General features: G+C 28.4%; 4 protein-coding genes and 1 long non-coding RNA gene across 7 annotated transcripts; 4 read left to right on the top strand and 1 right to left on the bottom strand.

Moving 5' to 3' along the window:
* Nucleotides 1–8,292: 8,292 nt before the first annotated feature.
* Nucleotides 8,293–46,200, top strand: LOC136977000 (cyclin-dependent kinase 11B-like). 2 transcript variants are annotated; one of them, XM_067272408.1, is made up of 17 exons: nucleotides 8,293–8,362; nucleotides 18,868–18,995; nucleotides 19,864–20,000; nucleotides 24,257–24,530; nucleotides 25,631–25,743; nucleotides 27,206–27,349; nucleotides 27,450–27,605; nucleotides 29,151–29,222; nucleotides 32,294–32,503; nucleotides 32,574–32,695; nucleotides 34,550–34,655; nucleotides 37,040–37,161; nucleotides 37,227–37,334; nucleotides 38,912–39,028; nucleotides 45,304–45,452; nucleotides 45,523–45,712; nucleotides 45,790–46,200. In XM_067272408.1, exons 2-17 carry the CDS (start codon nucleotides 18,868–18,870, stop codon nucleotides 45,892–45,894), a joined length of 2,253 nt encoding a protein of 750 aa, XP_067128509.1. In that variant the 5' UTR covers nucleotides 8,293–8,362; the 3' UTR covers nucleotides 45,895–46,200. The 2 variants fall into 2 exon arrangements, with proteins under 2 accessions (XP_067128509.1, XP_067128508.1); XM_067272407.1 differs by having other exon boundaries at nucleotides 25,625–25,743.
* Nucleotides 46,201–51,671: 5,471 nt separating this feature from the next.
* Nucleotides 51,672–99,656, top strand: LOC136977002 (multiple epidermal growth factor-like domains protein 6). Its single transcript, XM_067272409.1, has 34 exons — nucleotides 51,672–51,952; nucleotides 63,803–63,940; nucleotides 64,633–64,742; nucleotides 77,403–77,504; nucleotides 79,308–79,430; nucleotides 81,121–81,243; nucleotides 81,401–81,523; nucleotides 82,310–82,432; nucleotides 84,110–84,229; nucleotides 84,314–84,451; nucleotides 84,530–84,652; nucleotides 85,931–86,059; nucleotides 86,142–86,297; nucleotides 86,517–86,659; nucleotides 87,064–87,193; nucleotides 87,264–87,466; nucleotides 87,546–87,732; nucleotides 87,806–87,931; nucleotides 88,012–88,137; nucleotides 88,212–88,337; nucleotides 88,526–88,654; nucleotides 88,723–88,983; nucleotides 89,062–89,190; nucleotides 89,290–89,418; nucleotides 91,414–91,542; nucleotides 91,617–91,745; nucleotides 91,818–91,946; nucleotides 92,014–92,139; nucleotides 92,387–92,512; nucleotides 92,853–92,981; nucleotides 93,057–93,185; nucleotides 96,787–96,912; nucleotides 96,988–97,121; nucleotides 97,189–99,656. Exons 1-33 carry the CDS (start codon nucleotides 51,879–51,881, stop codon nucleotides 97,083–97,085), a joined length of 4,392 nt encoding a protein of 1,463 aa, XP_067128510.1. The 5' UTR covers nucleotides 51,672–51,878; the 3' UTR covers nucleotides 97,086–97,121; nucleotides 97,189–99,656.
* A 2,615-nt stretch (nucleotides 99,657–102,271) lies between these two features.
* On the top strand, nucleotides 102,272–137,118 carry LOC136976999 (uncharacterized). Of its 2 annotated transcripts, none has more exons than XR_010881014.1 (4): nucleotides 102,272–102,570; nucleotides 131,250–131,327; nucleotides 132,758–132,955; nucleotides 136,963–137,118. It is a non-coding gene; the product is annotated as an uncharacterized lncRNA (long non-coding RNA). The 2 variants fall into 2 exon arrangements; XR_010881013.1 differs by lacking the exon at nucleotides 102,272–102,570 and adding an exon at nucleotides 129,893–130,078.
* On the bottom strand, nucleotides 112,613–234,598 carry LOC136976998 (serine-rich adhesin for platelets-like). Its single transcript, XM_067272406.1, has 10 exons — nucleotides 234,197–234,598; nucleotides 220,244–220,324; nucleotides 206,008–206,082; nucleotides 199,889–200,035; nucleotides 140,994–141,260; nucleotides 115,025–115,495; nucleotides 114,511–114,758; nucleotides 114,356–114,433; nucleotides 113,928–114,099; nucleotides 112,613–113,335 (listed from the first exon to the last, which is right to left on the bottom strand). Exons 1-10 carry the CDS (start codon nucleotides 234,497–234,499, stop codon nucleotides 113,126–113,128), a joined length of 2,052 nt encoding a protein of 683 aa, XP_067128507.1. The 5' UTR covers nucleotides 234,500–234,598; the 3' UTR covers nucleotides 112,613–113,125.
* Nucleotides 234,599–245,008: 10,410 nt separating this feature from the next.
* Nucleotides 245,009–286,705, top strand: LOC136976993 (phosphatidylinositol 4,5-bisphosphate 3-kinase catalytic subunit alpha isoform-like). The gene is made up of 19 exons (XM_067272400.1): nucleotides 245,009–245,163; nucleotides 262,200–262,444; nucleotides 263,572–263,784; nucleotides 263,856–264,065; nucleotides 264,470–264,717; nucleotides 273,150–273,377; nucleotides 273,456–273,644; nucleotides 273,718–273,987; nucleotides 274,062–274,250; nucleotides 274,324–274,488; nucleotides 274,560–274,663; nucleotides 274,755–274,923; nucleotides 274,997–275,103; nucleotides 275,906–276,027; nucleotides 276,102–276,180; nucleotides 276,247–276,417; nucleotides 276,483–276,600; nucleotides 286,024–286,175; nucleotides 286,253–286,705. Exons 2-19 carry the CDS (start codon nucleotides 262,312–262,314, stop codon nucleotides 286,512–286,514), a joined length of 3,129 nt encoding a protein of 1,042 aa, XP_067128501.1. The 5' UTR covers nucleotides 245,009–245,163; nucleotides 262,200–262,311; the 3' UTR covers nucleotides 286,515–286,705.
* The last annotated feature ends 1,653 nt before the right edge of the window (nucleotides 286,706–288,358 follow it).

The following is a 288,358-nucleotide window of genomic DNA, read 5'->3' as shown; positions in this document are numbered from 1 at the left end:
CCAAAATAGAACATTTGTATAAGAATAAAGGATAATGTGGGTATAGTCTTCGTACAGCTTTGATTCGTATTTCTTGTACATTATCTAATTTTAAATCATTTTAGCATCGTGTTATAACCAATTTTCTATAGTATCGAGTTTATAATAGTTACTAACAATATAATTTTGTAATAGCATACTAATTCATTACGGAACTGAAAATTGAACTGCAAATATGGACGAATTTCTATGTGTAGTGGATGCAAAGATTTGTCCCATGTTTTTTACATGTAGTATTGTTTTGACTTAATACTATCATATCTAAACAAATAGCGAATGCGACCAATCAAATTGAAATCGATATGACGTTGATTAATTTAAATTTTTGAAAAACAGATTAACGGTCGAGAAAATAACTGATTTTTCCCGCGTGAAAAAATTTAATATATATATATTTTTTAATATTTTAAAAAGTTCATTTTTGTGGCCTTCATTTAGAATTCTAATAGATTTGTTTAAAGGGTAAGAAAATTATCTTACACAGAAAATCATTTCTTAAAATCCCTACTGTCAATAACTTGCAAGTAAAATTAATGGATAATTGCCTCAGAACCAAAGTGAAAATATTAGTTACAATACCAACCTTTTACTCTAAGAGTTTATTTTTATTAGCACTTTTATATAAGATTATGCAAATTTCATTTTCATATTAAAACAATAGCACTATTAAATGATGAAACTGGATCTCACCTGAAAGTTTTGTATCATTTAAGGTACTGGTCTAGTTAGAAACTCAAACAGTTTTACTTCCAAGTTAATCATTTTACCAGCAAAATTATCAGCAAAAATAGAATTTCATTGGACAAAATTAATTGCAATTAAAAAATTATTTTTGAAATAATGCATGCATCATTCTTAAAGATAATGTTAACCGGCAGACGTTCAACTAATTAATTAAGTATTCCAATTAATTGCTTATCTGAGCAATAATTACTCGTACATACTCGTTCATAGTCTAGACTTCTCTTTTGAAAAGTTTAATAGACATTTATTGATTAGAAGTGAAGAGAAAGAGAAAGAAAGAAAAAATTCTTTTCCTATCACCACTTTGATTTTAATTTATAATGATGTAACATTTGTTGATTGAATTTCTCCAGTTTGCTTTTTTCTTTATTTACTTCACTTGTCTCTTTTATATTTACTGTAACACGTAATATTTACTTGAGGGAATTTAAAAGTCGCGTAAGTGAAGAAGAAATTACGTTTTACTCATTCCCTATAGTTTTCTATCTATTCGGATATAGTTAACTTAGTCTCCGTTAGATGACGCTACTTCACGGTGAATACGGCCAATCAGATTGAAATCGATTGTGACGTTGGTTAATTCAAATTTTTGAAAAACAGATTAACGGTCGAGAAACTAACGGATTTTTCCCCGTGAGGAAGAATTTTGATATCTTTTCAAAAAAATAAAAATATTTTTTAAAATTTGAAATAACTTTTTGTCCAGTGTTTTATTTAATTACTTAAAATAATTTTTAATTCACAATTAATTTTCGAATTTAATATTTGAACTTATTTGTTTAGTTTTTACTCTAAAGATTGCAGATAATTTTATTTTCTTTCAAATGTACAGGAAAAATAAATTAATAAACAGTAAAAATTTACTTTTTTATTACATTATTTGATTTCAAATTGATTTTGAATCAAAAATAGAATTTAAAAATAGATATGCAACTGGCTTTTGTTCTAAAATAACAATTATTCCTTATAAATAATTAGTTTTTAATAAATTTAAGATAAAAGTAATATATATATATTTTTTAATGCAGCTATTTTAATTTTTAAACTTAGATTTTAAGATATGTATTTATTTTTTTTTTTTTTCGTCAGAACATTTTATCAATAAACAAATAACACCCAAAGTATAAACTTTACTTTATAAACAATCAATATGCCCATTAAAAAGAAAAATCTAAAACACAAAACCCAGACAAAAAAAAATATACAATTAAACCTCTGAACAAAGGATTGGTGGCCGTTGTTTGGAGGTTACTTTAAATGCATTTTTGTTTTAAAAATGTTTTTGAAAAAATAGCCGCTGTTTAGAGGTAGCCATTATTTGAGATTCGACTGTATTTGACTTTGGGTTCATTCTCATTCCGGAGAGGGAAAACGTTTCTTTTTGATTAGGTTCTAGTTTCTTGAGTGACTGTGATTTGCATTTTAGGTATTATTTATTAACAGAGTTATTTAAATAGAAAGGAAGGCAATTTTCAAAATATATTTTAAAATATAAACAATGAGATTATTTATTCAAAACTAATTACACTGGTCTAAAATTTGTTTGAGTAAATAATTTTTATGTCAGAAGTATACTGTACTGTGAGAGTTGTCTTCCTATTTACGTAGAAGGACAATATCTTAAGAGGACAAACTAATTTCTTTAATTAAACACTAGTTTTAGTGATTTAAATTTGAACCCTTTCGTTTAATAATTGAATTTTTTTTAAAATTTTTCTTCGTTTTAATAAAAACAATAAATACAAAATTTGGTCGCCGGTTGAGGGATGAGAAAGTAAATGCTACAGTTATTTTCAGTATCGCCATCTGTTAACAAAATAAATAACTATTTTAATTTTAGCATTTAATAAAATTAAATTTTTTTAATGAATTGTATATGACATTGATAAATAACTGCTTTTTTAAATAAAAAATTTCCTTACACTTTTACGGAATTTTTTCTTTTAAATACAAATTAACTAAAATGCATTATTTTCTTTTTAAATCCATTTATGTTTTTTAGTTACTTTAACTAAATGGTCAAACAAATTTAATATTATCACGCAATTTATTTAGTTTATTTCTTTCCTCCTTAGATTCTCTTATCGTTCTTTAGATCTCGATTTACACGAGACATCACGTGAGTTCTCGCAATATTTCTAACTTCGGCCAACAAGTCACGTGACGGATGCTGGGTGCAGAAACGCCACGTCACGTGATTATTTCACCATAAAAATTTTTATAAATTATTAAATAAATAAATAAATATATATATATATATATATATATATATATACACACATATATATATCTTAAAAGAAATAATATATTAATTTAAAATTAATAATTGTTTTGTTGTTCATAATATATGTATACAAATGAAACTTTCGTGTTAGTGGTCTCCATTTGCTTGGAATCGTTTATGAGGATGTTCATTAGTTTTACTTTTTTTAAAATATAGTTAAATTTAGCCTTATTTCCTAAAAATTTAGATACATATATAATAAATTCTAAGTAAAATAATTTTAAATCATCTATAAGCTGGTTTAACAGCATTTTAAGCATAGGCCTAATTATGAACAGGGAGTTGGTGTATTTACTGTACTTTACAAATATCTCTGATAAATTTAATTTAAATATTGAAAAATATAAGTACTAGCAAGCAAACTTGAATCATCATATTCATTTTGAATTATCCGTATTAGTGTAATTATATTTACTTCTCATGCTAATTGTCGCTTCCTTCCGAATGTGTGAATCTTAGAATACCTCCCATAAAATTTAAATAACTAAATATATAATTAATCTCGATTAAAATTTATGTAAAATAAGTTTCAAATTAATTATTAAAACGTAAATAAAGACAGCACAAATAAAATATAGCGAATTCTTTTAAAGTCATTTTTGCTATTTTATAAAGTTTCTTTAATTAACTGGAAGGTTATAATTAATTAAATTATTTTTAAAAAAATAGTTTTTAACGACATCGTAAAAGTAGTTTTTACATATGACATCAACATTTAATTTACTGGAAAAGGCGTAGTCATATCACTTATAGTTTGATGGGGGTGTGGCTCGATTCCATTATTTATAATAGGAATAGAGTGGTTGTTCTTATCGATAAATGATGAAGAAAAATCAAATCGAATATTGGAAATTGTTGAAGATAATAAACAATTGCGATATTGCGCGAATTATGTCTAATTTATAATTGATAAACTTCGGAATGGTTTTCTTAAATGCTTCCGATTTCATGGACTGAATTTATTGCATTTCTTTATTTAATGCGCTAAAATAATAATTAAATATATTTAATTATCACTTTATCACTTCAAAGTTATAAATTCTGATATATTTTACTGTTGTAAACATAAGAATAGATGGCCAAATAGCCGAAGCAGTTAAGGCCATTCTAGGGGATCCGGGATCGGATCTGAGCGAGGAATCTCAGGAATTTTTCCTGGGCTGTCTGTTCCAGATGCGTTAGGACCCGTTTCTCACCATTCGGTTGTATTCTTTGTGAGCATAGCCTAACCCATGATGGGCATGAAGAAAGGGCCTCTTAGTGTTCATAAGACAAAAAAAGAGTTAAAACCGAAAATACATGTATTTGGGTCAACTTATTTATGAAAACTTCAGAACTGACTCGTATTTGAAGTCCGATCTTCCAGAATGATTCCTGTACTGCCTTGACCATTCGATTGTCTTATTGACATATAAAGGCACTATTATTTATGTATGACCAGTCATAAATTCTGCCTTTATGGATATGTTCAGTCACAATGGAGTCAATTTCTATGAGCGATTGGTGAAGACTGTCTCTTAAATTTAAAAAAAAGTAAAACAGTGAGAGATAGAGAAAAACTATAATGGAATCCAGATTCGAATCTGATCTGTATTCTTCTACATTTTTATGAATATAAGAAAATCGAATAGTGGTAGGTTAATACTTTTCTGACTTTTTTTTTAACGGCCGAATGGCAGAGCGGTCAAGGTGGTAGCCTACTGCTCTGGAGGACCCGGAATCGAATCCTGACGGGTCAAAGAATCCCCAGGAATTTTTCGGAGGTGGTCCGTTTGGATATGTCAGGCCCCGTCCCTTACCACCCAGTCGCCCCATTGTGGGCCTGGCCGAACTCATAATAGGCCTGCTATAAGAGGCCCTCTTAGTGCCCACAGGGCGGAGAGTATAAAAAAAACTCTTTCTTCTACATGGGCAATAAGAGGGTACTTTATATCAACTCACCTGTAGGTTCGGCAGGCCCACAAGGACAACCAGGTGATGATGGCTCAATATATCTTCTCGCAAAATTCCTAGTTTTTCAATCTTCTAGATTCGATTTTGGGACTCCCAGAACGTCAGGCTGATACTTTAATCCCCTCGGCCTTCTGGCCTATAGAATGATTCTTCGTTGTGTAATTTATAACTGATGGCATTTTGAAAGCTTAATGTTTCAAATAATTTTTTTAATTGTTATAGTGTTTCCATTCAACTTATCTCAAAAGAACTACTTAATTGCTATTTAGATTCGAGTGTGCGGGAATTGTCACAGGAGCATAACAATTGTTGTGCAGTTAATTATACTGCAAGGTAAATAAAAGGATTCGGTATCACAGGTAAGTTACAGTCCTAGTTGCTCTTATACTATATTGTCGGTTTGCGATCAAAATATCGTAACTCCTTTTGAAATTTTTCTGGAGAAACATTAAATTTCCTTCAGAAGTCCGTTATAACCCTATGTTAATTGCTTTTTACTGAACTAGGTCTAACTCGGGACCTACTACAGTTTTTAAGATTACAGGTTTCGTTACCCATTAATGTTGTAAATTCAAATTTGAGCAAATATTGGAGTTATGAGGAAACCAAACAATAGTAGTGTTTGTTATATATTTTGTCTACGAAGACTTAGCCTATTAATAGGACTTATTGCACTGGTTTTTTGGCTTTAGTAATTGAGGAAAACTTTATTTCAGGAGAAAACAATCTTTGTTGATCACCTTGTATTATACCTGTACACATTTTATACACTGTGTTTCGGACCGTCAGGTCACTCAGCAGGATTACAAAAAACATGGTGCTAAAATAAATTTATAAAAATTAAAATAATATATAACAAATTTTCCCGACAATCTAATATAACTTAATTTCCTTTTTATCAATTACTTCGATATGTAAGTAAATACTGTACACAGAATAATTCCTATAACTTGTTAGACTTAATGTCGCTTGTCAGAGAGATTAGTGAAAACTAGTTAGACTCGCGTAACTGGTTATATAACAAAGAAACAAAGATTACACTGTCTCAACTCACGGAAAGTCAGCGCTGGAAAAGGGGAGTGTGAAACAAGGTCACTATCCCCGAGTAGAGTACCTAGATATCAGAGTAGCGACACACGAGTCATTGACGCCATGTTCTGTCGACTGCCATCATGTGGTCTATGGGTTTACATTAAGAAATGACGAATTTTTTTAATTTTATGTAAGCATCTTATTCGTAAAAATGCTTTATTAAACTAAAAAAAATCGTCATTTTTTAATGTAAACCCATAGACCACGTGATGACAGTCGACAGAACATGGCGGCGATGACTCGTATGTCGCTACTCTGATATCTAGGTACTCTATCCCCTAGGGGTCAACAGCGCCACCATCCTTGTTTTGTAAACGTTCTTCCGTTACTTTATTACGTAACGGAAGAACGTTTACAAAACATTACGACACAATTCGTTGTACGTAACGATGTCGTATAACATTTGACAATAATTTCGATCGCTGATTCCAACACCCCCCTCAACGATTGATCATTAATACAATCCGATATCGCGAGTAAATTTCTTAACCTTATTCGCGTCTAGCGGCTTTGTTATCAAATCGGCCGTCATCCGTTCGCTGGGACAATAGATTACAGTAATTTGCCCCGAATTCTTTAAATCACGTACAAAATGGTATTTTGTGTCGATATGTTTCGTGCGCTGTTGTGCTTTTCCTAATTCTAAAAGTCGAATAAAACTTTGATTGTCCTCAAATATTTTGATAGGTGTTGTAATCGCTAGATTTATTTTTTCTAGAAGTCGTTTCATCCATACAGCTTCTTGAGTAGCTTCTGCCAAGACTACGTACTCCGCTTCGATGGACGAAAGTGCTACACACTGTTGCTTTTACTAAACCAACGGATAGGACTTCCTTTTAGCAAGAGCAAATATCCTGTGTTCGATTTGTGGTCTATTTTTTTGTAACTCTTTCCGCCCTGTTGGCACTAAGAGAGCCTCTTATAGCCCATTATGGATTCGGCCAGGCCCACAATGGGGCGGCCGGGTGGTGAGGGACGGGGACCAACATATCCGGACAGACCACTTCGATCGGGGCCGGATGGCCAACTGGTCAGGACCTTGGCCAAGCGGTCAAGGTGGCAGCCTACCGCCGGTGTAGCGGTAGGCTGCCACGACCGGGATCGAATCCTAACGGGTCGAAAAATCCCCAGGAATTTTTCGGGGGGTGGTCCGTTCGGATATGTCGGGCCCCGTCCCTCACCACCCGGTCGCCCCATTGTGGGCCTGGCCGAACCCATAATGGGCTTGCTGTAAGAGGCCCTCTTAGTGCCCACTGGGCGAAAAGAGTTAAAAAAAAAAAAAAAAAAAAAAAAAAGACCACTTCGATCTGTGGTCTATACGATCGCCTCCCCATTCGGCGTCTACATAACATTTAAGTTCTAATTCTTCATCAATATTTCTTAATTTAAGTTTCTTTTTTTTTAATCGAATTCAGATAACGAAAGATTCTTTTTACATCCACCCAATCACTTTCCGAAGGTTTTGTTACTTTTCGCGCTAATATCGATGTACTGTACTTATCTCAATATCCGGACGCGAGTTAGTCGCTAGATATAATAAAGATCCAATAGCACTTCTGTATACATTGTTGTTTTTGAACATATCAGGCATTTCATTTCTTCTTAAGTATCCTGTATCCATAGGAATATTAGACAGTTTTGAATCAGATAAGTTAAATTCCCGCAATTTATTTTCGATTTATCTTTCTTGGTGGAGTGAAAATATTCCGTTCTCGTCTCTTTCAAATTGTATTTCCAGATAATATTTTAAATCACCTAAATTCTTGATTTTAAACATATCTTTCATTTTGGTCTCAAATTCGGTTAACGTATGTTCGTCTGTAGCCATTGCTATTACGTCATCTACATGAATTGGTAAATACAAGCATCTTTTATGGCCTCTGGTATAAAGACAGGGATCGGCTACACTTCTTCTAAATCTTTTAGATAGCAATGTTTCATTGAATTTTTTATTCCATTCGTTCGCTCCTTGTTCCAAGCCATATATATTTTTCAATAATTTGCTATCCATGTCCGACGATTTTTAGTAATTTTAGAATTACTAAAATTTTTTTTTACTTTTCAAATCTATATCTAATATTAATTATAATAACTAAAAATAATACAGTAATATTTTTCTTCTCTTAACTATTGAAAATAATTTTTTTTTTAAATATAATTCTTACTGGGTACCGGCAGGTGGCTATTGAAGCTCTTTTCAAAATGGCGTAGAAGCGAAGATACTTTTCGGCATTTTGACAAAACGCAAAAGTGAGTAGAAAATATACATTAAAATTTTTAAATTTCTCGTATATTTATCGATAATCGATTATATAACACATCAAACACTTAAACAATATCAAATATAATCGATTTTATTTTAAAATTCACATCCAACGTTGCTGAGTTTAAAGTCTTATATTGACGTAGTGCAAAGTATTGTTTTACTTTGTCTATATATACATAAAACATTTATAGTTTATAGATAACATGACAAAAAACAAGAATTTGAAATGATATTTTGTGAATACAAGTTGATTTAAAAGGTGTTAGATAAACTTTAAGCTTTATGTTACCCTAGGTATCGAAATGGCAACCGGAAGATGGAATTTAACAATAATACACAAACACCTAATTACTTGCTGAGCTTGCTTATATCTTTATTTTCAAACGTTTTCAACCTAGTTGTTATAGGTCATCCTCAGGAAAAATTTATTCCATTTTCACATTCGAATATATAGCCTTCGAATGCTCGTGATATTACAACGTTTCGAAATTTTCAAAAATTTTAACGGTTTAAATAATAACAAATTAAACCAACTACAAACACATTAAAAACATTACTAATTAACAAACATAAAATAAATAAATAAATAAATAAATATTGTATCAAAAACCAACTTTAAATTACTGGAAATTAGACTTAACATGAAAATTATCACCTTTAATTGTCCAGCACAAATGTTTTAACAAAAATAAAAACGTTTTCGATCGTTTTCAACGGTCATCTTCAGTTACAACTCAAATTAAAAAAAGAACGATAAAATAGAATTAAATACGAAAATAATAAATGCGCATGCGCAACTATAAATATATCGCGCATGATGCCTAATATACAGAATAAATGAATAAAATTATGTAAACAAAAATACGTGGCCGCATCTCTTGTATGTTGTTATTGTTTATCTTTATAAAACGATTTCCATGTGGTCGATAAAGAATCCGTGTCTCTATGATTGATACATCCCGTTTTTTCTTGGGCTTTATATATTTCTAGCTTTTCTAGATGTTTGATTGTATGTCTATTGTTCGTCGGCTTGATGACGGAAGCTTGGTCCCACAATACCTCAATATCTTGTTGCTTGGCGTATGAAGCTAGAACCGTACTGTCCAGATTCTTATTAATCGAGTACTGGTGTTCTTTGATTCTTTGCTCTAAGTGCCGTAAAGTAGCTCTTACATAAACAATATCCGAATTAAATCATTGGTCTTTTATTGGTATGGAGTAAACCCTCGTTAAAGAGTTCCGATCTTCTCTCTTCTTGTCATTCCTTAACAATTTGTAAACTGTCGGATTACGTCGGTAAACGATACGTATACTATTGGCCTTAGCAATTTCATTTATCATTTTGTTCAAGAAGGGATAATAATTGATTACCATCTTCTGTTTACCGTTATCCGCGGGAGAGTGATTACTTCGATTCTGGAACGTTGTGATAAGTTTTTCTACTATATTTCTCTGGTAACCTTGTTGTGTTGCTATTTCGAGTATGTAATCCAATTCTTTATAGGTATCACATATGTTTGTGCAATGAGTATAGGCACGCTTGATCCAAGATCGGAACGCCGCATACTTAATATGCCTGGGATCCACCGATTGATTCGGGATGATGATAGTATTTAGACCCGGTTTCTGGTAAATGTTCGTCTTGATTTCCCCTTCCCCACAGGTGATATTAATATCGAGGAAATGAACATTATTATAGCTCTCCTGGTCCAGTTGTAAAGTTAAACCATAAGGGTTATCATTGATATCATTTAGGAATCGTTGAGTGTTGTGCTTATTATTCCATAGAATGAATATATCGTCTATGTATCTAGTGTATTGTGTTATCACCTGTGGGGAAGGGAAATCAAGACGAACATTTACCAGAAGATAAACAATAACAACGTACAAGAGATGCGGCCACGTATTTTTGTTTACATAATTTTATTCATTTATTCTGTATATTAGGCATCATGCGCGATATATTTATAGTTGCGCATGCGCATTTATTATTTTCGTATTTAATTCTATTTTATCGTTCTTTTTTTAATTTGAGTTGTAACTGAAGATGACCGTTGAAAACGATCGAAAACGTTTTTATTTTTGTTAAAACATTTGTGCTGGACAATTAAAGGTGATAATTTTCATATTGTATCAAAAGTAGATTAAACTAGTTAAAGCTGCCATGTCCTTTCTACGGGTTTTTAAATCCCATTTCTTTTTCTATTACGTATTTCTATGCTGTTGGAAGGTTATTTGCGTCTTTTGCATTTAAACATTTGTTTTCCACCTTACTCTTATATATTTCTACTTTCTCCATCCCTAATGCAATCGTCGGGGAATGGACTGCCCTTACTATTCTCGCTTCATCCCATTTTACGTTCGCTCCTTCCTCTTGTCCCATGATCGCCAAAATGGTGTTATTGTGCCCTTTTTTTACATCATATTTGTGTTCTTTTATACGTGTTGCCAAATTACGTCTAGTTACTCCAATATATTCTTTTGTTACTGCTAATTGCTCGTTCTCAAATGGAATCTTATAAACCCCCGCCTTATCCTGCATTCTCATTGCGTCCTTATCATTTCTAAGTAATCTGTATATGCTTGGTGCTCTTTTATAAATCATTTTTGTGCCTTTATATCTACATAACTCTTCTATCACCCCTTCCATTTTTCTGTCGTACGTGAACTTGCTGATCCGATCCTCTCTATTAAATCCTCTGTGTCTATGCTGTTTGTAACTCTTAAGTAACCCTTCTATTATGTTTGCTTTATAACCTAACCGCTTTGCCACTTTTTTAATTCTGTCAATCTCCTTAATTTGATCTCGTACATCTGTGCAATATACGTACGCCCTTTTAATAAGCGCTTTAAACGCTGCCATCTTACATTTGAACGGAAGTTTGTATACCTCCCCTTTTAAACTTTATATTTATGTCCAGAAAATGGCGTTGCGTACGGCTTTTTTGTTCCATTTTTAGCTTTAACCCATGCGGATTGTCATTCATAGCAATTAAAAAATCACCAATCTTTCGTTCATTCTTCTAAATTATTAATACGTCATCCACATATCTCTTGTACATTACAATGTACTCCTCAAACGATCTTAGGATATCTTTTTCTAGTTGACGTACTACCAACTCGCATAGGAGTCCCGACATGGGACTTCCCATCGGGACACCTTTCTTTTGCTTATAAAAGAACACAAATATGATGTAAAAAAAGGGCACAATAACACCATTTTGGCGATCATGGGACAAGAGGAAGGAGCGAACGTAAAATGGGATGAAGCGAGAATAGTAAGGGCAGTCCATTCCCTGACGATTGCATTAGGGATGGAGAAAGTAGAAATATATAAGAGTAAGGTGGAAAACAAATGTTTAAATGCAAAAGACGCAAATAACCTTCCAACAGCATGGAAATACGTAATAGAAAAAGAAATGGGATTTAAAAACCCGTAGAAAGGACATGACAGCTTTAACTAGTTTAATCTACTTTTGATACAATATTTATTTATTTATTTATTTATTTTATGTTTGTTAATTAGTAATGTTTTTAATGTGTTTGTAGTTGGTTTAATTTGTTATTATTTAAACCGTTAAAATTTTTGAAAATTTCGAAACGTAATATCACGAGCATTCGAAGGCTATATATTCGAATGTGAAAATGGAATAAATTTTTCCTGAGGATTACCTATAATAACTAGGTTGAAAACGTTTGAAAATAAAGATATAAGCAAGCTCAGCAAGTAATTAGGTGTTTGTGTATTATTGTTGGTAAATCTGCTGAGGAAGTAAGGATTGATGGAATTTAAATTAGGAAAAACGGTTAATGTTACCTTAGGTGCCAAGATGGCGGCTCGCCTCTGATTTCAGCAAGGAAACAGTGGGATGCACGTTCTAACCTAACCTAACCTAACCTATCCTAATAATTTGGTTGCTAATAATTATGGTAATTTGTTAGGATAGGTTAGGTTAGAACGAGTGTCCCACTGTTTCCTTGCTTAAATCAGAGGTGAACCGCCATCTTGGCATTTAAGGTAACATTAACCACCAAGAACAGCTTTTCAGAATACTCACATTTGAGAAGACGGAAAAAATCGTGCGAGGTACTACATCCTACCTGAAATTCTTCGGAGTTAATGTCGAAATTACCCATTTCAAAAATAATTAATATAAAGGATATCCAACCAAATAATTATTTAAAAAAAACTTTCAAAAATGTTAATTTTAAACTTAAATTACTTGAAAACGAAATATTACCTATCAACTTTACACCAAACCTACACTTTAAATGCAAAACTTCCTTTTACACACCCCTCATCGAATTATTTGCATTAATTTGCATATCGCACAGGTTTTGTATTTCAGCACCCCGTACATCAAGCGCCACTAGGTAATCTGAGACGAGATTACTGGAAGCACTGCCATTTCGATATCTAGGGTAACATTAACCAACTTTAAAGAGTAATATTGCAGATGTGAATGACACTGTTGGGACCTTAACAGAGCTGTAGAGTATGCTCATAGGAGCAAAAAAGTCAAAGGAACCAAACCTCTAAATGTAACCCTTTGCAAGATATAGCCTCTGTAATCATTCACATCTGCATTTGTATACTTTAAGAGCTGCTGCGAACTACAGCTTTGTGAGAGCAAAATGCTAGCAAACATGCGCTAGCACACCCTGTAAAATGTTTTAACATGTTGCTGTTCACACGTTATAAACACAGTACTCAAATTATTTATAACACAACAACAACACTATTTGTAATTTATTTTCAACACTAGTGAGTAACACTCTGGCACTCCACAAGCGAGTAACACTCAGGCACCCGACAATTAATTAATAAAGGCACAACACTGGTTCTTTGCCAGCCACACAGCCACACACTCTGGTCAGCACTGCTACACACTCCCGTCAGCACTCCCCGGCCACACCAAAAAGGAAAAAGCACAATTTTCCTTCCCTAGGCAGGAAGATCTCTCCCTGCATTCTCAAGTCTATAGTTACACAACACACCTGACACGTGTGACAGAGCTGTGGACTGTACATCAACACTACGTAACATAAACACACGTGTTACAATTTTGTTAAATTGAATATCGAACTTAACACACCCGATAACATCAAAGGCCCCATTCCTTTCTTCGTACCTGCTCAGTGATAGAAGCGTACGCTGATATCACTGTTCTAATAAAGGGATAACTGCACTGGTGCAAAGAAAGGAACAGGGCCTTTGACGTCATCGGGTGTGCTAGCGCACATTTGTTAGCATTTTGCTCTTGCAAAGCTGTAGTTTGCGGCGACTCTAAAGATAGATCAGATCGGCTTACAAAAACAAACCATTTTTACCTGGGGAAATATAGCTGCAAATATCACCTGTAATTTTTAGAAGTACAAGAAAACAAGTGTTCTAACAAACTTGTACACCTTACACATAGAATATGTGTAAGAATTGTTCAGAAAGGAATATGTGTAAGGTGTACAAGTTTGTTAGAACACTTGGATGATGCTTGTTTGTGGTCTTATGTTGTTAATATGGTAAAAATGGTTTGTTTTTGTATCACTCGCCTATGTTTAGAAGTAGGTGAAGGATACATTTATTTCAAAGGTAGGTGTTCATTTGAGATCTTCTGAATCATCACCTGTATATGTTTGTGTGTGTATATATATATATATATATGTTACAGTCAAAACCCGTTTTTAGTTAGAACGCGTTTTAACTAGTTGAAACTAGTTTATACTGGACGTCTTTGTTAAAACCCGTGTTGTCTAGCTAAAACTAGTTTTAACTCAAATTCATTTTTGACTAGCAGTAAATTCTAGTTTTAACTAGACAAAATGGGTTTTGTCTAGTTAATTTACTGCTGTACATGTTTTGATTTTAGATAAAACTAGTTTTATCTAAAATCTTTTCTACTTTTAACGTTAGTTAAAACTAATTTTAGCTACAGAAATATGTTTGGGGGAAATAAATAAAGTTATATGTAGTGATTTGGGGGAAGATGCCTAACATTTTGCTTATGAAGGAAATTATAGCAATAATTTGGATTTTGGAGGCCTCTAAGGAAAATATCATATTCTTCAGCATGTTTTTCAAATAAAACGTTGGAGTATATGAAAAATAATTGTATATTGTGTTTGCAATGACGACTTTTTTACTGTCTGGCATTTTAGGCATCTCACCCCAAGTATCCGGGTGAGATGCCAAATGCCATTAGGGTAAGATAACAAATATAATTGCATAAAATTAATTTTCGAATATCTTAACCAAATTTAATTTATTGCATATGTAGTACAAAGTACTTCATTGTAAGTATAACAGCACAGTATAAGTATTGTTAAGTTTCTGCCCATTCTAACGTGCTCTATAGCTAGCTGAAAACTTTTTCAGTCCAAAAACCTTTCTGAAAAGTCTTTATATAATTTCTATGCATATCCTGCAATAAAACGAGAAAACAAAAATTTATTAAAAATAGGCATATTGGAATTCAATTAACAAAAAATAGGCATGTTACCCGAAGAAAAATATGGCATCTTTTCCATTTGTCAGGGTAAGATGTCTAGTGGAGTCACGTGTTCTAGCATGTCTGATCAGAATCGGCAGTAGCTCACAATGGAAACTTTAGAACCTTAACTACATCACACATTAATTGTTTTTGGCAATTTTTAATAAATTCTATTTTAACTTTTAGTTTTAAAATGATTCTAGAAACATTTTACAACAAAAACTTCATTCTTATCTTGCTTTTATTCTTCTCAGATGTAGAAAATGAGGTAACGGTAGCCAACTAAGCTTTCTGCACTCAATATTGGCCCAATGATTCATCATACAAACACATGACAATATCTGATGTCATCGTTTGAAAATATCAAAAAGTAGGCATCTTCCCCCGCTAACCATCTTACCCCGAATCACTCTATATGTTGCAGTCAAAACCAGTTTTTAGTTAGGATGCGTTTTAACTAGTTGAAACTAGTTTATACTGGATGTCTTTGTTAAAACCCGTTTTGTCTAGTTAAAACTAGAATTTATTGCTAGTCAAAAATGAATTTGAGTTAAAACGGGTTTTAACAAAGACATCCAGTATAAACTAGTTTCAACTAGTTAAAACGCGTTCTAACTAAAAACGGGTTTTGACATATATACAAATATATATAGCCCGATTAACTAGCCATATTGTAGCCCGATATTTAGGCGATTGTTTGGTGATATATTATATAGATATTTATTTATATTTGTATTTTTAAGATTAATATAAACATCTTAATCCTCATTTTAAATTATGACATTAATTAAGGAATAATAACCAATTACTGTTTAATAATCAAATGATAAAGCTTTGTTATTATTATTATTATAGTCTTAATCGTGTATGTTATGTTATTTTTTTTTTTTAACAGTGCTACCAACGTTATTTATTGAATCTGCATTGTAAATACCATTCACTATAATTTTTGAGACCATTTTATATTTATTGTTAAACCAAAAGTATTATTACCAAAAGTATAAAGTTAATAATTTTAACCTTTGTATCTAAAGAGTTGAAATCAATAATAGTAAAATTAGTCAAATTTTAATTAAATTTGTTTAGTAGCTGTATATATGTTTAATAGGTGGTTGTCTCTTTAATCCGAAAACATTCGGTAGACTAACTTACAGCTAAACAGGCCTAAAACTTTTTTATTGGTTCTTCATCAAATGCATTTCGGACCAGTTTTATGAGTCCTGGTCCTTCATCAGTGCTACAGGAAACCAAAGGTTTTTTATTAACATGGGTGACGTGAGTGCGTACATAATAAGATTTACAAAAAATTCCTTAAAGAACATTTTTAACTAAATACATTTTTTATACCTTTTTAGTTCTTCGTATCCTCCTTATTAACTATACATTTCTCACTGGTATCTGTTTTCATATCCGTTTTTAATTCCTATTTTCCCGTGTACTTACAGTAGTACTATAATTATAAAGTTTTCTTATATAAAAAATTTTTTACAAAGATCTGTGTAACTAATATAGAGTTTTCTAAAAGTAAATACGTACTTACTATTTTTTCCGGATGTATTACAAACATTTTACATCAAATTTTAGTTCTATAAATATATCTTTAAGGCTGTTCGGAAAGCATTGCGCTTTTTACAATACTAGAACTGATCCGAAATGCATTTGATGAAGAACCAATAAAAAAGTTTTAGGCCTGTTTAGCTGTAAGTTAGTCTACCGAATGTTTTCGGATTAAAGAGACAACCACCTATTAAATAGTAAAATTAGTTATACAAATTAAAAATTGTATATAAAGATAAGATAATTAATGTACAGTAGAGAACCGAAAATCGGAATCAATTGGGGACTGGGGTTGTTCAGATTAGTGATTTGTCCCGATTACCGATTATGTACGAATAAATATATTAACCTGTCTGATGTTCAAATTTTTCTCCGTTGCTTGTCGCTTCGTGTTGAATTTTCATCGATTTTAAGCCTAACGAAAATTTTTATAATAATAATCGAGGCTATCGTATCGTTAAAAATTATTTCTGCATTTTGTACAAACAAAATAAATATATTGAAGAATATAAAAACATGAAAATTATACTTTAGAAGTAAATTTAGTATCAGAAATGTTCGATTCAGCACAACACAGTCCGACTGAAAATCGTTCCGATTACTGGCGATTCTGATTACCGGGGTTCCGATTAACGAGTCTCTACTGTATTACTAAATATTGTATGTTCTAATATACAAATAGGTTGGACTGATGAGAGGCTGCACTTGAAATGCATATTTGACAGAAAGATGAGTAATAAAATGCTCTGAAACAGTAACCATCAGCTTAGTCCTCATATGATTAGTTCCAAACAACAAACTCAGAATTAGTGACTAAAGCTACTTTATTATAGAAAACATTAATTCAGGGACATTAAGCTAATATTATAATTACTTTTTAAGTCTCTACATTTACAGAACACCGGGGATGTAAACCACACATACAGGAACCACTTACCAGTGTTGGAAACGAAATGCGCATGTCCGATCAACCGGCTGTATCGTGAAGTATTCAATTTTGGTTTTAAAATAATTATTCTATTTTTGGATCTGCGTTCGTCGTTTTTTTTTTTTTTTAATCATCTGAAGAACTTCCAAAGTTCGAAAACGTTAACGACGTTTTTTCGTTTTTTTGTTTCCAACACCGGTAAGTGGTTCCTGTACGTGTGGTTTACTTTTTAAGTCTTCAGATTTACATAAAATTACTGATATGAATGATTGATTACTTGTAAAGTGGATTTTATTTTAAAAATATTACCCCCCTCTACCTCTTCAACAAATAGAGATCTTTGGGTCTAATTTCAATGAAAATTATGATTAATAATACACACACAAAAAAAATATTTATCTCAAAGAATTCATTAAAAAAAAAATATAGCTTTTTATATTTTTACCACAGACCTAGACTTGGGGGTTGGGAAAATATCAATTTCTTAAAACTATTTTAATAATATATACACTCTGAAAAAGTTAGAACTCATTTGGCTTATTCTATCAAAAGTTGTAAAAAATTGGAAAATTTTTCAAAACCAATACATATATTCTTTAACAAACTAAAAATTTATAAGTGTAAAAAAATTTTTAATTTGAGATATGTCCCTAAAGTCTTAATATCTCCTGAACCAATAGTCTGATTTTCCTGAAAATTTCTAGAAACATTTTTCCCTAATACACACATCTCCCTCCAAATTTCAGAAATTTTCAACAAAAAACAAAGAAGTTATTAAGCTTTCCATTTGTTAAGTAACAGCTGGAAAAGTAATATCTATGACATACTATAATATTTTGAAGTTAATAGTCTAAGATTGTTGACGAGACTATGTCTCATCTTTAAAATTGCACTGCTGTCAACAGCTGCACACCTTAGAGGTATGAAGGAGTACATGACAGCAGTTTCAATTTGGCACAGAGTATTTGGTGCCCAAATCATGCACACATAAAATAAACCACACTTGTAGGTAATCAGGGGATCGAGAACCGGGTCAAAATAAAATACAAAATGCTGAGACTGTTTCTACAAACAGGCGCAAGTGTGAGATTTGCGCATGCGTTGCTTGTGTTCTTTGAGACATAGTCTCGTCCAAAGAATGGCTTTGCTGTTTTACTTGTTTATATTGAAAATATGTTATTTTAGATGGATTCATATTTAAATTCTGTAAGTTATTTTTTACCAAATAAATCTTGAATCGATATGGCATTCAAAAAATTAATAATCTAATCAATAATTCATAAATATCATTGTCAATGATCATCCTTAGTTAACTCTTTATAACTCTTAGGTTAAATTTAGTTTAAAAACATTTAAAACAAAGGAAAGTAGTTTTTGGTCTTGAAAACATTTGCTATTGTTTTATAAGGATATAATTTGATATTTTATGTTTATGTATAGATTAATTGAATATCTGATGTCAATTTGGTATCAATGTAATATATTTCTATTTTAAATTCTAACTTTTGTTACGCAGATGTCAGATCAGGATATTTTAGACTTAACTGTTAAGAGTGTGTCCGAATCAGAAGAAGATGGAGAAATTGAAAAGGATGAGCCTGAAAAATACAAAATAACAAATTCACCTATAGAAGATGAGGAAAGGTAATTTAATAAATTTTATGCGCATTGTTAAACATTTACATAGTACAGTAGAGTCTCGCAAACTTGACTTAATATGGATTGAGGAGGTGACAAGTTATTGAAAATGACAACTTTTACAACATAGATGATGATAGTCTAAATAGTGGAATTTTTGTAAGGTATTATATGTGCAAATTCATTTATGTATTAACTATGTACCAATAGTGAATATTTCTATTTGTTGTTAAATTTTAAAAAATATTGGTTATTCAGTAACTACTTTGACTTCATGTTGTGGTGTTTTGCAGTGGCACCTTGGAAAAATGGTTATATTCTTTGTTAACATGTGGAATTGATGCTATTATGAAGTGTTGTCAGTGAAGAACAATAACTTGTTTGATCATAGTGTTAAGTTATAGCATTAAAATTAGATTACATGGTTTTTTTTCTTATGAATGACATAACGAGTTTTACAGAATATCGAGTTATCAAGAGTCGAGTTTCCAGGAATCTACTGCAAAATAAAATTGTATATATACCAAATACTCTGTAAAAAAATAAAAGTTTTCAAAATGGAAACAAAGAATTGTCCTTATATAAAGTAATGCTATTTTTATACTTACAATTATCGTTTCACTCTATTGTATTGCTTTGTAACACTTGCACATACTGTTCCGCAAAATTATGTAACACATATCCTTGATCAATCCTCCTAATTGTACTTAGGAATAATACACGTACCAAATATTATATTATTTTATTAACCAATAGGCAGCATCAGTCCATTTTTTGAATAATTTTTTTGTTTTTTCTAGAAAATTTTGTAGATTTTTAAATTATTATATTAATTATGTAACATTTATATAACTTATATGAATATTATTTCTAGTGATAGTTCAAGAAATGATGAAATAGGAGATGATTCTCTGGATATAAAACCACCCCAGGCCACTTTTGCAACTCATAAAGACCGTGGCGAAAAAAGAGAAAGCCGGAAGAAAGACAGACATTCACGCAAACATGAATGTGAGTGTCCATTATCTTTACAAGTAACAGTTATATCTAATTGTACTTTTCCAATTATTAACAGGAAATTTATTTTTCTTTAAGTATTATGTTAATAATTTTGAATACATTCACTTAAATTGAATCACAGCTGAAAAATATAATTAAATTATTTAGAACTGTGTGATATTTTATTTTTTAATTTTTCAACAAAAATATAAGTTTTAAATTAAAGAGCACACAATAGTAACTAGAGCTAGGATATCTAGGCACTAAAAAACAAATAAGTAGTTATAAAAATCATATAAGTTGTAATTTTTATAACTGTTGATATGATTTTTATTGTTTAGATGTTCTAGCTCTAGTAATAATTGTTACACAAAACAAGAATACATTTAACATTAATAAATATATTCATTATATTCATGATTACATTCTTAAAAATAAATTTTTTACTTTGTATTTGATATAAAATAATTTTAAAAAAATGCCAAATGATTGCCATAATTAATCGGGCTATTAATAGCCTAATTAATTGTGGCGATCATTTGGCTTAGTATCAATACATTAGGTTTCAGGAAATTGATATTTACATTAAAAAAAAGAAGAATAAAAACAAAATAGAGACAATTAAATACAAAACTTTAGAAAAGTTGCAGAAATATATCTTGTTTTAAATAAATATTTCAATACATTATCAATTAATCATTTATTTGATTTGGCTTTTTGCTTTTACAAAAGGGTACAAAAAAAACTTTAAAAACAACATAAATACATATATTATGATAATTATCATCATTCAGGTACTATTATATTTAAGTTGAAATTTAGAAACTGTTGTAATGTATTTATTAAATAAAACAAGTGATTATACTGTTTAAATAATGTTACAGAACTTAAATTATGGTTGTATAAAGAATTAATATTAAAATCAATTAGCAAAAAATTATTTTTTAAATGTTCAGTATATTCACAAGATGCAAACAAATGATTTTTAATATTTAAAAATAAAGATTACAAAAGGAACAATTAGAACAAGGTGTAACATTAATTGTACAATCATTTAAAAAAACCATTATATTTGTTAAGCTGCAGTTGTATTGCCAAAGATTTAATCTCATAATTTAAATTTAACAATAAATAACTTTGAGGTATCCATGGAAAGGATAAAGAACTTTTCAACAAAATGTACTTCTGCTCTATATAAAGACTTGAGCCAAATATTTCTCTCTCAAAGACTGTCACCAAGGGAAACCAAGTTGTAACCAAAGAATTAGTACTTACTAACTTTAATTTGTTATAAACCAACCTCCTGAGATCAGACTCTGGTAGTTCTAGAATCTTGAACCAATAACAAAAAATAGCCATAGTTAAACTTACAGCCAATGGTGGTCTATTCAATTCAGATCCCAAAACAGGTCCAGATACTGAATGATTAAGATGAAAAATTGATCTAATGAATCTCAATTATGTCTTCTCCTGTTCATCAATAAGACATGGACCCCAAATAGGAAGCATAAAACCAAAACTCGATCGAATCAAGGAATCAAACAATCAAAAATAAGACTTAACAGAAGATTGTTCCATTCTAATTATTAGCTTTATTACATTAGCAAGTTTAAGTTTAAATTTCGTAATTACTTTGCCTAGATTAAAGAAAATAAAGTCCTGTGGAGTAAAATAAATACACACATATTTATAGGACAATACCACTTTCAAATCAGAATTGAATAAATAGAATTTATCAGCCTTTCCCAGCTTACCTCCTCTCCAAAAAATCATTATCTTAGATTTAATATGTAATCTATTAATTCTACAATAATCCTGTAAAAGGTTAAGTTTTTGCTGAAGACCAGTAGGAGTATAAGAAAGTACTGCAATATCATCAGCAAACAAACGACAATTCAGTGCAATCAACAGTGATAGGTGTAATGCCATTGACTGTGAAAGAAATCTGGAAGATCATTGACAAATAGATTAAAAAGAATGGGGCTAAGTTGTTTGCTTTGAGGGAGATCTTTAATAGCAAATTAACAATTCTAAAGTACAATGGTTAACTTCTATTTGATAAGCAGTACTAGAAAACAATTGTCTTAGAAGATTAATAAAAGAAGAAGACCCCTATCTGAGAAAAAAAACTCCAAGAAAATATATATTCCAAGAAAAAACTTTTAAATTAAAAGAATCTTCTGAGCAGGAAGCATCAGATAAATTTCCTAGTTTTCTTCCACTTGACAATCTGTCAGCTTCCCTGGTAATAAAAAAGATTTGATCTACGTCAACCTATTTTTCAATAAATAGAAAGCAAAGTTATCACCATCAATTATTAAACAGTCAGCCCTCATGAACACAGATTTATGTTTTTCCTTAACTTCTCTGTAAAAAGGGATCAGTCTTCCTCTGAATTCTTGATCTCTGATATAAATTGTCAAAAATCTTGATGCTGGAACACTTGTCCTTCATTTGAATGTTATGCAAATTCCTATAAATTAATTTTTTATCAGAAGCAAGGTCAAGCTCTACTACCACTAGATTATTTTTGGAAATTTTATTAAAACTTTTTACAGAAATATTATCACCATTAGGTCTTTTAATAGAAGACAGAATATTGGAAACTAAACTCAAAATTTCTGTTTAATTACTTTGCAATCTAGCAATAACAATATTATTTTGCTTACTTTCATTCAAAGAAGAATCCAATAAGTACAAAATTAAGAAATCTGAGAAGTTGAAAGCACAGATGAATTAGTTAGTTCTGCCTACATTACTTCTCTATGTTAGTGAGATGATAATCAAAGTCTTTATGCAAAATAGCTAGCCATTCAAATTTTGTAAATAAATCCTTGAGTTTTGTCAAGATGGCATCAAATTGCTCTTCTAAGAAGAAACCAAATTTTGAGATAGTAGTAGATGAACCCAATAATGGAAAAAAGATTCCATCTGTTGAGATTTTAGAGCTGGTTCACTAGGCATTCTTTGACGTTTTCTAATTGAGGATATGTACGACTTTAAAGGAGGAAGGACATAGACAGGACAGCAATAATAACAACACATGTATTAACAAATAAATATCAAAAAAATTAATAAAAGTGAAATAAGTATAAACATTAAAAAATTGAACAAATCATATTCAAACCATAAAAGTCATTATTAGAAAGTTTGTGAAAAAGTCACCAGCACTAGCAGACGTTACAAAGTGCCCCCCCATATTTTGATACATTATTTCATGCTCATGTATTTTAATGAAATTTCATGAGAGATCATTTTTTTTATCTAAAAATACTATTATTTTAAAGTTGAAGAAAAATATTCATATTATCATACTAAAGATAATAAATTACACAAGATGATGTTATAACTCCAACAATAAATATTACAATATTTCGTGTTAAATATAGTTAATTTATTTTAGAGTTAGTAAAAACGAAGGAACACTAGAATAAAATAAGTGTCATTTTACTTTTTACCTATCAAGACCGTGACAAAGTCTTTTTATTTTTTGTCTCTAGAGGGAATTTTTTTAATCGGTTTTGCATGTGGCAAATGAGAGACTAAGATAAAACCTTTTGGCAGAGTCAACCTTTATGTTCCTGAACTGTAAAAGTGGACAAAATGAAAAGATACTTTAGGAACTATCACCCTGGACTATTTATTAATATTAATAATTTGCTAGTATTTGACATGAAATATAAATGAACTATTGTAAAAGCCTTACTGTCCTTAATTCTAATTATTGTTATCTATATTATTGTTAATTGTCTACTTGGACTTTACTTATTAATAGGACTTTATACCGGTGTTTAAAGATTGGCACAGTAATGAAAGTTAGTTCAGGAAAAAACAAAATTTCTTTGTTATATCATCTGTAGTAATAATTTCTGTACACATAACATGAAACACGTATTATACGTGTTTCGTGTTATAATACAGGTGATATAATAAAGAAATTTTGTTTTTTCCTGAACTAACTTTCATTACTGTGCCAATCTTTGAACACCGGTATAAAGTCCTATTAATAAGTAAAGTCCAAGTAGACAATTAACAATAATAAATGAACTATATTTAACATAAATAATGTGAAGTTTCATTTCTAATTTAACAATTTATCATTATAAAAATATTACTATATATGTTTTAACAATAAATTTATGAGTTGTTAATTTGCATTAAAGAATTTATTGTCATATATAAAATATTTTTAGTCAGAAAAAGAATATACTTTGTAAGATATTTTACAGTTTTTCACTTCTGAAATGAATAATTAATTTGAATTATAGCACGGCGTAAAGAAAGGCGTAGAAGCAGAGAAAGAGGTATGAGAATGGAAGAACGTGGGATGCGTTCAGAGAGTCGAAGAAGTCGAGATCACGAATCGCGACGACACCGGCATCGTGAAGAATCTCGCAGAGAAAAAGAAGTTAAGGAAAATAAAGATGTTAAAGAAACAAGAGAAATTGTTAGAGAGATTAAAGATGTTCGTGATAGATTATCTCAGAGGACTAGAGAAAAAGTAGTAGTTGAAAGAGAAAAAGAAAGAGATGAGAGAGAACAGTAAATATTTAAAATCTGTTTTTTGTATTTTAAATTTATGCTATATATTAATAATAATATATTTACAGGTATCTCTCATATAACACTAAAGTTACATTCCAAAAAAGTGCCATGTTATGCAAATCCTTGCTATATGAAACAAAGGACTAATGCAAAATGTGGGGTTAAGTACCAGAAGTTACAAAAGTATACTATTTTTTTTTTTTTTTGTTACTAAGAGAAATTGTCAATTAAAGCAATCGATAATTTATTTCCAATCAATAATTAATTAACAATTGCAATTAAATGTGCTGAATTACACATTAATATTAATTTTAGTTAAACGAGGACATTTTTCTTTTTTACAAAGTATTGCCATCATCTCTGCTTTTTTGTTGATCTTGATCACAAGTATCGGCAACATTTTCATATTTTTTATTCTTATCAAAAAAATTTTTATAGACGACTAAATAAAAATATGTTATTAATTGAAAGTTTGTTATAGTGGGTTGCATTTGTTCAGTCTAGTACTGAGCAACTTTTTCAGAATTATATTTGTGTACTGAGATACCACTGTAAACTTTTTTTAAATGTAGGTAAGCAATTACTACAATTTAAAAAAAGTTTAATGGCACATATCTAAAACTGTTTAAATAAACTTTACTAATTACAAAGATTAATCTATAAAAAGAAAACACAGTGACAGTTTTAAGGGCTAAAGTCTGAAAGCAGTGACAATAATACCTGGTTGATAGGAAAGTTAGTGCAATTTTTTCTTCCTTATCTTATTGGTTTTCATTAAAGTAAACCTGATGAAAAAAGCACAAAATAATTTAAAAATTTCAATATTCCAAAATCTATGGGCAAATTTAAGATAACACATGTGCTTACTTGAATAAAAAAAATGTCGAATAAAGAAGTTTACACTTAAAAATTATGAAATTTTGTACAGAGGATTTCCAAAACTGTGTTAGAGCAAAACCAGAAGTTTGAAAATTGGGGATATCACCAATTTTCAAACTGTGTTGTATGGGGGATACCTGTATATATGTAAATGTTTGAAATATATATATTTTTTCAAACATATTTATATATTATTGTGTTTCACTCTACTGAAATAGGGAAAGACTCCAAAGAGAGTGGAGGAAAGAACGTCTCATGTATGTTGAACAACCAAGGCGCGCAAGAGAAGTGCGCAGAGTTGAACCAGAAAAGGGTTTTTTACGAAAAGAAGGTAAACTTAATATTGAAAATGCATTCAATTTTATCATCATGTTTATTTTTTATTTAGAGAAAATGGATTTTTTTTTAATTTCTATTTTTATGAGATACTAAATACTATGGTTATAGATTTTTCCTCTAAATAAAGTTATTAACACCGTAATTTTTGACTGTCTTAATAACTGTTTGGTATTTAGATATACAGTAGAGAACCGAAAATCTGAATCAATTGGGGACTGGGGTTGTTCAGATTAGTGATTTGTTCCGATTACCGATTATGTACGAATAAATATATTAACCTGTCTGATGTTCAAATTTTTCTCCATTGCGTGTCGTTTCGTGTTGAATTTTTCTTCGTTGCGTGTCGCTTTGTGTTGAATTTTCGTCGATTTTAAGCCTAACGAAAATTTTTATAATAATAATCGAGGCTATCGTATCATTAAAAATTATTTCTTTATTTTGTACAAACAAAATAAATATATTGAAGAATATAAAAACATGAAAATTATACTTTAGAAGTAAATCTAGTATCAAAAACGTTCGATTCAGCACGACACAGTCTGACTGAAAATTGTTCCGATTACCGGCGATTCCGATTACCGGAGTTCCGATTAACGAGTCTCTACTGTATATGCATTCGTTAGGGGTTATATATTAAAGTGTAATCCTGTAAGGCTTGTGAATGTTTCATTTCAAAAATGTGGCTTGATTGGTAAAACTACAGTTGCTGAATTGAAGGCTCTATGGAGAATAAGAGGTTAAAGTTCAAAAATACATTCAATCACTGAATCAATGTGTATAAAATAATTAGTGTAGTCATATAGTATGTTGTTAATAGTAGATGAAAAGTATAACATTGTTTCCAACATTTAATTACAAATAATTTTTAATTATCTAAAGAAAACATTAGTTTTTCTATAACATTAAAGAGACTTTAGACTTTTTACCAATCATAAGCATTTTTATTATTTTTTAAAATATATGTTGATAATTATAATAAATAATACAATATAATAACAGTTTTTATATATTATTAGCTCAGTTTTTAGTAGAAATGCATTTCATTTAAAAACCATACTTGACAAGAGATTCTTGTATTTAAATAGAGATTTTAATGTCTCATTTTAAAATTTAAAGTCCTACAGATAGATAAATTTTTTATTATTAATTAACACAGTTTAGTTTTAATTTTTAAGCATCTATAATGACTAAAATTTAAGGACTTAACACACTGCTTTTGGAAAATTATTAATGTAAACTTGTTTCCTATGTGAATAATTTTCCATAAACATTGTGATGGGTCCTTAAATTTTAGCCATTGTAGATATTTAGAAATTGAAACTAAATAACAAAGACTAAATTTTAGTTTTCTTGTTTTAAAGATTATTTTTTGTATGTTATAAATGTTCAGTTTGTAATGATAATTAATAATATGTAAATTTGAAATTATATTTCTACAATTTTTAATAATATAGATGTTCATTTTATCGATGAAAAAGAGTATGAAATTGATAAGAATAAGAAGAGAGAAAGAAGTAGGAGTCCTATTAAAAAGCCCATAGAAGAGAAATTTCAAACTGATATAGAAATGAAGTTGGACAAAAGCAAAATGGTTGTTGGTTAGCATTAGAGCTTTAGTTTTTTTCAAACCATTGATAAATACAAATTTTTGGAAGAATTATTAAATATTTAAATTTTTGATCTTTGATATGTTTAAAGAATTGTCTCCAGTGATTGAAGCTTTAAGAGATGATATTGATCTTGATATAAGTGATCCTGAAGCTGAAGAAAGTGAAGGTGAACAGAAAGATTCAGCTGAAGAAGTTGAAGATGAACCCATTGAAAGCAGCAGCAGCTCAAGCAGTGATTCAGAAGGTACAATTTAATAACGATTAATTTTAATTAGAAATTTTTATTATATAATTATGTTCTGTATATTAATTAAAATATTTTAAAATTTACTTATAAAATTTCTTATTTTAATTTGTTACTTACTTTTGTTTATTAATTTGTATTCTGTTTTATTATATTGAATATTAAATTTTATACAAGAGGGTTTCAGTGAATAAATTCCATTATTTTATTATGCTGAATGATTCATAAGTGAGTGGGAAAAATGTTATACATGCATTTTCTTGCTGTTTATTTTCTATCTGTTAATTTTTTTACTTAGATATTGAAAATATCCAATATCACACTTACATTATGTAAAAACACAGAATCTGCTGCTACAATAATTGTTAAGCTATATTTTTAAATGCTTATTAGGTATAAAAATCTGTCTACAAAGATATTTTTTAAATTATAGAATGAATAAATATCTGACATATGTGGTGAATAATATAACAGAAATTTAAGAATATGATAGGAGGAGTATTGATATTTTTTTACAGTTTAGATCATGTATTCTAGTTTATAAGCAGCATATAATTTGCAAAGCAGATCATTTTATCATGTCAATATGTAACTGGTTCAAACACTGTTATTCTCTAGGAATTATCACATCCACAGATTCCTAGAATACTAGCCTATCAACAACTTTATTTTACCAGATGCATTTTGGAAATTACAATATTTCCTTCTTCAGTGGGCTTTCTTTCAAACAAGCCAAATGAAATACAAACACTTTTTTGATACTACAATATTTTAATATTTCAATTGTCATCTCTTCTTGTGTTCTTTTCTTTAACCCTACACATTCCGCATGGTTTTTGCCAAACTTTTATTTTTCGGTTGCAGTAGGAGTGTTGGTGAATGAGGTGAGGAACAATGAATGAAAGTAATGATGGCAAGGACCATGTGGTATGTATAGTCAAAGAAGAGAACACAGGAAGAAATGATTTTATATGGAAATAGAAAAAAATAACAATTGGAATATTGAAATATTGTAGTATCAAAAAAGTGTTTGTGCTTCATTTGGCTCGTTTGAAAGAAAGCCCACTGAAGAGGGAAATATTCTAATTTCCAAAATGCATTGGTAAAATAAAGTTGTTGAAAGGCTAGTATTTTTGGAATCTGTGGATGTGATAATTTGTAGAGAATGAGTGTTTGAACCAGTTACATATTGATATTTGAAAAATGGAACAGAAGTGGTGTATTCTTAAAGACAGCAATACTATAATACATATTTGTATTTTATAAACATTCCAGAATATTATATTTATAGTTTTGCTTAATTTACAGGCATTTTAATTTGTTTAATGAATGATTTTATTCACATAAATTTTGTTTTCCCAAGTATGTTATTAAAGTAATCAATGGTGAATATATTACTCTGAATTTTGTAATATATTCATAAAGGAATAAGGAATTTGAAACCCTCTTATATATTATTGAAAAAGTTACTGATTTTATCACTGTTAATTTAATTTTTTTGCACAATTGATTGCACAAAATAAATAGAATGAAATGAATTTTCAGAAAGTACTCATTCTTCAGATAGTGAACAAGATGAAAAAATGTCAGATGGTGAAGTTGCTGATGCAAAATCAGGTACTTAAAAATTTTTATTATACTTGCTATACAATACAATAGAGTCCTACAAACTCAACTTAATGTGAACTGAGAAGATGTAGAGTTACAATGATTCACAAAAAGTATCATGAAAGTTTAACAGTAAAATGAGAGAAACAAGGTTGTGTTAAAATGCAGGTCAAGCTCAACCATATTTTCATTGATGGCAGTGTGTTCCAACCATAGTGGAATTCTGCTAAATTAACATACAGTGGCATAGCAATGATGCTAATCTAAATTAGTGGCATTTTCATAAAGGTATTATATGTGTAAATTCATATACATATTAACTATATACCAATAGGAATTATTTATATCTGTAGTTAAATTTTAGTTTTAAAAAATATTGGCTCTTTAGTGGCTACTTTCAAATTAGTGACATTCATATTATGCATGCCTTGGAAAAGGGGTTATATTCTTTATTAACATATGGAATTGCTGCTATTATCAAGTGCTACCAGTGAAAAATGATAACTTGTTTCATCCTAGTGTTAACTTAGAGGTAAAAATTAGATTAATTTTTTTTAAACGACAGGATGAGTTTTACAGAATGTTGAGTTACTCAGAGTTGAATTTTCAGGACTTTACTGTATTACAAAATTATATTGTTTTTTAAGAAATTATGTACATGAATAAGAGGTACAGTACTTTTTATTGTTGTATTTAAGATAATACTCAATTTTTTTTGTTTTCACTTCATTCAGCACAAATACTGATTTGTCATTATCTGTAAAAACATAAATTTATTTTTTATTTTTATCATCTGTTTCAGAAAATTTTTATTTTCTAGAAGAAATGTTTGTTTTTCTTTCTGCTTTTCGTGTCAACACAGAAAATTTCAGTTATGTATTTTCAAATCCTGGAATAGTAAAATTCTGACAAAGGGATGCTCCTAGTTACAAAATGTTTTGCTTACTTTGCTATTGATAAATTTTGCTTATCAACTAAATGACTGCTTATAGAAATAACTATCTACAGTTGATTGTTACAAGCAATAATATTATTAAATAGTTTTGTGACTAATTTTGTAAAAATGAGAATAAATGTAGTAAGTTACATATGCAACTGAGACTGATATTACATAATCTTTGTATCTATAATATCTTCATACTGTTATTATTTCTTAGTTTAATTTATTGATCAATTAGCAGATTTTTACTTTTGATTTGAAATAAACAAGACACAGAAATTTTATTTTCATTTAATTAGTAAGTTAAGTCATTGTAAATTACATTACTATAATATGAAATTAATCTATAATCAAATGTGCTTTTTAGCATGTGTAAAGCAGTGATTTTTTACTGATTTTTCATGTGCAGTTATGCTGCATGTAATTGCCGCTCTCAAAAAACCCTGTGATGTCTCTTCTCTGTATTGAATTTCAACATTGAATGTTGTTTAGTTTATGAGATAGTGTTTTGTTCACAGAACAATTTCTTTGACTCTTATTATATAGGGAGCCTCCCAAACATTATGATAGCATGGCTAATGTGAAATGAGTTCAGCTGCAAATAAATGGGAGGGTTGTGATGTTTCTCTGAAGAATGAGAAAATGATTTTTCAGACACAAAATAAAGCTGCAGAAGATTGTGAAGGTCATAATGCCATAGACTATCATATAGAGACAAGCATTCAAGGTTGTGGCAATTTGAAGACCACATCATGCGTAGCTGACAAACATTCATAACATCAGAGAGGAAAATTGCCATATTATGCAATCTTGTGGGGGGATAAAATTGTATGCAATCACTTGCTTAAGACAGTGATTTTCCACAGTGGCTTTTTGAGGTCCTCTGATAATCAGAAAAAAAAATTTTGACTGAAATTTTTACACAGTCAGATGGGTAGCATATAGCACGAGGATATAATGGAAGCATAGTCAATTTGGTGGAAAATGGCTGCAAAAAAATTAGTAGGTATGGAAAATTGCCATGGCTGTGTGTGATTTCAGGTTAAAGTGTTTTTATTGGCTATATAAATAACTTATTTTTTTCTCAGTATTATCATCTTTTAATGTCACATGGACTTCGAATATGTAAACTGGGAGTGTTATATTGAATGCTACAAAATAGTGAGAGGGAAGGTTTGCTAACTTTATTCATTGGTAAACACTAATAGATGTGATGTCAGTCACTGTTGCGGACATCACTTCTATTATTGTTAACCAATGAGAATCTCTTATTTATGTGTCGTTTGAATGACTACAAGCGTAATTTAATCAGTAATATAATCTTATGTGCATAACTTGCCTTAACACTAATTGCTAAGTTGTGCATTCCAGCAATTGGAATTCACAATTTAGCAATTACTATATACTGTAATGGAGAACACTGAAAGCTGTATATCAGAAGTTATCACCAACACTGCAGATCATGTGGAAAGAAGTTTCCATAAATTGATAGAGAATTTATCACAGCAAACAGATGCATTATGAAGGTTGTGTCAACTTATACTCCACAATTTGTTATTGAAATTCTGATATGTTAATGATATATAAGAACTAAGAACACTGTGACAAAGATGGATATGGCTCTTGAATGTGATTGACTTTGTAGATTGTTTGTTAATGAATAATAACTGATTAGACTTGTGGACTTGTTTTATTCGTTGTTTTTCAGAGAATATTGGTCTAATGTTTGTTATCTGAGGTTATTGAGAGAGAAATTCAAACTATGCAGAAAGCTATCTGAGGTTATACATCAAATACCAATTTTTAAATTATGGAATGATTTCTGCACACACAAATTTTCCAAAAACCAATGTTGTGTATTCTGAGTTTTGACATATCACGACCAGGCTTCATCAGTTAGAAAACTGATTTGTTAAAATTGCATATAGAGGAATTTTAAATCATTACGATAAATAAATAAAATTGACAGACACAAAAATAAATTGGAAAAATTGAAATTATAACAATGTTTAATACATGCCATTATTACAATGATAAATTTATAGTTGTTTTAATAAATAGTTAAGAAATAAGGTTAACTACATAGTAAAATCTATTATTTGATTATGAATAAACTATATATTTTTTTTCTATAATACAGAGGAGGAAGAACCAGGCCCTGAAAGAAGTGAAGAAGAAAAAGATATATTACCAATGTCACCACCAAAGCCAAAAGAAGAGGAGAAAGATCAACTGCCACCTTATTTACCAGCTATTCAAGGGTGTCGAAGTGTAGAGGAATTTCATTGTCTTAATAGAATTGAAGAAGGAACTTATGGTGTCGTATACAGAGCTCGTGATAAAAGATTAAGTGAGTTCTTTTCTTATTTCAGAATTTATAATATTTGTGACCTAAAGTACATTATGTAAATATTGTGCAGATGAAATTGTTGCTTTAAAACGTTTAAAAATGGAAAAAGAAAAGGAAGGTTTTCCGATTACTTCACTAAGAGAAATAAATACTCTTCTGAAAGCTCAGCATCCTAATATTGTGACAGTTAGAGTAAGTGTCTTATTTTGCTAATTTTTTATGGGGGAGAAACATTTGATTTGAATAACATATAGTTTTGAGAATATACAAGGTGATTATAATTAAAATTTTCGTATTTAGAGGTCTCTGTAGCTGTAACTAATAAGTGAAATGGCAAAAAATATGATGTTATACTATTCAAGGAATGGGAGAGAAAGATTTTGCTAGAAAATGCTAGTTAAATCTGCCAGTAGGGAAAAATATGATGCTATAAAACAGGAAATAATGGAAAAATAAATAAGACAAATCTAAAATAAAAGTTTAAATTTCTATTTCTGTCCTTTGCAAAAATTGAGAAAGAAAAATAAACTGTTATGAGAAATAATTTCACAAATTCAAATTCATTTATTCAGGATTACTACACACTTGGAAAGTCAGGAAAAATCGGGGATTTTCATTAGTGTTTAGAAAAAGTCAGGAAATTTGTCGAAAATTGCCAAAAAGTCAGGAAGTTTGCCTCCTTGACTGCCTTGTTGATTTTTTTTGTTGACAATATACTTGACTAAGTATAACCATCTGCAGACAGCAAGAAGTAATGTGATGCAATAGAATTTATGAAAAGGGGTGTGGAATATTTTCAGGAACCAAATTTCCCCAAAAATTCACAAACTACAAAAAATGATAAATAATTTTAATTTCAATGTTATTTATCATTTTTTATTTTAATAATTTTGATTGAGTAACAAAACAATTTTTGATTTTTTTCCCAGTTTATTAATATTTTATAAAGTTCAATAAATTTATTAAGAGATAAAGTTAATAAATATATACATTTGTACATGATTACAGGATTTGTTAATGAATAATAACTAATTAAAAAGTTGGAGAAGCAATAACATGTGCATAGTAAGTCAAATGCTGTTTTATTTTATTAATCAGTCTTACAGTAAGGGATATGAGGGTCAGGGAATTTGTACAAAGTTGGTTAGGTAAAGTCAAGGAATTTTAAACAAAAATTTGAGTAGGAACTCTGTTTATTATTTATTCACAATGTTTAATGATATCACTGACATTGAAGTTGAGCTTTGATGTGATTGTCATTATTTTAGGCCAGAGATTGCATTTGATGCAATGTACTGAATTGTAGAATGCAACAGCTTCTGCATATGTTGCACTCTGCAAAGTTCTGCATGTTGTTCTATATATATTACATTATGATGTCATTTAAAACTGTCAAGTTATGGACATTTTCTTGATAGACATTGGTTTTGAGGTGACTCTACAGCCAATTTTTTTTTTTTTTTCCAATTTTTGCAAAGAACAAAAACATTAGAATTTTTCATTTTCACCTTATCTTAGTTATTTATTTATTTTTTTATCTTACTTCATGTGTTTTTTCTTGTGCAATGCTATATTTTGTCCTGATGGAAAATTATAGGACTAAAATTTTTTTGCAAAATCTTTCCATTCTTTGAATAGTACCTGTACAAATATTACTGCCATTCTTCTTATTAGTTACAGCTACAGAGAGCTCTGAATAGAGAAACTTTAATTATAACCAGTCTGTTCATTCAAAATTAGGTTTTAAAGTATTAACATTCACATATTTTTACAAGAGATTGTTAAAAGAGTTTGTTAAAATACTGTATAATTATTTATTTAATAACTTGTATAAAAAGATGATCATAATTCAGTTTTTTTTAAATGCATTACATATATACAAGTTCTATTCTAAATTTTCATTTAATTTTATGTATAAAAATTATATATTTAAAATATATTTAGGATAGTAAAACTTTTTAGAGCAATTCTGGCAGCTATATTGTATTAATAAAAAATTTCTTTTTGTAAGTATTATTAAAAAAATATTTAATTTTTTTTTAACAGGAAATTGTAGTTGGTAGTAATATGGATAAAATATATATTGTTATGGATTACGTTGAACATGATTTGAAGAGTCTTATGGAAACAATGAAGCAGCCCTTTCTTGTTGGTAAGGAATTTAACAATACTTTAATAAATTGGAAATTAATAGCTTCTCATCCCAACTAGAAGGAATGAAAATTAGAAATTAAATTCTTAATATATATATTAATAATAAATAAATAAATAAAAAAAATATATATATATATATGTTTTTTATTTATTTATTTACAATACAATACTTTGTGTGTATTATGTATACAATGGTAAACCTCATACTTTGAATGTTCCAGAGTTTGAACTTGAAATTCAATCTGAAATTTGAACTGTGCATGCAGTAAAAAAATGTACACACTGTAAATGCCATCTGTTGTGTACTCAAGTCATCTCTCACGTATATATAACACCTACTATTAACTATGGCATCCAAGAAGCAAAAATGTGGAAGCAATAAAGCCTAATAGCTCTTGTATAGCTTTTGGAAGTATTGCTGTAAGCTACCTTTTGAATCATTCATAATGTTTCCTACAATGTTACTTTTTCCTCATTTGATGACTCAAAACAATCTCTGACTATTTATAACAAATGGACTTGCTCAAACTTCACATTTTACATCCAGATATGTGGTAAATTTATCTGACGTAAATAGCCTGAGATTATTTTGACATTTTATGTCATCAAATGAGGTAAAGTCAGCATTACAAGAGATATTATGGATGGTTGCAAAAGGTGGCTGTATGAGTGCTAGAAAAAAGTGTATTATTGCCCAAAGGTATTAGTTTGAAGGTGGTTGTGCATCAATGTTTTAAACCATTCATGACAAGGAAGTCTACATGCCAAGTCCCCGAACTTTTTGGAAACTATTACATACATTATTTATAATAAATTTATATTATATTTACTTATATTTCATAATAAACTAATTGTTCATAATAGAATCTAACAAATTTGAATAAATATAGGCAAAAGAATAAATGTATATAAGTCATAACATAATTAGAGAATGAAATTGGAAATGTAAAAATAATAGTCAATATGGTAAAGAAGATCCAGCAAGTTGAATTCTTATATTGTTATCACACCTAAAAATTTATAATGGCATTTGAAATCCTTTATTTAACATTCATAACAAGTTTCAACTCTTACAAAACTTTTAGTCCATCCTGAGATGAACAAATACAGTAGAGAGAGTCGTTTATCCGAATCAGTTGGGAACTGGGGTTGTTTGGATAACCGATTATGTACAAAAAAATATATTAACCTGTCCGATGTTGAAAGTTTTCTCCGTTGCGTGTCGCTTCGTGTTGAATTTTTCTCCGTTGCGTGTTGCTTCGTGTTGAATTTTTGTTGATTTTAAGCCTAACGAAAATTTTTATTATAATAATCAAGACTGTTGTATTGTTAAAAATTATTTCTTTATTTTGTACAAACAAAATAAATATATTGAAAAATATAAAAACATAAAAATTACACTTTAGAAGTAAATCTAGTATCAAAAAAGTTCGATTCAGCATGACACAGTCTGACTGGAAAGCGTTCGGTTAACCAGTGTTCGGATAAACGACACTCTACTATATACATCAAATATTTTAATTGATAAAAATTTCATGTATTGCAATGTGCATTTATGGTGAAGTTCATTGGTTAAAATGTTTAATGTGTGTGTCTGAGGAAGATCTATGTTATGTAAGTTAAATAAAGGATTTCTGATAACATTGTGTATCTTTAAGCATGATAAGAATCCTCTTTTCAGGATTTTCTTTATTTCTTTATCATATTACCAATTAGAAATTTATTATTCAAATATCTGAAGTAAAAGTAATAGTTTTTGAAATTTTTACTGCATCTAAATTGAAAATTATATAAAAAAAATTCCATTTCTTTATTTTGAAAAATTTTCTGTAATTATTTGTTATACTGATAAATAACTATAAGCATCTGTTTATAATTATCATATAATAATAATAATTTTGATTTAGAAAATGAGAGAAAAAAATTCCATATTTTTTATATTACTGTTTATTTTCCTATTACTATACAATGCTAATATTTGCAGTTATAATAGTTCAGGAATAAATAGATAATGATATATTGTTTGTCAAATCTGTGAATAGTTTGTTTTTGAAATAATTTGTAACCTCTCTGTCATTGCTTATGATGATGATGATTTCTAAATTTTTATGGATATTTACTCTTGTAAAAAAAAAAAATAGAACTGGAACAGAATTAAACATTTTCTTTTTCAAAATTCTTATTTTAATGTGTGTACTTAAAGGCATAATCCTGTTTATAAAAGTGAATGTAACAGAAGATAATAGTAAAAGTTTAGTTAAAATTTTATATCTTATTTTAAAGCTATCAAAAATTTTTTATTAATAAAATAAAGTTATAATAATTAGTAAATTCAAAATATATAATTTAGAAAATCTAAGTATTTAAATGTATCTTCTACAGGTGAAGTGAAGACACTAATGGTACAATTATTAAGAGCAGTTGCACATCTTCATGACAATTGGATACTTCATAGAGATTTAAAAACATCCAATCTACTTCTTAGTCATAAAGGGATTTTAAAAGTAAGCTTAGTTACATGAATTTAAAAAGAAATACATTTTATTTATTTATGTTAACCTTATTTTAGGTTGGTGATTTTGGATTAGCTCGAGAATATGGTTCACCATTGAAACCTTATACACCTGTTGTTGTGACATTATGGTACAGAGCACCAGAATTATTGTTAGGGGCAAAAGTAAGTTTTGTTTTATTCAAATGATTAAAAAAATATATTATCGGTGAATTTATTCAGTTTAAGCAGTAATTGTATTATTTAAACTGAAGTAAATAATGTACTGTTTAATATTGAAAGCTATTGTAATAAAAATCCATCAATGAGTTGTGTAACTTTCCCAATAAAACATTTAAAATTGTCTGTGGTACCATCCATTATAAGATTTTATTAAAAAACTTATTATATTTTTAATTATTATAAAATGGCAAAAAGCTTAGTTTTATAAAAATTTGTAAATGCTAATAAGAATAAAATCTACATTAAGTCCAATCCTACTTCAGACATATGACACCCTCTATCTACTCATCCCATGGACCTTTAACCACCAAAATTTAATAGCACTGATCCTCTGATACACAAACCTCACTGTAAAATTTTGGAAATTTTCAACAAAAGACACAGGAGTTATTAAGCTTCAAAGTGGCTGAGCAAAATCATACTCTTCATATGCACATTAACATCCATACATACAAAAAAAACCCAAATCATTTTGCATTTCCAGACATTTTGAGGTCGAGAGTCCAAAAACAAAAATCTTGGGGTTCATTTTTTAATCAATTGCCATACTTTCCCTCTGTTATATACAAAAGCCAGGAAAAAATTAATTATAAATAATGATAATTTGTTGTAAATAATTAGTAATTATTTTATATAGGGTAATGGCACCACTACTCAACCATTTAAAGCTGTCTTGGACTTTGATATTTCTTATTACAATGTGTAGTAACATGAAAAGCAAAATTTATATATCAACATAAAGTTTGTTTTATACTTGTTTTAGGAGGAAAAAACATTTTTCATTAGACCTTTGTTTACATTATCCAAAAAATAATAATTTAATCACAGGGTGTTCACCCAGTTGTTGACCAGTGGGTTGCATAATCATTTTTGCAGTTGATAACTGAGTTTTCCTTCCTCAAGAGCCTCACAAATGTGGCAACTGTGAAAGGATAAGCAAGCTCAATAATAGGCATTTGTAGAAAATACACACCTGAAACATGGAACCCTCATTATCCTTTAATGACCTGACAATGCCTCACTATGTGGTCAACTACCAAAAGGGGTGTTGCATAATAATTTTTCCCATTACTGTGAGTGATGCAACTTGTTATTACATGTCATTGAAAATGGGGTCATCTTATGATGCTTCCTGTCCTTGTCCATGGACTAATTATGCACAGATTTTGCCTTACATGATTGGCAATAGGAGTCCTTACCCTATATGTTGGTTTTGTTTTGGGTTTTACATAAAGATTTAAATTTATCAAATTTTCTAAAATTAAAACAAAAATTATTGTGTGATTAAATTTAGCTTTCAAAACATTCCACATATTGCATATTAGAACGTAGTAGTATTAGATTAATTAAATTAAATGTAAATTACATTTAGATAAATTTACATTTTTAGTTTAATGAACTAAGAATTTGATATAAGTACTGTTAAGTAATTATTTCAAAATGTTTGTAACGAAACTGAATAATTAGAAGATAGAACATTAAAAAATGTTTTCATAAAGTATTTTTTCGTTTTTCTTTAGGAATATTCTACTCCAATTGATATGTGGTCTGTAGGATGTATTTTTGGAGAACTACTTTCAATGAAGCCCCTCTTTCCAGGAAAATCTGAAATTGATCAGTTAAATAGGATATTCAAGGTTTGTTTTAAAGTTTTGAATAAGGCTAGTTCACACTTCAGGAAAGTAGAAAAGAGAATTGCATGTGTTGCTTTTCTTTCTTTCTTTTCTTCTTTCCCTGCAAGCGTTTGTGTTTCAAAACTATGAAAGAGAAACATGTGTATTTGCATTAATTGGGTTTTAAATATGGCTACTTTTAGCTACATTCTAAAATGCATATGAGAGAAAATCTTATTTATAAAATTTTTTTAGGAAAATTAGAATACACGATCTTAATGAATTTAAGAAGAGATTAGGAGTAATAAAAGAAATTTTGAAAGGTGGTTCTGAAATACAGTTTGGATGTTTGATGTAACTTCAATATAACTTCCAATATTTCTTTAAATTAAGAATCTGTATTTAGATAATTTATTATCCAAAATAAACAGATGATGATTAAAAAATATCATTAAATATTTTTGTTTTATTGTTTTCTATGTTTAACAGCTTAAAGAATTGTAAGACATAAAAGCACAGAAAAATGAACTGTCTTCCACTTTTCTTTCTTACTAAGAGAACAGAACTATGTCATAAATAATATGCCATATTAAGCTACTTTAGTGTCATTTTTCTTTTCTTTTTCTGTTTGCCTAAAGTATGAAAGAGCCTTAACATAAAGATTTATGGATATTGTTTAAATATGAAAAAATAAATGTCTAATTTGTTATAATGTATTTTGGTTATAAAAAATTTATATTTATTTTCTGAAAGTTATTTATAATAATATAAAATTAATTAAAACTTTTATATTTCTTTTAAAATCTGTAACTCTGAAATATTAAATAGGGGTTTTAAAATTTTGCATAAGTTATATCATGCGATTTTTTTTTATATGTAACAAATAATTCTTGAACATCAATTACTGTATAAGAAGTTATATAAACAGTGAAACTTCTCTATAATACTTGCAGATGTAATAAAATTGTTTATTATAAAGAGGCTTTAAAAAACTATTCTGCACTGTTTTTTATGTGAACATATAATACACATTATAGCAAATGATGACTTAAAAGTAATACTAAGTTTGTTTTTTATAATTGATTGTAGCAATCTACTTCTAATTTTGCATAATTAAATCTTGTACTTTGTACTGTCTTCATCTTTTGTAAAACTAAAATGCATTCTCATAGTCTTGGGCTTGTATATATGATTCTCTTAGTGGCTCTTTGGCACGTATTATTTCAACTATAGCCATTGTTGTCACCATCATCATTTTCTCTTTTTTGAATCTCGGAAAATAACTAAAGGATTGTTTATTTTGTATCTTAGCTTATGCACTCGGGATATCAGAATCTATGTCAACTTGATGATGATGCAATGATGGTAAATCCTGCATTTATGAGACACTGCATTACCTCCATAGTACTAACAATAGCTACCAAGAAATTATAAGTGTTTTCATTTCTGGAGGGAAATTTGGCTTTGAGAAAATAACTTAGGTCCTGCCATCAACAATTCTATCTCCAAGAACTTTAAATCTTCAAAATGAATTGGAAAATATAGAGTTGCTTTGTCAACATTTCAAGTGATGCTCCACCATCTATATTTGTGGTTGTGTGCTTCAATATTATTTGTCTATACTTGTCATTGAAATTTTGAATTAAGCCTTGATCCAAAGGTTGAGAGTGTGAAGTGAGATTTGGCTGTAGAAATATAATCTCAACATTTTTGCATGCAGAATTGTCAAGAAACAAAGACATTTACCATTTGTTTTGGTGTAAAATTTTCCTTTTCAGTTATTCCAGCCAGTTGGCATAATTTTTGTCATCATCCAGTTCTTTGTTTGATTTCTGTTCAGTTTCTGTTTCATCTTGGTTTGACTGTCTTTCTATTACCAGTGATTTCTCATGTTTTCCATTCATGCTTAACAGACCTGTTAGTTATATTTTTCCTGTTTTGCTACTGATACATGATTCATGCTTGGAGCACAGTTTTATCTGGGAAAGCACAAAAGACCAGTCCTGTCTTGTCATCATTTACAGTATTTTCTGGAGAATAACCAGTAATAATGGAATGAAGCCTAGACTCTTGCTGAGCTGCTGTATTATGATCAATTCTAAACAACTTCCACAAACAATTTTGAATTTGATATGTTACTTCAGAAATTTTCAAGCTATTCACTTGAGGCAAGTCTACATTACCTAATTTAGATATAAACTGTAAAACTTTCGCTTGGTCGGTGGTTTTCAAACTTTCTGTACCCTCTTTTTCAGAAAAAAATTGCACCCACCTCAACTTTCGTAACAATCTAATTTCATAAATACTGTCCTTACAATTTATTTAATGGCCTATAAAACAATATATCTCGTTAAATAAAGTGTATTGTTTGTCGGAGCTTGACTCTTGTCGAGACATTTCGGCAAGAGTGGATGGATTTTAGCATTCCTACTCAAGTTGTTCGGATGAGGATTTTTAATTAGGCATAACCATTTTGCTGATTCATTTTTTTAAACATTGGTTTGGCTTTTTTTATGTTTGTTTGTATTAAAAATTGATAATTTGGTAAAAGCTGCATGCCCCATAGATTGGAAAACACCGGCTTAGGTGATGGGCCTTGACAATCTGTCATTGACTCGAGAACCATTCTATGACTGCTTTGTCAACAAGGATGCTATTTCCTTTTTGTAACTGTCAGATTTGCAGCAAATGACAATTGCTGAATAACTCTTTTTATTTTACGACAATTTTTGCATCTTGTGTTTTTTCAATCTAGAACACATGCAAATTTTCTCATTCTGCATTTCTCTTGTTTATGATGTTAATAATTTTCACTTTCTCTTTTGATGTCAATGATTTTACTTGGAAGCATACCAACACAGAAAAAAAACACATGGTCTTCATCACAGACTAATAATAGACAAGAGTTGTGTAAACATGGTTATGTAAACTTTTTATTTTGAGTTACATCAATTTTTCTGCAACTGTAGAAACTTCAAATGAGGAAGTTGACTCAATAAGAATCTATAGTATCTGTTTAAGAGAGGTCTTGATGTTCATTATGGAAGGGTGTCTATTACTGTATTTTACAGACTATAAGACGCACTTTTTTCTTTGAAAAATTGCTTAAAAATTAAGGTGCGTCTTATAGTCCGTAAAATACGGTAAGAGATATTTTATAGAATATATATATTTTCTCTACAACTGAATGATGATAAATTTGGCTGGTTGTTGTTTACCTTTTGCTTGAAAAGCGTGAATACATCCTTGTTGTATTATTCTTTACAATGCTCTTATTAAACAAAAACTAGTGTACCAACAAACAAATCCAATAATAAGAAAGAAAAATGACTGATTCTTATATATACAAATGCATTAATAAATCTTTATAATAATCTGTAAATTTCATAATATACTTAAATATGTAGTTCACATTATTCTCAAGAGGTAATACCAGTTCCAATTGGCTGTTGGAAATGATTAAAATGCTAAAATTTTCTCTAAATGTAGCCAATTATTGCTATGAAACTCTGTAAGAAATAGCAGAACAATGAAATATTCATTGCATTCTCAAAGTATAATATCAATATATTGATGTTGAAGATGTTTTATATTATTGAAATTGAATCTTTTATCATCTGGAATTCATCATAAATAAATTTTAATACATTTTTACAGTCATTGCATCGTATACATTACTTTATTAAATTTTTAATTTCATTTAATGATGAAATTCTGAAGTTAAGGAGTTTAGTATATTGAAATTAAAAATACCAAATGTCTGTTGCTCAATGAAAAGTAATAATAATACTATAATATTTTATATAATGTGGATTTTTAATGTTTATTATTATTATTATTTTTAACTTTAATCTGTAGGCATTAAGAGGGCCTGTTTTTGTGCCTGTCATGCGTTTGGTCAGGCTCACGGCTGTGAGGTGAGGGATATGATTAGATATATCTATGCCAAAATCATCTATGAGATTTTTAAGGATCTGACTTGGACTCAAATCTGGACTCGTCAAAAGCCATCTGGTGATGGAAGGATAAAGATGCCACTTAATATCCATTGTCGAAAGGCGGGTGGCATCTTTATCATTCTTCACCTCATGTCGTCATCAATGGGTGTCTGTCTCCCTTGGATTTAATCTCATTTATTTTATTAGATTATTATAATTTTTAATATTCTTATAGAATTAGAAATAACTTTTAATTCTTTTCTCAAATTTTTCTATAAAATATTAATATACGACTCTGTATTCTTAAGTTTTTGACAAGTTACACATAATGAACTACTTCCTTTTATGCAAGCTTAAAATCAAAATTTTAAATTGATTAATTGAATTCCATATGAAATTTAAAACTGTTATTTAAAATATGATACGTAAAAAGAAAAAATTAATACATTCATATGCTATTTCCTCTGATAGAATCTGACATGTAATTTTATTTTTTTATGCTAGTTAGTTCTCCGTAGATCACATCGCATAACTCGCATCACAAAATTCCTTTTGTAACTTTAACGGGCTACAGTTTCCATTATCCAGTTTAATTCTAGTTGATCTTTGACAATAAATAGCAAGACGATAGTTTTTACTTCTTATATAAACTCTTTACTGTGAATTCTATTAAAAACTTTGAATAGTTTAGAAAGAAAAAAGTAATAGTTTAGAATTTTGTTTACTATCGACATTTAATGAATGACTGTAACAAACGGGAAAGGATGCGAGCATTTTCCACGGCATAATCATGCGTATTCATTACTCGAATACCGTAACAGAATAGTCTCTATAAATACAAATCCTGTGATAAAAACATCGATGCAGATCGAGTTAACCAAAGCAAATAATAATTCTGCTGTATTGATTTTCCGATTCGAATATATGTTAGTGTGTTAGAAAAATCTTTATATTTTGCTTCCGTCATCTGTCTACATTTAAATCTTTCTAATTTTTTCCTTAATTTAATTTAAAATATTGCTTTAAGTGAAAAATACATGCGGTAATTTAATCTCGGCAAAATTTATTCATCCACATTGTAAGAACTAGTTTGTTAGTAGAGTTAATATAGCAGAAATTTAATTTAGTAATAAAATATTTTAAAAATTTGAAGCAGTAGGAAAAAATTGTAAGAATGAAGTTAAAAGTAAAAAAAACTTCAAAAATTGTTGATTATTGTTCAAATTTTTTAAAGAATAATCGACTATTTTCTTTTTATTTTTATAATATTTTTAAGTTTTAATGTGATAACTAGTAGAACGGCAACGGTGAGTACAATACTCGGCTTTTTTATACCCGACAATGCTTAAAAGTCAGTCGAGTTTCTGTAAGTGAGAAGTGGTTATTAAAGTCCTTTTGTGTTATTTTAAGACACATTCTAGAAACCTTTTGGAGTATTTTTCAACTTTTCTAACAAGAAAGTGACATTAACTGTTCAAAGTAGAGAGCCGAAGAGTCGAATTTATGATATTTTAATTTATTTAAATTTTGTGAAAAGTATTTTTTAAAAAATCTTTGTCTGGTTAATGGTGTCGAAAACCAGTCAATTATTTATGAAAGATCCAATCTTAATGTCTACAAACAATTAACTGGTTTTCGTTAATCAACTTTTTTCAGTCGAAAGCCATAAGACGTCAGAATAAATAATATTACTATTGTTTCTTATGCATTATAATAACTGTTATTCTGCTCTGCAAACAGATTATAAATTAAAATTTCATCAGGATTATCAAGGCCGGATTCATTTTCATTAGAAAAAGCGGCTTTTGTTCCATACCTTGACCCAAATTTAATGTAACTTTTAGTTCATTCTGCATTAATTTCTGATCATTTTTGTTTGGTGTTTCGTACTCTGCATAAATAATGACGATGTGCACGGCTTATAATTTATTTTTCTACGTGTCCCAAATTTGCTTTTATATTATGACATTATATGTAAATAAACGTAAGAGATTGATAGAAATATTGAGTAGTAATGACAAATTGAGTTTTTATATATATATATATATATATATATATATATATATAATAAAGAAAAACTTGCTTTAATTAAATTATTTTAGTTATAATTTCATAAAATGTTCAATATTTTATTATTAAATTTGTATATTAATCACACTGTTTAAGTTATTTAATTCGTATCCTCCAGTTTCTGATGTAATATTTATGATGCAAAATAGATAAGTTTGAACTAGCATCAATTAGATTTTGGTGTATATTAATTCATATAATTAGCTGTGGAATTTAATTATTTTCAAGAAATTGGTTGCATTCAATCAGAAAACTTATACTAATTTAACTAATTCTTACTTTAATTTGCAGGATTTAGGTACGCCGAGCGAAAAAATTTGGCCCGGTTATTCGGAATTACCGATGGTGAGAAAAGTCACCTTTACGGAATATCCTTATAATAATTTGCAAAGTCGTTTCGGCCACAATTTCACAAAACTCGGATTTGATTTGATGAATAGGTAAGTCTTCCAAAAAGAATAATATAAATTTCTTAATCTCACATACTCCAAATTAGAAAAATAATTTCAGGTTCCTAACTTACAATCCCGCTCGCCGAGTGACGGCAGAAGAGGCTCTATCACATGAATACTTCAAAGAGACCCCGCAACTGGTTCCGCCTTCCATGTTTCCAACCTGGCCTGCAAAAAGCGAGCAGGTTCACAGAAAGGCCCAAAGCCCCAAACCTCCTTCCGGCGGAAAACAGTACGCAAGGCAGCTGGTACGTGACAACTTCAAAGATTTTCTTACTTCTTGCTTCTCCCAATACATGTCTGAATAACTCAATTACTTTTGCAGCAAGAAGATGACGAAGGTTTAATAGCAAATGCTAGCGGTTTTCACATGAATCTTACGCACCAAGGCACGTCTGCCAAGGGTGCCGGGTTTAGTTTAAAGTTTTGAGCTTCGACCAACGTTTGCCATCTTGATTTTTAAAAGTTATTAGGACAGTGAAATATTTTGTTTTTTCCCCTACACAACAGATATTCCATTATTAATAGACGAAGATGTGAATAATTTATACAGTACTTGTTAGCATAAATAAATGTGAATAAAACAGTTTTATAAAAAATTTTATGATGCTTTTTTGTTGATGTCGAAACAGTGTGGCATTCCAAATGCACAAAATTGTAAAATCAACAATTAAAGTCGTTAAATTCTATATTTTATGAATATTAAAATTACATGGTTTGTGTTTTGTACACAAAATTTCACTTCTCATTCATTTTGTTTTATAAATGTATATCACAATTAGAACAACAAACTTGAAAACCATATTTAAGTGGAAAAATAGTTATGTAGCAAGTTATTCTCCCATTAGCTGGATGGCAGAAACAATGACGACATCGACCTGTCACTTTCAGATTTGAATTTTGAATCCAGGAGTGGCACGACGATGACCTCTTTATTTCTTCAGCCGTATCATAGAGTTAGGTTCAAGTCGTAGTTTTCACCTGTGATTTGACCCGGATATGCTATACAACGGCTCTTCTCACCCAACTACCTCTATTGTGAGTCCATTCCTGGCCAAGCCCGTGATGAGCATAAAAAAAGACCTTCTCACAAGGCAGAAAAGTTAAAAATGTTTTTTCCATTGCCTTGGTGGTCAAGTTTTAATTCAGTTTAGGTCTTGCAAGCTTAATGTGTCATTTCTCATTTTTTGCATTATGGACTTACCATAATGCAAAAATGAAAGCTGGCCATATATGTATATTGCTTCTAAAGATATTAGGTCGATGGCCTCAAAAATGCATAAAGCAGCAACAGACCTTATGCAAATAATTGACTATTCATGCGATATTCACATTATTACAAAATTTAACAGGTAAAGTTAATTTGAAATCATCGTGCTCATGGCAAATCATTTACCTTCCATCTGAATTATATCTTCTATGGTTCGAACTATACAAGTATGATTCATTAAGAAGTCTGTATTATGTTTTTCATCCCCCATCCTTTCCATCTTTCTCTAGTCCTTGATCCTATTCCTAACACTGCATCCCACAGCATCCTTTACCTCTTTCCATCTTTTCTCTTGATCTGCCTCTACATATTAATTTTTACATCTTAGAACATTTTCATCAATTTATTATCAATCATGTAGACAATACGAGCTGTTTGTCTAACTCTTACAAGAATCTTATCTTCAAACATTTGCAATTTCTTGAGAGTTGTCCTGGTTTTGGCTACATACATTGACTATAGATAGCAGCTACTTTAACTCTTACACTCTCAGAGATCAGTTTTGATGTCAGCAGTGTTTAGAGAGAGAGAGAAAAGAGTTTTATTACCTTGTTTATTAAAAAATTTTTAATAAATATAGGTTCGTAAGACTCTGTCTCCACTTCACTTCAAAGAACATTTGTAAATTTCCTGTGCGTGCATTAGAAGTTATCTGTGTCTCCGTTCTCGGCGTCATCTTCTACATTGACAGAAATCGTTAAGTTCTTGATAACTGTTTTTAGGTCTTCAACCATCGTAAGGTGGAGTTGAGAAACCATCTCTTCTACAATGCCCCCCAGCAAATTGTCACATGTTAAGAGTCTGGAGTTTGAGGAGAGTACATCACTTACCTGTCTAACTTTCATCTTTTATTAACATATATCTAATGACTCGGTAAAAGATTTTAAAAACTTTAAATGATATCATTTATTTGGTTAATTAGTTAAATAAATCAGGAAAAATTTTAAAGCCAAACTATTAAATAGATGGCATAAAATAGTTTCAAACTTCATCAATCATATCCTTGATTTTATCATTCTTCTTCATCTATATGATGGAAAATTATCATTTCAGTCAGTTTCATGGTAATGAATAATAAATTAATTCATATTAAAGATTAAAAGTATATATAAGAAGGTTTTACATTGTATAAGATTTGAACTGCAGGAAAAAAATGTGAGAACTTTTAAATGTGTGTTCAGTAAAGTGTGTTAAATTTGATTAAAGTATTAATTAAATAAATTATTATTTCCTTAATAAATAAATAAGATTAAGAAATTAATTATTTATTTTCAAATATTTCTTGAAATCTTTAAAAAATTTCAAGAGAAAGCAGCAAAATTCTTACAAGATATTGCTGACAATGGGTTGAATATGCGATTATCTGAATAATGATTGTTTGGATAAGAAGAAACATCATATCTGCAGATATATTTTATTATTAAGTTTAATTATCCTTATTGAAAAGATTGAAAAGAAAACGAGCCAAATCTATTTTGCATATTAATTAAGGTTATTTTTTAAATAATGTATGCGTATTCAACCGCTAGTTTGCGACTCCTTTGATAATCTCATAATTCTTTTAATATTACAAGATATTTAAATTTAATTATTTTATTGATTATTTCTTATAGTAAATTTGCTTATTTATTATTTTATGGGTTAAATTATCAATTGTGTTAACATAGAATCCAATTTTTTTTTTAATATGGTGTAAATTGATGCTGAAGATTCACGGATGGAGATGATGTAATATATTCAAGAATATTTGGATATTGATTTTCAAGCAGTTCAAACACAAATGGTCAACATATTTCACATGATAAATGATGGTTATTGATAGATCCTGAATCAATTTAGAAGAATAAATAAATTTGAAATGATTTCTATAAGATATTTTATGGATTATCCCTTAACATATGGAATTTTGAATAGGAAAAACTCAAAAATTCGATTTTATATATTATTATAGCAAAATCTTTGTACATAAGCTAAACAAACTGCATCTTAGGGCCCGGAATTATGACCCTATTGCTAAGGGCCTCGCATAATTTGGTGGAGGGGAAGGAAGGGCCTTTAATTTGTTCTATCTTAGAGCCACAAGTCCTAAGGTTAAGGTGTATATTTTGTTTGAGGATAAACCTTATCATTATCTCGCAAAAAACGTGAAGGAATGTAATTGAAATTATATGGAAAATGAACTTTCCACTTTAAACGGTAAGAGAATTAATTAAAGAAACCTTAAACATCATTAAACGTGACCATAATAGGATATTCTTCCTTCCATCTAGTAAGTATTTACTCATTTCAATTGTTTCTCGGATATCCTTGATATCCTAATTTAACCAACTTGGAAACATTACAGATAATTATTCCAAGAATTAGTATTTTCAGCCACTTTTAATTGCATTTCACCACTTTCAAGTTGTTAAATTTAGCCACAAAATTTCTTACTGTATACGAAAGATGGCACCACGATAATATCAACAAGAATACAAATAAAAAATTATATATATATATATATATATATATATATATATGGCATTTATAATCCAGATATCAATCAAACAAGATTAAAGCGGTTTAAAAAAATGATATTCTCTTGTAAAGAATCCAATCAACAAGCATCTGGACTCACCCCCTTAATATTACAGTAACATTATCCTGTGCTACCGACTTATCAAATTTGAAAAAAATCCTGTAATGAGGTTCAGTAGTTGCCACGATATATATCTTAATTCTTTTTAAGCTAATTAATTATGTAAAGAAATCTGTTGTATGTGTGTGTACATAAATACTACTAGAGTATTTTTATAGCCTTTAACAGCTTAAGTTAAAGACATAAGAGCAGTTTAACACGTCGAAAAAAAAAGTGGTGTAAATGTCTCCAGTTAGGTTATTTATTTATTTATTACAATATTAGTTTTATTACTGTAATAGTTTATACGTTTCGTGTGCATTAAGGCTCCTATCTTACTCTATAAAAATCCTTGAGTTATGTGCTACTATAGTTAAAAAAACCAACGAAAACTAAAGTGCATTCACTACTAATGTAACAATTATTATTACTGTAGTAGACGTTGATGTAATTCTTTTTTTTTTATTATTATTAGCAATTCTATAGAAATAATTAAAGCATAAATATCATTAAGAAGGAGTTTTATTACTATAATAGTACAGGACCTGTTTTAAACGGAAGGAAGGAAGCACCAGGTTAGGTTGATTTAGAGTCTACAGAGCCACATCTGTATTCTCAATTGAACTAATTGTGGTGTCTTTGACATTGTCAACTTGTCTAGAGATATCACTAGGTTACAAATTAGTCTCCCCGTTTTTTCCCCCTTTAAAAAAAAATCTTTAGAAGGGGGATCAGGATGAATTCGGTCGGGCTTAGATCCAGTTTCTGATATTCGCCATCCCCGAAAAAGGAGAGGGCTAAGGAATTAAAAAAAATTAAAAAAAATCAGAAGCGAGTCCTTGCAAAGTTTGTCACGTCAGCTTGTCAGTCAGTCGATTTATTTAAAAAGTTAGAATTTAATAAAACTAGGCCAAATGAAAGAGGACCTAAAATGTTTTATGAGGGATTAAATTTGATTTTAAGTGGGCCAAGAGCACGTTGATTAGTATTTTTTTTTTTTAACTTTTTATTTTTTCGTCTTTGCTGTTGAACATTGATTGATTACGGTTTGAATTACCGAAAGACTTCAACTTTGGGACCTCTTATTAATCATATTCGAAGGAATAGTAACTTGTAACTCTGTTAATAATTACAATCGTATCGAGTTATCCCCTCTAAATTACTATATTTATCGAGCAAACAAACCTCCTAATTTTTTAAGAAGGGCCACATTACATATATGACATCATTCTGTTAAAAAATAATCATCCACAGTGACATCAATCTGATAGAAGTTGCAATTTTATATGATATCATCTTCCAAATTAGTTACATCATCAACTTTAACCCCTTCAACAAACAATTCAGCCATCATAATTTGAGAAAATTTATTTTTCTTTCTCTAAATGCCATTACAAAACATTCAAAAATCTGATGTCATCTTTCAAAATTGACGTTTATAATTCTTATTTAAAATTATGTGACGTAATAATTAGCATTTAAATCATTTTTGAAATAATAATCAAAGTTTTAATGATCGACGTGACGTAATAATTAAAATTCGATTCTTTTTTTTGACGTAATAATCAAATATCAACGTTCGACGAATGTGATGTAATAATCAAAATTCAATCAGTTTCGACGTCATATGATATATTGTTATAGCTATTATTACGTCAAAATCTGATACGTGACGTAACAATAAAAAAGCATAAATTACGAGTAAAAGTTAAAATTCTTATAATTTGACGTAACCGATGGAAATTCCAACTATTTTTATAACACTGTAGGGCTTTTATTTCGATTAAATTCCAAAATTATCGCCTATTTAGTTTTAAAATTGCCAGGAACGATGCCGTCACTTAACGGTAATTAAAGCATATAAACAAACACAGAACAGGTGATTGTCCGCTGACACAGGCCAAAGTGTAACCTGACCTCTTCCAACGACTACATAAACTAACTTTTCCTTCCCCTTGAACTCCATGACGTCATAATAATTCCGTCAAGTGGACGATGAAAAAAAAAGTTCAGTACTCAAACAAAACACATAAACGAACCTTGTATTGAGTTATTTTTAAAAATTCCGTCTCCCTCGTCCTCTTGAGGCATTAAAGAATATGTCAAAAAATTCCTAAACACGTGATTTTTATGACAAGAAACGTAATACACCTCCCTACAGTGGTGTGTGATTTAAACATACACCAGCGTAAGTAACTTTGTTTTTTTTTTTTTTTTTTCAAATTCGTAAAACATCTCTACGCATCACTTCTTTTTTAACCTTTTACATACTCAACCGCCTACAATTATAAAGAGGTGAAAGTAAAAAATAAAAAAATACACATGTATTTGGTGAAAAAAGGAGCCAAGTCTTTACATGTCCGTCCTTGGTCCCTGCTTACACTCGCATGGTCTTGTACACCCTTCCTTGGCGGTGTTTGTTTTAAAGCTAGCAAGCTACAGAACGGTTGGTGGCTTAGAGGAGTAGAAGACATGAACAGGTCCTGAGAAAAGTCTGCTTCACACTCCTCTCTGATCGCTTGACGAAATGGCTCTGTGCCTGATCATTTGGCTCTTCTCCTTTATCGTTTTTGTCTTCTCTGACCCCTTGACACCAGACATGTAAGTGCTTTGTTTTACTATTAATTTATTCTATTTTTTTAAATTTTTTTTAAATTTTAAGAAAGTGACGAATTAATTATTTTATTGTAAAAATACAATACATTCACTTAACACCAGTGTAGAAAAATTTCGCGGTAAACTTTACACTTGGACCTGTCTTATTTCACTTTATTAAGAGTCACTTAGCTGCTTTTAAAAAAAAATAAATAAATAAAAATAAACTGTAAAATGTTTAAGTGTTGGTAAATTTAAGTATATTTAGTATTATAAACACAGATAGAGTTTATAAGAGGAAACGTGATTAGTAAATTATTATTAAAAATTAATTTATAATTAATTATGTTTTAAAAGTTTATCTTATTTAGTCCATTAAAAAATTAATTAAACTTTAAAAAATATATATATATTACAATTATATTTTTATGCAATTTTTTTTTTTTAAATCACGCGCAAAATTTATGCAAATTAGTTTCATAAAAATCCTTCTTTTTTTATTTTTAAATTTGGAATTGTTAAATTATTGAAATTTACGTATTAATAAAAATGTAAACGATTTATTTATCTTTTATAACAATTAACTCATTCGTCACGTGAACGACTCGTTAATTGTGTAATTGAGTAATTTAAAACTCATTGATTACGTTTTGTAATGCGATTAATTAAAGTTGTTATCGATTAATTAGCATTAAGATTAATCGTAATTAAATGTAAAAGATTCATTAATATAACAAACGATCGCTGAAACCGATTAAAGTTCTATTACAGACAGACAAACCGGACGCCCCCTGTTGATCAGATACAATACTAATTATAGAAAAAATGTACAATAATGTAACTTTTTTTTTCGTTTCGAAGTTAGATAAAACAGTACACAAAAAAAATATATTTTTGTGGAAGTTTCGCGTGTATAAATACACCTGGGTCTGTATTTTATTTATATTTAACGTACAAATTTTTAAATTTATGATATAAAAATGATTTTTTTTAATGATTATTAAACTACACCAGTCTTCATAAAACAATGAGATCCCATTTTAGTAATGATTCCAAACTGAGTTCTTATTCTAGGAACTATGCCAGTTTATAGTGTGATTGACCTTGTTCATATTCTATTTTAATCAATTGGACATTAAAATAAATAAATTTTTAAAATTTTATTGCCATAAAAATCTATTTATTTACTTAAAATAATTTACATTTAAGCTTTTAAAAATCGAATTAAAATTAAAACAAATTAAATTTAATAATAAACAGTGTGGGGGTGATGTTAAACTCCATACAAATCTACGCGTTAATTAATTAAAGTCTTCTATTATTTTTTTTTAATGAAAATTAAAATGGTTTATTTTGTTTTATTGTTTATAAATTTAGTAAATTATATAAAGAATTCCTTAACAGATGTTATAGTAATATTATGATTCATGTACAGGAAGTGGCCTGTCACGTGTTTTGGCCCTACAGAAACCCAATAATGTTAAAATTTTATCTTTATGACACGTCATTCCTTCACAGTAAAGGTGTTTTTCTCGAAATTTTTTTGGGTGTGACATCAAATATCTTTATTCTATAAGAGAAATGTCATTATATCAATCCACCCTTTGTATAAAACATGGGCACACTTTAACATTGTTTCATTTAATATTGATGCATTTATAAGTTATAAAAATCATTAAAATAAAAAAATGGATAGATTCTTTATAAAAATAATTTATTTATTTAATTTTTTTTCCTTGAATTTTTATATTAAATATATATATATATATAAATTTTACGACTCTTAATCGCCATTTTATATCAACGTAAGAACATAAAATGTAAAAATGTCCCGCAGGAACTCGATATAATTCATCAAGGACTTATATTTTTTAATGAAATTTATAGTTTAAATAACGTATTATTTAATATAGATGTTTATTGTTATTTTATAGCTTAAATTCAGTATAAAATTTCAATGATTTATATAATTTTTCCTACATAAGAATCATAAAATTTTGTTTTTATGGTGAGATTTTTAGTAATTTAATTTAAAAATTTCGTGCAAAATAGCCTTCAAACAACGGCCGTTTAAAAAAAAAAAAAAAAAAATGTTTCTGCTGCCATTGGCCGTTTGAAGAGTGTAAAGCTTTTCAACTTTCTCTTTCTCTCCTCCTCTGGATTCTTCTTTAAAAAGTGAAGGTATTTCAGAATATTTTTGTGTACTTTCCTCTTGTTTATAGAAAAAAAAAACTCCCTAATTTTACCATCTAGAGAAATTCTCTCATTTAATGGAGATTTATTGGCTGGAAACAAGAAATTTTATATATTTCCCCCAACAAACGAAAGAAACTCTCTGTATTTTCTTCTGACATGATGTGTTGAAATTGAAATTTGAAATTGAAACTGTAATAGTAATTGAAAATTAAAAAAAAAAAAAAAATTCAATTTCCCCTAATAAACGGAGGATACAACTTTCTTTCCAGAGGATTTTTCCATCCTCTGAGAGATCAAGAAATCCTCTAGAAACGTTTTCACTTGGATTTTTTCTTATTGAATTTAATCCTTATTATTAAATCGCTTTATTTAAATAAATATATTTACTAATTTCTTTTACTTTTTAGGAAATTTTTACGTCAGAGTTTAACTTTGTTTCCAATGGAAACAAATGACTTAAACATGCAATTAATAATCTAAATATTTCTACAATGATCTTCATTAAAAATTTACATAATAACTATTTAAATAAATAGTATTTTTTATTTAAAAAAATATACGTTTAGAACTAATAACTTCTAATTAATAATAAGGCATTTCTAAAAATCTATTTTTATAGTTTTTTTTTATTGTTGTAGAGTTCATTGAACGTTTATTATAATGATTATAATGGATCCTTGCACTGTAATTATATGGTATTACGCTGTTTTGTTCTTTTAATAGTTGAAAAATCTTTTTTCTATTTATTTTTTTCATATATTTAACAAGTCTAAAACATAAATTATAATTAAAATTTAATTTGTAAAGTATAAAAATGATAATAATTAAATTTACATCAATCATTTACAAAAATATATCATTTAATTTTCAAGTAGAGAGTTATAGACGTTTAAAATGCTTTAAAAATAATAAATTATATTAATTTATTTTAATTTTATAAGTAAATGAATAATTATTTTTAAAAAAATTGATGCCACTGGTATGTGATTAATTCTCTATAGAAACGGATTTTAAAATGCATTTTTGTCAATTATTTCTTCTAGAAAATGACAATTCGTTGGTATAAAGTCAAACTGACATTTTTAAAAAAGCAAATTTTTATAAATTATGTTCACTTGAAGAAATTCCAAGCATTTAAAATCAATTCATCTCTTATCAGGTATCCAAGATAATGTAGAAAAAAAAAGGGGGAAAAAGTTTTAAGTGACATTCGTTGAAAGGTCAAAGGTTAAAGTGCAATAACAACTACCGACAAAAGAATTACATAACATATATGCTCCTTTTTTCCATTTAACATGATTTTTTTAAACTAGTTACATAGAGTTAAACGAATTACATTCTCTAGCTTCAAATTCCTTACAGAATTTCCTAACATTATTTTTTATAAAGTCTGTGGAAAAATAGTTAAGTGATATATAAATAATATAAATTATAATATATATATATATTTAAAATTTTTATTTAAACAACTACAGTATATTTGAATTGGAATTTTGATATACTGCATATGTATTTTTATAAATGCATTATAAAAAATACATTTATAAAATCTCCTCCCCAAAAAAACGCAAATCTGTAGATACTAAAATTTATCTTGATATAAAGGTTTTCTACATTTATTTTATTTTATTTTAAATATTTCTTAAAATATTATTATAAATTAATTTTAATGGAGTTACAGTACATACATCAAATTTAAACTTAAATTTAATAATTTATATATAAGGTGATTAATTTAAATAATTTTTAATCATATTTAACGTGTTTTTACTACAAAAATATTCCCTAAATGCGAACGCGTGTTAAAGATTTATCATGTTATATCCATGTTGATACACGCAGCATCGTCAGAGAGATAAAGATGAAGAGGAGAAGGGAAGAGAAAGTAATTAATTTTTGAGCAATTTTAGACTTTAAAAGATTACTAAATTAAATTTATGAATGAAATTGTTCGAAAAAAAAAGATTTTTCAAAGTCTAGTAACATTTAAAGAGGACAAAAAAATAATTTAAAAGTTAAATGCCAGGTAGAAAGAATCTCAAATATTTTTTTTAATAGAAAATGTCAAAGGTTTTTATTCTATTTTTATTTAAAAAAAAAAAAAATACCTGACTATCTCGTAGTTAACCTTGAAATAACTTAAATTAAGTTGAATGTATGAAGTTAAACAGGTCTATAAACTCATTAAAAATTGTGAATGAGCCAACTTTCATTCTTAAGTACAGGTTACTATTTAGTGAGTAATCTACAAATGAATTTTTGCTAGTTTATTAGTACAAAATGGAGAAATCAAGCTTAAATTATCACGTTGATAGAATAAAAACAAACAAATAAATAAAAAAATGTAGCCTGGCTGTCTGTCTGTTCGTTCAGAAGCTTCTGTATCTGTGTAATCTTTTGTGACATGAAAGACAACAGTGATAATCATTTTCTTTATGTGAGAAAAAGTTTTGACAGGTCAAGCATTTGTTTACAGATATATGATAGGTATCTACTTTTTTCCCTTGTCTTTGATCTAATCTTTGAGAAAAAATGCTGGTAACTGATTCTATAATATATATATATATATACATGTTTTGAACTTATCAACTTGAATAAAAGTCACTTTTTTTACAGTTTTTATTAACTTATAATGTATTTTATAAAGAAATTGTGAGAATTTTTCGTGTTTAAACTGTGTAAGTGTTGAAAATTGCACCTAATATTTATTATTTTTCTTTACTAAAAGTAAATAAACTTCAAAAATGACAAATTTTTGAATAAAATTACAAATTAAATTATATTTATTCACATCATTTTATTACTTTCAGTTAAGGAATAATTGTTTTTTTTTAATTTTTGTAATTTATTAAATTTAAAAAAATATATTAAAATAAGTGAAAATTACATTTATCAAAGTTACAAATTTTTATCAAAAATTACAAAATTACAAAATTACAAAAAATTAAATAAAAATTATTAATATAAAGTAAAAATTACAAACTTTTGCAATTTTTACTTATTTTATTAATATTTTTTATTTGATTTTTTTTATTAAATCTTCTGTTTTATTAAATTTCTTTAATTGGTATATAATAAAAGGAATTTTGTAATTTTTACTTATTTTAATAATTACCAATAATAAATTACAAAAATTACACATTTTTTTGTCATTTTTACAGTGACAGGAGCTCTTCTTCATCAATTCAGATATGAAGAAGAGATTATCCAGAGAGTTTAAAAGGCGTCCAACTTCTAAAAATTCTTTATAAAATCCCCATTTTAAAGGACGTATAAGCCAATTACACTACAATTAAAGCAGCAGTAATTCATTTTCAATTACTAGAATATTATTATCATTAAGTTAAGTTGATTTAAAGTAGATTAACCGAAACTTCGATAGAAGAAAAGTATAATAATAATAAAACTGTAAACAACAATTATTCATTATCTCAGCAAGAACATTTCTCATTAAAGTCATAGAGGAAAAGGTTGCAATTATTTATAACTGTGTCCTATTAATCTTCACGCGAGAAAAATCGTGATTTTGGTAGCAGAGAAAATCCTTTATTTTCTATCCAAAATGATTAAGGAGAACGTTAAAATCCCATCAGGAAACGTGATAAAACTTTTACCTTATGTTACACTCTCTTAGAAACGTGATTTTGGGGTATAGAGGCGGTTCCTTTAAAACTTCTTTTGTGACCAGAGTGATTTTATGGGTGTGTCTTATTAAGCCATTTATAAAATATGAAGTCTGCTTTGATAATTATATCCTTTTTTTTCTAGCATCGATAGGTTCCCTTTATTATTATTCTTAGGTGTGAATCGTCCATTTCTCACCTGATTAGAGGGGTCGTAGGTCGAAGGTCACACATCTGTGTAACACCTTAAATAAAGAAAGTTGCTACATCACATAAATAATTAAAATTCACGTTTTATTCTTCGTTAAAAGTGTTTAAAACGTTAGAAATATTTAATGTTTTTCCTTGTTTTCGAGTGATGTAAACACTTTTATTAATTTTAAAAGAAAGTAAAAATAGTAACACGTCCTCTGATTGAAGGTCATATTGAGGTCAAGTATCAATTGAAAACAAAGGAAAAAAATTGAATTTAAAAAAAAATGGAACGTTATCTTGAAGGTTGAAATTAATTGAAATTATTTTCTTTCATAAATATTCTAGTGAAGGATAGGAAAACATTCTTCAGATAAAGTGATGAAAATTATATTTAAATGGATATTTACACTGAAAATATACAATATAAAATGTTATTTTCCTAAATTTTATTGTAAATATATTACAAAATTCTATTTATTCTTGAATTTCTAACATTTTAAAGATACTTTTCGAGCTCCTAATCAACGTAACTTCTTACGACACTTTTCACATTTAGAAATTATATAATGTAAACTTTAATAGTAAATTACCTCCTATTATTTTTACTTTCATTAAGAAGACAGTTGAATTACCTTCTATTTTTAAGCCACAGTTGACTGAGTACAAAACATTTATCACTTTTACCCGCAGATGTTAGTTTTTTTATCATTTCACTCGTGCTACGCAGTGAAGCCGAACTTTATATTAAATAATTTATTATTTCAGAGAATTTAAATTTGTATTCTCCATAATTTTAAGATAAAATGATACTTTAATAATTTATAAAGGTTTCTCAAGTATTAAATAATGTTTTTTAAAAGTTATTTTAGTAGATTAGTCGGTTAAAAAAGCAAGCTGTTCTACTAAAATTTCAGTGAAATGAATGTTAAAAATGCAGTCGATGATATTCAAACGTTTAAAAATTTATTTCCGTAGTAAAGATGAAGGACAATGTTAAATAAAAAACATAAGGAGAGATAGTTATCTATAACATAAGTAACAGTTGCCAAAATTTTATTTAGGTCAGTATGAGTTATCTTTAGATTTCACTCACTTCATTTAAATTGTAGAGCATTACAAGAATGTAAATTAGGCATTACACCTAAATTTCTAAACGACAAATTCAAAATTCTTTAATAAAAAACTATATATATATATACACAGAGCCGTAAAAAATTGGGAATGGAGAGAAATTCAATGTTATTTAACTGTTACGTAAACAAGAGAAAATCTATATCAGTTCGTAAATCGAATCTTGTGAAGAAACTACATTAAAAACAATTGTTAGAAAGGATATAAAAATAAAGTAGAGACTTCGATCTCACCTTCTTTACGGTTCCCACCTGAATTTACGTTCTTATATACCTTTAGCGATTGTAAAAAAAAAAAATCATTGATAAAGATCCTTCCAGACGTGGAGTCAATTATTTATGATGTCAGACAATACTAGAAGCAGGAAGGTTTCTTCTACCGATACACTCATTGCAGTCATTCATATGTAGTAACATAATATCCTTCTTTAGATCCACATACAACCTAACTTGTTCGCATTAAATAACAGGATAGAAGGAAGGAAGGAAAGAAGGATGAAGGAAAAAAAAAGGCAGATTGTGGAAGCTACCGTTTGTGAAGGGAAGCTTTCTTTAGATGAAGGACACTTTCAATAAGAATACTTTATTGTGCTCGATATTTTGTTAAAAAGAATATCAATTACACTAGGAATTTTGCTGTGTAGTTTTTATTTAGTACAGAAGTTTATTTGTTATTATTATTTTTATTTTATATAGAGTTTATTGTTTAGATTCGTTAACAGTAATTTTTTTAATAAATTATTTTTTCCCTCGAGTTATTTGACGTGTATTAAGTAACAGCATGACTATTTTTGGTCATAATGTTCTTCTTATGACTTTGATTTATAATTTTTAGAATTTTTTTTTCGTTTTCTGGTGTCATTCTTCTTAATTTTTTCTTTTAAAAATGTAGAGTGAGACTTGTTAATAATTTAATTTTTAATTAATTTACAAATTCTTTTCCTTTAATTGTTCGTTTTATTACATTAAATTATTTAATGTTAATAATAAAGTAGAAAAATAAAAGTAAAACGAGTAATTAAAGAAAAAATCAAATAAAAATAAAATGAAATTTAAAAAATAAAAATTCGATTGAAAGTGAAATTTATAATAGAAAATGAAAGTGAAATGAAGAAATCGAAAGAAAGCAAAAGTAAAATTTATAATAAAAGTGAAAGTGAAAGGAAAGTTAAAAATATACAGGAGAGAAAAATTGAAAAATAAAACAAACAAAAAAATATTAAAATAAAATTTTAAAATGAAACAGAACTAAAAATGAAAGTAAATTATAATATAAATAAACATTTTAGATGAGAAAATAAATTTAAAAGTGCTGGACCTCCATTATACACTTCTTGCGGCATTATTTATTGAATTAGTTCCAATTTAAATAGACCCTTTTTTTTATATATATGAGGCATGTAAATGACTTTCTAATCTAGATATTTATTGGTAAGTTTGTATTTTAAATGGTTAAATCGAACAATGAGCAACTTCCACCTCTATACATCATCCATTACAGTTTGTATATAGTAGATATCACGTGTGTTGACTTGTCGGGTCTTTACGGCGGCTGGCACCGTTTCTTGACCTTCTACATTCGACCAATGACCTTTATTTTGATCCTGGCAACCGAACACAAAACCTCTTTTCTGTATAATCTCGTCTCTTACTTTTTTTTAATTCTAGTCTACAGCCTGATGTAATTGAAAGAAACGAACACGTTAGCACTTTATTTTTGTACGCCGTGTGACGTCGATGTTACTTTAATAATTTAAAAAATAATATATATATTTTGATAACTTACATAATTAATCTTAAATCTAGGAAGGTTACGTTTGGGTACAGTGGCGTAACATCTAAATTTAAATAAAGAAACGTAAGAAATTGTCGCACGTAAGGTTTGCATTTGGAGAAAAGGAAAAGTCAACGTTCCTTGACCTTTTAGGTAAAAACCTTTTCGTAAGTGACGTCAGAAGACTGATGGCTTGGCAAAGGTACCACTTAGTCCACCTAAAAAGCAATATGATCCCAAGGACAAGCGTGTTTAGAATTGTATGAATGTCGCGGCCAAATTGGATTAATCTTATGAATTTTGGTCAAGGTGCAACGGAGATTAAATGCTCACGTGTGCTGATGTATGTAAACACGTTTAATTTATATGGATCAGATAACGATAAGAGACTTAATTATGCGGAAATAAACACGATAATTTAAAGTGTACATCAGAAAACACGCAATTTAATTGTTTACACAGGTATAAAAGTTATAACTTTATATACTAAAGGTTTATATATCGATCTGTAAAGTAACTGAACGTTAAATATATGTGGAGAAAAAAGTTAGAAAAGTAACATCTTCCTTACATGTGTCATTCCCGTTTGACATTGGGAGCAAAATATATATAATTAACTCTCATTTTGATGTAATTGGAATTTCATAGATAGCTATCGGAGACGTAATTAGTCCTTTTGATTATTGATCGACCACATCAGTGAGCTTCTATACACCATTAATGAGTACATGGGAAAAATGATAATGATCCAGGAGAAAAGAAGACAGCAAACTATTTACACGTACCATTAAACTGCCATAAATCGTTCAACACTATTTTCAACTGTGCCAATTAAGAGGAACGAAAATGTAAAATACTAGCTACATACCTGTCGACGAGGAAGAAAACTTTTAAAAGTATCTTTGTAATTCTAACCATTATCCAACTGTTTGAACAAAATAAACAATTATTGGATATATTCCCGAACTAAATCGTACCTTTTTAAGATTATTTAATGTATTAGAACATGTTATTAATGTCTAGAATACTCCAGATCTGGTTATAGAGCCCAAGGCTCTTCTAGAGAGCTCATTACTTAATTTCTCTAATGAGGCACTTTAAAGATGTTTTATGATACGTGATGCACCACTTACGAAAGATAAGCTAAAGACTCGCCATATAATAAGGAAAATATTGATAGATATAAGGTAGAAAATAACCAGATAAACCTTTATTTCGAAGAATTAAGGTGTATATATCTGCATATTAGTAAAGAAGTAAAGAAATTAATAAGAAAAAAAAAATAGATTAGCCTTCGGCTGCATGGCAACAATTTTAAGACGATGCAATCATAAAAGTAATGATGTTAAAGGAATGTAGGAGCGACTAAAGTATACATAAATATATTTTATAATAGAACAAAGTAGAAAGGAGCACCATCCCTATTCAAAACAAGTGAATTAGTTCTGGTTGTATCTCCTTTTTTAAACTTTACTACAGATTTATACACCACATTTCTCCCTGAAGATACATTTTGATGGATGAAGGAAAGCATTCATAATTCGGCGTATATTTTAAGAAATTTATCTTTACTTTTAATCTGAGAACTTAAAGAAATTTCTACTCCATCTCCATCCCTCTCTTCATTTTTCCAAATAAAAAAAAAAGCATATTTTCTGCTTTCAACACTCGTTTTTTTAAATAGCATATTAATCTGTTCGGAGTTTTTTTTCAACGCCATGATAATTAGTTGTTACTTTTAAAAAAATTAATTTTAAATATTTATATATTTATATATCATTTCCTAGAGGAAATTTTGAATTACTTGAATGATTAATTGGTAAATTTTGTATAAATATAAAATTAAAAAAATAATAATATTTTTGTTATAAATAATGATTAAGAAACACGAACATTTGTAATTTATAAAAGGAAAAAGGATGATTTATAACGTAGTATCAGCGTAAATAATTTTAAAAATATATAAATTATTATTATAAATTGTTTAAATTTACTTATTTGGAATGAATATTTAAACAATATTTCATTATAATTTAATTAAAATTTTGAGTTTATTTATTTTACTTATTAATTATTTATTTTAATTTATTTTTAAATCTTTTAATTATGAATTATTAATTAATTTATTTAAAAAAATTAATTTAAAAAATGTTATTGCATTTTTAATTCATTTTATTGTTTTTTTTAATTAATTTCGTTATTCTAAAAAATTAATTGTATTTTCTCTTAAATTTTATTTTATTTTTGTAATTTTTTTGTTATTTTTTAAATGAAAATAATTAGTAAATTCTTAAAATAAAATGAAAAATTTAATAAAAAAATATCAAACGCAACAATAAAATTTATTTTTAAAAACGTAATGAAGTAAAATAAAATACAATTACATTTTTACTGATGTAATTATGTTTATCATACGTAACAATTACATTGATTAATCAGGAAATATACAACATAAATGTAATTTACATTAATAAAAATGCAGTTGTATTTTATTTTAATTTATTTCTTCAAAAAAAATCAGTTTCATTTTTTTGTAATTGATTTTTTTTTTCAAAAATTAATTGACATTTTTCTCTTCAAATAATTTTACTTCTAAAATTTACAAATTATTTACTGTTATTTATATTTACTGCAAAAATAAAATAAAATAAAGCAATAAGCGGAAATCACTTAACTGTTTATACATTTTAACATAATTTCTTAATTTTTTCCTTGATAATTTTACTTTTCGTTAATTTCTTTATTTATTTATTTATGAATCATTCTTAAACTTATATAATTTTGAATTTGTTTTTTTTCCCTGGGGATTCAAGGTTGAATCCACGAAAAAGCGAATGATGTAATGATCAAAAATCTTTAGATTTAATGCCAGATAATTTAGTAATAGATACTCAAATGATGTCATTGTGTTCTAATGATATCTTATCACATGTTTCAGGCCACATGTGTGCGCTCATCAGGAAACGGAACTCGTAAAAGTCCGAAAACCATGCACCAAAGCTTTCACCCAGATGGTGAGAGTTTGGAAACACAATTGCGCTCATTATAATAATTGGTGTGTAGGTTATGAACCAAGGTGAGTTTGTAGCAATAATTCCCCCCTCTTAATTTTCACCTGGTTGTTGAATATATTATGTAAATAAAGTAATAAAAATAAGGATTTTCGACGTTAATTTTTCAGTTTAGCATTGAAATTCTGGAATAAAATCAAGAAAGATTTTGCACAGAGATGTTTAAAGTGATGTAAAAAATATATCAAATTTTGGGCATGAAATTTAATAAAATTAATACCGATTTCATGGCATTGTTATAGGAAATCATATGGTATATAGTTTATAGAATTATACGATTGTTTTATTATATAAATCTTTAAATTTTATAAATATTTATGCAATTATTGTGATGTTTTCATTAGAAATTTTTGGATGATAATTGAGTGATTTTAACGGAAAATAGGATGATAAATTGGTTAATGTAGGATAAATAAGATGATAAATACTTTAAATTTAATTTAAAAAATTATATTTAAATTCTTGTGAGGTTTTTTTAAGTAGAAATCTGTATGATGAATGGATTATTTTGACAGAAATTAGGATGATAAATGGGTTAATGCCTGTAAACATTAAATTTACTGCTTAAAAGTTATAAAAATCTTAACGTTCTACAGTAATTTTATACCAGTAAAAATATTTTACAGTTGATTTGTGGCTTTCTATTTTAAATAACTAGCATAATTTTAGAATATTTGCAATATAATTTTCCCTACAGGACCGTATATTACTCATCTTTCACTGATGCTTTCGAACGTAAACTGCATACAGTTTATGACTGTTGTAAAGGTTGGAAGCGTCTAAATGGTGAATCCGGATGCAACCATCGTAAGTAAAGATCTAAATAAATCTTTCTTAATCTTTAAAAGTAATAAATCTTCAATAAACAATAAACAAACACATGATTGATTGCATGATAAGTCACATTTCTTACCAATTTCCAATGCTTCTTTTACTTCTTTTGAGGCCAAGACTTTGATGTATCGAGTGTTGAAGGGTTAAATTCATTAATAACAGTTGCAGTAACTGTATATTGTTGTTTATACCAAGAAAAATTGCAGATAAAATATTTTTATGCGTTAAAAAATAATAAAATCTTAGTTTTATGCTTATATACTGCATGTAAGGAGAATTTTTAACCAATTTAAATTGATCTTTTTAAAGTAATTCATCTTTTTAATGTAGTATTAACTGGTTTTAAATGTAATTTACGATGTACTTAATGTTGTAATTACATATAATTTATATTATTCAATGGAATAATTATTTCACGTTTTTTTTTTAAAAAAAAATATCGGTGTGTAATGTAGTGAAATAGTCATAAATTCGAGCATTTGATGCATATAAAAATCATTATAAATGTGTGTAATGTTATAAAAATAAATCTACGTAAACGAGTCTATGCTAGGAATGACTACGCAAGATAAAACATAAAGGTCTTATAGATCTATGCGATTATATATAGAGCAATAAGCTTGCTGTATGCAAAAGAAGTAGCTGTATGCAACTATACGCTAGTTACATGAAAACTTATTACTGTATTTGTATAATTGCATATATTTATGAGTAATGTAAGCCACTGTATACAACTGCATACAGCAATAAACTTCAGCTGTATGCAACTGAGACGTACTGCTGTTAACTTAGTTGAATGTATTTGCATACATTAGACTTAAATCTGAGGCCGTATGCAATTATATACAATGATAAATTAAATAATTTTCATCTCGATGTACGGCATTTTAAATGCCATTCTCCTCGTTGTACGTACAAAAGTAAAGTTATACATCAAACCTCTGAACAACGGTCACTAATGGAAACATTAAAAAAATGGCTGTCGTTCGGAGGTTATTCTGTATGCATTTCAAAAGAAACGTCTGTGAAAAAATGGCCGTCGTTTAGAGGTGACCATTATTAAAGGTTCGCAAATATATGCAAATATATAAAGGTTCTCTATATGCAAATATTTTATACACATCAGCATAAAATTGCAGGGTAAACAGTAAATTACAATCTATAACTAGATACGCCACTATAAATTACACTTATAAACATATGCAACAATAAACCGAGATTTAACAGCGATTATAATTAAACAATTAAGATAAATGTAACTATATTTACGACTTTAACATTCCGTAACTTGATACCATCAAATTAAACTTGTTTAATTATACATATAACATAAATATTTACATAAAAATAAACATATACGTCCATTATATACCCTGTATTTTAACATTTCACTACACAAAGTTATATGTAACTATACAGCTGTATAAAAATATGCGTAGTAAAGTTTCGTAACTGTAAACAGAGCCAGATTTACACTTGTTACGACCTGAAGCTATAATATATGAGGCCTTTCTCTCCATTAAATAGAATAAATTTAAAAGCCCGAGGCCTTAAACCTTCTATGAGGCCCTAAGCAGGAGTATTAACTAAGCACTTATTCACACAATTTAAGCTGTATAAACATAAAATAAGGTGTAACTTATTAAAAATGACTAGCACACAAGTACTAGATTTAACTACATTACATATATTTATGCAAAAATTATTAAAATTAGACAATTTTCTCGTGTAATTATACAAGAAGAACGGGTCGTGTCCTATCTTAACAACGTCGAAAACGAATATTTTACATAGGAGTTTACATATAGGAGACGTGGTGCGATCCAATACATTTTAAAACTTGCAGCAGTAACTCACTCAATCAGAAACGATCAGAACCGCCTTCTTTACGTGGCTATGACCTCATAACAAAACATTTTTCTTCAACTGCTCCTCTTTTTCTTTCTTTAGTCACAAGTCCGCCGTCTCTTAGGCGCCTTGAAGTAGAATGCAATAACATGACGATTATGTATCTGTATGTTATTTGAAACAACACGATCCGTCTTCCTCTTCCATCTCCTTCTATCAATTGTGCTACAAAAATAATTTTCATACAGATTTAAATGCTTTAAACTACGAGGAAAGGAAGAAAATGTTGAACTCGATGATTTTTTGGGTGTAGAAAAGAACCTGTTCGTAGTAAATTCCTACTTTCTTACTGCTTTAACCTGCAAGAAAAGCAAGAAAACGTTGAAATCTTGGTGATTTTTTGGGTGCAAGAAGGACTTGTTCGTACTAAATAATCATTTTTTTTACTTATATATCTATCTAGTGATACCATTAAAGTAACAAAACTTGACAAGTTGTCTAACAATAAGTAGGAAGAAGTTCAGAGTTTAATAATTGTCAAGTACTTATTACGAGCCTGAAGCATGTTGTTAATGAAACTACACTCTTAGAATTTATAGTCACCTTTCTAGAAATGAATTCAAGAGTCAGTTAATAGATATATATGTATATATATTTTTTTTCTTTTTTTTATTTCTTCTGCAAAGTTATAAATTGTTCTATATATAGTAAGGGTCATAAGTGCACTTGTTGAGTAAATTATGTGATTGTTTTCTAACAGTAGATCCCTTGTCGGCTGGTATCTGATAAGGCTATTAAATTCTTCCGCAGTCTTTAAGAATGTTAAGTATGTTAAATCTATTGTTTATGTATTGTAATCAGGAAATAGTCCAAAAATTCCTTAAATAAATAATATAAATTGTGTTAAAATATAGGAAAAGAGTGAAAGTTTGTAATTTTTATTTCTATTGTACTCTTGTTTTTCTTTGTATTTTTCCTTTTTCTCTCTATTTCTTCTCCTTATTTTCCTTATTTTTCTTGCTGATAAAATGGAAAAAGTGTGTGTATTTTTTAATTTGATAAAATTAAGTGATATAATTCAACGAATTTTACACAAAAAAATGCAATAACTTTCTTACAAAAAATGCTTAAAAACGCAAAAAATAAATAATATCTAATGTATTTTTATTTGATATTTTTAAAATACAATATGCTTTATTATATATAAATAATTTTAAATAAATAAATTAAGTTTTTTTATATTTTAAAGTGAAAAATTCGTGGCTTATAAAGGTTATATGGTTGATGTTTTTGTTTACATAAAATTAAAACTGGGCATTTAAGCAAGGTTATTAATAGTAATCGATTGTTAAGGATTTAAGGAAAATCCTTAAAGAAATCTTCTAATCGTCAAAGGATATCCTTGTGGATTTAATGACAGTTCACAAATACACAAGACTACATATAAATCCTTAAATTAATTATCCTTAACTATCCTGTAAATTATTCTTAAATATATCCTTTTGGATATTATTAAAACAGAATAAATAAATTTTATTTAATTTTTTGCCTCTTTGAGGACCAGGAAATTGTTTCTTTGACGTTAAAATAACAATTTATCAATCTATCTTCAAGGCTAAATTATTGCTTAACGAGTTTAACATTGGAACATTGCTTCAGATTTGATTATGTTACTGAAAAATTGATTTTATTTCATAAAATATTTAATCTAAATCTTATAAAATATCATTAATTTTAATTTAAAATGATTTTTTTTATTTAGAAAAATGCATAAAATTAATAATCAAATCGATATTTTATTGCAAGATTCTCACTAAAGCTTGTAAAATTTTGTATTTTTTAAATGAATTTTTAATGTGATTTTATTGAAAATATGAATTTTTGTCACTAGAAAATACAAAATACCAAAATTATTTTAATGAAAATGCAGTGTTTTCAAGTGATACGAAATACAAAAATTATTTTAATAAAAATGCAGTGTTTTCTAGTGATACAAAATACAAAAATTATTTTAATAAAAATGCAGTGTTTTCTAGTGATACAAAATACAAAAATTATTTTTAATAAAAATGCAGTGTTTTCTAGTGATACAAAATACAAAAATTATTTTTAATAAAAATGCAGTGTTTTCTAGTGATACAAAATACAAAAATATTCTTGTGTTTTTAATAAAAGCAGTGGAAAAAATACAACGTGGAAAAAAATTCTCTCATTCTTACAATAACTTTCACGCTTCTTGATAAACGAGTGGCAATAAATATCTTGTCATTTAAGCTAGTCTTTTACTATCCTTTATTGAAACAGAACTCATGCTGATATCTCCATTCTTCTATCCCATAACTCGATATTATCCACTCTTTAGCCCACAAATACTAATTTATTACAAATGAATGTCGTTCTAGAGATACATAGCTCGGTTAAGCGGGAACATTTTGTGAATAGTTCCTACTTATATCACTCTTACAACTTTTATTTACTAAAAAGAAAAAAAGAAATTGCTAACAAAGAAGCTTAACTCTAATAAGTTATTTACGGTTCTTAAATTATTAGAATTTTTATAATAATTAATTAATCGTCAATTTGTCTTAAGGGTTTAGGGATAATTCTATTGAAATTTAAGGAAAATTATGCTAAAATGTAAGGAAAAACCCCTTGTGAGATATTATCCTGCATCCTGTAATCACTGAGATATGATGCACCGTTTAGAGAGGGTGTGAGATCACCATCTTTCCTTTAACCTATGCCTTGTTCTTAACCTTAAGTGTGATATCTTCTCATTAAAAATCCTATTATTATTTTTTTTCGTTTAATCTTCTTCCTGTTTCAAATGATCAACAAAAATTCTTGTTTTCTATCTAAAAATTCCAGATTTTTTGCATATATTTTAAACTTTTTGATGGATTTTTAATGAATTTCGATCCATTTAAAATGAATAATTCAACGTTAACCTTATATTTAAAATAGATTTAAAAATTAATAAGAATATATATATATATTTTTTAAATAAAATTTCTTATAGTATAAATTTTAATAGGAATAAACAGTAATTTTCTATCTGAAAAATCGAAATTTATTTATTCGTGTATCTTGATAGAAGGGTAGTTTAAATAAATTTCTATTTTCTAAAAATTCAAAAATGCAAATTCTTTAATATATTCAATTCCCTTAGGTTTATACTCGACTTAATTTTCTTCAATCTACTTTTCTAGATCTCTTAAAATCTTTCTTTAAATTATTTCTTTTGATCTCCACTTGATATAGATTAAAGTGTTCTGGAGCCATTGACAATAATTATTTCTCAATAACTTCAAGAGAAGTAGAGATCTAGAAATTTATTATTATCATTATATCACCACCACGATCCCCACTATTATCCTCATTACCCTCACCCTTACCCCCATCATCATCACCACCACCACCCCACGTACCCTCCAACATCATCATAACACTAACACCACTCCCGCCTTTATCATCACCACCTTCATCATCATTATCATCATCATTATCATCATCCTTTCTCCTATCTCCAGATATTTTTAAAATCCTTTTTTGGTACATAATTAAACGTTACCTATTAATGTCTCGTGTATAAAATATTCAATTATCTACCAAGAAACGATCTAAAAATAACTACAGAGATGATGATGATGATAGTAACAATAAATTTCTAAATCGCTCGGTCGTAATTAATATTATTGAAAAATATCTGTAACTAGGAAGAAATAATCATGGCAAAAAGTTTGTAGATCAATCACTCTTAATGTTATTGAGAGATAATGATTTTTATCTCTCATCTTTATTCATTTATGAAGAAAAGATTTTAAAAAATAATAAGAAGAAGAATCATTTTTCATTATTAAGAAAAATCGATCTAAAAATTTATCATCATCATCATCAACATTTTTCTTATCTTCTCATATTTTAGATCTTTTCTCGATAGATAATTAAAATGTTCTAGATGTGAATCATTAACAATCATTATTTTTCAATAATATTAGAGATTGACCTAAAAGCTTATCATCATTATAATCATCATTCTTTCTCCTATCTCCATATATTTTATATCTTTTCTTACTAGATGATTAAAAGGATAAGCTATTAAAAATCGTTATATCTTAACAACACTAAGAGAGATTGATGTAAAGATGCTTTATCATCATCATCATCATCATCATCATCATCATCATCACCACCATCATTTCTTCTATCACTAGATATTATTATTTTTTATTTATTTAACATTATTTTGAATATATCTTTCAACACTCCATCACTACAGAGGAGAAGATAAACATTACTTTTCCTCTAATTAGACATTAATATATCATTTTCGCCCCCTTACCTTTGTTTATTTATTATTTTATCCTATATTTGATAAGCATTATAATTAAATTTACCAAAATTCTATTTATTTCGAAGCGATTTAAATAAACTGATATTTAAAAAAAGGTCCTCAGACGTTGACCTTGAACTAGATCAAAATTTCAAATTCAAGGTCATATTTTTCTGATTTTTTTCTCCTTAAAGAAATAATTCAATTTCAACGTAAAAATTGTGTTTTTTTTTAAAAAAAAAATTTAGATTTTTGTTAAAAAATCAATTTTTCATTTTAAAAAATTAGAATTTCCGATATTCGAATGGAAATTCTAGAAATTATTTATTAAATTTATAACTGAAAATTAATTTTTTGCTCAATTAAATACTTGCAAACAGTAAAAGAATTTATAAATCAATGAATAAATACATTATTTATTCATGAAATATGTAATTTATTAATGAATTAAAAGCAATTTTAGAAGATTTTTAACGTTATTTATGAGTATTTTATCCTTCATCAATAATCAAATAAGGACATTTTCCGCATCATTCATCCCAATTTTCCTATCCACACGCTAATGTAATTCAAAACTCGTTTAAATATATATATATATATATATATTCAGAAAATATATATATATTTTCTAATTATTTTAATTTATTTAATGGATACAACAGCAGCTGGTTTCATTTGGATAAGTAACTCTAACCTTCAGATATTTCAAAAAAGAGATATAACATTTGTAAATTAAGTTAAAAAAAAATATATTATCAGTAAGTTAATCAAATCTTTAACTTAAAATTATGTACCAATTAGCTAAGGTTTCTTCATTAAACATTTATCTCAATACCCTTTTTAAGATGTTTATGATGAATATAAAGTGATTATATCAGAGTTTGACGCTAGTGATATATCAGAAATTAATGTTATTACTTAATTAAACTATGAGCTGTTAATTGTATCAATTATTTTTTCTATTCTAGAATGTTCTAGATGAAGAAAAATCTATAATTTAGCTCTATAAATCTATTTTTAAGAACCATTAAAAATTGATGTTAAAAAAAAAAAAATGTAACTTCATTCGTCTGCAAATTACATAAAAGCTTTTTAGAAGACTCCACTGTGACTAATTTTAGTTATTATATTAAGTTTAGTAATGTTTTAGATCGATATTGGAGAGTAAAACCTCATCAATTATCAAAAACTCGAGTTCTGAATGGGTTTTATGAAGTGGAAAGCAATCAAAAAAATTAATTATAAGGAGAGATAAATTAGTTAAATGTCATTATTTTTTCGAAAATATAAGCCAAATTTTATTAGAATTATATATTATATAATTAGACGTTTATATTTGTGATTTAGTAAGGGATTTTTTTCGATAGAAAGAGGAGTAAAGTACCTAATACTTTCGTAAAAAAGTAGTGAAGTGTAAAAGGAAGATTAAGTTAAAAGTTAGAGAAAATTAATGGGAGTTAAATAAATTCGATAATACATGAATAAATTCTCTAGATTTAGTGGAAAAAATAATAATAAATTCTCTAGAATTAGATAAAGATTTAGAACATTGATAAAGATGATTGCTACAACTGATAGGCTTGTAGTTGGATAAAATTTGACCAAAGTTTATGTATCTCATTGCTGTATCTAATGCATAAAATATTGTCGTCGTTAACTTACCATTTCTGGTAGATGACGTAGTTTAACGACTTTTTTTTTTTTTTTTTTTTGGAGCAAGTTGAAATAAAATAAGTCTTGCTAGAATTTTACGCAGGGGGGGGGAAATATCTAAAACGTAAAAATAAATTAGGTCGTAATCACGATCTGTTATTGATTTTTATTGTGACGTATCAGTTTCTGACGTCATTTATCGGAAAATGACGTCAGAAACTGATACGTCACAATGATCAAATGATGTGTAAAAACACTTATCGGTTAATAAGTACGTAAAATAACGATATTTTTGCTTTATAAAATGGTTAAAACGCAAGTTATGATTGGTTTAACCGTTTTATACGTAAATAACACGGCATGGTCATATTTTTTACATCAAAAATGATAAGTTATCGCGATTTTATGAACCATAAAATCGCGAATTGATAGGTGACGATTCGAAAAAAATCAATTCTGAATAAAATTTAAGATTAAATATCATTAAAAAGCTGTAAAGTTAGTTAAAAATGCAATAAATTAAGAACAACATCATCCAGTTTTCTGTAGAAAGCTGTTAAACGGATTAGACATTCGCGTGTAAGATAATGTAATATATATAAAGTAAATAATGCAAAATACCTCACTTTGTTAGAAAATTTCTAATTTTAATCTCGTCTCTGTCTAGTTTAAGTGATAAATCATATAATCTTGGCATTTTCAAGTGTTTACTTTATCCCGTTTGCCTGGAAGATGTTTAGGAAACGATTCAACACTTTAACTTTTGTAAATTAGTCACAAACAATTGAAAAACACTTTTAAAATGCTATTAAACAGGTTGTTAAAAGGAAATTATTTCCTAAATATAAAAATCAAATTAATAAATAAAGCCAAGAGAGAAATTACAAAGAATGCCTTTGATTGGAATTTATTTTATGATTTTCAGTGTAATTGCTTGGATTTTTAATGTATTTTTTCCCGCAGTAAATTGTTGTATTTTTAAGTCTCCACTCAAAAATTATGTTTATATTCTTTACCACTTTTAAGTTAATTACATTCAGGTTAATGATCTGCAATTAAAATATTTTCCAGAAACGTTATTATTCTTGATGGTTTCTAGTTAGCATCTAGTTATGTCTGTTAAAAATTAAATAAAAAAAAATAATAATACAAGCAATGGTCTGTATTGGGTGATAGGAAAAAAAAACAATTTTAAACTATTATTAATACTATAAAATCAGAGGAAGAGGGTTTTACAGTACTTAGGGTCCTGGAGAGTATGAAAAATTTGGGACAAATCGGGGCAAGTATTTAGAAATGTATAAAGAACAGATATACATAAGGACATTCTATTATATTTGTTAATTATTTTTAATTTGTATATAGTATCTTGTGATAAACATTAAATTTATTGAGTTTTGCTTTATGTAATTAAAGAAAATTTAATTAAAAATGATAAAAATTCGAATTTTTTTTTCAATTTTTAAACAAAATTTCATTTTATAAAATTGTATTTTATATAAATTAAATTTACAAAAAAGTAATTTAAAAATAAAAAAATACAGTTTTAAAAAGTCAAATTGTATTTTTTTTCAATAAACTAAATTTATATAAAAATTCAATTGTATTTTTATAAATTATTCTTTGTAAAATTGATTTTTTTAATTGTAAAATTTGTATTTTTGTAAATTGAAAACAATTATTATAAAAATTATCCAACTCCTTATAAAATACAACATATAAAATTTAATTAAAATTATATTTATTTTACGATCTTCCATTTTAAATTACATTTTTTTTAAAAAATCAAAAATTTTGCTAAGAAACAAGCCTTGCTTGAGATATTTTCATAAAATTCTTCTACGTTTAATTAATATTTTAAAAAATATTTTAAACGAAAAATTCGTTCGTAAATAACTTAAGAGTTTATATAAAAGTTTTATAAGTTTTTAAATAATTTTTAAGACATTAAAATTCTTTAAAGTATCTTGAAAATCTCAGGAGATATTCTGAATGGTTTCGAAGATAATTTGAATTTTTTTTTTTATGTAGACGTTAAATAAACTGTGTTATCGTGTGTATGAAACTATGAAGTTCATTTATAGTCTACTCAATAAGTAGAAAACTAGAAGATTTTTACTAGATAACAACTTATTAACTTTTTATTCAAACTCTATCGAGAGACCCCATTGTTTGCATGCGTAGGCGGAACATGGGGCCTCATCTCATTTTGTCCAGGTAATCGGGTAATTTTTATTTAATCGTTGGGGTACCAAAAGGGAAAACTTTCGTGACGTGATAATAAGATAAGTTTCCAAATTTGAAAGCTCTCAATTTGGATCTTCAGGAGGAGTAAATTGAAGAACATGAATGATTATCTTCTTCAATTCATTCTTTCTCCCTCTTCTTCTTTACTCCGGGAGTTTTTGGAAATAATAACTTACATTTTGACTTTTAGACGACAGAATGGATCAAAGGTCGAAGTGAACGACAGTAGATTTTTAATGTTTCACTCAAGATATACCCCCAAATGTCACATCATAAATGATGGACAAGCACTCGAGAAAAATAAACATCTTCTAGATGTTTGTTTGACCCTAGTTCTAAAGTTGTAAATGGCCGAGTCTCTAGATTATTTTGTTATTTTCTTTTTATTTATAAGACGAAGAAAAGAAAAATTTATCAGATTATTTATTATCGAGATAAAAATAAACTCGGAAATATTTCAAAATTCTTCTACGTCATCGTGGTGATGCGGAAAGAAAAATGTCCACTCCGCTTCTAAAAATCTTTAAATATATTCTAAAAAATTCTTTTCGTATTAAAATAATATATTTTTTTTCGTAAAAATATTAGTTTTTTTTAGTAGAAAATAACTTTAAAAATATGCGAGACAACTATGATAAATAATATAAATAATAAGAATTCATTTATTAATTCTTCAAATGTGCTAAGAACTTTGATAACTAACAGTTATCAAAATATTTCTGCTTATCATTATGATAATGAAATGCATAAGTTATGAGGATATCAATACGTTAAAAGGAAATGGAAGTGACAAGATGTCATCACCCATCATCAAATCATCCTTAAAAGCCCGAGGCAATTGGTAATGTTTATTTTTTTTCAATCATTCAATTATTTTTATATATTTTCTTTATTTTTATTTTATAAACACTACGCTTATTTTTCAAATATAATATAAAGTAACTTTGAGGTCTCCTTTAACAATTAAAAGAAAAAAAAAACGATTAAAGAAGTGTCCTTCTAGTGTCACACCCTAAAGCTCATCTAGGATCATATAACTAGGAATATATTTATCATAATTGGGCTTCAATTTTGAGACCTATAAATTCATCCGTCTGTCCTTCCTTAATTACGGTTTATTTCCCCCGTAAACAAGGCGAGAAACGAAGGCTTTATACAATTATGCATCGAATTTTGTCCCCATTCCACCACCTGGACCACTTGACAAGCCAACATTACACGTTTTTATTTTTAGCATTCTAAATTTAGCACGAAATAAATCTTTGTTTGTGTTTATATTATAAACAATTTTCTTTTTTAACAAATATATCCATATCATATTTTATTCATAAGAATCAAAAGATTTATTGCTTTTAAAATACGTTTTTATCAAATGTACTGTTACATAATACGAAACGAAATGCAATTATATTAAATATATATATTTTTATTATGTATTTTTATGTTTATATCAGACAATACAACCTTTTCGCTCGAAATTTTATTTTAAAAATTGTCAATTTCAAAGATTTTATATGAATGACTCATTCATAATTTTTTTTACTATTTGTAATTACGTCAATTTTTATAATTATTTAACGCTATTTTATTTAATTGTTTACGAACATAACTTTAATTTACTATTTAAAAATGATGTTAAAATGTATATTTTAGCTGATATTATTTTAATAATTATTTTGTTATAAATTATTGTAATTATTTCACTGTTTAAAATGACGTTAAAGTTTCTATTTTAGATAATATTTATGAACGAATTTTACTATGTCAAAATTTTACATTTTGACAGATTTTTCAAGTGTCAAATTTCCTACAAATTCTTATAATTAATTTATGATTTAAAACCGTGTTAAAACCTGGATTTCTTTTAATTTTCCAACGAATCGATGCTGATTTTAAGCTCGAAATAATCGCATTTCCTTCGATTTTTTGCATGACATCACTCATTATTCTTCGATATAAATGCCAAGCAAGTGCCATATGTTTGTAATTGCGATATCAGTTTAAACATGATACTAAAGAAACAATTTACTAATTGCGTAGGAAGTAACGCTTATATATACATTATTAAATTAATTTTTTAACGAATTTTGAAACTCCCAAAGGAAAAAGATGGACTAAAAATAAATAAATAAATTTAAACTATTCAAGGACTTCCCTAAACATGTTTTATTTGGCAAAAGTTATTTACATTATTTAAAGAGATCGGCATGCTATTTGTCAATGAAAGTTCGGTTCCGGGAATCCGTGACGTTAGTATCGACGTCACACTAGTTTAAACCAATTGCAACTAACTTTAGAACTGTATAAATATCTAACAGTTAACAATATATAACTATAAATTCAAATTTAAAACATAGTTTTAAACTAATTACATTTATTTATACAAAATAAATTTATATAATACTCATCGCATGGATGCTATTTCTAATCACATCTGGACTTTAAAATAGTTGTAAAATTGTAAAATATTTTATTTAAAGTGAAAAAGAAAAAAAAAATGTCTGAATTTCCCATCGTTTCGGTGATTTTATTATTATTATTTACTCTGATAGCTCAATGTAATGGTGGAATTTGTTTTAACGGAGGAAGATGCGTAGGAAGATCGAATGTTTGTGTTTGTCCTTCTGGCTATCATGGTCCAAGATGTCAATATGGTAAGTGAACTTTCTAATATGTCTTATAAATTTAACTTGAGTATACTGTCAGTGATTTATAAAAGAATTCAAAACTACGAAGTATAAGTAAAGAAATTTATACTTTAATTATATATAATACGATAACAATCCTTAATTTTTTAAAATTTCCTTAGCAGAAGTTCTCTTATATCAATATCTTTCTGTATTCTAAGCTAGTTATAGACATGTTATACAGCTCTATGATTAAATAAATAGTGTAATTCCACTGTTTGTTTAAATCTATAGACGAAGAATACTTGTTAATATAATATTTTATAGGGGTATTAAGATTGCGAATGTCCAAAATTATCGTCAGATATTGTTTGAAGAGGTTTCATTTATATAAAGTACGAGCAATACACGAAGGAATTATAATATATAATTTTTTTTATTTATTTATATAGTAAATAATTTAAATAGTTATATCGTTCGATTTATATCGTTTATTTCTAATAATTAAAGTGGAATGAAGTGGAAACGGATGTTTTGATTTTTGTAAACAGAAAAATAATATTACGAAAATGCTATTCTTCATGCCAAGTTCAAAGCTTCTAGTTTATTTAGAGAAGAATTTGGACGTTAGATGATAGAAATGATTGAAGTACAAATCTTATGTGATGTTGCCAAAACAAACACGATACTAAAATTCTCGATACCGAACGGAACTTGATGTTTCTTTTCCCCCCCTTTAACAAATTATCAGATGAAAGGAATAATTAAATTTCTTCATGAATAAAATATATAAACACTAAAGTTTATCTTTCAGGGGGAGGATAGACTTGGATTTTCCTCTTTCGTTTTTACTCCAGATCATAAATTTTACGTACTTAAAAAAGGAAATTTTTAAATTCTAAATAGTCATGACTTTTATATATTTTAAGTTTGAGATTTTAATGTTATTAACTACTAAATTTATTGTTCGGATGTCGATGATCAAACAGTACTTACTTAAAAATTCCTATGAATATCTTAGAAAATTTTATTATATTTATAATTAATTGGAGGCTCGAACATGTGTAGGCTATAAGCAGACTAAAATCAGGCCTGAAATGGGGTCGACTAGCATAGAGAACGTGCCTCGATTCGCAATGCCTATAATACAGTATTATATTTAGAATTAGATAAGATTCAAGATGCATTCTTAAGTTAATTAGAGATCAATTTTGATGTAAGCATAACGTTTTAAATTATTTTTCTACGTGAATTTACTTTGCAAGATCAAATAAATCCACATAGAAAATTACTTTCTAAACTCAAAAATATTAAAGAAATGATAAAAGTTTTTGTGTTGTAAACGAGTTTAACATCCCAAAAAGCCAGGAGAGGATGCAATACAATCTGTATTACATCATAATTTTAATTAAGCGAGCTCCCATTTCACATTAAATTCTTGTTGATGAGTTATTTACTTCTTCAATAGTAAAAAAAAACTAACAATATATCAAATTCGTACTAATCATTATTTACAATTTTACACTTTAAAATGTAATTTACAGAAAATTAATAAATTATTTTAAGCTTCTGATGATAACGATAACAAAATATAATTCAATAACCCGCGGGAGATAATATAAATTAATATTATTTAAAGTAAATTCGTTTGAAGAATTGAAAGAAATACTTTGCTACATCAATCATGACGATAGGAGTCCTGTAAACAATAGAACAAAAATGAAATTATTAAATGTTGAAGGACGAATAACTAAAGATGATCTTTTAAACATTAATTTAAGTAATATTTTATGTTTAATTCTATTTTAAATTAATTTAATTTGTGTTTAGATGTAAACGAATGTTTACAAAATAACGGTGGATGCCATCACGAGTGTCGAAACATAATTGGTAGCTATTATTGCGTTTGTGGACCAGGATATCAGTTATCAGCTGATGGACGAACTTGCGTTGGTAAGGATATTAATTTAGAAATATATATATATATATATATATATATTTAAAGTAAAATAAATGTCCTAAAATTCTAGTAAATATTTTAAATAAACGTTCTTAAAATATTTCTTTTTTTTTAAGTTACAAAACAGCATCAAAGTGCAGCGATAATTATAGTTATAATTACTCAATTTTCTCGGTTAAACACGTGTTCACTTATGTAAATTTAATTCATTCATGGTCTTTATTTACGTTTAAACATATTTTTATCCTGTTAGATGCTTATTTAGCTAGAAATACTTTTGGAAAGCAGCGAGTAAAGCGTATCCAAAGTTCTATCTGTCTCACATTCTTGAAAGTCGTGCCTAAATCGTTTATTTTTTAAAATATTACGCTTAAATTTAGCTAAATTTATTATCTACAAGTACGAATATATCGTTCCTTTATAATATTAAATTACAGAAATTTTGAAAACCTTAAGAAAAGTGCTCCAAGAAGCAATTGATGTCCTTATCTCACCTTTAGATCTTAGTAATGGCATTTTAATGGTTGTCTGTCTAACTCCCTTCCCTTTTTTTTCATATGTCGAAAAATATGATAAGATATGTCCCTCTCCAGATTATTTTATATATATATTTATTTATTTATTAACTCATAAAAACCAGGTAACAGACGTGACACGTTACCAGAAAAATTCGACCTTTGTACACTATTTACAATATTTCTTTAAGAAAACAAATAAATATTTGATGAGAATTTTTATAAAAAGAAATCTATTTTTTTCGATTAGTGGTGGTCCTCTCTAATCACATTTATATAGCATTAAATTAAGATATTAACCGAGCTATCATCATTTTAATGACCGATTTTACATCACCTGTCATCATGAGATTTACTTGAGATAAATATACTCGACTTTATATATATATACGTATGTATATATAGGTTGGTGCAAAGAAGGATTGGGTGTGGTTTTTTGGACAGTTTGGCCAAAAGCCAGTTTTAGTCAATGATGTTCTCTTAATATCTACTTTTTGATGATATATTTTTATAATAGTGTAGAATGTGTTACTTTGAAGAAAAGTATATCACTCTTTATGATTCATATCTTCTAGAAAAAATAAAAAATAAAAGAAAAATATATATATTATTTTTCTTTACTCAACTTTTGTTGTAAAGTATATTTTTCTATAGTGATGAACTGCGATAAAATGGAGCTAAATAAATAATAATAATAATAAAGAAATTCTACACTGGTTTATCTTTTTAATATTAAATAAATAAATATATATATATATATATATATTATAAAATATTACATTTAAACACATTAATTTTTATTAAATTAAAAATATTAAATTAATTTCTTAACGAGTTTTCATGCTAATAATTAATATAAATTATGTGACTCAAATTAGAAGAAAAATATATATTAAAAAAGTTCAAATTTTAAGGAAAAATCAATAAAAAATTTAAATATATTATGTTAAATTATAGTATAAATAGTTTAAGATATATTTATAACGTATAGCATGTTATCAGCATGGAAGCTTTCCTGTATAGCTCATGATATAGAAATTGCTACATCAGCTAGTGTATAGGTATAGCAGAGAAAAGGAAGAGGAAAAAGTTATAAAATTAATTAATTTTATTTATAAACATCGATTATATATTTAATTAATTAAAAAGTTATACATATTTTGATAAGATATCAACGAATGTTTAACGTATAACGGCGGCTGTCAGCACAGATGTCGTAATCATGATGGAGGATACACATGTGAATGTAAACGAGGACAAAAATTGCATTTTGATGGGAAGACATGCATTGGTAAAGCGACCTTTTTCTCCTCATAACCTTTATAAAAAGTTACCTTTTTTTTAAATGGCACATTTATTTTTTTAAATATTTACATTTTTGTATTATTAGATAAGATATTTTCGGATTTATTCATAATTTTCTGAAGCCAATCTTCATATTATTTTAGACGTTAGTCGCTGTCAGGTCAACAATGGAGATTGCGAACATATATGTGAAGAGAATCAAGGTCGAGTCCGTTGTAGATGCAAAGAAGGTTATAAATTAAAAAGTGATAGAAAATCGTGTGAAGGTATGAGACTAATTTACTTTATTAATTAAAAAAATTCAAGCTGTCCTTCGTATAAAAACAGAAAAGAATTCCTTATTTAATGTAAAAATATTAAATTTTTTATAGCTTTAAAAATATCAAGTATAAGTTAAATTATCTTTCCAGCAAGAGCCATTAGTTAGACAGTGAATGTCATTTCTTTACATAAGCAGCTTATAAATGTACTTATTATAAACGTTGATTATAATTTACGACTTTAAAAGCTGTGATATTAATATTTTACTCGCTTATAATTATTCTAGAAGTAAAATTTTCTAAAAATAAACCGTTTAAATATTTAATATCTAACGTTTAGGAAAATATATAAATCTTAAAAATAGATTTAAAATATAATAAAATAATAATTAATAAAAATCCTCCTACGAGATGTAGAAATTTAGATTTGAATTCATAAATTACAATTTAAAAATTTTAATTAATATTTATCTTAATTATAACATTAGGTAAAGGGTAATTAATGGTAAATAATTTAAAGATTAATTAATTTATTTTAATAATTAAATAATTAAAGTGAAAATATTATCCAATGAGAGAGAAAATTTAAGTGGAACTCATAAGGATGTTTCACTTTACTCAGCGAATGATATCGTTCTGTTTTAAATCAATAAAACACTGTTACATCGTAGTACTCACTAGAAATCTGGTGTAGCATGGGTATACTCCTGTCTTCACCCGTTTTAGAAGAATCTGTATATAATGCAGTCCCTACAAGTCCTATACACGATAACGTATTATATTCTCCTTCAGAAATTAATGAATGTGCCCACGATAATGGAGGATGCTCTCATAAATGCGAATCAGTTGGTGGTAAAGCCGTGTGCCGTTGTTTCGAAGGTTACGAAGTTGGTCCCGATAAGAAAACTTGCGAAGGTAAATTTTAAAATAACAAATCACTTGTTGATAGTTCGGCTTCCCCGCTTAGTTCCGTTGTCGCGAGGTGAAGCCGTCTTTACGTGATCTCTCTACGCATTTCGAGCTTCTTTTAAGCTTAACTATAATATTTTAAGCAATTTAATTAATTAAAACTCGTTAAAATATAAAATTTTTATTTATTTTAAACACCAGCTTAGTATTTTTTTTTTAAATAATAATTATAAATTAACAATTATATTTCCGATTTAATGATCGACTCGAATCGTTATAATTGATTAAAAATATTATAATTTAAATGACAGATATTGAATTATTTTCTAGTAATAGCAAGTTTATCTTAAATATTTTATAATAAATTAATATTCATAAGTTGTTTTAATGCCTTTACATAATTAAATAATAATTAAATTTTAGATTTAATTACACAAATATAGAAACTTAATTATAATTATTACGTTAATAATTTTATTAAATCAGTTTTCGTTCATTTAAAATCATTTTTTTTTCCTATGGAGAAGATACATTTAAGAAAGTTTAGAAAATTAAATTTAAAAATATATTTAGTTAATTATGTATAAAAATTAATTTAATTGCTTAAAAATCAATTTTAAATGTATCAATTTAATTATAATTGAGGAAAAAAAGTATATTTAAACATTTGATTAATTGAATTTTTACTCAATTCATTTCAAGATTTAACTTTAAAGAAGAATGTTACTTAATTATCAACAGGATGAGAGTTTTACCAATTTGAAAAATTAATTATGATTTAAAATATGATTAAAATGATCATTTTTCTTTCTTGTTTATCTCAAAAACCCTGTTGAAGTATTACTTTATATCTGGCATCTATCCAATTTGACTTTCTTTAATCTGGAAGCCGTTGGATCTTTTATCTGATTAATTTTTCTCTATATTTATCAGTTTAAGCTTATTAGTATATATATAAAAAAAATAATGTATATATATAAATCCAATTCTTAAAATTGTTTTTATAAAAATAAAATAAAAGAAAAATAGGATAAAAGTTTGTTCTTTTCAAGATTTATCATCTCGATTCACTTAAATGTAATTTGTACAAAGTTATCGTTTAGGATAATTAAACAAAGATAAGAGGTTTTCTTAATTAGAAAAGTGGAAAAAATAGATAAATCTGTACAGAGTAAATGGCATTAAATTTATTCTCTTTCTCTTTAACTTTATTTTCCTAAATCAAATTTCAAACTGTGGATCGTTCTTCAAGTTTCTTTGTACTAAATTGATTTTTATCTAATACTTTCTAACTTGGAAAATTGTATTTTTAGACACTTATAGACAATTCTTAAATGACTTTTGGTGAATTGTATGCCCTCAAATTGCTTTAAACGTTAAAATTTTAGTGAGATTCTAGCTTTATCGTTGTCTGGGATGTGATTATCTTATCTTTCTTTTCCTGTTTCTTATTTTTATTTTTTTGTATTCTAAAACATATTCTGAATCTTTTGAAAATTCTCTCAGCCTCATTTACTGTTCTAACCTCCTTTTTTGCTAGACAAAACATCCAAATTCTGGTTTATAAATAGCACAGAATCCAGATTATCTCCCGTAATTAAAGATGTTTCTAACAAAGAATGTATTAAAAAATTCGTTGTTATCGCATATTTCTTACTTTAATTATGTATATTTTTATTGTAGATATCGACGAATGTTCTAACTTTAGTCCGTGTGGCCATATATGCCACAATACACCCGGATCATACGCGTGTATGTGTCATCCACCTTATCATTTGGGTAACGATGGACACTCGTGCTTTCGTGAGTATTTAAACTGTCCAAAAAAGATCTTTAATCTGATGAGGGAGATGAGATGAGAGAGATTTTTATCATTACGATAATTAGGAATAGATATGGAAGTAATTAACTCGTGTGCTGATAAGAATGGAGGCTGTGATCAGATTTGTAGACACGGTCCAGGAGGTCCGGTTTGTTCCTGCCGTCACGGTTACCAATTGGACACAGATGGAAAACATTGCAAAGGTTTTTAATACTGTTCTTAATGTTCTAGAACGGATTTTTACAGCTTTAAACACCTTCTAACTCATTAAATATTTATAGATTTAGACGAGTGTGAAGAGGACGTTGCTTGTTGTACACAAAGCTGTACCAATACTCCAGGTGGTTATTCCTGCGCGTGCAGATTTGGTTATAAATTAAACAGGAATGGATGCAGTTGCGATGGTAAGTTTTATTTTGTCTCAAGGTTTTCACATTATTATTTTCGACTTTAATTAAAATCGAGCTTTGGCAAATATCCAGCATTCAATTATCATTCTTTCATTAAATTTCTGTAGTTTAACGTGACTTTAATGTAAAGTATTGACAGAATGTATTCCTTTGTATTGACGATTATCTTCCGCATTCTTTTCGTATTCATATACAAAGATGTTTCTTTTCATAAAACGAACAATAAATCTTTGTTTTTTCTCTCTTTAATTAGTTCTCTGCGTGTTTATAGACGGTGTAGGTTATGAAGGTTTATCAATTTAACAAGGTTTATTGCTGTTTGTAATTATATAAACAGCACATAAACTTAACGTAATTTTGCTTTTTTCTTATTACTTTCTACCTTTCTGTCTGTTATTTTTGTAATTTTATAATTAAACTTGATATTTTTTTATTGACTTTTTCTTTATTAAAATTCCGAATTCTGTTACTTACTAGAATATACTTTACATTCTTGTTAATTGTATTTTTAATATTTCTGCTATTTTATTAAATAAATTTACACTATAACTCCATTACTTTCTTTTATATTTTTTTCCATTTTCTATCCACTATTTTAACTGAGTTATGCCTATTAAATTCCTCCTATTTTCTTTCAATTTTCCACTAAATACTACCAATTTCCTTATATATATTAAATTCTTACAATTTTATTCTAGTTTTTGCGTGATATTCAGTAATTTAGTACATTTTTCTTTTACAATTCCACTAAACTTCTGTATTGTATTTGTAGTTATAAGATGGTAGAAACCACGCAGAAAAGAAGATTAAACTATATTACAAGAAGTAAATAAAGTAGAAAATGCTAATTCTAGCATTAGTAAAGCATTGTTATAGACATTTATGTGAGATTTGAATATAAACAGTGTTTACAGTAAACTTTTACAGGGCATAAAACATCGTAATAGAGGTCAAATGGAACAAAGGGGATCGTCAGAGGAAAGAAAAGAAGCCCTTATTTTAAACTTAAAAAAACAACATGAACCCAACCGAGTTATATTTAATGTTCTTTTTTATGTTCTTAGATTATTTCTTTTTCGTGTTTTACACAAAAAGTCCACACGAAACAAACAGATGAAAGGTTATTTATATAGAGGGCAATGAAGTTAACCAGTCTCCACTCTCTTAGCTTCACTGTTTTATAACCTATTAACTAAATTTTTTTATATTTATCTTTATAAAAAAAACACAGCTAAAATATGCTTTAAAATGTATTTTTTTTTAAATTTAAAGATATCGACGAATGTCAAAGAAACAACGGCGGATGCGAGCAAATCTGTGAAAACGTACCGGGATCCTTTAAATGTAACTGTGTAGAAAATTATAGGCTGTTAGATGATAGAAGAAGTTGTGAACAGATAGGTAAATTTTAAAAAGAAAATTCTTTTATAATTAAAAAATAATAAATTAATCTTTATATTTAAATATTTTAAACTTTTAACAGGATCCCTTAACGAAATTGGTCCAGTACGTGGTGATTTACCAAGCCCACCATTCATTCCACGTATTAGATTCCAGACTACTCCACCTACAGTTGTACCGTTATTGGACCAAGAATTCAGTCAATATTTGGCACTAGAAGGACCCGAGATTCGTCACAGTAAGTATTCACTGCAGAGATTAGTTGCAGAATGCGTCTTGTGATACGATACTTAAGGTTTTTCATAATACAACATCCCTATTTATTTTTAATTAACTACAATGTATAGAAACAGCCCTGGAACACTTTATTATTATTTGAGTAAATAATCCTTCTAAGTTTATAAAATATTTTTATTTTTTTTTAGAAATATTTATTTATGTTTTACCGTTTTTTAAGCTTGTATAAGAGGTACATTTGGTCCTGATTGTTCCTTAACCTGTAATGATTGTCAGAATGGTTCAAAGTGCAATTATCGAGCAACAGAATGCAAGTGTTTGCCAGGTTTTCATGGAGTTATCTGTAACGAAACATGTCCTGAGGTAAGATATTACTATTTTTTATTATATATATATCATATTTATGGATAGAACTTGTTTAATTTTCTAGTTAATTTACTAATTTAATACCTTATAAAGTCTAATAACGTATCACTTTACGTGTGGATAACCTGTAGATGTAATGTTACTGTTACGTGAAAATTGATAACTAACTGTATAAAATCATTTTAAACACAGCTTTATATTGTTTAAATTCGATATAACAATACTTTCGTGTTAGGAGTAGGAGTTTAATGCTTAAGTTCAATGTGATTTTTAACTATTTTAAGTTTGACAGAAGTTTTCTATGGTATATTTAGCTCAGGATGTTCATTTCCTGCAAGTATTCTCGTCAATAATGTATTTTTCAATCACTTAATGACTTTCTTTCATTATTTCTTTATAAGGGAACATATGGAGAAGGATGTAATTACGTCTGTACTTGTCAGAATGGAGGTACTTGTGACTCAGTTACTGGAGAATGCTACTGTCCACCGGGCATACAAGGAAAGAATTGTGAAAATGGCTGTCCTCCTGGTATGATTTTTTTTTACAATAAAACTCGATGTTTACACTATAAACTTTGAAAATTTTCACAAATTTTCAGGTAAATATGGAGAAAATTGCGATAAACCCTGTCCTCATTTGTGCTCCAGTGGACGTTGTCATAAAGTATTCGGATATTGCGAGTGCAATCCTGGATTATTCGGACCTCATTGCAACATTCAATGTCCAGAAAATACATTTGGACCAAACTGTCGAGGGCAATGTAAATGCATTAAGAATAACAGTAAAAAATGTAACCCCAAAGTAAGAAAAATTGCAGATTTTTTTTTATACAATGTTTTTAAATATAGAATTATTAATTTTTAATAATAAATGGATACAGAATGGAAAATGCGAGTGTAAACCAGGATATTTGGGCACGAAATGTGAAAGGCCGTGTCCTAGAAATCAATGGGGACACGGGTGTCGTAGGATATGTAATTGTCCTTACAACACGACTTGCGATTCTAGTACGGGAGCCTGTTTAAGAAATTGTCCTCCCGGAATGACGGGTTCCGATTGCGATTTAGGTACGTATTTTTACGTTATTTTATCTAAATATCAAATGAAATTTATAATGAAACTCGTTTAAATATATTATAGCGTGTCCTGAAGGTACTTACGGATCAAATTGTCTATTAAATTGCGCTTGTGGTCCGAGAGGATGCGATCCAACAACTGGAACTTGTTTATGTCAACCTGGCAAAATGGGTGCAAATTGCAAAGAAAGTAAGGGTTTTTTTTAAAAGTTTTCGTGTGTATTTTGTACTTAATTTAAAAATTACAATATACAATTTTTGGTCCATAAGCTTGCCCTCCTGGTAGATTTGGTGCTAGTTGCTTAAAAACATGTCTATGCCAGAATGGAGTTTGCGATCCCGTTAATGGCAAATGCAGATGTCCACCGGGTTTTCATGGAAAGTTATGCGAAAAGGGTGAGTAAATGGAGAAAAATCACCACTTAGATGTATTTTTTTTCACAAAAAATTAAAGATTTTCCTACACGTAGATTGCCCTCCTGGATTTTATGGCGATTGCCTCTCTCCATGTCAATGCGACAATGGCGCAGAGTGTAATTCTGTAACAGGAAGATGCAAATGCACATCCGGATGGACAGGTTATCATTGCAATCAAGGTAAGTTACATCAATCAATCAAGATATAATTGTTACCGAACATGGCACCAGATGGCAGCAGGTTGTAGTAGGGTGCTGTGATACAAGATGATTGCCATCACTGATGCAAAGGACTGACAGGCAACACACGTGTATAAATGGTTTATTATAGGAATTATCCTTAAAATATAAAGTATTTTTTACTGTAGCATGTAGTCCTAGTCGATGGGGTCCTTATTGCCAGTTTAAGTGCCAATGTAGTAACGGTGGAGACTGCGATTCCGTTACAGGGCAATGTATCTGTCCACCTGGATGGCAAGGAAGCGATTGTGAAGAAGGTAAGAACATTTGAATAATTGTACACAATTACCAATGTCTAACATGGGATATTTACATATTTTTGTAGAATGCTCATCCGGTAAATATGGTGAGAAGTGCGAAAGAGAGTGTCAATGCGAGAATGATGCCTCTTGCGACCATATAAGTGGTGCATGTATGTGTAAACCAGGTTGGATAGGTACTTTCTGCGAACGACCCTGTCCCATGGGCTACCATGGCATGGAATGTCGACTCCATTGCAACTGTAGCATATCTAATGGAAGATGTGACCCGGAAACCGGTGAATGCCTCTGCGATTTAGGAATAATAGATCCTAATTGCAAATCGGGTAAATTCACTTAATTTTCTCCCAAATTTCTTACAAAAAAAATCCCCTTAAATTTAACTGTGAAATATTGATTTTTAGCTTGTCCTTCCGGTTATTTTGGAGCAAAATGCCAAGAGAAATGTCTGTGTCAAAATGGTGCCAAGTGCGATCCTGTAACTGGTACCTGCCATTGTTTACCTGGTTGGTTTGGTGAAAAATGTGAATTGTGTGAGTAATATTATTGAAAATATATTAAAATTGAAAATTTTCTCATGTTTTAAACAGTTTTCATCAATAGAAAACTCAAAAACAAACTTGATTTTATAGCTTGTCCCGTTGGATTTTATGGTGAAAACTGTGATAATTTATGTTCCTGCCTGAATGATGCAGAGTGTGATAGTACAAACGGAAGTTGTTATTGTAAACCTGGATTTAAAGGAGATAATTGTGAAGATGGTAATGTATAATTTTCATTATTTTATATTAATAATATCCCAAATGTTCAAACTTACAAATCCATTTAAGAGAAATAAAAAGAAATGTAAAAGAAAATCAAATATTTTTTTTTACAATTTTATTGTTTTTTTTTTTTTTTTACCAATAATGTGGAATTTCAAAGACGTTCATTAAGTTTTATCAGTATTTAATGCCAATTTTTAAAAATATATTTATTTAAATTTATGAATAATGCCGATTAATTAAGAGTGACTGCAGTAAAACAGCATTTGAAAATACAGTAAAACTTGTGTAAACCGGAATCGTACCGTACCGAATTTTTTCCGTCTTGAACAGGTTTTAGCATTTTAAAAAATTCTTTAAACTATCCCGCATAAATGTCATTCAGTTACGTTCAATTTTATAGTAAACTCCTAGGTTTAATAGGAATTAATTCAACTAAAGATGAAAGTATTCGAATACAAGAATTGAGAACTATTCAATCCAAAGAAAACGACCCTCGTTGTGCCCGAGAACTTGTACATCAGGAATCCACAATAGTAGATCCAGAAATAGAGGAAACATTACACCTTACAAAGATTTTTAGTACCTGGGAATTGCTTTACTCGTAGGAAAACCCCAGAAAAGGATGCAGTTGCACCCTGAGCGCCCCTTAAATCCGCTCCTAGGTATTCGAATGCTTCTCGGATTCGATCCTTATGAGCTGAAGGCAACGAATGAGCCAATTGGGGCACCAAAAACTAGTATATCCATCTGCCGATGGAAATTCTAATCGCATTACAATAATACAGAGACCAACCTATTCTGTGGTCCGACTTCTCAAAGAATTTTAATACACTAATCATCAATTAACTTGTTCTCGAATACTCGGTATAATCAAAGGAAATGTGTGGAAATTTCCACACCTCCCAAGTGTTATGTAAATAGGTTAAAAAGTATCGCAAATGGCACTTTCACTTAATGCAAATTATAATTGATGCAAGAAAAATCGGCTAATTTAATTGACTAAGTGTAGCCCACCTGTAATAGCCTAGTGTGGTTAATCTAGTCATAATTTTCATTAGGAATGTTAAAATAATTTTACATTATCTCGATAAATCATTAGTAATGAATGTCAATACGAGGAGCGAAACAAATCCGAATATTACACAAAAGAAATATTGAAATTTGTGACTACGTACGTACATTTATGAAACTTCCAAATGTAAATTCAATTCACGCTGCTTCTCTTAGAATGAAAACTTTTTTTAAAAACTCAAGCATTTTTGGGCTATAAGTGCGTATTGATACGTCAACAAGAGATGAGAGATTACTAATTTCACTCATAGAAAAGGCAATTTGAATGTAAATTTATGAAAAATTCAGCACCATAAAGATTTTAGCTAATCTCTCTTCAGATAAAACCACCGAACACTGGTTCGGGTTGGCACCTGATCAACGTGGTTTTCCGGATTTTCTTCACGTGTCCAGTTTTCCGTAGAAAGTCCTCCTGGGAGGTATCACTCTTGGCAGATTGTACATGTGTTGCGTTGCCTTATTCCACTAATCTAATCCAAGTATAAAATGGTTTATAGTTCTCATATTTAAAACACATGGAGCATTGTGATGTTGGATTCGATTGTTTTTCAGTAGAATGAAATTTATCTTGCATGTTAAATAAACAATTTAATGAACGCAGTTTAAATTATTTATAAAAAATAGATTTTGGGTTGAAATTTGAAGAAACTGTAGACCTAAAATTCCTACTGTCTGTCCTTCCTTAATCTCGAGAATGGAATTAGATGACCAGCACGACTCTATTGCTAGCAGGAAAGTATGATGTACAGGGGCAAGAAACTACTAATTTGCGGTGGAGAGCATACAATTTAAATTAAATAAGACACTTATGGAGCATTGTATTTATGAATGAGACTTCATTTCTATATAATCTAAATTATTCAAGTTTAAAAAATAACAATAATAAAAATAATACTTAACATTTTATTTATGAAATAGTTTGTGATCCTGGTTATTTTGGTAAAAACTGCAGTCAGATTTGTAATTGTGCCGATGGCGATTCTTGTCATCACGTAACTGGAGAATGTTATTGTCCTCCTGGTAAACACGGGGAGAGTTGTGAAAAAGGTATTTGTTATGTTTTATTTTTCTCAATTAGAAATAAATTATTCAGTTTATTAATATATAATTACTTTCCATAGTTTGTCCACATGATAAATATGGAGAAGGATGCAAGAAAAACTGTAATTGCCCATCAGATAGACTATGCAATCCAGTAAATGGAAAGTGTTACTGTAAACTTGGTTTCTGGGGTCAAAACTGTGATAAAAGTTTGTAAATTTGTTTTCAATCAAATTGAATGCTTTCTTTAAAGATTTAAACATTTATATTGTTGTTTTTAGCATGTAAACGTGGTTTGTATGGCCCTAATTGTTTAAAGAAATGTACTTGTGAGAACAGTGCCGAATGCGATGCCGAAACAGGACAGTGTCATTGCTCTGCTGGATTTTTTGGACCCACTTGCGAGAAGAGTAAGTATCGTATAATTATTTTCATTTATAAAAATTGCTGATTAAGGATGATTATGTTGCTTTTTAGAATGTCCTCCTAATCAGTATGGCCGTAACTGTGACAAAGTATGTTTTTGTTCTGGTGGTTCCTGTGATTCACTTACTGGTCAGTGTAAGTGTCCTCCTGGATTCAGTGGAAAATATTGTCATAAAAGTAAGACATGTTTAATTACATTACTTATTAACATTTTAAGATTATAGTTTTTAATATACTGTATAGAAGTGAGTCTGATTAGAGAGACTGTATTGTTTATAGCCCAAACTGAACAGTTTTAAGAGTAAAAAATGGGTCTAAAAATAGCTAAGCTTAGATTTTTTTTTTTAAATTATTTATATATTGTCTTATAAATTGGTTATATTGCATTTTTACAATATATAATATAAATTTTATATTGATTTAGAATGTGAAGAAGGTTTATACGGTGAGAATTGCAATAATGTATGCAACTGTGTACGAGGACATTGTAATCCTACAAATGGAGAATGTATCTGCCCACCTGGGTATTCTGGATCAAACTGTGATGAAGGTAAAAAAAATATTTCATTATATATTAATCATCAATCTTATTCAGCTGGATGGCCAAGGCAATTAAGATGTCAGCTTACTGCTCTTTGGGGATCAAATCTGGGCAAACAGAAAGTTTTCATAGGTAGTTTGTTCTGGATATGTCTGGCTCCATCCCTCACCAGCTGTCTGCCCCATTGTGGGCCTGGTTTAACCTACATTAGCTAGGGGAAAAAAGACACTCTGTGTGCCCAAAGGAAAGAAAGAGCCAAAAATGAGGGGAAAAAAATCAATATTTTTAAATTTAGTTAAAATTACCAGTAATAATAATTGAAAATTAATTCAAATTTATTATTGTTTAGAATGTCCTACAGGTACATTTGGTCCAGATTGCCAATTTAAATGTGATTGTAATAATGTCAATAGCTGTGATAAAATAACTGGAAGCTGCAATTGTCTGGATGGATTTATAGGTAGCAAATGTGAAAAAGGTAAAACATTTTTAACAAATTGCTTACAGATTTAATTACTGTTTGTCATGATTGTTAAGTACAGTGATATTTTAGATTGTCCTGATGGATGGTTTGGACATTCCTGTGCTTCAAAATGTAACTGTTCGAATAATGGAACATGTGATAAACATACAGGGGAATGCATTTGTCCTTCAGGATTTGAAGGCTCAAAATGTCAATACGGTAAGTTATTTAGTAATTAAATAAAAGTAAAAATTGTTATTTTATATTTATATAAAATTTATCAGATTTGCTTTCTCAATTAAAAAATTATAATCAACATATATATCATGTATTATATGCGTAGAATGTATTAAATATGTAAAGTATAGCATATACAAAATCATTATTTCAAATGGTAGAAAGAAAAAATATATTTGATTCTTGATTGAAACATATGTTTATCATTTTCAATTTTTGTAAATTTAATAAAAAATTAAAATTGTTATATACAATGTTAATTTATATGTAAAACTTTGATATAAGGACATGAAAGCTTTTTTAAAAAGTGATTAATTCTTATTTCTGAGTCAAGTTACTTCTGAAGTCCTCTTACAATATCTTTTTGTATGAGACTCTATCTCTATCTGGTCTCTTTATTCTCTTTTTTCCATTATCTTATCCATTATGTTGATCTCCTACTCCTTCTGGACCTTGGGATGTACAGTATATATTGATCTAATGGCACCTCCCTGAGGCCTTTACATAGATAGTATTGTTTGTTTACAAATATATCATGACAGCAGATCTAGTTAGGTTCTCCAAATTTATATCAATAATTTTCTTCAAGCTCAAATTCTATAATTCTATTAAAAGTTAATTTTATATTTTAAAAGACTGTGCTACATTCTGTTACATTCTAATAAGAAATATCTTTTTAATATAATTCTTTATATCACATTTAGTTTCATTATTTGTAAATATACTTAAATAAAAAAAAAAATATTTTATAAAAATGACTGGAAGAATAAGTACAAACTTAGAATTTTCTTGTAAATTTTCTAACAAACAATACTTTAAAACTGTCCTCAAACTTTGTCCTTTTCACACACCAGGAAATAACAGTCTCACGGCAGAGTTGACTTTTCTTTTAGAGACTTCTCATCCACTTCCTCTGATGATGGCACAATCAATTATTTTTAATGACCTGTGCCATCACCAGAGGAAAGATTTTAATGTTTTACATATTAAGATAACAAGAAGTCTCTAAAGAAAGGTCAACTCTACCATGAGACTGTTATTTCCTGATGGTGTGTGAAAGGGACAAAGTTTGAGGACACTTTTATAGTATTGTCTATTTGAGAATTTTTTCTAAATACTTTAAAAAAATATCTCTACCATTTTATAAAAATTTTTATCAAAAAATATATTTGAAAATGATAGTTGCAGCTGATGATAATTGTTACTTAATGGCCATACATTTAAACTGCAATTTTACTATACTATTTTATCTATCTTAAGATTGCTGTTTTTGATTAAATCTGTTTTCTTTCATTTAATATTTTTCATTTGATATTGTAATTCTCAACTGAATAACAAGAAACAAAAAGAAAAAAATTACTAAAATTTTAACTCTATGATTCTTACCATTAGTTATGTTGAATGTTATTTTATTTGTAACTTTATAATAAATAATTTAGTTTTAATGTTAAAGATTTCTTATGAAATATCATAAGATAAATTTCCAATATTTGTTAAAATAACTCCTCAAATTTATCAGTTAATAAGAAAGGATAAATGTTATGTTCCTCTTATTGACTTTTGATAGGCATATGTTCAAAAGCATTTGAATTTCTTAAAAGAACCTTACTCCAAAAAAGTCCAGCAACATTTAAAACAGAGTGTAGCACCATCCATTATAAAAAGTTTTTAATAATAAAATATATTTTTAATTATTATAAAATGGTAAAAAGCATAATTTTGAGAGTATAGACGGGTTTTATAAAAAATTGTAAATGTTAATAATGAGTAAGATCATCATTAAATCCAATCCTACAGGAGATACACACGAACTCCTTTATCTCCCCACCTGCTCAACCTTTAATGAGCAAAATTTAATAGCGTCAATCCCCCTAATAAACAAACGTATGTGCAAAATTTCAGAAATTTTTGACAAAAAGCACAGGGGTTATTAAGCTTCAAACAGGGTGAACAAAATCTTGCTCCCTCCACACACAAACATCCAAACGTTCAGAAAAAACCCATGAATTTTTTTGCATATCTCGACATTTCAAGGTCTCCTGAGTCCAAAAATGTAAAAATTTGGGGGATGTTTTTTTGTCAAATTGCCATACTTTCCCTCTGATATATATAACGGCTTCAGGAAATTAAAAAACACTTTGAATTGGATTTGTGTTTAAAAAGAATTTCTTAAAAAATATGTTGTTTATAAAATTTTACAAATTGAGTTGGAGTTAATTACCAATACCAAATTATTATTAAAAAGTATTTTTATAAAAAATAAACATTTGTTGAGGGTAGCCAGACATATTTTATTTCAAAAGAGAATCGTTTATTTTAACCGAACTGTCCTTATCTTTCATTGAAACAACAAAGAATGCAATTTGTACTCTATTTACATTTTTTGATGCTTGTACAGAATGCTCTTTATTTCATAATTACAGTTACAGATTTTTACATAAGGGTATACATATCTATTCTTGCATCAATCAATATACTTCCCCACAAAAAGCTATGGTTAATCATTAAGTAATTTAAATTCTAAATTACTTAATCTGCAGATATTCATAATCAATACGAAAACTAATATTTAAATAAATATAATGTTTAGTTATGAGCTAAACAATCATTCAAATTTACTTTGCTGGGATGAGATGGATAGAATGAAAGCTGAAGAATGGTAGCATCAATCATTTTTAAGTATCCTTTAATCCAGTTATAGAAGTTTGACAAAATCCTGGTTGTATTTGACATCAAATGATATTACCTGTTTTCATCTTTTATAGTGTTTTGTATAGTTTTATCAAATAACTAAACAACAATGATTAATGTTTAATATGATGAATAGTTCACATCATTAAATTCTATAGCTACATGCTAGCTGAGACTATCAAAAAAGTATTTTATATAGTTTTCAATGTTTGAACCTTTGACATCACTTGATATCACATTCAGAAGCTTTTCAAAATATCTTGAAAAGAATTTGACTTCTACTGTTTAATTTCAAATGATACCAAGTGCTTTGTTAGTCACAAACCATTACAGAAATGATATCACGTAAACGAAAACGTTACACAAATTATTTAGTAATTAATTAAGTATAATTGCGGAAAAGTAGGCCAATGTAATCCGGTGGTCGTTTGGCAATATCAAGTACTATTACATCTGAAATTATTTTTGGAAAGTTTCAAATGGCATGAAATGATATTTTAACTAGAGTATACAGATAATTATTTAAATCTTATTTATCAATTTTTTTAAATTATTCCATTTATGGAGATGCAAATTATTAAAATACAAAACATTTTAATGAATAATTCAATAACGACTGCATGATATCTATATTTTATTCTGTACAAACATTAAGAATATTTAATGTGTCAAAAAAGTTTTGTTACCCGTGAATTTCTTAAATCTAGCAGTTTTAGGATATCAAAATGCGAGATTTAAGAAATATTTTGCTTTTTATATCCAAAAAAGCAGATAAGCATACTTAAGTTTGGTTATTTATATGTTTTAAATAAAGATTTTAAGTACGGATGACTGTTCGATCAGCTACATTTGCAGATTTTAAAACAATTTCTTTTTTAATTTTAATGTTTAGGTTGTAAAATGGGATTTTTTGGAACTGGTTGTAGAAGAATGTGTGACTGTGAAGGTCTACCTTGTCATCCAGTTACTGGGAAATGTTTGTGTCCTCCCGGCTTCACTGGCCAACACTGTTTAACCTGTATGATTTTGTATTATTTTTTAAATATTTATAATAATATTATTTAGATGTTCTTATAAGATTTCTATATTATAGCATGTAAACCTGGTACATATGGTCCCAATTGTTCTCATCATTGTGAATGCCAGAATGGTGGGAGTTGTGATAAAGAAATGGGAAAGGTACTTGTATAAATGGTTGGATGGGTGCAAAATGTGAAGAAAAAGCAGGTAAATTAATTCATATCTTCAACAAAAGTTTTGTTTGTTTAATTAAAAAATGCCTTTATTTTGTTAGAAGTACATCTACATCCTGAAGAAACTAGTTAACAATTATGTTTTATGAACTATAAAGAAATGCCAACAGTGCCAAAAACAGAGATATGCACAAGAGGAGTGGATCAAAGGAAAGAATCTTTATTAAATATTTTTTAAAAAATATTTAATTTCTTCCAATCAATGCAAATAACTACATCAAAATAAATTGGTTTATTATAACCAATGCTGTTATATGAAAAGTATTTAAGGGCATAAAATATTTGTGCCATAAAATCTGCAATTGCTGTTAATGTGCCTTTGTTAGATAAATATTTAATTTGAAGATAAATTTACTAAAATATGCTAAAATATATATATATATTTTAACTTGTTGAGTAAAAAAAAAGGAATTAAAAATAAAATTATATAAATTTTTTACAGTACTTAAATTTTTATTTTTTTATAAATAAAAATAAATCTTAAAAAATATAAAACTGTTTTTAATATCAAAAATATTATATAGTATGAAGTTACTAGAAAAGTTATTTGTATTTTTTTAAAATGTTCATTTAGTTTACAAAATTTTGAAGTCTTAATAATTCTCTTCCTTATTGCTAAGTGAGAAACTGTATAAAACATTTTAATGCTGTTAAAGAGTAAGCTATGCTAACTTGGTGGTGGTTTTTAGGTTGTATGAGGTCCTAGAAAAGCATGGATTTGTAAAGCCCCTTTTATAAGTTTATTTAATGTACAGAGCATTTGCTCAGGATCCCACCATTTAGAGAAGCCTGCACTTGGATAAAACTTTACCCATAGTATCTTTATCCCACAGAATATAAATTTGTTTTGACCTAATACCTTGATATTGCACATGGTCTTGGAGTCTAACCAAAACTGGATATCGAGCATGAGGTCCCTAGAAGTGCGAGGACTTAAGCAACAGTCTAAGTTTCATATGCCTAAAATTGCCACTGCAGGAACTTTAGGAAAAAAAATTCTTCTAAATTTATTTAAACAATTAAACTCCTTAAAACAATAATAATAAAATCTTTTAATAATTTTATTATTTAAGTATTTTGTTATTATTGTTTAAACATTCCATAGTCTCTAGAAATGTAAATCAAAAATATAAAAATTTTGAAAGTATCACAGTCTCTTGTATTGGATCTTATATTGTTGTTGCTATTATTTAATAGTTTTTAATAAATTTATTCTAATTTTCATAAGGAATAGTATTGCTATATATGGCATTGTTCTTTAATAAAATCAAAACAACATTGTTCTTCAAAGAGAAAGATCAATCAATAAAATCCAATAACACATTCATTCATGTCTATGGAAAGAATTAAAGCTGTGATGTGGAAAATTAAAACACCACCTTAGCCAATTCTGCACCAGGTCAATAGTAGTTATTAAATTATATGTATTTTCAGACTTTATAATTATGCATAATTGCAAATAAAATTTTATAAACTATAACAAGCATTTTTTTAATAAGATTTTTATAAACTTTACAAGATATGCTTAACATAGAAACATCCAGAAGTTCCAACCTTATACAATATCTAGTTTACACTTATCATAAAACTTCCAGCATTGAGTATTCAATTGCGATTGTTTTCAGCTTTGTTTAGAGGCCTTCTTTAGGTGAAATAACGAAAGTTATTGTTCTACTGAGCCTCCACGTGTTCTAAAGTTATTCAAATAATGTGCCGGAAGTTAGTATGTAAGCTTAAACTAGATATGTTATGCTTAACTGCAAGATATGATATAAAGCTTAGAATAAAACTTATGCTTGACTTGCAAAATAAACTGTAATCTTGCAAAGTCTTGCAGTTGTACAGTACAAGACATGCTAAATTTGTAATAGAATATATGAATGTTATAATCTTGTTTCATATATATAAAATATATATATGCTGGATTAAATATGGCATATAGTATATACTAGTAATGCCATTATTTTATTGTGCTTTGCAGTAAAATATTACTACAACTTTTTAAAGTCAACTTGTCTGCCTTTCATAAATCAATTTTAAACATTATCAACACTACTTCATTTATTATTTAATGTATATAAAAATAAATTATTACCATTATTAAAAATCTGTTATTTGCTGTATATTTTCATTACATTCTACGAATATTTCTAACCGAATCATTTGATTTTAATGCAGTAGAATGTGATACTTCAATGAATTTTCAAATGCATCGCAGATAAGGCTTATACGGAATAATCAAATGAATATAAATCTTGTGAGAAATATTTAAAGGGGTTTGGCAACATTGTGAGTGAGATTTTGTAATGTTAGCTGGCAATGTGCAACAAGCACAGCTGACACGTGGCATCGCCAAATCTGACTTGCAGCATCACCAAACTCATTGCGCTTTTACTTTCATTTGATCACCCAGTTCTCGAAATTCTTAAGTAAATTCTTATTAATAGGATTTATACATAACTTTTCTGGTAATTAGAAATGAAAATAAACTTCCTTAAGTAAAATTTCAAGAATTGTCCAAAAAAAAAAGTCTTTAAAAAAATTTAATTTGGATTATTCTAATTTTAAAAATTAAAAATTTAGAAGAAACTGCAATTTATGATTTATACATTCAGTATACAGATGTATAGTTTTGAAGTAATTGTTAGAATAATTATTTAATTTTAATTCAGAATAGTGTGATAAATTGTTATCATTAGTGAATATTGTGTATATATGTAATTATTTTTTTGTGTATTAATTAGTAATTCCATATTTGCATTTTATGATTAAAAAATACAAAAAAAAAAAAAAACTTAGTAAATTTATGTTTATTTTTAATTGGTGAATGTCAATTTAATGTATTATGGGAAAATCATGATAATCATTTATGTTTATTATAGTGATCTCAAAGTCAAATTTACAGTTTACTTTTCTCTGTATAGCTGTTAATTACAGATATAAAGCAGAGTTATTAAATATATAAAAAGTTTTTTTACAGTTTGTTTATATTAGAAAACAACTTTTTTTTTTTTCATTATTTCTATAAAGAATTTAAGTTAAAAATAAAAATTTAATTTGTAATTCTGTTTTTTACAAATTTCAAATAAATAATTTTGGTTATATTTTATAAAAAATAAAATTAATACATGTATAAATTATTCAATTTTACTTTGTACAATCCTTAAATTACTTTATTTAATCAAATTTTTCAGGCTTAAAATGTATCAATAAAAGATTTTTTTTTTAAATAAAAGTTTATGATGATGAATTGTTGAGTTTGAAGATTTTCCATTTAAATAAAATAATTTAAGCAGTTAAAACTAAGCTTCTAGCCTTAAGAAATCTCTCTTTAAGGCTAGAGAAATGCCATTATTTAACAACGAATTTGATAAGGAAGCTAGTTAAGGATTATTTTAACTTTAAGAGACTTAAGATTGATCTTCCGAAGGAGTTTTTTTCCAAGAAACCATATGAATTTGGAAAAATAAATAGAAGAGTAACTTTGTTTGAATTATTGGAAATGTTCGATTGCATTTTATAGTAATTATTTTAGAAAAATGAAAATTAATGCTTAAATCCACTTAAAATGTACTATTTATTTTTTTAAGGAGAGAATTTTCTATTGTTTCTTTATTATACAATCAATGCAAAGTGCCTTTTTCTGCTTCTATGTCTGTCTGGATAAATTTTGAGATCCATGTTATAATATTTAAAAATAAAAATTCTTAATCATTTTTATAATAATAGAATTTTATTTTACTGTAAATTTGTGTATGTCTTTCAAAAATATTCAATAGTAGTTGTAAGCTTTATCTAAATTTTTAAAGCATGCATATATATATTTTTTTATATCATAAAGTGAATAAATTGTGGAGAGATTTATGTATGTATTTCTCATTACTGATCTTGTTTGGAATGTAAAAGAGAATATGAACATGAAGCAAAAAAAATTTGTGTTTATTATTATATAACTCAGGATTATAAAATAATGATTATTCATTGTAATAGTATATTGTATATTGTAAAAATTAATGATGTGCATAACACAAAAATGTAATAAATGAATAAATGTGTATAGACGATCAAGATAATACCGACTTAAAATAATATTTCACGAAGATAATGTGTACAGAATGGCTTCAAATTCCCTATACATGCTTATTACGTATGCACCTTTCATTTTCTGTACAAATTTTAATTTTTCTTTATAATCTTCTGGATTTCTTCTCCCATGTTGACTACTGGAAGTCATCAGAACAGTTTGCAGCAGTTGTTTTTAAGTTTTTCAACTGTTATAAAGCAGAATTGAGAAGTTTTCTTTCACAATGCCTCCAGGCAAATAGGAGCAATCGCCAATCCAAACATAAGTAATTGCTCTCTTTTCTATTGTATACTTGATAGCTATCATACTAAAGCTTTACCAAAAAAATAAAAGTAAAACAATAATAAAACCAGGACACAACTTAAGTACAAAGACTTGTGGCCATTCTGTATGTAATAATTTACATTTACATGATTTACACAATGAATTTTATATGATATTATGTAAATTATAACAGAGAATTGTTTCTATTTTGACACTGCTATATATAATTTTATAATTTGTAATACTCTAAAATCATCATCTAGTTGTGTTTTTGTTTATATTTATGTATTGTTTTGTATCTATGGTACTATATTTATTATGCTGGGTAAACATAATAGTTGCTTTTTATAAATAATAAAAATTTATACTTGCTTTCATTATTTTATAAAAATAATAATGTTTTTTAAATTAAGACCTTTAAAAATAACATTCAAAAAAGAGGATGATGAAGAAAATTATTTCTACACATAATAACTTTTAATATAATAATTTTTACACAGAATAACATTAAAAGAAAGTAATTCATCAAAAAATTATAAAAGTACACCCAAAGAAACCTCCAAAGAATTGCCACTGAAGAAAACATAAAAAAATGGACGTTGTTCGAAAGAGAGATTCGACTGTGTTTATTAAATATTTAATTAATTTAATATCAAGTATTAATTAAAGCTGAATATATTAATTCCTTTTATACAATTTATAGAATTTAATATGCAGAAGAATGGCATTTAAAAGTACTGGTGAGGTTTTGCTTTGACGAGTGAATCTTGCTGGCTTTTGAATTGATTTGGAGTTATTATTTAATTTAAGTATGTTTTGTTTGGTTTGTTGGTTATTTTACAAATACTTCTGATTATAAACGACACAGCAAAATACTGGACATTTTCCTTGACCCCCCGATGAAGACATCAACGTTAAAATATGCAAATAAGAGAAGTGGTCGCCCTCGGAATACTTGCTACGGAGAATGTGTTAATAGAGGAACTACAAGATAATATGACATCATTTCAAGATGCTTCAGCATTAAATACACAAAGATAAAAGTTTATTACTTCTTGATTTCGCGTCATAACAGGTTAGTAAGCAATACGATATCATCTTTGTATCTGATGTAAGAGAATTTTATCAATCTTAATACACAATTAAACGTTATAACAGATAATATTGAATTTCTAAAACAAACTAACAAAGATTTTCTGGGTTAAAGTGTAACTAGATGTAATATTTCTCATGGTATATTATGTCTAGTGAGATACGTTTAGTCTAAAAACGAGAAATGAATCGCTCTTAATTTACCTGAAGAAGTTGCAACAGAGAATTGTTTATAATACATCTTATGGAAAATTGTTATCCGTTTTTAGACTAAAGGTAATTTACAAGAAAAATATTCAAGATGATTTGCACAGGTTTAGGCTATATACAACATGGACAAATTTGTTTCATATGTTGTGATGGGCTTAGTGGAATTGTGGAGATTTTTCTCATCGATTGTTGGATATTGAGTAAACACCATTGAGTTCTGTCCCTGCTATACGTTCTTGAAACTATGGTAGATTTAAAGGTGGATTAATTAATATATTAAATCTTTAGGCAAACATACAATTTTTATTTGAAGATCATAATAGCATACTTCGTTTGTAAAATTAATAACTGCTGTCTGTAATGAACAAAGGTATAAGACCAGTATTAATTTTTCAGGTTTAAAATCAATGTTATCCCTCCAGAATTCAAATTTTAAAAATATACTCTGCCAGTTTTCTTATTTCACCGATTCCTTAACTGCTCACTAATAACGAACTTAGAAATGCCGATGAATCGAGGGTGTTTTATAGGCTTACAATATGATAAAATTCAAAGGAGAAACTTGTGCAGGAGGAAAATTATTTGAAGACCAAAATTGCTAATATTACTAATTAACAGCAGCAAATTTCGATCGCCGGAGCGAAGGAAAAATTTTATTATTGACAGTTGCTCGGCGTATCCCGACATCAAGTGTTGTATTATAGTGATGTTCCACAAGAATTTAAAAACTACAGTCTTTAGATCAAGGAGTTAGCTTAAAAAGCATCCAAATTCTTTCGAAAATGCTAACTTCTATATTTAGTGGCGAAGAAACGTTTATTGTAATCCTTCCAGATGCAATATGACGTAAAAAGTGTAAAAAAAAATAGAAAATTGTTTTTGACACTTCGCCTTTCTACGAGGCAATGGCAAACAAGCAACGAGTTGTTCAACTTTCCCGGCAACATTTAAAATTTTAATGGCTCCATCTGTTATCATATTTAAAAAAATTTAAAATATTTTTAACTATTATAAAATGGCAAAAAGCTTAATTTTGAGGGTAGGGATGAGTTTTATAAAAAAAAAAAAAAATTGTAAATGGTAATAACGAGTAAAATCGTCATTAAGTTCGACTCTACTCTACACGATCCCCATTATCTCCCCACCCCGTCGACCTTTAACTACCAAAATTTAACAGCATCAATCCCCCTAGTAAACAAACCCCCCTGTAAAATTTCAGAAAATTTCGAATAAAAGCACAGGAAATATTAAGGCTCAAACAGGGTGAACAAAATCGTTCCCCCCATATAAACATTCATTAACATCCATACATATAGAAATTACCTCCCGAATTTTTTTGCATTTCTCGATGTTTCAAGGTGTCCTAAGTCAAAAAGTGTAAAAATCTTGGGGGAGGGGGTCATTTTTTAACCGATCGCCATACTTTTTCTCAGTTATAGACCTATATAAAAGCAGAGAAAGGAAAGAGAGTACGATTCAGATGACGTCATAATGAAATTGATAAGGTTGAAGATGACGATACAGCTAACCAGTAACGTAACCAAGGGGGCTGGGCACCGTTTATCTTTGTAAATAAACAAAGAAAAAAATCAAATAAGGGGAGGGAAAAGTTTGATGGTTCTTATATTATAGTTTACACTTATCTTAATTGATCATGATAAACTCGTGAATACAGTAAAACCTGCTTAGAGTGATGCCACGATACCGAATTATTTATTCCGTTTTAGACAGGTTTTACTGTGTAATTAATAGATTTAATTCTTTCATAAATGTCATTTTTTTAATGTATATCATCGTGTAATTTCCAACATAAATAAATAAATAAAATTTTAAAAAATAAAACAAGAAGTGAGTGAAGCTAATTTATGTCATATAAAATGACTTAATTGTAGGCGATTTTTGACTTGAATTATTTACTTTGTCTTCTTTATTCGTATGAAAGGTTATATGTTTTGACTATAATAACCACATATAGTTAAAACAAGACTTAAGTATAACCATACAAATTAACGTGTTAAAATAATAATAATTAATTTTTAACATCTGAACTACGTATACATTAGTTTAAATTATATAATATATAATTTTATATCTTTAATAATTCATAAAAATGAGAAATTAGATCGAACAATTAATGAGTGGTTAGGAGAATGTATACAGTAGATAAGCTATACGTGTGTTGCAATTCAAAATGTTTACACCCCTTAGATTTATTTGTCTATTTTATTGCTTGTCGATGTCACATTCTACTTTTTCTTTCTTTTTTTTCCCCTTAATTCTAACCTTCTATGGCGAGAGAATATCAAGAGCATTAAACAACCTTCCCATCAAAGCAACCACTTTAAAGTAATACTTGATCCCAATTATTTTGAAAACTAATTTCCAGATTTAAAAAAGTAAACGAGATAGGATCGTGTTTTCCTCTAATGATAGCAATTATTAGTGGTTAAGAGCCATTATTTAGTCTATTAACACAACAGATTAAGCACATAATGAACTTAATTATGTTTTATTTAATGATAATACAGAGAATTTCCAGATGTAAATCGCTCCTAAGAGATAGATTTTTGAAATTTTACCTTATATAAATACTCTACTTTTGCATATAATTTAATGGAGTTGACAGTCGTAATGGTGTAAATAAGTATAAAAGAAGAGGAGAGAATTTAAAAAAAAAATAAATTAAAAATAATATTTTTAATTGCTTAAAATTTTAATAAATTTTATAAATTAAAAGCATTTAAATGTGTATACGCTTCGTGTGTATACAGCTATTTAAATATTAATTTTCATGCAAAAAAAAAAGTTCTTTTATCTTTCGGTCGAGTGACTCGAAAAATGTAAATTTAGTGATAAATATTTAATTAATTAATATGATATATAATTATTATCGATTATTATAAATTATAATTGAAGTATAAAAAGAAGAGAAAGAAGAATGTTCGTTTATTAGAATATTTTTCCTGTAAATATATAATGCAAATTTAATTAGTTGTTAGATTATTTTAATAAAGAGAAAAGTGAATTATTATTCTTCAGTAAACCAATTTCGATGTAATAATTTAGAAAAATCTTTAAGATTAATTAACTTTATCTTTTTTATAGCAATTAAAACATGACTCTTATCTATTTTATAATAATTTTTAAGTTATAAATTTAATTTTATTTAATATTTTCTCACTTTTATTTTTGTTTTGAGGTCTTATTATTCATATCTCATTTCCTATTACCTGGGAAATCCTCTATCATCTTCCTCTATCACATAGAGGAGGATGATAGTTCAGGCACTAGTCAGAAGCTCAAAAAATTTAATTTTTTTATATTTAAAAAATAAGAATAAGTAAATATAAATATATACATATATTTTTTATTATTTTATCGATTTTATTTGTAAATTTTTATGGTTTTCAGAGCTTAGTCCTTTCGCTTCAGTTCTCGGTTTACTCACTCAGTTTATGCTTATACGAGTCTTATGAATAAACTGTAAAATTTTTTACTACTTACAATAAATGATATATCTTGAAATTCCCGAAAGAATATTAAAGCTCGAATAGTGAATTTATAATTTTTATGAGGATTTTTACGGTTGTTAAAGTTTCCTTTATAGTAGCGTGCTAATGATGTGTCATTTATGAACAAGCGATTCTTTCGAACTTAACTACTTTGTGAATGAGATACAAACCGTTCCTGCTGAGTAAATATCCTTAAAATGAATCATTTGCTTTCCAAATCCTTTAAATTTTACTTTGATGAATAATTTTTAAACTTTTCTTCCTTATTAATCTTCTGCCAATGCTGATTAATCAATTTTTTTTTTTTTTTTAAAGTAAAATATTTGAAATGCTATACTTGTTTATTGGATAAAACAGATAATAAAAAGTTGTAAAATTAATTGATAATATTATTTAAAAAATTAATTTTACAATTAGCTTTAATTAATATGTGTATAGGATGTATTATAATACGTGATAGTAGAGAAAATAATTATTTTATTGAGTAATTCAGTTAATTGACTTTGTGTATAGATTACATAATAAAATATATAAAAAGAAAAAATTGAATTAAAAGCAATCAATGAATTAACTCATGAATATGTTATTTTTAGTGGTAGACTACTAACGATATGCCATTTCCTTCATCATTCTTGTTTCTGAGTTAAATTAGTCATTATATTAACTTGCTTGAATTTTTAGTAGAAGCTCATCACATGGGATTTTTGTTTCTTGTATGTTTATTCATTAAACTCTTCATTTTTATGCTCCTATAATTGAATTTACATAGTGTTCTATCAATTCTTCCGTAGCAAAATCTTTTCATTTACTCCTAAAATATACATTTATTACTACTATTAAAGCTCATTCACCCCCAAAATGTCCGCAACCGTGTAGGCTATAGACTTATTCTATCATTTAAACTATTTATTTACTATTTAATTTTGTTTCTTCGTTTTAAAAAAAAAATTGTCTTTTTAAGCATTAAAATAATCGGGATTATGTACATTAAGTTAACATTATATCCGAGGCAATATGATGTTAACATAGAGAATCGAAGGGTTTCAATTTTATTCTCAAATCGACTTTTATTGTAAGAATAAAAAAAAGGAGAGAAAAAATATAAAGTTTAAAGAGCGAATGTAAGAACCGATAAATTGCAATTGTCGAAAGAAGAATTGCTCCGGAGAACAAGTCATTTCCCCAAAGACAATCTGAAAACATCAGATAGGAGGAAATAAGTTGTTTTTCTCCGGAGTGAAACTTTTTATCAACTTGCTTATTATAGTATTGTAAATTCAGTAAGTTAGACTTATGTAAAATAATAAAAAAAAGGGTAAAATTCGAATCAATATGTAAGAGAGAGCGAGAGAGATTTAAAACTTGCTATTTTTCTTTTACATTTTCTCTTATTCAAACATCAATAGTAGGAAAGAAAACGTTGAAAATCGATACGTAATTAGGTAGGACGTTATATCGAGAAATTAATTTCCTATATAAAGAAAATTTTAACAACTCAATTAACTTAGAATTAACCATTTTAATTAAAAAAAAATGGCCGTTTCGGTAAATGATGAACAAAGTTTGTTACGTGTTTAACTTATTAAAAACAAAAGTAATTGAGGAAGTAATTTTTTTTATTCTTAATAAATTCTTTATAAATTAGGAATGTGTGGTTTTAAATTTATTATTATTATTATTTTTAATAGTTTTATATATATATATATATATACATACACGTCTTCGTAACAACACTATATATATTTTTCTCCCAATTCGCAATGCCAGGCAGCAATTTTAATTTAAAAAATCACGCAACTTCCGGTCCTGACCGGAAGTTCGTGTTAAACGGGGTCTTCTGTCTCTAAGATTTTCATATCTGGTCTCGATTTTCATCCATCTAACTATGTTCTCGAGATTAACGAAGGACGGACGGACGGACAGATATACGACAATGGGGAATTTATAGGTCTGCAATATGAAAACAGCAACTCGAAAATATTTACTTACAAACTTAGAAAGAATTTTTAAGAATTTCCTATGTAATAATATTAAAAATAAAATTCATTAATTTTTAGTTACTTTTATGTTTGATGAAGTATTGCTCATAAAATCGAATTAATGTATACATTTATTATAACGAATTGTTTAAAAAAGTTTTTTCTATGATTTTTATACAATATTCGAATCTTGGTAATATTTATTAAGAAAAAAAATAGTTATGAGGTGATTGTTTTTGTTTATTCATTAAAATAATGTATATAAAAAAAGAAGATAATTATAAACTTTCTGTAGACTTGTCTTTAAAAAATTGGTTGGAAAGTAAAATTTAATTGTCAACTTTTAAAAATTTTCAGTAATATGTTCTTGAAAATGTATTTTGCTCATTAATTTCATACAAAGAAATTGACAAATTTATTTTTTTCTATGAATGAAACTCTCTTAATAATCAATTTCGATATTTTAAAAAAGAAATTGACAATATTTCGTCAATTCATATTTTATTAAATTTACAAACAATTGAAATTGATTATTAGTAATTTCATTCATTGATAAAAATTAATTTGCCAATTTTTTAAAACTTAACAATACGAAATTAACAATTAAAATGAATGAAATGAAAAAGACATTCAGGGAAAAAAAATGTCCTTTTCATTTCATTCATTTTAATTGTTAATTTCGTATTGTTAGGTTTTAAGAAATTGACAAATTTGTTTTGTTTCATTTTTTTTTTTTTTCTGAATGAAACTATCAATTTCTTAAAGTTTCATTCATAAAATTTTAATATTTTCTAATTAAATTCTTTTTATTTTCTCCGTCTTTCTTTCTTTATATATTTTAATTCTGTAGAATTAGCGAGATAATTTAACAAATTTCATAACACTCCATTAAAAATAATATGCACATAAACACGTTTAAGAACAACAATTAATTCGTTTCCTTAAAACCAGATGGAGGCACGAAAAGTTTATTAAAAGTTATTAACGTGCTCAGAATGTTGTTCAAAAGGGAAGATTTTTATCACTAGCAAATATCATTCATAAAATTTACATAGAATATTAGTAATTATCTACGGTGTTAATGAATAGGTGTGTTAATATAAGCAAGCCGTGCATAATATCTTTAATTGGTTTAATTAACTGATTATTATATTTATACGCTACTTCGTATGCTCGAGACGATATGAAATTTCTCTTAATAACATTTTGCAGTAAACCAGACATCATTAATTGCACCTATTTACATATGTGAATGGTTTGATCAAAAAATTAATACTTGTAAGAAGAAAAAATTATGTAATAAAATTTCATTTTAAATAATTAAAAAGGTATTTAAAAAATACAGTACATTACTTTTCCGACTCTGTTATGCATAACACAGGGAAAGTGGCGATCGGTCAAAAAATGACCCCCCCAGATTACATTTTTTGGACTCTGGGGACCTTCAAACGTCCAGAAATGAAAAAAAAAAAAAAATTCAGAGATTTTTTTTCTGTGTGGGAGGGCAGGATTTTGTTTATCCACTTTGAAGCTTAATAACTCCTGTGCTTTTTGTTGAAAATTTTTGAAATTTTGCAGTGTATTAGGGAGATCGATACTATTCAATTTTGGTGGTTAAAAGTCGAGGGGGTGGGGAGGTAAAGGGTGTCGTGTGTCGTATCTCGAGTAGGGTAGGACTTATTGACGATTTTATTCGTTGTTAGCCTTTACAGTTTTTTATAAAACCCGTCTGTACCCTCAAAATTAAGCTCTTTGCCAATTTATAATAATTAAAAATATAAATTTTTAAAAAATATAACAGATGGCGCCACCAAATTTGAAAGTTGCCGGGAAAGTTAAGCAGCTTGTTGCTGTTTAAATAACTTAATCTGAAAAAGCACCTTTAAAAATTAAGTCTGTCGAATGCTTCCTTTAGAATAAATTTATATAAAAACTTTTGAATAAACTTAAAAATTAATACTTAATTAATAAAATAATCATAAATATTTAAAATTAATATTTAGGAGCTAATATTTTAAATGTCAATTATTTTTACTTTTGAATTTTATAAAATATAATTTAATTAATTTTTTCAAATATTTAAGAGTCTATTTCATGTTGTAATTACTGATCTAAAAAAAATATGAAGGTAATTTTTGTTTTTTTCCTCCTGCATTTTAACCGCTTTTAAAATTGTTTCATCGCTACTTTTAATTTTTGATTTTAAATTTCATTAAAAAAAAAATAATCGGATTTTGGATTGAATCCATTAAATTAAAAGCTGATCTTATTAGCTTAAAAGCATGTCTTTTTATTCAACAGATCGCCGAGAAAATTATATTAAAAAGAAAAAAAAAGGAAAGAAATAGTCGTAAAAATTTTATTTATTAAAATTTTTAAGAAAATCTGTAAAATTTTTTATACAATTTATTTAAAATTAAATTATAAATATTTACATTCTAATCAGATTTTGTTCTTGATTTATAATACTTTTGTATCGGAATTTAATAAAATTTATTTTTGAAATATTCGACATGAATTGAATTAAATTTAAGAAAATTTTAATTGTAATTTATTTTTACTAAAGTTCGTTTAATATTTGTAAATATTGATACCAGATGGCGCTGCATTATTTGCCAAACAACGTAAAGTCGAACCTCGTTACAGCGCACCCTTGTAAAGCGCCAATGAGTACTTACCAACGGTTATTTCCTATGCATATTAAATAGGCAATCCTTCAGTATCTGTGAATTACTAAATTACAGATGTGTGAACACCAAAATGTGTGATTTTAAACTGTATAAACCTCATCAAGTATTGTTGAGTACTTCGGTTTAGCGCCATACACTTAATTTAGCGCTAATCGAAGCACGATTCTGTAGGTCTTTGCTACGCGAGGAAAAAAAATTAATTTATAATAAAACACGAATATTTTACTATTATCAAAAAAATATTTAATAGAATTGTCAAACATACTTTTACAAAAAAAAAGTTTAAAACATGACACATTTTTTGTATATATATATATATAATATAAAATGATATATTACATCAGTTTTGTTATAGGAAGTTATGGACAAATTTCAAAGAGAATTTTTAAATAAAAATTTAACAGTTGAAAAATAATAAAAATATTTATAATAATAAAAAATATAAGATATATAACCAGAGAACAATGAGGAAATGGGGGAGGGGGGAAATAAAGGAATTTACAGGAAAACCTCATTCAAATATCCACATATTTTTTAATTATTTATTATTTTTGTTTTATGATAAATCTTAATTAATTGGCGTCAGAAAGACTAGATATGACTACAAAAATCACCTTTTGTAATTTACATATTCACTCCGCATTTACAGCAAACATCATATAAGTGCCATATAATAACATATTACATTTCACATACATTCCATCACTAATCATCAGATATTTTTATTTTTTAAAATAGACATACCTATTCGAAATAATTACTACTAAACGTTAAAAAGTTAAAAAAAAAGAATTATTATTATTATCTAAATTTGAGCGAAGTCGAAATATTTCAATAAATTATCATCGTTTTTTAATAGCTTATTTTTGATTTAATTTTATGTATTTTTTTGAAAATTTTTATTGATTTTTTTTTTATTCTTAAAAAAGACAATCGATTGTTTAAGTTTTGTGATTTGTTTTTAAATTTTTATTATGTAAATTTCATTGTTTATTATTGTAATAATTGTAAATTTCATTTTTGTTTTTATTTTTTTGAGATTTTTTTTTTTTACATTTTTTGTCGATTTCAATTGTTGAAAAAAAAGAAATTGACTTTTTTAAAAATGCAATTTTTTTTTTGTATTTTTTCTTCGAATTTTCGTGAAAAATGTACTGTTGTATAATGTATATATTTTTAAAATTTTCTTATCAGTTTTCTTATTTATCGCAATTATAAGCATTGAATTGACTTTTTATTTAAACGGACATAATGAATGAAAAATTTGCAATCATTATTATAATAATAGTCTCTTCGAAAAAAAAATTTTTTTTAGTTAAAATCATTGACTAGGAACTGTGAAATTTACTCGAGAGCCCTAGTACTTCTGTAAATAATAATAATAAAATTATTCTATTATCTTGTATTTTTTAAAAGAAAAAAATACATATAATAATACATTAATTTGGATTAATTTTTTTTAAATTATAAAGATTAAACGCTATTATTTCTCATAGGAGGCACACAAAAGTCTCTTCTTTATCACAGCAATCTTAGTTCCAATGTTACTTTACTTTTTTAAATATCATTCTTTTTGCTTATTAATTTTTTTTGGCTAAGTTCAAAATTTAAAAAACGAAAATTAAACTATTAAATCAAGAGATTTTTTCGCTTTTATTACAAATAAAGAATTTGAGCTTCAAGGATCATTTACAACGAGGACCCCCAAACTTCGTTAACAGTCCATTTAAGATGCATTTTTGCTCAATATTTTTAATCTTAAAAGCGACAGTGACGTTTAAAAATCGTTAGAGGACCTTCCTAATTTTTAAGAAAGCGTGACCAAATAGAATCACGTGACTAAATTCGAAGCATTGAAGGCTTATAATTTAGAGCAAAGGTGTTTAAAAAGGTTGGGGGTCCTGATCATACAATATAATGTAGACGTACGTAATTACATCTTTCTACAATCACCTGTACAACAGTATTAAAATATATTCTGGATTTGTATTTATTTTTATTTTTTTTTGTTTCTTCCAAAAACCAAGAAAGCACTTTTATATATATATATATATATATATATATTTATATTTATATATTTATATTTATGCCATTAAAATAGCTTCCTGTACAAAAACCTATAATTGTTATTACGGATAATGCAGGTATCATGCATCTAAATCCGCCATCATTTTACGAAAATCGGCAAGTAAATTGTAATCTGGATCTTCGTCGATGTCCACCATGTCCTGAGATGAGTCCAATTTACGGAATGTTGGATTATATCGAGATAAACAAAGAGGACATGGCAATAACTCTGGCATGACGGAATGGTGAGTAATGAGTGCAGTCAATGTGCTGAATTCTTTGGTGAAACCCTAAAAAAGAAATATATATATATTAATGAAGTATTTTTAATGAAAATCATTAATAAAAGTTCGACTTTGAATTTAGAAAAGTAAATTTTAAATGATATTGGTGCTAATTAGAATGTGTTTTCAGGTATTTATGATTAAGGTAGAAGGGAGTAAGCAGGTCTTGGATCGAGCCTAGAACATCGACGGGCTCCTAAATTTAGTATTTTACACAGGAAAACATGATATAAAACTATATAAATGATTAAAAATATATAATTGATATTTTTTAGCTTTAGGAGAGGTTGGGGACTTCCACATTTTTGATAGACCTCAGACCCTTTCTTAAATAATTTTATATTATTAATGATTTAAAATTTTATTTGTCCCCAAACAGGACTTAAATCATTAAATGCATCTTGAAATTTTAAAAGATTCCGTTTCTTAAATTATATAAATTGATAATTTTTCTTCTATGTTAAGAATTATTTATGTGAAAGAGTTATAAGAAAAGAAGGAAAACACTAAAAAATTTATCGTCCCTAATAATTAGTGGTGTAGCTGACAACTTATCTACTTCCCGGTGACAAAGATAAATTTTAGTGCAAACACAAACCTTGATCTTGTAACCTCGATTTGTTCTCATGATAAGATAATGGGCAATTCCGGATGGGTGGAAATCTCTAGGCACTCGCAGAGACAAAGCGTAGCATCCTGGTTTACTCGTGCTTTCTCTCACCATAAAAGATCCTACAGGCTCTTGAGCCAACACTTCCAACGCTATCTCCCTGAAAAAATGAACACGTTCAACAATCACCTACTTCAAAAAATTTATAATTAAAAATCACGTCAAAGTTTTTAGAAAAGGAGGAAGAAAAATATATATATATACATTTTTCTAGAGAACATCTTACTCAAGTTTGAAATATTTGATTTTACTTAATTATGGCTTATGTGAGCTTTCTGGATCATCGATTTATAAAAAAATTAATTTAATTTTGAATAAAGTAGCCCTTTTAAAATTATGCAAATGTGTCGACTAACCTCGGTATTCCTGCTTGGAACCAAGGTGCACCCTTAAGTTCTTTCTCTTCCGACATCTGAGCGTGAAGAGAATCGTATCTATACACAAAGGTAATGAAGAAAAGGGTTAAATATATATAAAATAATAATAATAAGTTGAAGTTATTGTAATATACCTTTCCGGTGGAGGTGGGGGTGGTGTACTGCTGTTACTACTGCTATGACTTATTCGTTTTCCTCTACATCCTACCGATTCTGATTTATCGTCCCCCGATACCACAGAATCGGAAAGAGAGGGTGCACTATGATCACAAGAAGACTGAGATGACCTCTTACTGCTGAAATCACTAGAGAGTTCCAACAGACTTTCTTCATCAGTGACTGGTGCCGTCGGTAACTGGCTCGTTCTACACAACTGGAAGCTCTGTATAAAAATAATTTAATCCTGTGTAAATTTATTTAAAAAAACAAGTCTTAATACAGCCATTTATAATGTACAATGCCTGTTATTTCGGCATTTATATACAATATAAATCTGTGTTTAAATTTTAGGCGAAATCTAAAGAGTTTCATTTATTTCATAGCTTGAAAAAGTAATTTTTATAGAGTAAAAGACCATAAAATGGGTTCCTGTATACGATTCTGTTGTTAAATTACATTTAAAGTTTAAAATTGGCACCAAAAACTCACATTTTTCTTAGGAGAGAGTGGATTAATCTCTTGACTGTTTTTTCCTTCCCAATTTGAAGCTTCGTTAACGTATCCCCCCGACAGAGGACGATTATGACTCATTACTTTTCCATCAGATTTTTCTCCAACGTCTACTGTTTTCAGCAGGGGTGGTTTTTCTTTCATCTGCTTCCACGTGTTCAGTTCTGTAGGAGAATTGTTATCTTCGCTGCTACTCGGAGACCACAGATCACCGCTTGTTGCGTCACCGTTCGTTACGGAAGTTGTAACTTGTAGAGCCAAAGAAAAGTTACTGTTCCTACCGAGGAATGTTGGAGATGATGATCCTGAAGAAGAGGGATGTGCAGAGTCGTGGAATGTTCCATTATTAGTAGTTACAATGTCCATGTCGGGGTTAGATGATGTGTTGAGTTCTAAAACGCTGCTGATTAATGGGTCATTATGGCGTGTTTTCCCTACTATCTTCTTTGCCTGAAATTGTAAAAATTGTTTCATTTCTACTGAATTGTTATAAGATTACGTAGAACACAGAAAAAAGTAGAAACAACAGAACAAAATTACGTAGAACGAAGTATGAACAGCATTCAACAATGACTTCTGTATATCCTCATCTTTTATTTATTATCTGACAAATATAGAATTATGCTATGTGAAAAGTTTTTCATTATTAAAAACTTCATTTCAAGAGCGTCATAAAGAAAATAAGTAATGAAACATTGCATAGATTCCCAGCGATCCCACTCCAACCCGAGACTTAAGGTTGATTAGTGTGAACATCAAACGTGAAGTAGAAATTAACCATAAAAATTCTGATTTACAGCCTTTACTCTTCTACAATTGGAAAAGGGAGCATAAAATGCATCCAACAACAAAATATTCGCGTTTTCAGCAATAAAATTGGCGACACACTACCTAAAAATCCACTTGATAGAATTAAAGCTCTCTCTCTCTCCTTCTCTCGGCTGCTCCTCTACAATTCAAAGACAAAAGGATGAAGAAGTTTTTTGCCAGTACAGACCCACTCAACAGATATTATTGGGATTGGTTGCTATGGTGACGAGAGTTGAACCAAACTAATGTGGATGGAACAAGACGTGGAGATTAGGGTGATGTCGGTATTGCTGTCTACACTCTAGGGATCCCCACAGGTGGATTCAGATCCACGAAGATTAAGCAACAATCTGTCAGGGATCGAATGACTTTTGCATTTATCACGTTACCGACCTGAAAGATTATAAGCGAACCAACGTATGTTATTAACACATATTATGATCATTGATCCTCTTTACTTCAGAAACTTTCTAAGCTTCTTCCATTCATCTAACTTAAACTTATAGAATCTAATAATTGTAAGCATCTTCTATAATATTTTCCAGTTTAAAGTAGTTATAATATTTTCCTTATTCTGCAATGTTCAATATAAATTAAGCCACCGTTTTTCTAAATTCAACGTAGTTTAATAACTAAATTTATAAAGTTTTTAAAATAAAAAGAAACCTGATAATATTGTTTAAGTTTATAAAAGATTTTTTGGGCTTTAAATGGTTATTTCTTTCTAATCTCATTGCTTATACTATAACGTTCCTCCTCCCAGAAGAATTTTCTCTCTCTCTCTCTCTTTTTTAACTTAGATGCTGGCTAAGATTAAAAGAATGAAACAAGAAAACCAGTTGGTATGAAATTCGATATCTTAGGTAGTGAAGTAGTTTGTCAGGTGAGCTTCTTCTGACGTGTGCTTCATTCTAAAGAAGCGTCAGTAAACTTTGTAACCTTATATCTAAAATTTCTTCCATACATTCCCTTATGTTACATAAAAAGGATTTTCAAAATAGCATTGACTTCGATAGATACTATTCCCTAGACTTATTTGCATAAATCTATTAATTGATATAGGACAGGGTAGTGAACAGTTTCTACCCCGTATAAAAATAAAGTAAATAAATTTTTTTTAATGAAATATATTATTGTAAATTCCATATCAATTAAATTTTAAAAAGTGTAAGTTTTATTTATATATAAAATAGGGATTTAAAAGAAAAATCAGCAATTTCGTGTTCTGATCTTGTTGTTATGTCAGATCTAAGTAGATACAGATGAGGGATTTTTTTTCCTTTCAAAACAGATCAAAGAGGAATCGATCCTGAAAATCCGATTTCGATCATAAATATGTTGATCAAAATGTTTTTTTTTTCCTTTCACCTCCGTAATATAGAAAGAGGAATATATATATATAAAAGCATATTGAATCTACGTATTTCACATGCATTTTATTACTTTACATTTCATTTTAATTCATTGTTCGTTCCCTCTTGCATATTTCATTTTCGTTATTTACTTTTTATCATTCATACATTCCTTTATTAATAAGTGAAAGTGAATTGTAAAAAGTATTTATTTCATTCACTTTCTTTTTACTACATTTCATTCATAATGAAATTGATATAATTTTCACGTTTAATTCATTAAAATTACGTTCGTAAAAAAAAAAGAATTATAATATTTTCTTAAACTTTCAGAAAACGATTTTAAAATAAAAACAATAATTTTAATTTAAGGAGAAAAATCTCTATTTTATTAAATAATCTCAATAGAGGATTAGAAATTTAAAATAGAAGGATAAAAAAATGGTATTTTAGAAACATTTTATACTCTTTCGATTGAAATTGGTGGACTTGAAACCCGCAACTTTACTTAGTTAAATGAAATGCATTGGAACAAAAGCCAACCAACATTGTCTTTTTTTTTATATTGATTTTTATTTTATTTTATTTTATTGCTGGTGTTTCATTGGATTTTTTTCCCCCTCTCTCTCTCTCTTCCTCCTCTTCTTCTTCTTACTCGTTTCTAAATATCATCGACGTTGATCATTTTTATAAACATTTCTGTCGAGAAATATAAAGATCGACTGTGAGACTTTCCGCACTATTGAATTTATAATATATTCATGTTATTCGCTTAAATTGAAAATTAGATTGTGTGTTTCGGATGACGAAATTGTAATATATTTCTTTTCTATTATTATCCAGCCGGATAAAACTCCCATTTTATAAAAGAGAGGAGGAAAGAAATCTGTCATTTTGCAATTTTTCTAGGGAGGAAAAATTGCAGGCAGAAATTTAAATGATACAATATAATAAAAAATATGGAGATTATTAAATAAGTTATATATAATTTTGCTAGTTTTAAATTTATAATTTTGTTAGTTTAAAATTATATAATTTATAATATAATTTTGCTAGTTTTAAATTTGATGAAAATAAAATAGCCTATGATTTAATTTTTATTAAGAAAGTTTTTAAATTTAAATATTCAATAGAATTTATCATAGTTTAAAAAAAAATCAATTTACTTATTCTGAAGCGAATTTAAAGCATTAATTAGAAAATTTCAATGGTATCGATTTAATTATAATAATTTTTTTTATCTTTCACTTAAAGTAAAAAAAAGGTTATAATCACAGTTATTTTTTATATTTTCACTCTTTCTATTGTAAATTTCTTTAGTTTTTATTTATAGCTTTTATTTTTTTTAAATTCCTTTTCCCCCTCGTTATACTTGTACAATTCTATTTTTATTTATTTATTTTTTAAATTTCCTTTCCATTTCATTGTCTTCACTTTCCTTTTGTATGTTTCATTCAGACATTTTTTTTCCCTTCTCCTCCAAAATATAATGTAAATTTCACTTTTTAAAACACTTCACTTTCTTTTTAACATTTCAATTTCATTTATTTACACATTTCTTTCATTCGAAACTGAAATGTTTAAATGAATGAAAATAAAGTAAAAAAAGTGAAATTGAAAATAAAAAATGAAATTGACACAAATTTAAAACAAAGACCACGTGTAAAATATCTTAAAATAATTATTTATTAAATTATTAGAAAGGAAGTAGACCTTAAAGGTATTTATTTATTTATTTTTTATTATAAATTTTTATTCTTATTTGCATGTTTACCACCTGCTAAACCACTTACATATTTTATAGCTGCTTGTAAACAAAATACAGGTTTGTGTTGTATTAATAATAATATATATATATATATAAAAAACCAAATGCGAATAATTTTCTTGAGTTCATGGAACTTCGAAGTAACTTGTAAGTAAACCAGAAGCTATAAATAATATATATATATATATATATATATATATATTTTTTTTTTTTTCTTCTTCTTCTTCCCCTGTTTTGAAGCAAATCATTTTCCTTCCAGGTAGCATCTGATTTGCAGTCTGATCACTGTGTAAACTAAAGATATTACACTGTCTGACCACCCACACCCTTTCTCTCGCAACCCACCGAGCGAAAGTAATTTATTTTAAACATTTTCATACATGGACCACTCCGCGAAACTCATTTCCCAATCGGCAGTAGAGTAAATAAACATACTAACTTGTACTTTTACAAATAATAATAATAAAAATAAAAAAAAAACCAGCCTGGAAACACTAAGTAAACATCCTGGTCAATTTTTAAATTTGTTCCAGATTGTAAAGTTTAGTCTAGAAAACTACGACCAAATGCTATTTCGATGATTGTCATCCTTTTCCATAATAGGAAACTATTAGCAACGGTTAATTAAAACTCTTCAGCATACCAAACATTCAACTATTTCGAAGGATAAGACCTCTTTAATTAAATATTTTCCCTTCACAAAATCAAAGAATTTGTTAACAATTATTATATAGTTCCAAATGACCGAATGCTTATTGCCATTTTGTTTTACATTTATTATTGCAAGAGAATTAACCTCCGTTTAGAGGGAATTCGAACTTTTTGAGAACTTTCTAAATAGTTTTAAGGTTAAACTTTAAACTTTTCGAAGGAGAAATTAATGAGTAGAGGATGAGTTTATAGATATAACAATCTACATTAAAGATTTCTCTACGTGATCAACATCTCGTCGCAAATCGGATTATTGCTTTCTCAAACGTCAATTTTTAAAGATAAAAAAAAATAATAATTCTACAGATAGGTTATCGATAAATAAATGAGTACGTTTTGTCATATCGGAGAAGTCGCTAACAAAACAAAAAAAAAAAAAAAAAAAAAAAAAGGTTCCCCCAATAATCGTTTGAGCATTGTTATATCAGGATTTCTATCGAAAGAGTTTATCGGATTTCACTTTTGAGGGCTAGAGATGTCTTCTGCAGCGACTGACACGAGCATCGATACGTCGCCATATGGCAGTATAACTCTGCACCCCGGGGGGAGAAGGACGTATACAAAACGTCAAGATTCATTCTATTGATCGATTACTCTATCTTCCATTGCAGAAGGGTCTTAATTATGGACATGGTCGGGTCTTTAGTCGTGTAACAGCACCAGCACCTGTTGCCTCCGGCTAGGATATTTCAATTACTGATAGAAAGGAATCAATTTATTTGATAGCAACATTATGGGCCTTGTATTTAAGCACCTTGTCTATCTTTAATAATGGAAAGTGGCAGATGCCCACAGCGTGTTTGCTTCCATTAATTTATGCTAGTAAGTGTCTATATGGTTCCGTAACTCTGTCGAGTTGTAGACGATAATTAAAGAATGTCTTAAAAGTTTATTCTCGTAGAGATTATATTAATTTATAGCCAAACGTATGAAGTTTCTGTTAACTTAGTTAAAATGGCTTTTATAAAGAAAAAATGGATTTTCCTTCCTCCAAAATCTAGCGAAATTCTCACGGATTTAAGAAAGTCGGGTGGGTGACTAACCCGAGAAAGTTAGGAATTTAAACATTTAACATTTGAAAGATAGAAATTCAACACAGAAGAATAGACATAGCCGACAAAAGCAGGACATTAAGCTCATTAAAATACAATTATCCGGAAGTTGGTCCGCGAATCGCTGGCTAAAAATTGGGAAGCTGCTAATGACCAAGCTGAAGCTTTAACGCAGTCAGGCGTTGGGGCCGAACAATTCTGGCCAAATTCCAACTAAAGTATTGGGAAATCTATATAGTGCAGCTGATGATAAATGAAGACTATTGAAATTTGCTAACTTTGCTCGTTTACTTGACGTTTGGTGGGAAGGACGTCTATCTTGATGATGCTACTGCTATATATAAAAATGTGTTGGCTTTATGATTCAAAACTTTACAACATTCTTCACTCTTCTAGAATAGGAGGAGAAGAACGTTTTAGATTTCTAGTAATTCTTCCATAATTTATGAATCTCTATAAAGAGCTAGAGAGAGAGAAGGGGGAGAAATTTAAGAATCTGTAATTTATCTTTAAGTACGCTCGGTTAAGATATTGAAACATTGTACTAATTTTGATTTAATTACAAAGCTTTCAACTTGATAAAAATAGAGCTTCGTCTATTTATAAGGCAATACACTTTACTCTTCGTACCCAAGCGATTTAAGTCAAATATACAAGGTCCGTGTTTGTTTACGAAGTGTACACGTTCCTCTTTAGCCAAACAAGCAACCATCAACCCACTTAGCCCTGGGGCTTGTTGGATTTATTGAGCGAAAGCACGATAAGTAGGCGCTGGAAGAGTAACAGTGCAGCAATCCATACGTCGTTATGGACTGTTTGGTTTAAGTGCTCGTTACGGAAGGCCGGATTTGGGGTTCGAAGACATGGCGTAATGAGCTCTGGGAATAAATAATTGGCTAATTTTGTATATTAAGATTTTGAGCGTGTTTAACTAGAGAAGGTCTTTCTTTTTTTCTATTTTTGTGGGGTAAGAGTAGACGAAATGGAGTATTTTTTTTTTGAGGCGTTGATGGATCGATCAATCATTCTTGGACTGCATTGACGTCAACAACTGTCGCTAGGACCATGTTCTCATCTGCATTGTGCGCTTCTTCTCACGTCTCTTTTATCTCATTGTGAATTGTCTGGAAGTCTGAATTGTAAAGAAAGAAATGAAGGTTTTGTAACCGGTAATAATACCTTATCAAATGCTATCCAAGCAGCAAAATTTCGCTCTGTTCTAAGAATTTTCCAACCTGTTAGATTTAAATTTAGCACTTTTTATATAGACAAACACTCCTTATCTAAGCAATTTCCTAAAATTTAACAAAAGAAAATGTGTTTATAATTAAATACTTATGTTATTAACATGTTTTCAATAAAACTCTAAATTTAGGAACAAATTTAATTAAGTTTTAAATTAAGGAACTCATTCGATTTTGATTTAAAATAAGAATTAATATTAAGAAAACTTAGTCACGGTATAGCAAGGCCTCCTGTTTTTTTTCTTCTAAACTAATACGTTTTAAGCTAATAAGTCTACGATTAATAAATCAATCTTGTCAACTGTTATGTGAAATTCTTCATTTTACAAGAGTCGAAATATTATCTGGGGTATGATTAAAAAGTAAATTGTAAGTCTATCTGTATAGACAGAAGCCCAAACTACGAAAAAATCCGCGAGTTAATTATGTCCTGGTGTTCGACAAATTTACAATTCCAGTCACAACTCACCATTTTTCTTGGTTTCCTGATTAGATATTCAAATCGATCGCGTAACCGAGTGTTTATCTGCAACATTTCAGGGGATTGAGGTTTTCTTCCTCCTTGGGGGAATATCGAGCCGAGGCACGTGACCGATGCCACATCCAAACACACCCCAACTCTCAAACAGTTCACATCCTTTTCCACCGGAAGTTTAAGGCCTCGGGCCACGTGATAAGGATCGAAGAGGGCCGGAAGAGGCCGTCACCTGACAGGTCGTTAATTGGAGAGAAACGGATGACAGCGGGGATTGTTCGTATAGACTAAACAAAAAGTTCTCCGACGATCAGGTGACTATCCTACTCGTTTCGTCACCTGACGAGTATTCTACTTAATTGATAAACCCACAAAACAATCGAAATGGCCATTCCCATAGCACTTTTTTCCTTCCTCCCCTTAAATTTCACTCACTAGCAGAAGAATAGATCGATGATACGTGTACATAACACGTTACTAAGTCCGAAAAAACATGAAATTTAAGAAGTTTACTACACAATCCGTACGTGATCCTATAGCATTTAAGGTCAATCTTTTTCTTCCCTTTTAATCTGAAGCTATCCTAATTAGTAGAGTGAAACAATTAACCATTCTTTAATCGAAGCTTTACGCACGATCGCGTGATGACAAAACTACAATCGTGTTAATCTTAGCCATGTAACTAAGGTTTTACTTCTCCTTAGTTTTAGCGAGATCGAACGACGAGAGAGAGAGAGAGAGAGAGAGTAGAAACTGAAGGGAAAAGCAGGTGAATACAGAAGATAAGGAGAAGGACAGCGCATTAGCGTCTGTCTAGTTTAAACTATCCATCAAGAGGTACGTCTGGCAGCTGTCACTGCGTGCAACACCTTCCTGGATAAGAGGCCGTAAACATGTATATAGACACAGTGATTAGAGGAAGCGGGAGCAAGCAGCAGCTTTTATCTTCTCCGGTTCTGCTGTCACAGTTTTTGTGGTCCGTCTCCTGTTTCCTTTATCGATTTCTCCTCTTAGGAATTTATACCTGGTCTAGCTGTCTTATTGTTCCTGATATCTTTGCTCACGTGTTTGTTTCTCGCGTAGTTCATTTTACTCTCCTCCCCCGTATAACGTAGGAGAAATTTGATCGAGGATTATCGTGTATAACATAACACTAACTCCCGTCTCTACTCTCCGGTTATGTTTATTTTAATCTATTATATATACATATATTTTTTAATGATAGAAGCAGTTCGCGTGACTATCAAAGTAAACAAGGGCAACAAGCGAAGAGGGGGGAGAGATCGCCGTTCTCGAGCACAAAGAGCCGACAGGGCAGGTGCTGGATGCTTCTACACCACCTGCAAACTTTTACATTAACCCGTCGGTCACGTGACCGTTTAAGCAAAAATTCCATCCAGGAATTTCGTGATGCCATTCTAATGCTTTAGCAGCAATAAACGTTCGAGTCACATTACTACTAATAATAATAATAGTAATAATATTATTACGTCAGTGATACGTTGTAAAACTTTGATGCGCTATTAATGTAATAAAATAAACATATTACACGACATATGAGTAATTACAAACGTAACTGGGCTATTTGAACAGAATACATTAACTTAATTTACTCCTATACTAACACGATTAGAGAGAGAGAGAAACGTTGAAGAACTTTACTGTAATAGTAGTAAATACATAGCAGAACTTGATTATAGTTTAAAAGTTTGTTAAAGTAAAACTAGTTTTAACACTATTGCAGTAACAAAAGTTGCTAACCTCTTCCAAAATTTATGTGGCCGAGTTGGAGTGAAGGAGGTTGTGAGAAGTGCTTTAATGAAGAGGATGGAGTGGAAGTGCACAAATGGAAACGTCTCTCGGAATTCCACTTACGTACCTTTTCGTAATTATACCATTCCACGTGCTCGAAAAGCGTTTGTGCAACCGTTCTGTCCTATCGATTTTTAAAATCCTTTTTATCTAAGGAAGGATTCATTATATTTTGTATCATTTCATTCTTATTCCAAATTGTTAAGATGGCGATTCTTACATAAAAACTGGGTTAAAGTGAATTTAAACGGGTGTTAACTCGCTGTTTAACTTTCTTGCTAGTTAACTAGAGGATAAACTTAACAGATTTTAATCTTTACACTACTTTACAGTCATTAGTTTCGTAACTGTTTGCGTAACATTCGGATCACACTCTGCTACATTATATATTGATTTTACTCAGTAAACCAATATAACTATACCGGAGTCAGTAATTAGACTGTTTTATAACCAGAAATCGATACAATAGCAGAAAATCAGTGGGTTTAATTACAACTAAATCCACTGATTTCGAAACCAATATGTCGCAACCACTGTATCACATGATCAAGAACGAAACTGTAGAATAGAATATTGATTCTTCAACCGTTATACACTCAAATTATGCATCTGCTGGGCTACTAATTTCGCAGCCATTGTTATTATGCAACCACTAAATGTCATTTCAAGAAACCTCATTAAACCTTCCAACCACAAAGTAATGGTCGTGTTATATATCAAGTTTTGAAGTTTCGTCCACTAGTTTTATCGATTTTCGTAAACAGTAGTAAAACCACTAATTTTGAACAGACCACTATATGATTATTTTGTAACCAACCTCTTGAAGTACTAAACGTTGAGAGGAGGGTGTAAAATTTAGTATCCTTCTCCCTCTTTACTGCACTTAAGATAATACAACGTGCTGGTTCCAAGCAATATGGAGGCAGTGTTTCATGTTTGAAATTTTCTACAACAGAAAAATATTGTCTTGCAAAAGCAATACGTTCAACAATTACGAGAAATTTTGTAAAATTTTGCTGTAAAAATAGTTTTAGTACACGTATAACGTAAAGGTGTATAAAATCAATATTCTATAGAGAGTAATACTATTTTTAAACGTGCGAAACGTATAAAATCACAGACTGAAATGTAAAAAAAAATTAACTAAATCAGTCGGAATATCGGTGTTCGATAAAACTGTATAAATAAATAATCGATTTTGTACAATTATATTCGATTTTCCGACGGTAAGAAAGTAAAAAAGTCAGTAAAATCGGGTGAAAAATCCACGAAAATGTAGCTGGGCTACCTGAACTCGAATACATTAACTTAATTTACTTCTATAGTAACACAATTAGAGAAAGATGTAGAAGAACAAAACTAATTATATAAATAATTCGTGGATTTTGTACAACTGTACATGCCAATTCATAAAATTAGTCCATGAATTAATTGCATGCGCTTGCTAGTCACTATTACGAGATTAAACTAAAATACTGACTTTGTTTTTGTTTAAAAAAGATACAGAACAATGGCATAAAATCAATAGTTAAGCCATTAAATTATTATTATTATTTCAAAATTTTTTTAAAAAATCGCCTGTTTTTTGCTTTATATAGTCCTAAAACAAGAATAAAATTACTCAAATATTAATGCAATAGTACAAATTTTTGAGTCTGAAGTCAGTAATCATTGATTTTAATACAATAGGCCTATATAACAGAAAATTAATACAATTTTTATATTAACATTTAGATTAATTTCTTAACACAAAAAATATAAGGCTAATGGTTTACTAAAAGTAATTCAGTAATTAATACAGTAATTTATTATTAATCATTGAAACTATTTAATAAATTAAGTGTCCATTAACAAAATCATAGAGTAAAAAACAGAAAATCAATTGTTATAAATTTACAGAATTAGCATTATATTTTTGTATCTAGATTTTACAGTTTTTGCATATAATTTTTGTTAATTTTTGCCAATTTCCCACTCGATTTTACCGATTCTTTGCCTAATTTTCCTAATTCTTGCCGATTCCTACGCAATTTTCGTATCTTTCTATCCACTTTTCACCCGATTTTTTTTTTTTTTTTTTTTTTTTTTTTTTGCCAATTGACGCGTAAATAAACGATTTTTCACAGCCGAATTTACCGAACGGAATAAAATTTTACACAAAATTACTCACGACTCACCATCAATATTTGAATATTACAACTAGTAAACCGTAGATAGATAATTATAGGGCAACTAAACTACCGATTAGGCACCCATTAGACCAAATAATTCCACAAACATTACACGAGAATCCCTGGAAACCACTAGAGAAGACCAGTGACTTCTTTAACCAATTATCCATAATACCCACAGCAATAACTTCGTTACAAATAAAGAGTCCCAGCCGGTCACGTGGTACAATACACAAGTAAACAGTGTTGCTAGAAAGGGGGTGTGCAACGTAAACAAGTGGCGAATGCTAACTTCTTAGCAAGGCACCAACTTAATTAGAGTAGTAGTAGTCACCATACATCTTTTGAACTCGTACAAAGGGACCATTGTTTAGAAACTAATTAAAATTTCGCAATCATAACCAAGGAAAAAAAAAAATATAATAATAATAAAGAAAAAGATAAAAGAGGCGCCCGATCTCGTGTCTAAAAATTGTACAAGTGTAACTGACCCTTAGACGTCTGCGCATGTAAAAATTTCAAAAAGCTCGAGCATGCTCCGTCGTTTACTTATATAGTTAAGTCTGCAACAACTTCGAGGGTGTTAATAATATAAACTCTTATATCTATAATTAAAGACGGGATTTTCTACAGTTTTCTTAGTAAAATTAAGTAATAATGTGTTAAAATTAATATTTTAAACATTTTTTTAACGATTTAATATAATATATATATAAAGTGAAAAAAATCCGTTTTATAAAAGTTTTATTAACCGGTAGTATTGCCATTTATCTTTCATTATTGCACTCTATTAAATTGATTTTTTCCCCGGCTTCAGTTTTTTAATGCGTTTATAAAATGTTAAAAAATTCAAATTTCAAATATAATGACGTCATTCGATTTGAGATTTTTAAATTATTAAAACGCAATTTAAAATGAACGCTATTGATTGGTTCAAATGATCGCATTATTGATGACGTATTAAATTTTTCTAGTATTATTGTCTTGTCGAATTAATTATTAATCATAGGTATTTTTTTTTTACTGTAGTAAAACGTTAATAAAATATTTCTGAAGTGTGTCTGTCCGTCACGCTCTATGTAACTGTACGTCGAGACGGAATTTTTGTTAAAAATTGGTAAAAAAAAATATATATTAAAAAAATAATAATTAAAAAATTAGAATAAATTGTTAATTTTGAATGAAATAATAATTTAAATAAAGCCATTAAAATCTTTAATTATTATTTTTTAAAATATAATTAAAATTTACTATTATTATTATTATTTAAATTTAAAATCGATAACGAAATAATAACTATAATTATGACGCTTAATGACGTAACAGAAATTCAAATCTTTTAACGAATAAGAATGAAGTTTGTTTAAAAATGTTTTCAATTTCTCTTACGTCATCAAATATGATAGGTAATGACGTAAAATTCACTTTTTTTTAACCAATAAAAAAATAATTCGAGACGTAACAGAAATGTGTTATTAATTAATTTATACATCAGAGTATCAACCGTTAATGTGACGTAACAATTAATAAATTAAACTAAACAATAAAATTGAATTTTTACTTTTCCGGCTCTGTTACCTATAACAGAGGGAAAGTATGGCAATCGGTCAAAAAATGACTCCCCCCTAATATTTTTACATTTTTGGACTTAGGACACCTTGAAACATCGAGAAATGCAAAAAAAAAAAAAAAAAAAAAAAAAAAAAATTCGGGAGCTTTTCCTGTATGTATGGCTGTTTGTGCGGGGAGGGCACGTTTTTGTGTACCGTCTTTGAAGCTTAATAACTCCTGCGTTTTTTGTCGAAAATTTCTGAAATTTTGCATGTAGGCTTGTGTATTAGGAGGATTGATGCTATTAAATTTTGGTGATTAAAGGTCGAGGGGTGGTGAAATACAGGAGGATCGTGTGTCGTACCTCGAGTAGGGTCGTACTTATTGACGATTTTACTCTTGTTAGCCTTTACAATTTTTTATTAAACCCATCCCTACCCTCAAAATTAAGTTTTTTTTTGCCATTTTATAACGAGTAAAAAATATCATAACAGATGGCACCACTAAAATTTTAAACGTTTCCGGGAAAGTTAAACAACTCTTTGCTGGATTTTCATAAAGACAAATTGAATTTTTTAACTAAAAAAAAGCAAACGAAGACGAGATAAAATCTCAGAGTTTTACTACAGAATTAGTAAATTTAAAAAGTAGATAAATCATTTTAGAATAAGACACGAGAATGCGCGTGCCTCAAAATTTACGTGATCCAAAAATTTTGGTATCTTTGACGATCTTTCCCATTTGGAGGGTACTTAACGCCCTCTTTTCTCCCCATCTCCCTCTCGTAGTGTCGTATGTTGGAGACACTTTTGTCAATTAGGACGTCGCTTTTAATTTTATGAAGTCCTCCTTTTGTTTGAAGGCGTCGAGTAGAATAATTAAAAATACCAGCATGATGTCTCTAAGGGGAAGAGACTATCTCAAGTTTGCAAATCTCTATGTTTTTTGACATTTCGTAAGATTCTCGTTAATTTTTCAGAAAAAAAAATACATTTTTAACAAGAATCCCGGAATAGATTTAATGATTTATTAATACGAATATGAGGAGAGACGAGCAGACAACCTTACAGACAATTAAAATTAATACATATATAATTTTTCTCGATTGTAATTAATGTTAGAGATATGTATATATATTTTGAATTTTTAAGGAAAAATTAAGAAGTCGTGGTGAATTGATTTAATAATTTATTAATGTAAATATAAACCATGACAATGACTATGACGGTTGTGAAGAGACAGGCAGACAACCTGACAGACGGTTAAAATTAACACAGAAAAAAAATTCAGTTTAGTAAGAAAAATAAGCATTTAAAAAAAAAAAAAAAAAAATAATGTCATTAAGGCTTGAATATTATTTTTATAAATCAAGTAGAGGCTTATTAATGCTTTTTTTTAAATTTAAAAGTAGTAATAATTCTTTAAATTTAAAACATTTTTATAAAATTATTCCTTTGAAAATGTCCACTTTTCACCTGTTCAAATTAACCTTAAAAATAAAAGTGTAAAGTTTTTAATTAAAAATAATGCTTTTAAATTTTTTTAAGAAGAATTTTCATTGAACGTCTTAATAGAGTTAATATATATTTTTTGAAGGTTGTTACAGGATAGTCGAGTGACAAACAATGTCATTAATTTACATTTTCTTACGGGTTATTTTTTTTAAATTAACAAAACAATTACTTCCCCCCTAAAATCTAAATTATATAGACGTGATGCAAAGACTTCGCAACTTAATTAGCCCACTAGAAGCAAGAATGGCGCTGGAAGAGAACTTTTTTTTTTTTTTTTTTTAAATTAATCGTATAATTTCGTCTCGAAAATTCCTATTGGTTAATATGTAAACAGTATTGAGATTTAAATATATACTCTTACCTTTTTTCATTTTTTTCCCATTCGTTAAGAATTTTTTTAAAGGGAGATCACGTGACTGCTTTAACGACGTTCGTGACATTTAAATTTTCGTGTCACATGCTTCGGTATCAGCCAATAGAATTCGATAATTTCGAATTGAGACGTGATTGCGTGACCTTTTCGGTAATCTTAAATTATTGATTTATGCAATAGAATGACCCATCACAAAGTTCGTAAGTTTTCAGAATCATACGATCACGTTTCAATTTAACTTTCAAAACGCTCTTATTGATTCGTAGTTAAGCGTGCCGCGTGATTATCGGTCACGTGACGCGCCTCGATTTAACGTTTTACCCCCCTCTCATTGCTGCCGTCACGTGATTATACAATTTGAAATTCGAAACGTAATGCGATCACATGACACTTTTTAAAAATAATTTTATTGGATAAGATTTTTAAAAAAATTTGAAAATATCCGTTAAAACCATCACGTGATTTTTACAATCAAAAATTTGAATCCTAATACCGTCACGTGGCAATTTTACTCGGTTTTATTGGACTAATCGAGTCACGCGATACGCCATATTTAAAAACGTTCTCTCTCATTGGTTTTCGTAATCACGTGATTCGAAAATTCGAAATTTAAACGTCCACGTGGCAATTTTAAACACAATTTTATTTAGAATTTTTAGATACGGGCTTCGTAAGGAAATAAACTAAATTAATTGTTTAAAAAAGTTTTTTTTCTCCTCTTTCATTTTAATTAGATCAATTAAAATATATACTTAATGAGTTTAGAAAATTAACAAACTAAAAAAGAAAAAAACAATATTAAATAAATAATTTTTATGTAAAAAGGAAGAAGAGAAGAAGATGAAAGATCAATAAAGTAAACACAACCTATACCCGAAAACCATTTTTGATTAATAATAGCTTTAAATAGCTTGCTACACGAATATTTTCCAGCATCTATCTATACTAATTGCTTATAAATGAAAACAAGTTACTGTCACAGACACAAAATTAATAGCGTGATGAAAGAGTTATTAATTTTTGTTAATAACTTTAAGGATAAACAATTTTCTTTCAATAATATTTTTAATTCTTCTCTACTATTAATTAAACTAGATATTGAAGAAAAAAAAAAAGATATTATATACATATATACATACATACACATCTTTAACATTACTTGACCTTTTAAAAAAATGAGAGAAAATGTTAAATAAATAAATATATATATATAAAACTTAATGTTAAAAAATTGTATATAAAATATTATTTTACTTAAGTAAAATCGAATGAGTGCTATTTAAGTGATTCTGTATCGAAAATTAATATATTAAAAGGAACCATTACCTTGTCATAACTAACCACACCCCTATTGTCTTGATATTATTTTAGATAATAAAGAAGATATTTATAGAAAGAAAAATTTCAGAAGAGAAGAAGAAAAAAGAAAGTTGTACGCAGTTGAGAAATGTAATTTTTATTTTATTGACTTTTAATCATTTTTTAAAATAGATAAGAAAATTAGATTTAAAATATCGTTTCGTGTACTTAATAGATTTCTTTTTTTATATGTAATCCTGATAGATTTTTTTTCTATGAATATTCTTTATAATTTTAATTAAATTGTTTTTATTTATCGAATTCGATTTTTTCAACCGGTGGCTCGCGGTCTATTAAAGTTTAAGGATCTTTTAACGGGCCTGTCAGAGATCGAGAGAGGATCTATAACTTAAATTTCAAGCCCCGGTATGTAAATACATAAATTATTATTCCATTGAATTTTTATCCAATTAAAACTGTTTTTTTTTTTTGAGGTTATAGCTAAATGGTCCTGCTGGCTTCCCTGTGTTAAGTTCCGTCTTCTATACAAGCGAGTAGTTTGTATCTATCTATGCTTAAATATTTATTGTCAATATTTGAAATTCTATACATTTTCGCTATCTTCATTAAAAGATTGATAAAAAAAAAATAGAGTTAATATACGTGTATTTTAATTTATTTTCTTTTATGCATAAGGTTCTTATATTTACTTTTCTTTTTAAGAACAAACGAAGAAAATCCATACAATTTTTCTCTTTTAGAAATCCATAAATCTGTATCCTTCTTTCTCCTTTTTCTTATATAAATATTCAATATTTTTGTTACTTCATATATAAATTAAAGATACTTTTTTTTTAATTTCTTTTCCATTTTTCATGCAAGCGTATCTGTAAACACGATAATATCTCACTTAGCTGGCTTTTTATGGTAAAGACAATCTACACTTATACTTTTTGATTACTGTAAATTCAATTAGTTGCTCCCTTCACGCATTCTTTCTTATCTTCTTTATTTTCTAATTAATTAATCCTAATAATAAAACAAAGATATCATCCCTGCAACTATTTCAAAATTAAAAATCTTGCAAATCTCCCAGGCAAAATACGATAACAAGACTGCGATTCTTCTTCTATTTTCTCGAATTTTCTCAAGGGAACCAATTATGTTAGCTTTCTACACTCTCTGGCTTCTCTTTCAACAATAGATTATAAACTTCTTCTTCGTTTTTTTATTATTATTATTTTTTTCCTTTAAAAAAATCTGAATACGCCGTTTTCTATACAAAACAGAAAGGGGGAGAAGGGAAAGAACAGAGAGGGGAAAAGGGGAAAAAAATCTAGTTTTTGAAAATTTTATTGAAAAATCTTTCTTTTACTATAATATATGTTAGAAAATTTTAATATAATTTATAACGTAATTCCCAATACGCCTAAAGGCTTAATTTATATAAGGTTGCATTCTTATTTTAATTAAAAAAAAAAAAAAAAAAAAAGGAATGGAATGACTTATATAAGATAAAAGTCTGCTCTGACTCGCACGTATAACTTATATATATAAAAAAAAAATTCTTTTTTTTATAGATTATTACTCTATCTTCGCATCTCATTTTACTCTATTCATCTAGAGCTACTAAATATCACTATAATTACCATGTCCGGCATGCCATCACCATTATAGTCAGATAACAATAGTTATGGATGACCTTGATTATGCTGCATTCCATTCCGATAAGGCACAAGTAAGGTCATATAAAGGTTAAAGAAGATACTGCTAGAATGGTAAATAATTTATTGCTTGTTTAAGTATTCTCGCTCTGTCGGTTTGTTACGATTATTTGTTATTATCTTTAGACACGTGATGCGATTGTGTTTGTATTTTGTTTCGTTTAATGTGTGGGCACTGAGGCAAGATGTTATTGTGACATTAACTTCGTGTAATATGAAGATCGGAGAAGTAATTTAAATGTTAAGATTTTAATTTGAGTAATGCAAAGCTGGGAAAGATAATTACCTTGTTTATACTTTATAATACAACATTTGACTATGAGAAATACAAATAAGGGACAACGTCAAAACATGAATTGTTACTCGTAATTAACATCAAATTTTCACGTTTTCCTAATTTAATTGTATAATTTACTCTTCGGAGAGATGAATCTGCAACATCTACGAGGTTTTATATTTATTATAATTATTAAATTAACTTATGCATATAAGGTTTATTACGTTTTTCTTTTTTCCTTTCCTCTCTCCCTATTTTGTATCACACAGTATACGAATTGTTATTCCACAAATTATTATAAAGTTAGTTAGTTTGTTAGCCAATTAATTTAATTTGTAATTATAGACGAATGTAGAAACGATATAATCGATAATAAATCATTTAACATTATCGACAATTTACTTTCCTTTAGAAAAAATTAACCGATCGTTGATTGATGTTCTAAGTAAAAATTAAAGTAATTTTAAATGTATGACATCACGTAACAAACTGCTAGTTAATCATTGTCTTTTTTTTCGCCCTCTTCTAAATAGAAACTAAAAATTTTTAAAGACGTAAACATGTAATCAATAATGTATAAGTCATGCTTTTTTTATCGTGACAGTTTTGCATTTTTATATAATGAAAATCGAACTTAATATTGATAAATGTTTCTAATATATTAATTAAATTTTTTCGTTTTTTTTAAATAATAATTTTTTAAATAAGAAATTAAAGTTATATTAACGAGAAAAACCTTTGACAAGCGCTCATATTTGATCAATAAATACCTAATGAGTTATTAATATGTATAACATAAAATCATATACAAGAAACCTTAGTTAAACCTTTATTTTAATATTTTAAAGTAAGATATTTTATCAGTTAAATATACACAAATGGTATAAAAAGTATTAATATTTTAATCAGTAGTTAATTAATTAATATCTATTAAATTTTAATTACGATTTTTACTACTGTATCTTTGTAAAAATAATTTTAATTAAACGTACTAAGAGTTCATTCATAAAAAAATTAATGAATTAAAAAAACGATAGTAGCACGCTCTAAACTCGAGTAAAAATAAATAAAATTGATTAATAAAACAAAAACAAAAAAAAAAATTTTACTACTGCACGCCTGAAGTGAATGATACAGACAAACCATAACATTTCTGCTAATCAGTTCCATTCACGCGCTGATAGTGAATGAAACATATTAATTAAAATGTTTATACGTAAAACACGAGATAAATCACGTGCCAATATTGAGAGAGAGACTTTGAAAAAATTAAAACTAAATGAAATTATTGATAAAATAAGTAGTTTTATATATACTTAGAAGCGCAATTAATTAAAAAAATAATAATAAAAACTTTTATTAATTTCGTTTCGTTATTAAAAAATATGCAAATATACGCCTTATTAACGAAAATGAATGAAAAGTTGAATTTTCTTTTTTGGTGCGTGTGTTAATCATCTTCAACATCAGCACGCGCGCAAACAGCACGCGTTGTTATAACAACCACATCCATCGTCTGAAGTTGGAGAAGCGGAAAATGAGTGAAGTTCCTGCAAAGGGTTGTTATAGCAACGAGGCAGTCTTATTAATTTCTCATGCTATGCGAGTATTGAATTTGCAATATGACACCTGCATAAGCAGATGAAGGACAGCGAAGATTCGAAAATGTTTTACAGTCCCTAATTGTTTTTTTTTCCTTTTTCCTCCCTTTCCTCTTATATATATATATATATATATATATATAATTTTTTTCCCTACATAATATAATTGAGAAATTTCCTCGTGAATACTCTATCAAATATAAATTAATAATGTTAAGCAACTTAAATACTGATTTTTAATATCTTTCATCGCATTAATTTCACTTAAGCTGACTAAACAGGTAAAAATTAAATTCGAAATTAATAATAATAATAATAATAATAATAATAATAAATCTATCATACCGTTTTATATCCCAATAATAATAATGGCTGTTGATTTTTATAGCATTGTTCTTCTGTATAAAGCCTCATTATTAATGCTTTTGTTATAATCATTAACTAGAAAATACGATTTAATTCCACGTTGGATCCATACCAAACCACAAAAACATAATACGCCAGATCGGGATTATTCCAGACGAGTGAGAGAAGCAAATTGCGATGCCAGACTTTAATGCCATCAATTGTTGCTGGAAGATATAACCGTCTGACGTCATCAAAGATGTCCTTCGATTGTGTCCTTTCCCACCTGTGTGACTCAAGGTTACACACCTGGACTCTCAGACGACAGGTTATAAAAGGGCAGGAAGTAAGATGAATAATCTAATTAAACGTTTTCGCCAGTAGAAAACGAAATTATCACTATTAAAATTAAGGTTTTTGACATTTTAAAAACGAAACCATCATCCGTGATTTATGTATCCACGTAGAAGGAGGGAGAGGGGGAAGTGTCATTACGTCAGGACCAAAGAGGTGGAGTGGATCGCACGAATTTAATATCATCAACAGCATATTGTATATGTTATACATTTTACATTAAAATTTTTGGGATGAATCACTGAATGACTCACCAACGAGCTAAAGACGTAAAGGGTCTATAAAGTGATATTTGGCAATGAAAATCCCACGTGCAGTAAAGCCATTCGTAGAGAGTAAAGAAATTTTATATTTTTTTATGGGATTTTTTACGGATTTAAACAGTTCACACAAATAAATTTTATTTTCCATCCCTCACATTTATTTTATTACTCGCTACTATTTTCTTTTTTCTACTGGTTGCAAGCTTATTATTCATAACTTTCACTTCTCATCATGTAAAAAAAAAGAAAAAAAATCTTAAAACTCAATTTAGAATTTTAAAATTGCTGCATATGAAAATATATAATGCCGATATGAAGTTATCATTGAGCTAAAAATAATCCTGTTTACTCCGAGAGTGAATTTATTTCGATGAACAGTAACTTCTTTTACGTAAATCTTCATCAGTATGATCTTGCATCAGAAGAGTCGAATAAAGGCAATATCTCCCACTCACTGAAAATCGAACCCAGGAGGAAAAAATGAAATAAAAAAAGATCAAGACTGTAAACAAAACTCTCAAAAGAACTTTCAAAATCTGACAGAGTATAAACAAACAAATAATAGGAATTTAATAATCTTATATTAATATGCAAAATATTATAAATTTTTTTACACGGTAATAAACTAAGTGGCAAAAAATCAGGCTTTTTTTTACAATTTTAAAAAAAAAACTAAGAGGAAATTCTGTAAAAAATCATAGATGAAAGCAATGATTTATATGTTAAAAAAAGTCAATAAAATTTTTAAAAAATATACTGAAATCAGTAGATAGAATCTGAGTATAATAAATTTTTTATATATTATTTTTTGAACTAGTTCTTATAATTTAAGATTCTGCGATTAAAAGAATCGCTTAAGAGACTTTTTTAAAGATAAAATTCACTTAAAAAGCGTTAAATTAAGAGGAATATAATAAAACAGAAACATTATCTTTAACAAACAGGATGAAAATTTAACACGCGTGATTAAGTTAGAAAATAAATTAACTTAGGTAATTTTCTGTTTTAGTATTATATTAATAATAAACAGTTTATCTTCACGTCGTGTTATTACAACTAGAAAAATTCTTTTTTTCTTTCTTTCTTTCTTTCCTGTATTTATTAATCCATAAATGTATACGAAAGGAGAACGTAAAGTTAATCAATATGATCAAAAATATATAATTTATTTAAACACATAATTTATTCCTTATATAAAACCTGTCATTAATGTTTTTCCAGATCTTCAATATTTAAGATGAATAAGAAGCATGTATTGACAAACAGTACGTCTGACTAATGCACAACTTGATTGATCGGCTAAATTTGTACAATTATTCTGTCTTTCTTATAAAATTAATGTCTGTATATATTCAGCCGGACGAAGGAAAAATAAAAAAGTAAAAAAAAATAAAATAAAAAATAATAAGTTTTTGTTCGGTTTGTTTTCTCTTCCTCCCTCCCTCCCTCCCTCCCTCCCATATTTTTTTTGTTTATTATCGAAATGGCATCCATTAATAATTCTTAGAGTCAACATCGATCCTGTACAGATTTGTGATTGGACCGGAAATTAACTTGGAAGGAATGGTTTTAAACAAACGTTGTTGACACATACCCACCTAGCAAACATAACGATCGAATCAGAAGGACTTAATTATGGCAACTGTAAATTTAAATCTTCATTCCTTTGACGAATGTTCTCTCTTTTTTTTTTTATCATTAGATTGAAAGAATCTTTTCCCTAAATCTAAAAAAATATCTTATATATATATATTTAAAATCGAACTTCTTATATTTGAAAACGTCCCATGTATCGTATGAAACTTCACCCCGTGAGGCGTGTTTGGAGAATGCTTTGTGGTATATCAGACAATGGATATTGGAGGGACATTTTTGCTGATTTTTTAGAAATTTTAAGAATGCTTGACCATTCAAAAAATAATCTTAGTGAGTAAAGTCTCGAATGTAAGCAACTTTCACGAAGTTTTTTTCTTTTTTTCTTCTTTTTTGAAGATATCTCGAGGACCCTTCGGGATAAACGCATGTGAGAAGTAAAAAGTTTCATATCCACAAAGATTTAAAGATAAGAAAATATTTTGATCAGTAAATTTTTGAATTTATTTTTAAAAATTCGTGTAGAAAAGTCAAATTTTAGTATTTTTCCTTAGAAAATTAATAAAAGCAAAATATTTTAATTTTCAAAAATTTAATAAATTAAATTCATTAACAAATAATTACATTATTATTATTAGCAATAGAATGCATTCAGTGTTCAAGTAATTTCATTTAAATTCAATAAATCTTTTACAATAAATTATTATAATACTTTGTTTCCTCAATTAATTCCCTTTAATACCAACTAAACCTATTTGATGAAAGTTATTTTAGAAATATTTATGTATTTAATCAACAGATGGCGCAATGAGTTACATTTTTCTTAAAATATATTAAATTCCAATAGATAATCTCGTAATCATTTACCAACTGTTTATTTTTAACGTTAAGATATGCTTTACATGTATAATATAATATTTAAAAAAATCATTAAAATGAAAAATTCAAAAGCAATTATAAAATCGTATATTTTTCATCATTAAAATCTATATTATTTCCGTTCTGCAACATTCCATTGAGATTTTAAAATTAGAATTTGATATTTATTTTTTTATTATTTCTATTTCATCCTTTTTACTTTCTTCTTTATTTCATTTTTTAAATTATTTCCAACATTGTTGTAATCATTTCCATTTCATTTATTATTTAATTTTTTCTTCTTCTGTTTTTAATTCATAAATTTCAAATATTCTTACATAAATTATTATTAAAAAAATTTTTCTTTCTGTTTTTAATTCACAAATTTTACGCATTATTACGTAAATTTGATTTTTTATTCATACGTTTTACGCATTGTTACGTAAATTTTAATTCGTCCATTTCACTCATTGTTACGTAAGCTTTCATTCACAATTTTTTAAAATTCATTTCACTCACCATATTTTTTTAATTCGTAAATTTTAAGCATTATTACGTAAGTTTGAGTTTTTAGTTCCTATTTGTCTATTTTTTATTCATACGTTTCATGCATTGTTACATAAATTTTAATTCGTCCATTTCACACATTGTTACGTCAGCTTTCATTCACAATTTTTATAAATCCATTTCACTTGCCGTATTTTTTTTTTTAATTCATAAATTTCTTCTTGTCTATTTCGCATTTTCTTTTCAAGAGAATTTGAAAACGATCAAAAATGTCATTTTCATCCGTACATAAATCAAAACTTTCTTTATAATATTTATATTTCTCTTCAAATCCGATTGCCCGTGAACTTGAAAACGTTTTTTTAATGAAAAACTTAAGGAAGATTTTACTCTCCCCTTCAATTTTTTATTATATATTAAATCCAAAATTCTCTCTTAAAGGTTTAAATGTATATATACTTTTTAATTCATAAACGATTCTGTTAATGAATAATTCAATATCAAACAGTTGTACACGTTAATAACAGATGGCGTGAGGTATAATATAGAAGAGAATAATGTATAAAAACCTGAAAAAATTCAAGCATGATACGTAATTTATAAGTGGAATCTCTTAAATATTACTTGAACCAATTCGAAATTCTTTAAGATATAAACAAAGATAACATTTTTTTAAAGTCTCTGAGGGAAACTAAAGTACTATTTTCTTCTTTTTTTTATATCTGATTATGATTCTGGACGACAGATTTGGTGGAGCGTATACTTCAATGAAGTGGGGCTTTGTAATAATTGAGTGGAATACTATTAAACGTTAAAAATAGATCTAACTGCAGACGTAATGTATGGCCATTCTGACGAAAGCTTCCAGGAAAATTACGAGGAGTTAGAATAAAGTAAAATATTGTCTATCAAGTCTAGAAATCTCTGTTTATTTATAAACCGCGCCGTTTATTCTCCAAACATTCGTTTGAAAACTTAATATTTAACATGACCAAAAATATTAGTAAAGGGGGGAAACTCTAGATTAATCTAGGATATGATGCCTCCTGTCACATCACGTCTCGTCTCATTGCTTTTGATATTAAAAATTCCTCACTGGAAGATGAGATTTAAAAACTATCCTTATAAGTCAGCATGCTGTCTTTATTATTTCCATTTTTTTATTATTATTTTCTGCTTCTTATCATGAAATTACTCATTTTACTTCTTGAAAATGTTCTAGAAAAATTTTTATTAAGCCAAATAATAAGTTTAAAACTTATCATTTGAGCCTGGAGGCCAGATAGGAGCTTATATTGTACGTCTGACTTATCCTTGGATATTCAAGAAGATCTAAACATGAAGGGTACCTTTTATAAGTCGAACCTGAGGGCTTTATGCATTGAAATGTAGAGTCTCTTTAGACGAGTGACGATTTTAAGATGTCTAAAAAGGCTTTAAATATCATAAGCAAAAGATATTTTAGGATAAGGGTCGATACTTTCAAAGGGTGTTGTATGATGAAACCGTGTGATTGAAACCGATATTAAATGAAAAACCCTCAATCCCTATTTACCATAATTATCTATTTATGACTTTTGGGGTACTCTAGAACATCTCCATAACGTTACTGGTAAGACGACGATGCTTAAAATTCTCTCGACAGACTTTAAAAAGTACCACTTCAATTAAGAACTGATAAAAGGAATTCGCTTTTTCTAATCAATCTGAGAAAATTTCATATTATAAAAGTACTTTTTTTTTAAAAGAAAAAATCTATTTTAGATTTATTCAAAGATGTTGCATCTTTTTTGTTACATAAAAAAAACAAATTTCAAAAGGGAGAAGAAAGTTAAAGTGGCAATCGAGACTACACATGTCGACAAGAATACATTGAAAATGGTTATTTAATACTCCCATTTTAAAAAATGGCATCACTTAAGGAAGGATATCCATTTTCCTTCTATACAAAAAAAAAATTCATTCTTAAAAAATATTCTTTAGAATTAATTTCGTGAAAGTAGCAACGGAATTTGTTTTGATATTCTCCCTCTCTCTGACTTTTCCAATGCTACTTTTACAGCAACAAGTGCTCGAGGTCACGCTTAAATGAACTTTCTCCACTCTAAACTACCGCAATTTTTAAGTATATAAGTATTAATTATTTAATATATATACATACATACATTACTACTATAGTAGCATCGCGCTAAAAACTCGGAGGAAGTTGCAGGATAGAGAGAGAGTAAGAAAAGTTTGTAGGAGGGTGGAGAAGCGCAAGAGGAAGATGATGAGTTTAAAAAGCCAGTACTTACCCATTGCCTAGATGATGATATTACATCATTCGCCGTTGCCTCCTTTCCCAGTAAGGGAGAACCCGTCATCAAGCTGTTACCAGCACCGCTGACGGCAGTAGCTTTGTTGTCTGTCGTTTCTGCAGTGTCAGATGTGTGCCACGGCTGGCGCTGCTGCTCCAACTGTCGACTGATCAAGTCGTGGAATGAAGAAGGTTGCTGGCGCTGTAGTTGTTGGGCGTAGGCCATACGAAAAGCACTACCCACCAATGTACTCAGTTCTTCAGCCTGTAACGATACACGTGTTGAGTTGCTCAACTACTTCCTGCTCTTTCTACTTAATTTAAATTAAGTCGAATCTTAATTACAACTCGAATTTTTCCTATATATATATATATATATACACACACACACACATACATATATATTTTTTCTTTTATAACTTGTTTAGATGATACAGGGGGGTAAAATATAGCTCGTGCCTGCTTTAATATAAACTGTTTTCTTCTTAGAAACGTGTTCAATTTCCGCTGATGTGTTTATTGTCTTAGTAAACTGTTTATTTTTAAGGTTGAGTAAGTTCGACTTTCAGAAGAGTCTGGGTTGATAGGGGTGTTTGTTGGATAACTTCTTCGAGAGCGTGCCCGAAAGCGGGTTTTTTCTAAGCTAGAAAATGTGGTTAAGAGAGTAACAAAACATGTAAAACGTAAATCTGGATAAAATTAGCTTGGGGAAAGTTACATTTAAGCGTATTCTATGGGAATTCCTTCAGTGAAAATTGAGTAAAATATGTAATTAACAGCGATCTAGATGGAAAATTTAGAGTAAAATTTATCGAAACAATTTATAATTAACTGAATTGTGTTTACTGTGGGGCATTCTTATTAAAATAAATAAATAAATAAAATTACTACTAAAGGAGATAAGAGCAATATAACTTGGCTCTCTATTTTTTCAAAAATATAACATTTTCTTTAAAAATTCTCTTCGTGAGTAAGTTTATTTTATCAAAAAACATCGCAAAAACACATTTATCTGCTCAACTTAAAAAAAACACAGAATAAAACAAAACTTTAAATTTAAATAATCAGTGTGAGAAGATACTTATCAGCTACATATGTTAATCAGTAGAGAAGATAAGTAAACAAGATGTGTCTTAATTATCTAAAGCTTATATATAGACTCAGAAACGTATTGTTATATATTATAAAATGCGATTAATAAATTAAAATATATACATATATATATATACGGATACAAGAATCTTAAAGCAGCTGAAAAATTTCTACTAGTTTCAGAAAAGAATGCGCTACTATAAATAATTAATAATGCACATACTCGACCCAAAAAATCGATATTTCTAATCAACCTCTAACCATTCATACAGCAGTAAAAACTCATAAAATTATACGTCTCACACTATATTGTTTATGAAAATTAATATAAAAACGTACGGATTTAGATGGGTTTCGTTTTGAAATGTGGACGGATAGACACGCAGACGAACATAAGAGAGTAAAGTTTAATGATCGTAAGAAACATCATTTAAGACAATCGCGTGATATTGTCTACTTAGTGGGCCTTGGAAGGAGGAAAAGACACTTTCTTTCCCTTTCGAACCATGTCATAGGCATTGATGTTTATCGTTGTGTTACCATAGCAATAACTATTTTTTCGTCACTTTCTAACCTCTTTTTTTACAATTTGGCATTATTTTCTAAGCAAGAACGGCGAATAAAAATACCTAAAAGTGGTTTAATTTAGCCTTTGATGCTTATTACTACAATAGTACCCCTGATAATATCTTGCTGTTTGCCACAATAGCGTAACACGTAATTGGAAATTGTGAGCTCAAATCCTCATTTCTAGACGATTTTTTCGGTAATTTGGACATTTTAAATCGGTTCTAATTTAATATCACAATAGCACATTTTCAGAAGTGAGAACATCCTCATCCCATATTCCCTTCGTGCCATCTACCGAATGAAAGTAGAAACAAATTACAATTTACGCTAATTCGAAGCGATTTTTCGCGAAATGGTCCAACTCTCTTGTTTAATTATCCTTTCTTCTATCGTACTCTAAAGGATAAACGGTGCAGACTTGTCACTTCATTCTCGTTTGCTGAGTCTGAATTGTACTAGTAGCTTTGTATGTAATTCGGTTGTGAAAACCAAATGGTAATTTATTCTTTTTACAATAAAAATTCATCAAATTAACACTAAAGAATCGTGCGAGTCCTCTATTATCAAAAATTATAAAGGTTAGTCCATGATCTTTCTTATAAGACGAATGAAAAATCAGGTTAAAAAAAAAATCTCTATTTTAAGGTTATAAAAGTAAAATTTGCTTTATAAGAGTTAAAGATTTGTAGAACCTTCAAAATTCTCGATTTTTCTATCCATTTTTTAACCTTAAAAATCATAAAAATAAGAATTTACAAGGCAAGGTAAAAAAAAAAGAAAGGTAATTTCTTAATCTTCATACACAATTTTGATAAAATCACGTTTTTTAAATATATTTTTTAATCAGCTAAATGCTAGATATTACACTTTTTCTTAATCTTTAACCATTTACAAAATCTATAAGATGGAATATCCTTTAGGAAAAAATATATATACTGTATATTTAAAAGATAAATTACAATTTTAAAATCCAAAAAAAAAAACCCTAAAATATAATGTAATTTTAAATTCAGTAAAAAAAAAGGTGGAAATTTCCTTTTATAAAATTGCCAAATTTCATCTCGTTTCTTTGATTTATCGATTGGGATGAAGGCAGTCACGTGAATGCTTAATTCTCAGTTAGGAAAGGTGGCACGGTATCGTCTTTTCCCGTTTATTGTAGATGCTGCTGTCTTATCTATCAAAGAATCTGTCGAAAGCATCATATGGCCCTTCTATTAGTATCTCAAGTTATGGGTTAAGTTCAATTTCAATTTTTTCCTGTCACTTTTTATATTTTTTTTAAACCCCTCTGACACACTTACACTGTATAAAACTTTTCTCTTATATCATACGACGCTTTATATATTTTTAAACTATTATTTTACAAAATTTTCTGTAGAAATTAGCAACAGAATCCATTTAATATATTGAAAATTCTGTTTTGTGATTAGTAAAATGCATCAAAAAAATTATTATATATTTTTTTTAATTTCAAAATCTCAAAGTTAACTTCTATGCTCTGGCTCATAGGAAGGAAAGAACAGAAGGGAAAAAAATCTTATAATGCAATTAAGATGAGAGCAACCGCACAAGTATGCAATTAGCTGATAATTCGATATAGCAGCTTTGTTTTACGCACGTTTGCAGAGGTCATTGCTCCCTTCTATCCCAAATCAAAACCTTAAATACGGATGTTGATATCTATTTTTCTAATTAGAAAAAAAAGGAAAGAATTTTTCGAATTTAAAACTGTGTTAGTAACTCCATTAAAACGTAGGAATTCCTTCCAGTATGAAATCTTTATAGCTTCCTCAGCTCAATAGATGCCAAAACAGTGTAGCAATGTGCAACCTTTCTAAATGAATGCCTCCTCACACAGAAACTTAATCGATTTAACTTAGGATGGTTTTGATCATTCGATTTCTATCCGACTAAATCTCTTAAAATACTGAAAATTCTCTTCGAAACTGGAGAATTCCTTTAGAAATTTAATGTGTGTGTATATATATATATATATATATAAAACTTTATTTAATGTCCATCATTATTACACTCAATAAAAGCTTAACTACTTCATGAAAAGTCCAATCAGAGATCAATCTTTCCCAAAAAAGTCGAAAAAAATTGGTCGTAAAATCCTCAAAAATACGCCAAAATAACGAGATTTAAAAAGGATAAACTTACTTTCTTTAGCTAAATTTTCTTCATTATTTAAAATGAATTCCTACGTAATCTTCAAAAATTTATATAAATAAAACAAGATTAAAAGCGACTAAATTAAAAAATAAAATTGTTAAATTTTACTCCTTTAATATAAAAATGATGGCACAAAATGCTTACAAATTATATTATTTTTAAATTTACATAAAAAAAACTCGCCTTATGATAAGTTTCATGCGTTAACAAGTTTGCATGTTAGCTTATTAAAGCTAATTCTGGAAGTGCTAATAGGTTATAATAGTTTATGACATGTTCTAATTGATGACGTAACGTACACAATGCTATTTCCATGACGTCCTTCCCGAAAATTCCCAAGAGTGCAATAAAATCATTGAAAGTTTTCCTTCACGCCTGTAAAGTTGTCTCTCCCTTCACGCAACGGAACTATGCAGTGAAGCACAGGGGAAAATATTTTGCACTAGGTTTATTATCATTACAACTATAAATTTGATTATATTATAGATTTTGCTTCATTATCAGATGGTTAACTATCAATTAAATGTTATCTAAATTTTCCTGAATATCAGTGATAATCAAAACTGGTCTCAGTGTGACGAATATTAAAAAATTCAGATTAAAAAACAGCTTTTATATCTAATTTTAAATGTTAAATATATGAAAAATTTGTCCTCTGCTATTTAAAGCTTGAAATCGTGAAATTTATGAGTTAATTTTTAAGAAATTTTATCTAAAATAATTCAGTAATTCCTCTATAAACGTGCTTTCGAGCGTAAATATATTCAAAACATTTTCTTAAAACAGAACTTTAATATCTTGTTTTAAAAGTTTTAGAAAGTGGAGCATTTTATCCTCTTCATCACATCGAAAGTACTTAACAAAAATTTGCATATCTTCTCCAAATTAGCTTAAAATTCTTTTAAAATTATCCTAGAAAAGAGAGAGAGAGGAGGAGAAAAAAGCGTTTAAATATAGCAAAAATTCGATTCTGGAATGACTCTTTTTAGTCTGGGAACAAGTCCTGAATGGTTATTCACTTAAAGTCTAAAACATCTTTATAATAGGCTGAGAATAACTAAATTTGATCATCACCTGTATCATTCAACATCACTGTAATTACTCCACGGTGATGCCTCGTAACATTTTTAGAATTTTAAAACCGTTAATCAGCAACAAGATAAAGGAGTAATAAAGAAAAGTGAAGGAAAAAAGAGAGGAGGCTGCATACAGAGTAAGAGGAATGTCAGCAGGAGACATTTGCCAATAAAAGTAACAGCACAAAAGCAATCACACCAAACCAGAAGGTGGGTGTTGTGGTAGAAGTTACAGAATCAATCGCAAACCTTCCCAAGACGCAATGCAACGATAGCAACTCTTATCAACTGCCTATGGAAAGTAGTCATCCATCACTAGATTGGACGGTGAGGTTAAATAGCTTCCACACACACACAAGACAATTTCTGCTACTGCACAAACAGTAAACTACTACACGATTCTTTGTTATTTCTGTTTTAAAAACAAGAAGCTTCCCCCAAAAAAGCAAACAAAAATTTTATCTTTTCGTAGGCGAATCTCTTGGGTGATTAAAAATGGATCAGGAAGATTATTATAGAAAGAAGAACAGGATAAAGAAATTAAATATAGATATGATGGAAATGTTTTATTTAATTTTGTAAATTAATGTCTACACTTAGACAATGATTTACTTTAATATATGAATATTTTTCCTCCTCTCCCTCCTCTTAATTATCGGATCTTTAAGATTGTTTTTAGAAAATTAAATGATAGGAAAGTTATATATCGTTTATACAAGAAAAAATTCTTTTTAATCTTGTTTTCGATAAGTTTAGATGAATTAGTATAATTTTAGCGAACAAATTACAAATCAAAAATTTCCAACGACAACTCTGGAAATATGGTAATTCAATTATTTTCAAACGAATAAATGAGTACATTTGCCAGATTCAAGAGTAATATTTTCAGATAATTTTAATCCCTTAGGCAACATTCAATGTATCTTTAATGAGTAAAAATTCGATATCAACAGTACAAATTTTTATTTTTATTTTTTTCTTTAATTTTCTCTTTCTAAATTTAAAATTTCGGGTCGATTCTTCTCTTGGAACCTTAACAGTTTTTTCCTCCGTTTCCCCTCGAAATTAAAAGAGAAAACGGGGTAAAAAACCGAAAATACAATATTCCATATAAGAAAAACCTGTTAAAATAAATGATGACCTTCATAATTTTCTGTTATGTAGAAGTATTGCCAACGTGGTGATTTCAAAAGTGTGTATAAACATGATGTGTGGGCAGTGTGAACGCTCCCACGTGCAAATAATCAGCACTTCGGTATGCAAATCATCGTCAACCCCTCAATTCACATTATTTAGTTTTCAGAATTAGTTTGTTTCCATTTGGCAAATGCGTTCCATTTTGACTTCTCAAACTGGAAGTGATCGAGGGGTTTAATATTACAAAGACTGTTTGTCAAGTGGGAGTGACATTTTTATGGTGTTCGTTTAGTATTCTCGCCTATTGGAAGATGAGTTTGACCACTTTGCAGCAAGAGAACACACGTTAGTAGCTAGGAAAATAGCTTAAATTTTACATTAAAAGTAACTCTCGATTAGTATCTTTATAATAAATGCTACTGTAATGATGTATTGTAGTGTTAATCATCATTAGAGAACGATGATGATGATAAGAGATATCGTGATTAATATAATGATGGTGACTCATAGAAGAGATTATCTATCTTTCTTTCTTTCTACCCTGTTGAGTATGTAATATATATGACTGTGTTCACGAAATATCCATCCTAATGGTCCTAACTGTGACGATAAACAGAGTACAACTAACTAAATGCGGCTCAATATGTATTCTAGTGATCATCATTACGTTATAATGATGAACTATCGCTTTAACTTAATTCATCTACAAACCTCTCTGTTAAAAAAGTTGTAGTTGTAATTTTTTTAAAAATTCAAAATTTAAATTATAAAAAAAGAATATTTTATACCAATAAAGAGGATTTTTAGTAGGATTCCGCACTGTTTATATCAAAAGGAGTGAATTGTATAGAGATGTAAATAAGCAATTTTTGATGAAAGGAGAGGATTTTTTTAATGCAATAATCTTCAAAAATTCGCTTAAAAATCTTTTTTTTAGAATATATAATTATTATTTTTGCATGAAGGTACAAGAATACAACGCTTGATAAACTCTTGAAAGCCCACAAGATATCTTGACACTTATCAATGTCTCGGTTGTAGACAACAGAGATTTGATCTTATCATAAAATATTCATCTTACAGAATATTCTAATGAGTTGTTTTCAACAAAAATGTTAAAAATCTGACAGAACAAGTTTGGAATTACACGGATAAGCAATTCGATGCTTGATTTCTGGAAGAGAAACGACGATAAATACAATTAAAAATCGAATTTTATTTAATCGAATTTACCTTTATATAATTGAAAATTTGATAGATAATGACTTAAATATTCTAGTAAAAATTATTTTGTTCTAATTTTTCTTAAATTCACGCTACTTCGTAAGACGAGAAACTTTCTTTTTTCTTTCCTTCTCTAATTACAATTTCCTAGATTTGCCAAGTTTAATACAGAGCACGAACTTCCGTGCTTTATTTAATGCTATTGATACACGCTATGGGACTGGATAAGATTCTCAACAGAAATAAAAATACAAATGACTATCCATAAACAACAGCACCTAAACTGCATAAAGAGCGATAAAAATAGTTCATCCTCCTCTTCTTTCGTACTTTAATATCATCTAAATATCTATATAAATCGACAAATCACTTAGATGATTATTTAAATGCAGTATTAAAAAAGAAACTGTCCAAAACGGAACCCGGATAAAACCGGTTTACACAGGTTTTACTGTGGACATTTTTATTATTAAATATTTTAAATTGTGAATGAATGGACTATCTGTAAGTTGTTTTTCTCAATTAAAGAGAAGGTGTTTAGAGCACTCTATAGAAAGAACTATTGGGCGAATCTCAATCGCATTTGGTATACCTACTGTTCTGAGTATGCTGTTTCGATTTTTGAGGAAAATTTTTTTTTCAAAATTCATAAGAAATCCCCTCAATGCGCATGTTACGTACGTTTTCTACCGAATTTCGGGTATAAATGGAGACGTTCTTCACATGTTCTTCACAATTCTTCGACAGATGAAGTCTTAGAGCTCACTTTGTCTGTTTATGCATTACTTGTAAACCTTTTTTATTAATGAAACAGCATTTTTTTGCTCGTTGAAGAGTTGTGAAGAACGTTTTGCGACTCCTTTTTATACCCGAAATTCATTAGAAAACATACTTAATGTGAGGGGAGATAATAACGCCAAATTTCTTCCTAGAGGCTAAATTTTGAAGAAAAGTTTTCTGAAAATCGAAACAGCACACTCAGGACAGTAGGTATACCAAATTTGGTTGAGATTTGCCCAATAGATCTTTCTACAGAGCGCTCTGAACACATACTCTATGTTCATCCTGCATCAGTTTCCACAATACTTTTTCTATGGTAGTAGAATGATAAACCACTTAAAATGCTTAAAATTATCAAAATCATAAATATATCTACTCCATAATACATAACATCCTTTAAATAATTCATATATATCATAATTTTTACTGTTAAATATCGTTACACCTAACTTTTCCTATTACGCTTGCTGAGTCAGCCTCAAAATTTGTATTTAACCATTTAAAATACATAAAATTATTAGAAGAATGGATCTATAAATATAAAACACTTCAGTATCTTCAAATAATTCATTATTTATAATTGTTTAATAGTTCTTATAATTATTTTCTCCATCATCATAAACATGCCACATTCTTAGCGTATGCATTTAATCATTTAAAGTACATAAAATTGTCCGGAAAATAAACTTCTATATCAAATTTTACACTATAATTCATCTTTATCATCATCATGTAATTCTATAAATCTTTGTAGCTATTTTATCTTATCATCCTAGACGTGCCACATCCTTAATCTTCAAGATACAACCTTCCTAATCTATGATACTTCTATGTAACCATACACCATACAAGTTCCAACCAAACATGGATGATAATTTTAAAACATTTTATTCCTAGTTAATTATACATTCAACAGAATAATTTGTAAATTTTTCCATTCAATATTTTTATAAATATTAATTTTTAAAAAAAAAAACATTCATTAAATTAATATCAAAACACATTGCATTTACTCAATGATGTTAATGATAAATACATCTACACAATAAGAAATCATTCATAATGAAGGCAACTTTACATAATTTTCAATTTACTTCATTAAATATTAGTAAACAAATAAATAAATCTTTATTTTTGATAAATATTTAGGCAATAATTCTCATGAATATTTAAGAAAAATATTTATATAAATTTACTAACTTTAATTAATGTAAATTTTGATAAATAAATGAAACTTTATCTACGCTTGACAAAATATTTAGTGATGAAAGATATCATGAATTTCAATATATTTTATCATTTAAGTTTACTTTTAATCTCTGCTTTTATATATTAAAAAAATTACTGATTAAATTCGTTATTAATCAATGTCTTTTTAGTAGTAAATCTTGTGTAAGACCTCCATCTTTAAGCCACTTAAATCCATCGTTTATCTTCGACTTCCAAGCAAAATTTGACTGTTTATTAAGTACTTTTACTTTACTTGAACTGAATAAAAATTGTTTCTTCCATTCTGTAAACCTATATTTCTTTCATGTCCATAAACCTGTCTGACTACTCAACTATAAACCTGTTTCTCAGCTCATGTACTGTTTCTATATGTAGTTATGCCTATACTTTTTCAACTCCTAACTAACTTCTACAGTTCATTTAGTTATCATAGCTTACATATTAACAGGTGTCACAATCACTTGATCAAATATTACGTATACAAGGTTGCCTAAACGACAATTTAACCATTGTCGAGGCTGAATTATCGTCGTCTCGAATACTTGATTGCTTACAAACTTTGTAATTTCAAGTACTGAACAACAAATGATCCATACTAATTGCTGAAAATTGTTAACCGCGTGTCAAAATCTTTGTGATTTTACAATTTTCAGTACAAATTTTTACAATTTCCTTGTATAAAATCCCAGATAACTGACTTTTGGAATAGCCTGATATATTATATTTCAGTACATTTGTCTCTCAAGATTTAAAGTCGTCTTTCTTTCTTTTTTCTTAAAAAAAAATTCATTTTATGATCACAATCTCTTTCATTAGAAGTTGAATTTTTTTTTCTTTTAATAGTCCAGCCAATTACTAAATAACGTGACATGATTTTGACAGTTAGAATCGTGTAACACCTACTGGGAAATCAGCTAATTTCCTACGATTCTTTTATTAAAAAAAAATAAATGAACTGATATATATATAAGAGTAGAAGACATATATATATATATATTAACATTTACTATTATTTCATTAACGAGTAATTAGCCCATTACACTAATAATTATATTGTTAAATGCTTCGTATTTAAAACACAGAAAATGTTTACTTTCATCCCAATTTTCCTCTTTAACTAAGCCTCTATTGTGTATTGTGTTTAATAATTAAATTTAATAAGAATAAAAAACAATTTCTTGAATATTTTTCAAGTTTAAAAATATAAAATTCCCTACTTTATACACAAATATATATATATAAAGCTGTTAAACTTTAAAATTTCCAATATCATAAGAAAATGTGTTTGAAGATTTTTATTATTTGGTAAATATCATAACAGGAAACCTTTTAAAAAATATATATATATATATATATATATAATATATAAGCTTCATATATATATATATGAATAAAGGAAAAAGAGCAAGATACTTAAATTTTCTCTGTTTTTTTTTCATAAAAATCTTTGGCAATATCTCAGAAAACCCAATTATTCGCTACATTGCTTTAATAACAGGAAGTGTGTGTGTGTGTGTCTGTACGCTTACAAATTCGGTAAACATCAAAACATGAGGGAAAAAATTTACTATATTTTATATATTCATAAGAGCCATGAAGGAAAAATAAAAATAATAATAAAAAAGTAACCAATCCATCAAAACTTTCTATTGATAAGACGATATTTTTAGTAAAATTTTTACTTTATTTTTTATTCCCTTCCATACATTTGCCTATAGGATTGTAGTCAAATGCTGACATGCGATAGGCTGATATTAAATTCGACTTTCTTCTTCTTCTTCCATATTTTTATTTTTATTTCCAGAAATTTTTTTAAACTAATATATATATATATTTTTTTATCCTTTCAAATTTAATGTTGTTGTAATTTAACTTTCCATTTCGTCGAACCCATTACACTGATGACAAGTTCTGTCGTAAGTTAGGGTTTCAGAAAAACATCTGACTCGAATTTACTCTTTCATTAGTTTTGTAAAATAGTTTATCTTTCTTTAGTACAATGTAGCTAAAGTTGTCACACAATTTGTAATTTTTTTATGATATTTTTGTATGCATTTATGTTTATTTTTTTATTAAAAAAAAACATGTAAAAATGCAAAAATGCAGTATACTGCAGTTTTTCATTTTTGCATATTTTTTTCAATAATAAACTGCAAAAAATTCAGTATACTGCATTTTTGGGGGGTTTTTTAAAACAAAAAATATAATAAAATTACAATGCAAATGCAGTAAACAGATTTAGTACGTTGTACAGAGGTTAAGTAGTCAAACCTATGTAGAAAGGATAGTGATGGAAGCACTAAATGTGGCCGTTATTCGGAGGTTATTATATGAATTTCGAAAAGGAACGTTCCTGAAAACGTGGCCGTTGTTGGGAGGTGGCATTTATTGAAGGTTCGACTGTGTATTCTATCATACCATCTACATAATTTTTATTAAAAAATCTTAAATTTTTTCATATAAATTTTATTTAAATCAAAATAACTATTTACTTTAAATTATTTTTTAAACATTAAAAAAAAGTAAATAAATATACATTTTAATAAACCAATTTAAATAAGAAAATTTCTATAAATAAATTATTCAAATAAAAAAATATATATACATATTTTAATTATAAAAATTTACTGAATTTAAAAATAAAAAACAAGTGAAAATTGTAATAAATTACAAAAATAAAAAAAAATTGAAGCTGATAAATTATAAAAGACAATTTCTTTTATAAATTGTAGAAAATTATAATAATTGACAATTTTATTATTTTAATAATAATAAAAAAATTTATTTATTTTCACAATTTTCTTGAGGCAAAATGAATTAATAAAATTGTTTTTTTTCAAATAATTTATTAAAAAATATGTTAAAAATAGAGATTTAATAGCAAAATTTTAATAATTATTACTATTATTCTAGTTTATTATATATTAACAATTTTACATTATTGTGTAATAAAGTAAACAATAATTTCGATTATTGTGCTGAATAATAATAATAATAAACATAGGAAACTGCATAATAATATTAATTAAGCATAGATATTTATTAAAATAGAACTCGTTTAAACTTAAATATGTTAATTAACGTATAATTTTAAAGAGGAATGGCGAATATTTTCAAATAATTGTAGTTATTCATCGGAATAAAACTAAATAATACAGCATACGCAAGTATAATTTACTCTCTTCAAGCAATATAATTGAGTGAATTAAATACTTTCATAGAATTTTAGATATAAAAAAACTATACGAAGCTATTAAATAAATAAAGTTATGATGAATTAACTGGTTTAAGTTCCTAATTACATTATTTAACACGTAATTTTAAGGGAATAATATATAATAAATACTTTCACATGTATGGAGTATATACATGTTAGCAGATAGCCTGGACAGAAGTAATGGAGACCAACATTAAAATGGAAACTATATTTAAAATTTCGGCTATTTTAGTCTATTTTAGTTTATCACGAAGTGTCAAGGGATAAAATCGCGGGAAGGAGTAGGGTTTCGTGCATGTTAGCCTTTATTTTAGGCAGGATCTACACTAGGATCGATCAAGGGTTTTGATATGTATTCTAAACCCTTTTACCGATCCTAGTGCTGATCCTGAAAAATATAAAGGCTACCATATACTTATAAACACTTTTACCGATCCTGGAGCAGACGGGTCAAACGGTTTAGAAGTGTATGGAGGACAGACATACAGACAGGATTCTGTTTTATATATACAGATATAACTAGTACAACTTGTAAATTCAGTAGAATAAAACAAAAAGTGTAAATACTGTTTTGATTTTTAGAAGATTGAAAATATTCCAACAAAAATATATATTTAACACGCTGATATTTTTATATATTGACCTCACGGTAACCGATTTTAAAACTAAAATGATATAAAAACTTTTGTTTCAACTTCTATATTTGATATAACTGTCAACTCAGACGTCAAACTCAATACATATTTTACTTATACCTATTCAATATTTTATATGTTTACAAAATAAAAGCTTAAAATTTAAAATAAGAATATACATACTTTTAATAAATAATGAAAAAAATATTTAACAAAATATAAACGCAATATAAAGAAAAGAAGAAATTTTATGCAGTTTGAATAATTAATTTCAAATATCTTATTATATTTTTAGGAATTTGTCATTTATTATTCCTTTAATAAATAATTTTAATGAATTTCTAATTTGGTTAATGTTATTTCTTTTTATTAGTTATAATTATAATTATTTTATAAAAATTAAAAACTTTTTCGTAATTCTATATAATAATTGCCATTTTATCCCATCTTGAAATATAAATATTTAAATATATTTTCACTCAAAGAGGATTTTTAGAAGTTAAATTTTTAGCTACATCATCACATCATTAATGCTATAGACTATACAAGATTTTTCAGAAGATAAAAAGATTTATTGTGAATTTTTCAGCCATTATACAAAGCTTATATATATAGACTATATATATATATATATATATATATATATAATCTGTTTGGATTTTAAAAAAATTCCGCCTTCGTTATGATAGAAAATATTGTATTTTTTTCTAAAAAATATTTATTTTTTGGATTTGTCTGTTTGTCTGTCCTTGTATCAGAAAAGGAAACGACAAAATCACAACGTGGATTTTATTATAACTACGTATAAAAAAAAAATGTGTTTACATACAAAGAAAATTAACTCTCGAAGGGAAACTTTGAATGTATTTTAATAGTTTTTATTGTTTAGATATTATAAATAAATAATAAAAATCACAAAATTTGATTAATTTTTAACAAAATAAAATATATACGTATATATATTTTAGCGAAGACAAACTAGTAATATATATATATATATAGTCTATTAACTTCTTTAATATATGAGAGAGACGTTTTTTTTTTCATTACAGATTAGAATTTAATTTAAATCTAAGATTTTTCTAATGTTTTAATTAAAAAACGAGATGAATAAACATGTAAAAACACTAATAAATACTCTAAATTAAGTGATGATAAAAAAGTAATAAATTACATTAAAAATTACAAAAATAAAATATTTTATCAGTTACAAAAAAAAGATCAATTTGAAACTTGTCTTTTTCTCTTTGTTTAAAATTCTGTTAATTACAACGAAAAAATTCAATAAAAAATGACAAAAATAGACAGCTAAAATTTGTCTTTTTTCATTTCTTCGTTTTTCATTTTTATTTATTTATTTTTCACCGTACAAAAATAAAAATAGTGAAATCAACTGATCAGAATTTGGAATGAAAAAATATATATATATATATTTATTTAAAAATCTTTTAAACTATAAATCTACTTTAATACTTGACTTAACATATAAGAAATCCCTATTTTAATTTATGATTATTATTATTATTATTATTATATTTTTTTGTACGAAAGAAATGTATAAAAATCGCTTTTGATAATTATAATAATGCGTGTCTGCTACTACTAATTTTGGATAAATTAACATCATGCACGCATTTTTATAATTATAAAAATTGCATGCAAACCTTTAAAAAATTCATCTAAATTAAGAAAGAAAGAAAAATAACGTTGTGAATATTTTATGTAGAATAAAAATTCGAAAATATTTCCATAAATGTTAAAAATCTCATCGTGTACAAATATTGTATTGTGATCAGTCGGTTCCATTAAAATTATCATTATAGGAAAATGATGAAAGGAGAGACGACGTTAGATCTATTCATAACTTCAGACACGTCTTTAGTGCTTTTAATTACAAGAGGTATTTCGCATATTTTCCCTTTGTTCGTCATTAAAAATAAGAAAAAAAGGTGTGCTTGTGTGTAGATTCTATATATATATTCATTTAGGATGAATCAAAAATAAAAATGAATGAAAAATTCTTTTATCACAATAAACAGATTGTCGGTTATAGATAAATCCTTATTTGGAATTCGAAAAACTCGTCTTAGAAGAAAAACGATTGGGTTGAACGATAGATGCTTTTAATTATATCCATCATGTCTTCCGTTGCTATGGTGACGTTAACAGGTGGCTGAGATAGTGGATGTTCAGGTAAACAACACCGAATGTCAAGGAGCGTAGATTGGCATATCCTGATGTGTGTATATACAAACAGTGTATAGTTCTCTGCCTCCAGGGATAACTGCAGAAGGAGATTAAGACTCATATGGTATTGAAACTCTTGTATTACTTATGTGTTCGAATTATGAAGGTGTATGTGATATTTTACTTATTAAAAGGTGATTTGTTAATGAAAGAAAATGAACTTTTTAAAAATAATTACATACAGTTTTCTTTTATTGTTAAAAAATTTGACAAGGAAAAACTTATAGTAGCAAAAAGTATTTTATATGACAATTTTTTTTTCTAATATTTTTAATATTTAAAGAATTAATATACGTTTTGAGGTGTATATTTAAAAGATTATATTATTAAATATACTTTTTTTTTAATCATTCTAAACACTCGTATATTTTTTAAATTAATAAAAAAGATACTGTTTCCATGGGCGTGTGCAGAAAATATTCCGGGAGGCAAAACTGGGAGACAAATAATTACATTAATAAATTTTTACTTAATTATTTAATTTTTTGAGGTTTTTTAAAGATAGACAAGAAATTTTAAGACAGATAAAGGGTCCACAATCGAGGGTGTAAGATTACTTATCTCAATCACTTTTACAATTATAATTTGGGAAATTGTTTTACTCGGAATGTCAAGTATTCCGTTTGTCCCCTCTAAGTACACCTACGACTCTAACTTACCTTTATAATTTTCTTAAAATAAATTTAATTTCTAATTTAAAAAAAAATTCAAAAAGATGGTTTATATACTTATAATCAATCGTAGTAAAAAGTTATATATTTTCTATATTAATCTTAAAATTCTTTAATTTTTTAACATACCTATAGGCTAATGTATATATTTATACATTTTAAAGATATAATTACAAAAGTTAAATTATTAAAACACGTTTTACTAGATAGAAACCCTTACAATTCTATACCACGAAAAGGAAAAAGATGTATATCCTATACCATTCTAATCGTATAAGCTATCCTATTATTATGAGAATAATGATTGCTTTATTTGTATCGAGAAAAACCTCTAGGGAATACTAAATGCCAAACCCTACTTGTTTCTTGATGAGATAAACTACTATATAAGTAAATACTGCTAATTAAGGTACTGTTGGTTTCAATATTTTTTTATTTCTTTTGTTATGTGAAAGAGTTCGAAAATGGCTAATTAAATGGCATTAAAACTTCAACTGGGAGAACGTCTTAAAAATAGATATAATGAGTATATAGTGTGTACTTTAATGATCTTGTTTGAAACATTTGTTTTTAAAGAAAATCGTTCTTAAAAGTAATTATAGTACATATATATATATATATATATATTTCTTTTTTTAATACTTATCATTATATTGTAACAAGATAAATTGTTCTGAATGAGGTATGGTTCTTTTGACGTCATGATATATGACAATAAATGATAGCAATTTTTACAATAATCCATTGTGCACTACAATATTTTTTTATTTCTGTAAATAAATACATTATTGTAACTAGTGTATAAAGCATTCTGAAGATGATATTTAGTATAGAAGTGAATTTAAAACTTTATATATACAGTAGGAAACCCATTAACCGGAATAATCGAAAGTCATAGATAATATAATTCGAATTTACAGTACAATATTTTCGTTTATTTTACAACACAAAGTTATAATTTGCGTGACTAGAAAATAAGAACACGCGTATTAAAATAATTATATATAACTTTGTATATACGAAAGAAAAAAACAAAGTGGAAAGGAACGAGTGTACGTATTCGTTTATGAAAATAATCCTGATAACAACTATATTTCCTTGTGTTATAAATTGTTTAACGTTCACTTGTATGTAATCAACAAATTTAGTTTTCTTTAATGACCTTGAACTCCAAGACGCCGGTTGATTGGATTCCCGGTTAATAGAATTTGTAATATATATATCTCCTACATACCACTTATATATGGTAACAAAACTTTCTATTGATTTTATTCAGATAAATTTAGGGCCGTCTAAGTCGGAAGTCATATGGCCCTGATGGCTCCTCTGATCAAATATACCTTATATATATATAGAATATATATTCACGTTATTGAAATATGCCGTGTCCCAAATCCATAAAAAAATACATTAAACAAAAAGAAAAAAAAAAGAATTACAATAATGCAGCAAGAATATTATAAAACTACTAAAAATAGCATTATTTTCTAGAAGAAAATTTCTATTTAATTTATTTGAAAACGTTTAAAATATTCAATTTGATGAATATTTTGATTATTAGAACACGTTAAACGACTACGTGGATGTTTTGTGTGCTTATTTTAATTCTTAAACCGTTAACAGACTCAATTAATTCTCAATTCTCCAGTTATTAACTCAAATTAAACTATTAAGTAATATTGTAAATGTAATAAATTTGAATTTAAAAGTGCTATTTTCGAATTATTTTATTAATATGAATTAAATCATAAAAATTACTGTAATTAAATAAGTAATAAAGGTTAAATATGTTTTTCTTTTTTCTTTATTAAAGTAAATAAAAACTTGTACCTTTCATATAATTGATATCTGTTTTTTTAACAATTAAAATGAAAAGTTAATTTCCAACAATTGAAAAAAATTCATTTTTGACTTTTTGTTAAAAAATCAATTTCAGAAATTGATTTTTTAACAAAAAGTCAAAAATTAAGTTTTTTCAATTGTTGGAAATTGAAACTATTCATCATCATTAACAATTAACAAAAAGTCAAAATTAAGAAATAAAAAAAATCAATTTCTAAAGTTAATTTTTTAAATGTCTAATACATAAAATTTTTATTAGAAATTTACGTGTAAAAAATTGAAAAGATAACTTTAATGTCAGAATTAGTTAGCAAAGGAGAGTATCAATTTCTAACTTTATTCTTCTTTTAAAAAATGAATCTGTTTACTTTAACAAATTAACTTTAGTACGAAATAATAAATGAACACGTTCAAAGATTAATGTTATTAAGTGGAATTTTTTTTCTATTTCTAATCTTTAAGAAACAATTAACACAACGTTTAAAAGCAAACTGATACTTTATATTACCATATATAAATTAAAAATGATATATATATATTGGATATTTTTGCCTTCTACACGATAATGAATCGAACTAAACACGCAAATTATCCTTAGTCTCGAGAATAAACAGATGGTGAAAAGTAAATACAAGGATATCGCATATCGCGTGCAGTTAAATAAACCTTATTTCTAGTTAAACTCAACAAATTAGTTTAAGAATATGTACCGCAAGATGATCTTAAACACGATCCTCGCATATTTGCACGATTTTGGACACACAAAAAACCCCCCAAACAAACTTTTAAAATTTATATTATGCTAAATGAAATACGTCATTAACTGAGATAATATCGAGTATAACGATAGGAGAATGCAAATATGATATTTTGGTTAAATTTAGAACAGATGATAGCTGCAAGAATAGCTCCAGAATGTTTATATATATATATATTTACGAAGTTTAAAAGGCTCTAAACATCAAATATATGGTGTAAAAAAATTCAATAAATGTAAAAAAATATCGCCTACAGTTTTGGTGATGTTTATTATAGGTAGGTAGGTGGACATTTGCAGACTATATTACAGCTTATCGACCCACGTCCGAACCATAAACGAAGAGATGAGATTTTGTATGACTATTGCCTGGAGGTACGATCTGTGGCCCCAAAAAAGAGGAGAAAAATTCGGTTTAGAAAAATATTTGATTATTGTTGAACATAGATATAGGAGTCTATCGTGGTTTAAGTTCTATAGGAGAATTTGGAACTGATGACCGAAATCCAACAAGTGTAACTGCAACATCTGCTTCCATTAAGATAAGAATCCTGCTATTTATGATATCTTTAATCCTTTAATTCCAGATATAATTTTCGATTTGTTAATTTTCAACAGGTCATTTCTACAATATACATTCTTATTATTATTATCATTATTAAATTTGGAAATTTACCACGAGAAGTAGGCCTATATATATAATGTTTTAAAAAATTTATGATAAAAATTGATTTTTAATTATTCTAAAACTATTTTACTATTTAATTTTAATTTATTCATTAATTTTCTTGGAAGTAATAAATTTATTCAATTTTTATTCGAGTAACAGGAGAAGAATCGTATTAAATTACGTGCATAAATCAATAATCCCTAGAATATTTGTATTTAATTATTGATAAAATGTTTACTTCGAATGAAAACAAGTTTATCAAAAAATACACTTGCCAATCAAAGGCGTTTTTTTTTTTGTCTTTTACAAGAGGGAAATATATGTACAGTACATATAATGCTATAATTCTAAAGCATAAAAATGAAGAAAAGGAGTAACTATAGTAACGCTATCTGAATGTAATTGGAAGATGTGAAAGCAAAGCTACAAGCCATTAGGAGTGCACAGCCTAAAGGGATGAGGCAGTTACGAGTCCTGATTGCTTACAATACAAAGGTTTTACCTGTTGTTTACTTAAGGACTCTTAATATCGATATGGTAAAGAAAGATTTTGATGGAAACACTCTAAACCTATCTAAAACCAATTTTGTATTACAACCTCTACAGATACAGATATGAAAGTTAAAGCAGTTTTAATGTTATAACTATATCGAATTCGTTGAATATATTTTATTATTCGAATAATTTATTAATTTTGTTATTTACTGTTGTAAATAAATAAAAAAAAACTGTTGTTTATAAACTGCGGTTGAATGGCAAACAGAATTATTTTCCAAAACTTTCATTTAAAAGTTAAGAAGTGATTAAAATACTAAAGAAGGAGTCTTAGAATGTTTAATATCAATATCTCTTCATGTTGATATTACATTTCTTTGCCTTCAGCGTTATACAATTTCAAGAAGACAACTTCAATGCATAAATTTTTCTTCCTTTCTATCGTTTCTGTCTTGCTAATCTAGAAATTTCATATGAAATACGTTCGGAGACTTTCTTAATTAAATAGTTCTAAACAGAATATTTTTTTTTGCTTGTAAAAAACACCTTTTTTATTGTGAATGCCATATACAATTTTTTTTTAAATTTTATTCCACAGTAGAATTGTCTTTTGTTACTTCGAAAACTTTTTATTTTTTAAGACGATCGTGTATCATGGGCTTTAAATTTAGTTATTTTTTAATTAGAATTTCGAAGTGTAACAAAAATAAATTCTTAAATATTAATTTATTTACATAAAAATACTTTTTATTTTTTCGATAAAAACGTACGCATATAAAGCATTTTTAATGTTAAAAGCTGCACTTCTCTTAATGTAATTTCCAATAATAAAGTTTAGGTAAAACTTTTATGTTAAAAATAAAAGAGAATTATCGATTTTTAATCTTCATTACTCAATCAGAATTTGGAATTTTAACAATTTCCCCCCTTTTTTCTATGGAAATAATTCATAAAACTTCAAATTTATTGAAGAGACGGAAGCAGATGTTCCATCACGTTTGGTATTAATAAGTGGTTGCACACTGTATAGGTGCTGGCCAACATTCCCTTGCGGTAGTGAACACACCTGGGAGGGAGTAAAGAGAATGCCACACATACCATGAACACCAAACTCCTGTACCGACACTACAGGATCTTGTGAAGAAGGGAAGGAGAGGAAAAAAAAAATAAAAATAATAAACTTAGATACGATTATATATGAATATATTATTACTCATCTATCTACTTATTCAATAAGTAGGGGAAGAGAAAGAGAGAAGCGATTGAAAATCTTTAAAGGAATTTCATGCAATAAAAATTTAAGAGATTTAAATCTTGTGTTTACTCTTTGAGTTGGCAATGTTTATATTGCATTAAATTTAGATTACAGATAAGACAAACTACAGATATTGGATGTTATACCTTAATCCTTTTATAATTGCCTGGCTTTCCCTACTTAGTTCTATAGGTCTACGTAGCAAACAACGTGTTCAGTTATTTATCCTGTTTAATGATTTTTTAAAATACTATTTGCGGTTTTTTTTCTTTATTATTTTTACTTCATAAATATTTACTCTAATTTATATTAATGCTGCACCAAACAATTTTTAATTAATAGTTTAACAATTTTTAATAATTAAATATTTATTAAAACCAATAATTAAGTGGAGTAACGTCAGAATTTTTTAACTTATATTCTTTTAGTTTTATAATTATTCTAATAAAAAAATTCTAATTAAAATGTCAAACTTTATCAAGAAAAAACTTTAAAAAAAATTGTCAGAATCGCTATTGCACTTCTTTTTTTTATGGAGAAAAAATAATTCAAAATTTCAATATTAATTTCGAAATCGAAATAAATTCGGTTTTTTAAAAAATAACAGAAACTTGATTAAAAACAAAATTTTAAAAAAATCGATTATTTATTAATATTTTCAATTTCGAAATGAAAAATAAATAGAAATTGACATTTTAATTTTTGATTTTTATCAAAAATTAAAATGTCAATTTCATTTAAAAAGTGAAACTGATAATTGCATTTTTTTAAAAATCAGAAATTGATTATTAATTTAAAAAAAATTAATTTCTGATATTTTAAAACTGAAATAAACTCAAACTTTATTATATTATTCCGACAGTTTTATTTTTAAAATTAATTCTATTATTATTTATTATTATTATTATTAAAAAATAAAACTGAAAATTAATTTTAGAAAAATTGAATTTTATCTAATTTTATTATTAATTATTGCTATATTAATAATAAAATTAATTTTCTAAATTTCTTTTTTGAAAAGTGAAACTGCTTTCTAAAAAATTCAGATATTAATTATTAAAATAACAACGACTATTTTTTTTATTACAAAAACTGGTTATTATAATAAATTTCTGGAGGTTTTTTTAAATTTTATTTAAGAAATCCAATTTTATTTTATTTTATTACCTTTAATTAATTATAATAAAATTATAAAAATTAATGAGGTATTTTATTCAATTTTTACGACAATTTTCAAGCGGTAAAAACCATAATGCCTTTAAAATAATAACCATGTGACGAGCGTATGTAATGGCGAAATTATCGATTATATCACATATACCATATTTATATGAAAATGAAGTAAGAAGTAAAGAACACACACACACACACACGCAATATTTACAGAAGGTAATATCTACAATGTCGTCAATAGATATTCAGCGGAAGGAGGAGGAGTTGAGCAAGTTCCCAAGACTGGCATTTGTTGACAAGACTTTAGGAGTAATGAAGGGAGAGAAAAAATAATAATAATGACGTCTATCTGAACAGAAAAACAGAGACTTAAGGTAGGCGTTTGCTGATAGAACATATAAAAGCTGATTGAGTAGAGAAGACCAGAAAAGTGTTGATATTATTTGAAGCATAAACGTAGCCATAACAGAGTCGATTTACGAGCAAAAATGCTCTCCCCCTTGTGATGATTTTTGGGTATGATAAAATTTATAATCTGTACGTCATCCGAAATTATTAACAATTCTCCTAAGCAATATAAATTTGACAAGTGTCTTGATTACGTAAGACGTTGGGATGAAGGATGCTGTTTTTGGAAATTACCTAAGCAATAAAGTCGAGGAGGAAATTGAAAATATATGTAAAAATATATTTAACTATTCTTTAGAATAATTCGTATTTAATTGGAATTAGAAATAAAAGCAAATACAGTATTACAAGTTAACCTTTTATTTGTGTGTTTACACGAAGAGCTCAGGCAGGAAGATTAGAGAAAGAGTGTCTCGCTGACTAACAACACGATTCAAGTCGTTAGGTTGTACACAAACACCTGCCCACCCCTCATTCAATTATCCATTTACTTTCTTAGCTTTGCTTGCTTAAATATAAATGTTTAATTAGAACGAATAGAGACACTTTAAACAAATGATAAAAATTACAAGAAATAACTACAGGTGCAGGATTCATCATAAAATGCTTTCTTGTCTGTTGAGCCTATTTTCTCTTGACAGTTATTAGAAAGAAGTGTCTGTCTAGCAAAGTGTTTGTAACTTTCGCACACCGTTTCCGTATATAAAATTATTTCAAAATTTTTCTTATTTTGCTTAAAAGGAAATATCTTTCTAGTAACTTCTATTTTGAAAATGGCAATTTACAGAATAATTTAAAAAGCAAACACGTAGGTTTTTTTCCACTTTATAAAAGATTTAAAAAAATTACTTTTTATATAAATTTCTCTTTTTATTTGAAATTTATTTTGACGTTTGTTTTAAAATTTTATAAACAATATAAATCTTATATACATGTATATTTTGCACGCTTAAATATCATTAAAACGTAACCTAAAGTGTATTTAACAAGGAGACAATTTTATAAAATATATAATACTTTAAGTTTATTTTCTTTTTTAAGTATAAATAAATTATAAGTTTGTAAAATATATATTTCTAACAAAACAGAAAGCTATTTTATATAATTTAACCTCATATAAAATATTTAATACATCTTTTTTTTGCACATAAATTATTATTTTTATTGCTAAACTTAATTAATTTAACAAGTAATATTTTACATTAAATAATAAACCATTTCTAATCTACTTTCTCGGTATGATAAAAATGTATTTTTTTGAAGTATATAAAATTAAAATTTAATCATGAATTTTTTTTCTAAAAAATTTCAATTAAAGTAATAAACTTTGGGAATATTTTTCTCTTTCGCCATTTTCTAAATTAGATTCACTTTGGTCATAATCAGAGAATCAAATTTTGGATTTGAAAACAAAAAAAATTTTTATCTATTCAGGACATCATCTCCAGAAACCACTTCGTATATCTATCACGTGATTACAAAGCAGAGAAGAGAAAGAGAGGACGAGGAGGAGGAGGAGGGAGAAAGAGACAATAGAAAGGCGAGTGAATAATGGGATAGATTAGTCTCATTCTGTCTAGCATCGTTCCCTTGAGATCTGTGAAGGGACCATCTCAGTAATTAAAACAAGGACCCAATGTCGGTAAGTAGAAGTGGTTTAGTCCCTCTTGCAAGAGAAATAAAACGATCTGATTTATAAGCACCCTCTTGCTACGAAGTAAATATATTCTCCAAGAATTCTTCTTTTATAAATTATTAAAATATTCAGAAATCATCTAGAAATATTCAGAAAGTTTACTTTCTCAAAAACTTAATTGAAATCATCCGAAAAATAAGACAAAAGAGATGCGATTTTAGGCCACAAAGTTTCCCAGATTAAATTTTTAGATTAAGTAACTTTATAACAATCGTTTGACTTTATAAAATTTAAAAATTTTAAGCAATATATTACGAATTGAATATTAAAAAAATCTAAACTAATTTCGATTATAAAATTGTAGATTAAATTTACAATTAATAGAAAAATTTTAAACAAATTACTTTTAAATTTCTGGAAACTCATTTTAAACTTAAAAATATATTTAAATTTCATTATAATTTTTAATATTTTATTAATTTTTACCCTATAACATTATTTTAATCACTTAAGTAAGTGTGCGTGAAGGTAAAAAGCAATCAAAATAATCAATCAGAACTCCCATTATCCACAAAACAATTAAGAATTCCCCAAAACCTTAATTTATATTCTAAAAATTATTTATCAAATCTATATTTATATACAATTAATTATCGCAGATAATATAAGAAACTGTAATTAAGTTATATAATTATCAAAGTAAATTGTGACATTTCGGATATGTTAAAAAATTTTTCTTGTAAATCTTTATTTTGAGTATATTATTTTTCTTTCTACTGATTTTTGCAATACTACTTTCTTTAAGTAAGTGTAAACACTTCATGAATTATTCGAATTATAAAAGTTTTGCAAAGGAATACCATTAAATATTCCTTTTGAACTCTAAATTTCATTTTAAGAAACTTACATTTAGCGTGTAGAAAATTCTAAAGATTAGTTGGAAAAAAGCCTTAAAAAACAAAGATAGTTAATGTAACATAATGAATAAGTGATCGAATGAAGTCTTATACTATTTTTCTGTAAAAAAATATATTAATGAATTTTTATTTTAATGTTTAATTAGGAAAATATGCAGTCAGATATGTTCCTTTATCGAAGATGTCTGTTTTGATGTAATACGATCAATAGATAAATCAAAGGCAAATAACTTTTTCTTTTTTTTTCCTTCTTCTTCCTCTCTCCCTTTACCTGAATAACATTACCTGTCGACATAAAAAATGCCGATAACTTAGCTATAAGGGGTATGTTCACACACTGCTATTCAATACAGCTATACCCTTAGGTTATCATACAGAAAGATGATTATGTAACATCAAAGTTCAATGACCTGGACTACTATAATTGTCGTGGGAATTTGCTTTATGTGATGGTGAATATAAAATTTACATTACAACAAAAATTTAGTTCAATTAAATTAGAATTTATACGAAACGTAATCTTAAATTAAGAATTCTGTAAAGTAGTTTTATATGTACTTTACCGAAATAATTATCTTTTAAAATGAAAGTTTAGTCGAAAATTTAAAATTTAATATATATAAATATATTAAATTATTATTATTTTTTGTAAACTTCATTAACTTTATAGCAATAACTACCCTATCTAACATAAATATATTTCAGTCTATAATATTCTAAAATCTTAAATGTCTTGGTTTTAAATATTTATAACATTTGAATTATGCAGATAGAAACTTAAACTTATGCAAATTTTCACTTTAACACCTTTAAATATGCGTAATATAGTAATATAGATTGTTATTATACGCTTTAAATTGAAATTTAAAATATGTTTAATAAACTTATCACGTTATTACATACTGCAATAAACACATTTTCATTAAAATATTACAATTTTAATCGTACAAAACGTTACATATCTATAATAAAAATTTATTTACGAATGAATCACAATATCATTTTAATAAAAAAAACTATTTCATTATTACGTCACGCATAGTATTTACTATTCACGCGCATTCATTCACTTGAAATCGATTACTATCAATTGATAAAATCAATTCATTGATAATCGTCATCAGTAGTAATTCTTACGTAGTAAATTAGTTTTTAATAAAAAAAAAACATTATATTCTAAATTGATTTAGAAATTTTTAAAATAAATTATCATTTGTATACATTTTTCTTTTACTTTTAAACAAAAGAAGAAAGATTTTTCTATCGATTTTTTACTAAAAAGGGAACATTTTATGTGTATAGACTTCAGTGAACCACGCAAACCTGAGGTGTAAACACGTTTAAAACATTATAGGGTCAGGTAGTTGGGCGTGTCTGGATTGTGTGCCTTTTAAAGGAAAAGAGGGGCGATCGCTACAAATCCACCTTTTAACTGAGATTTACTTAAGTTTAGTTTTTCCCCCTCTACGAAAAACTAACCTTGTATAAAAGAACCTAAAAGGAAAATCGATAAAGGATAATTTTACATAGAAATATAATAATAGTAATAATAATAATGATAATAATAAAGTTTTAAAACTATACGTAGCATATTTTTATTATAAAAATAATTATAATTAATTTATATTAATAAATTAAACATTTGAAAGAAAGAAAATAATAATTATTATTATTACTATAACTCATCTAAAACTGTTGAAGTTTGATTAAAAGTTTATATTTTTTGATTTAGATCCAAAGTAAATCTATACTATAAAAAAGAAGAAGAAAATATTTTCTGAAACTTGCTTTTTGTAAAGTCTTTAGATTTACTCCAAAGACATAAAATAGTTTTAAATCTGGAGTAAAAATGAAAAAATAAAAAAGGAAAATTGAATTTAGTCGAATTATTTTATAAACAATCTCTTTAGCAATCAAATTTCTATCTTTACTATATTTATTTCTATTATTGATAAATGATGACTATTATTTTAGATTTTTTAACATCAACGAAACATTAATTCTTATTGCAAAGTTTATTATTAAATATAAATTTACTTTTTCCTTTTAGAAACGTCATTATCTTTTATAATTCTCGTCAAATTTTTGTAGTTTTGTACATTAAAGCCGTACGTTTCCTCGATAATTATGATCCAAAGTGTCTTTAGAGCAGTATGGCTTTCCTCATTTCCCTCTACTATCTGCACTCATATAAGCATATTGGAAGACCCCTATCATTTTATAATCAGTTTTATGCACATCCCCAATTTCACAATTTATGCATACAAACGGCTCCATAAATGAAATTTGCTTAATACCCGTATCTGCACATTTACATGGCCAGGTAATGAGCAGCTGTCGTGCTGGTAAGCTGTCATCCAGGCTGTAGCATGTTCTGCCTTTCTGACGGAGATTTAAAGAAGGATATTTTTAGTCCTCTCTCTATAATTAATGTTTACATCTTATCTTCCGTCATTTTGTATGTTTAATACTGAAAATAGTGTGTTAAGGGGAAATTATCCTAGTTGAGTCTCCAAGTATAACGATGTAGAGAAGTTAATAATTTAATTACGTCATGAAATTTTGAAAAGAGATTTAATTGCGATTTTGCAATTATTTTATTTACCTCGATATTTTTCTTTATAATCAAGTAAATATTATTTTAATTATACATTAATCTATAATTTAATGTTAATACCCTTTACCAAATATAATTAAAGTTAATTATTAATGATTAAAATTTCGTTAAAGTAATTGTTATTTATCATATTTTAATATTTAAACCCGTTAAAAATTACATTAAAACCGTTACATTTATAAATATTAAATTTTAATTTTAAAATGCTGATTTTTTAATTCATTTTTTTTTACGTGTTTAATGTTTTATATAAAAGATGGCGAAATAAATATTTCTCTTTATTTATATATAAATTAATTAAAATATTGATAAATATGGTGCCATTTTACACACAAAAATATAAAGATAAAATTTATTTAAAGATATTAATTTATAATTAATTAATTAATTTTAATATATATATATATATATAGAGACGACAAAAATAAATATTAAATTATTAACAAACGGAATAATTATTATTTTAATTATTAAATAAGTACCATAAAAAGTATAAAGGTAGAGAAATTAATTTTGTCTATAATTAAAACATCAAAGAGATAAAATATAAAGTCCTAAAAATTAAAAAAAAATATAGTAAATAAAGTAAAACAAAACATAAGGAAAGAAAATAACAACAACATTTCACAATAAAATAAACTAAATATAAGGTAATGGTGTGTTGTTCATGAAAAAATTTACCATGTGACAGCAGGAAGACGAAAATCTCCGGACAGAACGTCCCAAGAGTGTCGTCACTTTGGTATTTGTCATTTAATGTACTTAACGTGGCAGTAACGACCATGCCAAACAGTGTGAAAAATATTGTGGTGGGAGTTTTGTCGGAAAGCCTTTAAAAGAAATTTCGTCGCTTAAAATATTGCAACCATAAAATTCTACAAAGCTGTCTCGTTTTAACAGTTTTATTTTTTATTTTTTCCTTCTTTCTCTTCTATCATTGTTTACGCTCTTTAGCCATAGATGGCGTGATGAGTGGCGATTGAGTAGTAAAAAAAAAATATAAAATAAATAACAATAATAACGTACAAATGTATAGTTAAAGGTGTAAACAAATTTGGAAGCAATTAAGGAAATTTATATGAAAAAACGACGTAACGAAAAAGTTTTAGGATTTTTTAGGAACATTTTAAGAAAATCACAAGCAAGAGGGATGGCAAATTTATATCTCTATTAATTTACACGATAGCTAGATATAGTATTAAGATTCGTGTCCAAATTTAAAGATATTAGAATTGAAGCGCGCGTAGATTGGCATTAAAAAAATCATTTTTACATGAAATAAATTAATAATAATAATGTACAAATGTACAGTTAAAGATGTAAAAGAATTTGGACTCAATTAAGGAGAATTATGTAAAAAAAACGCCATTACGAAAAAGGTTTTAGTTTTAGAGTCGTTTTAGCAAAATTTTAGGGTTTTTTAGGGAAATTTTAAGAAAATCGCACGCAGAAGAGGTGGCAAATTTATATCTCTATTAATTTACACGATAGCTAGCGATAGTATTAAGATTCGTGTCCAAATTTAAAGGGATTAGAATTGAAGCTCGCGTAGATTGGCGTTAAAAAATCACTTTTATATAAAATTTTAAAAAGAAATAAATTTCATTTTTCTGAACTCGTGCTATGAATTTAGAATTTTTTATATTTATTTATAAAAGTAATATAAAAATACGATTCTGCTGTATTTACAGTATGAAAAGATTTTAAAGGATTTTTACAAAGATTTAGAGAAAATTACTTGGAACTTTGGTGCCAAATTTATACACATATTAACCTTATCTCTAACTGTTGTGTAAATTATAATATATGTCCTAATTAAAGGCAGTTACGATGTAATCCCGCTTAGAATCGTGACAAAATATCCAATTTTAAATATATAAAAAGGTAAAAATGGACAATTTTTAGCTTTGGAAATTTCAGTTAAGATCTATTTTTAGTTGACAATATCTAACAATCGGAGAAGATGATCCTCTCTCTCCCTCTCACGCGCTGCCTCTCTTCATCCCTTCCTCCGCCCCCTTTCCTAGCTATTAACTAGATTCAATCGGGTGCAGCTGACAAAGGGCAGGCCCAACCCATAAATGGCAGAACCTAACTGGTCAATTGGGTTCTAAAGTCTGATTTAAAGTCATATTTGCGCTTCCAAAGCAGTTTGAACTTCCTTGTTGGCGATTCTGTCTACTTTAAACAGTTTTATTCTGTCAAGAACTCCATAATAAAGTGCTAACTGTATATTTGTGCGTGGTCTGTGTAATGTTAATACAGGAAATATATATATATATATATATATTTACAGATATTTCGATTATTTATCGTACGAAATATATTGTTATTATAGTAGTATCAAGAACAGTTCGATATAGGATCGGTTTTCAAGTTATATAACATGATACAAACCTCCTAAAAAAATAATAAAGATTATTTAATAATAAATGAAGTGATAATAGATATGAAGTTGATACTAAGATGCCTCTACAGCAATAAATTTTTTAAGATATCTGTTTACTTTTATATTAATAATATATTTTTAACTGCTCATTCTTAGAATTCGTTTGTTACTATAGCAGCAGCCAGTAACAGGATTTGTAAACGTTGACACTATGTAAATTTTCCCAGAAAACAATTGTGAAGTGATAACTGACGTGTAAAAATGGAAAAATTTTGTGTAGGAATGCTTCTACAGTAACAATGTTTTTAAGGTAAGGCAGTATAAGTCTTGGTTCAAAGAATCAACAAATATATTGTTTACTATAATAGAATCTTATAAAACATATCGTATGAATGCTTCTACATAATGTGAACTGACATGCCAAACTATAAACTATTAAAATACTTCTATAGTAACAAAAGAAAAATTCCAATAATATACCAATACTTATAAATGCTCCTGTAGTAACAGAAAATATAGCCAAGCTCGTAAATACTACTAAAAATAATCTTTTATAGTTTTTTGTTATTATAACAACATTATTTTAAAAATAATCCCTTCAATAAGACTACATTTTTAGTTAAATTTACTACTACAACAACAAAAATGGCAGCCAAAAAACAAAAATTATTGCTTTAAAAACATCAAACACGATTTACAATAGTAATATCAAGCTATAGAAGTGTATATTAATAAAGGATTAAACAATATTTAAATTATAAATGAAGAATTTTATCGTTTTAACTATTCATATTGTTTAATGTATCTATTACAGTAATATATAAATTTTGGAAAAACCTCAAAGGGAGCCATATAAATTTTTATGAAGCAGTACAATTCTGTAATAAAATTCACGCATACGTTAAACATTTAAACATTAATGCTACCGTAATTATAGTAGGAAAAAAGAGAAAAAACTACTAGCAAAACTTATTTTAATAAAGCCAATCTCGATTAAAAATACTACTAGAGTACTAATAACAATAATCTTTTCATAATTTCTTAATTAGGCTACGTTATTCTTCTTACTAACTCCATTTTTATTACCATAATAGTACGTCTTTGAAGCATGATAAGAATTAAGTTTTAAATTAACTGTTAAGGTAGTAATTATGTCTATACAAAAATATAGTTTAGAATGCTATTGTAGTAGTAATTTTTAGTAATTAAAGACGTCGTCATCTCTTTGTTTCTGTATCAGTTGAATGATGAAAAACTCTTTAATGTACTGTATCAATTTAATTGTTACTGTAGATGTATTCTCTTATATTTGCTCATGAATATAGAAGAGTAATTTCTGTGGATGTTTGTGTGTGGGGGCACGATTTTGTTTCACCTGTTTCAAGCTTAATAACTTCTGTGCTTTTTATCGAAAATTTCTGAAATTTTGCAGGAAGGTTTGTGTGCTAGGAGGATTGATACTATTAAATTTTGGTGATTAAAGGTTGAGGGGATGGAGAGATAATGGGGTCATGTGTATCTCCAGTACGGTCGGACTTAATGACGATTTTACTCGTTATTAGCATTTACAATTTTTTTTTTTTATAAAACCCATCCCTACCGTCGAAATCAAGCTTTTTGCCATTTTATAACAGTTAAAAATACAGAAAGTTTTAAAAATGAAATATCATAACAGATGGCGCCACCAAATGTTGCCGGGAAAGTTAAGCAACTCGTTGCTAGATTTTTATTTTTATACGTCATGGCGTAAATTATAGTAACATGTATATACTTTAATGTTCACAAATAGTGTAAGAACATCCCCGTAGAGCACGATTATTTGGTTAGGCCCAAGACACATGGAAATCTCTTTTAAGTGTAAAAAACTATCTGTTGTTTTATTTGTTTTATTCATATACTTTTATGGCTTTTAGAGAAGGAGTGAGGCATGACATTTGTAACTGTCCCTGCTGCCATTTCATCTTTCTCGTGTCTTGTGTGCAAGTATTTGAGGTAAGATAAAATACTTTCTACTATTTAATCCCATAGCAACGACAACAAAAGAAGAAATTCTTAAAACAAGGAAGATATTATATAATATAGTAGTCATATTTCTTCCACAATTCCCTAAAGGAAGAGAAGATACTCTATATAAGTCTATATATAAATTATTTATATAACTTATACACAATTTTGGACCATAACTTTTTCCCTTTTACACGAGTGAAAGTAAGGATTTAAAGTTAACAAAGTGGAGTCAATCAAAAAAAAAAAAAAAAAAAGACTGACGTAGTTCTTTCTATCAAATGTTTCTTACATCAATGGAAGAAGTTTACGATGTACAAATTAGTACACAGAAGACAGTTGCAATCACATACTTCGTAGAGACTCGAGTCACGTCACGTACTACACTTTTTCGTGATAGCATACGTGACATGAAATTGTCACCGTACAAAATTACTAAAGATACAAGTCATTTCAAATTTTAACTATTCTGATTCTTTCTCAGGAGTGAAAAATAAATAAATGAAAAACAAATAAAATTATACGTGTATATTCTTAGAAGAAAAGCGCTAGTGTAATTGCTTCGATATTCTTCTTTGTTTGACGTACACGAGGTCATTACCATAATAAAATTTCGAACGTAATTATAGAAAAATTATTATTATTTCTCTCACGAAAAAGTGCTTAAATCATTATTAACATGGTGTACACCAGTGATCGGATTATTAATTTGTATTCCTTAATACAAAAATATTCAAATTACACACTGTTGTTACTATAGTAACATATTGTATTACTAAATATTTAAATTTCAGGCGATTAATTATCGAATAAGTTGTTGACACACTACGTTATGACAGCTAACATATTTTAAATTCATTGTAATTATCTTATTAATGCATTACTCGACTACAGAAAATGGAAATTTTTGACATTTATCATGTCGAAAAATCAATTAATTAAAGAGTTTTTTCTGACAATTTTCTGATGCTGCTACAGTAATAAAATAAGGAATTTTTAACGCTTCTAGAATAATAAAACTTGTGTTATCAATAATAAAAGAAATTCCCACGATCCTATTACAATAACATAAATATAAAATCGCAAGTTTTGTCGCTGCTACAATAATAAAATCGCAAACTTTAGCACGACTCCATTAATAAAAGGACCTTCTTTATTATTTCAGCTCTAATAATAACAGAAGAACATCCTTCCATGCTACTACAATAATAAAAATATTATCATCTCCCAAGTTAAGATACAAGAGTTTGGTTGTTCCTCAAAATTCATAAATATATCAAACATTTCTATCAAAATTTCCCTTATTTTTAAGCACTCCCTAATCTTCTAGGTGAATAAAAATATTTCTGTAGTGTATAATTGCCATCTGTTATTAAGAGAGTCTTAGTTAAAACTTCCCTAAAGCTTAAACAGGCCTATCTATAAACCAAAAACAGCTGGAATTATAATTATAGATGCTTAGTATAGCGACTTAAGTGTTCTAAGCACCTAAAGGCACCCAACATTCGAAATATTTTCAACATACGACCCCTAAACTAATTGAGAAACGTATAGGTCGTACAGTACACGTATACGTATGTGTACTTTATACTGCATTTATTTTTACAAAGGCAAATTGAGATTTATCATAAGGCTACAACTTCTAACTTGCCCCTAAATTTACTTAACCTTAAGCGTGTGTGTGTGTGTGTGTGTGTGTGTGTGTGTGTGTGTGATGTTGAAAGTCATTGGGAACGGGAAAAATTCCAGCATTATCTAAGACCTGTTATTAGTGTAATGGAAAATGTTCTTTCTCTACCTGTGGCTATGAGAAATCGTATTTTGGTCATTCTTGCTGTTAATCTAACGAGGCGATTTGTACTTCCTCTTCTAATGCTTGCTATTTAAGCGACTGCCTTTCAGATTTGTACATCCGTATGTCTGTTAACTAATGTTATCTCGAGTTTTCAGGTGAGAATATCTAGAAGCAATGCTATTAAGGAGTTTACTTTTGTTACCGGATACTATCTTTCTATTGATTATTGCTATTGAGACAACGACAAAAAGAAAACAATTCGTGGTTGCACCGAAAAAATATAAAAAAAATAAAGCATTTCTTTGATGCTACTACAGTGATAAATGCGCGATTTTTTTTATGGAACGATAATTTCATCTACTATTACGCTTTTGTTAAAATTAGATAAAATTATAGTAGCAATAGCTTAAAATTTAATGTTATTACAATATACTACTATAGTAATAAAAGTACATTTTTTGACATTACTGCAATACTAAATAGTAAAATTCTGATGACAATGTAATATAAGAGTATCTTTTGATACTGTTATAACAATAAAAGACCATTTTTGATGCTGCTACAGTAATAAAAATATCATCTTTGATACTGCTACAACACTAAAAAATTATTTCTGATGCTGCTACAACAATAAAAAAGCATTTCTGATGCTGCTACAACAATAAAAAAGCATTTCTGATGCTGCTACAACAATAAAAAAGCATTTCCAATGCTGCTACAACAATAAAAAAGCATTTCCAATGCTGCTACAACAATAAAACAGTATCGTTGAAGCTATTTACAAAAACAAAAGTATACTTTTGACGTTACTAAAACAATAAGAAAGACATATTTCGATGCTACTTTAACAACAAAAAATTCAAATAGTACGTTCTAATATTTTATAAGAATGAAAAAAAAATTGTTATATTAAACTTATTCCGCTTTAAAATGAAAAATCTATTTACCTAAATAACAAAATTTGTATCAATCAACATCACACTACTGAAAAATAGATTAATTTAATTTAGAAAATGACAGCATCATCACTCTTTACATCATTAATATCGAAAATGAAATTTAAAATATCAAGTAAAGAAATTAAATTTTTTAAGTCGATTTTTTACAAGATAAACTCGAGAAAATTCAATTATGGAAATTAAAATTCATTTAAAAACACAATAAAGACGTTATATTATCGTCGTTTGATACTACTTTAATAATAAAAATGCAATTTTCCATGCTGCTGTAACAACAAAACTCAAAATTTTTGCATGGTAAAATTTTATATATATATATATATATATATAATCCTGATGTATATAAATTTAAAAGAATGAGTTTAAAACAAAATTAAAGGGGAAAAAATAAATTTTTAAAAAGTAAACTCAAGAAAATTCCATTAAAAAAAATCAAAATCATTTTTGATAATTGAATTTTCCGAAATTTATCGTTAAAAACAATTGATTTTTTCTAGTTTTAATATTAAAAATGCTAATTATTCCATAAAGTGAAATGTCTGTCTGTTTGTCATCTCTACAATTTTAAAATTTCTTGCACAAAATTTCTCATACTATTTAGGACCCTGACGAGAATACGGGCCATCACATAACCACGATATCCAACTGATTTCATCCCCCTATAAATTCAAACTTCTGTTAATCATCTGTATCAAATTTTAACCTATTATTACTACAGTAATATTACAACTTATATATATATATATATATGTATGTAGCATCATATGCAACAGCCAGACAGACAAACATACACGATATGTATGAATTCATGTTTACACATATAAAGTAAACATATCAAAAAACTTGACTAGTAGGGTAGATAAGTAAACAGAAATTATTGGAATTTTTAAGGAAAACCACATCTTGCCTCAGGCAAACTTTATATATACTCCATCATGCTACCAAGTTATGTATTATTATCTTATTAAAATTGAATTTTATATTAATTTCTAGAATATTTAATGGAAAAAAATTGCATTATAAATTCATTTCGATTTGTAAAAAAATTATATATTTTTTCAAATATTTTTCTTGCTTATTAATGAATAAAAGGCAACTAAAAAATGCAAAAAATCTTGTTGAAAAAAGGCATTTTATTAAATAGAATTTTTGACTTTTCTTCTTTGTTAATTAATAAAATGCAATTTTTAAAAAATGCAAAAATGTGTTGTTTAAGAAAGTGCATTATATTATATAAAAAATACAAAAATTCTATTTAATAAAATGCATTTTAGTCGTATTTTAATAATTAATAATCAGGAAAAATGCAAAATTTCTGTTTATTAAAATGCACTTTATTAAGTAATATTTGTTTGCATTTTATTAATTAACAAAATTTTTTTCATTTTTGCCTTTTCTGTTTGCTAATTAATAAAATTCAAACTCAAAAAAATGCACAAAAGTATTCTTAACAAACTGCATTTTAATAAACAGAATTTTTGCATTTTTTCAATTTTTCTTGCTTATTAATTAATACAATACATTTAAAACATGCAAAAAATATTGTTTAAAAATGAGTTTTCTAAAACAGAATTTTTAAAAATTTTTATTCACTATTAATTAATAAAAATACAATTAAAAAAACGCAAAAATTACTTTCTTCTTCCTATTTTTTCATGTACAAATTTAATTCATGTATAAATCTAATTCCCTTTTATCCCTAAAAAATCTTCGAATTGTTATCATCATCACCATCATCCTTGATTTTGAATGATGATAACCTTGATTTTAAATGAATGGTGAGTTAAGGAGTAGAATTTTTAACTCGCATTAACCATCGTGACAAAAGGACCATCCCTAAAAAAAAGTAGATAAGGATCGAAATTGGGCGGAGCACTTTTCAATATGAAAAATTTATCAAGTTGATTTGGAGAGGGAAAGAGACTTTTGTGTGTTGCGATGATGAAGAAGCATCCCTAGAGAAGTTGATACTAGAAAAAAAACTTATAAACAAACGTTTATTTTTTTAATTTTTTTCATGGATAAAGATTTATTTACACTAAAAATGCGAGAAAATGTTAGCAAAAAGAAAAAAAAAATGTATAGATTTTTATTAATTCATGCACTAGATCTCGAATGTATAGAGTGAAAGGAAAGTAAAAAATTGCTGCAACTACTCGTGATTTATCTCAATTTTATAGAAAAAACATTCTTTCTACTTACATTAGACTTTGAATCAATCTAAGAAAAAACTCATTTATAAATTTTAAGATAGATAAATTCTGTTGATTTTCCTGTTTACCTTCTTCCTCTATATAAATAATATATATACACACTTTAAAATAGTTATTAAAATTATTGCTATGGTAGTATTTATATCGAGGATCTTGAGTTGAGAAAGAATTTCTAAGTGTAAGAACGTTTCAGCACTGAAAAATGAGAAATTTTACAGTTTTCTTAGGCTATAATTTTTTTAATAAGCACGAATTTGTTACCGTAGAAGCATTTTCAGCAATAATAATCTAAAATGTATGTAGAAAAATAGCGAGTTTAGAGTATACAAACTTCAATTTTAATTGATTTACTGGCTTGCAACTTCTTTCAAGTGCTACTACTGTAACAATTAATACAAGTTATGGTTAAATAAAACTGTAAAAATTACCATTTTTAAGTGTTAAAATGAGTTTATCACTTGAAAATTGGTGTAGCATCTTCACGAGAACCTCAACTTCTATAGTAACAATTAATTTAAGGATAATGATACTCGATACTTTTGCATACAATTTTTTTACAGCTTAATTATAATTTAGCTTTAAAAAATGCTTCTACAGTAACAAATTGCTAAAGCTAAATTACAATTAAACTAAAATTATAGGGTGTACAAGCTTAGATTTGAATTGATTTACTGTGTGGCAACCTCTCTATAATGCTACTAGAGTAACAACAGGCAATTACTTGGGAGGTTATTTTATGAAAGAACTGTTTAATTGAGGAAATAGCATGTTTATTTAGCACGAAACATATACATAAATTATAGTTTTCGATTTGTAAATGGAGATAATGTACAGTACAGTACAAATGGTAATTTTGATGACTTCAACTTTATAGTCTGCTAATGATCTGTAATCAATATCTACATCTTAATCTTGTAAAATTATTCCATTGTGCAACATGCTACTATATTAATCAATGAATAGCCTGAGGGTAGGAATTCTTATAGAGTATTTGGTGAGATGATTTTATAAGGAATTCGCTCGTTTTAATCACTACAAATTACCTAAGTTATGTGCTACTACAGGAATACATTTAGTGGTTGTCAAGTTACTACATTGTTGCAACAACAATAAGTTAATTTATTACTTTACATGCTGTTATAAAAATAAATGGCTTATTTTAAAATGTATACTAGCTGAGAAATACGCTACTACTATTGTAATTTACGTGCTGCTGCACGGATAAATTACTACCAAGGCTGCGTTTTGTGTTACTACAGGAATAAGAGGGTTGCAGGCCATTAAAAATTACACCAATGACAATCCTGCTAACATAAATATTAGCATAATTAATTCGTTTAAATTATGCTACTACGGTTATAAGCATGGGCAAGGTACTGTACGTTAGTACTATAAACTACAATAGGTATACTGCTAGAGTAAGCTACTACTGAAGTAAATGATTAATGCTATAAGTTATGTACTACTATAAGAGTAAATTACTTAAAAATTACACCATTGATAAGCATACTGACTTATATATTAGCATAATTATGCTACTACAGTAATGAGTATAGGTAAATACTACTTTTATCTCGAGTTTCGTTAGTTTAAAAAAGCAAAATTGTTACAGCAATAGTAATCTCAACGAATGTAAGAAGCAAATATGGTTTGTATTAAGTACGTATATCTTATTATTGTGCAACTACAACAATGCAGGCAAACTAAGTAATTAAATTAAGCTACTATAATAATAAAGTTATAGTTTAGTTCATTAAATTATGCTATTATTGTAACTTAGATATAGCTCATAAATCAAATTATATAATCAATATAATCATTCTTCCATATTATATCTCTCTAATGTTAGATTTTTAAGTATATGTTACTATAATAGCATGATTTCATGCCTTTATAGTTCTTTATAGTCGTACCACCAGTAACGACCTGTAAACGAAGGACAGTTTTTGAAATGCGTAGAAAATAAACTTCTATACAATGGCCATTTTTTATGTCCCGTCAGTGGCCGTTTTTAAGAGGTTTCGATGCATTATATAAGCAAATTATATATTTATATTACTATAATAACATAAAATAAATTAGATATACACATATATAGTGGCTCGGATGATTTTTAGGTTGATATTGATACAACTGTACAGAATTTCTGTTTAATATATTTGTTGCTATAATAGTATATAAGCTTGTTGAATAATTTCACTACAAAGCAATAAAAATATATTATAAGAATGTATGCCCTTAAGTCATGCATTGATTAATATAGTAGCACTTTATCTATTGGAATAATTTACAAGATTACAACTTTACGTGGTACAAAATGCTACAATGCTACTATATTAATCAATCTCTAGCTTGAGGATACACATTCTTGTAATATATTAAGATACTACATCATCTATTCTTGTTAGTTATACACAAAATCCTCTGAGTATATACTATTACAGCAACAAACACGTATAACTAACAATCAGATTATTGCTGATTTGTGTTAATAAAATCTCTTGTAACTGAATTAACACTACGATACTACTATAATAACGTAACAATATATTCTAATATAGAAATTAACCAGGAAATAAATTCCAATAGAAAATAAATGGAAGAACGTTACATATAATTTCGGTTTAGGCATGTTACTGTAATAATATTAAGGAAGAAAGTGTGTTTTTATGTAAATAGAATTGTGTCCTTATTACTAAAAACACACACAAAAAGATATTTTTCCAACAATAATCTTAACAATACGACTATAGTAACATACTATTACACTACTATAGTATATAAAGTATAATATGTACTGTACTGTACATACTATAGTAGCATGTTACTATACGATAACTATATTGTTTAATGTATCTTACTGTTGTAATATAAATACTAGTATACCACTATACAATACTAATATATACAATATATATACTACTGAATACTAGTATACTATTGTACTAACAAATGCCACTAATAACTTCTTTAAATACTTCTATAGTAATGAAGTGTAAACAATAAAACGAGTGAGCTTAGCGTTGAAAAAAGCATTGTTTTAGTTAATTACTCTTTATTTAATAATGCGAGAGTAAATATTACACTACTACAGTAACACGTGCTACTATAGTAATAACGAAGGATGTAAACAAAAAATCTGTCAGATTAACAAGGAAAGAAAGCAAATAAAAGTCATCTTTTGCTTGTGTTTAACCAAAAAATACAAGTTTTTATTCGTATTCTTCTTATTTAACTATCGAATAAATCACTAAAATATAAATAAAAGTAAGTAAAAAGAATATTAAAAAAAGAATAATTTTATTTTTTACACTCCTAAAGTAAAAAGAGGAGAAAAAAATAAGAGAAAAAAGAAAGTAAAGTAGAAAGAACTCAAACATGATCAGTAAAGAAGTTTGTCGACTTCATCCAAATATCGAAGAAGCGAAAGTAAGTCAACAAACAAAAGTCAGATAAAGTTAAATATTTCAAATGAAAAGAAGAAAGCAACAAATGGATGGGCTCTTATTCAATTTTTAGGTGTGGTAAACGACTGACAAATTTAATAGATTCTAACTGTCTCGTGACACACTACTCTGAACTTCTCATGAAATTTTCACTAACTTGTCTAACCTTTTTTTTGAAATTTTCGTTTGGATTGTGGATGATTGAATGTTTTATGACTCAAAAGCCCACACAGTATAATACACCTATTAGGTGTCTTCTTGTAGCAAAGTTCTGTAATGAAAAGTATATAAATCCTCCCTATTTGTAATGTAAGGTATCTTTTTCCTTCCCTAATTAAAATTAGGAGGTTAAAATTACATTTTCTTACTAAAAAGTAATCTTAAATCGATGCCAAATATAATGCACCCATTGGGAATCTCCCAATAGCAAAGTTTAGTAATTAAAAGTATACGAATATGATGTAGTTAATGTTACTTAGATTAGGGGTTCGTTTTTTGTAGAAAAATGTAAATTTAACCTTAAAATAAGGTTTATAAATGTTGTATGAATATATTTAGATTGTCTAGTAATGTCTCTTAAGTAAGAAAAAGTAATTAAAATTATAATTACACCCAATTTTATAAATTAAAAGTGATTATCCATAATCAAATTTACGTTTGTCTTTCGATAAATTATGGAAAATTAAGAGAAATTTTTAAATAAAATTAAAGAAATGTGAAAATCTTTATTTTCTTACATTTTATAAGAAAAGCAATAAACAAGTAATAAATTTATACCTAAATTCACTCTTTTCCTTGCATTTAAACACAAAATAATCAGAAAAAGTAATCACAATTTGCCATTAATCTCATCTTCTTAACGTAAGAAAAATTTTAAGAAAAGAAGAAGAGGAGGAGGAAGGGGAGGAAAAGAAGATAAAAGAGACGAGAAGGTGGAGAAGATTTTAATAAATTTTATATTAATTTAGTAAGACAATTTCATCTTTTGCAAGGTTTTATTCGATTACCTTAACAAATTTGATTCTGTTGAAATCTTGCAGATGCTACTAATTAAATGGGAATGCTTAATCCCGATGCTGCAGGGCAGACATCAATGCAGCTGCATAATCACTCTGTATTACAACTGCAGGGATTCTTGTAGTACGCTGACCTTTAGCTGATTATCATTTACATTTGTACTGTACATCTTTCGGTGTCATGATTAAGATGCTGTAGAGTAGAGAGCACTTGTTACTCGAGTTTCGTCTCCAAACATCTCTTTGCTCAAAGATCAAACGCTTTTAAAATTTTATCTGAGAGTAGTTCTGATGTTGTATTGTCACCTTACGGCTGAAATGCTTTCAGAAAATTCAATTTTCTTAAGGAAAACTACACAGAGAAAACAAATTTTCTAACTTCCCACCATGTCTAAACTTCAATCGATGTTGATGCCTTTTAATACATAAAACCATCTTCATTAACCTATGCTAAACGTAATTACATGGATCTAGCTACTTAGCGAATGATTATAAGGATAAAATTGTATAAAAAATTATATTTAGGAAATTGCTTACATTGTAAATTGCTCTACATACTGTATATCGGTAAAATTAAGGGATATTTTGCTTCTATAGATGGGTTAATCTCTAGAGTTATTATTTAGAGGTTTTTGGAGGTTTAAAATATAATAAATTTGGGTTAAACAGGGGAAAATAGTCGCGTATATGACGTGAATCGTTCGGTAACAACAGCGAAGTTAGCTGTAAAAAATCAAGAGAATTGTACATAAACATAATAAAAAATTAATAAATTACTTACTTTTAAATGTGATAAACTTAAAACCGATTAATTTCTACGCTTAAAAAGGCAGTAATTTGATATTTAAACCGGAAAAACTTAACCATACGAACCGTTTCAAATAAGCTTGTAAATCGAAGTTTTTAAACTTTAACATAAAAAAAAAAAAAAAAAAAAAAAAATCAGGAAAATTATATTTCAGAATCTTTAATTTTTATAAAAATTCACCTGTTGCTTCAAATTTTCGTTTCTTAACGTCATAAAATTCAATTTAAAAATGTTAATTTGAACGTAATCAATCTAAATTTTCACGAAGTCATTCAATGCAATGTTACGTCTGTATGGCACGAAATCAATTTACTACTCTACACGATATGTTTCAGTTGTAGCAAACGTTACTCATGATGAAGGACCCGAGGCGAGATCTTGTAAATGGTCTATACTAACATCAGAAATCTCCACTTAGGTAACATGACCTATTAATATACTCGACAAACACAAACTAACTTCAGTCAAGCAATTGAAAATGTTATAAATTATATCATTTCTTACAAGAAAACGTATAAAAAAAACCACTAATTTATGGGTTTAATGGGGAAAAATACGTTTAATTATTACATAAATTCACTCTTTAGAAGTTAATTTAACATTTTAAAGTGTATATCTTTTGAGATTAAAGAAATTAAAGATTATAAACTTGATTTTTTTATATGAACCCATTTAAATTTTACAAAGTTTATGTTAAAAAAAATACCAATAATTAAACGTGTTTTTCGTCTTCTAACGTGTAAATTATTTTAAAAAATCCATTCTTCAGAAGCTACTTTAGCCTTTCAAAACCACTTTAAAGCCCAAAATTCTCATAAAATTAAGCATAAATTTAGGGACGAAGAAGGTTTTTACATAGATTTAAACCATTCAAATACATTTAAAATTGAAATTTTTCGAATTTAAAGTTAAAAAAATACCTTCTAGAACAAAAAATCGTGATAAACATTGAAGAAATGAAGATGTGGAGCAATTCAAGACAGATAAAGTACGATTATTATATACCAAAGTGACGATAAAATGTGTAAGAGGTAATATTGAAAAATATATTTCTTCCACTTATTAAACTTCGCTTCTGAAGTTTAGCAACTAATATTATATATATATATATATATATATATATAAAACAAACTTAGATGTGTAGTACGTCGATTTATTGAGAAAATAGGTAGAAAGATGATAGAGTTTTTAAAAAAGAATGCGGTATACAACGCCAAGAACCTGTAATCTCATCTATCCTAAACCGATATACTTCCTTTATCAAGCTATACTTCTTCTATTCTAGCAAAAAAAAAAAAAAAAAAAAAAAAGTCAAACCCTCTATATATGTGTGTACGTGTGTTTAGACCCCCGACTTAGTCTTTCATTATAACAGTAATGCCCATTTTCTGAACACACTCCCCTCATTGCACCCAATGGTAGCTGATTGATGGCCAACTTAACTCTCAATAAGTGAGTATTTCTACTAAACAATATACTTTAAATGGGATGTAATGTGGTTGATGGAGATTCTGTATATATGTAATAAATTGTTGTATAGGTAGAGGGGTAGACGTAGAATTTAAATTTTAAAAATCGCGTGAAATATGAGAACGATAGCCGCGTCATTAAATTCTTCATAAAAATCAAAATTGGTGTTTAAAATATGAAAAAACGTGTAGGAATTCGCTATTGCGTATGTTTTCGAGTGGCAAGTAATAATAAATTCCTTTGTAACTTCAATATCAGTACGTAGAACGAGCCAATTTTACGTTAATTTTATTGAAAATTCTAAATTTCTTCTTCTATATTATTGATAAATCTTATAAATTCTCTGTTAAATAGTCTTTTAAGTGTGAAACAATGTTTAATTTCGTTATAAATTCGATAATGGGGCGTAAAATGAGCCAAATTCAGCGCTGTAATTTACTTCCATTTTGTTAATTAGGTTAAAACTGCTATCTTTTTGATCGAATTATATATTAAAAAAGAGGAAAGAATCCTGTCAAAAATTCCTATCTAGGCGAGGTTAGAGTCCAGATGACAAGAATTGCTGTCACTTGTGACTAGAGAGAACACCCAGGCAGGTGACACTTGTGATATAATGGCGAACTAGCAAAATATTTTGTTCACGATAAGAAAAACTCGAATAGAATACTTAAATTCCTATTTTACATTTTAAAGACCTTCTTTAACGAGAATATCTATTTTAAATTTTATCGTAAAATTTTAAAACATTCTTCTTTCTGGAGTGAAATTATTGCCTAACTTTGAATACCGAAAGAAAGGAAAGAAAAAAAATTGCAATTAAAAAACAAATAATAAAATAAAATTGCATTTTTATATTTAAAAATGTCATTCATAAAAATTCATAGAGTGCTTTATTATAATGAGAATTGTTGAAAGAACAATGAAGACAACTACAAGAATTTTGATTTAGCGATGACCTGAACGAGATAAACTTTTTTGTCTTTTTTTTTAAATATGCAAAAATTCATTTCCTTTACTTCATTGTTAAGTAGAAATTTAACAATAAAATAAAGGAAATGAATTTTTTTAAATAAAAAGTGAAAGTGATGAGTTTCATTGTTGAGGGGAAAACAATGTCAATTTCTGATTTTAACCAGAAATCGATTTTTTTAAATTGTATTTTTTAAAAGTCAATTTCGCATTTAATGAGAAACTGACTTTTTAAAACGATTAAATTGATTAAAAAGTCAGTTTATTCTATTTTTGAGGAATTGACTTTTTTCAATTGTTTTTATTGTTAAACGTCGTCTTTTTTTTCGAAAATAAAAAAAAAAGAAAAAATGCAAAAAGTAAAGTAAAATTATTATTTTATTTTTAAAACTTTTCACTAAAATATTGACATTTGAAAAAAAAATCAATTTCTCAGTTTAAAAATTCATTTTTCCCCCCACTGAAAATGAAATTGTCTTTTTCGAAAAAAAATCGAAAATTTTATTACTAGAAATTGACTTTCTACAATAAAAAAAAATAAATAAATTGATTAGATTTTTGACAAATTAAATTTTTCTAACAATAAACTTATAATTTTTGTAATTTTATTTTTCTAATATAGCAACCTTTTCAAAAATAAAAATTCGTAAATAAACAAAAAAAGTTTAGAAATTTAAAATGACAAAATGATAGTAAAGAAGAATTTTACAGGAAATAAATAAAATAAATAAATAAGGCACCTGCCATCGAAAAAATAAAAAAAATAAATTCTAAGCATGAAAATCGCTATCAATTTCTGTTTTAACGCCACGAAAACCCAAATGAAAAGCCACTTTCCAGTTACAACACATGTATAAGATAAGATCATGTAATATGGTAAAATCCATAAAAGCAAAGATATCAGACTCAAATATTTCATCACGTACTTGTCAGAGAACGTGACACGGTACGTGACGATTCACGACATACAGACGTTTATCTCATTGCATACAGGCGAATGATTGACATTTTACGTGACTCGCTATATTATAAGCGAATTCGGGCAGATATTTCGAAGAAGGGTTGAGTGGGTGGAATGAAAACCACTAAAATAACGATAGATCGTGACGTCTACTCCATAAGGTGAAGCCTCATCAATTTGTTTGTCGCATCTAACGTCCCATAAATCATATTTTTACAACCATAAATTCGTTGTTTTAATGATAAAAATAATAAAGTAGACGTGGCTTTAAGTATACTGTAAATCTCTAAATATTCCAATTTAACTGTATATATAGAACCTGTATTGTGAGCTGTCGTGTTCTGTATAGTATAGGATAATAATGTATACTGTATTTATACACAATATGCATTATTACACTTTTTACAGCGTTAAATTTATTGTTACATCATATTTACATACGCTAGAGCTAAATGTATGGCAAATTATGTAATCATTTATAGTAAATTCAGTATACAGTTTATAGTATTACTGTATACTAAATATTCTAATTTACATGTATAGATAGAATCTGTGTTGAGAGCTGTCGTGTTCTGTGAATTATACAGTATAAAGTATAATAATGCATACTATATACTGTATAGTGTTACAGTATACTGTAAGTGATTACATAAATTGCTTTATATAGTTAGCTTTAGCGGTTATATGATGCATGTCATTTAAGTGCTTAAATTTTGCATATATTATTGTTGTAAATGATAAACAATAGGAGGTAAGGATTAATTTTCGATTTTTAATTTATTACAATAAAAATTTTATATTTTATATAATAAAGTAAACGTTGATTTCGACGTAACAAATTAAAAAATAATTTTTGGGGTTCATAAAGACTTTTATTATTGAAAAAACTTCAATTTCATTCGTATTTTGACATAATAACAGCAAATATGACGTAACGATGAATTTTAAACGACGTGAAATTTTGACGTAATAAAGCTATAAATGACAGGAATTTTCGACGTAACAAAGCTATAAAATGACGCGGAATTCTAACGTAAAAATACCATAAATGACGTGAAATTATGACGTAACAAAAGCACGAATTTTTGACGTAACAAAGATATAAATGACGCGGGATTCTAACGTAACAAAAGGATAAATAACTAAAATTTTCTATATCGTATCTTGAATAAAAAACGAATAATTTCAAAAAATAGAATTAATTAATTAAAATATAAATTAATATACGGTTAAGAATTTCTACTTGGTTTAGATAACAAAACTGTAAATCGCTGTAAACCAAAAGCATGCTTATTCGTCATTTTTAGAAGAGAAAATTAGAGCTTTAATCCCCTCGGGGAGATGATTTCGAATACTTGTAACACGGTTACATCTACGTTTACGAGACAATGGAGCATTCAACACCTTTCAAACTTCCCTTCTTGTTACAGAATTCCCAAACTTTTATGACCACTGACCTAACCAGAATATAATTTAGAACTATGAAAAAACAGGTTAGAAATATTATCTCTCTCTCCTTGTGATTTATTCATAAGATATTATTAAAAATAAATTATAAAGATTTTTACATTATTAAACTATTAAAATTTATTCTTAAAGAATGAATAAAGACCATAAATTTATAAAGAAACAAAAACTTTTAAACTAGAAAATATGTAAAAAAAAAAGAAACTATTAAAAATTTTGAATTTCATAAATTCAAACACATTTTACGTATTAAAACATTTAATTTTGTAAAGTACGTTCTGTATGTCTCGTGCTTATCAGAGCTCGTTTTCATATTTAATTACAATTAAATGAGAATACTTGAAAGAAAAATTACACATAATTTATTTAATTATTTTTAACTTAGAAAACATTTATCTTCATTCAATCGCTTTTGAATTTAATCATTTTATCGATTGTTAAAATTAATTAATCGATTTTCAATCCATTATCGTGTAAACTAACATTCAAGATAACTGGACAGATATTAACTGATTTAAAGAACTTTAATCAATTAATTAATAAATTTGAGAAACGAAGCGTAACCTTTTCATATAATTAAACTATAATTTTTTTCAGAATTCATTAAAAAAAGTCATGAAAAAAAAACAGGAGAATTTTATAAAATTTGTCACGAAAATAATCATTTTTAAATATATATACAGTATATATAAAAGAAAGAAGAAGGGGAAAAAATCACATATTTCCCTTAGCGAACGTCTGTTTGTCGCACCGTAAATACGAATATTTTCTCATACATGCGACAGAAAAATAATCTGATATAAAATTACGTACAGACAAAAATATTTACATTTAAAAGGTATAAAACAAGAGAAATTGAAGCCATGAAAAGTCATTAACGAAAGTTTTAAGTCCATTTGATTAACATTTTCTGCATAGGAAAATAAAAATGGAAACTAAACTTTTGTAAAAAAATATTAGGAAAGGAAAAGGAAATGAAGAAAACGGAATAAAATAGTATTATTATTGTACTAGTCAACGATCACGAAAGCGGAAAAGTTAACGATCCGTTCAATTTAAAGAATTATGGTTTAATAATCACTGTGTCGTTCGTGGCAAACATTTATCCAAAATCATTCATCAAAATAAAACCGAAACAGAATGAAAGCTTGTTCTACTTTTTAAGACAATAACTCATAAATCTAACTTATATTTTTTCTTATTGTCATTAATTTTTCTATATAAAAACCAAAAAGAAAAAAACCTGCTCTAAAACCATTATCGTGACACTGTAAACTAGTGTCTTTCACCTTTGTGTCGTGGTACATTGGTGTACTGTACCACGAAATTCTCAAACATATTCTAAGAAATTTCCAATTAAAAATGCTCATTTTAAGTATTTTTTGCATATTTTTTAGTGTAAAATCGAGTTTCGTTTAAGGATACAACAGCCTATCTGATGTGGCACATGGAGAACTACCGCTAGTAACCATACTAAGATGATGGATCACACGATTTTAATTGCTAATATACAATTTAAAAAAAATGCAGTGTTACGTAGTTACATCCCTTATTGTTACAAATTTGTGACGTTGAGGTTAGTTAATCCCACTGTTTCCTATTGTTAGTTAATCCTTCTCTTTTATTAAAATCGATCTCGTTACTGATCTATGATTAAGTTTTTATTATTATTTTTTGTTTTTTAAATAATGCTTTTATAAATCCAATAAATCCTATTTTGTGGTGATCTTAAAGCATTAAAATTTTAAAAAATATATATATAAAGAAAAAGAAGATAATCTTCAAGGACATTAAATGAGGTCGAGCGAAGTCCTAAACGAGGAAGGTGAACATTTTCCCACGAATGTGTGTGAGCTATTAATTAATTTAGTTTCGGAAAATGTTATTTTATTTTTTTAATAACAGGGGCAGATGTTTGCCTCGGGTTATAATGCATCTAAACTAACCTCAATTTTTGTTTTATTTATTTATTTTCCTAAGTTCTAAAATTCTGAATTTTACATGATCAAAATGGTAACAAATTCGAAAATTTCTCATTTTTTCGTTTGGAAAAATAGATTAAAAATATTTTGCATTTTTCCAAAAAAATTCAAAAATTGAGTTGTCATTTTTGTATTTTTAAAAAATTCAAAATTGACATTTTTTTATTTATGTATTTTTTGAAATTAAAAATTGACATCTTTAATTAATTTTAAATATTTATAAAAATTCAAATAATAAATTTGATTTAAAATATACAATTTTTTTTAGCTGCGTAATTTTAATTTTTAAATATATTTATTTTATAATTTTAATACTACTTTTACGGTTTTACATTTGGAAATTTAATTTTAAATTAATGTAAATTAAATTTATCTAATTTCATAAAATCAAAAAACATTTAAAAATTCATATTAAAATTCATTTAAGGTTTTAAAAATAATAATAATTTAACTTAAATCAAAATAAAAATTTTAGAATTCAATTCTCTCTCTTCGAATAAATATTTAAATTGTTCTCAAAAATAGTAAATAAATAAATACTATATTTTAGAATACTTAAATTAGTTTTATTTGAAAATAATTTGTAAGTTTATATTCTAAATCTAAAAAATGAAAGTTTTAATATTGAAATTTTTTAGAATATTTTAAGCTGATTAAAATTCAAAAGTAATTTATTTAAAAAAAATTCAACTTTTCATCATTATAAAAATAACATAAATTTAAATTTAAAATCAAGTTTACCAATAATAAAAACCCACTTTCGGCCAAAAATTACAATTTAAAAAATGCAATTTGAATTACCTTTTTCCTGTTTGATGATTGCAATTTTCTTTAATTTTTTTTTAAATTTTTAAACATAATTTCATTTTTTGTATTTTTTAAATTAAATTTAATTAAAACAAAATTTGTATTTTTTTAAAAAACTTTTTAATAAAAAATGCAAAAACAAAAAGAAAAATCTAAGATAAAGAAAGTATATCAAAGTTTAACTTTTAAGCATCTTTCAGCAGACAGATCGATCTCAACACGATCAAAATTGATATACAGGGGCTAGAAATTCTAAAATGGCAAAATTTAGAAGGTTTTCTTAAAAAAAAAATCCTTCTAGAATTTATCAAATTCACATAAATTATTTTTCAGACGTGCCAACGATCTAGAAAAATTTACTTCACTAAAAATATCACCAAAAAAAATAATAATAATAAAGAATGGGGGAGGTAAAGATACGGTCAGCGAAAACACACACAAACAAACATCGTAAGAAATTTTATGGATTTTGTACACGATAACTTTATCAGATCCATCCAACAACAAAGAAAATTCGCTAGGAAAAAAAATATATAAAAAAATAACAAGTAAAAAGTCTTCTCTTAGCAGGAAAAAAAATAAAAAAAAATATATATATATAGATATATTTGGGTTTAGCCAAAGTCTTTAATCACTCAGGACAGTTTGAGAAGCGAATTTATTTTGATGAAGTGAATCTACTTGACTAAATGGGTGTAAATTGTATCCAATGTTTCTGCTCATTTTTCTCTCTCATGATGTATTTTTGTTAGGAATTCTCGACACGTACTATGTGGCAAAAGAATAAATAAATAAAAATTAAAAAAAAATTCGTATTGTTTAATCGTTTGACAATCCGGGTCGTGAAGTAATCTGGGTATTTGTCATGGAGAATGGCATCCATCGACTTTTATATAATTACATATTTTGTCTCCTTGGCAGTAAGATTGAAATTTTGACTGGGTTACTTAATTAACTCTGTCTTAAATTAACTGCTGAGTGTCTAAATTAGTTAAAGTCGAGTGCTGATTGAGTTGAAGCATCTTAACACTTAAATTAGATGGACTTGGGCACGTTGAAAAGTTAAAATCTTCTACTTCTTGTTTGTCAGAAATGATTCTGAATTACTCTGGAGTAAATTACTTAATTATATTTTAGTGATTTTCACGATTTAAACCTTAAAAATCATCCATTTTTTTTTTAAGTTTTAGCTGATTAATTCTCGCACTGTCGTTACTTAAATTATATTTAAAGCTTTCCAGATGTAAATAAATTGCTAATTTTATTTTATTTTTATGAAAAGAAAATTAGTGCGCTTTAGTAATAAAAAACAAAATATAATTATAAAATTTATTGTTGTATCTAAAGTTTAAAAATTGCTAAATTATATAAAATTCGATTTTTTAAAATTACTTTTCAATGCTAAAAAATTGTTTTAAACTTAAAAAAATGTATTAAATTTTTGTTTTTAAAGCCTCAAAATATTATTTTATACGAATTTTAAGGCGCTGGAGTATATTTTTCACGTTATAAAATACTTTTTTCCCATTAAATTTCCGTTTTTTAAAGTTATTTTCAACTCACAAAACGTTTATAAAATCTATTTTCACCGAAGAATCTTTCTTAAACTTATTCTTAAGTTTAAAGATATGTTTTCTATAATTTAAAAAATGCATCTTTAACTTCACTTTTTTCGAATGAGAAATTTTAAAAATAGATGATAGAAAAAAAAAGAATTATAAAGCCATACATTTAATAAACTTTACACTTGTTTGTTACAGACTATAAAATATGTAGAATTCTACCAATTAAATAACCATTTTCTTAGTTAAAAACAAGTCGAAGTGGAGAAAAACATGCAGCTGATCCGCTTGGAGGCAAAAATGGAGACTGCAGAACAAACAACATCAGAAAAAAAAAGAAAAAAGGTCCTCCTCTTTGCGTAAAAGCAAAATCCGGCATTAGTTCCGCATAATCTAACCTGTATTTATGTTCAATCTACAGTTGAATATTTTATCTTCCTAGATACTAACTAGAATTTAAATAGTATAAAAAGCTACAGCTGTGTTACATCTGCATCTTTAAACTTCTGTTTGTTTAAGTTTTATGAATTAAAAAAACAAACAAAAAATGGTGGAGGCATCCCACACATACGCTCATTCACTCACCCCCCTCGAATGAATGGAGTAGGGTGAGCTTCAGAATTTCAAATCAAATGCTACCTTATTAACGACGATACACGCATGCGTTACGACGACAATTTGATGCAAAATTCCCGCCATTTTCTCATAAGCTAAATCGTAACCTTTACCTTTACGATTAAAAAAAAATACCCCACTTAAAAAGTAATCCCCTTACCGTTGGTCGTGTACTTCGAAATGGTGTTAGGAAACCTTTACAAACGTCCATGTCAACTTTGGTTCACATGAATAGTGAGTGGTACAACGTACATACAATAAACCTTCCTGTCTGGTCCAACAGGTAGCGTGCCTTGCATACTTCAACCTATCACGTGACCATACCGTAGGCGTATTTCGCCAACTTCGCTCTACATGGTGCTTACACTAACCACTTTATCCACGTTAAGGTTACCTTTAAGGTAACGGGACCTTAAATATTTTAAATCGTCTCAATTTTCACGTGTCAGAACGTAATTACTGAACAATTTACCTTCGATTTTCCTAAAATAAAACGAAAATTTCATTAATTAACCCGTTTACATAACTTAATGTTTACACACCATTTCTTTGTGATGTATCTACAAAAGAGGATTAACAATTCGTATGTATTTAACACTTATTTTAATACGTCCTCGTATATATATATATATATATATATATATATATATACTATAATAAAAATCTCGTCTTGTTTAAATAACCAAATTGGGACAGGATGTGGGACGGGAAACAGTCCATCAAGGCCACTTTTCTTCTGCACACCCCAAAAATTGTATGGTGCAGTCAAGTAGATGTTGTCCACCAACTTCAGAAGAGGGGAAAAAAAAATAGAAAATAAAATACTTTTATCTCCGGTTAGAATTGTTGAAAACGTTTTATAAAGTAGCGTGTATTCTACACTCTAAACGATTTTAATGCTTTCAGCTACGCATTTTATCGAACTTTTTAGGAGTTTAATCCATTATAAAACCATTAAAAAATATTAAATAAATTATTAATATATAAAACTTTAAGTTGTTATACCCGACCACGTAGTACAGTTGAAACAATGGACGAAAATTTATTATTAATCTTACATAAACTCAAAAAAAAAAAAAAACTATAAAGTTAGCTTACTTTAAAACTTTCATTATTAATTCATAACAAAGAAAAAACCTTATACGATATCAGAATTATATTTTTTAAGCATTTAAATAATATATAAATTTTGCTTTTACTCAGTTATACAAAGAAATATCTACTTTGTATTTTTCCACAATTGTCTAATAAATCGAACTTAAATTTTAATATAAATATTAAAAAATTCTTAAAATTTAATCATAGAAGAGAGATGCAAAAGATAATTTTGAAACGAATAATTAGACTTAAAAAAAAAGAAAATTCGAAGATGAAAGAAAAATCTTTGATAAAAATGGAATTAAAAAGTAGAAAAATTATTTACTCTTTTATATTTTCCCACAGGAACTATAGCCTACACACAAAAAACAATTATTATTTTTTTCTAGTTTTAAATTTAAATCATTCATTCAAACTACACAAAAATACCTCTTAAATCAACGCCAGACTTAATTATGATTTATGACATGTAATTTTTCTTTTCGACTAATTTTTTACTAAGATAATTTCTCACTTATCAAATATGAATTTTTCAATTATAAGCCGTGACTAATCATTACTAAGTGCAATATTTCATTTATCAAATTTGATTTTTCTTTCCTATTTAATTATTATTTCACTATAATATATATATATATATATATATATATATATTATATTTAAATAAATGATCAAATAGATCATTTATTTGATCTCTTCTTTTCAAATTTTAATTTAGAGCCGATTAATTTACAAATAATTTTTAAAGGTGTTTGTTACTTTGCAGCAATTTTTTAAAAATATGTTTGAAAATTTCATTTTGTAACTTTTTAAACGGAATAATTTTCTTCATATTTAAATTTATAATATAAAATTTTCAAAGTTTCATTCTAGAATAAAATTCTAGAAGAAATGTAAATTATATCACTTAAACAATGGGAAAGAAAGTGACACATTTTGAAATTGATATTAAAATTCTTGAACAGATGTGTAGAAAATATGTCATTTTCACATAAGGCACGTGTAAATATCATTTTTCTATAACTTATTCTAGAATTATCTAAAAACTGTCACTTACAACAATTGTAACGAAAGCGACATATTTTAAATCGATGTTAAAATTATTAAATAAAATATTACAAATATTTACACTTATGAAAATAACATGCTTTCTAGAAGTTTGTTTAACAATTTAACATAAATTTTGATTGTTATAAAAGACAATTTATATTTCTAATTAATTCTAGAATAAATTATAGAAGAATATGCTATTTACAGATATGACACTGTGTATGAAAATGACAATTTTTCTATAATTTATTCTAGAATTTTTTAAAAAAATAACCAATAGTTTTACAAGCATAAATGATGATGCTAATTTAATTTTTTTCTTTTGCAATTTTTTACAAAAGAATGCAATTTTAATCTGGATTCAATTTTAACATAACTTTGTATAATATATAGGCCCTATATTTATAATTTTTAATAAAAATACTTCTTTTACAAATAAAAAATTAAAATTTACTGTATATTAATATTACTCATTAAAATGATTGTTTTCTTAAGAATATTCTTCTTGGTTCTTTACACGTATAGTTATGAAAATTAGTTAGTTTAATTTTTTAAAGATATCTGTAACCTATAATACCTATAATATATTTAAATTTTTAAATAAAAATATTATGATTTTACTCAGTATCTGATAAGATTTTAATGTTTTAAACGAAATTCCCACTTGTTTTTTTTAATTTAAAGATAAAAATTCTACAAATTTAACTATATATCTTCTTTCAGTTCAATTAAATTCCAATCAGGACATCTCAAAAAATGTTATTAACGAAAAGAGAACAATTTAAAGTTTTGTTCAATATATCAGCATCTAACGACAGAAAAAAATAAAATAAAATAAAATAAAACTCACTGACAAAACGATTCTGTTCGAGCTTTTATCATTACAATTAAAAAATTACCATTAAATCTAATTAATTTGCAATAAAGACAATTAGCAAATTTCATTGAATTACAATAATCGATTGGAATTTTTTTTATTTTAAAAAAATGCTTAAAAAATAATAATAGGAGCAAAACAAAAAGATGCAATTGGAACAATTCACACGCTCTTTTTTTTCTTCGTCCTGCTCTCACCCAATCCTGTTAATCCTACAGAAAAAATCCAACAGAACAACTACTGACACACGTTACATCCGAGTAATTAACTTTTAATTAACTTTTTTCTTCTGCCTCCTGTCTTTCTCTACTACACACCCGCTAAGATAACAACTTTTAACAGCCTAATCCGACGTTCTGTAGCTGATTAAACCGATACCTTTAGGTTCTGTTATCTCCACATGTTCGTCATCTACCAAGAAACTTACTATACCAATTACATCCCTAAACTGACAGTTTAGAACTTGTCACTAGCAAGAAAGAACAATTGAGATAAAGAAGTGAAAGCTGAATGAAAGTCCAAAAGACGTGTATACGTTTAGAGTTATAATAAATGTGAAATAATTTGTAAATATAGTAAAGAAGTTAGACTTTTAAAGAATATTTTCATGGACAATACTTCATCCATGCTCCAAATAACCAAGATGAATGGAGCCTTTGTTAGTCTTTCTTACTATTGTAAATCTTAAAATTTTAGAATTAACATGTAAAAAGTTTAATAAGCTGAAGAATTGTAATTTTTTCAACAAAGATTTACAACATTTTATAAGAACTAACTTAAAATATCTTAGAATGTCTGTACGTTGTCGATACATGTTTCAAATTCGATCTCTTCTCTTGTTATAAAGGCTACCTTTTACTTTCCCGGGTGTTATATAACAGACGAAAACTATAGCAAATGGCAAAAAAATGACCCCCTCCCAAACATTTTTACATGTTTTTCTTATTCTAGGAACCTAGAAACACCGAGAAATGCAAAAAAAAAGTTGGGTTTTTTCTCCTCTGTATGTGTGGGTGCTAGAGAGTGTATGGGAGCACGATTTTTTCAACCATTTTAAAACTTAATAACTCCTGTGTCTTTTGTCGAAATTTTCTGAAATTTGCAGGGAGGTTTGTGTATTAGGGAGACATGTTACTAAAAATTTTCAATTAAATCGGACTATTTGTTTGAGAGATATAACTCCATCCCCTAATACCTCCAGAACCAATCTGAAGACTTATAAAGGAAATGGTAGCAATTATTAGGGATTAAAACGAATAAAGAATGTCAGAAAATTCCAGAAACAACGTTTCCAACTATTTTTTTTACAAGAAACAATCATTTCTGAGTTTGGATCAAAGATTTTCAGCACAAATTTTCAATAATACACTGAATTAGCTCTATGCAAACGAGTAAAAAAGTTTTAAAATATGGATAATAAATAAACAGTAAATTTAGAAAACAGCAATTTAGACAAAGTTTTTCAAAAAAAAGTGTATCATAAGTCGGCTGTACGAAGAGCAATTATCGTTTATTTGTAAAGATAAGCAAGAATAATTAACTAATCTAAATTTACCATTAAAAATGTCTTTGAAAGGCGACATTTGGGATTTAATGTTAATTGCAATGAAAAAGAAAGTCATTATGATATTTTATCAACAATTAGAAAAAAATTTACATAATGAAAACTCCCGAAATATTAAAAATTATGGAAATAAATCTTTTATTTTATGCTTTAAAAATGCTAAATAGTCTATAAATTCTTGTAATTATATTATTAAAAATTATAAACTTAATCATTAAAAAATTACCATTAACAAATACAAATTTTAAAACTTAAGGAATCATCATTAAAGAATATAAAGTTAAGCATTTTATATCTAATTATTTTATATTCTTTGAATAAATGTTTTAAATCAAAAAATATTTCAATATATTAATAAAAAATTTGAAGATTTTTGGAATTTATTAAAATAATAATTTTAATAATAATATAATTATAATTCTATATTTTTACATTAACAAAGAAGTTCAATAAAAGATTCGTTTTATTATGTTAATCATTTAATTATTTATTAGAAAATTCTCCCAATATTTCATAAGTTAAGCGTTACAGATTTTTTTTAGATTTCAGAATCATCAATTTTTACCATTTACACATAAAAAATACAGAAAATTCAGAGATATTTAACAAGGATTTTCAATTTCACGAGTAACTTAAATGAGAAAATGCACACTATTTAACAATAAATTATGAGAAATGGAAATATGCTAACTATCCAACAAATATCCTAGTCTCTGATAATAATAACAAGAGAATAATTAATTATCCCGAAAAAAGGAGGGAGGAGAAGGGAGCAAAAATCAGAATCACAACAAACCGAGCTAATCATGAAAAACGAGTTGTACATCTCAATTCTTTGATACAGTTACACGTGAGCATAAATTACAAAAATTGTAATGTCACATATAATTGAAACGTGACAAAGACCAAAGATGATAATAATTTCGATAATAAATAACATCTGTCTACTATCAAGATTGATTTGAAAGTCGATCGGTTTTCGTTTAAAGGTCCTCTTGTCGAGAAAATTGAAAATAACTGACTGTATCCCCCTGTGATAAATCAAATGATATTAATATTATCCGACCCAATTTCCCGCAAAGACCATAACTCACATACTCCTGTTTTTGAAAGATAAGACTGCAAACTATTCTCTCTACTACAGCATTAGCATTAGGGCACAACTCATTTTCGGTACCAACGTATAATGTGGTTGGCATGCCGATGTAGAAAAATTATTATTACATTTTATTCGCCATTTTCCTTCGAATCAAACAGCTGGATTCCATTACTTTATCTGTTTTCAGAAGAGAGGGAGTTGATAGGAAAGTTTAGTGTCTATAATTAACCCTTTTATCACCCATGATGACACATGACATCGTGAATAACTTTCCCCAGTTACGATATGATTACGGGGATGAAAAACGATGCCAAGAAGACATGTTGAGTGCATGATGCATCGTCTATATCATTCGTGACGTATCGAGTATCACTTTATAAATTTTTTAAGCGAATTGGTCCGTATTATGCATCAAGTGTTCGCCCGTAACGTGATAAATATTTGATACATAAATTTCCAATCGAAATTGGGACGAATTTGCGATTAATCATACCTCATTATAAATTAGTACTTGTCTAAGATGTATTAAATTATTCATAATAATGGTTATGTCAAGGCATGTTTGTGGTTTCTAAAAATAAGTTAATCGTTAAAATATTTTTTTTTGTCCTCGTGTGTTATTAATAGATCAACGTAAATTTTTGTTTAAAAATTACATTTTTATTTTTTTCTTTTATAAATTTTAATTTAAAACTGTCAATTTCACTAAAATTAAATTTTGTCGAAATAGATTAATATGTGATTTAATTATACAAAATGTAATAGATTAAAATTGTATTTTTATAAAAACTCAGCCATCAATTACTATGAAAATGAAAGAAAATTAAACTAAAGAAAGTTTTAACAGATTTCAAATCAAAAATTTTATTAAATAATGGATTATATTTATATAAAATATGTATAAATTATACATACCTCTTGCGGAGTATCAGTGAGAAATGAGTGACAGTATTGTAAACTGAAATGACCTTTGGGTTCTCGTGCCAAAACGGAAAACTGACAATGCTGCGGATCACACGTGGCATACGATATACGTCGGAGAGCATGAGCCATGTAGACACTCTATCAAAATGAATAACAGATAATTAATAACAATACAATACACCGCAAGAGTACATAAACAAAGACAACTAACAACTACAATATCCGTTAAGGTTAGATGCAGTCCTACATCCCCATATTGACTGACTCATCAACTCGTCGGAGTTATATTTTTACTCAATGTTCCCTAAGCAGTTGCTATGGTAACCGACGTGTAAGGTGACGAGGGTAGGTGTGGCACACGGTACTGGTACCAACCCCGGATGGACAAGGGTAACCCCTATTTGAAACCCCAACCAGTTATTATTGGGGCCACTAGGAGGAAAAAAATATCCTCCCACTTTAGTAAAGATAGTATTAAAGCACAATCTTTAAATAAGAAAAAAATTTCAATTGATAATGGTGAACCATTTTATTTTTAAGTTATAGAAAGTGTATAACTTCACGAATCTCTTCTTCGAGTGCATTAATTATCTTATCTGCTTTCGTTAAAATGCGCTGTTGTCATCACCTGAACACATGTCATTGAGTCATACACGATTACGTATCATACTCCATTGGTCACGTGATACGGGATCAACGTAGCGTGAGACACATTAAGTCACGCGTTTGTAATTTTGTTCACTAGTTCCCAATGGATGATAATATGATATTTTCGGGTCCTAAGTCTAATTGAGTCTATGGATTTACTGTAATAGAAACATTGGTTAGTCATTGTATTGAACAACGATTGACTACACTATAAATTCTACACGTGATAAGCTTAATAGAAATCTCAAACTTTATTACGAACTTAACTTAGAAAAGAAAAATGAACTTTAAGTAATTTTATTAAATTTCTTTTTAAATTTTCATCTGTTTTAATTTTACATTAACATCGTAAACTTTCGTGACACTTCTTTATTTTACATTAAAAAAAAAAATCAATACTTTTATTTAAGTTAAAACTATTTTAAACATTGATCTCTTTCCGTTTAAATAAGAAAATTTAATTAAATTTAATTTCAAATTTGCATATTTATTTATTTTTTTTAAAGTTTCAATTAGACAAAAAATAGAATAAACATTTATACAAATACAATGGAAAATTATATTTTGATAGGAAATTTTAAACCGCAATAAAATTAGAAAATTTACATTCGAAACAATTCCCCTATTTAAAATTGGTATATTTTCCCTTTAACTGTAATTGAAAATTAACATTCGTGTAATGAAATTTAAATTGTCTGCTTTAATTGTGTTCAACGAAATTGAAATTATGTTTACTTTATTTTAATTAGATTTAGATTTGTAATAAATTTATGTCATTTTCATTTGAAGAATTGAATTTTTCTTAATGGAAATTTCGTAGAAATTGACAGAAACAATAATCTACAATTGAAATTGATTAAAATTAATTCTAGAAATGAAACTGATTAAAATTTAATTATAGAAAAAATTGAAGTGGATTAAAATTTGTTTTAAAGATATTTAAAAACACAATTACATAAATTTCATTAAAATTGATCGGAAATTTAAAAAAAAAAAATTAAAGAAATAACATGTTAAAAATAGACTTTTTCTAGAAAATGCAAAAATAATTAAAAAATAAACAAAATAATATAAAATAAAAAAGTGTAATTTATGAAAACGACAAAAAATGCAATTTTCACTATAATTGAATTTTAAATGCAAAATTAACAAAAATTGGCAGAAAATAATTTAGAATTGCACTCGATTAAAGTTTCTTTTAAAACATTTAAATATTTATTTATTTATACAAATTTTTAAAAAAACTTAAATACTATATATATACATAAATTTCATAAAAATTGATCGCAAATATAAATAATAAAATGTTAAACTTTATCTAGAAAATAACAAAAAAATGCAACTTATGAAAATGACGAAAGTGCAATTTCTGTCATTTTCATTGTAATCTGATTTTTTTTAAATGAAAAATTTACAGGGATTAACCGAACAAAAAAAGTCCAAACTCACTTTATTTAACTGAATTTACTTCGATTCAAATTATTTTTTCTCTAAAATTTTAGAAGCTTAAAGTTAAATTTTACAATTCAAATAGATGAAAAATCCAATATTAACAGTAAAAATCAGTATATTTTTATGAAGAATTCGTTAAATTTACCGTAAAACTTAAAAAGTTGAGAAATAAAACATTAAAATTTATTTACAGCAATCGAACGCGATTTTTTGTGTAAATAATATAATTATTATAAAAAATGGTATAAATTATATATATTTCTAAAAAATACAACTTTTATAGAAATTGATAAAAAGTTGTAAATATTAATAGAATTGGACTTGATTAAATTAATTTTAAAACTGAAAGAAATTAAAATTTAATTCTAGATTAACAGATTAAAATTTTTATTTCAATAATTAAAAAAGGCATTAAAATTGATACAAATTTCATTAAAATTTATCCAAAGACGTAATAGAATTAAAGGAAATAAAGTTTTAAAATTTATTTACAGCAATTTAACATATTTTCGCGTTAAGAAAATGCAATTTATTTCATTTTCTATTATAATTAAACTTTTTAAAAATGCAAATTTGATAGAAATTGACAGAAAACTATGAACTACTACAACTGGAATTGATTAATTTAATTCGAGAACTGAAATTGATTAAATTAATTCCAGAATTGAAATAAATTAAAATTTAATTCTAGAAATGAAACCGATTAGAATTTCAATTTCAATAATTAAAAAATGCATTAAATTTTTACATTCATTTCATTCAAAATTTTATCGAGAAACTACAAAATTAAAGAAATTTAATGTGAAAATTTATAAATTTACAACAAATGAATAAATTTTTAGCTTTAGAAAAACGCAATTAATTTCATCCAAAATTCGAAAATTACAATATAAACAACACTCGAAGCAACTATTAATAAATTAAATATGTAATTTCTTAAAAAATTTTTTATATAATTAAGAAAAAATAAATAAAAATATAAAATTTCAAAATTTAAATTGCCCGAAACTATATTCCTGTTGAATCAACACAATAGTGATTGACATATTAAGTCATTACGACTAATTACTCTCTTATCTAATTTGCCTTGTGGTAATGTCTGCGGAAATTCAGTGCTTTACATTATATATCACAACAACACATCTGCTGATCAAGAGACAAAAGCTAATACGAAATATTTAAATTAAAAAAGTTTCGAAGAAAAAATGTAAGAAAATCCAGTAGATATGCCCCAATTTTCTGAATTTTCAAATAAAATTACAGTATATTTTTAAAAAATCAGTGAATTTTCTTATAATTTTCTTCAAGTAATTCAAAATTCAATTCATTCAATATGCACGAAAAAAATTATATTAAAATTCCTCTGAAGAAATTGCAGTAGATACTGATATTTATTAAGTTTTCTTATATATATATTTTTTTCAAAATTCAGAAATTTAATAGAATTTCTTCTAGCATATCTACTGAATTTTCGAAGAAAAACGTAAGAAAATTCAGTAGATATATGCACTTTTTTTTGTTAAATTGTGAAAGAAGTTAGTAGAGGATTAATTTTATTTTATTCGTTTTTTTATCAATGCCAAACACGTTTGGTTTTTATCCGCTTTAGGATGACATAAATTGCGTTTCTACTTCAGATATAGATTGAAGAGAATTCGGTTTATCATCAAAGATATTTGTTCCATTTTTACTGATAAGATTTCTGGTTTTGTTCTTCGTCAGATTTACTTTATAAATCCTAATAAAATGTTTCGTTTTTACGTATTTTAATTAATAATTACGTATTGATTTTAACGTTAATGGCTGCGAAACACTTAGAACTCGAAGCGAAATGTATGCTGCAACAATTATTTTAATGTGAAAAACTTTATTTTTTCATACCTTAACGACCTTTCTGGTTAAAAATTTGTTTATTAAATAACAGTTTTCTAACGTAAATTGGGTTATTATCCGGTCATAACCCTCCAAATAGTGTCTTGGCAATTGTATTGACAAAACGTTACGATTGTATTGACAAAATATCTTAAGGATTCTACGAAACAATTCTTAATTACAAAAGATTTATTGGAGTTTAGTTAGAAAAATTTAAAAATTGAATAACTGAAGAAAGATATGCTCCATCGATAAAATTTTACAACAAGATAAGAAGCTTAGAAAATTTAAAATCAATAGATTACGTATATAAAATTAAAAGAAGGCACACTATTAATTAAATAATTAATAACTTTATAAAGAATTGCATTGGTGTAAATATTTATTTTGACATTATGACATTTTCCAATAAGAAAAACAAACAAAAAGATTAGATAACCGAAGAAAAAAGAGTGTGTGAATGAAAGACTTCTTACATGAGATCGTTAGACCAACAGCCGTCAGTGTGAGAAATGAAACAACAGCAGAGAACAAATGAACCATCTGTCACTTGCCAAAAACTTCTTCAATACTCGACCCCCTTGGTGAAGTACAGAATAGCCTTTACTGTGAATCAAGGCAGTCGTGCAGTGAAGCTTACCCTCCCATTCGCGATTCTAGTCAGCAGACTCGAAAATCGAACCCACTTTTACACTTAACAACCGAACATGCACTCTTAATAATCCAAAAAAATAATAACTTTAACATGTTAAAATACTAAAATAACAAAAATAATTCGCTTTTTTTCCATAGAAACGTATTAATTTTTAAAGTCAAAAATACAATTTCTTCTTTTCCCCTTCTTTACTTCGATATTTCTTTGGTTAAAGTTTAAAAAATGGCATTAAAAAAGTCATAAATAAATTTATATACGTATATAATAAATGCAGTTCGATAATTCTGACGGCCAATTTGTTTATTTAAAATATATTGATGGCATTTCTTTTACCAATGCACTACTTATTCTTAAGATGCATTTCTCATACATCAAACAAAATCAAAAGCTAAAAAAATATGAAGAAAAATAAATAAATATAAAATACGTGAATATAAATATATTACTTTTTGTTCTTTTTATTTATTGTTTTGCATAAATAAATATTTAATAATTTTAATATATATTATATTTTAAAAAACCATGCAGTAAAACGTCATTACTCAACATAATAAATAATGAATTTTTCAAGATTTAAAACAAATATTTATATATGTATATACAGTATTATTTTTGCTAGATTACTTATCATAACGAGATCTTGTTTTCTCCTGATTTTATTTTTAAATTTTCTTTTTGTTTATTTTTTTAAAAAAAAGTAAATTTTCAGATTATTAACAGAACCTTCCCAAGGATAGTTTCTAAAACAAGTTTGTCTCGATTTCTACTGTTAAAAATTAAGAAAAAATTGATAAAATTTTATATATAATCTTATAAAAATAACACAAAATAATTTTAGAATATATAAAAATTATTAATTTATTTACTTTATAAGCCAGAAAGTAGATTTTAACTTAAATTTACATATTATTAGTAAAACATCCAAGTCTAATTTTCTCAATTTGCAGCAATAAAAACTAAGGAAAAATATTGATAAAAATTTAATAAAATAGAAAATTAAATTTATATAATATTAATTTCATTTTATAAAATTTACTTATTACCTAGAACAAAAAATAAATTTGAAAATTTACATAAGATGTTGAAAGTCTACTTTACCTCGAATTTATCGTTAAAAATAAAGAAAAAAATGAATAAAATTTATTAAATTTATAACCTGAATAAGCCCTGTGTATTATTATTATTAAGGATAATTGATTTATTTAAAGTTTATAAGCGATTTAAAGATAATTAATGTTTATTGTATTGTCATAGATGATGCTTAATCGAAGTTACTTATCTCACTTAGATTATTTTATGACAGATGTTTAAGCAAATTTAAAGCCACATAAATGCAGATAATGTCATATCAAAGCATTTCATTTCCGATAAGTACATCCTTGTTTTGTAAATCTCGTCCTTTTCCCAAAGAGTTAATTAATTGGACGGATGCAAATTGAGATTTACATCGTTCTGTCATTAAAATGGAATAAAATTTACTTACCATTCCATCCGGGCTGCATGTTTTAATTCCACTTAAAGAAATGACTAACAGAACAGGTTTCTTACGCTTCGTACCCTGTAAAAATATCCCATTATTTATTATTAAATTCTTTATAAAATTAATTAATTAATCTAATTTATATGTTTGGGGTTTATAATTTAATATTAATTAATTAAATCTAATTGTTTCTATATGCAAACGTAGATAAATACGAAGATACATTTGAGAATTTTCTAATTTTATAAAATTAAACTTTATAATTAAGTTTCATTTAAATATTAATTTTTAAAATTAATTTTTATAGATTTTTAAGCTTCGTTTAATTCGCAATTTCCTTTCAGATTTTAAAGGTTTAAAAATTAATGTTTTATTTAAAAATAATAAAAGTTAAATAAAATATAATTAAATTTTTGAATTTATTTTTTTTTATATAAAAAAAAACTAAAATTTAAATTTATTTTGAAAGAAATTTTTTCAAGAATTTTTATATTTTTTTCTTTAAAAACTGAATTTTTATACAATTTTATAATAGTTTTTAAAGATTTTAAAATAAAATATGCATAATTTTAAATTTATTATCAATAATTAAAGTTTATTTTTATTTGTAAAAAATACAATCATTAAAAAAAATATTATTTTAAAAATTAAACTGTATAAGAAAATAAATATTCTTAAAAATTCAATTATATTTAATTTTTTTTTCTTTTGAATTTTTAATAGAAATTATTTTTCATTTTATTTAGTTTTTTTATATTTTTACTTTTTATTTATGTTTATTATTATTAATTTAAATATTTAATTTTAAATTTAATTTATTTTCAAATGTATTTTAATCAATAAAGTTATAAATTTTTATTTTTTTGTAATAATTTTTTTCACACTCCGCAGTAATAAAATTTCTCTTTATCAACATATGAAAGAACGTAAAATAGATAAAATTTCACTAAAATAGCGCATAAAATTCAAAAATTATTCGTATAAAACACACAAAAAAAAAAATAAATAAAACTCGAAAATTTCAGTGAGAAAACACAAAATCTTTTAAAAAGTTTGTAAAAACACAGCACTCAAAAGATTCATAATACATACATACAATTCAAAAAATTCTTTTAAAAAACGAAATATTATTAGTAAAATACGCGAAAAAAAATTTAAAAATATTCGAAGAAACAAAATCCTCAAAATAATTTATAAAATTACTAAAAATATTCAAAAATTGTAAAGAGAAACAAAAAAAAAATAATAATAAATCACAAAAAACGCAAAATCTACAAAAAAATCACAAAAAATTCAAGAAAAATCCTTCACAAAACTGAAAAACTGTATTAAATAAGTATATTTATTTCATCCTAAAATCTTACAAAATGGCAATCATTACAGAAAATAGCACTCCAACTTTCCAAAAGTACTATTTAATTCTAGCAATAAATTTACTTTCCAAACTACTACATTTTCCTCCCTTAAAGATAATAGTTAAAATAACGATTTAAATCTAAAAAAAAAAATCTAAATTGAAGGATCCATTTTATTTATTTATAAGAAAATAAACATTATCCAGAACATTTTAAATGTAAAAAAAAAAAAAAGAGGAAGAATCTTATTGATAGAGTAAGGTAAAGATGGTTTCGTGTTAGATAGAGACTTATTTAAAATAGTTTTTAGAAGTGTTTTATAAATGGGGAGAAGCGTAAAGAATAATTTAAAGGAAGGAAACGGAAACGAAAGTTTTTCCTGTAAAGTAAAAATCAAAAGAATTTCTAACAACTCAACGGGATAATAAAAGGATTAAAGGAGCTTTCTATTCAGTCTATAGAACAGCATCTGTTGAAAGATAGAGAAATGATGGTAATAAAATCAACACCACCTGTAGAAAAGACCTGTAATAGCACCATTTACAGTTTTCCATTGAAGAACAAGGAAAATCCATTAATGTCAACGTCTTGGGAATTCATATTATACTCCAGATTCCAATTTTATCTTTCCTTAGTTTCTAATTAAACTATCTACCAAAAGTTGGCATTTTAGAAGTAAGAAAGAAAAATCAACATTTAGTTTTGTTAAGTATAAATGTAAAAAAATTTATGATTTTCCCACTTAGAATAAAACTATTTGTAAATGGAAATACCGTGTTAAAGTAAAAATCTTGTTTAGTTTTTTCCCTTCCTCTATTTGATTTTCTTCTGTAGTTTTCTCATACTTTTATCTTAAGTAAGAGCTGTTGTATGTAGGATTCGAACCCGTAATTAAACTCGATTATACTTCGTTAATCCTAATTTATGTTGTAAAATCGATGGCATACGAAAGAAAGAAGGCGAGGACATTGAAGATGAGACTTTTTTCTTATGTTTACAATCGATAAATTGTATGCAAAAGCGCCCATTAATGGGAGCTTAGAATCGATTCACGTTTGATTTACTTTCTATCACGCAATCAGTCTAACAGAATTTTGTCAATTCCAATGATACACAAAGGGGAAACTAACTTTGTCGTGGCCTTTTCCTATTGCGTTAAAGTCAATCCAATAATTTATTCCTGAGAGGTTGTAGGTTGCTAGGCCCTCGGGATGCAATTTTCTCTTGTGACTCCAATCATCGGTTTGATAAACCAGTAAAATAGGGTCTTTGTATCCCTTTTCTTTGTATCGATCCCGTTCGCGTAGGGGTTTTTCTATAATTATCGTTTGATATTTGGAATAAAATTGACACCGTCTCCGAATGATTTTCTTGAGTTTCGAGAGGAAGAATCATCGAATTTTCGCTTATAATTAAAATGTAACAAGAATTGAAGCCTTAGATAAATAAAGAATTGACTTTTACAAGATTAAAGTAGAAGTTGACAACAGTTTTATCGTTTTTCTTAGGTTTACAATCGATAAATGTACGTGAAAATGTGAACTATAGCACATCTAACTCGATAAGAAAAGCGATGAACTGTGTTCATTGATGGATTTTACGAAATTACATAACACGCATTTACTACTAAACAACACTGAATTTACAGAAAAGGTACCAAAATTATTAGAGAACACGATTATTTTTTTCTTTAGGAGACGTTGAAATTTTATTTTCCTTTAAGTGAAAGTAACTTTATAAATTATTAAATTCTCACAAACGAGGAGGGCATAACTTTAATAGTTACATTGCTAGAATAATCATTATATAACATCCAATATTATTCATTCCGGAACAATCGGAGGACAAATTTAATTTAATCAGAACAATTATTGTACTAACTTCCAACTTACCCAATTGCACACGAAACATGTTCGTTCTTAATCACTTTTAGAGTAATTTACTTTATTCATTCACTTCATTCATCAGAGCATTGTTTGTAGGACAAGTGAAATTTATTAAGCGTTAGCAAACGGACAATAAGAGATTTTAATAGAAGACAACATCTGTCATTTTGTCTGGGGGGTGATGCTCTTGTTTATCACCAAAATCATCAGAATGTTATTGGAAGCTGCGTGCTAAAGAGGATTTACTTTTTAACTATCGCATTATAGGACCAAAGAAAATTGATTTTAGTGGAAGGGGACAAAAACAAAAGAAATTTTACCGCCTCTTCTATGTTATTCTATTCGAAACAATACGTAAATATACTTAATTGTCATTAGGAATAATGAATATTTTCTTTTAAATTTGCTTATTTTCTCGCTATTTTGTATAAGAAAATTCGCGAATTTTTAATTTTTCTAAAGTTAAATTTAATAATAATTTAAAGCTGGTTTAATTATATATTTGAATAGTTGGAAGCGGGTCACGAAAAGCGGGTTTATAGACGAATTTTCGAAAAAACTTAAATAATCTTTACAAAAATTTGAATTTTGACCATTTAAAATGTTAAATTCGCTTAAAAACTTCGATTTTAAGCACTTTTTCCACCACAAAATTTAAGGTTGAATTGTAGCAATTATCAACGATGGCAACCGGATTTCTGAAGGTTTACCTCATTAAACTCGTACCAAATTATACATAAATCGAGAATAAAATTTCTTAGATTAGTTTTACATCTGTGAAAACTATCGACAAAGCAAACATGTTTTCTATCTAAACCTTTTTTTCAACCTTAAACGGGGCCTCATAATTAAGCTGCAACTGCCCCTTTTTGTAGTAAGTTAGATGAGAAAGTGGCACGAAAGAATTCGATATTTTCTATAAAACCAGAGAAGATTTTTCGCGAAGAAAGATTCCGGAGAGAGAAAACTTCTGGAAATGAATTTTTCTTGGTTCTTTGGCAGCTTAGAAGTGCCCAAAATCGAACTGAACTTAACAAAAGTATGGACAACTGAAAGCAAATGATAGGTTTAAGTTTGGGTGGGGAAACACGATCGCACGACAGAAGCTTTGGATTCGGTTTCAGGCTGACGTGATACGTGACAAAAGGTATCACGTATCGCATTAATGGGATTGATTCTGTGGGAATGCGCCTGTTGTCATTTATGTACCACACCTATCTGTAGATACTTACATATTTTTCTCTGAAATAAAACTTACCGCTCATGTCCTGCACATGTCTATAGTCCCCGACTTGCAGCAGATGTTCTGAACGCATGACGGGAAGGCCAATCATCGATCGACGATGATAAGAAACGGGCCCGTCACGTGATCGAAGCGCGTATGATCGTGACGTAGAATTTAACAGGCCATTTCCGGTTCCGTTGTAGACCTCGATCGAGCTTTCGTCCTACATCCGGTATAAGTTGAGTCATCTGATAGCATTCGCTTCATCTCGTTCCAGTTATTTGTTTGCAAGTATTTTACTGTTTTCCACGATTTCTAGGCTAATTTTACTATCGATTTTCTCCTATGCAACAGATAAAATATGCAAATTTTTTGTTATATCATCTATATTATACGACCTCTCCAGCATCCGTTTAGATGAAGAAAAAGTGGATTTATCAATAGAATAAAGGAGTAAAATCTCTACAATAATCTGCACAATAAATTAGCCCATAAAACGAATGAATATCCAACTCTTCCATCAAACTACGTCATCGAAGACCACCCTCGATACATCACACACCTGTAACACACGAAAACAAATACCTATCACTCGATAAAACTTCAGAAAAATAATTATGATTTCACACGAATTTTCTCAATTAAAAGCTTAGAAATAAGCAGATGAATATTTTACGTAATGATGACGTTGCATCGCCATTGACGTTACCACAAAAAAGAGTACTTTAACAAAATAATAGAGCTGACAAAAGAGATCAGTACTTGCACAGTAATTCGTCTTCCATTTGTTAATTACAGTGTCTATTGAGAGAAGGAAGAAGCAGCACACAACAAGCACTCCAATTGGGTGGAGCAACTCTAGAACAAGCTGATAAAATAGTGAATTGTGTGCATCCAATTCTGTAACTAATTCTCTACTCTACAATATCTACTCGATCCAAAAAAACAGCACAAATTTAAGGAAGTGAAGCGAATTTCTCTTATTATCCTTTACTTTAATGTTAATTTTATCTTTAACCATCTTCTTCTTTCATTCTTTCTTTCCTTTTTTGGTAATTTTATTGTCTTTTTTCAATAGTATTATGCCTTAAATTTCACTTCTGAATCAACTTCACTTTCCTTCCTGATTCCATTTTCACTTTCAAACAAAATTTAATCAGTGTCACTTATAATTTTATTCATTTTTCCAAGTTAAAAATATCCTTAAATTATGGCTTAAAAAAACTAATTTTTATTAAAATTAATATCCTCAAAAATTCATAATTTCCTATAGGAGAATAGAGAAGTTAAGAGAATATTTTTTTTTTATAAATTTTCTACTAGAAATATTCTCAAAAATATACTCGGAATATTTTATTCTTTCCTAAAAATAGTTGCTAAATAAATAAATAAATCATTTATTTACAAGTTTCAAATTCTTACAACTGAATATAAGAATTTTTATAGAGTGATGTAGAAAGTACTTTACTATTTTTGTAGAGGATATTTATTTTTTAAACCTATTCTACTGCTTCCACATATTTTTAAAGTTTATAAACTTTACTATAGTCCTATAAATCCTATCAGTTCAGTGGACGTCCTTGTAAAATTTCATTATTAAATTCCTTGAGAAATTTCCTTAGTAAATTCTTCGATAAATTAACAAATAATTTAATAATTAATAATTTATTAAAGGAATTCCTTAAGGAATGCAATGAAAAAGTATCATAAGGAATTTTTAAGTAAAAAATTCAGCAAGAAATTTAATGATTAATAAATTTAGCAATTAACAAATCTGCTAAAGAAATTTATCAATTTAATAATTAAAATAATTTATCAAGGAATGTTATAAAGAAATCAAGGAATTTAATTATTATTAATTATTAAATTATCATTTAAAACTTCTTGTCAAATTTATTTATTAAAATCCTTGATAAATTGTTAATTATTAATTATTAAATTCCTTGCTGTATTTCCTTATTAAATTCCTTCGTTATATTGCTAATTATTAAATTCCTTTTCATATTCCTTCGTTAAATTCCTTGATAAATTAATAATTGTTAAATTCCTTGTTAAATTTCTTTATTAATTTATATATATATATATATATATATTTAAAAATAAAAATAATAAAATTAAATATTCTCAAATTTCATCATCATTTCCTTTTTTTTAATAAATTTTATAAAATTTTTATTTGTATAAAAAAAGGAGTAATTAGATTAAAAAACTTTCCATCAAGGAAAAAATATATAATTTTTTTAAGAAATCAAGAAAATTAATTGATAGATTATACAGAAATTTCAAAGAAATTCGCTAAAAAATCACAAAAAAAATTATGATAAATGAAGATAACCGAAAAAGTTCCAGGATATTTTGATTCTGATATCCTTAAAAGATACCAAAATATACCTTAAAGATATCCTAAATCCATTCGGATATATTAAGGATATTTATTCAATTTTTCAGAGTATTAGAGTAATACAGTATACTGTATATCATAGGATGTTTTCAAGATATATTCAAGATATTTTGAATAACGTAACTATATCAGGGTGGGGATTAATGATATCTTCGTTAATGATATCTTCGGGATATATATTGGCAATTTTCAGGATAGTCCGAATAGATTTTTTTTTTAATACAGACATTTTAACATGTCGGGAATATATCCTGAATTAATAATTTCATATTCAGGATTATCTATCAGGATATCAAATCGAAATACTTCGTTAGATTTACGAATCATCTTATTTTAATCCTTAAAATATTTTTTTTAAATAAGAATCTAACAACGAGTTGCTTAACTTTCCGGTAAAAACATTTAAAATTGCGTGTAGCGCCATCTGTTATGATATTTTATTAAAAACTTTTTATGTTATTAAGTAATATAAATTGGCTAAAAGCTTAATTTTGAGGATAGGGATAGATTTTATTTAAAAAAAAAATGTGAATATTAATAACGAGTAAAATCAATTAAGTTTGACCCCCTCTATCTCCCAAACCCCTCGACTTTTAACCACCAAAATTTAATAGAATCAATCCCTTTAATATACAAACTTTCCTGTAAAATTTCAAAAATTTTTGGCAAAAGACACAGGAGTTATTAAGCTTCAAAGAGGTGAACAAAACTATGCCCCCCCATACACTAACAAGCATACGTACAGAAAACCCCCACACATTTTTTTTGCATTTCTTGATGTTTCAAGCTCCCCTGAATCGAAAAATGTAAAGATCTTGGGAGAAAAGGTAATTTTTTACTTTCCCTCTGTTATATATAAGAGCAGGAAAAGTAAAAATATATAGAAAATAAATAATTCCAATATAATAATTAAAATATATTAAAAGACCGAGAAAATATGAAAATTTCTATTGAATCCTGAATAAATTAGAAATTATCCTTTAAAAAAAAAATCAAACTGATGTACTGTTTAAATTAATATATAAAAAAATGTGAAATGAACACCATAATATAACTTTACACAAAGGGAGAAAAGAATAAAAACGAACATTTAGATAAATTCTTGTAAATTTTATCTTTGTAATAATACATTACAACTACATACTTTTATTTTTCTTCTGGTACTTTTCTGTTGTTTATTCGTTTATTGACTAATGATAAAGGAAGAAAAGATACAGCAATTAAATAAATTACTTTGATAAAAAAAAATTATTAAAATCGTAGGAAAAAATTCTAAAAAGAAACTTTAAATTTTTTGGAAGGAAATGATAAGCAAGATACATTAAAATTTCCTAAGATATCCTGAAGAAAATAGTAAAAAAAAAAAATGTCGCGACAGAACTTCGAATATATCCAGAATAAACTGAGTAAAATAAGAAAAATATCTGAAAATTTTGAATATAATTCAAGGAAAATAGCAATATATCACCATAGAAAAAAATATTTTGAAAATTTACGAATATATTCCGAATAAAATAGCAAAATATCTGAGAAGTAACTCCATACATTTCAAATGTAGTCGAAGAATAACAGTAAAATATCACGTAAATTATTATATTTCAATAATATTTCACCATTCAGGAACTATAAAAATAATATATTTTAGTTTATTCAGGATGAATTTATATCCTGAATAATAAAAAATACTTTGAATATACCTTAATTATAATTGAAAAATATTCTAGAAATAGGAAGATATTTTCAAAATTATTTATTGTGTATATCTTCAGAAGAATAAGAAATTTTAGAGCAAAAATATTTTAGAAATATCCTAAATAAATTTTTGAAAATCCTAAATACAGTATGTTTATAATTAGAGAGTAGGAATTCAGAGCTCTCTGTAGGAAGAACTATCGGGCAAATCTCAACCAAATTTGGTATACATGCTGTCCTGAGTATACAGTTTCGATTTTCGGAAAAAAAAATTTACTTCAAAATTCAGCCGCTAGGGAGAATTTGGCGCCACTGTCTCAATATGTACGTTTTCGAACGAATGTAGGGAGTTAAGCAAAGTTATTATGAGCATCATAGCTGTTCACCTGTCGAAATAATATGAGAAACGTTTTGTGACTCCGTTTATACTTGAAAAACCTACGTAATATGCACATTAATGAGATTCAGCGCCAAATTTCGCCTAGTGGCTAAATTTTGAAGTAAAAAATTTCCTCCCGAAAATCGAAACTGAATATTCAAGGCAGTATGTACACCAAATTTGATAGATATTTCTCCAATAGATCTTTCTACAGAGAGCTCTGGACCTCTACTTTCTAATTACAATCACCCTACAGTTCGAAAGTGTAATACATAATAAAATTTCAATCTACTGTACTTAAAACTTGCTAAATAAAGAGTAAAAATATATATACAGTAAAACCTGTCCAAAACGGGACAAATTTTTTTTAAAAAAAATAGCGATTCTGTGTGTTTAAAAACCCTGCTCAAAACGGAAAAAAACACAGTAAAACTGTCCGAAACAGAACCTAAGTAAAACGGAAACCTGCCCAAACTGAAAATAAAAAAATTCTTCAAAACGGAGCGACTTTCTACATTAAAAAGAAACCTGTCCAAAACGGAAAAAAATATTCGGTACAGCACGAGTCCGTTTTACACAGGTTTCACTGCAATTACTCTTCAATGTCAATTCCTGAAAAGGGGAAAATTCTTATAATCAATCTCTGTGGACAATTTCATCTATATCATAATTTCTGACTTATCATTATTATTTTTTTTAATGTATTCTCTCCATTGATCGATCTCATCTGAAATTGAAATCTGAGAAATAACTTCTGTATTTAGTTTTTTTTCCCTTCTTCGTTCATCCTCTTATCTTTTTGATTGATTCTGAAATATCAAATAGATTTTATCGGTTAGTTAGATCACTCAAGGGATCCTCTATTGAAAATTTTATATATATATATAAAGGAAAAATTGTCATTCACTTCGGTAATAGTCTATCAAACTGTTTAATGCATGAATGAACGTGAGATGTACCCAAAAATATTTTATTAATTCTAAAAAAAAGGCTGGCTTTTTTGTCATTTAAATCAAGTTTTTTTTGAAATAAAAGGATTAAAAAATAATAATAATAAATTCTCTCTCCCTCCCCTCTCTCTCTTTTTTCAAAAAAAAATAAAAAAAAATTGTTTTGAAAAATATTCTAATTTTACATGAAGGAAATCGAATTGTGTAAAAGTTTTCTAATTTTAAAAATTATAATTGTAAAATTTTCTGAAGTTTAAATACGTTTAGGTTGGAAAAATTGTATTAAAATATGTGAAACGTACACCATAAAGGATCAGTTCTCAACCGGTGGTACGCGAGTCTTTACACAAGAAGGCTTTGGGTAGGCGTGTGTACATACAGAAGGCTCGGGTGGTACGCAAATCTATACACAGAAGGCTGGGATGGTAGGCGAGACTATATACAGAAGGGTAAAGTGATAGGCGAGTCTATTACACAAAAGGCTCGGGTGATAGACGACTGGAAAAAGGTTGAGAACCGCAGCTATGAAGAATACTTAACACACGAAACCTTAATACTAGGCTCTCTACAAAAGGTAATTACAGAATGAAAGATACTTTGATAGGTTCTTTATAAAAGAGGCTTTCGTGAAAGGTACTTCAATATAAGATAATTAACAAAAAGAAAAAAAAAAAACAGGTACTTAACACAGGTATTATTGAAAGATTCTTTAGTAAATTATTCAATAAAAGATGCATAATAACTTCTTTATAAAAGGGGCTTTATTAATGAAAGGGATTTAACGAGTACCTATTATTAGAGTACTGCTTATTAATAAAACGTACTTTAACGATAGATACTTAATGCTACATAAGGTACTTCAATACTAGATAATTAACAGAAGATACTTTAATGAAAGGTACTTAACGGGTACACTAATTAAAGATTATTTGATAAAAGATACTTAATAGAAAGGTATTTTAAATAGGTTCTGTATAAAAGTACATAAGAAAGTATACTTTAATATAAAATAAAATAAAGGTTTTTAGAAAATTTAATAAATCAGCTAGGAAATAAAAATTGACTAAAAATTGAGAAAGTTCTTCTAAAAGATTGTAAAACATTGCTTTTATTTAAAATTTTAAAATTTTGTAAATTATGTAAGGGATGTTTTTATACAATACTTTAATAGTTAAATACTTTAAAATACATATTTTATAAAACAGTGACCAAAATTTCTTGTAAAAATATTTAAAAAATGATGGAGAATTCACTAAAATATCTGAAAAAAATCCTCGCGATATTATACAATATTTTTTTTATTACTTAATATCTTGAGGATTAGCCTAAAAGTCTATAAAATTATCAGAAAATTTCAGGCGTGTCATTAAAATATTCATAAATATATCTTGAAAATTCGCTAAAATACGATCAAACTTCCTATCGAAATGGATCCAACACCCTCCGATTGTATTATTTATTAATATTTTAATCTTTAGATATGTAAATAAACTTATTTTCTTTAAATGTTTTTGTTAAAATATTAAATTAGGGCCCGAGAAAAGGCCTGACCAAACGAACGTGGGGCCTGAAAAAAGGCATAAAAACAGTGAGCTAATTATAGTAAAAACGTAGAATCCCTCCTCTGTGAATAAAATCTATATATATATATATATATATATATACATATAACAATAAAACCTGTTCAAACCGGAAAGTATTCGGTACCGTGCTAGTCCGGTTTACACAGGTTTTATGGTATATTAAAATTAGAAGTGAAGGAATGGAAGATTAAATTTTAGGATCTCTCCTCGTCGGGGATCTTGCTAATTCTCGTTATCTGAGCTAGCAAGGCCTTTTTAATGTCTCTCCATCCCTCTCTATTCCTTCACACTTTATATTAATGTATATGGAGAGGGATAAGACCACTGGTCTCCTCTCGCTCATTTATATGTGGAGGGGGAAACGACCATTATATTCATTCTCTATATATATTTATAAGTGTATAAGCAACAGGTTTTGAAGAACAAAAGTAAATTAATTGCTAACCTAAAGGAAAAAATCTATACAGACAATTCCAATTATTTAAAAATTCACGACTATTTATATACTTCTCTCGCTCTTTTTTTCCCCCTGTTTTCTCATTAGAACAGTTTTACCTAATTCAACAATCGGAAAAAGTAATTGCATCGAAATCCAGTAATTCCTTTAATAAAAAAGAAAAAAAATTAACCTGGAAATACAATTAATGATTAAAATAATCTCGGTTTCTTTGCTTTAATTAAAGATTAAAATAAGATTTTCAATGTCTAAAGGTAATATTTATTCTTGATGTTGACTTATATGGATTTTTATAGTGAATTCATAACTAGAAATTATATTACACAGTACAAATCTTGCGGAAATTAACCGGAGAATATAATGAAAAATTACATGCCATATTAAAACTTGCAAGCATTGATGTATATATACACACAAAAATCTATTCATATACATACATAGGCGCGTACGTACACAGCGTATATAAATGATATAAATACATAAACATACATCTATAAATAGACAGTCAGACAGACACAAACATCCTTTATTTCGTTGACAGGGGATCCTCCTCCTCTTCTACTTAATGAAATTAAATAAATTTTGTGTTGTCTGTTACATTTATCTACAAAATTTCTCATTTCAAAATATGCCATTACTCAAATGAACTATTTAAAATAAAATTTCTATAAATTTTAAATAATAAACAGAAAAGAAAATTAAAATGTTACCTTTAAACTATCATTTATTTATGAAAACTATATAATTGTTGTCACTAATTGATTTGAAGTGCAAGAAATACAGGAAAAGAAACATTCCATGTGCCAGTTTTAATGTTCAGCAGGTGGTCCTTTAGGTGAAGGACCATAAATAACCAACCGGATGGACATTGAATGATCATGTTATGCATCATCTTTGATACAACTAGATAGGGCCTGTGCTGTATCTTCTTAAACACTGGACATATTTCATAGCCATACTAACATTTATATTACTCAAACACAAATTAAAATATGGGTATAAATCTTAATCCCAACAAACAATAATATATATATTTTATTATTTTTTACTATCTAAAAATTATGTAAATTAAAAATTGAATAAAAATTTTGTTTGTCTAACATTTATGACCAGATATAAATTTTCATTATAATTATATTTACCTATGTACCTTTCCCTGTCATGCTTGATTGATTGTTTATGTAGGATCCCTATTTTTTTTGCTCTAACTTATTTGCTTGATTGTTTATCTATCCTTTGATCTGTCTTGTTCTGTTTGCCTGAAAGATTCTGACCTATTTCCAATTTTACTTTTTTCTCTTCCTAACTTTTTAATTTGTAAAAAACTATTTCACTCATATTAATGGATGAAAATAATGACTATATTCTACCTTCCACCTCTTTGTCCATTCACCTATTTATTCAATCCTTTTTAAATTAATTAATTCTAAACCAGGAACCAAGCTTTCTAATCTTCTTTCCCCAGATACCATGACTTTTATTTCCATTGTATCACAGAAATTAATAAACATAATGGTCTTATGTTGAGAATAAAAATTATTATTATTATTTTTTTAATCTTAATTATGTCTACTATACCAGAGGGATAATGTAACACGCTAGAGGATCAATATTGAAATTATACTAGTTTTATTTTTATTTTTTACTTCATAAATTCAGTTTAAAAATTCAATTATATCATGTCCTAAGGCAGATAGTGCATGCAAACAAACATGATTAAAAATTTAATTGTTTTAAAAAACTTATTATACAATAAAATGCATTTTAATAATAGTTAATAATTTAATATAATAAAAGTAAAATTTTTTTAAATAAATAAATAATAAATATATATATATATATATATATTTAATAATGGAAAAAAAGGAGGAGGAGGAAGAGTAGATGGAAGGATGAGGAAAAATATTCAGCAAAATTTACTTTTTATTTTATCTAAAAAAATTAATAAATTTAATAATAAAAAATAAATTTTATTTTCCGGTAAAATAAAAATTTGAATAGAAACCATTTTAAAGTATTTGGTAGCATTTTTCATACACAGAATTTAAAAACACTTCATTATGACCCCCGTTGTGTTTGCTTCACCGCCTGTCATCAAAGTTATGTACGTCTGCTACCTTTCAAAAGAGAGAGTGTTTAATGTTCAAAAAATTTGTAAAAACTTTCTATAATGTACTTTTTATGGAATACAAAGCTATTTACACATGAAATTACTCAAGGTAGCAAATGATAGATAAACAACTTCAGGCTAAATGCAATTTTGTTTTTTACGGGGAGTTATAAAACCCCATGGGGTAATATGTATACTTACCCTCATCTTTTCCAGTTGAGCTCTCACAAATTCGGCTCGTGACGTGTGGTCACTTCCAGCTACCGAAAAACTTCCAACATACTAAATTAGGAAAAATAAAAAAAAAATACAATTAATTCTTTCCTGCTTCAAAATTAAAGTTGACTATTAAGCAAAGAAAGGGGATAAAAAAGGAAAGAAAAATATCGATCTACAAAGAAACAAACCACATTAGATACGTTTATAGCTTTCAAAATTGTTATTCAGAATGTATAACATAATTCTTTGCCTATTATTGTGATGAATAATTAAATTAAATGGCTATAAAATTAATATTTTGAATAATATTTAATTAATTTAATAGACGAGAAGTTAAATTAAAGTATTAAAAAGAAAAAGAAATGATAAATGTTAATATAAATTGTACGAAACGATTTTCTAAGAATATCTGGGTGGTCCCTAGAAATATTTAAAAGCCTTATACATTATCAGATAAAAATAGCTTTGAGGGTGCTTCGCGTATGAGCCCTGATCAAATTTCTCCTCCTCTCTTTAATCTGTCACTTTTACTAAAGATCAAGATGTTGATGTCTTTCTCGTATCTAAATATACATTTAAATAAATGTTATTTAATTTATTTTATTATTTATACTTTAAGGAACCTTTATAACAATATAGCTTATGTAAAGGAGAATTCCCTACCTCCCTATAAAAAAAATTAAATCTTATAAAAATTTAAATAATCGTATAAAAAAATAGATTCGGAATAACTTATAAAATTTTATTTTAAAATATTTAAATCTGATAAATTTATATTTTTAATGCAAAAATTTGAAATTAGATATACACTTCGATGCATAAAAAAAGGAAGGTAAATAAAAACAGAACAGAGGATTTCCGGCTAGAAAATTGTTTTGGAAAAGAAAAAAAGTTTGAGATTTTGAAATACATTTCGTATTTTTCCTTTGGAAAAAAAACTGAAATTTTTTTTTTGTTGTTTATTTTCGAAGCTGAAACGTTTTTTAATATATTTCAGTTAAATTTTATTCGATTTTCTGAAAAATTGATTATTTCTTTTTATTTTATTCTCATGCTTAAAATAATAATTCGAGAATCTGTTTCCTCTTTTGTAACTGACAACTAAATCTCTTACACTTTGTAATTGATGATTGCATTTTTTAGAAATTAACAATTAAATTTCTTACATTTTGTAACTGACAATTGCATTTTTTTTGTAGAAATTTACAATTAAATCTATTACATTTTGTAACTGACAACTGTATTTTTTTTTTAAAAACTGACAACTATTTTTTTTAATTGTTACACGAAACTGACGACTGTATTTTTTAATTGTTACAAAAAACAGTAACAAATCAATCAACTTCAACTTTTTTTATACACAATTAATTTATTTTTTAAGAAGGTAAACGAGTACTTTATAGAAAAACAATATTTTCAATTATCTTAAGTGTAGAAATAGTTTTTAAAAAATAAAATACACACAATATATCGCTGATAATGATTACTAATAGATGGCAGCACGTTTCAATCTAGTTAGTAGCATTTGATTGCATCGACATGACAAAATCCAGTCGACGAAAACACAAATCTAGTATGTGAAAGGGGGAAGAAACAGACGACGTCCTACTGTGTTGGCGTCAGCTTACAAAAATACAACATATCCAATCACCGACTACTTTAAAAAATGGAAAAAAAAACAAGATGAAGGGGAGAAATAGGAAAGAAATTCGAAACACTCATTTCATCCTTAAGCTCGTACTGTATTTTTAAGTCTTGGTTGTTTACAGTGAGAATTTTCGGTAGGTCCAGTATTTTGTCGCCTCCGGGGCGGAGAAGAATCTGAAGCAATCTGCACTCTGCGTCTTATTTCCCTTGGGAATACCACAAGAAAACATCTATCCCTATATAACTAAGGATCGGTTGTCATGACAACGTTAAAGGGATTTGCGGCTATCGTCGCATATACTCGACAGATTGGTAAAGTGTCACTAGAGATGGCGACGAAGAAAAGATAACGTTAAATAACAATTAGTAATTTGTCCTCAGAAGCGCGAGGAGAAATTGCACGCGAGGGGTTGATACTCTTGTTCCTTTTTCGTCTGTTCCCTTATATACACACATATATGTATTAGCCCCTTCCGAAACAGAAATTCTACGGGAGGGGGGTGTGGCGCCACATCCAGACATCACGTGACTGGAAACAAGCTCTGGATTTCATCATTTGACCTTTGACCCACGCTTAACCTCGAACGTTCGAAGGGCACCGAAAGGCCTATTGAATGCCACCCGTTGACAGTAAGGTATTTATGTACTTGATTAATTACTCTGGCAGGACTACTTCCGATACTTCACGTAGGGGTCAGAGGTCAGCTAGATTAATTACTTTTTTCTCTAAACAGAGCGTCAACACTTTTTACCATACTTAGGTATCACCTTTGGAATTGAATAAGTGAATTCGGTTTTGGTTTATTATTCCAAACACGTGACTGTATTTTACTACTTTTTTGCTTTCGATTGTCGTGTCGGGCATTACAGAGACCTGTTGCCTGTCAAGGTCAACGCAATGTCACAAAAACCGAACATACAACCCCAACTCATCTTTAAATCAAAGACAAATATTTTAAATAATAAAACATTTAAGGCTAAAAGAAAGAAACTATTCAAAAAACTTCAAAAAATGCACACTTGATCTGTTTTTTTACCACAGATGGCAGCACAAATTTAAAAATTTAAATTGTTAGACGTCACAATATTTGATTATCACGTCACACGACTTAATTTCTTTTACTTGGTATGACATCATTACTGTTTTTATTACTTAAATAAATTGTTTTAAAAAATTTCGTCATGTTATTTTTCTAATTAGGCTAATTATATAAATTTTTATCCAATTTTTATTTTAATAAATAAAGAGAATCAAAACTCTTCATAAATCAGCAGTTATGAACTTCAAACTGTAATCTAATTAAATTAATAATTATTATAATTTATTTTTTTGCTAAAATTTATTAATTATTTTAAATATAATTTTTTATAAATATAAAGAAAAACTTTTATAATTCAAAAAATAAAATTAAACTGGCAGCAAAAGGTATGTAGGAGAGAATATGTCGCCATCTGTTGTTAGAAATTAAAATTAATTTTTAAAAATATTAATAAAATCAAAAAATGATTATTATATAATATTTTAAAAAAATATGAAATAATTCTTTTCTAAAATATTATAATTTTAATCTTCATTACAGGATAATAATTAACCTTTTATACATAAAAATATGCCAAATAACGACGTACTGTACATTCCTGGATAAATCAAATGGCAAAGCATATTAACATAGATCAAACCTGTGAATAACAGCAACCGACGGAAACATTAAAAAAAACATGGCCGTTGTTTGAAGTGGTCGTCGTTTGGGGTTATTTTGTATGCATTCCCGAAAAAATGGTCATAGTGGGAGGTGGCCGTTATTGGAGGTTAAACTGTATATATAGAATTTAATAAACATCCTAGTTAAACCTGTCTAAAGCGGAACCTGAAACCTGCCTAAGAGAAAAAAGTTCTTCGAAACGGAGCGAATTTTTACGTTCAAAAGGAACCTGTTCAAAACGGAAACTTGCCAAGCTGGAAAAATATTCAGTACCGTGTAATTCCGGTTTACACAGGTTTTACTTTACATAAATTATGAGAAACAATAACATAATTAAAATTAACAATATAAGAAAATGGTAAAATTTGCATAAAAATAATTTTAAAAATTGTCTTAAAATGTACAGAAATGTACAGACATCAACACATTGCTCAAAGGTGTTGAAATATCCAAAATTTTTTAAAAATAGTTTTAAATGTGTAGAATTTATTTAAAGTGTGTTTTAATACCTATTTTAAAAAATGTGCTAAATGTGTAAAAAGAACATTTTAAAATACTTTTCCATAAATTTTTATCATGTTATAAATGTGCTATGTGTGCATTTAGAACATGTTTTAATGTTCTCTTTACGCATAGTTTAGTATGTTTAAGCGAATAGCACGTGTTTTAGTGTTCCTTTTACATATTAGAGCATTTTTTATGTGTTAAGTGTGTAAAAGAACACTAAAACACGTGCTAAATATATAGAAAAATCGCTTTTTAGGATGCTAAATGTATAAGAACAATATTAAAAATGCTCCAAAGAACATTAAAACATTTTCACTCCTTAAATTTGTTTCAAATTCGTGAAAAAAAAAGTTACTTTAAATGTATAAAAATCATTTAACAAATATTCCTTTACACATTAAAAGAACAAGGTGTAAATAGATACGTATATAAATCCATTAAACTCCCGATAAATTGAGAATTAAGAAAAATCAATAAAAATAAAATAAAATTAGCAATTCAAATGGACAGGAGACACATAAATAAATAAAGAAAATTCTTCTCTCGATCACTGCACGAGACTTAAGAGAGGAGGAGTGATTATTAACATTTTCTCACACTCTCAACGACGTCAAATGATATCATTTGTTACATAAAATTCGTTTTGTCGGCTTAAACTTGTGATTAAAAAGTATTATTTTTTTGTCATCTGCGGGGATTTCCCTTGCTCTAATGGCCACGTGACCCTACTTAGCAACTACTTGAATGTTTTTGGAACCTGTTGCGAGTTTTCTTCTTTCTTTTTTGGGAGTTTTAAGTAAGAAGAAAGATGATTTTAGTTCTAATTTTCAAATTAATTCACGAAATTTTCGGGATTTATTTCGCCGAAATCGAACAGAGCGCAGAGTTGATTTAAATTGATTTCGTTGCGAATTTATTGTGGGTGTTTTCGGTTTATATCTCGATTTATTTGTAAAGTATTGAAAATAATCTTATATAAAATAGAATTTTATACTCGTATATAATAACTTCATTGTAATTCACAGTAGTTTAAACGTTTTAAAATATTCTAATTAGAAAAATCGAAAATTAATTTAAATCGATTCGAAAGTGTTAGTGCCATCTCGTGAGAGATGAGTTAACTACTTAAGAACGATCACGTTTAACGAATTAAAACAATTAAAGGGTTTATTGTTAAAAATCTTATTTAAACAGGGAATTGTTAGGACAATTATTATTGAGTCGGGGGAAAAAATCCGAACTAATTCTATCTCAGGAGGGAGTCAGAGGATACAAATCAAGTCCCTGATCCCAGACAAACCAGTGGTATGATGCCTTTAGCATAGCCTGAAGGTTAACTTAAGATTTTTTTAAGAGGACCAAAGCCAATTTTACCACCGGACAAAGCCAAATTTCGGCATTTTCTTAAGACTGCTTCCATGATTTAAATGACACCAGAAGCCCCCAGAAAGTAGGGGGAAAACTATTTTGGACAGAATTCCAACATGGAGGAAAAATCCCTCAAAATACAAACTAATTATAACCTCTGTAAGTTATGATTTAAATTACACAGAGGAGAATCCATTTTTTTTTTTTTTCTTTTTTGGAGAAAACCTTCCAAAACGAACTAAGCCAACTATATAACCTATAATTTAAATGACACCAGAACCATCAAAATGTAAGGAAAAAACCCCATTTTTGGGGAGGGGAACTAATTCTGGAGGAAAAACCACCAAAAACCGAACCAAGCCCACTATAACCTACATAAAGTATAATTTAAATGATACCAGAACCCCCACAAAGAGGGAAAAAATCATATTTTTTGGGAATTCTGAATGAAAACCCCCACAAACGAACCAAGCCAACTATCGAAAAACTTACTTAGTCTGGACTCTGCAGTGGCAAGTTTCCAAAATTCGTGACGTCGTCGAAAGATTTAAAAAAAAAACGAAAGAAAAAAAAGGTCATTGATGGGTAACAATGTCGGATCTTATTATGGAAAAATGATGCCCCAACTTGGCATTTATTATTTTGTTGACATAGTTATAATAGTTTCATCGATTTATGTGCTTAAATGTAATTACTGCACCCTCTTAGGGTAATTAAAATGGTTTAATTATGCGACTGCCAGAGGTTTCGCTCGCGCTAAGAACCTTTCTGCACATGCCAATGTGTGTGTACGTGTATAAACACTTAAAGAACATGGTACATAACCATCGAAACATCATCTACAGGACCATAAATATAGCTAAACAATAGGACAATCTATCTAAAACGTTCTCAGAAATGTTTACATCCCAGTCGATTGGTCAGACAGGCGGATTGCTTTAGTAAGCCCCCATGTCAATTAAAATTGATACACTTAATTTTAATTAAACGTGATCGGTAATTTTAATTAAGCCACTTCGTGTATCATACTTATTATTATTGCTTTTATTTTTAAACTGTTTACGATAGATTGTGATTAACAAATGAGGAATTTCGATTGTTGTCTGCCTTAATCACGTGATCGATCACCTTCAAAAGGAGGACAACAAAAAATAAATTGGCTTAACCAGATTTTTAACATTTAAGGTTAAATTTAAGAGAAAAAAAAAAAGATGGCAATGTTAAATAATGTAAAGGTTTGAACCTCCGATAACGGCCACCTTTAAATAGCGGCCATTTTTTTTTTTTTACTTCTCTTGAGCAAGCCCAAAAGCCAATTTACCGAGTTGGCCCACCTTTTTTGGTATCTCGATTAACTGAATTTTGGACCATCATCATCAACATCATTCCATTAAATAATAATAAATTCAACTTTTCATTAATTAGAATTTCTTTTTTAAATTACAATTAAATATAGAATTAAATGAACTCTAATACAATAGCAACATTTTCTTGAATTTTAAGAATTTCGTTTTTAAATTTTAAAATTTTTAAATAATTAATTATTTTAGTTTTGAATATCAATTTATAATAAAACACTAATATCCGCTTATGAGGTCTTTATTTTGAAATATCTACAAATCCTTTAATTATAATGAATTAAATTATTTAATTTCAAATCAAATTAAATTGTTTTAAAAGCTTTCATTTTTAATTACTTTCTTAAAATTTAAATAAAAATATTTTAAATACGTTTTCTGGAATGTTTATGTCTAAAAACTTTAAATACTTAGTAAAATTCAAAACGTAAAGCCTAGATAATTGCACATTTTGATAGTTTTAGAATGTCTGAATCCCAGGAAATTCCAAAAATTGACATTTCTAGAATGTCTGAAACCCAGAAATTTTCAAATTTTGACATTTCTCGAATGTCTGGAGCTCAGAAATTTTCAAATTTTGACATTTCTAGAATGTCTGGGGCTCAGAAAATTCCAAAATTAACATTTCTAGAATGTTTGAAACCAGAAAAATTTAAAACAAGAAATAAAAGCAATTATTTTATGGAATGTCTAAAGCTAAAAAATTTCCAATTTTTATAATTTTCTAGTTTTAAACAATCTAAAAAAAATTTTATAATTATTTCTACCCAATTATTATCTAAATAATAATAACAATAAAAAAATTAATTAAATTTAAAAATTTACATAATTATAATCAATTTTTAGATTAAAATTAATTAATTAAATTTCTTAATTTTAATTCACACCTCATTCATTTATTTTAATTTAATAAATAAATAAATATTTTAAAAATAAATTATAATAATAATTAATAATAAAAAAATGATTAGTGAGCCACACTTGTACAAACCAATGATAAAAACCATAAATTACACAAAAAAAATTAAATTTAATCTGGAAGTGGTTCAAACAATTTTGAAGTTAATTATTAAGGGGGAAAAAATATAGTTTATAACTCCTAAATTCATGGTTCCTTATCTAAATTAGTCAGATAAATAAAAAAATGTATTGATTTTTTTTAATATTAGTGACATAAAAACATATAAACCTCTAAATCAAGAGAGATGACTTGGATAACACCAATCACCCTGAAAATCCTCTTACTTATCACTTGATAAATTTTATATTTTTGAATAAACTGAAGCTAAAATTTAAAAATAAAAAATAAAAGGAACCAATATAAAGAGAAATTTATATACAAGGGAGTGATTAAGGGAGAGGGACAATTTAAGGGAGTGACTGGGTGTAATGACATTAATTTTAAATACAAACAACCTCTGTTTATAACTAGTTAGAAGGCTTTAATGCTGTGTTTAACATAAATATAACTCATTAAATAATTATACTAATGTGAGAATTACATTATTAATTCACTATGTTTTAATGAGGGGGGGTCCATTTTATGGTTGTTACAGTGATTTAACCATAGAAAACTCTTCTGTAAGCATGTGTTTAGCTTCTGTCATTAATAAGCGATTTTTAAAGGATTTTTGTGCTGTTGAAAGCCAAAAAAAAACAAGAAACAAACACAGAAGAGCGTGTATAAAAATGAGAGAATTCATGACCTTGACTATAGGAACAACCCCAAGTTAAATTGCATTAAAATATTGAAGTTGATAAATTGTAATCTGCTATTCTTAATCTTAGTTTATTGCACTTTTAAACATTAAAAAAAAAAATTTTTTTCAGTATGTCCTATATATTTTTTTCCCTTAATTTTTCCCCCTTCTTTCCTTATGTTATATTATTAGACACTGTCGGCGATTTTAAACAGTGTCTGATTCTATATTTGACAAGCATGCTATTATCTTTATATATATTTTATTTTTAAAAAAATTATGAACTATTCAACGTTAAAACTATCAATTTTATGAAAATTTAATAGGGGTAGAAGCCTTAAAAAATAAAATTTTAAACAATTATTAAACGGAATTTTGGACAAGTGGGTGACAGTTACTAAAAATAATAAAATAAATTCGCCCTTCTCTCGACGATTTAACCTTTCAACGACTCGAAATCTTTTTTTTTAAAAAAAATCGCCTTTTAATGATATAAACAAGTAGATGAGTGTTTAAAATTCGATTTTAATAATGAAAAATTGAATTTTTTTTTTTTTTTTGCCAGTTTAACTGCGATTAAATTCAATTAATTACCGAAAATTAATTGTCGCAACCTCATAACAACTTAATCTATAGTTATTTAAGTGCATAAAGTCATCCTTTATGTATCCTTGACTTTAAATGCCATGGAGTTGGGCGGCATTACACGTGATTAACTCGTAAATACAATTAAATTCGATAGTTAAGATAAAAAAATATGCTCTCAGACAGTTTTAAATTTACCAAAATTTATTAATATTTTTAAAAAAGTATCCTTAAAAATAATCCCGAACAAGCACGTCTTTAAAAATAATACCAGGCACGTGTATGATGATGATTCACTCGTGAAACAAAGGAGTGAGGAAAAAAAAAAAAAGAAATAGACAATTGTTCATTAATAGGGTATTTATCTAATTAAGTATCTTAAGAACAAATAATTATTCGTAATCTTTTAATTAAATATTTTCTGAGAAATATGATCTCGATAACAGGATAAACAGGTTGACATCACTCTACTACATCCAAGACAGAGTATAACAATTGCCACCTCCTACAGAGATAACTGAGACTAAAGTTATTTTTATACTTTTGTAGAGCGAGTTGTGCAAGAAAGCCAATTTTCTTCTTAAGGAAAAAAAAATGAGAGATTTTTCTTGAATAGCGCAGCGTGAAAATTATAACTTAAGTTAATAACAATATACCATCGAAAGTTTTAAACGGGAACCTTTGAAGGATCTACTCTAATTAACTAGGTTTAAATACTTTAAAAAATGGCACAATTCTGATCACTTAATTGAATAAATTCGTCAAAGAATCATAAATTTAGCTAAATTGTGCATTAAAAATATGATTAAGTATTTGAATTCGGCATCTACATGAGTTTTGGGCCACCACAGTTTCTTTAAATTGTTAAAATAAATAAATATATTGATTTAAATTATATAGATCTCTATAGAGAATTGCTCCTTGAAAATATATTTAATGAAATTTCGTTTATTCATTTCTGTAGAATCGCTCCTTACAGATCAACTGGCTCCTTTAGAATTTATACAAAACACTACATTATTTTTAATCATTTGAATCGTTTTAATATGTAAAAAGGCTCCTTAAGAGGGAGGATTTATCCCTTTAAACTACTTAATAATTTAAATATATTGACTTAAATTATTAAATTCTAGTTATTCTTTATAGAGATGGAATTACTCCTTACAGATCAATACATAAAAACTCCTTTTAAAATTTATGTGAAATGTTATAAAAATAGAGATTTTTTTGATGCAAGTCTTTAGTAGGCCTATATAAAAGGCTCCTTAAGAGCAAGGATTTGTTCCTTTATATTGTTAAATAATTGAATAAATTATTTAGATTTCTATAGAGAATTACTCCTTACAAATTAATATAAAAAATATTAACTTTAGTATTTATGGCAAGACTTTTAAAAGTCTCCTTTTCAGATTTATAGACTAATTTTAAAAATTTACTAAACAATTTCTTGAAAACATACACAATATGGGGCTATTAAAATATCTAATTACATTAGATATGATTCTTTGTACAAATTATAATCCTTTAATAGCTTAAAAAGCAAAGATTTAAAGAAGATAATAAGTATTCTTCTTATGAGAAACGTTTCTTAGAAATATATCCAAGATTAAGAAGAAAAACTTCTCTATATGTCCAATATGCTCTTTAATATTTTAGCAACTTTCCTATATAATTAATATAAATTAACAGAAAATGGCTTCTGGGGAGAGCTAAACAGAATATAATTTTGTATTTTCAATATATATTAAACTTTTAAGAAAGATTAGACATTAAATAAAAATTTATAATTTAGTCCTATTTTTTTTTTTTAACCATAATATTTATAAATCTTAAAGAGCGCTTTCCACACTACACGAACTTTTAATAATTCTTTTATTCGAATACTCAATAAATTAAGGATTGAGGAATATTCAGGATTAATATGAAATTTATTAATCAGGAAACTCTTAAAAAAGACTAAAATATTTTGTACATAAATTTCAATATAAAAGCTTTCACAATTGATTTAAAACTGATTTTTATGGAGAGAAAAACCTTAATTTTTAATGCGATTTTCCTTATCAAATTCGATTTAAAAATAAAATTTAAAAAACTTCGACTAAGTTGAATAAATAAAGATTTTTTTTCGAGTCTGTATACATTTTTTTTTTCCTTTTTTCTACCTGGAAAGAGCGAGAACTCTCAGTTAGAGATAACAGAAAGAGGTTTGGAAGGGGTCTAATCTAAGTCAAACCAAACAAAAATTCTAGAAAATACCAAGCAAGATATTAAAACCCTTGACGTCTAAAGTGTATTCGACGTAAATAGATTCAAAAACTCGACAAAGTAGGAAGTGACGCCTTAATTTCCGGCCAGTGACGTCATCACTGCATCAAATGACAAGTTGATTTAAAGCAAGATGGACAATGGAATCCATCAAGAGAGGCCTGGCGGAAATTCAGGACCAGTTCATCTTAGATAAAAACGGGGAGGGAGAAGTCTAAAATTCGATTTAACCAGAAAATTGGATAAGTGAAAAGTATAATTACCATAAGAAGGATTGTACTGGGTGTCTTTCTTTTATGCTTTTAGATCGTTAAATGCCGAATAATTTTATTGATGGGAAGTGTTTCAGTTAACTAAAGTTACTTCCGAAACTTAAGCAATTTAATTTAAAGTGAACTTTACAAAGTTTTAAACGTGTCAAAGTAAAGAATTCTGTATGCAAACTATGCAACGTTCGTGTATCTTAGCCTTGCATTGTTGCATACAAAATATATATTATAACATGCAAAAATGTCAGTTATGTAAGCTTAACTATCGTTAACAGATAAGAACTAAGCATACTTTGCATAACAGATATCTTTGCAACAAACACTAGATATATCATTCTTAATACATATCTATAGCATAGCTTGTATACTACACTAGATATTACTATAAATACTGATATATATATTATATATATATGCAAGGCGTATCTATGTAAATTACAGTATTTAGTTAAGTAAATTATTCGTGTATAACATATTTAATCATACATATCACAGGTTATACAAGTAGTCATTCTGTATTAACTCATTTTACTTCTTATATACAAGACTGTAGCATAATATATTCATGAATACCACTAAAATGTATGCAGAACATATTTTTCATGCATAATTAATCATTTATTTTAATTAAGAATAATGTCGGAGGGGCGAGCATCTAATTATATTTGCGCTTAGAATCCGATACTCAAAGATAAATTCTTGGAAAATTAGATTCCATTGTAAAATTTTCGAAGAAAATCATATTAAATATGATACGTGTAAAGTAATTTCGCTGATTCAGTAAATATTAGCACAAGTAATTCTCAATTTCTATGGCACCTGTTGCTATTCCATCTGACAATGAGATCAAATACCTCAGGACAAAAGATCAGACGGACATGGCAATGATGTGGAACGCCTGTGTCTCGTTATAGGATGGTAACAAAAGTCTGGTCACGAAGTTAGATTTCTGTATTCGACGAAGGGAGGGTTGTAATTCCTAAGAAGGATGACTGCAGTTAAGTGTGGGTGAACTGGAACAAGGGTACCTGAGTAAAGAAACACTTAAAAAGAAAAAAGATAGATACATTCGAGTTATATCTATTGTTAACTTTCTACTAATGAAAAAAAAGCACCTAATTTAACATCAGCCATCTTTCTTTTATGGTTAAAAAAAATAATAAAAGATTCTGTACACCCTCATACACCGTTAAGTTTTATGAACTTGTTAAAGGAGGAAAAACAAGCTCGTGATAATGTTTATCTGAGTTTACACACTTTGAAACTATTAGGGTAAGATGGGACGACCTCCTTGCTGTAAAATTATCCTAAACTTTGATAACAAGAAAGTGGAATCCCCCTTTAAAACTTGGAAGAGACGAAAGTTTCGAAAAATACTAACCAAAAAAAAAAAAAAACAAAAACAATTCAATTCCAATTTTATACGAGACGAAATGTGGGTGTTATAACGTGAATATGTGTAGATACGTATACCAGGAATGTAGAACATGGCATCACTAGAATCACGCGAATCACGCAATTTGCGCGCGTGAAGGATGTCATGACCATTTGGCCTACAAGAGGAAACAGGTCTTCGACTGTTAACAGTAGGCTACGTACTTTTGAAGGACGAATTTTAACGTAACAAAAAATGCTGCACATATCTTGTTATAATAAACCGAGTATACCGAAATAGCCTTTATTATCTTATGCTATTATAGTGATATCATGATAAAAGTTTAAAAGAATAAATGGACGCTAATGGGTCAGTCACCTTTACCTGACTGCGAGACCAGATGGGCCACACCAGTTCAGTCAACTGCTTTCCTTGGCCTGTCTCGTGAATAAACGGTCAAGTCAAGAAATTTTTATTTTAAAATTCCTGATTGTTTAATGACCTTAAAAAAAATAAAATTCTAGAATATACGTCCATTCATCTCGTAAAAATTCCGAATATTACATAAATAATATCGATCAATGAAAGAATATGCCAACAATTCGGGTTGTTGTAAATGCTTAAAATTATTTTAAATAATATATTTTGAACCCCTCAACGTTAAGTGTGCCTTTAAAAAATCATGTACAGTACATATATATATATACATTCTCCAGGAAATAATTTTAATTGGAACAATTCCTCAATTTAATTAAATTGGGACGATATTCTGCATAGATTACATAGCACGATTTATAAATAAAAATATGATTAAAATGAATGTAAAAATCACTATTTTCGTTCAAATAGTCGAGATTTTAAACTGGTTTTTTTTAATCACAATTAAATGAAAGGGATTCATTTTAAGACGAACAGCTGAGTTTTGATTACAATTAAATAAGAAATCGATTCGTTCTTAACGCGTTTAAGTGAAAAGGATTAATTTGAATGACAATTAAATAAAAGCGATCATTTTTCTCGACAACAATTAAATGAAATCGATTCGTTTTAAACACGATTAAATTTTAAACGCGATTAACCGAAGCGATTATTTTATGCAAATCTGTCAAGGGGAGAATTTTTTTTTTTTTTTTTAAGTGGAATTTGTTCAGAACTTACCGAACATTTTCTGACGGACGATTCGCTTGCGCTGAAAGTTTTTTTGCCTTGGTTCTTTCCAATTTGGACAATTCGGCTAAAACAAGACCCATCTGGTAAATCATCACGAGAAGTTATGTCGCTGCTTGCGCTACACCTGGCGATCTTTCTATTCTGGACGGGATCAGCTGAGACGGTCTTGACGTGTAGAGTTGATGTTTGGGACGTCTTGTTAACATTGAATTGATCGCTACCATCTGATTCGGAACTTTCTCGAACAAGCTGATCATCCGTTGTCGATTTTTTACTTTTCCATCGGCGCATTTTACTAGTTTCCAAAGTTAGACATGATCAACAACTCCGGTAATAACACACACCCAACCTATGGCACGGGGAATCATGTTGTCCCGTAAGAGAATTAGATAGCAGCGCCTCCTCTCGTTTAAAAATGGCAAACAAAAGTTACTTTTCTCTGCTCTTTTACGTAAAGTAAATAAATAAATAATTTATGTTAAATCTCAGACATTTATAAAGATCCAGCGTTAATTATGTTTCTTAAATGTCAAATCTGACAAGCATTAGTTGTATTTTCTATATTGTTTTATTATGAATTCTTGAGTATTTCGGTAGCTGGATCATTCACAAATCATTAATTTTCTCAAGTCATCACGTATTCATGTGGAAAACAATTGTTAAATAAATTATTTATATATTTTTCTAATGTATTTTTTTTAATTAAATTTTTATATTAGTGGTAACTGTAAATTATCTCGGATTAAATTCTCTTGCATGATTATAAATTATTAATTTTAATGTTAAAAATATTATATAAATAACAATTTATATATTTTATTTTTATATAAATTTTAAATCTTAAACTGATTTTTTTCTTTTAAAATAAGTTTTAAATCCAAAAAATAATTATAAATATTATAGAAAATTAATATTTTATAATAAATTTTACGTAATTTTAATTTCAAAAATATAAATTTCTTAAATATATTTTTATCTAAAATATTTTTTTAAATTTCTAATTAAAATTATCTTCTAAATAAGTTTTATTTTCTAAAGCATTATTGTTTACGTAAGTTTTGTCCGTGTTAACAAACAGCGTGAAACGGAGTGAATACAAACTTAGAAATTGTAAGAAGAGAAAGTATTCGCATGGCTGAACTAATATGAAAGGGAATCTGATATTTGTCTTCCAAGAAAAGAATCATTGTGTTTTTATACCCATTTTTTATCTCACAGAAAAAATAAGCAAAGGAAAAATGTCGTACAACAATTATAAAACATATTTATGATATTTTTTGTTTGTTTTTAAGGATATTTTTAGTTTTATTAAAAGAAGATTTGGAAGGATCGAATTGCAACATACGAACAATTAACTAGTAAGTATTAATTGATAAAAAATATGTCTACTTTTACAATAGCCTATCGTTGTAGAAGGAAATTGCCCATGAAAAGTTCTTGGGGTTTTTCCCAAGAATTCTTCATAGGCGATTTCTTTTCCAGATATATCGGTACCTGTCCCTCGCCAACAGACTGCTCCATTTTGGGCCTGACTGAGCCCATAATGGACTTGCTAAAAAAAGGGCCTTCTTAGTGCTTACAGGGTTGAAAAGTTCTAAAACAAATGCACAGGGTGTGACAATTTAATTCCCGGAATGCACCTTTAAAAAATATACATGCGAAACTGTACACTAGTGGCTACTGTCACCTTCAAAGTACTGTACTCTTTTTGTGTATGTATTCACTGACTTAAACGGCGTTCCCATTTTTGGAAACAGCCTGTTGAGAAGCTGTCTCACATTCTGTTGGATATCAGTTATATTAGAAAGTCTTCGTCCTTTCAGCGCAGATTTTGGAAATAGCAAACACAGGGAGCTAAGTCGGGTGATCTAATTGGATAATCGCTTTTTTTGGCCAGAAAATGTCTCACAGTGAGTGCACTGTGACTTTTGTGCATTTTCGTGATGAATGATCTGCTTGTCAGGCCACAGTTCCAACAGTTTCTTAATCTCTGCAGTACTTCTAAATAGCGTTGATGGTTGACTGTTTGTCCCTGTTCAATAAATTCTTGGTGGACTATTCCTTTGTGATCGAGGAAACATACTAGCATGGTCTTAAACTGTGAGCGCAACATGTCTGCTTTTTTAAGGCGCGGTGAACTCGGGGATTTCCATTGCTGGCTCTGACGTTTCGTTTCTGTATCGTACTATAACGTTTCAATAGATATTTCAGTGCCAATTTTCACACAAAATTTAATATTAATACGTTACTCTAAATTTCGGTCACCCATTTTTATGCTTTTTTTTTTAACTCTTTCCGCCCTGTGGGCACTAAGAGGGCCTCTTTTAGTAGGCCCATTGTGGGTTCGGCCAGGCCCACAATGGGGCGACCGGGTGGTGAGGGACGGGGCCCGACATATCCGAACGGACCACCCCCCGAAAAATTCCTGGGGATTATTCGACCCATTCGGATTCGATCCCGGGTCCCCCAGAGCGGTAGGCTGCCACCTTTACCGCTCGGCCATCCGGCCGTCCCCATTTTTATGCTAACGAGTACACGCAGATAACTATTACTTTCCCAGAATTTCTTGTAATTAACGTTGAATCAGGTATGAGTTTGCCCAGAGCTCCAAAAACTGTTTGGTACGGCCCCGCAGCGGACACCTGACTATTTAAACATTTTAAGTAAACCATTATTACTGATATTGATTTGGTGGTGTAAAAAAGAATAGATAAATTTCTCTAAAAAATTTTATTTTTGAAAAATCTAACATCGAAATTGGTGATTTTTTTTATTAAAATATGTATCAAATTTAATAGTTAGGTTGATGTAGAAAGTTTTCTACACTCAAACCAAACATATTTTTAGATAAACTTACATTAAGTTCTGGTTCCTCTCAATTTTATCATTAGACCTATCGCGTTGTAATTGTCAATTTTGCTTTATAATTAGCATTGCTTTCATGACTTCAATATATAATTTCGACTTCTCTTTTGACCACAGGGAATTCGGGAGTGAAAATATTCATTTTATATTAGTTTAGTTTCCGATAAATAAAGTAAAATAAATTGAAACTATTCTGTAAGCTATATTCCATGCCATTTCTTTCTCAATAGTGTCACGTTCAAAATGGTACATGTAATCAGCCTATTGCTGATATACCGTACAGAGTGCCCATAAAGTCTCGATCGATTATCTTCAAACCGCCATTTTTCTATTGCAGCTGTAAAATGCTGTATTAACTTTACAAGAAAGAATAGTCATGGTTAGTGCTCGATTAAGAGGCTCAACATACAAACAACACAGTGAAGAGTTAATGCAAAAATTTCCGAAACCTTATACAAAAATACGAATATTCGACTTCTTGTCAACAAATGTCAACACATTGAAAATTTTATGACGAAGAACATTCAGGAGAACCATCTCTAGACATTTTGCGAAACGTCCAGAAAGCATTTGGACGAAACCCTCATACGTCAACTCGGTTCTTGTCGAAAACTTGGTGATGGCTTGTCCATCTGAATAGAAAGACTTGGTTTAGGTAATCGGAAACGATGTTTGTAAATTGGGAAGGCGCCCCAGTATACTAAAACCCAACAGTGCCCAAACATCCATTAATTAAAGCTCTAAAAATTGTGAACGCCATTCATATCACTAACCAAGCACTTCGACCACTAACCATGACTATTCTTTCTAGTAAAGTTAATATTTTCAGCACCCGCAACAACAAAAAATAAAATAAATTTATAAAAAAACTTTAAGGGGACTCTGTACATTACGAATCGGTAAATTTATAAACTTATATAAATTCATAAGGAATTAAATTTATTATTGAAGTATAAGGCTTCTAAGGAGGCACCCTTTCTTGGCGATCTGCTTCGTGCTGCGTTGCCTTAACCCAATCAAATCAAACCGTTCCGCGTATGGGCACTATGAAAGATTCTTTTTGTGGGAACGCCGGGAGGTAGGACGGAGTCGTACCTCCCTTTTGTCGGCGAACAGGTCGGCAAGACCCACCCCACTGTCAAGGATGGCTAAATTTTGGTGACATCCCGACTTGTCGGGATCGGGTAATTATTTGTCAGGTCGAGTGGAGGGAAGTGTGTGGGTTCGTCGATAAGTTCACGGCAATATTCGAATAAACGGAACCATGAGGAAAACAAATAACGATTTATTTAGACGGTAAACAGATACAAAAGCTCTAACGCGTTCCGTTCCTAACCGCGGGAGAGAGAGTTTACAGATTTAGGGGGGTCATACCTCTTCCTAGGATTAGTCGTAGGATTAGCAGTAATCGTAGGGTTAATTGTCTCTGTTCTCCGGTCGTGGAGGGAAGCGGGAGGATCGGGCGGGCGGCTCGTCGTCGGCGGGCTTCGGTGACTTCGTGTCTCGGCCCTCGCTTCTCGGGACGGATCCTACGGGTCGGGTGTCTTGTGCGGACCTTCAGCGACCCCGTTCTCAGCTTTTTCCCCCCTTATATACTCCAAGTCCCGTCCGCTGCGATGACGGTAGACGATGAGTCGATCTCCGTGACTCAGAAGTCGGATCCGGAGAGGAGGGAAGCGTGTTTGACGGCGGAAGACTGTACATCCTTTGACTCTTGATTGTTATCTCTGATTTTGATCGTTATCTCCCGAGGGGATTTGAAACAATAAAATTTTAAAATCGGACCGGCTGGTTAACCTGGTCCTCACATTTTCATGTCCATTATCAGTTCGATTAGATTCACAACAGAGCGGAGGCAGGTTGACGAAGGACACTTTGGGACAGACAACCCCCAAAAGTTCGTATTTTAATTGTTAATCGCTCTGGCCGTTCGGCCAACGACTTAACAATTAAAAATGTAAAAAAAGTCACAAAAATACGAGTATAAACGTAACAAAAAAAAAAAAAAACATTTTTCAAAAGATCTTCAAACACTGTTTTATTATTTCTACAATACAACAAACTCCCGATTGTTCGTGAGCGGATTATCCGTGTATAGTCAAAATATTACAATTACTGTAAAACAAGGACGTATCTTAAGCAAAATTCAGCATTTTGATAGACTACACACGAAAAAAAGCACACTTGTTCGTTATAAAAGCAGAGTTGAAAAAAAATCCTGTTAGTCTTAAAATTAAAATACAGTAATTTGAAAAGAAAAAGTAAGAATTATGCATAAAAATGCAAAATTTAAATTTCTACACGATATTTTTGAGGATAGGAGAAATCTATATTTGGATTATCCATGTTTTCCGGTTTTTCGTATAGACCCGTGCACAAATTAGCACGGATATTCGGGAGTTCGGTGTATTTACTTTCATAACAAAAATTTATCAATAATTTATAAAAACTTAGAAATCGCAATTAAGTCGAACGACCATCTCTAAACCGCGGTAACTTTTTAAATGTGTACGAAATAACCTCTGAACAACGGCTAATATTTTCCCGTCAACGGCTTGACTGTTTTATAATTATTAATTTTAATTTTATTAATTAATTTAACTGCAGAGCATTATTTGAAAATTTGCATCAGAGCCGTTGTTAGTAGCACCGTTCCTGACTACGACAGTGGATGATGGCCAACATTTAAGCGGAACGAACACTACCCGATTTCGCTGTCCAACTGTGATTGGTGGTGATGTTTGTTACCCGACAATGCGGAAAGTCAGAAGGCCAAGCAGTTAAGACTCAGCCTTTCGTTCTGGGAGACCCAGGATGGAATCCGGCGGTCGAAAAATCTCAGAAATTTTTCGGTTTGGTTTGGCTAATTTATATTCGACAAAGCGACACACGGGTGATCTGCCAACAGGTGAATGCCTCCCGAGAGGTCTTTTATGGAAAACTGGTTTCTATTTGGATATTACTGACGTGAAGAAAACACGGAAAATCCCACGTGACCATATACTAGTGTTCAATGATTTTATCCACTTGGGTGCTGGTAGGCACAGGAATTTTTAAGAGTTGTCTATCCTGGATGTCAAGCCCTGTCCTTCATAAACCCCCCACTTTATTGTGGGCTTGGCCTAACCCATTATAGAGGTTTCAAGGTCGCATGTCACGTGATAAAACACACGTTTGCTCCGCCCATTCGCCATTTTTGTGGTAGTTTTCGCTCGCTTAGCTTGCACGTGGTTTGTTGTTCGATGTCTTTTTTTAGTTTAAACGTACAAAAATACTGCAGTTCTATTATCATGGATTAAGTTTAAAAAGAATTTTTTCTTGCGGGCTATTCTAGTAGTCTAACAGGACGAGTTGCAGCTCTATACGAAGAGAAAATTTCGTTATGTCAAGGCGATCCATACGAAGCCAGTTTATCAGACTAAGTCGTAGATCAAGAGTTGTGGCCGAAAGTAGAATTTGGTGATATAAACTATTTGGTTTTGACAACAAATTTCTACACCCTTTTTTTTTTTTTTTTTAACTCTTTCCGCCCTGTGGGCACTAAGAGGGCCTCTTTTAGTAGGCCCATTATGGGTTCGGCCAGGCCCACAATGGGGCGACCGGGTGGTGAGGGACGGGGCCCGACATATCCGAACGGACCACCCCCGAAAAATTCCTGGGGATTATTCGACCCGTTCGGATTCGATCCCGGGTCCCCCAGAGCGGTAGGCTGCCACCTTTACCGCTCGGCCATCCGGCCGTCAAATTTCTACACCCTGTCACAAATGAAAGCTTATAAATCTTTAGAGGCCCATAACTATTTAACAAGTGGCTGGGTTTCTCCTGATATAAAAGTAAAAGTAATGAATAACAGCGAAGTAATATTGCTTGGAAAGATATGTCTTATTTTGTTTGTTTAAACTCGTGTTTTTACGTATTTCCTAACTAAGAATTTTTGTCTGAAAGTAAAAAAGTCTAATTAAAAACAGCTGTGGCAATTTTTTTAATTCAAATTGTTCCTTTATTTTCTAGTTGAAATTAGCATATAATAAGCCTACTTGCTTTTAGTTTTAACGTGTAACGTTTATAAGTTTGCACTAGCTAAAGCTTGAAATTACATTAGTTATTCATTTATAAATGCACTATACCGAAATAAATTAATATAAGCAAATCAGTAAACTCTTTTAGGTTTTAAAATATAACTTAGTGTTTATTAATGTAAATATTGAAATGAAATGTTTCTGACAAACTCTTGTATTGATATTCACTTTATTCGTATCGAAATTTTTCCGGTTAATTCTCGAGAGCCATGCAGTTTGCCTTCGTCGTGAAAGCTTCTCAGTTTGGGATCCTTGATGACAAATAATGCCGGGAATTTTAAAAAATGATGTTCCTTTGTTCTTGAGTGAACTAGCATCACACCCAATTACACAATAAATCACCATAGTGATATACGCGACGAAAAAAAACAACACAAAAACTCCAGTTAAAGCGCACGTGAACACACACAAAACGTAAACAAGTCACAAAGAGTCACAAAGATGGCGCTGGACAATTGCGCATGCTCATGACGTCACTCGTGATGTCGACATGAAACCTCTCTATAGTACAGAAATACCCTCTTATTGCCCAGAGGACGATAAGAGTAAAAATGCCGGTCGTAAGATTCAACATTTTCAAACAAAAATGGCTGTCCCATCAAGAGACGTGTTACCACATCATTCTAAATTACAGAATGACTATTTGAAAAATAGCGTACTGTCAAATTTTCTTCAAAAAAAACTTTTTTTGTCCTGTAGGCCCTAGTGCCCACGGGGTAAAAGAAGTTAATAAATAAATAAATAAATAAATAAATATATACAGTAATACCTCGACTTACGCTATGCCGACTTACGCGAACCCGGAGTTATGCAATTTTTAAACTTCGTCGATTCGTTTTTTGTTTGAGCGCCACGCAACTCTTGATTACTCACTCCCCCACACTATTGTTTAGCTTACATGTTCGGACGTGTCGCGCGGAATTGACGCATAGCTACAATTTATTTTGTGTTATTTATTTCTGTGTTTGTTATATCTACGGAGACTTGAGAGACTCTACTATGTCATCCAAACGAACTGATTCTTCTGCATCAAACAAGAAAAAAAATACTTTATCTTTGGAATGTACAGTTAACATTATTAAAGACTTCGATACAAAAATGAAAAGGGGTTACAAATTTTAGAAAATATAGACTCGAACGAAGAGCGCATTTCTTCTACAAAACGAGAAATAAAAAAATTATTAACATACTACGAGGAAATTGTGCGGGAGAAAAAAACAATCATTGAGCCGTCAAAATAGCTTCGGTTTACGATTTTAAGAATATAATTTGTTATACATATGTATTATCTAAGATTTTATTAAACATTTTTTTCTAAATTATTGTTTTCTTTAGTCTCTGGCCTCAATTAAAAATAATTTCTATGTATTTATATGCGAAATTATACCCCGACTTACGCGAATTCGATTTACGCGGTTATCACTAGGTCCCATCTATCGCGTAAGTTCGGGGTATTACTGTATACTTAATCACGTATAAAACAGACGTCAGACGTATATAGACACTTAATGGATCTTACTACACAACACGAACATGAAATGCATTTCGGAACTTCTTTTATGTTCTTCTCGGCTAACAAAACATATTATTCCGGCATAGACTGGATGGCCGAGCAGTCAAGGCGACAGCCTACCACTCTGGAGACCCTGGATCGAATCCGGAAGGCCTTTTTAGTGCCCACAGGGCGGAATGCGTTTTAAAAAGCCTTATATGGATCTTCCGGTTATATATCATAAAATTATATGTTAAACTAAAACCTACAAGCTTTATATGTAAAAAAATTTGCTACTTATTCTTTTTAATGTTTGTACAAAGTAAAACTAAAAAAATTTTAAAAATTTAGAATAAAACAGATCATGTAGATATAATCCCATCAATTTCATGTTAACCATACTACTTCTTATTTACTTATTCTTACCTCGCGAAATAAGTGTAATCGATAAAACTCGATTACACTTATTTCGGAATTATTTCCCCCACATGCTTTCCTGTCTTTTCGCCATCTTGATCGTGAGGATGGACATAGCTATTCTCTAATCCCGTGGTTCTCAATCTTTTTGAAGTCGGGGAACACTAAACTTTGACATTTTTTTCCGCGGAACACTTATAATACACCAGCTTTAAAGCAGGGGTGGCAAACCTTTGTGAAATCAAGAGCACACTCGGTTTAGTATATGGCGTTTGCTGATTAAATTCTCATACAAAAATTATTTTACATTGTATCGATTTTTTTTTGCGACAATTTTTAATTGTATATTTGATTTTTTCGCGGAACACTTGAAGTAGCTTCACGAACATCCATGCTCTGAGGACCACAGATTGAGAACCATGGCTCTAATCATATATTGGCGTTACTATTATTTAAGTCGTTCGCTGATTGGTTGTTAGTGTCAACCAGTTGTGTTTTCCAAATTTTCGGAATACCGATTTTGGTCAACTTCGAACACTGTGATGTCAAAATTGCTGAACAGACCACGTTGGGTAGAAAAATCGTGTAGTATTCACTCCGCTTATAAGAGAAAGAATGGTATAAGATAACATTCTGATGATAGTGGGCACCAATTGGAAACTACTCATTGTTATTTTAATTTTGCAACATGCTCTTAATTACGATTGCATATTCTCATTCAGAGATCATGATTTCGTAGTATGAGTTTCTTGTAATCTTTCTGCTCTACGGGAACTAAAACTATCTTTTTCATAGTTCGATCGGATCTGTTAAGACCATGAACGTCCGTAGAAAATTTTCCAGGTGAAGCAAACTTGGAGACAAATAATTGCAGTAAAACCTCAAAAGTTAGACATCTCTCTAACTTGAATACTTTTCCGCACTGAACGGACGTATTGGCATTATAATGTATTCTCGCCTCCCGAACTTGGATACCTCTTTATCCCGTATCTTGGACACTTCTTACTAGCGCTGTCATATCTTTGCACACTCTCTGTGATAGACCCTTGTAGATGGCGACTCCAAGTTGGACACCACATGAAAGCATGTTTATTCGGCCAACAGATGGCAAGTGTATTATTGTAAAGGAAAGAATTAGGAGAGAAAGGGGTTCAAGAATAAGATCATGGCATCCTTATACAGTAGTTGTTAACACAGAAAGTTTCATCACAGAAGGTATGCGGACTATTACAGTATAAAATCACTTAACGCCTTAACTTCCTCGGCCATCTAGTACCTCATTAATATTTCAAGCGTAGCCTACAAGATAGAGATAGACCAGAAAATTAGATAATAAGTATGAAAATAGTGTCGGTTTTTTTTAACTTTTTACGTCCGGTGGGTACTAAGAGGGCCTCTTTTAGCAAGCCCATTGTTGGTTCGGCCAGGTCCACAATGGGGTGAGGGAAGGGGCCCGTCATATCCGAACTAATGTGTCGGGTTCAGTACGAAGAAAAACATATATTAGAAAATTATAAGATATATTTAAACTGTTATAATTTATTTGGAATTCCGACATTTTTGCAAGAAATTTATAATTATATTAAAATAAAATAAATCACATGCATAGAGGTCCCTGACGTCATACGTTTTTACAATTTTGGTGTTGGCAACATTGACAATTACATTTTTTAAGAACTGTTTAATATAAAACTAATTTATTATTATTATTTTAAATTTATAATACATTTAAATTAAAAATTGAAAGCTTTTTAAAAATACTGTAAAAAAAAATAAAATTTAAATCATCTCCAAAAACGTTTACGTACCAATAATTTAAATGTTTTATCATATTATCATATTAATATCTTTTGGTAAATAAAAAAAAATAATAAATTAAAATAATTTAAATTTACAAAACATAAATTAATTTATTCAAATTTCGATCATTGACCTTATTGGTGCATGCGTGTTTGTGTCAATTAGGCTGTCATGGTGATTGTAAACAAGTATTGAAATTTTCTTTAGTTTTTATTGTAAGAAAAATTTGCAATATGATGTAAAATCTATATTTTAAGATGTGTTTGTAACCCAAACAAAACCGAGAAAGTATGAAGAAGAAGGTAAGCAACAACCGTTTTTATTTTTCTTATGGTGAACAATAATATGTCTATTACATTTCTATATTGAACTGGTGAAAGTTACTTTTAGGTAGTTTATATGTATATAAGTATATACACAAGTTGACTAAAAGTAACTCTTACTAAATAGTTTCAATAAACACTTGAATTGATTAATATTTTTAAATTATATGCTAATTTTTATGTATTTAAACCTTAAAATATGATAAATGAAACCCTTAATGCATGATTTCATCAAAATTTCTTGTTATTCATCTTGTTTATTTTGAAATTATGAGTAATGTTGGTTGTGATTTCCCTTTAAATCCTTTCATAGAATATCTTTAATTGGTTTAAATGAATAAATTTATTATCTAAATCACTTATTTTTTTATGATTATTTATACATAAACTGTTATTTAAGGTAAATATTTCAATAAAATTCAATGTATTTCACAATGTTTGTTTTTAATATATATTTTTAAATTATAATATAGAAATATGTAAAGTTAACACGTTAATATTGTAAATTATGTTATGTTATTACAGGTTTTTATGTTATTAAATCAATTGTATTGAAGAAAATGGTTACCGCAATGTACCAGAATGTTAGGATTTATATAACTGTTTTTGGTTTTGTATGTGAACAGTTTGCATTGTGATCAGTCTATGTGGATGACAAATAGGGGATTATTGATAATATATTGATTATATACTGACCTATATTGATCATAATTTATAGGAAAGACTGAGTTATGTTTGAATTGTAGCTGTTGTGTTGATAGGATAACAGTTACAATTTGGGTCCTTACTTTTCAATTGGTGGGTCAAGTTGTATGTAAGTCGTAGGTGGGAAGGTTGCAAGTATTTTGTATATTTCATATGTGCCAAAATAAGCCTATTTTCTATCATAAGTGATGTTCAAAATGTGTTTGTGGGCTGGATTGACTTGTCGCAAACTGGATTTGGTCCAAGGATTGTAGTTTGGAATCCCACCAATCTAGCCGGCAGAAGTAATAATTTGATTTATGTTATTGATGGCAGGATGGCCAAGATTAATATCTTGGTGAGTGAACCCAGGTAGTTTTAGGCATGGCCTGTCTTGGATTTGTCAGACTTTGTTTTTCATCGCTTGACCATTCCATTAATGGGTGACACAGCCAGTTGTGGGTCTGCCAAACTCATGATGGGTATGATTAAATAATTCCCAGATGGCACAGCCAAAAATGGAGGGAAAAATTATGTAATTATTTAATTAAATTATAACATGAGGAATACAGTATTAATAATAATAATAAATTTTTTTACAATATATTTAACTTTTAGATTTTAATATATTTATTGTAATTGTAATTTAAATGTTAAAATAATAATAAGATAATTTGGTATTGCTTTTATTTTTTCACATGTTTTCTGTTGCACATTCCCTGAATATTTTCCTCAAATATTTAAGGAATTTTAGTTTAATGATTTTAAGTTCAATAATTATAATTCGATTTTAAAAAACTGATGACAAAGTTAACGCTAGCTACAAAATTTATATATATGCATTTTTGAATTTTAACGAGGAAATTATTTTTTGAATTAAAATAAGTGAAAATGACCACAACTGTTCATTATCTGTTTGTATAAGGTTATTTGATATCACATTGCAGATTAATATTTGTTTACATAAACTATCAAATTTCACCACAGAATCAAGTAACAAGTGTATTATTTAATCAAAAAGAAAACAGATAATAAAACTGTATATTTAGAAAAAAACAATAGAAAATTTTAACTTTAGTTTTATAACTTTTTTGATATATGCTTTTGATTTATTTATTATAGTTTGTTTATTGCATTTATAAATAAGATGTCTGGTTTTCCGTTATCTGTTTTTTAAATAAAATTCTCTGAATTTATTTTTAAACAAAAAATGATTTCAGAATTAAATTTTTTACTTATACTTCAATATCATTAAATCATTAATTATTAAGACACTGTCAGGCTTTGTATTTTTTATATTAACTGTCAGGCTGTTTTTTTTTAACATTAAAATCATTTATAATATATGTTAATATTCTTTCTAGTATATGGTATCGTTTTCCTGTTTGTCAGTAATATAATTTAGATATTTGATCAGGAAGAACTGATTTCTTTAACTGATTTTTCCTTCAAGGTGTTGAGTTCAGACCAGTGTTAGGGTCTTCCCATGGAATGTTTGGGTGAATATGGCAACAATTCAAAATAAAGTTTCTGAAGTTTGGCTATTGTAACTGTATTTATGTGAATTGGTACATTGTGTTATTGATAAAGCATTTTTTATTGGCCAATCATGATATTTTTCTTACAAATTTTTTATTTTCATTTTTGTAGATGGTTAGCATTTTATTCTGTATTTTTAGTTTGGCCCTTTGATAGATAATTGATCGATCGTCATGTTGGAATCTCGAAAGATGACGCTATGACTCAAGTCATCAGATTTTTGAAATTCCAAGATGTCAGTCCGATGAAACTGCTTTTGTTTTTGCTAGATATGAAGAGTCAACATGTTTTTATTGCTTTGACTGTTCTTTTGTTTCTGGTTTATAATGATGGATTTAAATATCATTAGTAGTTGCAAATCTCACCAGAAAATCAGATTGATTCTTCATAAATACCTTTTTAAAATTTGACATTGAGTATATTTGATTCCAACAGATATGGCCATTACCTTGTGGAGACTGACATAACTTACTCAGTTGTTGAGCCAGTGGCGTAGCGAACATAACTGGCGCCCGGGGCACGACACTTTATTGGCGCCCCCCTCCAGAAACATATAGTTTGTCTTGAAGATCATTTGGGCACCCCTCTGCGAGTGGTGCCCGGGCATGATAGACCCCCTTGCACCCCCCTCACTACGCCACTATGTTGAGCTAGGATATGATACATCTTCTCAGTTGATCTTTTCATAGCCTGTGCGGTTTTGTTTACTTTAATACAGTAATATTGTAAGTAGATTTTGTCAAATGGTTTCTCCATTCATATCTGCAGATGGTTGTCCACTGCAAGAATTGTTTTCCAAACTCTCCTCCATGTTTAAATTGCATTGCTCCCATTTTTACCATTGAAAATGATGGAATAGATTCATCTTATTCATGTTGTTTAATTTCAGTTACAGTCAAATCCTTCTAGTCAAAATATTTGATTATAGCACAATACTCAATGTTTACATTTTTTTACAAAAAAACTATGTACATATGTTACATTGATGGTCTTCCAACACACAGGTACAATTCAAGCTCTGAATATGAGATGGTTGAGATCTCATCAGAGCTGTAGAGCATATCCATAGGAGCAAAAAAGTCAAAGGAATCCTTTGCAGATATAGCCTCTCAAAATCAGATGCATGAGATTGCAAGTCGTGTCACTCTGCTAAGACTATCGCATTTAACTATTTAGCTCATGTGATTAAGCTGGCTTTGAGTAGCCACTTGACTATTTGCAGAGTATTTGATGTCATATAATTTTAGGGGGGTAGGTGCTTGCCCCACCTGGATGCTTTGGTGCTTGCTATTGCTTGCACCAAAGTGCATGACTACATTCAGAACATTGGTCAGAACAAGAAATAATGAGCCTAAACAATGCAGAGTGTGGAGAATAGGCAGTATACTGATACATATTAAAAACTGACCTTTGAAGGCAAATATCTTGTAAAAGATCACACATACAGGTATGATTTCTTTGACTTTTTTGCTTGTATAGGGGTCTACAATTCTGGATTGCAGAACTCTTCATTCAGAGCTTGAATCTTACCACAGATTTGAAAAGTTTTAACTTATTCAAAATTATTTTATGGTATATAAGTTCCTGCATTTTACAAAACTGCAGGAACTTTGTATTCAAATAATGTATTTGATTAAGAGTAATAATGAATTCATAATGAAAAGTTTAAAAAAATTGCACTTAAACCTGTTGTTTAAATATGGTGTTTTATTCTAAATTATTTTTGAATATGTTAACTTTTCAAATCTTTCTTCTGTGTTCAATCTGCCTTGCCTGAAGATGACAGCAGTGTTGAAAGTACCAGTTAGTTTTTTCCTGTTATTAAATGTCGTTCTAAAGCCAACAGCCTGATCTTTTTTAAAGAATTAAAGAAATCCTCAATTATTTATCTTAATGGTCATATTTTATCAAATTCTTTTATACTAACATTTTGAAGTAGATAAGAATGATTTTTATTCATTTATATCCATATCAAATGTTATTACAAATATTAAATTAATAGGCTGTAGTAAACTGATATTTGGATCTTTGAGATTGTAGAGTATATTTAATTGAATATATCTATATCAAATATTTTCTGTACCATTTGCATGTTTTACCAGGCATTAAGGAATTAAGATAGTATTCTATCTTAATTCAAAAAGATAGTCCTTAGAAGACAGTATCATGAATTTTCTAAATGTTAGAGAATTGTAGTAATTTTTTAGCTGTATTCTTTGTGTAAATATTGACTTTTTTTATCATTGACTATTTGCTCAATTCATCTTCTTTCTCTGAAGTTATAGAACTTTCAAATTTTTATGCTTAAATAAGAACCCTTTGAGGTCAAAACTCATAAAGAGGGCTGGTCATTGAGGCTGCTGGTTAACAAAAGGTTCCACTCTACTTACTATCTTGAAAAGCCACTTGCCAAGCTCCTAAATGGGCTCCTCCGTTCCCCCCTTGTCACACCTTCCTCCATCACAGCCAAAGCAACTCTATTTACTGTGCTAGGTGAATTGTCTCTTAATAGGTACAGTTTCTATAAAATGGATGTTGTCACTCTCTATCTTCTGTACCTCAATTTGAGGCAGTTATGCTTGCCAATACTCTACTTATCAAGGAGTGCTTTTCTGGACAACACGTTTTAGAGATCTGGGAAACCTTAGTCTTTGTTATCAAACATAATTACAGTAGAGCATCGATTATCTGACTTCATTGGGGACTGGGGTTGGTCGGATAACCGAAAAGTATGAAAATATACATTATTAGTATAGTGTATTAGGCCTGGTTTAAATACTAGCCTCCCTTTCATGGTCGAGCCAGTGCTGCCAGCTAAAACATGCAAAAATTTAACAAAAATAATATTAAAGTAGCCAAGACATAACCAAATATTGTAGTGCCACATCACTAGTGGACATTTGAATTTGCTGACTAGAACGCAGTCAGTTAATCGGGGGTCGGATAATCAATGCCCTACTGTACTTTTGTTTCAATGGGAAAGTATACCTACAAAAACAAGGAGTCTCAATGGGCTCACCACTGTCTGCTCTACTAGCGGAAATAGTCGTGAAGCATGCTGAGTGAAAGGTTTTTAGTTTCCCCCTCACGTTAGCATACCCACTAATATATCTGAGGTATGTAGATGACATTCTCTTGCTTTGGCGAGACATGTAGGAGGATTTCCTTGTTCTGAAACATTTCCTTGCGAATGTTTACTCTTCTATTGGCTTTACCTGGGAAAAAGAAAATGGGGGGAAAAATTGCATTTTTAGACTTAAGCATCTCCAACTCCCAGGGAAGTTTAATATTCTCCATGTTCCATAAATTTGATAACATACCCCCTTTAATTCCTGCCACAGCTTACCAACCACAACAGTACATTAATGTATCTATATTTCCTTTAATTAGAAGGGCCTTTTTATTGCCCTCTACGCAAACTGCTACCAACATTGAGCTTGCTGCCATTCGCTCAGCAGTGACTACAGCGGGATATAGCAATTCCAAATATAAACATGTCTTAACAAGGTTAAAAGATCTTTTTCCTGCCACCACCTTATGCATCCCAAAGGATTTCACAGTAGTCTGTCCATCACTTCTGTGGCTGCATTACTGCCTGGATTTACTGAGTTACTTTTATCAGTTGCCCCATGGCCAAGTCTCAGGAGACTTCTATGCAATAACAGGGATGCTACTTCCATACTAGAGAAGTTGGGTGTAAACTCTATCCCATTAGAAAACACAACATCTGGCATATGCGCTCACTATATAGGGGTGACAACTAGAATGTTATCTTGCCGTATTTCTGGACACCAACGTTCCATCACAGTAGTCAGGTGTGACACTGAGCTATCGAAGATGGTGTTACAACACCAACACTTTCCACTATGGAACCGTGTGGTAATGCTCAGATATTGTGATCAGAGGAGCCTGGTGTATGTTTGAGAAGTCACCACATTATTAAATTCATGCAACTCTCCCACACTTGAGTTGCCTGCAATGTGAGTCAGCTTATATAAAAGACTAAAACATCACTTGTTGTCCCACGCTCAGTACCTAATTTATGCATTATGGCTCATGCGTAGTCATCATATGCACTTTAATTTAAATTCTTTGTTTGTTTATTCTAAATATAGTTTTGTTCTAAAGGGTTAATGCCGTCGGCTTTTAATTTGAAAAAGCTTGTTCAAAAGTTTGATTCAAATTTGTAACTGCCTGAGGATGATGCCCTATAATACATCGTAAGCACTAGCAGCGAATAAAATGTTAGTTATACATATTTAATGCCTTTTTGTGATAGTTTCTTTTCTTATTTAAGTAAAAAGATTGGTGTGACATCCACCTTTGAATTTGATTAAAATATTTATGCTATTCCCAATACCAAAATTGTTAATTAATAAAAAAAGAATCCATCCATATCATACTCTGCATGTTCCTAAACAAATAAATATCAAAATACTGCTTCTTTTCCTCCTCACTTTATGGTTCCATTGTGCATTGCAACTGTTAAAAGGAGAAACAAGGTGAAAACAGTATGTTTGGTTGTTTAGGTACATATAATACATGATTTACTTGTTCAGTAAACAATTTCAGTATTTGGGCTTAATATTTATATTAAGAAATTATTATTTATATGCTTTTCAGTAACAGCTTTATGAATTTTAACTGCAAAAATCTGTACTTATTTAAATTCTAAAATAATGTAAAGCTTTTTAAGTTTTAATACACTTTTGAAAATGTAATAAACTCAGTTTATCAACTGTCACATTCTGAAAATAAGATTTTACTGTCTTTTAGCATATTTTCTCACTGCTGCTCTTAAAAATTAGTATTTTCTTGGTTTTTATTTGTTATAAAGAATAGTATTTTTTGTAAGTCATATCATTTTATCAGCAGAGGCAATTGTCTAGACTGATTAGCTGTTTATTACAAGATATCTTATAAGTTTCATTCAACAATAGTATAATAAAATATTTTAATTTATTTACTTCTATATTTTATTTTATTTTTTGAAAATAACAGTAGAAAGAAAAAATATTAATATTTATGTATTGTAAATGTAAAAGATACTCATAAATATAGGGTTTATAATACAGTAGAGCATCGATTATCCGACTTAATTGGGGACTTGGGTTGGTCAGATAACTGAAAAGTCGGATAACCGAAAAGTATGGAAAAATACATTATTAGTATAGTGTATTAGGCCTGGTTTAAATACTAGCCCCCCTTTCATGGTCGAGCCAGTGCTGCCAGCTAAAACATGCAAAAATTTAACAAAAATAATATTAAAGTAGCCAAGACATAACCAAATATTGTAGCGCCACATCACTAGTGGACATTTGAATTTGCTGACTAAAACGCGGTCAGTTAATCGATAAGTTGGTTAATCGGGGGTCGGATAATCGATGCTCTACTGTATTTGATAATAAATGTTAATGCAATATAAGTTCATTCATATCTAACTGATTGGTGTAAGGTTCTGTTTCAATTAACAATACCAATTTTCTAATTTCAAAGATGTGTTACTTGCTGTTTTAAGCACTATATAAATCTGTTGTTCCTCAGTTTTAACCTAAAACAACCTAGATTAATATGATGCTATGCTCACCTTTTTTAAACATCTCTCAACATTACATTACTTTCTTCCTGTCCCCAAAAAGTAGCCATCTTTGCATGTACCTAGGTGTCTAATGGACAAGCTTTTGATGCATGATTTCTATTCAGTACTTTCAAGATGAAGACGATGGCCAGTTGAAATTATTAGTTAAAATCAAAATTTTCTACATGAAAACTTGAAGTCAAAATTATGTCTTGCTTGTTTTCAATGCTTTTATTCTAAAACTTGATTCTTCAGTCTGACAAACATTATTGAAAGAGTTTAGGATTCTTAATGTGATGATTTCATTTGTGGGCAGTATTTGTTTAATTATAATAGAGTATCAAAAATCAGGCAATAATTTAATTTTATTTAATCTAACATTTTTGAAATTCATATTTGTTTTATTATATTTCATTGTTTATACTGTTTGTGTTATCACTTTGTCTTGGCATTGACCTTCACTATTTTTGTATTATAAAATACTACTATATACATAGAATATAATATATAGGAGTGTTTTATAATACACAAGTAGTGAAGATTATCTGACAAAAAATATAGTGATAGGTAAGTAATAGCTAAACAAATAAGTAACAGTGTATGTGTGCATTTATATTGCTCCAAAGCAGATTTTTGTCAGTTAGACCTTAACTGGGAGAAGGCCATGCTGATCTTTCAAAAACTGTGTTTACAGTGGTTCCTACAGACCCCCAGGGTTCCTTGGTACCACTTTGGGGGTCTGTGGCAAATTAAAATTAATTTGCCACATTTGTGTAGACATCATCAGGGGATCTGCAAAAAGTTTAATATAAAGTAAAATAATTGTGACCCATTTTCATTATTAGGATAGTTAAAAATAAATAGCAATAAATAAATTGGTAGCACTTTTTACATTCTGAGTAAAATATAAGTATATAGGTACATAAAACACAAAATACAAGTAATGACAAGCATAGCACGGTTAGAGTAGAACCGACTGCGGCCGCCTATCTATGCAGGTTTGAACATGAACGGAATCTCGCTGCTACATGTAATAACTTGTCTAAAATATGACACTAGACGAGTTGTGCATCTAATCAACAATTTAATTCTGTTTTGTGCATGATGTGAAGTGCATACAACAAATTTTCCAAGTTTTGAACAGAAAGTTGTATAATTTTTTTATTGTTATGAAGATAGAGTACGTTACGTAAGTATTTTCTGAACACATTTGATATCTTATTGTATATTAAATTCATAGGTACATTGTGTACATCTGTAGATTGTGTCATTCACTGACACCATTTAGTCGCCAAAAACCTTAGTGAATGCTTACATGGCTCACTAGATTATGTCATTTGGGCAGTTAAGAAAATCAAAAGGAATGCCTTAAATGAGAGATTATTTGCTCAACTTTGTTTAGAAAATGATGATGATTACCGTATTTTATGGACTATAAGACGCAACTTAATTTTTAAGCAATTTTTTTTAAAAAATACCTATAAGTCGCTACGGAGTATAAGACGCACCTGAATTTTGGAGGCAATTTTTCGAAGAAACAAGTGCGTCTTATAGTCCGTAAAATACGGTATAATTTTACGATTTTATGCACTCTTTGATTCAGTGTTGGAATTCCTGGACAGCAAAGACAATGATTTGTAACTCAGTTTAATTAATTCAAAAAATGACATAGCACATATTTGCCAAATTTAACAAAACCAATTTGAAGTTACAAGGTGATCAATTAAATTTAATCAAAACTAAAAGTATAATACCTGCATTTGTTGCAAAACTTTTTTTATACAAACAAAACTTGGAGAGAGGAGAATGCTCTGTTTCCAAATCTTTCAAAATTGCAAAAATGAGATGATGATTTGCTTGTTTATTGCTAACACTTAATGGCTATTCATTCTGACCTCAGCCAAAGATTTGAAGATATTCTTCACTTGGGCATCCCCGATTGGGTATTGGACCCTTTTGCAAGTAGACCCACAAACTCAGATGAAGCCATACTAATACAGGAGGAACTTATTGAATTATCCACAAATGAGGAGCTGAAACCAATGTTTGAACAAGGATACCACAAATTCTGGTTACCAGATAATATACCAATTTTACCAATACCAGAAGATACCAATTTTATATCCTGCATTATGGGCCACTGTACAGAAGCTGTTGAGTGCTTTCCCATCTTCTTATTTAGTAGAATGTGGATTTAGTGCAGTTATAAACCTCAACACAAAAGAAAGAAATCTACTGCAAATTAGTACTCGCAGAGACTTATGAATGTTACTCACAAACATCGAGCCGAACATAAATAATCTCATACCATCCCATCGAGATTCACTCATCTCATTAAAAAATAATGTGCTTTTGTATTTTAAAACAAAATTTATAATTTGAATAAATACTACTTTAAATATAAAAATGTTTTATTTATATTTTATTTTTACATCACCATTCACCATCCAAGACATCAAAGTTAAATTTGAAATTTTGCGATAATGCAGTTGTATAGAGTTATTTCACATGGGGTTTATGGTAAGGTTTTTGCTATGAGAAGAGGTCCGTGGTCATAATAAGTTTGAGAACCACTGGTATTCAGATGGAAGTGCTTGTAAAAACATTCTGTTCAATGTACTTCTAGAGAATCAACATTATTAAAATAATCGTCGTGTGTTTGTGTGTATAATCTATGGCTGCATATAATGGTATAACCTGCATAAAATTGTAAGAACAAAAATAAAACCTTTGCATAATTCATGCTAATGTATTCCTTGCTCCTGGGAGCAGCCATTGCTCCACAGTTGGGAATTCATAATCTCAATTTACAATTGGCATATAACCTTCACCTCTATTCAACTTATCTTTTTAAATACACACAACCCAAGGGTTATACACATAAAAATACAGTAGTTTTTCTTCTTATTTTAATCCTAAATATATCTTAATTTGTTTTTTTAACTAAATTTCAATAAACTTTGTTGATTTTGTTCATTTAAATATTGTTTGTTGCTACTTGCAACAGTGACAATATGTATATTTTTATTGTTTTTTTCTTTTTTTGCAGTAAGTCAGTAAATCAAAGTAATTACTTTTAAGTGCTTATAAATTGTTTGTTAAAATTACAGTTATGAGTAAATTTAGACATATTTTAAGTTTTTAAAAAATAAATTAAATTTATAATAAATTGTGTAATTAATTGATTATTTTGAAATGATCTAATTTATTAATAGCATTTTTTTAAATAAAATTTATCTTATCACTGCTTCGTTAATTATATTGATAAAACTGTTTGTACTTAGTTAAGTGGATGAAAGAATTAATTTAATTTAAAAATGGTTTAAAATCTATAATTTAGAAGAAATAATATAAATTTAGAATTTCTTTTAAATGAGAAGTGATGAAACTGCACGTTTTAAAAGATGTTTTTTATAAATTTCTATATCTTAGAAAATTAAATTGTATTGTTTAAATGAGAATTATAAAAATATATCATGCTTAAAATGACATTGAAAAAAATTATTTGATATGATACAGGGTCATTTGACAGTTGGCAATTTCAATGAACTGTAAAGGCATTTATAAATTTAAAATTGCAGATGTAAATGGGGCAACTTTGTATACATTGGCATTAAATGATGTCTTACAAGTTGTTAATGTGGATATAAGAATAAGTTCATGTTGTTTGAAAAAGTGAAAATATAATGAATGAAACTTATATTAATTGCATTTTTTAAAAAAAAAACAAAAATAATCCATTTAAGATTCTATTTGCAATTTCCAGCATTTACTCTCCATCTTATAAAATTGGTTTTATTGTTTATAAACTTCAATAATAGTAATTTTAAAGAATTACAAATTACTCATATTTCTGGAAGTTCAGAAAAATGTAAACACACTTGTATATTATTATTGTTTGCTTGTAGGAGAGTTTACAGACATATAAATGATAATAAGTTGGACATTAAACTTTAAAATTCATAATTTAATAGGGTTATTGAAAGGGGATAACTGAATTTCCCCAGGGTCCAATGGTTTTTGTCCCTATATTTAAGACTGCTGTTTATTGATTAAGAATATTCTATGTATTTCATTTGTTCAAAAAAAGACAAAAGGCTATCCCTAGGCTCCATACTAAAAGCTTTTGACAACCCTAAATATAAACAAAGACACAGAATCCTCATATAATACAGAACTTCTATGACACAGTTTCACTCTAACACAGTTAAAGAATTGTGGCAAATCTTGCATAATATAGTATTTGAGCTTTTGTGCAGGAAAGCCATACTATTACATTAGATGTAATTTTTTTGACATTTCCACTCATTTTAGTGAATCACTATCGTTGAGTCCACTCAACTCGTGCACATCATGCAGGGGGTGAAGATTCAAGTCCTGCTTTGGATTGATGTTTTTTACAGTACTTTCTAATGGTTAAATTTAACACAAGATAGTGACTTAATTGTTCTATCTACTCCAAATTACTTAGTATCTTAATAATTAATTAGCCTTAAAAGCTTTTCTTATAGCCTGATAAAAGTCTGGTTGTATTGCTTAATCATTAAATATCAAGTTTGGTTTTGTATGTAATTATTCTATAATACAGTTCATTTCACAAAAATCTTGATTGGGTGATGTGTAGTACTCGAGAGGGGTTGTAGAGGTTTTGAAAAGAATTTACTCTGCTGACTTTTCATGACAATATGAATTTTAAAAGAAGAATAAAAAATTGTAAATGCAATCACAGGTTTATATTTGTTTTAATTAATGTAGTTGTAAATAAATTGAAAGTGTTTTATCGTGCAATTTAGACATTTAGTTCAATAAGTGATCTTATCTAGGATCTTGGATGCATTAACTGTACATTGTACATGTTAATGCATCCAAATCAGTTTAATAATTTAACAAATATTCTGCGTTATCTGAGGTACACTTGGTCCACATTATTTTCGATAATTGGGACACACTTGTACTTGCTAACTTACCATACATCTTTAGAAAAGTATAACGATCATATAGTCGTACAATAAATTTTAAATATTATAAATATTTTATTACAATACTGAAATTTGTTTTGGTTTAAATACTTCCACTTCAGTATGTGTACAATATAAAATAAAAATTGATTTCCTTATTTTATAAATATATTTGACAAGTTTGATTTGTTATTGTATGAAGAATAGAAAGAGTTAAGCAGTTACTATGCATTTTTCAAAAAGATTTTTAAATAATAGTTTAATGATAGCGTAAAGTGCTGATTCATTCCAGATTCAATACTTGTTTTTTTTTTAAATTGTTTTCGCTAAGATATTATTAATCATCATTTATCACTCACATTTTCAATTCAAGATAGCATTTATTCCTATCTAGTAAACTTGTTAAATGTAAACAAAGCAAATTATTTAATTTAAAATCAGCTACAAAAATTGACACTACACTGCACTTATATTTTAAAATTATTAAATATAATTTTTTAGCTTCTGACAATAAAAAGGTGCTTATAATAATAAATGTTAAATAAAATTTAGTTTTGAGATATGATAAACAATAATGTGGACCTGAGTGTGTCAAGGAAAAAGCAAAACAATCATTTTGATCGTGTGTCAGATGATACTTTTTCTCAGTTAAGCACTAAATGCATTTTTAGAGATGAAAGTTTTATTCTTTGCAGTGGGAGTAGAGTTAGGAAGGGGTCTACATTAGAATTTTGTACCATAGTTTGAAGTATTGTTGTTCCATCTCTGCTTTGGGTTTAATGTTTAATATATCTACGAATCAAATATTAGTGGATCTTTCAATTTTAATTGCATTGTTTATAAAGTAAGCAATACACTTTTTAACATTAAATTGTTAAATATATATTGCGTATTTCATTAAATTAACTGCAGTGGCTAGTTTGATTTTTAGCACTATTTGTGAAATTATATGAAAAGAAATCTGGTGCTCTCCAAGTTATATTAAATAAATTAGTCACATCACTTCTATGAGATTGTCATTTTCTAGAATAGCTAATTATTCTATGTTAATTCCAGGATGATGATTTCAGTTACTGTATTTTACGGACTATAAGACGCACCTTAATTTTTAAGCAGTTTTTATAAAACATACCTATAAGATGCACCTGAATTTTGGAGGCAATTTTTCAAAGAAAAAAGTGCGTCTTATAGTCCGTAAAATACGGTAAATCTTTTTATATCTATTATTATTGTTTAATAACATAAACGCTTAACAGTTATCCTATAGAAGGGAGATTTTTTTTATTGCTTGCTTTGTATGTATTTTAATTTTTGAGTCTTTTTTGTAGATACTGTGCTACTTTTATGTTTTCTATAGGGTTTCTCATTTCCTGGTCTTTTGCTTGTCCGGAAAAAAACTGAACTGTCTTTTGATTCCGGAAAAAAACTGAACTGTTTCCCAGGAAATCCTGGAATAGAATTAATTATTTTTAAGATATACAAAATATCTTGAAATCAAATGATATAATTATTTTTCATTTTTTAAAGTAATTTAATATGTTCTGCAACCTCCAAAATCATATTAATATTGCTGTGTAAGATATATATTAAAAATTACCTTTAAATTACGTAGAAATTTTCACAAATAGAAAAAATTTATTAAAGTTTGCTGGAAACTGCATACAACAACAATAACAAAAAAATGCTTTGAATTGAATTGAAAATTTAAAAAAAAATGAACTTTGATCAAACTTCTAAGTTAGAAGGTAATTTCTGTTATTTAAATAAAACATAATACAAAATATTATTATAAGTTTTTATAACAACATTTTAAAAAGCAAAGATGTTTGATACTCCGATCACTCAATCTGATTCTTGTTTTAGTAATGAAAAGTCTCGCTACCGAGAATGCCCTTTCCAATTCAATTGATGCGAGTCTAATCGTGTTTAATGCATTTAAGAGAAGACAGATGTTATGTGTTTTTTCACCTGTAGCCTGGAAGATTTCTTGTTTGTTTTCGAGATTGTAGTACTTCCTTTGCTCTCTAGTGTTTTTCATTTGTCTACCTCGGCTGCTTTAATAGAAACATTAAGCTTATAGCCCAATAATTCGGCAGTTCGTTCCTCTTTAATAATCAGGTTTATGAAGAAACACTTCATACTTGCAGACTTCATACTCGTTTGTATCCTTGCCCAATTTGCATAATCTGGCATAATGCAGTTATCAAGCTACTGGGCATGGTTAAAAATTAAGACAGCATAAGCGCAATTATTCCAGACATTACAGGTTCTGACAAGTAAAGAATTTTCGGAGTCTTGTCACAAATAGGCTACATATTGATTATTGACAATCTATGACATGCCATAATAAGCAAAAATTTTAAACTAATAAGCAGGCTTAAAATTAATAAATATAAATGTATTCTGACTGTTTATGGGTTAATAATTATACTTTCTATTTGCAAAATTTCCTCAACTTTAACACAAAATAAAAAAAAAGTGAATTTTTAAGAAATTTGCAGGATTTCTCGGGTTAAAAAACAGCCGGGATCCTGGGATCCTGTTGGAGAAACCCTAGTTTTCTATAAAATGTTAACTAAAAATAAAATAAAATACAAAGTCAATTTTTAAATTTATTATAATTAAATATTATCATTAAAGATGAATAAATTTTGTAAATTTAACTATTTTTTCATTTATGCTTATATCAGGACCGATAAAAAAAAAATATTAATTAAGAAAGAGCATTTGTGCAAGAAAGAGAATAAAATTTTCAAGGATTTAATTCTGTCTTTCACAAATGCTGTTTCTTGATTAATATTTACCGTATTTTACGGACTATAAGACGCACCTTAATTTTTAAGCAATTTTTAAAAAAAATACCTATAAGATGCTACGGACTATAAGATGCACCTGAATTTTGGAGGCAATTTTTCGAAGAAAAAAGTGCGTCTTATAGTCCGTAAAATACGGTATATAAAATTTAATATAATATAATTAATATTTATATAAAATTATCTCTAAAATATTATTAGTGTGTTTTTGTCTTTAAAAATTATAATTTTAGTATTTTCTGGAATTTGCAAATATTAGCAAATAGCAACTCCCACATTAAGATTTAGATCAACCTCAAATCATCTTCAAAGGACTCAGAATTGTTCATATCAATTGTTTTTAGTATAAACAAATAGTCACTTAAATAGGTACTGTTTTTATATTCTAAAAAATGCAAAATTCTACTGTTATAGTGAAATTTAACACTGATACTCTCTCTCTCTATATATATATATATATATATATATACAGTTAGATATTGAGAAAAACTTGTTTCTTCAATATATTTCTTAAACAGAATTTAGTTTTTTTTGCACAAACAAAACAAAATATGCTTATCACAATATGACAAAAAGACACTTTAAGATTTTGGAATTATTGAGGTAATTTTCCGTTTTTACTTTAAGAAGCCCATTTTTATTACAGATTAATAAAACATTTGAATATGCAAAACTTCAAATGTTATCTTTGTTTGGAATAGCAGTTTTTAATTAATTAGAAGTTTTGGCTTTGGATCCGAAGATGAGAAGTTAGCTAGTTCAAAAAACTGTTCAATCTGTAGTAAACAGGCTTCTTGAAACAAATGGCATACAATATTAAGAAAAGAAATATGGAGCCACTCACAAGTAAGAATCTGACTAGTGATTTATGATATGTTTCATCATCACTTCAGAAATATAGTAGGAATTTATTAATTTAGCAACTACAGGACCAGAGTTTCTCATTATTGAAAAAGCCAGATTACCAGATATTTTTATATTTTCTCAAAGTTATGTGTGATTTTTAACATTGCAAATGTTGCTATACATTTTGTACCATCACAGACTGCTATATACTTCCAATTTGTTTACGCATATTCTTTAATCAGTCTAAAGATGATACAGTGCAAAACTTGCTACGTAAAATTGACTGAAAAACTTGCAGAAATATTAATGAATGCATTATTTAATAAAATCAACATTTACAACAATTCATTCAAACAATTTTGATTTGCAGAAGACTGGATTAACGAACTTCTACTGTACTACAATAGAACTTGAAACAAAAGTAGTTCTTATACAATAGTTTTTAGTATAATTTTGTTTATTTTTAGATTTAGTGATAACTTTTATATGCATTTTGATAGAGCAAGCATTATATTTGGAAAAAGGTGTTTAGAAAATTAAAATATTGTATACTATATAACATTATATTGATTGTTATACATTTTTTTTTATTTCTAGTTATGGAATAACTTTCAACAAAAAGAATCAAGGATGAAATTGATTGAAATAAATGTGAAAATATAACAAAGACCATTTCTTAGAATAATTAGGGATTATCTAATTAAGCAAGATGCCGCCATCTTCAGGCGAATTGTGGGGGCATCATTTGATGCCCGCGACCATTATTGTCGACTGTCTCTTGCCAACTGGTGTTATTATTCCACTGTCTTGCGTGAGAGATGCAACTTTGGAATCGATTAAAAGTAAGATTGATTTTTTGTATTGTTTATAATTAACTTAAAAATTCATATTTAAAAATTTTTGTTTCCAAACTGTCTGAAGTTCTTGCTTAATTTTCATGGCAAATCTTTTCTTTTCTACTTAACTCTTACTAAATTTAAGGAAATCTTATAAATAGGATTGAAATTTGATATTGAAAATTGTAGCAAAATATTTAAATATTTGGTTAAAGAAATGTACAAGAGAGATTTGGCAATAAAATTTATTTATTTTCAATTCGATTAACTTCATTGCCACTTATTTCTGTGGCTGTAAATACTTTCTAAACTACAAAGTCCTTATTAAAAACTGATAAATACAAATATCCATGCTTTAAATCAGATTCAAACCTCTTCTTTGGAAAACTGAATAATAACCTAACAAACAATATTGACAGATTACTATCTTCATAAAAACAGCAGTTATAAAATCTTATATATCGAGGAATCACTTATCATAACTCAATGGTATGAATAAATAAAAAATTTAATACATATTGTTTATAAATATTTTGAAAGTCAAGTTTCAAACATGAGTAACCCGACCTTCCAATGTCGCAACATGATGCTAATGATATATTGCCCTTAAAATACATAATGATCTGTACAATACGAAGCAAGTGGTGACTGTCATCTGGCAACCATATCATTTAACAATGTGATAAATTGAAAGCTGATGTTAGACCTTTCAGCATATGGTATCTCATTACATGCTTCATTTGACTAACCCAAATGTGTAATTTTTACACATTCTGGTTGAGTACGTGTACTTTGGCTTAAGATGGTAGTGTCTCAAACTATACAGAACCTCAAACTATCGAGACTCTACTGTACATATTCTCTACATTTAAATGTTTATAACTTTATTTTAAACCTGTTTGTTGCCTGAAATCATTTCATCTCTCTCATATCTTACTGTCATGATGATTATTTGTATGTAATTACAATGTAGGAAAATCAAAGTATTCTCAGAAATAAAATTTTAAAACTATGCATCAGCTCTGTATTTTTATGTAAATTTTTTATTCTTGATATTGATATAAAAGTATAGAAAACTAAATATTTTCATTCTATTTTTGAATTTTTCTGATATATTATTATACAAACTTTAGATGATCTATGGCACGAGGCAAAACGCTATCCTCTCTATCATCGCCTCAATGAACCGATGTCGTATATTTTTCTATCAATTACCCAAGATGCCGAATGGGATGAGTATTACGACGAGTCCAGGCGACTATGTGATCTTCGGCTCTTTCGGCCGGTACTTAAATTGGCCGAACCGAAAGGAAATAAGGAGGAAAAAATGCTCAATTCTGAAATAGGTCTGCACATAAATCATTAGAAAAATTCTTTGAATGAAAAGCATTTATTTATTTTATAATTATATTTAAAGGCCTAGCAATTGGAATGCCGGTTCACGAATTTGACGAAGTGAAAGATTCCGAAATGATAGAATTTCGGCGTAACATTCTCAATGTCTGCAAAGAAGCCGTAGAAATCAGAAATAGCAGGGGCGAAGAAGGACAAGCGTCTTATGTATATCCTTCAGAAATAGACAACTCGATAAATATTCCTTCAAACGTGGAGAAAAAGTTTGATAAAGGTTGTTTAATTTTGTATAAGTAACAAATATATTTATGGTGTAGTTTTTTATATATTTTTTAAAAAATCAATCTTTTAAAAAAAGACTTCTTAAAATTAAAAAATTTCAAGGGTTAATATAGAAGGCAACCATTGTTTTTTAGCTATAACTGCATTTTTATCAGAGACAAAACTACCAAGGCTAACAGTTGTAATCCTTAGTAGTTTTTGTCTTTGATAAAAAAGCATTTTTATCAGATTATAGCTAAAAAACAGCAGTTGTCTTCTGTATTAACCCTTGAAGTTTTTTAATTTTAAGTAGTCTTTTTTAAAAGATTGATATATTTTTTTTTTTAAATTGTTTAATGTTTACTTTAATATAACTTTTTAAGTTTTTAATAAAATTAAGTGTAAATTTCTTTTAAGGATTAATTATTGTGTGTGTTTGGGTGTTATCTCCTACTGGAGAAAAACAAAAATACACTGTGAAGGTACCAAAAGATGCATATCCAGAGAACATTACTCAAGAAACTATTCTGAAAAATCTGAAATGTTCAAAAATGACCAAAGAACAGCAGCAGCAGAGTGCGAGGGAACATCAGTGTAGTTATTTATTAAAAGTGTGTGGAATTGATCAATATTTATTAGAAAGATTTCCCATTTATCAATATAAGGTAAGTTATTATTTATGTAATGCATAATTTTTGGAGTGTAAGTCACAACATATGTTTTTATATTGGGGAAAAAGGAAAAGTGTAGCTTAAGTGTATGAAATTTCACATCATTTACAAATTACCTTGTAGTTGGCAGCATCACCTGAACTAGTGTTTCAGTGGTGTTTCATATTATCGAATAAACATTGATACAGTATTTTCCAATATAAAAGCTGGAAAAATGAATACCGGCTAATATTGTTATTGATATTGATATTTGATGTTACTGATCTTGGTAATTATTGAAGTTAATTTAATGGCCCAGTGTTAATGACCTTTAAAATTGTCAATGAATTTCATTTGTTGCAAGTAATGTTTTTCAGTAATAATTGTAACTATTGTTTTTAATAAACATTGAGTATTTATCAGCAATTAAAAGTTGGTGCCACTTATTTGTCACTCAGTTTACGACAATGACCTATTTTCATCCTCTGCAGCTTATGCTCCAAAAATTATAATACTATAAATAAGTTGAAAAATACATAGCTTTTTTCATAAAATTTGTCCATTAAAACCTTACACATGTTTTATTCATGAGAAAATGATTTAAAAATTAGAAGACTAATTTTTCTTCTTATGAATATCAATTGATTTTATTTATGGTTATATTTTGCTTAGTATAAAATACAAAAAACAGATTTACATCAGTGTAGCAAGAATAAAAAGGCTAATTCAATTTTATTTCAAAAATAGATTAGTAATCTTAAGTAATGAAGTGTATGACTGAAGTTATACGTGATTATTTAACTGAAAATTTGCAATTGAGTTTTATCTTCATTTGCTATCAAATACGATACCTAAATTAAAATTCTAAAGCAGAAATATAATTTATTGAAAGTGAAAATCTAATGTTATTAGTTAATTTTAATAGATATTGTTCTCTGTACTGAAATAAGCATAGAAAATTATATTGTATATTTCTTCAATAGTGTAATTTAAAATATACAGTAGTGTTGTCCACTGACAACTTAACTGATTCTTAGAACAGCTTGCTTAATAGCAGTTTCCTATATCCTATAAAGTTAGTGTCATAAATTAAGATAATATTCCCGATAATATAGTGAATTTAATTGTGATGCCAACAAAAGAAATATGGTACTTAAATTCATCATTCTGTAATCATGATAAAGGCAGGGAATTATAAAGCAAGTGATTTGAAAGAAATAACTATTGTAATTTCTGATTCTACATTACATCAAATAATCTAAAAGTTGGCAAGTCACATAGTTTCGAACTCATTGATTATGTCTTCGATACGTTTTATACCATTTGTGATAAAGTTTGATAAAGTAATGGTTGATTTCATTTTACTTATTTATGAGAAACATTATGATATATTTAATATCATTGTAAATATTACAGAATTATTTGACTATTAGAAAAATATCAGATATATAATTTTCTTTGCCAAGTATTTAACAAGAAAAATAAACTTCAATATATGTTTAAGAAGTGAATTTAGTATAATAGTAAGTGCTAACCTTTTAAACTGGTATAAAATAATTTTATACTGATTTTAGAAGGTTGGCTCTCTTGTTAACATTATGTAAATCTTGTTAATCAATACACAATGACCATGCACTTAATAAACAGTCATAAGATAGCGTTAACTGTATAATAAAACTAAGATTATTGCCTTCTTTTCTTACATTATTTCAAATAATTGTTATGCAAGTCTGAATGCTGATTTGTCTTCCTTGCTGGTATATTGCCAGTAGCAGTGACAAGGTTTATTTCAGGGTGGTGCATTGATGCACAATGGATTAATTGCAGAAAATCATCAAAATTAATTATTGCAGTATTAATGAAGGGGGCGTGTTCATCCGTCGAGGCTGCTGGCGTTTTTTCTTGTGCTCCTGGTCATCCTTACTAAGCCTAAGAAACAAACATTTTTGACTTTTTATATTACTGTTAAAAGTTTAAATTTGTAACTTACTAAGATAAATTACTTCAATAATTACATCATTAACAAACATGTAACGCTCTCCACCAAAGCGGGAAAGACCTCCAATAAATCGTGCCAAACCAGATACCAAGAAAAATCAACCTCTTTCGTCAACCTCTAGGACGATAATGGACTTTAACTTCAATTCTGGAAAAAACCTTCATGAAGAACCTAGTGATGAAATGAATCCCAACTTAAATTCATCGCAAATAAGTGCAAATAACTTTTCAGGTGAGTCTACCAACTCTGACCATTATCTTTCTACTAAACCGGACAACCCTCAGAGTTATGGAATAAAATATCGGATTTGATTAATTCTGCTAACGACAAACTCTTTAAACAAATGGTTAAGATAAAACAAGATTTAGAAATTATTCATGAAAATATTCGTGAAACGAAGGATCACCAGATAAAAATGGAGGAACAAATAATTAACTTAAAACAACAGGTAGATAAGTTACAAACTAATAATGATTGCATTCAATTCAAAATGGACTCGTTAATTAACGAACATCGATATAATAATATTATCATGTATAATTATCCAAACCATAAAACCACTTCAAGAGCAGAAATATGTAATTTGATTACTTCTGTCTTAAATCTACAAAACATAGCGCAAGAGGATATACTAGAGATAGTTCAACTGTCTAAAACGCTTAACATAACAATAAGAATCACTCTCAGCAATAATCAAATTAGAGACCGTATTTTTACTACCATTATACGGAAAAAACAACAAAATTCGTTAGAAGAATGGAATAATTTACAAATTTCACCGGACTTAACTTATTATTCAAGAGCTAGATGGAAATTCTTACTACCAACTTTTTATGAACTACGTAAACAATATCCTCAGGTTAAACTGCGTAATGATGTTTTACTAATCAACCATGAAAAACTGACCTATAACTTAACCACTGGAAAACTGGTACAGGCAGATACTTTCCTTCCATCGTCAAGAACAGATGCAACTAACTGACAAATTAACAAACAAGATAAATTTCAAGTCCGCAAATCTTTTTCTAATAACCAATGCCTTATTGTTATTAATTGGAATAGTCAGGGCCTCAAACATAAAATACCTCAAATTGACGCTTTTACATCTAAATATGAACCAGACATCTTGGCTATCACTGAAACCTGGATTACTTCAGAATTGATTTACAAGTCAAATTTTTTCGAAAAATTTATAATCGAATCAGCAACAGCAAATAAACTTATTGGCCCAGGCCGTCCAAGTGGAGGCCTTTGTTTACTATTAAAAAAAGGTGTCTGTAAAATACTACAAACAAAAAAATCTAAGAATTTCATTTTGCTTCTCATTCAAATCAATAAACCTATTCTTGCAAATATCAAAAATAATCTAATAACTTTAATACTTGTTTATATTCCACCAGACGATATAACAACTTTGAATGAAATATCTAAACACATTGAGACTTGGCATTACATGACTCCTTACTCCATAATATTGGGCGACTTCAATGCAAGAATAGCCAACAGAATGGACTCCAAATATAAAGGTACTAATCCTTTAATACAAAATATTCGCTACTCGAAAGATAAACACCTAAACAGACTGGGGCAAAAATTAATAGAAACAATAACGAATCTTAAAATGTTTATAATCAATGGTCGCATTGAAACTGACACACCAGCAGAATTTACTTGTTTAACACATACAGGAAAATCAACTATAGACTTTACAATTTGTTCTGAATTACTACTAGATTGCTGCATGGACTTTAACGTTATTAATTTTGATATCTCCGATCACTTCCCCACAATGGCAAAATTTCTATTATTCTCGACAAAAAACTGTTAAATTACCACCCAAAAAACAACGTGTACAATACAAAACTTGCAGGTATTCTAAAGAAATTGAAAACCGATTTGACGACATTCCGACAGTTATAGAAAACAATAGCAAAGAAATATACAGGTTAATGATTAACATAATGAATGACTACATTGTTCTGAATAATGGTAAAAGAAAACTTAATAATGGATTTAGACAGGGCTGGTTTGACTTTGACTGTTATAAAAAGAAAATGGAAAAATAGACTAAACTAAAACTATTCAGATTAAACTCTAACGATATTAACTTTAACAACTATAAAGACGCTAAACGAGCTTACAACAACCTAATTAAGACAAAAAAGAAAAATTACTTCAAGAAGCTTGAACTAAACGTAATTAAATACAATAAGGACAACAAATTATTTTGGACTACAGTAAGAAGATATCGATTCAAACCTAGCATAAGCGAAAATTCACCAATCATCAACTTTGACACTTGGAAAAATTTCTACCAACGATTCTCAATAATCCACTTAGACTCACCAACAATATTAAATACAAAGGCATATAACGAACACCTGGATGTTGATTTTTCAATTGATGATCTAAATGAAGTAATTCAAAAAATAAAAATCAACTCAACCCCAGGTCATGATAACATTCCCAATAAATTTCTAAAAATGCTACCTAATAGTTCCAGATTAAAACTACTTAATATCTTTAATATTATGTATAAAGCAACTTCCTTTCCTGACTCTTGGAACACAGTCATTCTCAATATGCTATATAAAAGGGGCGACAAGTCTTCACCTAACAACTATAGACCTATAGCACTGCTGTCTACAATAAGAAAATGCTTTACTTCAATGTTAACAACCAAATTCCAACAGTGGACCAAAGTCAACGATTTAGAAGCCAAATTCCAATATGCTTTCTCAAAAAATAAAGGAACTGAATCTGCTATTTTTATTCTACTAATGATAATTCAACTTCATCTTACAAAAAAACATAGGAAAGTTTATGCTGCATTCATAGATATAAAAAAAGCCTTCGATTCAGTCTACACTCCATTACTGATAAATAACTTAAAAGCCTGTGGTGCTAGTGCTAAATTTACATCTGCCATAAATAAGCTTTACTCAAATTACTCTGTTAAAGTTAAACAAGGCAATACGATTTCTCCTTCACTAATTCTTTCCCGTGGAGTGCTCCAGGGTGATCCCCTGTCACCCTATCTATTTAATTTCTATTTATTGGGCATAGACCATCTTTTCAACATTCCTTCCAAAGGCATTGAAATAAAAAATCGAACATTTCATTATATCCGCTTTGCTGACAATCTAGTCATACTAGTCCCAAATAAAATATCACTTCAACGTAAGATTAATCAACTCAACCTTTATTTTAATTCAATCTACTTGGAAATAAACCCAACTAAAACTAATATTGTAATTTTTCGTAAGAACAACAAATTATCTAATAAAGACACACAAATTTATCACGAAAATACTCCACTGCAAATAGTCAACGAAGTCACATACCTAGGAGTCGTGTTTAATTGGAATTTGACTTTCAAAACTCAAATATCAAAATTAAGTACTAAAGTTAAACAAGCAACTGATAATCTATTACTTCTATGTGCAACAATGAAAACATCAAATTTGAATATTCATTTTAAACTCTACAACACCATTGTAAATCCTATCATTTACTATGCAAGCCCAATATGGGGACTGGATTATTTATACAACTTCGAAACTGCATATTTACTTCCTCCGAAAGTTATTCCACCTTGAAAATACAATACCTGGATACGCTATCCGTCATGAGACAAGTCGAACTTGGGCTTTTCCCCATTTATTAAAACGCATTATAAAATTCTACTACAGACTTAAATACAAAAGTGATGATAATACCGATTTTTTTTATATCAAGAAATGATAAAGCAGAGTAATAATGAGAAAAACAAGCAGCTTTGGCATTATAAATTTCGAAGAATCTTAAACACATTTGGTATATCAGAATTACTGTTTACCGACAAGATTCAAGACTGGAACTTCGCCTATACTCTCCTACTAAATTCTGCTATATCCCAATCTATTATTAAAGACCAGCTCTCTCTAAACCAAAGCAACTACCATCCTTGGTATATTAACATACTCAATATATTCCCTCTTTTCAACCCTATATGTGGCAACCAATCGATCTAAACGTAAAACGTCTAATAATGCAGCTACGACTCAACAAATACTCTCTCTTTGTTAATAGAACATATATAAATTTTTCGAACACTCACTGCCAATTATGCCAAGCTGATGGCTTTTCTATGCTCCACCTACTCCAAAAATGCTAAGCACTAACTAAACTGCGTGAACAATATGACATTATAAGAATATGCAACAATGGATCACTTCTCGACTTTAAAATTAATCTAAATTTCATCAGCAGTAAGGATGCCTACAAAATTTGTAACTACTTTGTTAAAATCACTGAAAAAATCCTTAGTAATACCTAATAATTTGATGTGGTTCACTTAGGCCAAATCCTTTATAATATTATAGGTATTAACAGTGCCTCATAATAAATTATGTTGGTTAATAATCGTTATAAAAATATGTAATTTGTATTTTTATCATGTAAACTAATTCTTTTTGTAATACTTGTATTTGTACTACCCCCTTATAGGAAAATTTTCCCTTTGCAAATAAAATTAATATTATTATTATTGCAGTATTAATTAGACACAATTTTGTTAACTTTACAAGCCGACAAAGCACTCTTTGTCGGACTTGCAAAGTTAACAAAATTGCTTTAACAAAAGTGCTTTGAAAAAAATTAGAAAAGAGTAGAATTATGAATAAAAATATATTTTTATTCATAATTCTAACTCTTTTCTAATTTTTTTCAAATTTAAGCTAGGGGTGCAAGTGCACCTTCTTGCACGTCATATATTGCTATGAAAAACTTTATTTTTCTTTTGTAAGTCTAACACACTTTCTTTTTATTCAGATTATGTAAAGTTTTTAATTATGTTGCTAATTTATATTTTTTTTTATATAATAATGACTGTCTTTTAATACAGGTAATTTCTACCTTTACAAGTTAATTGGTTCCTAGAATTTACTTGTAAATCAGGAACTAATTTTTCATACAAATAAATACATAATGTTCCTGCACATGGGATTTTAAATAGGAATATGTTGAAAAACAACAATAAAAATAAAAATATTATATTTATTAACATTGGTCTTTCTTTTCAAAGAAAGAAATTAAACAAAATTATCTCTGAGCATGCGGACAAAACATACTTAAAGTCTTTTCCATAGGCCAACTAGATGCAGCAATAGTGCATCTGTTGAAAAAATTTCCAAGATTACACATTTTTAATTTCTTTTAAATATTTTTCTTTGTTTCAAAATAGTACAAATTCTAAGTAGAACTTAGAAGATATTTGATGCAAAGATCTTTAACAGTGCTCCCAGCTTTATAACTGCTTATAATTTCATACTTGTTTTTTAAAGTAATTGATTTATATTGATTTTTGTTGTTCATGTCAGTAATGTTATCATCTCTTCTTTCAGACATGTCAAAAGAACACACGAAATACTTGAAAGCACAGAAATAATAAAAAAATTACTTATACACAGGCTAAAAATGAACAATACAGTATCTGCCCTTAACTCATTAAGAAAACTCATTTACTAACTGGGGCGTAGGGTTTCATTAATACCATGTCACCCAATGCAGTAATGAGTTGGATTATAAAACTGGGAACTAATTGTAGTTAATTTTATAGTTTTTCATATGTTATGAATTTAAAAATAGACATTTTTTTCAATAAAAATAAAAAAAAATCTAGCAACAAATTGCATAACTACTGGCTATTGAGGTTTTATTTTAAAAATTATTATATTATTAATCATACTATTAATAAAAAGTTGTGTGTTGTGTCATCTGTTTAAAAATTTTTATGATAAAATCTTGTTATTTTTAATTATTACTAAATGGGAAAAAGCTAAATTTTAAGGAGAGTTTCATAAAACATTTAAATGTTAACAACTAATAACATTAAGTCCAATCCCTTTCAACATAGAGGAATCATTTCTCTTATCTCCCCACCCCTTGACCTTTAACTACCAAAATTTAATAGCATCAATTCCCTTTATACACAAGTTCTTGTGCCAAATTTCACTTCTTAACCATTACCCCATCCTGAGATATTAAATGAAATAGATACCAATGCATGCACATGTGGAATTTTTTCCCCTTTTTAACTTCTTTTGATTTAGGGGATCTCAAAATGTGGAGATTTGCAAAAAACTCAAAGGGTCAATTTTACACAATTCCAATACTTTCCCTTGTATACATAAAATGGGTTTATCAGTTGCAGACCATATTTCTAGATAAAGTTTTCCAGCATGTAAGGAAAAGAATCCAAAATTAAAATCAAGATTGGAAATATTGAACTAGAATAATTATATTAATTGTCCAGTTTAATCAAAAATTGGTATTTAAAAATATTATGTAGAAATTGAAATAAAGATGTTAAAAAAAATTGCATTAAGAAAACTTTTCAAGATTATATTTTTATAAAGTTCATAATTAAACTAATATATTCTAATGGTATTTTTTTTATTTTATGAAGTACATAAGAAATTGTATTGCTAAAGGAGAGATTCCACAATTAATGCTGATGTCTAAAGAAGGTGTGTACAAAACTCTACCTCATTCCACGTTTCAAATGCCTTCTTTTTTGCGACGAGCACCTCCCGTCCCGAACAATCATCAGACAATGTCGCTGTGGCGAGTCGATGCCATGCTGCGAGTTCGAATACTGTGGGCAACTTACGTTAATGTCCGAGATGTAGATAAAGTAACGATTTAAAAGTTTTATGCGCTAAGGTTTGTTGTTGCATTTGTTGTTATAAATTTATTAATAAATTTCTTTCAGATATATGTGAAAACTGGTATATATCATGGTACCGAACCTCTCTGTCCGACAAGAGATACGCAACAAGTCTCTTTTTCGAATCCAAAATGGGACGAGTGGTTGGAGTATGACGTTTATATTCCTGACATTCCACGTAGTGCTCGTTTGTGTCTCTCCATATGTTCTGTGTCGCGTAGGAAACGAAGAGATGTAAGTAGTTTTTTTAAATAGGTTTAATTATGTGAAAAATAAAATCTGAAAAGAAATTGCTTAATTGTTATAGGAACACTGTGCTCTTGCTTGGGGAAATATTAACTTATTTGATTTTAAAAATCGATTATTGAGTGAACGTGTAAGCATGTATCTTTGGCCCATGCCCAAAGGAATGGACGAACTTCTCAATCCACTCGGAACAACTGGATCTAATCCAAATAAAGATTCGCCGTGCTTAGAAATAGAATTTGATAGGTTTAGTAACACAGTCGTATTCCCATCCATTGAAGAAATTGAGGAATATGCAAGTTATATTAAAAAAATGTCGAAAAATAATGAAGTAAGTTAACAATCCGCATTTTCAAATTTTGATTATTAAAAAACTTTTATTTTGAATGCTACTTTTATTTGTAGCAAAAAATGATGATTAAATCTGAGTTAGATCAGTTGAAAGAATTAATTCTTCGGGATCCCCTCTCAGAAATTTCTGAACAAGAGAAGGAATTAATTTGGCAGATGAGAGCAGATTGTCTTTCCATTCCCGATTCACTGCCAAAATTATTAGATGCCGTGAAGTGGAGTGGAAGAGATGAAGTTGCGCAGGTAAGAATTTAATACTTTATATATTATTTTTACTGTCAAAAGATTTAATATACTTGGCTTTCTTTTATAAAAGCTTTACATGTTATTGAAAGAATGGCCTCAAGTATCTCCAGAAGCATCTTTAGAGTTATTAGATTGTAAATATGCAGACTTAGAAGTAAGAAAATTTGCAGTCAAGTGGTTGGACTCTTCGTTAAGTGATGATCTTTTATCACAGTACCTCTTGCAATTAGTTCAGGTACCTTAGAAAGTCAAATTTTCTGAAAAAATTTTCTATCAAAAAATTTTAAAATATAAATTATGTTTTAGGTATTAAAATATGAACCATATTTAGACAATAGCCTTGCAAAATTTCTTATCAAGAGAGCTTTATTAAATAAAAAGATCGGTCATTTTTTCTTTTGGCATCTTAAGTAAGTTATTCAAACAGTATAGCAATATTTGTATAAGTTATTACAATTACATTGCAATTTGAAAAAATTTTATTTGTTAATAACAAAATAGGTCAGAAATGCACGATGCTGCCGTTACGACGCGGTTCGGACTACTGTTAGAAGCCTACTGCCGAGGCATCGGTCCACATTTAAAATCTGTAGTTCGTCAAGTCGAAGCACTAGAGAAACTCACAAAATTAACAGATATTTTAAAAGAGAGGAAAGATGAAACTCAAAAGGTTTTTTTAAATTAATTTTTTTAAAGTTTTTTTGAACAGTCAGGAGAATCCAAACTGCTATTTTTTCTTTCAGGAACGTTTAAAATTTCTTTATGAACAAGTGAGACAAGCTGACTATTTAGAAGCCTTACAGAATTTTCCTTCTCCATTAAATAGTAGTCATGTCTTAGGAAAGTTAATGTATGTATTTTTACATATTAAGTGTTTAATATTAATCATTACTCTTAATTGATTATTGTTGAAAAATATCTTACAGAACATTGAACAAGATTTTTCTGTCAATTTATTTTTCCAAACACACTCAAAAATTTTAAATTTTAAATTTATTATTTTAAATGAAAATTAAAAATGAAATCTTACGAAAGTAATTTATTATTAGAAGATTATGATGTGTCAAAATATTTTATGCTTAAAATCAATCTTGTAGATAGATTCAACTTGCTGCTAAAGTCTTTGGCCATATAACAGGGACACATTTAAACTTTATTACAAATATTTTTATTAAATTAACAAACTGAGTCCTTAAATATTATCAAGTTTCTTTTTATCTCTAATTTATGAAAATGAAAATTTTAATCTTGATTTCTGGAAAAATAATAGTTTCAAGTCTTATCTACAGAATTCAATTAAATTTGATAGTTTGAGTGTACTTGCTTCAAACACTTAAATAAACTATATATTTGTCATTTATTCTTTTGATTTTTATATATTTTTACATTTATCAGCTAAGTAAATACAGTTATACTTGCATTAACAGCAGTTCATCATTATTTAATTTGTAAGTAAAAGATTGTTTACAAACACATTAAATTATTTACTCATTAGAAGGAGCATAACATTTTTATTTATTGATAAAATATGATTAAAAGATATGGATAATATGATAAGGGTATATTGACATAAAGAAAAACGAAATAAATGATAATTCTGTATTTCAAATGAAGCCATGAATACATTTTAAAATTATACAAATTATTTTCAGAGTTGAAGATTGTAAAATATTAGATTCTGCTAAGCGTCCCTTGTGGTTGGTGTGGCACAATCCCGATCCGATGGCCGAATGCCTTTTTAAATTTAATGCCATCATTTTTAAAAATGGCGATGGTAAGGGTTACACATTGGTCTATTTTATGTGAACATTTATATTTTTAAGTTTATTTTTAAATCTATATTTTTAGATTTGAGGCAGGATATGTTAACATTACAAGTGATTCAGATTATGGATAGTATTTGGCAGAATGAGGGCTTGGATTTAAGGTAAACATTTATACAATCTTATACGTACAAAAATCTTTCTACATATATATAAGATAATTTTTCTAGAATGATGCCTTATGCTTGCTTGGCAACTGGCAAGCACGTGGGAATGATTGAAGTGGTACGAAATGCAAAGACAGTGATGAACATACAGAGAAAAGGAGGTCGAATGGCAGCATTTCAAGTAGATTCCACCCAGCTACATAAATGGGTGAAAGAAAAGAATAAGGGAAACAGGTAGGCTTTATTTGGATTTACTCTGGTAGAATGTTTTGTACTGAAAACGTGTTTATTTTTCTCAGGTACGAACAAGCCATTGAAACTTTTACACTTTCATGTGCAGGATATTGTGTGGCAACTTTCATTTTAGGAATTGGAGATAGGAATCCAGATAACATAATGGTCAATGAAGGTGGCCAAGTAAGTATAGTGATTTTAATTTGTATTCAGTGTTTTTAAGGTATTATACCATCAATAGAAAGGAGAACAAGTCTAACAAAAAAGAAGAGCCACTTTAGCTCTCGTATAATTGAACACAAGGCTAGACAAGAAGCATATCGCATAATTCAGTGTTTTTTATTTGAAGCTTCAATTGATTGTACAATACAAGAAAATAGTTTTTCAAATATTTGATATTAAGTAGAAACCTTAATATTTTTGAAATTTTTATTGCTATGTAACTAGCTAGACAAAAATAAGAAATAGAAAACTATTCAATATTTTTTACCATGGAGGCATAGTGTGTGTCTTCTTTTATTATGCCCATTGTAAATTAGGCTCTACCACTTGTGAAAAATTTCTGGGGTTGCTTGCCCAGATTCCATAGAATGGGAGTTATGTGGCCTTAACCTTTCTTAACCATCTGTAAAATCCCTATTCATTGTTCTAAAGCCTCTGTTGCCAGATTGTAATCACAAACATCAGTGCTTAAAACAGGGTTCAATGAATTTTAGTTGTGGAAACTAAAAAAATACTTGCTATTAATCAATGTGCAAGAACTGTTTTTTTAGCTTCAAACTATTACAAAATCTGGCCTGTTTCTAGCTGCCTTTGTTTGTTCCTTCTAATTTTTACTTTAAGATTTAGGAAAATCTTCAAATGTTGTTCCTTTATGCTGTGTATTTTGGGTTTAACCACAAAAAACATGTTCTGCAGTATGACACTTGTGCACGAAAGAACCAAAGAGTGTGATTGTATGAAATGCAAACTTTTGATGTATTATTCTTATTTCATTATGTTGATGTAAGTACAGGTATAGGTACAGTGACCATATTTTTTGGGGGAAAATAAAGGACATATCAAAGAAAATAAAAAAAAAACCTTATAAAATTCAGTTATACAATTACGAAAATAGTAGCATACAACAACGCATACATTAAAATTTTAAACAATCGACGAAATACTTCGAAAAAAGACGAAAAAAGAACGTAGACATTTAAATAAAAAACGGAATCTAAAAATATGCGAAAGAATGACATTGGATATAGTCCGTTCTTTTTGCATCTTTAAAATGTTAAAATTCCATACAGTTCATTTGAAAGTTGTATTTGACAGAAATACATGCTTCTAATGTGCTTACTTTTAACTGGGTTTTTTCATTCATCCACATATTATTCACCAGTGAAAATATTCGTTCGACGGAGGCATTAGATCCAGGGAGACATAAACAAAATTCTACCATTTTACAAATGTTTTTAAAAGCAATTTCTGTAAAATGTTCAAAAATCTCAACCCACCTTTGATGGCAGGGCTCGTTATTCTGTCGCCATTCGTCGATCTTTTCATTTGTGACATATTTTTTTACACACAAAACTTCATCAAATAATTCACCGTCGAGTATATTTACGGATGAAGGATTCGAAATAAAAATATAGCTTTCCTCTACCTTCGCCGTACCATATTCTTTTGAATCATTTAATTGATTCAAAAGAATATGGTGCGAAAACATTACAAATGGTTGCTTCCGTTTTCGTTCTTGCACAAGAATAGTTTTCCTCAAAACATTTCTTAATTAATTTAGAAGAGCAGTCATTTGATTGAAATGAATAGTTATGTTGTATTGAGTGATAACACCAAGATGCCTCTTTTAGTGTTAAAGCCTTTAGGTTGTCGTCAGAATTTTTATTAATGAAAAATGAGTTTAACGATTTGTGTTTCGCTGTCTGAATATGCCGTGTAATTGCTGATCTGCCACTATTCGCAATATTAAAGCTGGATAAACATTTGTTGCATTTGACATCACTATCCGTTATTCCTTTTTTTAATAAATGGAAATTCTTCTTGTAATGTTTGATTAAAAATGCATTTTCTCTTGGGTGCCATGATAAATTATCTACAAAATATAAATTAAATAATACCTAAATACGAAAAATTAGAAATAATAGACTAAAAACTCACATGCAGTCCCTGTGTAACTAATTAACGTTGCGTAAAAGTGTAGTAACTGACGCGAGGTCCACGTGTGTACTGTCCAGAGAAAAAAAAGTGTACTATAAAGAAAAGGGAAACTGAACGGTAAAAATGTCACATGCTCGAGCCCCCGAAGATTGCCGACAAGTAGTGACGAATACTCACCAACGCTCCAAGTGTATTATCCACCAACTAGAGAGTTGGAATACTATCACAAAAATTCCCATAAGAGTGTCCACCTCCTGGTACTTTCAAAGGGCCGTTCGGTTGGCGACACACTGCACTACCACGCTCTATATGTAGCAATGTACGACACGATGACAATGCTGGTCGTGATGGCGTAGGCCTACACGAAACTAACTTGTTCAATATATTATTTTAAAAAATTTTTTGAAACTTTGCGTCGACTTTACAAAATAAAAGACAAAACGCCTATTTTAGAAAATAAATAAAGTTAGAGGACAGAACAGTGAAATAAAGGACTGTCCTCTTAAATAAAGGATGTATGGTCACTATAGGTATAGGACAAAATAATAGGAACACCGCTTTTGAAATGTGTTGTACTTCGACCATCCAATACAGCCTTGCCACATGTCACAACAATCTGCCATCAGTCAAGCATTTGGCAGTGTGACAGTTGATGAGAAAATTCTGTTCCCAGCAAAGAGGCATGATTAATGGAGCTTGCCTTACTGGAGCATCCATGTCTAGAACAGCCAACCTTATGGGCGTTCAAGGCCACTGGTCAAGGGTTGTGACAGCCTACACAAAACTGGAAAAAGTGTCCTCTGCGAAGCAGAACAGTGGGAGAAAGTCAAAGTTGACCAATTGGGATAGACAAGCATTGAAGAGGATAGTCGCCCAAAAACGTAAGACTACACTGTCGCATATAACCTCCGAGATGAACACTCATCTCCAGAACCCCGTATCCACCAAAACTATTCAACGGGAGCTGCATGCTGCGAGCATTCATGCCGAGTAGCCATCCCAAAGCCATTAGTGTCATTGCAGAATGCTATGAAGCAATGACAGTGGTGCTGAGATCACCGAAACTGAACACAACAGCAATGGGAACAGGTCACCTGGTTTGACAAATCATCATTTACATTATTTCAGACCACCGAATGTGTGTTCATCTGGCAAACACCAGTAGAGGCATTTCATGTTGACTGTCTGGTTCCTACCATGAAGCATGGAGGGGGCTCTGTGATGCTATGGGGGGCAATATCGTGGCGTGGCTTGGGGCCTCTCATAGTCCCAAGGGAGAAGGTCAGAGGCGAGCATTATTACAGTATTCTCGCAGATCATTTACACCCTATTCTTCATACTGTTTCCTGGAGAATGTCCTCTATTCCAAGATGACAATACCCCTGTACATATGGCTTGCTGTGTTCAAACATGGTTGGATGAGCATAATGATGAAGTGGAACATCTCACGTGGTGTCCTCAGTCTTCTCTCAACATGATTGTTCTCTAAAAAACCCCAGAAAGGCTCAAAGTCCGTGCTTGGTTTCCTCCTCCATGCACACTACCTGAACTCGAGACCCTGCATGAGGAATGGATGACCTTTATTTCTCAATCCCACATCAGATTCAGGCCAATGGTGACCCAACTCCCTACTAATAAATATTTTGTCCTATAGCTGTAGTCCGTTGTGGCATTTTCTGCTGCATCATGAACATCATATTTCCCATATACTGTTTGTTGTCTTTTAAAATAGGCATTCTGTAGTTTTTTGTATTGGTGTCTGATAGAAAATCCTTACTAACAAGGGAACTGTCGGAGTGTCATCTAATAGATTTTAATAAAATTTAGTTAATAATTACGTTAAAAGTATACAAACTCTATGACAAATTTCTAGTAATTCACTAAAAGTGTTAATCAGAGTTATTAGCAATCAAATGTCGTACTATTTTATAGTACTTAAACACAAATATGCAAATTTTTAGAAGTGAAAGGGTCGCGGAGGAAGACGGCGATATTACATTTAGAATAAATTCTGGAATTTTCGAAAATGGGAGAAGAATTAATAAAATTTAGTTTAATTACGTTAAAAATATACAAACTCTATAGTAAACATTTGTAAAGTTTACTAAAAGTGTTAATCAGGATTAATAGCAATCAAATGTCGTACTATTTTATAGTAGTTTAACACAAATATGAAAATTTTTAGTAGTGAAAGGGTCGCGGAGGAAGATACAGTAATACCTCGATTTTCGTTGACTTTGGTTTTCGTCGATTTTTTGCAAAAAATTTGCCTCGGATTTCGTCGGCGTGCCACATGATCTCGTTGCTAATTTTGCGAAAACAAAGAGCGACCCACGCATTTTTCTGCTCACAAGTCCTCGTGGCGGTGTTTTTTGCTGTACGAGCATTACTCCGCGCGTCTAGCCAAACAATTCCATTGCTTCCATTCTTTTTAGTTCCATCGTGGGACCAAAGAAAGTTTCCAGAGCCAGTAGCCCTTCGAACAAGGCCAGGAACACGATCGAGTTGAAGGAAATCATTAAAAAATACGTGACTGGCATTAAAATTGCTGAAATCGGTCGCATGTACTGTACTTTTCGGGAAGTCATCATCCACAATAAGTTTCGTTGTGGCGAAAAAGGAAGCAAAAAGGAGGCTAATGTAGCGAAAGGCGTAAATGTGCTAATGAAACAGAGACCGCAAACAATTGAAGAGGCCGAACAGTTATTATTAATTTCGATCAATCAAAAACAGTTAGATGGTGATTCTGTTTCGGAGACCATTGTATTAGTTTTTTATACTCATTTTATGTTAATTCCTTAATTTTTTTAGTATTAAACACTACGAAAACAGAGGTATCACTGTATTACATTTACAGAGTAGAAGAAGAAATAACTCAAATAAATATTATAAAAGATTAGATATATATACTACTTTAACAATGAAATTTAATATAAAAGTATTGATAGAATAAATATAAAGAAAACAATCGAAACGTAATAAATAAATACATTTTAATAGATATATTTAAAAGTTATTATATTCACAAATTATTAGATGGACAACTATTTACATGATATTTTTCAACAAAGCAAAATAAACAAAGAATCTGTTGGCATCGTGCACATTTAACAAATCGAAGATTTTCGCAATTACTCTCGACACAATTTAAACTGTCAGTGTTTAAAAAAGAAAAACAAACTTGTTTTACATTTAAGAATTGACACTTTTCATTTAAGAGTCCAGAAGCGAACCATGCATGTTTAATCAAATTATTAAATATTGGCGCAGATAATTGATGATGAAGAATCGAATGTAATTTTATAATGCCATTTCTAGTTGTCCAAAACAATTTCATTGAAGAATCATTACAGAATAATTGTATAGCATTTAAAATTTCTTTAGCTAAAAGTTTTAATTGTCTATGAAATCCGACATCTAAAGGTTGGCATATAGACGTACACTTTGGTGGAATAATTAATATTTCGCATGAATTTTGATTTGTAGATGTTTGAAATACTGTATTATAAATATTAATATTTGTTTGTCCACTCCACGAGTCAATTATTAATAAAGAGTTTTCTGTTATATTTGGAGATAATACGTCTTTTACATAGTTTGTAATAATTGCTGTAGATAATTTGCCAGATGAGCTAGCTGTAACAGTTACGTTTGGGGCATTGAACAGCGATGCTTGAACTCTACGTCCAAAGGTTCCATGAGCCTCTTGTAAGCAAATAAATACATTACCTACAACTTGTCCGTTAGCATTAATTAAATATTGAACAGTGTAGGAATGCGTTACTTTATTACTTGGAGAATGTGCAAATCCAATAGTGTTTTTTTCTCCTTTATATGAAAGTGTTCTTGGTGAAATCATTTCGTATGAAAAACCACACTGATCCGTATTGAATATGAAGTTACGTGAATAAGACGGCAATAAATTTTTTACTGTTGTTTGAAATTGCGCAGCTTTTACTAATATATCCTTTTCGTTCACTATTTCTGTTTTATTTACAAGTTTTGTAATCTTTCGAGATACTAATCTATATTCTTTTTTAAATTTTGCAACCCAAGAATCACTAGCGGTAAACTTAATTGAACTATTCAGTTGAAGAAATTTCTGTAATGCCCATATTTTTAATTGATTTCCTTTAACAATTTTATAGCTGCCTCGAGCTTCGTCAAACATTTGTTTAGTATGTTCTTTAATGATTTTTAACGTTTCAATTCTATGCTTTCGAGATTTAAATTGTTTTTCCCATTTATATAAATCACTAAAACGTTTTAATTCTTTAGCTCCTTTCCGCTGTAATGTGTGTAATTTCCATTTTGGGTGTTTCTTATGCAAGTTAAGAATTTCTTCTTTTCGTTTTGTTGAGATTATATTCTTATCGAATTTTTCATCATCTGAATATCCCGATTCACAGTCAGTGTCTGCGTTATCAGTTTCTTTCTCTAGAAGCAGACGTGTTATTTTATTATCTGAAATAGGCCTATCTATAATCAAATTATTATTTTCCATCTGACAAAACTCTTCGTCATCTCTACTTACATAACTACTTAAAATATCGCTAAATGCATTAAAAAGCAGTTTGGCTACCTGTTTATCAACGTCTGAAATATTAGGCCTACAAATATTTTCTGTAGGCCAAACATTATCACATAAACGTTTAAATTCTGCTATAATGTTTTGAATATTTACATTTAATTCTCCCATTTTCGAAAACTAGAATTCATTCATAAATGTAATGGCGCCGTCTTCCTCCGCGACCTCTTCACTACTAAAAATTTGCATATTTTGTGTTAACACTTTTAGTAAACATTACAAATTTAATATAGAGTTTGTATATTTTTAACGTAATTAAACTAAATTTTATTAATTCTTCTCCCATTTTCGAAAATTCCAGAATTTATTCTAAATGTAATATCGCCGTCTTCCTCCGCGACCCTTTCACTTCTAAAAATTTGCATATTTGTGTTTAAGTACTATAAAATAGTACGACATTTGATTGCTAATAACTCTGATTAACACTTTAGTGAATACTAGAAATTTGTCATAGAGTTTGTATACTTTTAACGTAATTATTAACTAAATTTTATTAAAATCTATTAGATGACACTCCGACAGTTCCCTTGTAAGATCATTAGGGTGCATACTGTGGAGTTCCTGACAGTGTTTGTTGTATATGTATATAATCTGTTGTTTGTCTCCCCTTGTCTGTCCATTAGGATATTTTCCAGGCAGGTTCATTATTGTTTATTTGGTTTGTTTTGGTGTACTGGTACTTCAGACCTCATAACACATATAGTGTGTGTACACAAAATACTGGAGAACACTTACAACTGTTCGTTGCAAGTGACATGCAGCCATGCCTAAGAAATTCTGGTATAAGTTGTGGATTGTTGTGTATGTAAAATGTTTGGCTAATTCCTTGTGCAGAGATGCAAATTCTTTGAAGTGGTTGGTTGTTGTGTATGTGTATTTGATATAGGGCATGATTAGTGCCTCAAATGTTTTCATTTTTGTGTGTGACTATTGATCTGCTGATCAATAGTCTTCAGTCCAGTTGGTATGTAAGGTAGTTGTATAAAAGTTATCTACAAAGACTTAAATAATATTTTGTTTTTGTATTATACAGTATAAGTCTACAAGTGGTAGCTAGTGTGTGTAATTTTCTTCAATATTTACCTAACCTTTAATTTTGGTGTTATGTTGTTTTTAGTGTATTAGTCAACATTATACAACAATTAGGCAAGCTGTATATTTACTATAGGGTTAATTAATTCTGCATCTGTGTTAGCATTTTGTTGTTCCCAATCTTCTGTGTGTTGTTTGTGGAATAAGATTGTTATCTTCTGTTCTTTTCTGATCAGCAATCCTTTGGTCTGACAATGAGATGTGGGTGTAATAGATACAGATCATGAAACCATTCATTTCATCACACCACTTCATCCGTTGGTGTGTATTGTTGCATGTATTTGTGTTTGTGATGCAAAAATTTCCACTGGTGGCTAAGGGAAACTATGGTAATTTTTCAAATGAGTCTCTCCACCTAATATACCTTTTGACCACAAATGTAGATCTTGTTAATCCAGGTAATGTCTGAACTGGTATTACACTCACAGTATGATTGTGTACAAGATATGGCTTATGTACTCTGTAACCTAAGCTCTGTATTTATTTTTGACTGTCTTGACATGTGGAACACACTGCTTTAGACCTTACTAGCAATTCACCAGTTCACTCTATGGTTGATTGGAACTATTGAGCTCTCTCTCATCTGTAAAAGGTTGTGACTAATGAGAGAGTTTAAGAGGACCCCAAGGTAAAAAGAATAATAATAGTGTCGTCATCTTATCCAGCCTGTTAAGAGTGTTTTACTGGGACAGGCAAGTAGTGAGAGTAATATGATGAAATTCAACTTCATATTTTTGGCTGCATGCATAATGGAAACATCTCTTGCTGTTGTATAATAGTTTAAGCAAGTAATTGTACTACCCCATTCCTGGACATTTTATGCTATGGAGTCTTGACCTTAAGATCATTTATTAGTAAAAACGAGCAAAAACCCTGGCCGTAAATATTTTTGATCACGTGGCAGCCGAATAATTGTATCCTGGCACTGCATACAAAAATCCAGGCGGCACTTTCAGGAGAATATAAAAGCTCATGCAGTCCTCCCACCACAAGGCTTTTCCCGCTCTTTTCTGGCTTGTTCACTTGTACGGTTCCATCCTAAATCTTGTAGCCGAGATCTCTTTACTCGACAAGTGTAGTGAGTATTGTAGATTACTGTAAATAAATCCATTTGGAAAGAAACCTGGCTTTGGATATTTCAAATCTTAACGAACATTTAAGTGGTGATACTAGACCGCCACACACATGATTATGATATTTTATGCCGGAGCAGGTCATGAACACTGCTCAACTCGTTTTAATGCTTGTTTTAACTTTTGATGTGAATATGGCCATAAAACAGTAAGATCCACCAATAAGAAGTCAGTGGAATCTAGGTCATTGTGACATTGTGTGAAAATGGCAGAAAACAAGCTTTTATGTATGTTCTGTCATGGCTACTTAGAAAAGACCTGGAACAGGTCTGGAAAGTATCCATGTAGCTACAACAAGAGGTATCCCAATTATAATAATGGATGCCTAAAACAAGCGATATGGACGGCCAAAGGAAAGTCTTTCAATTTAGATGAGTATATAATAAAAAAAATTTAAGTGTATATCAATACACCATGTATACAACTGCAACTTCGACGGTACTATTGAAGTAAAGCCAGACCTCCACCGTAATTAAAAGTATTTATAGCCAGGGTTTTTACACTAGTGGAGTTTTGCCTAACTTCTTATCCTTACATATATGAGCAACTGAAAGAATTAATTACCATAATTTATGTTAAATATTTTAAAACAGAAATTCTGATTCAGATTAACAGTTTTAATGTATTTTGCAGATATTTCATATTGACTTTGGTCACTTCCTTGGCCATTTCAAGAAAAAGTTTGGTATCAACAGGGAACGGGTGCCATTCGTCTTGACGGAAGATTTTCTGTACGTGATTGCAAAAGGGGCAGAAAATCCAAAGAAGAGCAAAGAGTTTCATTCGTAAGTAAAGGCAGAAAGAAAAAAGTATATTAATACTTTGATTAATTTAATTAGTAATCAAAACAATTTACTTTCAGTTTTCAGCAGCTGTGTGGTAAAGCTTATCTTGCCCTCCGACGTCACGCCAACCTTCTCATCACCTTGTTCACCATGATGTTGTCCACCGGAATTCCGGAACTGCAGTCGATAGACGACATAAGCTATCTGAGGAAGACGTTACAGGTCGACAAGAGCGAAAAGGAAGCCCTGCAGTATTTCCAGAACCAGTTTTACGAGGCTTATGGCGGAGCCTGGACTACAAAACTGGACTGGTTCTTCCACAGTGTGAAACACCTCTGAAAGGATCAGATGATATAAAGTTGCAAGAATCCTCACCCGTTGGCCGGATGTGTTCGGCTTCCGGTTTAGTAAGTCGTAAGGATCGAAACGAAAAGAGAAAAAGGTGCATTTCAAATGCAGATGTATTTAAAAATTTTAGTTTGTTTCATGAAATGATCATTTATCATTAAATTTATCAACAATTGCCATCATTTCTGGCATTAGATTTATTATTATTGTACAGTACATACACAAACACAAGTTAATCATTTAACAAAAAGTGGTTTTGGTGTATAATACTGTTGATAGGGGGTTTTTTTTTACTAGTTGAACAGATTGGATGAAAAAATTACCCTCTGGCACACACAACTGAAGAAAAGAGTTTAACTATACATAAAGTGAATAGATACAGTAAGATGTGATAAGTCTAATCAAAGATCACAAAATTGCAATTTTGAATTTTAAAGTCTAAATTCCAAACCAAACGTTTTCTTACGAGTTAATGCATTGTCTCCATTAAACAGGAAGCTGATATTTTTATATAAAAAGCAAAAATAACAATTGACATTAATTATGCAATGAAAAAAATACAATGGGAGATGCGGCATCTAACATTTGAAAGAGCATATCTGTTGTGACCAGACCGATGTCCTCAAAGGGAGTATAACTGTATCTTTTCCTTGTCTCTTTTATCTGGTTCTTTATCTGCTCTACTTTCTATAGTGGAATTAAGTTTTAGTTTCAATGCTTGAATACTTATTTCTGTAGATGATCATTCATCCTCTGGTGTTTGTTGCATTGCTTGTCTTGTATTCTCCCTTTCTGGTTGAACTCAACGTTAACTTATTTGAAATTTGCCGTACGATATTTACACCTTTGATGGTTTATTTGATATTGCCGTACATCTATAGTCTTAACATCTTTGAATAGTTTGTTGAGTTGATGAAGTAATGCCCACTGTGTGTTTGTGCAGTTTTAATGGCAGAAATACAGGAAGAACAATTCATACATCTTTGATGTGTCTACTCATCAACATGATTTCTTAGTGGCACAAATGCAACAAAATCAGCTTGGTAGAATCATCTCTGACCAATTGCTGCTTCCTGTGGATGCAGCCTTTATTTAGACTTTTGTGTCCCGACTGTAGGGGATGCAGCACGATGGACCGTTCCGTCTTGTCCATGTCCTGCAACCATATGGTGTCTGTGTCTATGTCTTTCTTTGGACTTTTGCATCCAGACATTACAGAAGCCAAAGAAATGTAAACAGTTATGCCAGTTCCAGGAAATCAAGGTTCCCGTACCGAGATGCAGTGGTCCTCCCAAATTGGCTAATCCATTTTCCGGCTGCACCGAGCACACGGATGTGCGATGCCTTTTACGTCAAGAATTCAAATGACTTTTATTTCCACTTGTTATCCATGGCTACAGTGGTCCCATCTGGAAACATTCGACTTACGTAAGCCACATAAAGATCATATTGTATTTTTAGATTTATGCACCAACAGGCATTATTATACAAGGCTAAATCAAAAAAGTATTGTCTGCATAGCATAGCATTTTGAACTCTTTGTTTTAGATTTTAATTCCTTCTATCTTTTGTGTCAAAGACTACTACTGTCGTCATCTGGGTTTCTTGAATATCTCAAATTTAATATTCAATTTTCAGTATGTAATTTATGGTTAGGACTATTACTCCTCTTTAAAGTTTCATTTCAAAGACAATAAGTGATTACAATATTACATCAAAAGGACAATTTAAAGGAACATTAAGTGCCTTATCTTACCTGGATAAATGCTGCAATATGCTCCAACAGGGAGGAATGCAAGCATGTGTTCTATTCTGCAACAGATTTGCCATCCATT

The sequence above is a fragment of the Centruroides vittatus genome, unplaced genomic scaffold (genome assembly GCF_030686945.1).
Source record: "Centruroides vittatus isolate TY-2023 unplaced genomic scaffold, ASM3068694v2 contig_439, whole genome shotgun sequence".
NCBI classification, from domain to species: domain Eukaryota; kingdom Metazoa; phylum Arthropoda; class Arachnida; order Scorpiones; family Buthidae; genus Centruroides; species Centruroides vittatus.
Note: the sequence above shows the minus strand (reverse complement) of the source record. Positions and strands in the feature narration are given on the sequence as shown.

Excerpts from the sequence above, each read along its gene's own strand:
- LOC136977000 (XM_067272407.1), top strand. The coding sequence starts at position 18,868 with ATGTCAGATCAGGATATTTTAGACTTAACTGTTAAGAGTGTGTCCGAA. Across the intron at positions 20,001-24,256 it reads ACATTCACGCAAACATGAAT|CACGGCGTAAAGAAAGGCGT; the intron begins GTGAGTGTCCAT and ends TTTGAATTATAG. Across the intron at positions 25,744-27,205 it reads GGGTTTTTTACGAAAAGAAG|ATGTTCATTTTATCGATGAA; the intron begins GTAAACTTAATA and ends TTAATAATATAG.
- LOC136977002 (XM_067272409.1), top strand. The coding sequence starts at position 51,879 with ATGGCTCTGTGCCTGATCATTTGGCTCTTCTCCTTTATCGTTTTTGTC. Across the intron at positions 82,433-84,109 it reads CGATAAGAAAACTTGCGAAG|ATATCGACGAATGTTCTAAC; the intron begins GTAAATTTTAAA and ends TTTTTATTGTAG. Across the intron at positions 96,913-96,987 it reads TGGCCAACACTGTTTAACCT|CATGTAAACCTGGTACATAT; the intron begins GTATGATTTTGT and ends TCTATATTATAG.
- LOC136976998 (XM_067272406.1), bottom strand. The coding sequence starts at position 234,499 with ATGCGCCGATGGAAAAGTAAAAAATCGACAACGGATGATCAGCTTGTT. Across the intron at positions 220,325-234,196 it reads CGTCCGTCAGAAAATGTTCG|TATGTTGGAAGTTTTTCGGT; the intron begins GTAAGTTCTGAA and ends TTCCTAATTTAG. Across the intron at positions 114,434-114,510 it reads CCCCCACCTCCACCGGAAAG|ATACGATTCTCTTCACGCTC; the intron begins GTATATTACAAT and ends CTTTGTGTATAG.
- LOC136976993 (XM_067272400.1), top strand. The coding sequence starts at position 262,312 with ATGCCGCCATCTTCAGGCGAATTGTGGGGGCATCATTTGATGCCCGCG. Across the intron at positions 274,489-274,559 it reads ACCTCTTGCAATTAGTTCAG|GTATTAAAATATGAACCATA; the intron begins GTACCTTAGAAA and ends ATTATGTTTTAG. Across the intron at positions 276,418-276,482 it reads GAAAAGAATAAGGGAAACAG|GTACGAACAAGCCATTGAAA; the intron begins GTAGGCTTTATT and ends TATTTTTCTCAG.